This window comes from Tympanuchus pallidicinctus, unplaced genomic scaffold (assembly GCF_026119805.1).
Source record: "Tympanuchus pallidicinctus isolate F22 unplaced genomic scaffold, pur_lepc_1.0 scaffold31, whole genome shotgun sequence".
Lineage (NCBI taxonomy): Eukaryota > Metazoa > Chordata > Aves > Galliformes > Phasianidae > Tympanuchus > Tympanuchus pallidicinctus.
In genome coordinates, this window is record NW_026294749.1 from 9,122,105 (window position 1) to 9,344,001 (window position 221,897).

A 221,897-nucleotide genomic window follows, 5' to 3' on the forward strand; every position below is an offset into this window, starting at 1 on the left:
ACTTAAACCCTAGGTCAGAACAACTTATGTAATCCGTAACATGAATAATCCACTACATGAAAATCTGTAACTAGACAAAGATCATAGACGCCAGTGTTTGCATAGCGTTCCATTGAATTCTGTCTATTCAAAGGAGGAGAAAATTCCAGTTTTCTTGGAAGGATGCCTAGTTGGTATTAAAATACTGGAAATGGGTAATAAAGAATGGAGGCAAATACCAGTCTTGGGCCAAGGTTTATCCCTGTAGTTATGCACGTTAATGTGTTGTCATATTTCAAGTGCCGTACATCCTTGCACTGTTCCAGTATGCACTCTATCAAACTCTTAGAAGTTCATTAGGTGCTTCGTTGTACTCTGAATTGCATCAGCTTGATTCAAGCCTCCTTGTGAACAGTCTCTTGTCACTGCCTTAGTGTGACTAGAGAAGGCTGTATTTCTGCTGCATGTGTTTAAGAACTTCAAACAGAATTGCACGGTACATGAATATAATAATGGCTTGCTTACAGCAGGCAATTGAATTTGATCAAATCAAGCTTGTGTACAGGGCTCCAGAGTCTGTCTCAATAGGGTAAGTAACAATTATCTCCGTATGGGTGGGAAGGGAGGCAGAGCAAGTTTCTGTGTGAAAGGTAGAACTCATTGTTTATGTCCTTCTCCATTGTTAGAAATAATGTAGTCCTCTTACGCAGTACTGTTGGCAAAGCACGTTACTCCATGAATAGGAAACTTCTCAATTCGCCACTTCTGATTGTGATTTTGTCCATATTAATCTGCATCACTACCGCTGATGTCTTTACCCAAGGTCTATTTTCCTGTGGCAAAAGTGAACCAATTGTTATTTGTTTACAGAGTTGTCCCAGCGATGAAGGGAGTAAATAAGTACAAAGGTTGCTGCAGAAGATCCCCTTAAAGACTACCTGCCACGATCAGAACCAGAGAGTGGCTGACAATTTTGATAATGTTTTACATCGTGGCTTTCATAAATGTCAGTTCTAATGCCTGATGACATGCACAGCTCCTTCGATCTCCACAGCTGCTAACTAAGCCTGAGCAGTGGCCAGCTTTTTGAGCTATTCAACTTTTCAGTGAGCTTTCCAGAGCAAGTAAACCATGGGCAATAGGCTATGGGAAAAAAGTAATCCCTGGTGATGCACTGGTAAGACTGAACATACACAGTGTGGGCACTGTTTGTGGGTTTCTGTTCTCATTTATCATTTTCATTTGATGCAGTTAGTTTGTACCATGTGTTCTATTCCAGAACCGTTCAGAAGTACTGAGATATAGGAAGCTTTTAGGAAGATGAAATTCCATGAAGGTTGGGGAAAAATACCTGGTAAGTTTCACATTCCCAGAAGTTCACAGGAAAATTCTTGCAGGGATCTTAGTATTTTAAATAGTTCCTCTGAAAAAGAGCCCTCATCAAAAATTAAGCTTTTTTAGAACTGCTTTGTTTGTTTGTTTTCCTAGCAACATTCCAGTCAGATTCGCTGCATGCTTCCCTATGTGGATTATTGCAATTGTAATAATCTTGATTCGTGTTACCCATGGCCACTGCTCTCAAAGAAGTTATAGTTGGATATTCCTCTCTTTTTGCATCCCGGGCATTAGAAAAGCTTAACAGTATTGTTCCCTAAGCTAGTCAGTAGTTGACTTGTTTTAAACAGAGTCCTCTTTTACCCAAGGTTATCAGACCATGCCTGACAGGTTATAAATGGGATGCTTGGTAAAGTGTGGCTTTACGGAGTTGGGAATGTCTGAGGAAGTTAATTGTGTTTGATAGAGAGAACTGCGCTAGTCACCACCCAGCAATGCAAAAATATGCTCACTGTAGAAGGTAAATGTTCAACAGAAATCTCATCTCCCATTTCCATAAATGCCACTGTTCTAAAAGGTATTTTCTTCTTCCACTGTCACCTTTCAAGCTAAACACGTAGTTCTGTACTTGGGCACTCCTAGCTTATTTTAATTGGCTGTCCCGAAGTTCAGTATGTCATCTAACTATTATATTTTGGATTCTTTTATTTCCATTTGTAATTTCAACATCGTTTTCAGGCTTTTCTTTTGTCCTAATTTTGTAGAAGGATTTGGTGGAAGGAAGGGATTGTTTTCAGTTTGTTCTTAATAAGAGATTTACTGGTTCTTAATGAAACTGTTTAATGAATTAAAACATGACTAAAGGCCCTCTTGCAAGTTCCTACTTGTCTGCTGAAGTCAAAGGTGTATTTATATTAAGGGTTCATGATCAGTCTCCTGATTGATGCTTCTTTTAAGTTTTGTACAAATTGTCTTTCAAGTAGCAATTTAAATATTTCAGTGAACTGTACATCACCACATGCAGCAAAACCACAGGACTCCAAGGTACTCAAATATCTGTGAATAAAACAAGCCACAAGACCATGCATAAACAGCAACAAACATAGGGGAAAAAAAACATTACGAGGTGGTAGTAGTCTGTGTATTGTGTAAGTATCTACGATACCAAGTAGATAAGACTGTAGCAACAGTGAGAGGAAAACATGAGCAAAGCTGGTTCTTTCAATCCATAAATGAGAGTTATGGCATGCCTTCCCTCTTGGACAAAAGCCAGCAATAGAGGCAGTAGTTTAACAACTGCCTTGCAGCTGCCTGTTCTTTGAATGGCTGGTAGAGGTGTGTTAATCCAGAAAATGAGGTTTAGAGTAAGTGCTTTCTTGTTTTCATGGAATGAAGCTTTTTACTGCAGGTATGTGAAGTTTATATAACTCCATCAGCCTCAGTATGAGAATCATAACTTCATTGTGTGTTGGGGTGGGCTTATTGTTTCTAAATCTAATACACACGTTCTAATGTGCTATGTTTTGGCTCCTGATTGCAAATTACCAAAGGGTCATTGCTCCTTGGTAATTGTCTTTACTGAAGCAGCAGGTAGACTATGTGATTTGGTAATGCGTCCATGTCAGAATGAACCGTAGGGATGTTCATGAGGAGTTATTGTACAGAGAGATTAGAAACACACACAGAAAGAAGAAGGAAAAAGAAAAAAGAAAAGACAAAAAAGAAAGAAAAAAGTGAGTTGTTTCTGGAAGAATAGCAGCCAAGGGGAGAAATACTTGGGATGTATGTGCATACTGAAATGAAAGTCCTAAGAAATGATAATGTTAAAAAAGGCCCCTGTAGAGATAGCAGGAAGCAAGGCAGTTGCTAAGTTACGAGGCAATTTGGGACAGCAGCTCTGTAGGCAAGGATGGTTTAATGGGCCCATGCCTGTTTGACTACATGAAAGCATGGTGCCAGTGTAAAAGCATCACACACATAGCTCAGCACTTGTGTTGCTGGGGAGGCTATGCGTGTGCTCCTGGGGAAAGGAACTGCTTTGCTTTCTGCCCCTTACTAGGCACCAAGCCCCAACTCTGCCCCACGGTTGGATGAATCCCCCAGCTCTGACTGGGATAACTGTACTGGGAAACCCAGCTTTTAAGAGCAGCAGAGTAGCTCCTGCCTATTTTTCACTTCACTTCCTAACAGGGCTGGAAGCATTTCAAATTCTCACCTCTCAGGTAATATTCAAGCCTGCCTGAGGACAGGAAACAACAGACCTTGGCTTAATCTTTCCTACAACGAGGGTGAAATAGGGTTGCTGAATGATAAAAAGAAACTAATCTTTTGCTGGGATCCTGAGTTGAAGAGCTTTTTTCCCTAGATGGATTTTGGTCTTTCCAAATATAAAGAGCACTGCATTCAGTAAAGAGTCCCTAGCTAGCCAGGATAATAGATTGCTTCTATCTAAACCTTGTCCCAGGGGACTTGTTTGTGGGTTGCTTTTGATACCGTAGAGCTCATATCAATGAAACTGCTCCTCAAATATGTAACTAATGTTTGTGACTGAGACTGATAGCTATATAGCTATGTACAGCTAGGTATTATAACAGACCTTGGTTTTTGTGCTGATGCTGTGGACTGATGTAGGCTATTGCCAGAAGTTCAGTTTCATTCTTTTTGATACGTGATCGATATGGACATAAGTAGTCACATTTTGCTCTGTATGATCATCTGAGCTCTTTCCCTCACCCATCCATCCAGTGTAATAGCAAAGACAGGACTCCATAGATAAGCTATCTCCATTCCAGGTTTATATAAAAACTGGAGGAAATTTGTTGTTGTTTTATTTGCTCGGCTGTTGGTTGGTTGTTTTTTTGGTTTTGTTTTGTGGTTTTTTGTTTGTTTGTTTTTTGTATTTTTGGCCAGCTGGAATCTTTTACCAAAGTTGTACATACAACATTGTGTCAGGACTATGCCAGTGATTTTTTTTTCCCACAGTGATTTCTGTAGATCAAAACCACATGTCATGCCCTAGTGTCCAGTGAGCCTGAAAAACGTGATTTTAAAGTTGTTGGGTTTTTTTTTTTCAATCTTCTGATCTTCTGCCAATGCATCTGAGATGTGAAAGTCAAGACAGCACTAATGGGTTACTACCCTCAATACAGCACAGTGAAAGGGGAAGTGTCTACATTCCAAAGTGCACTAAGCCTCACATTCAAGCTGAAATAATCTTTTACATTTCTGTATGTTTAATGTATGCCTGCATCTAATTGTAGATAATTTGCACTTCAGTTATCTTTCCTTCCTGCTAGATCCTCGGCAGGTGAACAAGCTCAGGAAAAGGCTCACCCTGCCTGCTTTTTACCTCATTACACGGTGACTGATCTTCTGATCTGCTCCCAAAAGTCCCGCGGTGAAGAAGTGTGTGATTGTATATACACACACACATATGTGGTGAGGGCAAGGAGGGACGCGTTCGCTGTGCCCATCTCCTAATGCTGATGTCATTCAGTTCTTTGGTCTCCACTGCTTCCCTGTGCGATTCACACCTTCCCTGCTCTGCCTCAAGGTGCAAGACTTGGCTTCTTCCCACCACGGTGGTACCAACTTGCTCCCCATCGCTCCAGGCGCCCGCCTGCTACCTTAAGCTGCTCCTCACCATCCTGGTCCTGCAAGTGCCTCGCTGTGGGCCTCAACTTGATTGAGAGAAATAGGCAGCTGCCGCCATCTTGAGGAGGAATGGACAAAATGGAAGCCTTTCCTGGTGCCTCGGTGGCACAAGTAACCTCTGCTCCTTTTCTGTCCACCCACTCCAGCTCTGGGGTCTGGCAGTGCTGCCTTGCCATCCTGTGGCTTATCACAGTTCCTTCAACAGTGCCACACAGAATCCTATTTTGGCTGTGATGAAATAGCAGTGCCTGCTGCTCCTGAGAGCTACGTCCTTCTCTTCCCAGCCCAAAGGGCAGCTGCAGCAGCTGAGATGTTCTGATTTGGTGAGGAAAAGGAGCAGAGTGGCTTGGGAGATACATGCCCTCACCTCACCCACCCTCAGTTATTTGTGGCTTTGTGGGGGTTTTTGGGATTGAAAGAGGACTCGCAGCTTGGTCAGGAGGCAGAGGGAGCATGTACTGAGGAAACTGTAATAAACAACCAAAGCAAAACATAAGGTCAAGCAAATATGACAGAGGGAGCTCTCCAAGCAGATGATGCCTCTTGCTCAATGCAGCTTATAGTCCAAGCAACACATAAATTCAGCGTGATAGGGCTCTCCTGGAGCTGGGAGTAGAAAGGCACGCAGGGAGCAGAGCACAGAACAGGCAGCGTGTTTGGGGCAACAGTGAGCATGTGGTGGGCTGGAAATGCTCAGCTATATGGCAGGTCTCATCCTTAGCAACAGCAGCAGAAGCTTCCAGAGATTTCTTGGTTGAAAAATAAATCAGATGATAGCCTTCAGTGTGAACTAGCAGGTCAGTTACTATTCCTCCTGCAAGCTGTACTGCAGGAAAATGACTGTGGGATTTACCCCATTGAGTTTGGTTTTTTTTACAGCAAGAAAAGTAGATAATTGTGAGTTTCCTGTGGAAATGAAACTTACACAATCAGTTTTTGTCCCACACCTAACAATCTTTGTAACTCTGTCTGGCAAATCAGGTTTTGATCAAAGTTGAAGGAGATAAAGTGTTGCTTTTTTTTTCTTCCAACATTTCATAACACTTGGCAGCAGGGCAAGGGAAAAGGAGTTAAGTTCCTGCCTGGACTGAAGTAAAGGCAAGCGGATCCCAGCTGGCCAGCCAGCAGCCATGTGCTGACAACCAGTAAATGTTTTTGTAGCTTCAGACTGTCCCAGTCTCATGTCTGGTGGTGGTGACAGCGCCGCAGGAGGAACAAGGGGAGCTGGAATTCCTGTGGCGGATGGGAGGGAGATGTGGGACAAAGGACATGAATCCATAGGAAAGCAGGCTTCGTTTGTTCTGCTGCTCAAGAACAATAGGTTTGTCTAATGACTCTTTTCAGCCCCAGCACGTCCATCAGAAACAGATTAGATTCCTATTTGCATGCATCTTTACTTTTCTCAGAAATGCCTCCAGCATAAAACTTTCAATTTCTTTCTTCCTGAAGGTATGGCTCTCTCCTGGAGAGTAACTCGGAGAAGTCACATCTTATTTCCTAATGGATTTATTACTTTGTTTATTTAAAGTCAGATGAACTGCGCTCAGTAACAATAGTGAATGTTTGCTGCCTTTTTTAATCCTCTTGGCTTTTCAGAGACAACAGAACAGAGGGAAAGCAAACGAGCTGGATGCGATTCCACGTTGTGTATGCACACTGAGAGCAGAACCTGAAGACAGCGTTGTGCAATGTAAACAAGGCATACATCTGTCCTACAGAAACCTCACAGCCGGTGATCTGAGAGGGAAGGAATCTGATGGATTTCTGAAGCATAGGATGAGCCTGCAGCACTGACAGGAAGGACAGGATCTTTTAGTTTTCTCGTAAACCGAACACATTTTATATACGCTTTTTGAAATAATAAACATGGAGGGGAAAAAAAGACACAAGAAAACTTATACAGTCACTATTTAAAGGAATGCTATCTGAGGGAGGTTTTAATCTGCAGGGAGAGAGAAAAGGAGCAGTGTTCTGCTCTTGGGCTTATGTTGTCCAAGGTCCATATTAGCTCATTACAATGATATCAGAACTTCTCACTTCAAGTAGCAGTGCCCAGCTTCCACCAGGATGTGTGTCACACAGCTGCACGTGCTAGTAATTAAAACAGAATTTTTCAGATGCTGCTTCAGGTTCAGACAAGAAGCTTTTCAGGCAGTTGCACAATGAAGAAAAAAAAAAAACAACAAAGGAAGCTGGGACCAAACTTGAGGGACAGCCCTAGCACACAGCACAGCCACTGATACAGCGCAAGGCCCAGCATGCTGCTGCTGTTCCATCCGTGCTGAGGAAAAGCGGTTTTTTCAAATGCCAGCCAGCCTTTCAGAAACTAAACTTTTATGGAAGACTGTCCACTGCTTTATTAGTTCCTGCCACTAAGCTACCCTGCATCCAGCTGTTAGCACTGTGCCTTTCCAGGTGGAAGTATTTGATGCTTTATGTGATGAAAGGCACTGAAAGCCCAACCAGCAGCCCTGTGCTTGGCAGGGATAGGGAACAGTTCTGCCTGACCCCTCATAGACAACAGGTTTGTGACAACAAATACAGAGCAATTAGCCTAAGTGCAGTCTGCTTAGAGTATTAATAGCATTAATGTTATTAATGATCTGTTTTCCAACTTTTGGCCAAGTCCCATCTCAGTGTTATTTGCCTTGAGTTCCTCCTATAGCAGTGAGCTGCAAGAGTTGACAAAATACCAAAAAAAAAAAAACCACCAAACCCTCACATCTTTTCTGTCCCAAGGGTGCTGTGACTTGATGACATCCAACCTCCTCTTTTGTAGCCGACCTAATTCCTTCCATTCTTCAGAATGAAGTTTTCACAGGCTCTTTGTTCACAGAATGTGTCAGTGTTCCAAAGGTGGCTTGGAGAAAACAAAAAAAAAAAGAGTAATGAAAAATGGCCTTTTGTTCTTGGTACATGGGTGCTTTAATGTAGTGGTGTGTGTCCTGTACAGGAACAGAGGAATGTAATTTTAGGGCTTTCTGATGTAGTTCACCTTGCATTTACGTGCTTTGAGGCTATAATAAAGCTTGTGTTGCACGTGTACCAGTGACTAATGAATTAGCTCCAGCCAACAGCTCAACTGATAGGGCCAAACCCAACATGCTGGCATGCATACAGCCCAGCAGTTCAGACCTACTTTCAAAACAAACACTTCAAATGTGTCATCAGAGAGCTAAAATACATGTGATGGGGCCTTTGAACCCCAGGCTGAGCCACAAAGGTCCTGCAGGAAGCAGCACTTCCCCCCATGGCTGAGGGGATGGATGGGGTTTGTCTCATGCTGTTTCTGCAGTAACTTGCTGTAATCTGTCAGTGTTTGCTCAGTCGCACCTTGTCAAACTGGTTTATGTTGCTTCCTCCCTCATCATTTGTAAGCAATCTTTTTTTTTTCTTTCTTTCTTTTCTTTCCTTATATTCTCAGGTGCTCAAAAGGTGTGTGCCAGCATTGCTTTGAGTGGGAGAAAGCAATGCACTTCAGAGGTTTTGTCTGGAGCTGGCGATGCTGGAAATCACTTGCTTCAGTTCATTTCAACTGCTGGAGCGTATGCCTGAGCGCAGCAGGCCTTCCCCACATGGCCCAAGTTCTGTGCCCTGGCACGTGCCCAGCAAATGGCCTGGAAATGCTTCTGCAATGAGATTCTGTGAGTGGAGCCTGCCGAAACCTTTCCCCTTGCTCATGAGGACAAGAAGGCTGGCTTGGAGCGATTTTTAACCAGGGAACGCAAACTCCAGGAGACAAAGCCTCTCAAATAGCTGTAACAGCAGCCCTAATTTAGGATAAAGCACTCTGGGATGAAGCAAATGAGCACACCAGAGAGACAAAGAGGTCTGGAAGCAGACTGCAGGAACTGTGGATGAGTAACCCAGGTTATTGTGCTAATGAGATTTTGTTTTGCTTTGAGATCTGCTCCTGTAGGGAGGGACTGAGTCACTTTGTCTTGGCCTCAAGTCACGGGGAGGAGGAGGCTTAGATTTATTTTTAATACCTAAAATAGCTGTACAGCTCACAGCCAGCCGTGGTTCCCTGCCTCCCCCCCCCCCCTCCATCACCCAGCAGCTAGAGGCAGAAGTTACAGGAACTTTTCATCTTTCCCCTTGCCACCCACCGAGCTTCTTCAGACCTCCCTCAAGCACAAGTAGCACCCAGCAATTCCCCCAGGTCTTTTTGGTTCCTCCAGAGCTGTTTGGAAGCAGGACCAGCCTGAGGAAGCAGCTGATAGAAACAAAAAAGCATTTCTTATCTGTAAAAGTGCTAATAGTATATATCCTGTCGTTCTGATATTCCATACAACGGGAACAGACTGCTCTAAATTCTGTTTACACTGATTTGTCGGCCTCCTCAATAGGCAACATGATTTTTAACTGCATTCATGCAGCTGCAGCGAATATGTAGTTGTGTAAAAGTAAGATGAGAAAAATCCCCTAGGTAAGAAATGTTGCTGGCCAGCTTTTTGCATAAATTTTTGTTTCAGGTGTCCTGCCATTCTCTGTATGTGAGAGGAGCCCTCATTTGTAATGGACTGATCAGCCATTTGATAAGTAGGAGTGTTTACACATAAAGCAACCTTGCTGCATGCGTGACCGGAATGAGCAACTACAGTGTTACAATTCTGCAACTCCAGCCTGATCTGCTGCATCCCTTTCCTTGCATTTGTTTCATCCTCTGCTGCCTCTCATGCCCATCATTCAGCCCGTGTGCTCTGCTGGCACACAGCACGGTGCCCAGTCGCAAATACATCTACGGCTTATTCATTCTGCTCCAAACTCAGAAGTGATGTTGTTTGTTTTTTTTTCTTTTTTTTAGGAGAAAAATCTCATCTTTGAGTTATCCAAAGTTGTATTCAGCCATACAATTGCTCTGAGCAATAGGCAGAAGCGTCACTAGAGTTTTGGTGGAGATGAGCACTCGTGGATTATAGTCAAGGTGGCAGAGCTACAGCAAAAGAATACCAGGCTCTGAAGCTCAGAACATGCAAGATGTCTTTGTTTAGGTCAGCGTTAACAGAGTGACTCACAACAGCCTGGTTCCGAGGATGAAGTCCTATATTAGAAAGTGCTAGGCAGAAATTCAGACAGACTATGGAACTGCTGGACTGAGCAAAAAAAAAAAAAAGCAGCTTTTAGCTTGGTCAGTTCATCTCATCTGCTTTCTTCTTTCCTGAATACGATGCAATCACAATTTCTTTCCCACATACTGACCTTAAAAATATCAACTCCAAGCAGTTGATACGCTCCTTCCCATATCTGTGATTGTCTGGCTTTCATCTGCTCCTGTTTATTTCTTCATTGCACTATTTATTCCCATAGTGGGAAATAAAACTTTTCTTTTGTTTTTTTTTCAATTTTATCGTCTTTTTCTTTCTTTTTGGCCTGCTGAATTAGGAATTAACTCCAGCTTCCCAGCTATTTTCATCAAGTTTATCTAAAAGAAGCAGGGCAGAGGGGAAAGACAGAATGCCCATGTTTCATTGTTTGCATGAAGTTTTTCAGGCAGAATGGAAAGGAGTGTCAAACAAATTTCATAAGGATTAATGTTTGCATCACTGATAAAACAGAAGAAGAAACACACAGCATGGTAAGAAGTAAAAGCGATCAGGAGAGGGTGTGTCTATGAAGAAGGAGGAAAATGAAAACTTGAAATTGTGGTAAGAAAAGGAGATGAAAGATTTGAATAGGTAAGCAAATGGGAAATATGTTGACTTTTGATTTGTGTTACAGTGGAAAAGAGGAAAGATGGATGTACGGGGAATGAAAAGGGAAGGGATGAACAAGAGGGCTGAGACCTCGTGAGACAAGGCTGCAAAATTTGCACACGGTCCAGATGCATCAATAGGACTAGCTTTTATCAGCAGAGGCAACAAGGCAACACGAAAGAAAGAACAGTGCTTACAGAGTAGTGGGACTGGAGCAGCAATTCAGGACGAAAATGTGAAGTTCTTCAGCAGCCATGGGAAAGATGAATGGGCAAAGACTCTTTCTCCAGGAAGACACTGGTTAAATGTAAGACTGAATGGATGAAGAGAAATGTACACAACGCTGATGGAGAATTAATCCACAGGGAAAGGCAGAAGAGTGAAAGCCTGGTTAGATTTCCATGGTGAATGAGAATGGACAAGAAGCCTTGGCTGTCCAAAGGGAGAAGTGAGGATGTAGCTGTGAAAGACGAGGAGAAAGCATTGAGAGGAAAGATAAAATTGGTAGAGAGATGGCAACAGCAAGAGATGGAGAGCAGCGAAGATATAAACATCATTCAAGGAAGCAGAAGTCATAAGAGTGAGTTCTGCAGCACAGTTAAGTAAATATTCAGAACATCAGACTTACAAAACAGTAGAACAGAGTCTTGGAAGTACCTGTATGTGAGCTGGGGTAATAGTTTTGGAGAAAGATGAGCCAAGATTAATAAATGTGTATATTAAGAACAACATACACTTTAGAGGAATGCTCGTGGAAGATCTAAAGGACAGAGGGAATGTGAAAAACTTAGAGAAGCATTGAGTGTGAGAGGAGGAAAGGTGGTGTGAGTCTCAGAATTATAGAGCCTTGCATTGCAGAGGTGGTGTTGCTATAGGAGGGAAAGCATGCCAGCAAGGGTAGGGAAGAAGTTTGCAGAGACTTTTCTTTCCAGGGTCTGAAACCCAATGAGTGCATATCAAATCTGGTTTTCAGACAAACAAGCAAGGTAGAAGGGAAGAACTAACTAAAAGGAGAGAGTTGAAGGAAAGAAGAGAGATTTCTATTATTCTTCTACCAAAATCTATCTCATTAGTCTAATTAGCATCATCTGTCCTTTCCTACACTGCTGAAAGTCTGTATAATGAGAAGGAGGATTTGGGTCACTTGACATACAGGCAGATGGACCTGCTGACTTCTAAGCTCGTGCCCCTGTCTCTTATGTCACTGGTTAGAAGAAAGGGGAAAAAAAAAACAAACAATCAACCAGTTTTCAAAGTTGGGGTCAGCAGATACAAGCATATCATTTGCGTTTTGGTTTACTACTGTGGCTTAGCTCAGCAGGCAACGTCTAGAACACTTCATAACAGGAAGAATAGGATCACTGACTGCAAATCATTCCCCAACCCAAATAAATAAGGCACTACTGGGTGGGGGGAGGGGGCCGTATTTCATTTCAGTCAGGAAATACAGATATAGTCTGGACCAAAATGGCTCTTAATGTTTCACTACAGGAAAATGATGATAACATCATAATTGTGGAAGCAACAGTGGAAGCAGTTGTGGGTACATGCACACCCTCTCTGGGTGCTCAAGGAATACACAGATCTGTGCAAAATAATCAGTATTTACATGTTTTTCCCTGCCTGAGTCTTCTGAGCTTACTCTGGCTTACTGTTAGAGACTTTAAGCCTGCTGCTGTTCTCCAAGTCATGTGGAACTACCTGCTCTTCTTCTTGCTCTTGTTCCTCTTCTTTAGTTGTGATTGGATCTTGCAGCTTCACCAACATGCTGTACCTTTTCCGTTCCCCAGCTCAAGTGCTCTGTGTCACTGAGTGGGTCTGAGGAGCTCAGCAGATCCAATCCAATAAATCACCCGCTGCCAAAAGGGGTGATTCCATTCCACCTCCTTTCTAGCTGTTCACCCCTGCAGCTCACCTTCCTATGGCGCTAGAGCTCATGTAGTGCTTGTCTTTCAGCTGGGATGGAGTTGTTTTCTTCAGTGTCTGGTATGATGTTTTGGTTCTAGGAGAAAAACAATGTCGATAACACAGCGATGTTTTTAGTTGCCGCTAAGCAGTGTTGTACAGAGCCAAGGCTGTTTGCAGTGAAGGGCTGAAGGAGTTGTGAGAGAACAGCATTAAGACTGCTGACTTAAAATGGCCTAAGTATTCCATACTATATATATATTCCTATAGTATTCCATACTATATGACATCATGTGGAAGGAGTTTTTAAGGAGATGGGAGGGCACCTCTCTTTCTTCTGCTGCTTGGGAGGCCTAGCTTGGGGGATGGTGAGCAACTGTTTGTGCATCACGTTTGAGATCACCTGAGCAAAGGCCATGTCAGGTGGGAATGCCCAATTTGGTGTCATTTGTTAGACTGCTTCAGTTGTACCACTGCACTGTATTTCCCAGCACTATCAACACCAAACGGTCTCTACTTAACAAAGGAGACAATATTTCTGCTCCTCTTCCACTGGAGAAAAAAATGCCTATAAACCACTTCAAATACTGTATGCAGTTTTTTGATGAAAAAAAAAAAAATTAAGAACAAGGAACTAGTAGAGAGCATTCAAAGATGGTGAAGGATTTAGAGGGCAAGACGTGTGATGAGCAGCTGAGGTCCCTTGGCTTGTTCAGTCCAGAGCAGAGGAGCTAAGGAGAGGCCTGTTTACTGGCCTATGATCCAAATCCATTGACACTCATTGACATTCATTGATGCTTGCAAAGTGTTACAGAGACCAAACAGTGGACGTGAGCACAGTGAGGTGGTGGGTGGTGAGTTTGAGTAGTGGTTACACTGGGTCAGCTTCTCTGGTGCAGATTATGAGCATAGCATGAAGGCTTTTGTTCATCACTGACAAAAATACATAGCTAATGGTCGTGACTATGTTGAAAAAAATGAGTTTTGCAGTTGAGAATTGGCTCTATTAAGTAGTGTTATTACATTCTCTGTATCTGCTGTAGTTTCCATGGAAATAAATAGGAGGCATTACTTTTATCCTATAGTATATATGTAACCCAAGTCAATTCTTCACTCAGTGAAGCCCAAGAAAGCCAAAAGGTTGGATAGCCATGCATTAAGAGACTAGTGCAACTTGTTCCATTGCCATGCTTAAGAAGAATGATACGGACAATTCAGGAGCAATGAGAGTTGCAGCATATCCACACAACATCCACAAGATGATGATCCATCTCTTTAGATTATTGAGAGGGCTAAGGGGGAAGCCCATGACAGACAGTAGCTTGTGCAGTGTGTGCACTGTAAGGGGCTCTGTCAGCATACAAAGACATAGCCAGACCCCATGGCAGGAAATGAAAGCCTGAAATAAGGCAGGTGATGTCAGTCAGGGTAAAGATCAATTAACTTCATCATGATATTATACTGGAATCATATTTTGGCTTAACAGGCACAGAAGCCCCCTTAATTACCATGGCAAAGGTGTCATGAGACGATATACTTTATGGATAGAGCCAAATGCAGGTAGGCTGGCCTGGAGAACTGGCAAGGGCTGACAGGAACATGTGCATGTGAGCAGATAGCCCTTGGGGATGACTGGGCACCTTAGGGGTCTCTGGCTGTTACAGATAACTCCAGGAGGTGCTGGTTATGGCCTCCCCAGAAGTATAACTGACCCGTGTTCCTTCCTGTGCTACTTGTTCCACCTCAGCCAGTAAAACAATGCATCGCTCATCTTGAAGTTCCTGCTCAGTGCTGGATTCAGGACCAAGCTACATAATTCAGGTAAAAATGAATTCCTGTGCTTCTCTCCCACTGAAGTAATGGGATTTCAGACTACCTGAAGATAAATACGGAGTTCAGTCTTCTGCAAATGCAGCCAAGTAACCTGCTGGTGGTAAAGAGCCAGTAGGGATCACTTTTCCTTTTGTTTGATCTCACTACAGTTTGTTTTGTGCTGCCTGTTTAGATCTTAAGTGCTTTATTGTGCAAACTGTCATTTTTATGAAGGTAGTGCTTAGCACAGCTGAAGCCTGTCTTGATTAGGAGTTCTGTATGCAACTCAAATGCAGATAATAGAAACTTGTTAGAAGATTTGAATTAATGCTTCATCTCCCATGCTGTATGGTTTGACATCAGCATTGCTTTATCACTGCAAGTGATCACAAAGCTAGTCAGTCTGAGAGGACTCATCAAATGCTATTGCAGAAGCATTTTGTGCTTCGTCTCGCAGCAAACATTTCCAGACCTGGGCTGCTGCTTCTCCACAATGCCACCATTGCAAATTAAGACCACCCGTATTTAATGTGCTCAGAGATGAATAAAAGAAATAAAAGAAATGTTTGCTGAATAAATTAGTCTGAGTCTAGTTAAGGACTAAAAATAAGAAGACTTCCAGCATATGCAGACAGTCACTGTGTCCTTGGGTAACTGCCTTTCCTCATCTGCCTGTGCACAGCTCTAGTTGTTAGCAGATCCTGGTTGAAATTCAAATCAGTTTCAGCATCACTGCCGTCTCCTCTAATTGACTCCGTCGGCACAGCCGGGTAGTGGGAGGGACGGAGGAGCAAAGCAGGCAGAAAGGACCAGATGATTTCTGGCATATGCTGGGCTGTGCAGCAAAATGTTGAGGACGTGGGGGTCTGGCACTGCACAAACGTCAGGGATTCCCCACATCCTGCCAGGAAACCAAGGGGAATCATCCTTTTTTTTTTTTTCCTTCTTATTTTAAATGTCAGAAGTGTTAGGCCCAGGTGGCGGTTTACAACCACAGCTCAGCTGGCGAGGGAAGCAGTGCAGCAAAGGAGGCTCATGGAAATATCCTGGCTGACTCATCCATAATTCATTTGGTGTTCTGGGGAATGTGCAGGCTGCAGTGGGATGCTGGGCACTCTTCAGGGGACTGCTCTGCTGCCTGGCCACCAGGCAGACAGCACATAGCTCTCTGCACCCCAGAAGGTCCACCAAGGATCTTCCCTTTGCCTGTGCAATGTCAGCACAGCCCCGGCTGAGTTTCCAGGATCTTCTGCCAAAGAGCTGCCCTAATGATGTCCTTGCACAGAACCCAGAAGGTAGGCAGCTGCAACCCAGGGCAAAGCAGTTTTTAAGCCTGACCTTCAGCTTGGAGGTAGCTAAGCAACACATTTCATGCTGAGGGATTTTGGTCATCCGGTGAGGTTATTTTAAAGGTACGGCTGGCCTGAAGAGATGAGTATAGGATCTAGTGGGATGTTTGAAAGAAAAGTTAAAGAAATAGTAGGAGCATGATTTGCAAATGTATGCAAGAGCCTGAACACTGAGGAGCTCGTGAGGAAAACTAACAGAAAAGAACGGTGAAAAGTAGTGAGTAAAAATGACCTAGGAAAATGAAAGTAGATGTTAATTATGTGATCTCCATCCACGCATGCTGACTCCTTATGAAATGGCTGCTTCCCTCAATTTTCCAAAGTGCAGAGTGAGGTCTGGGGTATTCAAAACACCAGGGGTGCCAAATACACTGGGAGGAGGTGTGTGTAACAGCCAGTAGTCCTGGCATCTATGTCAGCTGTGTGTTAGCCACCCTGCCAGGCAGGTAGGAGAGCTGAGGAGCACAAGCACATAGCTGCACCCAAACACAATGACCCAGGGATGTCCAGCTGGATTGCAGATAGCCCAAGGCGTTGATGTGCAGATCAAAAGGGCCACATGCTGTAACACCTGCAGCAATGTGCAGCTTTTGCCTGAACACTCTAGTGATGACAGCATGAAATAATTTGAAAAAAGACTCATAACTCATTTGTGAGCACACAGAAGTCAAAACCAACCAGCTTCCTTCAACATCAAAGTGAAGGTACGTTTATTCTACATCTAAAAGCTGTGTTCCAGGAAATTATCAGCTTTCAAGGCTGTAGCCATTGTTGCCACCCTATATGATTAAAAGATTTAAAAAAAACCCCACACAACAGAGAGACATAATCTAGAAAACGTAGGTAGTAAGTTTTAACAATAAAAATACAGCCTAGCCAAAGTAAAGTTTATTCACTACATGGTGCTGTTTAATGTCACACATACTTTCAAAGTGTTTTCTTGTCTTGAATCTAATTACTTCCCGGTATTACAGTTTGTTATATCTGTTTTCATCTCGTGCTGCCACTGTTTCCAACTACATTGCACAATTCTCTGTATTATTTATTTTGAAGCAGCTTCTGGGATAAAGAATTAGTCCTGGGATTTATCCACAGCTTTGACGCTGGCCAGCTGGGTGAGTCCTGGCTGAGCTGCTGCTCCTCTTCAACTCTGTTTTTTCAGTAAGAGTGGGATAAAAATCTCTCCTGTCTGAAAGCACCTGGATTTTTGCAGATGGAGTGCTGTATAATAGTTCAGGAGTGTGGGAATTCCCTGTTTACAGCTACACGTTCACTGATGTACTGCACACGCTTAGCAAGCTTTCCTTTTTTTACAGATTAAAACCTTCAGACCAGTAGTTGTTGAAGTGGTCACTAAGCGTAAGAAAACTAGTGAAAAGTCACTGAATGCATCTCTTCTTCAGCCTGTTTGAAACAGAGAAAGGCACGACAGGGAAAGAGAGAAGCTCTTAAATGGAACGCTTGCCGCCTACTAGAAACACTTACAGTCAGTGCAGACAGTCTTCGATTGTGATTTTAGTTTTCTCAAGGTGGCCTTGGAGGGAGCAAACTTACCAGTTCTTACTGTGCCTGCACCCTCGGCCCAGTGCTGTGGGAAGGAGCTGCAAAAGGGACATGGTAGGAGGGAGCTGCCTGCATTTGCAAGAAAAGCAGGGACAGCAAGCCTCTTGTGCTCTGATGACTTTTTTTTGGTCCTGCCTGAGAGTGCACTGAACTCTGCACAGAGATTCTGTCAAGCCTCGAAAGTTTCCTATAATCTCTGCCTCAGCAGAAAATATCCAGCAGCCAGATTAAATCTCCCTTGCAGTGACTTTCATGTCAGCAGAGAGAGGAGGTTTGAAAGAGATGCAAGAAAAACGGCCACATAAATGTGCTAGAGATGTGCATGGAAGTGTTTTAAAAGACGTTTCCTGTTTCACCCTTTTGCATGATCTCCTTTTAAAAAAGCATAATTCAAATCAGTATTAAATGCATTTTCTTAAATAGTGTCAATTACAGGAAATGTTCTTTCAAGTCCGTGACATTTATAACCATGAAACACCAAGTGCTGTACAAGAGCACTACGGTATCTTATCTCTGAAGGTCACATTTGGAGTTCACATACATATTAAAAAAAATCCCCCAAAGGGAGGATTATTCAAATTGCTGCAGGCTTGTCCTTTCTCTATTACCTCGTATTTGTTTTCTCAGTTGCACACTCCATAATTCAAACATTGCATGCCTGACGTGAGCATCTCCACTCCTGTTCCTCTGTACTGGTACACCGTGCCCCAGTGTAAATTTGTCTTGCCAGTGAGTTTCCAAGGGAATTCAAGATCCTATTAACACAAACTAGACAGGAGAAACAGGGCTTTTTGAGCTGTTAGGGATTTCTGCCACATGAGAGTCAATGCTTTGACCCTCCTCCAAATGCCAATAAATTAAGGCAAAATTGTGCAGTGCCTAAAATGTGTATGTCTAAGGTTACCATCTTGCAATGCCAAACTGAAGAATTTTTCTCATGCATCCTTTGATTGGTAACTGAAGCACTGTTCATCAATTTGCTTTTCTTACTGCTTCGAAATTGCAGGAAGAACACAGGGAAATGACTCAGAAATGCACACCACTACAGGGAATGTAACCATCGTTTAAGACACAGGATGTAATTTAGAGGATCCAGTGGGAGCCATCTGAAAGCTCTTCCACCAGGCACTCAGGTTCTCCAAGGAGGACTTTATCCAACCCTTAAAGCCTAGTGAGGCTGTCTCTTCCAGCACAGTTACACCTGTAGTCAGGCAGGGTACAGGCATTTTACTACAGCCAAACCATGTGCAGCTTGATTACACCCTGGCAGTGCTGATGGAGCATGAAGTAGCAATTTTTTGCATGTGTGTTTGTGAAAGGCACAGTACTGAATGTTCGACACCTCTGAGGATCCCAAACAAATATATTGTGGTAATGACCTTCTGAATGTGGATGAGAATATTATAGCACTTAAAGACAAGTAAACAAGTAGAATGACAATTCAGGCTTTGTCAGTTTGGCAAAGCTTTTAAATTCAACAGACCAGAAGATACCTGGCCCTTTCCTACCACATCTTGGCAGCTCTACGCCATGCACTGGGGCTAGATTTTATCCCTGTACAGTATGTCCTTCTCAGATAAAAATTAAGAGCTCTTTATTGAAGATGCTCACAAACTGCATGAGTTTTGATAAAACGTGGGGCTAATTCTAGTTGTACAGCCCTTCTTCCTCCCCTTCTTACCATTCCCTACTTTTAGTACCCATATCAAATTGAAGAGGTTTTGCTTTCTAGATGATGTTGATGTCCCTCTTCAGTCCTTCTTGTGAAGATGTTGCTGGGTGTTGCATTGTTAGCTGCCCTTTTGCCACAAACCTGGGGAAGCCTTGGCTGCAAAACCACAAAACACAAGCTCAGATAACCACCACTTGGCACTTCCCAGCCAATTCTGAACTATTCAAAAACGTGTCATGCCTGCTTTCGTGTGGATTTGTTACCAGCCATGATGTACAGAATGATGTATCCCTTGTTACAGCAGAGGGTCCTAAACTTTTCCTGCATTGTTGCCCTGATAATCTGGTTTTGCCATCCAGTTCCAATTAAGCCTGCTAATACCAAGCTGTAAGCACACACTTGACCACGGAAAGGACAAAAGACTTGTACATCTAGGTCTGTAATCTCTGTGGGTAGGTGTCATTATAATACTTCCTTTTTCTGCATTTTTCACCGTGTGTCAATATAAATTCTGTACATCAGAACTTAATTGTAGATTGAGCTTGTATTTAAATTGACAAAGGTTTGTAGTAAAAGTTGGAAGGAGAAGTTGCTGTCTTTTCTGCTTTATATAACTACATGATAACCATACAGTGGATAAATTATAACAAATAAGCATTTCAGCCCACTAGAAGCTTCTGCATAAAAAGATAAGAAAGGATGTGAGCAGGAAAGTTCAATGCAGAAAACAGAAGTTTGGAGGGTTGACAGTGCTGCAAAGCAGCAGCAAGTCTGCAAGAGGCCAGAAGTTATCCTAGAGGTGGAGAACCATAGGCAGAATTAGGAAACACCATTAATGCCTCATACTACCTACTGCAGTTTCTGGATTAGAGGTGAAAAGAGAGATGTTAGTAACTGAGGTGCAGAGGCTATTTCTCCTATCAAGTGTTTAATTTTGCAAGTGCATTTCCTCTTGCCTAAGCTGTGTCTCACCTCTTCCTATGAGCCAGGGATGATACGCCATTGAGTCACATCTCTTTTCAGCTTCCCCAGATCTTCAGCAGCTCTCAGTCCCTCCTCTTCCACATCTTCCAGCATTTCCACACCTCAGGCAGCTGCCCAGTGGTCCCCAACAGCTTGCAGGGGACCCATGCAGGACAAAAGTGGAAACCTTTGTTCAGAATTGCTCTGGGTGAAGGGAATTATGCTGCAGGCAGAGGCTTCGGAGAGCAAAAGCCTGCTTTAAGAGCATGCTCTTTCTACAAGTCAGATACACACTAAAGCAGGAGATTATTAAAAGCAAGAAAACAAGCCACAAATTATACTATCTAAAACAGTCTGGATTTAAATTTCCTATACAGTGAGGTTAAAGTAAATATCACATACCTGTAAGAACATCATAAGAACATTATTAAGTTTGCAAAGACAAGCACACTTAATAAGAAGAAATATGTTAACTTGGATTAAGCCTTGCAGCTTTATTTCCTTCCTTCTGGGTGCCCGTGCATCTGGGCAGAGCTCTTGTGGCATGGCGCGCTCAGCGAATGGCAGGAGGCCTGCAGGGCCCAGTAGCCTTGCACAAGGGGAGCTGAAACATACCCATTTATGTGCCAGTTTGTACCCTTCCTGCAATCTGGCAACACCTTTTAGAAATGCATTGTCTGATTCTTCAGAGTCTCAAACAAACCTGTTCTATTTTTCTGCATGGACTCATTTAAAAATCCAGGCTAGTGCAGCAAATGAGAAAAATTTGACTTAAAGGTAGGATTTTCATTTGTGATCTCATAGAATCATACGCTCATAGGATCCTTAGAGTTGGAAGGTATCTTTAAAGGTGATCTAGTTCAACTCCCCTGCAGTGAAAAGGGACATCCACAGCTCCATCAGGTTGCTCAGAGCCTGCTCTAGCCTGGCCTTGTTGAATGTCTCCAGGGATGGGGCATCACCACATTTCTGGACAACCTGCTGCAGTGCCTCAATGCCATCAGTGTAAAAGATTGTTTCCTTATTTCAACCTAAATCTTCCCTCTTTAAGTTTGAAACCATTTCCTCTTGTCCTACCATCACAGACCCTGCTCCAGAGTCTGTCCTCTTCTTACTTGGAGCTCCCTTTTAGACACTGTAAGGCCGCTGTCAGGTCACCTCGCAGCCTTCTCTTCTCCCGGCTGAAGAGCCCCAGCTCTCTCAGCCTGTCCTCCTTGTAGGAGAGGAGTTCCATCCTGTGGATCACCTTTGTGATCTGGACACACTCCAACAGGTCCATGTTCCCCCGGTGCTGAGGACTCCACACGTGGATGCAGCAGTCCAGGTGAGGCCTCAGAGCACAGCAGAGGGGCAGGATCACCTCCCTCGACCTGCTGGTCACGCATCTTTTGATGCAGCCCAGGGCACGGTTGGCTTTCTGAGCTGTGAGGGCACATTGCTGGCTTTGTATTGCTCTCGTTAACTGGTTCTGCAATACAACTTCATACTACGGGTTAGTGCTAGAGATAAGAAATGGCCTTCTCTATGGCATATGTTTGACCCCAGCCTCCTCTCATGGGTTAGTTCTGAGTTGAGGACAAATGCTGCCCACCACGTAACTTAAATCAGGCACTTCAGGAAACATGAGAGTTGCTAGAGCTCAGCAATTCAGGTAACAAACTGGAAGGAGTGGTATACAGAGGAGGTGTTTGCATTCACAGAAATCAAAGTGTTTTGGTATGACATTGACATAAAATATTGGAACAAATGAGGAATCTCCAGTAACAAAATTTATCCCAGAACTCCATGCAACACTGAAATAAAGCAAAATACTTGCTTATCAAAACCTTCCTCTAATCAGCAAAACCTAGTTGAGTGTAACAAATCCACGGCAACACAGAATTGTTACCTTCCTGCAATCTTTACAAAAATAAATTAATCTCTACCATGAGACTTTACTTACTAGTGCCAGTGAGTCCAGAAAATGTTTGCCTATTAGCAAACTTTATTATACGTCAGTTTCCTTAAAAAATGGAAAAGTTAGCCAACATTAGCAAAATGCAATGGAATGCTGGGAGAGCATTTTGAGACGGCAAAGAATTGCACTCCACACTTTCCTCAAAAAACCCCTACCAACAAATCAAGAATATTAAATATGAGGGGATCTCTACATACAGATTATTGTTCATTCCTCTACAAAGCTGTAACTCTGAGAAGATGCTAAAATGCTGTTAGGTCAAATTGGATGTTGCTGTTTCTAATAATTTTACTACAAACGCAGTGACACCTTTTTTCAGCTTCCAAGGTCGCTGAGCCTGAAGTAAAAATCTCTGCTCTTACCTTGTTTTAAACCAGTTTTTAATTCGCCTGTATGACACAAGCTTGGAAATATGAAAGAAAGATCTCCTAAAAGCAAAGAAAACAGATGGCAAATAACCAGCCACCTACCCATCCTCTTAAAAAGTCTTATTTTTAAGAATATGGGCTTTTAAGTCAATTTCTGTTGTGGGTGGCATTGACTCATGAATTTCAAACACTTAGTGTGGCAATGAAAATCCAGAACCAAACTTAAAATTTTGTGTTTTGGAAAGTACTGTTGAATTTTTAAGCAACAGAGATGCTTACGTTCCATTTCATTTTCAGAATATCCAAATTAAATACGTGCATTCAACCACTCAAGCATTCACTTTCATTGTTATTAGTCAAAACTCAAGTGAAATCTGTTACCTTATCAGTCACAGGAAGGTTTAAGAACACTTAAACCTCTGGTCTGCATGTGGAGGGGAGAGGAGATAGGACAACCTCTCTGTCTGTGTCAGCATTTTGGTTTTTAGAAAGGAAAAGTGATTTATTGCCAGGAGGAGAAGTGCCATGCAAGTGCAACAGCATTTCTATATTGTAAAGGTTTTCATACCAAGCTCTGTGGAATTCTCATACAGGTAAATTAAAAAGGTAAATTGAAAGAAGGTACCAAGTAGATTAAATAACATTGTTGATAACAGAGGTTAGCATAGGTGTGGCTTGGCAAACAACAGTAACTGCAGATTGCAATAATAATATATGCCAGAACAGGAAGCTATTCTTCCTCCAGTCTTCTGAGCATATACATTGCAATCATGACAGCTTGTAAAATGGCAAGTTAATCTGAAAAACAATCGCCTGCAAAATCATGACCTTGACTGAAATATCTTAATTGTTGTGTCAGGCAAGTATACCTGAAGGTTTCTGTGAGCAAAGCCAAAAGCAGTATCTTATATCTTGTCAGAATACGTATTTTGTAGATGTGTGGTTTAGTACTTTTAAAATAAAAAGAGGCAACTCCTTGTACATCCTGGAAGCTTCTGGGAGATTGAATATCTGCACTAAATTGTAACATAAAGAGCAGTCCTGTACAGTAAGATACTACTATCTAACAAGGGCAGCTTGATCTTCAGGATTTCAAATCTCAGCAGACATTCGGGATTTCATGCTATCCTGCTTCCCTTCGATTAGATTTGAAAGAAACAAACTACAGATTAGCAGTAGGATTGGCAAGAGCTACAACCAAATATTATTTAAACTCAGTATTTTCACCTGGCAGTTTCATGTTCCTGATGTCCCTTTAAAAGCTGCCTCTAAGATTAGCATGTGGAACATTTGAGTTGGTAAGTGTAGGAGATGCAGAGAGGGAAAAAAATAATAGTTTCTCATTTGTAAACATCTAATTTACCAAGGAGCCAAATGAGCTGAAGAAAAAAGCATGATGAAACTCCATCTGGGTGCAATTCCTAAAGCCTTACTCATCTCACTTCCTGATTCTCCTTTTTGGCCTCCTTTCCCCTCAGGCCCTCCCACCTCTACAAACAACACAACAGTAATTATACTGTCACTGGAGACTTAAACATTCTTGACATCCTAACATCCCTTCTAACAACTACAGGACATTTCACAAAGGCCCAGGCTGGCTTTCAAGAAGTGGGTCAGCTTGACACACACCATGTGCTTCCGAAAGCCTGCAGTCTTTGAGTTTGCTCATCTATGGTAATGGGCACCCTACCAATGAGCAGGCTGGAAACAAAACACTGTCTGGTTTGCAATGGGAACTTTAAAATGTTTATCAGAAACACGTAAGTTGTAAATTTCCATCTGAAATATCATTTAGAGGATGTCACGTTCAGCTTTCCAGTGCAGCAGAATCCAGGCTTTACAGTTTGGGCCTCACCTTCCCTTTACTGGCTAAATGAGCACTGGAAGGCACCCAGCACCACTCGGGAGTCCATCAGCAATGCACGGAGTGATGGTGGGAGGAAAGGAGCACAGAGAGCTTCACTCCATCAGCCCAAGGAGGCTGGATTAGTAGCTCTTTTCATTACTTCTCGCCCTGCAACCTCACTTCTCTCAGTCACTTACCACAAACGCATTTTTAGTTCTAGGCTGACTGGCCGCACTCTTTTTTTTTGTGGAAATTATGGCCAGTGTCATTTTTTTTTTTCTCAGTCATTCTTTAATGTTTTGGGGGTTTTTTTTTTCCTATATTTCAACATTTAAATCACACCAGCCTGCTTCCGACACTCAGAAGAAATTCATGATGACTCAGAAAGGGATCTTGACCTGCGAGCTGAGAATTACATCTCTGATAGCATAATGGTTTGATATCAGTTTTCACAAAAGGATTAAATCAATGTGTCTCATCATATTTTCTATTCTGCCCTGCATAAATTTGTCTTGTGAATAAAACACATTTTATTCAGCTCAGAGGGCATTTCATTTCTGTGTTCATTTTGACATTTTAGTTAGGACACGATGCTAGTACAGAACAGTAGCCCAGACAACAGAGACTATAAAATCTTTTATTTGTGATCTATCTCAACGAACAGATTTTCAGTTCTCCTTAAAATGCCTTTTATTACTGGGCAAAAAACAACCCATGCACCAGAAAACGAACAAAAATAATTGTTCTTCATTGTGAAAATAGGGTACTGTTAAGAGCCACAAATAGCTTTGGAGGAAAAGCATGAAGGAGCTATGAATAAACTTTAAATTATGAACAAAATACAAAGAAATCCAAATAAATTGGATTACAGAGATTAAATACAGTGCCATATTTTACAAAGAGTAGATCATACTGCTGTAAAACTTACGGTTCCCAGACATCACAGTGCCCTTGTAATTACCAGAAAGGTAAGAAGAGATTACACAGAACAAGCCGGCTCCTGCTGTGGATGCACTGCTATCCAAGCACCGAAACTAAACACGTAGATAAAAGCATAAATATATAAAATAACACAAGTGGGGCATTGGCAAACACGAGACATTTCTATTCATGTTGGTCTAAGACAGGCACAGGTAGAGTTGACTCACACAGCAAAATTACTTCTATTAGCAGATTGCTCAGATTTATGAAAACAGAAGCCCCATGTTATCTGTGAGCAGCAGTATAGTAATCCTGCAAATTGCAACTTGATTACCATTTGATTCAACCTAGTTAATAGCTGATGATGGCCTGTAATTCTTGTGATTCATTCTGGCAAGCTTTTCATTTGTCAGGTCATCAAGCCTAGCCTATACGTGAGCAATTAAATTAGCAGGAAAAAACAGTCCAAATGGCAAAGGGCTCAGCAAAAAATCCTCCAGGTGGTTTGAAGAAATCTATCCCTAGCACTGTTGAAATACCATGGCCTTAGTGGTTTTCTTTTCTCATTAGGACTAGCACAATAGGTACAAAAACACACTGCTGATTTCCAAGTATCTCCTTGAAGCAGGGAAAATTCATTCCAAAACAATTGTAAAGAAACTATGCGGTTGGAAAAACCCAACCAGGAGAAATCGTAAATGAAGATCAGCAAATGGTTGCCATCACTACAGATGGGTGATACTAGATTGCAGACAGAAAGTAGCTGGAAGTTTGGCTGGCTGGCAGCTGTAACAGGCTTACTAAATTCGTATGCAACCACGAGGATCAGTCCTACAGGAGGGACGAAGGACATACACAGAAATAGATTCTCAAGGAGAATCCTGCCTCTGTTTCTTGACAACAGCCACAGAGCTATCAGCATCACTTACACAGATGGCCACAGCCTACTTACGCAGTCATAGAAAAATACAAAGAGTCACAGACGTAGGATCCGAGAGTTAAATTAACCTCAGCAGTGTCGAGGCCACACAGAATGCCCCACTGCAAGGACAGGATGTGCTCACACCATGGGGAGAGCTTTATTCTTATTGATGCTGTCAGCAGGGTGTCAGCCAGGGGCTGCTCTCTCCTCAAGCTCCACATTCATCGGAGAGAGCTGGTGGGAGCACCAAGTGTGAGCTGATGCCCACAGTGCTTGCCTGGAGGATCAGGGTCCTCTAGCAACAGAAGGAACCAGTCACCTGTATTCAAGTTCCAACCTGTCCCTGACATGCTGAAATTGTTGACACAGCTAACAGGAGGCCAAACCCTCAATTGCTGGAATGCTTTGGCTGCATTTTCTTTGGTTGAAATGGTCACCAAATGTACACATAAATTAAAAAAACAAAACAAAAAAAACATACAGAAAAAAATCACTGCAAATCAGGCCTAACTAGGCTATTCAGCAAAGCAAAAATAACTTCTGGTTGACTTGTCTACTGAAATTATCTGAAAATGTCAAAAATAGCCCCTCATCCACAAACCAAAGAGATTTTGGTGGACTAGTTTCACCGTGTTTCAAAAGGCCTTTGATTAAATCCCTAAGCCAGAGACAACTCAAGCAGCTAAGTAATTACTGGGCAGGAAGAAAAGTACTATCATGGCTCAAAAACAGGAGATGGAAAACAAAGAGCAGAATTCAACAGCTAGTTTCTGCGATGGCAGAAGGTTAATGACAGCCTGCTGCAGGGCCGTGCAGCAAGCCCTGTGTGTTGTTGTATTTATTATTGATCTAGAAAGACGACAGTATTGTGAGATAGCAAAATTTGCAGCTGTCATAATTATTTCAGTTAAGCAAGACAAGAGGGGGCTGTGATGATGAGGAAGTCCAAATGAAACAGAATGGATCGTGTAATGGGGAATTAAGTTCAATATTGAAAATGCATGTTAGGGAGGAACAAGAGTACTGCTTCCACATCTGACAAACTGTAATTTATTTACATTGACTGAAGAGCAGACATTGGGCATTTATGTAAATACCTATGTGCTCTCTCTAATCCTCATGAAGCTGTAGTCAGAAAAGCTAATAAGACAATGGAGCACTGGAGGAATAAATGGCATACTGATTAAAATGGAGTGTTGCAATACCTCTATATAAAGGAATTAATTTTGTCCTCTCAAATAGCCTCCAGCATATCCCACATCAGAGAAAAGGTCACAGAATCACAAGCTTGGAAAAGACCTACAAGATCATCTAGACCAACCATCCTCCCACTACCACTGCTACCACAAGCTACTAAATCATATCTCGTAGCTCCTCATCCACACGCCTCTTGCACACTGCCAGGGATGGAAACTGCACCACACCTCATTGTATAGCACACAGGATCTTGATGGCTTCCATCTCACAATGGGCAACAGGAAGTATGTCTACGTAAAAGTCCAGTGAGCCATGACACCTCGGCAGGTAGTAATGGCAAAAATGTTCACTGAAATTCAGATGGTTGGACATTCATACCTACAGCTTTGAACACAGCAAATATATCCCCGAATAGTTGATGCTTGCCAAATGCTAGATAAACTCTAAAATCCTGAGGTTTGAAGTTTACAGAATTCTTGAAAAAGAGCTTAGATGTGCTGGCAGGCAGCCTGCCAGTGGAAGGGAACCCTCTGTTGCAAGTCAGCCCACCTGCTGGCCTCATCTGCCATTCCCATCCTGTGCAGCTCTTTTGGATGGGATGTCTCTGGTTTTGTCTGGACAGAGATGCTGCCAAACACAGAATCATAGAATCATTACAGTTGGAAAGACCACTAAGATCATCTAGTCTAATCATCAAACCATCCTCATCATGTCCACTAAACCATGTCACTCAATACGACATTTACCCTTTTCTTTGAAAGCCTCCAAGGATGGTGACTCCACCACCTCCCTGGGCAGCCTGTTCCAATACCTGAAGAAGAAGAAACTTTTCCTAACATCCAACCCGAACCTCCCCTGCTGCAATTTGAGACCATTTTCCATCACCCTATTGCTGTTACCTGGGAAAGGAGGCAGGTCTCCACCTCACTCCAACCTCTTTTCAGGTCCTTGAGAGAGAGAAGCTCTCCCCCTGAGCCCCTTCTCCAGACCAAACAAACCCAGTTCTCTCAGCCACTCCACAGAAGACTTGTGCTGTCACAGCTTCATTGTCTTTCTCTGGACAATCTCCAGGGTCCAATGTCTTTTGTGTAACGAGGGGCACAAAACCCAGCACAGTGCTTGAGGTGTGGCCTCAGAATCACAGAATGGCCAGGGTTGGAAGGGACCTCAAGGATCATGAAGCTCCATCCCCCCGCCACATGCAGGGCCACCAACCTCCCCATTTAATACCAGCCCAGGCTGCCCAGGGCCCCATCCAACCCGGCCTTGAACACCTCCATGGACGGGGCATCCACAGCCTCTCTGGGCAGCTGTTCCAGCACACCAGCGCATAGTTCAGAGGGAAATCACCTCCCTGCTGCTGGCTGCACTGTTGCTGATACAAGGCAGGATGGCATTGTCCTACATCACAGGACTGCCTCACATGAGAGATACCTTGGTGACTATGAGGAACCCACTCAGCCTCGGTGTGCATCACACCTGCATTACCTCACTGGCATGAGGCAGCAGTGCAATTAACCTCCCTATTTCCTGCTCCGGTGCTTGTTCTCCAACCACCTGGCAGCTAGAAATGCTGCGTGAAGCGACCGATGTTCCAGGCTCAAGACCCACCCGTGAAAACCCCTTTCTGTCTTAAACGCGTCCCAAGCCCTGCCTGTTTCTAAGAGGTTCTCCTTCACGTGAAACAAACACTGCGAGCAACCGCTTATGAAACAACGGCGCTGTATGCGTGGGTAAAAAGATTCGCCGAACGCCCCGCCACCCGCGCAGCCCCCTCCGAGCCGCCCTGCTCCACTCCCCGCCAGAGAGCGACACCCACCCGCACCAGCGCGAGAGGCGGTGGCAGCCGAGGAGGAGGAGGGGCGGGGCCGAGCCGAGGCGCGGCTGACGGGGGACGCACGGCGGCGCCTCGCGCCGGGGCTGGACGGAGGGGGCGCGCGCGCGCGCGAGACGGGAGGGAACGGGGAGGGGAGCGCTGGGGGCCCGCCCCGCCGCGGCGCCCGGCGCGCGCTCCCGGCCCGCCTCCTTCCGCCAGGCGCCGTTCTCCGTGCGGCGCTCTCTCTCTCGTCCCGTTCCGGCCCGGCCCCGCTCCGCTGCTCCCCCCTCGACTCCCATCGGGCGGCCCCACCGTCGTCATCGCTCCCGCCCCTCGCTGCCAGGAGCTCCGGCTGGGGGTGACCCGCCGGTAGGGCCGCCTCGCTCCGCGGCGCGGGGCCTGCCAGCCGCTCCGCCTAGAGCCGATCTGTTGACGGTCGCCGCAGCGGAGAGGAGGAGGAGGAGGCCGGAGCCGGGATGTCCGGGCAGCAGCAGCAGCCGCCGCCGCCGCCGCTCCCCTTGGCGGCCGCCGCTCCCCCGCCGGCGCCGGGGGTCCCCTCGGCCGCCGCCGGCCCCGGCCCCGCGCCGGCCGCCGCGCTCCTGCTCCATCCTCCGCCGCCGCCCGCCACCGCCGCGCCGCCGCCGCCCGCCACCGGCGGCACCGGGCCCGCGGGGGGCGGTGGGGCGCCGGGTTTGACGGCTGGGAGCGGCGGCGGCGCCCCGGCTGCTTTCCCGCACGGCGACCCGGCCCTGAACGAGCAGGAGAAGGAGCTGAAGCGGCGGCTGAAGAGGTTGTACCCGGCCGTGGACGAGCAGGAGACGCCGCTGCCCCGCTCCTGGAGCCCGAAGGACAAATTCAGTTACATCGGCCTCTCGCAGAACAACCTGCGGGTGCACTACAAAGGTGAGGGCCGGGGCAACAATAACAGGAAATAACGCTCCGCGCCCTCCTCCTCCTCCTCCTCCGCGTCCCCCCGCTCGGCTCCGAGCTGCCTTGCCCCAGCCTCGGCCGTCCCCGGGTCGGGGCGGCGCCGGGTCTCGGGGCGGCGGCGGTGCGGGGCTCCTTCCTGCGGGGAACGCGGAACCGGGGGGAAGGGAGAGAGGGGGAGGAGCGGTGCGTTTAGGGGGGTGAAAATGAGATGAAGCTCTCTGAGCTGGTAGGGTTGTGAGAGGAGGGGGTGGCCGTGGGACTTGTGTTTGCTGAGGCGGTTTTGTAACTTCGTGCCTCCTGGTTCAACTTGCCGGTTCTCCGAGGAAAGATAAAAATCGAACTGCGTGCGCGTACGAATCCGTGAGAAGCGAGCGTAGGAAACCGGCGAGTGTTGGTTGTTATGAAATGTCATAAAAGCTGGAAACGCCGGCGTACGCTCTGACCTGAAAAAACACGGCCACATCTGGTGCTCCAGGCCTGCTCCGAGGGGAGAGTGCTGAGCTTCAACACCGTTTCTGCACTGGCTGGCGGCGAGGAGCCGGCTCCTTTGTCAGTGCCCAGCGAACGGGAGGGGAGGAAACAACCCCGCAGTCACCCTTCTGGGGAGTGCACGGTGGTGAAATTCAAGTGAAATCCCGATAAACACGTTACTGTTTAATCGCAGGGGGAAAACGGCAACACAAACACATGGCAGGATTTGGCTGCTGTGAAAGGATTAAATGTACTCTCTGGGACCTTTTTTTTTTTTTTAATAGAGAGGCTTTATTATGACATACAGAATACTCTGTTAAAAATGCTAAGTGTGCTGTGCCGTATGAAGCTAGTGTGGGAGGCTGGCGACCAGCTACAGAGCAGGTTTCTGGGAGGCCCCGAGTGATTTAAGGACGTGTTATTTAATACCCAACTTCACATTTCCTGGCTTTTGTTCAGTTTTTCATGACCTTGTATTTTTAGAAGCGTTTTGTATTTTCTGCTGCTTAGTGGCTGCAGTCGGTTCGTGTTGGTTTTGTGTTTTTTTTTTTTTCATAGGATGATCATAGCTTTATGGCCATCGAGTCTTCCTGTGTGTTCTGCTTTGCCCTACTCTTTTTGCTCGTGAACTAGAATTTAGAGACTTTCTGGTCAGCCAGTGTAATTGGAGAAGTATATTTTCAGGCTTTATTTGTGCTATTTCTGATTTCCTTCTCTTTGCCTTAGTATTAAACCAGAAATGTGTTGCTTTCAAGAGATTACAGCAGGCTCTGTGTGCCTCTGAAGTAAAGGCAACGTAGGAAATGCCGTGGATGCTCTACCAGAAGTTGTGAAGCGCAGTTGGTAGGTTATAGCAATAAAACGCCTTTGCTCTTGCTCTTAAGTAATAGTAAGTTGTGGAGGTTGGAGAGTTCTTAAATTAGCCTAGGGGTCTGTGAAAAAGAGAGGTGTCATGAATGGATTTTTCTTTCTCCCAGCTACAAGTGGGAGTGAATGGCCTCTCAAGTGGCCCCTCTTTTCTCCCTGGGAGCTGAATGGTGGTGGCTGTGAAGGCAGCCCCAGTGTGTGTTACCAGCCTGGCAGCTGGGCTCAGCAGTGCAAGGTATCGGGCACTCCTACCTGAGGCACCATGGGGGGAAGTCACTGAAACGTTTGCCGTCTTTTTTCACCTCCACGGATCCTGCAGCCCTATGAATGCAGTAAAAGGGAGGAAGATGAGGAGGTTCAGTGAGGATCCTAAGAGCAGGTAGCATGCAGAAATGTGCGTAGTATCGTGAAATGTTGTCTCTACAAATCAGCCGCAAGTAGAGGTCTCTAAAGAAAGCATTCAAAGTATCTTCTTATAGGATATTAGATAACTTCAGAAGCACCAAAAAGGCCAAGCTTTTGTGAAAGAATGGTAGATGTTTTTATTGAAAATGTGAATGATGCGTTGGACACAGATTAAGATCTGTTGCTGTGGACTGAAGTATCCAAGGAAGGGGGAGAAGATGGGTCTGGCCAAAGAAGCCAGTGGTCAAAATTGGTTCTTCTCTTTTCTTCTGTTAATGATGCGCTTTCTCAAGCTTTCCCTGCTGCTTCTGTAGTTTTTTTGACTACAGAACTGTTTATTCACCATTCTGTGGTGGATAGGAGGCACGTTTTTCTGTCATCAGAGGACCACAGAACATCCCAAATTGAAGGGACTTGCACAGGACCACCTGAAGTTCAAACCCTGTGTCTGAGAGCATTGTCCAAATGCTCCTTAATCTCTGCCAGGCTTCACCCTGAGTGCGTTGGGGGTACTTGCTTCTGGAAAGATAGTGTGTTGGGGTCAGGAAACAATCAGAGGAAACACCTTCAAAGTGGCTTTTTCATATCGCTTTGTAATTCTGATGTGCTGGCATATTGTGAAAAACTACGCTTCGTTGGTTTCCTGGAGAAATTACGGTCCTCTCTCTGGGGTGTTGAAGATTTGTTTAATTTTCTTTTCATATCAGTGGACAACTTGTCTGGAGATGCGAGCTGCTGGAGGTGTCTCTTTGTAGCCATTGCAGCTGTTGTGTTTTATACTGCCTTTCTGGATCTTGTAGGTTTTTGCAGGTGTCCTAGGGTGAGCTTTAAAAGCCAGACTTGCTGCAAACCCAGGTATTGATCAGGGTGTAAAGATTTAAAATCCACTGTACTCTCTGGTGTCAGGATGATGGCACTTTATATTTTATTGGGGTGAACAAAACTGGAGGATCCAGTGCTCACGTTCTTTTGTGTTACCCCACAGAATCATAGTAAATTACTTGAGAAGGAAGACATACTTGGGGAGGTGGTAGAGGAGATGCCTGAGCTGGCATGTTGTTTATTGGGTGTAATTTCTTTCCACAGTGATTTATTCTGGTACAGTTTTACAAATTCTGGCTTTTGTTTAGGAAGCATTGTCAAAATCTGGATGTGGTACTGATATACATTGGCACTGGTGGTACTATAATATATTAAAGACTGTACCCCAGGGCATTCTTGTTTTCAGATGGACAACAAATGTATGTTTTGGTGTTGCTGCCAGCTAGCTGTCCAAGCTGATAAAGTTAACACTGTCCTTGTGACTGTTGTTTGTAGTATCTCTACGTAAGGGAGAAGAGAAAAAAACAGTACCATGAGTAGGATTTGCTTAATCTCAAGTAGTTGTAATATTAACAGCTCTGAACTGAAAGAAGGTGGTAAAGGAAGCACAAGAGTTTAGAGCAGTCTTGGACCAGTGTATGCTATGTGTGAAGTAGTTATTAAACCAGTTACTTAGCTATTAAGGTAAGAAAGACATCTTCTAAAATATTTCTACACATGTACTTGGAATTACCGCTTGGATCTTGTGGACAGCAATGTATGTGAATGATGTATGTAATATGTATGTTCCAGTAGGCAGGCAAATTGATTTCATTAGATAGTAATCTATACAATGTAGTATAAGGAGATAAAAATACAGACCTAACCAAGGCAGCAACCAGGAAGGAACTTGTATGCAGGAGTATGTAAACAAACCAAGCCATTAGTGAGAAAAATCATGGAAGGCCCTCTGGTAACTTCACTTGTCTTGTGACAGCTCTCAAAAAAACAAACAAACAGAGAAAGCAACTGACAAAAGTTATGCAATTTTGAGAAATTGGCCATTGCGTGAACTTCTTCTAATGTGTCGCAGGCCAGAAATCTTAGCCAGGCATTTATTTACAGTGCAGTTGCCTTTGAACTGTCTCTGGTGCCAAACTAAAAGGATTCTATTTTATTTTCCAGTGCAAACTCTGCCTCCCAATTTCTGTAACAAACAAAAGGGGATTTTATAGTAATAATTCTGTGTTGTCATTCAGTGATGCAGGGATTGTGTTAATTTTACTGGCAGAGAACACTTGAAGTACATTCAGTACTCCATGTAAGACATAGTACACAATGTCTGCTTTGAACACTCTCATAGCTCTGAGATGTCTTGTTTTGTTAAATGGGGATGGAAAGTTGAAGTAACATCAGTAATTTGCTCACGTCTTTTTTTTTCTTCTCATTTCAGTAAAAGCTTCTCCTAATGAATCCCAGAGATGATTAGGCCCTGGCTATTTAACTTTTGTCAGTCTGAACGAGTCATTGAACCACCTGTTGGAAATAACTTCAGTTAAGCTTACGTAAACTTCATTTAGGGATTTAAACTGTATAAGCATGTTTACCTCTGTTGAGGTCAACATTTCAGTAGACTTCAGTGCACATGCACAACGCACTTGGATTTCAGTTCAAAGGACAGATTTTTGGAAGTTGAAATGTTTCCCCCAAATATGTTTTTGTCTGAATTAGCTCTTTCAAGTAGATGGAATTTAAATTTAGATGAATTTCTATTTAATCTTGCTAAAGAGCTAATTATACTACTGTTAGTAAAAGTAATTAATGTGAATGACTGCTTAAAAAGAAAATTAAGCTTTACTTAGTAAACACAGACTTGTAGCTGCTGAACATTTTTTAGTGAAAACAAAATAGAAAGCATTTGTGGTGATTGAACTTGTCTGTGATCTGGTGTGCTGTGTAAAGCCTAAGCTTTGTGTGCTTGTTTTCCCTTCTTCCTCCAATGCATCTGTTTGCAGAATTGTCATTTTAATGCTGGAAATGAATTTTCAGTACTGAAGATGTACAGTTTGTTTTAAGGCTTTATCTGTATCTTGCAACTGTGGAATAACTCTACTTTAGGTTACGCAGAGTCGTGTTCATATAATGCACTTCAGGCTTTTGTGACCTTTGATTCAGAAGTTCAGAGCCGGATGTCCAAGGTACTTTTTATTCAAAAGCAAAGAGGTGAGGATTCAGATCAGCAAAGAACACGGTAGAGGTGTGCCAAGTTTGTGAACTGCCTGACTCCCTCAGAGTCCCATTGATGGCAGTGGCCATAAGAGCCCAAGGGAAGTTGTAAACGATTGTAAACACCATATACGTCAGGCATATATGGTGTTTCTGTGTTTCCATTTCCAGCTATTATAAGGTAAAGGACATCACAGTTTCTCAGTTGTTTACTGTTTCAGAGATTTGCTCGTTTTCTGCTTAAACTCCAACATTTATCTTGTCCTTTGGTAAGAAATCTTGCAGCTCAGCCACCCGCAGTGTAAAGAGCCTCTATTTTGTTTTAAAGTTGGCTGATAACTAGCTTATCTTGGCTCCTCACGCTGTCTAACATAGCTTAGTAGTACCAGAAGTCTCAGCTAACACGTTGTGGCAGCGTAGAGGTGTTTGGAATGTTTGAAAGTAGTCAACGGCTTGATACTATTGACAATGTTGTTATAAATAATAACTAAGTAACTGCAAATAAAAGCAGCGTACTCAGGTAGTAAAATAGGATTTGTGGGAGATTACATGAAAAGGCCAGCAGTTCTAAATTTAGGTTGTCTTTTGTTTAAATGGCACGAAAGCAGGTCCGGATACTGACTTCCCCAAGCATGTTGTTTCACCACATGAAGTGCTTGGCAGTACTGGTAAGGTAATCCTGGTACTTGTGCTCGTGTGTGGACTTCTCATTTGCACTGTGACAGCTGTGTGTGGCTGTGAACTGGATCAAAGAACGGATCTGCTGCTTAAAAAAATCTGGTGGGTTTTGTAAAGCCAGATCAGTGAATTCAATCTGGTTCATGGTATGTCCTTGCAAGTAGGCGAGGGGGTGTGAGGAGGGAACTAGTTCCAGGAAGAGGTGCTAAGAATATCTTGGGTTGGTATTGTGTCCAAACACTTTATGGTTTCCAAAAAAAAAAGCCTCCTCAGTAATAGGTATACATTTTCAATAATATTTGTCTAGTTGCTAATGCTTTAGGCATCTATGTGGATGACTTTTCCAAATAAGGAGACTGACTCAAAGTGAAACTACAGATTGTCAAGTGCATTGAATAATCGAGGGAACTTCTGTCTGTTTTAAAATAAAAAGCTAAGGACACTTAAAAAGAAGGCCATCCTCTCATGTTTTTAAATTAGTGCTTCATTTAATCAGGGGTTGCCAAATTAAAGGAGTCCCTCAGAAGTTTCATGTTGTGCCTGTGAAGTTTTGGGGTGCCTTTTTAGCTGAACTATTTCTGCGTACTGAAGAATGATAATCTAATTTGTAGTAGCTAAATAGTGAATAACCAGCACATGAAAACCAAGGGAACGTGGGGAAGCTGTAGGGTTGTGCATTTGGTTATTGCTTTGGTTGACACTGCCTGAGGAGGTAATTTGCCAGTTGTGTGCTGTCTTGTATGGAGGAGTAAATTATTACTTCTTCCTCATCTGAGGAACACGCAGAAGGTAGTTAATAAGTTTAATATAGTAAAATATACAAGGTGATCAAAAAATCTTGATATAAAATGTTTATTAATGGCACATCGAAGTGAACGGTGCATTTGCAGCCAGGAAGTTAAGGCAGCTGGCTGGGTCCCTTCAGGTTAGTAATACACTGAGGCAAACTGGTTATGTCACAAGAGTGTTGTGGGTCAGACCTGAACTGAGTGAGCGATGAGTTTGCTGAGCTAGAGAAGTTTTTTATGCAAATGCTATTGTGGTGAAGTGAAGAGCTTTTCTTGGCTGAATATACGTTGTTTGGTAAGAGATGGTGGGTGCTAGCTCTAGGCAAAGAAGCATTTACTGCATTAGCAACATCTACACTAGAGGGCTCTGTAGATAGAAGTTTAGTAGCATAGGTCAGCTGTGTCTGATTGTTCTGACTGGCTGGGCCATTTTCCTGCAGTTTCTTGCTGTGTGGCTGGGCTTCCTGCATGTGGGATGTATAATCTGTTCCTAAGCAGTAATTCCAGTATTAACACCGCTGGAAGAAGATATTACTTTTTTTTTTTTGTTTGTTTTTTGTTTTTTTTTTTTTTTTTTTTTTGCATATTCAGATTGATTGGTCTCCAAGTGCCAGCAGGCCTCCCTCTCTGGGCTGGAGGTGGCAGTGCTGAAGCCTGAGCCTGGCTCTTTCATTTTTCATCAGACCCACATTGAGTCTGGCAATGGGATCTGCGTGCGTTTTTCTTATGACAGTGACAGTCTTATTCCTGGACAATCTGCTGTCTTACTGAAAAGCCTCCTGCCAGATTCCACTTTATTTTTATTTTTTTAATACTATATACTGGGTTCCAGTATATGACTTGAACACAATAGCTGAGGGATTTTGGTATGTTCAGGGAAGACTGGGCTTGCTTGAACAGGTTGTTGCTAAAAACAAGTCAGCAGGCCTTAAGCCTGCTTCCATGTGGTCTGTGGAACAAAAGGCTTTGAAAAAGGTGATGCATCTGGAAGAATCACTCCTAGCAGATTGTAAATAGCTCTTGGGTTAGGTTGAACAACTTGAGAGTAGGCAGGAGTTGAGATTTTTGTTGTAGAAAAGCTGGTATCTACTGAGGCTTGTAAGGAGTAGGAACTATATTAACTATATTAACTGCAGGCTGATGTTAATGTTGTCCTGAAATAGCATTCAGAATGTGGAAGTGAATTGCAAGTCACATAGCCTATAAAGTGACTGATATACTCTGAGAAACGTTAGAATTAAAGTGTCTTAAAATTAACCTGAAGATTCAGTAGCAGTAAGCATTAGAATAAACTAGTTTGTATCATTTTCTCAGTCTATAAAAGTGAGTCAACACTGTGTTTGAGAAGTCATGCAGGACTTTTAAATCCAGGTGGGCTTTTCTCAGCTGTATGACTTGCTACAGTGAAACTTTTCTAGCTTCCTGTTGCATAGTTATAGAACTTCTAAGAGTAATATATTCAAAACTTCTCATAGCATGCTTAGTTGCAGTCCATGTTCCTGTAATGGGAGCTAAATACTGGAAGAGAATATGCCAGCATAAAAATAGGGCTAGCTAGAATACTGTAAATTGCTTGCTTGCTACATAAGCCTTTTATTTAGAGGAGTTGATGTGCATACCTTTGATTTACCTTGCACAGTTATTTCTAATACATTTTCATTGTGTTCTGAATGGGACTGTTTTTCAGGTCATGGAAAAACTCCAAAAGATGCTGCTTCTGTTCGAGCTACACATCCTATACCTGCAGCCTGTGGCATATACTATTTTGAAGTTAAAATCGTCAGCAAGGGAAGAGATGGGTGAGTAATGAATGCATTATTAATTATTACTTAAAATAATGTTTCAATCATCTTTCAGTCAACAGATGTTTTTGGTATCAATGCTTTTTTTCCATATGTTAACAGTTTTTATGTAGCATAATTCCTTATTCATGAGAAGTTACACTCTGATGTTTGGTTAAGTAAGTTGACTGTTGTATTAATCTTCCACAAATCAGTGTATGTAGTGAATGCCATGATAACATCTCCTCCTTTGCTCTTGACAGGGGAGTTGGGGTTTAAATGACTTAGTTTGTGTGTGCTTTTACCTTTAACGGTGTGGTATGTCTGTACAGACACTAGGTAATTTTTCAGAAGTGTTTAGGATGTGCAGCTGATGAACTTACCTCTGTAGTGCAGTCTTTTAATACATGCTCTATTAATTTTAAAAAGTAAAATTATCCTTAAAGCTACTTTTTATTCTGCAGTTATAAGAGTACAGGGGGGTGCTCTGAATGGATATCTGGGAACTTGTCACTATAGAAAGAGCGAGAGTGAGTGAATGAATACAGCTGGTATTGTGAAGGAATATTTTGAAAAGCTGGCCTCTCAGTATTGCTGTTGCCTTTGAAGGCTGTGGTAGTTTGTTATCAATTCTGTTCTCAAAAGTTCTCTCTGGGAGACTTCTTTGCTATCAGAATCTTGCACCTGCAGTTGCTGTTGTCATATTGTGAAGACCTAAGTATCTTTAAGTTAAGACAGTAGTAATTAGTGTTTCTGGTAATGATTTGCTATCAATTTTTTTTTTTTTTAACTTAAACACTTGAAAAAAATCTGCCCTTTTGCTGGCAGTTAAATAGAGTACTGTGATTTGCTAGCAATGCTATGCCTTTTCCTGAAATACATTTGTGCCTGTTAAGGTTGGAAGTTGTTTTCCTCTTTCTTATTTAAATGATGGACTTTAAAATGCTGCCAATGTGTATGAAGGACAGAGTGTTGTTTTACCAAACCTCACGCTTAACCCTTTGCTGCCTTTTAGTTGCTTCTAGTGCAGAAGGTTGTTTGGGGCAGTCTACAAAAGTGGAAGCCACCTTCAAGAATTTCAAGATTTGTGAGCTGTCTGTAACTAAGACTTGTGAATTAACAAGTGAGCCGTTCATTTTCTTCATAGTGTGATACAGCATGGGTGCACAGAGCCAAGGCCAAATCTAGCTTTAGTTGCTGAAGAGCAGGAACTGGCGTGGGGCCTCAGTGGACGTTTCCATCTCTAGACCCTGCCTTCAGTACCAAGAGACTTTTGACAAGATGCAGTGTGAATCTCACAGTTCTGTGTTTTCCTGTGTTCAAAATAATAAATTATTTTCAAATTATTAAACTGGGGAATATAATGCAGAGACATACAAGTAGGTCTACAGAGAGCAGTCTTATAGGCTTTATTAGTTCTTTCTCATTCCCTGTTGTTTCAGCTGGCTGGCTCCACACGCAGTCTTAACATTTTTTTTTTTTCTTCCTGGCATCTGGTAATGGGAAAAGAGTTCATGAAGACTACGACTGTAGGGGACCAGCATGCAATTAATATGATCAATTAGTTGGAATGCCTTACTGTTGCAAAAGAATGTACTTTCAAGTCTGAGCCTGGCTGTGGAAGCACAACAGCCCTTATTTTATGGTGCTGTATAAAATAAAATCCTGGACTACTAGAGGCAACTTGACTATCTGTCTGCAAGATTAAGTACAGCTTGCAGCCTTCATAAATGCCAATGGAGAATATAATGCTGTTTGAAATTCCCTTTGGTAGTGGCCTTTACTTTTAGTGTTTGTTTCTTATAAATGTACAGCTTAAAGTATTTAATCAATGAATTAAATTATATGAGCAAGTCTATCAGCATTCATGTTTTGTGTACTCTAGCATAGTGTGGCTTCCCTCAAATCATCAGAACCTCTTACTAAAAACCTTGTCTAGGAGATCTGATTTTTTTGTCACCTGAGAACTTGGTGGTCCTATTACTGGACTTTGATCTTGTTTATCTCAAGGTTCCTGAGCAATCACAAAGCTGATTTTGCCACCTGTAAAGTTGGAGCACAGCTCCTTTTTGTATAGGGTGTAGATCTGACAGGGCTTCCACTATGGTTTGTTGTTCTGTCTGGGAAGCAGAATTGATTTTGTTGCTCTGGTGACCTAGGCCACTAAATTCTGTATGTATCTGGGGGATCGTAGTCTTGAATAGGAATTTGAAAGTGCATAATATATTCATTTTGCGTAGTAACCAACTTGTAGGCATACCAAAGAAACCGCAAAAGCAGGCTTACTAGGAAATAAGAAATAGATATGGAGGTTAGTGATGCAGAACAGATGAAGAGTAAAGTTGTTTTTTGATAATAAGTGAGAAATGATAGGGCCGTGCAACAACTGGTGGTAACAGATGAGAAAAAGGGAAGTGAGAATGAAGTTTAGTAAAAGTAGTAAGGTTGAAATATCTTTCAAACAACAACTGTTTTGGCATTTGTATAGCACTTGGCATGAAGAGCCATAATGTCCTTTATGTGCTGCTGTAGTACAGATATGTGAATAATTCTTATCCAACTTTTTAAAGTTCTCATTAGAAGCTGTCATACTGTTTTGTAAGTATTTTCTGTTCTGCATTTCTTCAGTTTTTTTTTTTAATTTCATGCCTCCTTTTGCAGTCTGAGGACCTCTTTCTGTTCTCCTTTTTACTTTTGCTTTGTTTTGCTTGGCCTCACGTGGAACGTTGTGGGCAGGGATGTGAGTGGTTAGAGATAATAGCAGTAGGTGAGTAATGGATGTAGGATGGGGAAGAGTACAAAGGTGATCTTTACAGTCGTTACAGGATATGTTAGGAAGGAGACTATTAATGTCAATAAGCTATATCTGGATAACTACTGAAATCTCCAGTTAATAGAAATTTATTTCAAAACAAAAAACCTAGTAAATATGTAAGTCAGATCTGTTGCAGCAATTGATTGCAAAATATTATGATATGGTAGAGGAGGCTAAACATAGCTATAAGTTAAGTTTTAAGTTCATAACAGTTTTTAGTGTGAAATTGCTGTCAGAGAACTAGAAATAACAAATGAAGTTTTACTGTAATTTCTTACAACTATGGTTTTAGTGTCATCTAAGTTTCTAGAGTAGGGGCTTAATTATACCAGCATACATCAATGGTCTGGGAATGGAAATGAACAAGGATGTGCAAAGTCCTCTTCTTGTGACTTGGGAATCAATTACAGTCCCCTTACTTTCTGGAAGTGACCCCCATGTGTCCGTTCTCTTTTCTAGGCTGGTATGTGCAAATGAGAATATATCCACTCTCAATTCTTGATTTCACTTTCCTCATACTGGCTTATCTGAGCCATGCTAATCTTTTGCACATGTAGCTCCTCTGGCTTCGTGTAAAGGAGAAATGCATCTGCCTTACAGCGCAGCATTTTATTTCAGATAGCAGCAAATCCCACCCTCTTTTTGCAACTGGACGTTCCTTGCGTGATGCTGTCATGGTTTATGTAAGCTCTAGTGGTCTGTGGGCATTCTTCTTTAGTGATCAGGAGTCATCTGTATCTCTCTGTTAGGAATCCGTGAGCTTTACTGTACCCTTTGGTTGCTCTCTTTGGGCACTCTAGGCTTAAATATACTCCAGTTTCACTTTCCTAAGGGCTGTCTGAAGGGTGTCCAGTGGCTACCAGAAGCCAAATGCTGTCCTGTCATTCTGTGTTATAAATAGCTTGTGTGTGTATCGCAGGGCGATCATCCGTTTCTACATGAGTTTCAGACCTAGGCTTGTTGATATGTGCAGTGAATCTCCTCTTTTCCAGTCAGAGCAAGTTTTTTGTTGTGTTTACGGTTTTTATTCTAAGCTGTGGTTTGAATGCTTTGTGGTGATTCAGCCATGAAAAGCAGCAGTCTGAACACTCGCTGAGGTCTCTTGCCCTGTCCCAGTTTGTAGCTGTTTGTGTTAGCTACACGATAAACCTGAGTGGGTAGCTTGTTCTCCAGAAGCTGACCTCAAGACGGAGTTGTTTTTTAGCCTAATTAGTTCCCAGTATGTCTGTTTATATGGCAGCGTACAGAGAGAGGGCTTCTTGGAGCAGAAATCAGCATCTGCCCCCTGGTAGGGAGGGAATGCCATTTCTGGTTTTAGAACCAGCTCATGCCCACCTAATGTTAGTTCAAATGCAGGATTTAATGGTTGTCAAGTCTTTCATTTGGAGAGTGTGGTTGTGTGTTGCTTTTTTTTTTTTTTTTTGTCAGTTTCCTTCCCTGGGCAAGTAAATTTTTGGGGAAAATGCATTTATACTCAATGTCTTTAATTCTGCCCATTCTTTATCTCGTGCGCTGATTTGTAAGCCCAATTTCGAACAGTGGGCAACTGATACCATTGCCGTTTATTTCTAGGCAAGCTTTTGTACTTTTAGAACATCTGAGGAAGATAAATGCTTAATTATATCCATTTAAAGGATTTTATCTTCTTCTTTTGAGAAGAATGAAATCAGGAATTGGAAATGCGAAGTTGCCCAGAAGAAGGGAAAAAAAAAAAGCAAAGAACATGGAGGTTGGAAAGGCTGCAGTGTTTTTAGCAGATAGCACAGAGCTAACACCTCTATGGGAGCAACTGTTCTGTAGTGGGTTGTACTGATGCAAATATTTACAGACAGGCTTTGTATTGCACTTGTAAGATCTGCTAAACGTCCTGTACCAAAATCAAATGTTACAACAACTCACAGGTGTATCAGTGTGGTTTTTAGCAGTGTTGCCTTATGGCTGTTTTTAAACACTGTGCAATACAACTAGATTTCTGTTTTGGCTATGTTTTGCAGTATGCATGGTGTATGCGGTGAGGTGAGTGAAGAAATAAGTAGCTACTATCCCAAAACATCCTGGTGAATTACATTTCAATTTCCATGGCACCCATGCCTATGGTTTAGGCAGAATTTTAGCGTGTTTGAGTGATGTTTGTGACATCCAGCATTGTGCTGTCCTTTAAAGTATGTGTGTAAATCTTTAAGCAGAAACAATGCTTTCTTGCAAAAAATATTGCTGATGCAATAAGTTTCTTTTCCTTTTTGGCATCCAGTGTACCTGTTTTCTTGTAAACAAACCACAGAAAAATCTTCAGTTGCTGTTTTCTTTGTGTTTGTTTTGTATGCTACTAACCTAACAGAAAGACTTCGTGTGGTCTATTTTTGTCCTTTTGTTGTGTCCTCAGAAAGCAATTATTTGTTGCAATAACAGTCATCTGTTACCACAACGTACAATCTTCTCTTACTCTCTGTTTACATGTTATTGGCATTCGTTAGCAGAGTACTTGTTTTAATTCTACTTCATACACAAGAAAAGTCTGAAGTAGCTTTATTATCTTAATGCTCTGACTTAATGCAGGAGGAGATTGGATTATGAAATAGCTCTGCTATACTGTAGCACTGCTTCGTTTTTTATCCATGCAGGTGACAATTGTAGTTCTTTCCCGCTCGTCAGATGTTTAAAAGTGCAGGAGGATTATTGAGTTGGTCAGAGATACCTGTAGCTGGAACAAGAAAGGGTTTTGTTTGTTGATGTTTTCTAGAAATTTAAAAAGAAAGTGTAGAGACTGTCTCATTTCTTGATTTCTGCTTCCTACAGAATCGTAAGTTATTCCTTTCTTACAATGTTCAGCCACGTAAATAAACTGCACAGATGACACTCTCGCTGTCTTGCATTATCTTATTGTCTGTGCAGCTGTTCTTTTTTTGGCTGCAGTGTCACCAGAAAGGCTTTTGTTCTCAAGAAGTGTCACTAGACAGAAATGGTGCAATCTCAGAAAGTGAGAGGGCTATCTGAAGGTTGGAACAGTAAATAGCTATCTCTAGGATCATTACAGGAAAATGGTACAGGAGTAAGTTTCACGCGCTGCCAAAGATGACTGTCTGATTTTTCTTTTCCTCTCCATGTAGAACTAGATCCATCTAGTTGGGTTTATCATGTTCAAAATACTGTTTCCTTGGCAACATTTCACAAAATTAAACTTGTTTTCAGTTTGAAATGAAAGGCTCAAACTGTCTATGGCATATTTTGAAACACTTAAATAGAGAGAAGTTTAACAGCTCGTATCTTATTGTGAATGTGCAGACAATAAGAGTCTCAGATGAGCACATTCCTACAAAATTTTAATGCAGACTAGCTCTGTGAAAGATGAAATTTGAATACCTTCTTGGTATGCTGTATTTCTGTGCACTGCCAGTAAAGACAGTGTAGAAAATAACAGGAAGATGTGATTTGGACTTTGTATATCCTTCCAGTCAGTCGGTTGTGTAGCCTCTTAAGTTCAGTGTTAAGATTCTTAAAGATGTTGTGTTTTTTCCCTCCTCGTACCCTTTTGTAAGATAATAACTTGACAGTAAAACAAACTGCACTGGTTTTATGACTGAATTGTTTTCAGCACGTGTGAAAATTGAGGATCTTTCAGTTGCCTTATTTATGAATTTAAGGTCCCGTAGTGCTTGGACTACTTAGGTCATTTTCTTACACATATTACAGAAACTCTGGTTTTACTACTGTATGGTGTTAAGTTGCTTTCTTCATAGCCTGGAGCTGCTGTAAACCTACATGCTATAAAACTTTAGTCTCCAGCAAAAATGTGAGTTTAGCTCGTTATATGGAAAGGCTCTTGAGGAAGAAAGAGTTATTGTGAGCTTAATGCTTCTTATGCATTTCACTTGAAGAAAGCCCAATTATTTTTTGTATTAGTGGAGAATAAAAGTACTTAGAATAATACCTGCATTTTTGATGTTTGCTTTTCCATTACTTTGTGGAAAACAGTTGAATCTTAATTTGGGTAATTCTTGTCACTGAAGCAAGTCTTACTGCAGGTAATGACTATGGGCTTAAATATGAGCTAAACTGGTTTATAAAGCAAACAAAAATCTTTCTCAAATTATGAAGCTTAGTGTTGCCAGGAAAAGAAATTAAACAGTTGCATGTAGCAGTTTGCATCAGTACAACTTGTGTTGATATATTTTATGACATCTAAAACCTGTACATCATGATACCATTTCACCCCTCAATTTACAGTTGTTTACCTAGTTGACTAACTACACATCAACCAGAACAGATGGTGTTAGCCAAATTTTGTTCATTTCTCAACTGTAAATGGTAGCCATCCCTTTCTCCTTCTGAAGGGTGTCTACAATAGACGTGTCAATATTTAAAGTGTTTTAATCTAATTTTAGTTGAATTTCAATTGATGCCGTGCCCTTTTGATGCAGTGTTGTTACCATTCAGCAGTCCTAAGTGAATCCCAGAGAAAAATACATCCTGTAGACATCCATCTCCTTGCCAATATGGTGTCAGCATTTAGTCACCACCAATGGCAGAATCCTTGTTCCTGACTGTATAGAGTTTGCTGGATATCTTAGTCAGTGACTCCACCTTTACCATTGTTAGCAAGCTAAAGAGAAGGCTCAGAAGTTGCAGCATATGTTATGAGGACATGGGCTAGTGAAGAAACTGAGTAGGTGAGGTTGGTGGGTAGATTTGATGATCTTATATGTGTTTTCCAGCCTGTATGATTCTGTGTTCATCTAAGGGAAAACATAGGTAGTACCAGAGTTTCCTAGGTGATCATTTTCTATCAATTATCTTCTATTTTTCTGTATAACCTAAATCTTGTCTCTGTAAGAATACTGAAATGTACCTTAGGTTGGTTGAATGTTTTTTAAATTTTTTAAATGAAAGGCTTTCAGCAGTTGATGGTTATCTAAAAATAAAATAAAAAATGTGTTGAATTGGCCAAGAGGAGGCTTTACAATAATGGATTTTCAGTCTTTACGTGAGAATTCTTCGTGCATCAAGCTCTACTGTGCTTACTTTTTAATACAAAATCAATGGTTTTCCACTTGTTGCTTTCATTTATGATTGTTGTCTCTGCTGTAGTGGTGTCTTAGTGATGTAATTCACAATGCAGAAAAGACTGATGCTTTGGTTTGTTGCCTTTTTTGCTTCAGCTCTTCAGTATCTCTAAATGTGATATAAGCAGTACATATGTTTGTGAGGTTCCATTTCACCCTGTTCATGAGTTGGAGGGTAAGAAAGATTGATACCGTAATTAATATAGCAGAGGAGGGCTGATGTAGAATGTCAAACATAGAAGCAGATAAGGTTACTATTGGAGATGATCATTACAAAAAGCAGAAACCCCTTTATGCAGTTAAATATGACTTGTGTTTTCCTGCTCAGTTTCATTCTATATAGAACATATTTTAAATAGCAGATTAAGTTGTGTTTTCTAGTAGAACAGTTGCTTTAAAAAAACTGCATTTTACTAAATGAGAATACAAAGGTCATGCTTGTTGTTGTGAGCTATTTTCAAATTGGTACAGGGAAATATATTTTGTTAATATGGCTTATCCAGTATTTCATGGTGAACTTATGCTAATTAGTTTGAACTGTTGTCAAAAGAATTTGTGTGCTGTGATAATCTAAGAAATGTGAAGTTTAGGTGATGCCTGCTTTGGTTGGTTCTGCTTTTGCTTTTTTTGTTTTGGTGTGCTGGTAAAAGCTGAGCTTTTCATTGTGGTGTTTTTCTTTCTGATTTCCTTCCATCGTGGTTGTGAAGTAACTTCTGCTTAACAAACAGAAGTCAAATTGATTTCACTCGCTTGAAATACTGTTATTGGGAGGGTGGAAGTGGGTGATTATTTGTTTTGAGTTTCCTTTATTTGCTATGAAATGGCTAAAAATTGTATCGGACACTGAATATCAAAACTTTCTGTAGAGCTGGCTCTGGAGTCTGATTGACCTAGCAATAACTTGCTTAGACTTAGGATTACAGCAAAATAGAAAAAAAAAAAAAATTAAAAAAAATTAAAAAAAATTCCCTCTTTCCTTTGCCAACAGATTCCTAACAGCTAAGTAATATTACTGTTAAATGTCTTAAGGTAGCATTCTGCTCTGTGATCCAGGCCTTTAATGTTTTAGTTTGATCTTCCTGTGAGTGTCACGCGAGGATGCGCTTTGCTCCTGAAAATATGCAGTTTTCCTTACATTTCACAAAATCACTCAATCCAGACTGCAAAACAGGATTGCACGCATTGAATAAAAATGTGATTAGGCCACTTTCTACATTCATGCTCTGAACTTTTAAGTACTGTCTGTATTCTCTATGAGTAACCTAAGATGCCTGGAAGAGAAGAATGTAATCCATCTGACAGAGACTGTCTATACTAAACAGTGTATAGCAGGAATGACTTTTCTGTTGAGTTCTCTTGCTGTGGTGCCAGTATTAAAGGACATCTTGGTGGCTTAATTGGTGTATGATTAATGCATACAGTGCTTCTTGACAACATCTCCCATGTATACATATTTTTGTAAGAGACATAAATTTCTTCTCTTATTTCATTTTTACAGGTACATGGGGATTGGGCTTTCGGCACAGGGTGTCAACATGAACAGGTTACCAGGTATGTTTAGTACTTTTTATATTTGGTAGGTTCATTTTGATTTGAAATCTACTTGAGCTTCATAGGAGAGTTCTGGTAAGCACCAGAGTGTAGCATGACATCTGTGTTGTATCTGTTTATCTGCAGCATGTAGAACTTGCAGGTAGAAAGCTTTGCTTTCTGTTGTGTTACTGCATATTTGTTCCTGTACACTGACAACAGGTTATGCAGGTTAGGCAAACAAATAGACTTAAAAGTTTTAGTCATATTTCCTGATATTTTTTTTTTTTTTTTTTTCAAAAAGCTATAGATTTCCTTACTCTGTAAACTGTCATGATAAAGATTAGCTCTTAAGGTAAAAAAACTTTCTTGTCAGACATGGAATGAGCTCTCCTGCTGTCACTTAGACTTTTGCATTTCCAACCTCAGTAAGAAGGGCGTATGACACAGTTTCAAGCTTTGACTGTTCCATTGCTGCACACAGTCAAGGACACAGTCTTGCTAACAGCTGTCAATAATATCATTGTATAGTATTTAAAGAAGCTCTGTGTGCATGCATGTTTTTCTGTACATTGTTAGTTGTCTTTCGAAAAAAGAAAACTGTTTTCTTGGGAAACTAACTATATACAGAGTGTGAAATCATGCCAGATTGACTTTTGAGTGACCATGTTCTCTCTCTTTGAATATCAGTTAGGGTGCTGTACAAACAATTTTTAAAGATGCAACTGATCAGTGTAACTGCATTAATTTTGAGTATTTAATTTACTGGGAGATGCTTAATTTGCCAATTGAAGCTACAGTGTAAGAGTCTGGCATGGGTCATAGTGATTAAGGACCTAAGTATGAAAATACATTAAAAATTTTATGCAGCAAATTGAAGAGAGAGAATAAACCCACAGTCATCTGCTAAAAATAATTGTGGAATTGTCAGTATAAACTCTTAGTCATAATATATATTACCCAGTGGAACTGGTAGCTTGTGTTAGAGATCTTGCTCTGTCATTTTGAATAAGCATTTAATAGAACTGTTAGGAAATATTTTGTGGTGCCTGAAAGTTTATTCCCTTTCTAGGAGTTTTTGCAGAGTGTTGAATCAGAAGCTGTGAATTTGTTTAGTACAGCAGTGAGGTTTCTTAACTGGTTCTACAGCATCTTTGCCTACAGAATTAGTGCCATGTTTGCATACGTAATGACTTGCCTGCTGCCTGTGACTTTCATCTGTATCAATATTTTTTTTTCCTTCTTTTTGTGATGGAGGTGGCAAAGCTTAGGGCCACTGTAGTCTAGAGACTCTGCTATTATGCAGAAATTGTTTGCTGACAAGTAGTCATTAAGAACGACCAGGAACTGAAGTATGGTTCCCCAGAGATGTATGTTTGGGTTTTAGGAAGAATTTGATTATGAAATATGGAGGCAACAGTTTGGTAAGATGAAAGGAAGAGCAGGAAGATCTTCACTGCTTTTGAGGAGAGCATGTCAGATGTACAGATAGCTTTGAAATTTCAACATTGCAGCTGAGGATGTTTTTGGTGTTGATAATTTTGCATGTTTGCTTAAGGGGAAAGTGTTTTCTAAATTTGTATTGCCTTTTAAGTACTGCAAATGGAGCCACCTGTTCAGCCATTTTGATAAAAGAAGCTGTTGTGATTTTTTTTTTAAATGAAACAGTTCTGTTAGTTGCATAAGAAATCTTAGACAGCTGAGCATAATAATTGATCTTTCTATCCTGGTTAGAATATACTAACTTTGCTCTGTCTTTCTGTTATTTTTGTAATAAAGGAAATGAACAACTTGTAAACGCTTTGTCCTCTAGGTTGGGATAAACATTCATATGGTTACCATGGAGATGATGGACATTCATTCTGTTCCTCTGGAACTGGACAACCCTATGGCCCAACATTTACTACGGGTGATGTCATTGGTTGTTGTGTCAACCTTATCAACAATACGTGCTTCTACACAAAGAATGGACATAGCTTGGGTATGGAGAAACATTATCTCTTAATGACAGCATTATGTCTAGAAATCTGATGCTTCCTACGTATTTTAAATCAGAAACAGCTCATGCTAGGAGCGATGTATTTGAATAGTTCTTTCAGTAACCTTATATTCTATGAAATAAATGAAGAATTGCAAAGAATAATTTCATACGTGTTGTATGCACTAACATGCCTTGTGAATTTGGAAGGATTTGCCATAGCATCTCCTTCCATAGGACTTACATTTATGAACTCACAAATACTTAATGTTCATAATAGAAGTCAATTGATAAGAGTATTGAAGAAATGGAGAATGGATACATAGGTTACTCTGAAAGTAATGCCTTCCTCTTTATTTCCACGCAACCTGAAGTTGATACAAAGAGCACAGTAACGCCATTTGTGAGAGCCTGTTTTTAGCTGCAAAACTCTCATTTTCAACATAGCCACCACTGTTAGTTGGGTGTTTCTGGCAGCCGTGAAAAAGTGCATGCTGCACTTGTAACAATCTGCACTAGCAAAGTTTAGCCACAGCCACCACTGCTGAAATGCACCACCTGCTGCCTCACTGTGCTCGAATCCATTCTTTGGTCTCTAAACAGTCAGCAAGCATCAGTGAACGTCAATGAGTGCCATTTTTTCCACATGGAGGAAATCAGTGACACATCTTTGCTTCATCTGTGCTTCCAAGGCAGGCGCCGTTCTGTCAGACTGCCCCTCTGCTGCTGTCTGCTGCACTGCGACAGCATGTGACAGAATGTTGATAGGAAGGTTCAACTTCTACTGCCATACCACCAACATCTGCCTCTGATGTTGCAGGATGGCATAGTAAAATGGGAGATGTTACTTCTGGAGCAGCTTTCAAATTTTAAATTCATTTCTGCTGTATAGGGAGCACTTAACCTTCACTAAGCCCTATATAAAACTAGCATTATTTTGAGCAAATCTTGGAGAGCAGTGTCTCTTGGATTCCCCATCTGGAGTCATGTGTAGTTGGGATATTTTCAGGAATTACACAAATTGCACTACCACTAAGCCCATAAGATACTTATGGTACACTTTAGCATTGTGCAAGACAAATAGTTCTAGAATTTGAAGATGGTTGAATGTACAAGAATGCAGTAACTTAATGCAATTTAAGGAGCAAAGTGTAAAGTAGTGTAAAGAGAGAAAAAAAAAATCAATTTCCTGCATTAAGGAGAGAGTAGGATCTCTTTACCAAGTCCCAAGATCTTGGAACTGTGCTGAAGGAAGTAAGAAGATTCAAAGGATAAGGCTCAGAAAAAAGAGAAGCTGTCATGGATAGAAATGTGATAAGGAAAAGAGAAGCTAGCTTGAAATGAGATACTGAGATTGCAGAGTCTTAAAGTCATTATTTAACTTTCTCATGTTTCCAAACATGTAGGAAGTTTGGAAAGTAGTAAAACGAAGGGCATGGCTTGAATTCTCTCAGAACAGAACAGTTTGCTCTGGCCTTGAGCAGATGGATCTGACTTGGGAGTTCTTTTGCCTGCTACTTGAGCAGGGCTACGATGCCTCCACAGGTTTCTTTCAAGTAAATCTGTGATTCTATCATGATTTAATATAAATGAATGAGTATGCTTGAACCATGCACTGTGTAGTGATGTATTTGAAAGATAAGACTGATGTTTTGTTTATTCTAATGTTTAACTTGGTTAAAGCTGAGAGGAGTAATCTACCTTCTTTCATCTTTTGGAACTAGTAGCAGTTGTGATCACGTGCACGGAAGGGCTTAGTGGGAAGGAGTAAAAGTTCTTTTTCAGTGAAGGTCTTAATAGAGACTAGATTAGGCCAACTGTGAAATTAACACTCCCAAGTGACAGAAATCTGTTTAAAGAGGGGAATAGAATGGCAAAGAGGAGAGGCAAGTAAAATGTCATCTGTAGCAGAGGGTCTGATAAACACTTTGTGGATTTCAGAAAGAAACCTGTTCTGATGTGGGCTTTGCTAGACTGACTTTCTAAAACTGGAGTTCTGATTCTCTATTCAGGGGAAAAAAATGAATTAGAGGTTTGTGTTGTTGCTTCTTGTTGTCTAGGATTCATAAAATCTCAAATCAGACAACACAGTTTTCTTTTCTGGGCTGCAGATGTAACAGTAGTATTGGGGATCTTTGGCTCAGTATGGAATTTCATGCTTCAGAAAGGTCTAAGCTAAGATTTTTGCAAATGTGAAACCCGGGATTGGATGAGGAACGTTCCCCTTCTACCCCCTCTAAAAAAAAAAAGAGGGAATTTGGGAGAGGAGGGCACCAGAAACACTTGCCTCTTGCCACTTAACTGTTTTTACCTTAATGATGGTTGTGGTTGTTTTGGAATAGAATGAGTTGGATTTCAAAATGTGTCAAATTTTTTTTTATAACTCTTCACTTAAAAATAAGTGAAAAAGTAGTAGGTAAAATGATAGATAGCTTTGAGGTGTGATGAAAGGAAATATTTACCAGATACGTCATCCTTTTGTACCAAAGCTGTAAGAACTCAGTTGCTCTCAAGGTTTGAAATCTTGGTGAAGAATGGAGACAGAAAGCAGTGGTGGGATTTAGGACAAAAGGTTAAAAGCTATGTTTTAATCTTACATTTGAAAAGGCAGTGATTATGAAAATAAATACAGGTTTCAAGGGGTAAGTGGATTTGAGTCATTATGTACTTCTAGAAGAAAAAAGTTGAAGTCACAATTCCAACAATTAGAAAAATACAGAGTACTGTTACTATTTGGCTATTTGGAGAAGTAAACCTCCTCCTATTTATTTTTAAATGATAGCTTTTTTCCCCTGATCTGCTTGAAGTTCCTGAAATGCACGGAGGTCAGATTTTTCTTTAATCTTGAGATGACAGCATCGGTGTCTTGGTCCTGTGGGTGGGTGGATAGATGCTTTTAATTATGTAACAGAATATCAAGCTATTCTGATCACAAAAAAGTCACCCTGGGGTGAGCTAGAGTGAAACATCTACCATCCTTGTTCAGAGTATTACAGGCATGTGCTGTTTATAGATATTGCCTGCTTACAAAGAAAAATAATGGCAAGCAAGACATGGATGAGCCTTGACATCTCAATATTAAGACATGCACGTAGAAGGTTTTTCCCTCTAAATTTTAATCTGTAGCAATAACCTTCATATTTCTTAGTCTGCATATCTGCATGATGCTTGCTAAATCTTTGGCCCTACTGGGAAAAACTGTGGGCAAATTATGTGCTTTTGAAAGAAAATAACTTTTTGCCAAATGTTGTTGTTCATTACCCAAGCGCATCAGTTGTGCCTGAGCATCATGAATGCCATCAGTAACTGCTTATTTTGAGATAGTTTGGGTGAGTTTTCTGAACGTGTGATGATATACTTAAGAAAATGTGACTAGAAGCCAGACATACAGAAACTAATCTTAATTTTCTCCTCATTACAGGCATCGCTTTCACAGATTTACCGGTAAGACAAGTGCATTTTCAGACAACTTTCTACGTGTTACATAAACCAATGTTTAGATTTAACTTGCATTTAGCTTGTATTCCTCAGAAACCCACCGAAAATCCTCTTCACTGATTTAAAATCAGATCCTTTCACCTTTTAAATGATGAGTTCTTAATTGAAGCAAAAAGTTTTCTGTTTTTACACCGAACCTCACAGGGTTTTTGCTATTCAGGTATTCAGTGTTCAAGCGATTCTAGTGAACTTCCACCAGAATGTTGTGTAGGAATGAATGGTACATACAATTATTTACTTTGTACTTGATTTGACAGAGCCAGGCCTTATGTAAAGATCAGTGCTTCATGAAACACCAGCACTGTGCATATGTGTACAGCTGTGTTACCATATGTGGAAAGGCTGGGTACTTAAGACATTGTCAGTGTAACTCATGCTTGATGCTTAGCTTTCAAAAACATTACAAATTTGCTTCATAAGATCAAACATTAAAATGTTTTGTTTTGTTTTTTTTGAGGAAGTTGCAGGTACTTGAAGTCTTCTATCTTTTTGGTTAATTAAATTGTATTTCCTTAAGATCACTATAAATGCGTTCCCTATGCTATTGGTACAGGCATGATACTGCACTTACTTTGCTTTTCTCATCCAGTTATTTCTGATTCAGTCTGGTTAGGGCACAGAGTGTAATGGTTCCATCTGGCCAACTGCTCTGTTAGCTATGGCCATAGGAGGTGGGGAGGAAAAATGAAGCAGGTGGCACAGGGTTGGGTGCTTCACGAAGGAAGCTGCTGCTGTCCTGGATCTGTGGGATGCTAGCAGGAGTACTTGCTATGATACCAGCACAGGAAAACTGACATCTTCACCTAAAGTTTGAAGCTGGACCCCTTCGCATTAGAGCTGATTGCTTTCATTGCATCAGAAGCTTTAAGACTTGTGCTTTGTTGCTTAGTGTAGGTTAGATAACATTATAAACAAGGCTAATTTAGAAAGCCAGAGTAGAGAAGAAGCAAGAGAGGCTTTGGAATGGTTTTAACAATCAGGGTATTTTTCTTTTAGTTTCACTGGGCTTCAGGTTCTTAGTGGCCTATCTGGTGATAACTTTGTACTCATGACTGCCATTCATTCAGTACACAGTTCTGTAGACCAGCATACCATTATACCATAACACCATTGATTGTGGTGTAAGTAGGATATGGATATATCAAACATAAAGCCAAAAGCTAACTGCCTGCCATACCATTTCTGAGATGCTAAGAAAGTTAATCTCAACCCACAGACTTTACTTTTCTCGTATTTGGCATATTTCAAGTTTGCATTGAGACTTAATCTCTAACCAGAAAATAAAACTGAGGCAACAATGAGTGCTTTAAAGTTTTTTTTAGATACAAGTTCAGGAATTCGTGAGACCCCCAATGCGCTGTTGCTGTTCTTTTTAGGCATTGCACTTGGATTTGAGGTTAATGAGTCCTCTATCCTGTCAGTTCTTACCATTAAAATTCAGTGATGTTTCTAAGCATTTCACTCCAAAAGGAAAATGGCCCACTTTGTAAGTTTAATTTTTATTCTCTTTTAAAAGAAATTTTAATCTTGGTCTTGGAAAATCATTTAAAAATTGGTACTTAATATTTTGTGAAATTCAAACCGAAAGTTGTAAACTTTAGCACAGTTTTAAAAAGTGCCTTTTCTGACTGGAAAGAGAATGATCACTAAGCCTTACTTAATCATAGAATCATAGAATTGCTCAGGTTGGAAAAGACCTTAAAGATCATCCAGTCCAACCACAACCTAACCATCCTACCCTCACTCTAACAACCCTCTGCTAAATCAGGTCCCTGAGCACCACATCCAAATGGTTTTTAAGCACATCCAGGGATGGTGACTCAACCACCTCCCTGGGCAGCCTATTGCAGTGCTTAACAACCCTTGCTGTAAAGGAGTATTTCCTGATACCCAACCTAAACTTGTCCTGGCACAACTTAAGGCCATTTCCCCTTGTCCTGTCACCAGAGAGAGCAGAACCAACCTCACTGTGCTGTAAGCACCTTTCAGATATTGGAAGAGAACAATAAGGTCTCCCCTCAGCCTCCTTTTCCCCAGACTAAACAGCCCGAGTTCTTTCAGTCTCTCCTCATAGGGCATATTCTCCAGCCCCTTCGCAAGCCTTGTTACTTATTTCAAAATAAAGAATGGTGACCATTGGGAATAAAACTCATCTGTCATTGTATTGCTGAATTGGTAGAAGTTGCTTCAAATGCTGGATGTATGATCCAGGGGTATTTGCTTTTTCACACTACTAGTGACATTGAAGTTATTACAGAGTTCTGTTGTTTCTTTTTTTTTTGGGGGGGGGTGGGGAATTAGGTATAAGAGGAGAAAACTAATTAAAAAATTTCTTGCAGCCAAACTTGTACCCTACGGTAGGACTGCAGACACCAGGAGAAGTTGTGGATGCTAATTTTGGACAACACCCATTCGTATTTGATATTGAAGACTATATGCGAGAATGGAGAACCAAAATTCAAGCACAGATTGACAGGTTTCCAATAGGAGATCGGGAAGGAGAATGGCAAACAATGATTCAGAAGTAAGACTTTGAATATTGTTCACTTTAAAAAAAAAAAAAAAAGTTAATCTGATGATTTCAGAGGTCTTTAGGATGCCGTGCCTGATGTCTTATTCAAAAACCTGTGAATATGTATATGAATTATATGTGAATATATGTGAATTAAGCACATGAATTAAGCAGATGCTTTTCGAGGGAGATTTCTCTGTCATTACTTAAACAAGAATTTGTAATAAGTGTAAATCTTCTGATTTGACCTATCCAGTTTGGGTTGGTGTGTTTTGGAAAAATTGCCACAAGCACAATGGTCAGCTATAATACTTGAGCAACTGGAAATGTTCCTTAGCCTTTGGCATGCCAGTGTAGCTTGTGGCTCCTCTGTGTGTGAAGTGCAAAAATGGTGGCTTTGGCTTTGCATTAATTTCCTGGTGAAAATGCAAACTGAATCACTTCAGTCTGTGTCATGAGTAATAAAGAAGCTCGAGTCGCAGACTGTATTATGATTGGTCAAACTTTGGATCACAATTTTATTAAAAGTCATTGTAATGTAATTATTTTTGCTGGCTTAGTACTGTGTTTGGAGATGATACTGAATCTTAACTGAATTACTTTAGTCTGACTTGGACAGAAGTTTCTGAACTTCAAATAGAAGTCTTTGATTCGGTCACTATTTTTTTTCCAGAAACAGAAGCTTTACATTCAAGGAGTTCTCGGTTGCACATCTAGTTAATAAATGTTTCTGGGTTTTATTTTTGTTTATTTTTAGAATGGTGTCATCTTACTTAGTTCACCATGGATACTGTGCAACAGCAGAGGCATTCGCCAGGTCCACAGACCAGACTGTGCTAGAAGAATTAGCTTCCATTAAAAATAGACAAAGTAAGGCTGGAAAGCACATTACATCTTCTTTTCCTTTTCCCTTCTCCCTTAAATGGATACTGCATAGATCTTTCTCTTAAAGATTGTTGTAGAATATTCTTTCAGCACTGTTTCATAGTACAGTTCTTTACTTTCCTGTAAAGCTGTGCATATATGAACAGCTGGCTAAGATGAACTGCACTAATACTCCTGGAGCTTGTTTGATGTAGCAGGATGTGGTAAATTACCTGTTGTCCTTAGCTTGAATGGAAAATTGTGATCTGTCTTAAACAAACGTGTGTAATGTCTGTAAACTAGTGCTTGTGACTGACCCCTATCTCTCACAAACAGGAATATAAGGCTGTTGATAAAAGTTTAAACTTTTCTCTCAGTGATAAAGGTTAGAGTTTAGAAAGTGCTTTGAGTTAAAGCAAATGTCAATTTTTTTTTCCAGTTTACAGTTAAGGGAGAGAGGAGAAGGGGAACTAATAGCTTCTCACTTGCTTTGGCTGTGCTGTTTGGCAGCCTGATGAAAACAGTGCCTTCCCCCATTCATTTTGATCCCTGCTGTATGAACACAAGCATTTGTGTGACTGCATGACACAGCACATGGGGAAACTGCTTTGGTGGAAGAATAGCTTGTCTGTTGGATTGTTTTTCATTAGGATCAATTTCTCAGTTGGTGGTTAGAGCTGTGAGGCTGTTTGAGGCTTGTGCCAGGTTACAGCAGCAGAAGCATTAACTAAAGCTGCCAAGTCTGCCGTGGAAAGATTGAGTTATCTGTAACCTGGTTTTAAGCATGTGTTGCAGGTGAGAGACGCTAATTTTTTTGGCTGAAATGGAACCATTGGGAGTGTGGGAAGTAATTTGGACATTCTTGGGGGATGGTAGTTTGGTATGTGCTTGTATACAAGGGTATGAAACTGAGAAATATGATGTCTCCAATCTTAGTCTAGCTCTAAATGAGCAGTCCTTGTTCAAAACAGTTACACACTGACCATAAAAGTATTTACTTAGTACTTGTTTAGATAGCTGTAGGTAGAGTCTGACTCTTCACTCTGCCTATTGAACTTTTTAAGGAAGCATGATTTTTCTTTAAGCTTTTTTTCCTTTCTAATGAACAGCCCTGTTGATGAATGGTTGCAGTGTCTTGTAATAACTAATTTACGTGTATTAATCCATTAGCTGTCGTTTTAACTGTTGTTTTTGGTGAACAGAAATTCAGAAACTGATTTTGGCAGGATGAATGGAGAACCCATTGAAACAACGTAACAGCTGTATCCAAGTTTACTAGAAAAAAATCCTAATCTCTTATTTGTTTTTTGGTGAACAGGAATTCAGAAATTGGTTTTAGCAGGAAGAATGGGAGAAGCCATTGAAACAACACAACAGTTGTATCCAAGTTTACTAGAAAGAAATCCTAATCTCTTATTTGCATTAAAGTGAGTCTTCAAATTATACAGATGTGTGTTTATAGATGACACAATTACCTTCTGAGAAAAGACAATTAAAGTTTTCACAGAAACTTAAAGTTAAGCAGCATTTTTTAGAAAATGTGTAGTTTTTTTTCTTTATGCTGTATTTATTTGCTACGTGTTAAACTAGGTTTTGTCATCAAGGTCTGGTTTTGCAGCGTAGTTCACGTCTTGCTGTAGACTTGTCCTCTAGAACTAAGTTTCTGTACTTTTAAAAATGAATTTTAATCGGATTCAGTGTCAAGTAAAACTTAAAATGTAACTGATAGTGTCACATACAAGAGGGTTAAGAGTCTGGTGGCATGAGTTGGTCTGTTCCTCCAAATGGCTGACTGACATTAAGCACCTCTTTGATGAGTTGTTGCACTCCTTGTCACTGAACTGCAAACCTCTCTGGACAGTGAAAATTCACTAATCCCCAAGAGTCCTTGTAGCTTCGTGGGCATGCAGTATTCACCTTCATTCTGGCATTTCTACTTGCCAGCTGTGCTGAACCTCCAAAATTGCTTATCATGTCACGACATTAGAATGTGGGAAAAAATCTGCTTATATAAAAACAAAGCACTGGAATTTTTACACTCGGTTAATTTCCTTGAAATGTTTGAAGTCTGTCGCACTCGAGTGCTGAACAGAATTCGTGTGATAGTACTGCAGACTTATCACAGAATGTGATTTGATGAAAGACCTCACTCTAACATCAACTGTATGTTACCTTTTTCTCAATCTGTCTTGCTAAATTTTGCCTGCTCCATTAAGATTACCTAAGCCTAAAGCATTAAGCAGTAGCTCTAAACTTCATCAAAACCCATAGTAAAATCTCCTTACTTAAAATTGACAAAGAGTAACCACCTCTAAAAGGAAGGTTTGTATGTGAGTTTGCTTACTAAACTGTTTTCCGGTGTAAATGTTTCATGTTAAAGAAGTTATCATTTAATCCTTACTGTTCCAGGCAGTCAAAGTGTGTTTGTATTATCTTTGAGAGAAATAACAGGCATGACAACAGAATTATGTATCCTGAAGAAACACGCTTGCCCCTGCCAATAAAACAAAACAAAAAATACATCTTAGTGCTCTAAACTTTGAGGACTTATTGCCAGAGTTTATCCTCAAAGATAACGTTCCTGTTCTTCTCCCTCATAAACTTCATAGTTTCCTATTTTGGCCGAATACTCTGTTTGCTGATGATTGGATTAGTGACATCCAGCATTTTGTTGAGTCAGACTGTTTTAAAGTGCATTTAACACTAAAATCACTGATATCATTGGTAAATTGAAGTGTCTGAATTGTTTTACGAGCTTAACTTCTTTGTCTTTTGTTTAGGGTGCGCCAGTTCATAGAGATGGTGAATGGTACAGACAGCGAAGTGCGGTGTTTGGGAGGCCACAGTCCAAAATCTCAGGATAGTTACCCTGTTAGCCCACGGTCTTTTAGTAGCCCTAGCATGAGCCCCAGCCATGGAATGAATATTCACAATTTGGCAACAGGCAAAGGGAGCAGCACACACTTTTCTGGTAAGTTGATGTAGAGGATATAGCAAATCTGTAAAGCTTTCTTCTATGGCTTTGAGTACTGGGAGAAGTCACAAGCAATGAACCTGTGGATAGACTGTTTTTGTTGGGGCTGAGGCTTTTTGCACTGAAGTAGAGATTGAACAGTCAAAGTCTGTTATTCCCAGTCACTACAGGAACTGTATTTATGAAATGAAATCTTAAGAAATCATTGCTTCTGTGAGGTATGGAGTTTTGACGTGAAATTTCTGTTGTCATTTTGATGCTAATCCATGATTTAGGAAAGGTGCCTGAAATCCAATAGGTGATCTGTGTTGTTCATGGAATAGTAGGAAATATTAGGAGCTGGCTGGCCAAGCTAGGTTAAACAAACAAACAAACTGCTGGCAGCCACATTGCAGTCTGCACAGCTGAGACTGTTCTGAAAGCACCTGTAGTGGTGGCAGAGCTTCAGTGGGAGACGAAGATGGTCAGGGCTGCCCCATGCCAATGGAGAGATCCCTGCACAGGGATGGGACATGTTAAAATGGTACTTGAGCATGCCATCTCTGAAGCCAGTTCTGCTTTGGTAGCTTGTGAAGGCTGTCAGTTTTCAGTTCTGTTTCTTCCTTAAATCTGAACTGGCCCCTGGCATCCAGAATACCAGCTGCTGCTTCAGGCGTTTTAGTCTTGTTATGCTCAGAGCTGCTGTTGTTTCCTCGGGTTCTCGTTGTGGTGTATTGTAGAAAGCACCTCTAACTTGCTTATTTTGAAAGCAGAGGCACTACTTAATGAGCAGGCAGGTAAAATGGTGTTGTGAACACTGAGATTTGAGATTTGGAATAGCAGAAAGTGGCAGTGGGGTGGGGGGAGGAGGTGATTGGGGTTTTTTGTTTTGATTTTTTTAAATAATGAATCCTTCCTATGACCTGTTTCTGTGTTAGATGATGTTTGGGAGCTCCTACGTTTGTGCTTGATAGAACTGCCAATTACATGTTTGCTTCCAATGGCAGTTTATTGATTATGTTTTAGAGGGGTCAGAAGAAGTTTTAGCCAGATGTCATCATTTCACAGCATGGTATAATTTTATTTAGCAAAGCACAGTATTAGCAATTAAAATAATTATATAGGAAAGCAGCAGGGTTGTGTTTATGTAGCAGCATGGAAAACATTTCAATACTGAATTTTACTGTGTTTCCAAAGATAATTATGTGATAAAAGAATTAGAATGATACACGTCTGTTTTCATTCTTAATTATTACAGTGGCCTAAACATTCTTGCTTCTTTCAGAAATGTTTATAAATGATTGTGTTGATTCAGTTTTATGTCTTACTCATGTATATGTGCAACTGAAAAGATCTTCCCATCTGTGTGCTAGTATTTCTTAATGTTTTCATTTCTGCAGTGTAGAAACCTTAATGGTACAAATACTTGAAGCCTGGAAGCTGCCTTTCTAGGATTATTTGTTTGACAAATGTAGTATTTTGTGACTGGGAGCAATTAAGCTATTTTTGTTTCACTTGTAAATTGGTATCTACAAAGTTCTTTGTAATTAATTACAACTATAAAAACTTTCTTTCAGGGTTTGAAAGTAGTTGCAGTAATGGAGTAATATCAAATAAAGGGCATCAATCTTACTGTCACAGTAAGCATACAGCCACCAGCTTGAATGTACCAGAGCTTAACAACATAAATGTATCAAGATCTCAGCAGGTTAACAGCTATTCCAGGTGAGTGAACTTGGATACTTCCAACATACATTAACACTTGTGCTGTCTACATTGTTTTTATTACAGAGAAAAGTTCTCAGTGGAATTTTTTTTCTTTCAAGAACAGTTACAGGATTTATTGGAGGGTGTTGGAGGGAAGGGAGAAATAACTGCTTCTGTTTGTGATTGCTCGAGTCTGCTCTGGTTTTAACTTCTCCAGCTCAAGAGTCTGGTTGTTTTTTTCCTGTTCAGTTAAAGAAATGCAATGAAGAAAAATAAATTATCTTGCTGACAGCTATTTATGGTCAATTTAGAAATTGTTTAGGGAAGATTACATAGCTCGCTTGTAATTTTAATTTACACCACTGACATTAGTTTAAGAGCTCTTGTTTGGAAGGTAGTAGCTCAATACACCCTACTCCTAAGAATGTTCCCCTGTATTGATCGAATGGGATAGGAAATGGTGTAGGCAACAAAAAGTTGTCTGCATACTTTCATTTTGTGCATTATCTACTGGCCGAACACAATTGAGGTACATCTGGAACATGGATACTCTTCCATTGCACACATAACAGGAATTGTTTGCCTACCTTCCATTGCTGTCACCTGTAGAAAGAGCGAAAACGATGCATGAATCTGGGCATAAATACTGAGCTTTGTAGACTAACACAAATGCAGCATAACTTGATTCAGTTTGAAATCCATAAGTACTTTGTTGCGTTGTCCAAAATGCATTCCCCAAAGCATCAACTAAGATACTCCGATGTATGTGACAACAAAAACATAGCACGGTTAGATTGCGGTGACAGTAGCAGAAAGTAAGAGTAACAATTTTCCCTGTTTGCATTTGTGTCAGTGATCACCCTGCAGAACGACTTGGCAGAGTTCAGTGTTGAAATTTCTCACAGGACAAAGACAGTTCCTTTATTGTAGAGTTGCCCAGCTAAGGAGATCTTTCGATCATCTTCGGAGGAAGCTGAATGTGTTTTGGTTCTATTGGCAGCAAGCTTTTAAAGCTCTAAATCTTTTTGGTCTTGTGAAAGGTTTTAGATTGTGACAAAATAGTTATACCCTATTCTATTCCAAAGCTTGTACTATCAGGAAAGGTCAGTCTCCAGAGCCACCATGGCAACCATGGCACCTAAAAGTGTCTTTGTGACTGCTGTGAGCAAAGCGTGTTGCAGAGTTGAATTTACCTCTGACTCTATCAGTGTCTTGGTGTTCTTGGTAATTGCTCTGGGCTTTTCTTCCTTTTCCCTGAAATTCCACTGAGAGTAAATGGGAGATTGAGGCTTTTTTGTGAATATAATTTACCTAAATGTCAGGCCTATTTTGAGAGTGTCATATTTACTTAGCTGTGCTTTGAAAAAGAAGGGGACGGGGGGAAGCAGAACTAAGGTGTTTCTTCAGTGCATATTCTCTGCCTCTTTCTATGTTCAGATACATAAGCAAGGTAAGGTCATCTTGCTGTCCCTTCAGAAAGTGTTACGATACTGACACCTGAATACTGGTGGACACATCTTGTGTTTTCAATCTGAAAATGGTGTTTTCCTGAATGCTAATGTTGGGAGAGCCTTAATATTTCCTGCTGCTGCTCTGGTATTTCTGGTTGCTATGGAAAAAACCTGTGGTCCACCTTGGTAATACATAAAAGCAGTATTTCCTCAGGCAGGATGAGCATCTGTGAGGTGTTGTGCTGAAACTGCAGAGGGCTTAACCCAAAGCATTTAAGTATGAATAAAACTTGTGTTTCTTACTCTCATTTCAGCAATGATGTAGACATGGAAACAGATCACTACTCCAATGGGGTTGCTGAGACTTCATCCAATGGCTTCCTAAATGGTAGTTCTAAACATGATCACGAAATGGAAGAATGTGACACAGAAATGGGTCTGCAGTGATATTTCTTACATTTTTATTAAGTGATGGCAACAAGGTTATGTTTTTACTTGCAATGCTTCCCAACTTGAAAATTAAGGATATTAGCTGAAACCTTAATTTCTGTTGTTGTTGTTCTGCTATGATGTGTACATCTCATAACTGTAGCCAGTCTGTTGGCAGTGTGGGAGCAGGGGGAAGGGGTGACTTGTGGATAGGCAAACTAGTACTGGTTTCTAAGGAAATACTCTTGAGAAGATGTTCTTTAGCCTGCTTTATATTGTCATGCCTGTTGTTGTTGCTGGCAAATGAACATTTAAGTGCCTTCTGACAACACAGCTTAAAAAGATGCCATTTACTCTGGCAGTTATGGCACACACTGTCCCTGTCCATTAGTGCAGAAAGCACACAGGCTACAGTCTGGCTGTGGTTATTACTGCCATTTGCATCTTGAGAAACAGAAGAGACCAGCCCAGCCACTTGTGCTCTTGCAGAACTGTTTTCTCAAGCAATCAATTTACACAGATACCAATTAATACGTGATTCACATGAAGTATGAAGCTCAGGACATCACTGGTAAACTTCCAAAATGCAGTATTGCTAGCAGATACCTACAAAAGCTCCACGGTTCCAAGGGCAAGTGCAGTTGCTGACCATGCAGCTTTGCTGGTGGATACTGCATAACTGTTCAAAAGCAAATAGAACTTTGTTTGGGCCACGAATAGGAGGGATGTTCTATCTCATAGATCGTTTCCCTACATTACAGTGGTAACATGGCCCTGTTTCTATAACAGGAAAACCAAAAAACTTCTTTATTCTCTTGCAGCCCTGTCCACAGAGGCTGTGACAGATGCAAAGTGGCTGCACGGGGAGCAGAGTGCTTACTTTCCAATGCTGGCCTTTTCCCTGCCTTCAGGCCACAAACAGCACTGCTTGAAGACTTGGGGGTGCTTCTTTTCTAAAAAGAGACGTGGCTCCTCAGGCTGCTTTGTTGGCATCGTGCAGTTTGAGAAGTTTGCTGCAGCTTTTTGAAGCATTTACATATTCTCTTTAGTGCTTTGTGTGACATACAAAATAGGCAGATCTTACAGAGCTGACACTCTTCTGAGGAAAAAAGTGTACTGTTGATTTTATTTTTAAAACAGTGTTTGAAATTGTGGTGGAAGATATATCACTACATAGCAATGCTGAGATGGGAAGGATGAATGGCTTTGTGATCTGTACATCAAGATCTGGTTTAAAAACTTGATGAAGAATAGCAAGGAAAGGATGAATTCTTTAGCTGGAATGTGTGGCTGTAAATTTAAGAAAGGCAACGCTTTCACAGAAGCTAAAGGGTGTTTTGCTACCAAAAAATTGCATTAGTACCTGCTTAAAACTAAGTAGTGTTTTGGAATACTGTACAAAATAGCAAAGAAGGCAGTTGTAGCATTCCACTTGATGACAAAATAAGCCTGAAAGCCAGTATGTTCTGCAAGGACTGTGTACATTCATAACAGTAGCATTAAAGCCACTGGAGGATTTCTGGGAAGTTTTGGTTCTGTTGTGTAGTGCTTGTGTGTTTTTCACTCCGATTTAGTGGTTCAGGATCTGGCATATCTTTCTGAGTGCAGTGCTGAAGAGTTAATAAGATAGCTAGAAATGCATGGTTGTTTTTTTGTTTTTTTTTTTAATTGGTGTTATAAAATTTTAGGGTACAACTCAGTTGGTAATCTAGTAAGTTAAAATAAACCACTGCAGCATTGAGAGCACAGGCAGGCAGCCTTTGCAGCTGGCTGAATCCCCTTAAGTTAACGTTAAGGACCTGTTTAACAGCAGCATAGGTGTGCACTGTGCTGGGATTTGTGGCCCTCCATGCTTCCCTCCTGAGAAGGCAGATGATTAAAGTGAAATCAGTGCATTCCCCAGATCCATAGGTTTTAATTTTCGCTCTGGTGGTGGTGATGATGACGATATCGTTTTTGCAGAAGTAGATTCAAGTCAGTTAAGGCGTCAACTGTGTGGTGGGAGCCAAGCAGCTATTGAAAGAATGATCCATTTTGGAAGAGAATTGCAAGCAATGAGTGAACAACTAAGAAGAGAATGTGGCAAAAACACAGCAAATAAGAAAATGCTCAAGGTATGCTTTGTCTTGGAATTGCTGCTAAGGTGAACAACTGCACTGCCCACTTCTCACAGCATGCTGCATAACAACGTTTTGCTTAAACTTCTGTGATTTCACTGTGGTTTCTTTTGGTCTGAGTGTATTCCAGTCAACTGTGGTGTGGTACCATCTCCTGTCTTGTCTAAGTAGCACATTCATGGAGAAAACAACTTCATATTGTAAAACAGTTAAAAGCAGAGATGAATTTAGTGTGTCCCCTTATCTCACTTCTAACCATGCTTGGACACTGGAATCATAGGTACTATTTCTAGCAAGAATTGGTAGAGGCCAGAAACATGCTCTGTGTGCAGGTAGTTGGCTGTGTTTTGAGACTGCTCTGAGTCATGAGTCAAAATGTGTTAAGAAAAGGTGCAGGTTTTCACTGGTGTAATGCAGCTGTGATGTAATAATCTTCCTGCAGGATGCGTTCAGTTTACTTGCATATTCAGATCCGTGGAGCAGCCCTGTTGGAAATCAGCTTGACCCAATTCAGAGAGAACCTGTGTGCTCTGTACTCAATAGTGCAATACTAGGTAAGACTTGGTGGGTTCTGCACTTTCAGGGAAGCAGGGTAGCACACTGCTGCTCACTGTACGCTGTTTGCTGGGTCTAGCATTGAGGTGGCTGAGTGATGAACAAAGCTTACTGCTATTGAATGCCCTGTGAGCAGAAGGGAGTTTGGGGGTGCGTAGATGCACTGCTCACTCGTTTTTATTAGTTCAAAGCAAAAGTGGCTTGCTCAGTAATAGAGCTGTGCAGAGAATTTTAAAGTGTGCCTGTGTTGTTCCTGCTGTTTTGCCATGAGAGTAAGCTTTGGAAGGAAGGATGTGGATTTTGAGTTTTCTAGTACAAGAAAACAATGAAACCAAGTGAGATGTTTTAACTGCTGCTGTTAATCTTCCAGAGACTCACAATCTGCCAAAGCAACCACCGCTTGCCCTGGCAATGGGACAAGCATCACAGTGTCTGGGATTGATGGCTCGATCGGGAATTGGATCCTGTGCTTTTGCCACAGTGGAAGACTACCTACACTAGCTATGCATTTGAAGATCTGTGAAATGGTGTGGTGTATTCACTATGGAAAGTAGACCAGCTCTGCTGACTGGAATTTGGAATTTTAATTATGTACTAAGGACAAGTCTGTCGCTTTATGTTGCTTCCTAGTTTACAGCATGATGCAAACGATTTCTAACTTAGTGTTAGAGAATTTCCATCTTTAAACCTCTTAGACAACTAAGAGTGGAAAATATCACCGATAATGTCAGACATCCAAATTGACAAATACAAATCCTCTCAACGATTGTCTAAAACAAACCAAAAATCCTGCTGCCTTGTGGTGGGACAGAAGAGCAGAAACGTGGACGTATCAGCACATGGGTGATGTATGTGTCAAGCAGGATGACTTGCCAATGGCCACCCCCATTGTTACATAGTTCAATCAATGTAATTTGCAAAATGCATAAACACCTGATGGTTTGGATATAGTGTTGATGGGAAGAAATGATATTTTTTAATGTGTACTGTAAAACTTGAATTACTCAGGAGCTGAGTGAATATGTTTGTTGCTACTTACAATCCCAACCTGTTGATCTTAGTAGTTTTTGTTTTAACATGGTCTTTTCAACTTTGTTTCCTTGTTTAACTACAGACAGCTTCTGTTGTGTAGACTCACCAGTTTAACTGTTGTATTATAACAGTATTACATGTCAACACAGTGTGGTTATGACCTATTTATATAAAAACCAAATATTTAGTCAATTTACAGTCTTAATTTAATCTTTGTACACCTTGCATTTTTAAAAGTGCTTAAATAGTACTATATTGCAATAAAATGTAGTGATACCATAATTAACCAGTCATTAAAAACTTACTTCTACATACGTGGTAGCATGGGCTTGTATGCTACATTTTCTTTGTTCTAGTTTTATCCTAGAACGGTGCTTCACTGCTGGACCCTACGATACCACCTCCCTTGTCAGAGCTGCTGAAAATTAAAGGGTGTGTTCTTACCATGAGCTAGCACTGCTAAGTCAAGGCAGCAAGTTGAACACTCCCTGAAGGTAGGGGGAAAAGAAAGAATAAATTACACTCCTCGAAAGTAATCAAGCCTGGCTAGAAGCGGCCCTGCTGTGTGAAGTGATGTAAGGACTCTAATACTAGCCTACAGCCTCTCCCAGGTGATGTGGGTACCGAAAAGGCAGGAATAATAGATGGTTTTAGGAAGCACAGCATCCACAAGAGTAAGTATGAAATCATTCATCTTTATTCTTTGCAGTTGAGCTGCCTCGTGGAACAAAGTCCAGCTCTGTGAGAGGAGCTTATAAGAGCCCCTGGAGGATATGCCATCATGACTGTGACCAGCAGTGTGTCAGCTTCCCTAACAACTTCTGCCAGGGGAGGTAAGAATGCAGAGGGCAACCAGGACTGTTTTGTGAAACTGTCCATTGCCTGAAGCTGAAAGAGAGGAGTAATGGTGGAGAAGGGGGTGGAGGGTATATGGCACCTGTTCACCTGTTACGTGTAAGTGAGGAGAAATTAACTCTCAGTACATGTCCACTGATTGCATCTTCTGAAAAAGCTGTCTTCAAAGTGTACTTGTCACCTTTCTTGCCACCCAGTATTTTGTGAACTTTGTTGCTCTTTGCTTTTTTTCTAGCCCTTAAACAAAACAAAACCAGTAAGCCTATAAGCATGTTCTTAGCTCAGCTGTGTGACTAGCAGCAATTCATTCCATTACTGCAGCATTTCAAGCTTGGGCAGAAGCACAAAAGGGAAAGCTGGTAACTTCCTCTTAGTCATGTTTCATAGAGAACAGAAGGCTTCCACTGGCACATGCTGGTGCCACTGGCCAGCCTCCTGCAGGATGGGGTGCAGTAGTGCTTTCACTTTTAAAGCACAAGTGGAAAAAGCAAATTGATATCTACTCTTTTTTGACCATAGAATCAAGCTAGTTTAGAAGGGGGCGAGGTTTCCATCCACGAGCTCAGGCTGCCCAGGATCCCATCCAACCTGGCCTTGAACATGTCCAGAGATGGGCAGCCACAGGTTTGAGCAGCCTGTGCCAGTGCCTCACCACAGCGAGCAAATAATTATTTAGTCTAAACTTAACCTTTTCTTAGGACAAGGGAGAATGGCTTTTAACTATCACTACAATGGGATACCAGACCTATGATCCACACAGAATCATTCTGTGGCTGAGCGGCAGCGTACGGCTAGAACTGATGTTAAGTCTGTTTTTGTTCATTTTTTAACATCACTTTTTAACAGAGCAAAGGTACAACTTCCCTCTGCTTTAAGATCTTACAAAGATCAGAAGTGACTTTGGCAGCTCAGGCCATAAGCCTTATAATGGTTAGTTTAGGCAGTGAACACAGCTCTGGACCAAGATACTGTTTGTAACTGTATAAAAAATGAGCTAACAAGTCATTCCATATTCTCCCCAGCAAGTATTCACTATGCATCCTGCTCTGCTCCCTTGCTACATGTTCTTCCCCTGAGTAAAATACAAACTAAAGCCCTGTAACATATAGAAAAGCATTAGAATTGAAAAAAGAACCCTAAAATTAAACACTAATTTAGGCATATAAGCATGGAGTAGCGGCAACTGCATTTTTTTTTCTCTTACTTACCCCAAGATTTGTCCACAAACTGAACTGCAGCTTTTTTAACTGAGTCTTTCTTGTTTGCAATGGAAAAAAATTCATTTGCTGTAATGAGATGAATATTAATTATGAAGATTGATACAGACAAATCCAGATGCAGATCTAAGGAAAACTGCCTACCACTTGTGCGGTTGGTGCCGGGGCCGTAGAGCTGACTGTGTATGAAGTCTTTTGCTGTTTGTTGGTGGAGGCCTGTTAAGTTCTCATCTTTCAAGTGCACAGCAATATAGTTTCCTTTTGACCTAGTTAGAAATGTAAATCCATGGCAAAGGTACAGAACACAACACAATGTGTGTAGTTAATATTTTGATACTTGAGCTGTCAGTACTGGTTTGATGATCAGCCAAGAGCTGAAGCAGCTTGCTTCAGCAAGCTTGTAGTCGGAGTCACAAACTCCTCTTAGATGAGACTAGTGCTACTTTCCCATACGCAATCATTGTGATGAGGGCAGAAGCACAGTGAAGAAGACTTAAGTCACACACACTTGTTTCAATTAGAGCAAGAGCAGGGCTAGCATCAAGTGAAAAACAGATCCTGGAGATCCAGCTGCAGGCTGCCTCCCTCAACCTCAGGCTGGAGGAAACAGCGCTGCAGCGCTGAACTGATGCCCCGCATCTGCTCCTGCTGTACCTGGTGCCTCCTGCTTTGCCTTTCTTGACCTGTCCTGGGATGCGGTCTTCGCTCTGTTTTGCAGACCCCCCTTCAGGGCGTTTATCTAAGGAAAATTCAACAGAAGAAAAATATCCCAAAAACACAATCTAGAACTGTAAGTAAGAGGAACAGAAATGAAGCAACACAAGCTGTGAACGAGCATCCATCTTTTAAGTCCAGAAGGCACTTTCTAGCTGCTCTGATTGGTAAAAACTAGCAGTGCTGCTCTCCAGGGAGGGCTGTTGAAGAGGAAGGCTAAATCTTAGGGGAGCCCTCCAAAAAGTAACAGTGCTTTGCTGTTCCTTGCCATCAGGCCCAAATCGATGGGATTCAACACAGGACAAAAAATCAGTGCAATAGAACAGCCGTGCACTGCTGGAAATGGGGGGGTACCGTCCCACCTGTATTCTCTGCTAACTGAGCTATGGAAATGAAGCCTTCCGAGTACCTGGTGCAGCTGCGGGGCTCGGCTCTTCTGCTCTGCGAGGGAAGGGAAAAGCACGTTGCAGCCACAGCCCGGCTTTGCACAGCCAAGGGCCCCCAAAAAGCCACCGGTGGCCCCCTGCCTTCCATCCTCACCGAGCAAGCGGCGCGGCGGCCAGCTCCTGCAGCAGGGCCTCGGGCAGCAGCTTCCTTCTCTACGGAGAAACGGCGGTGAGGTCGCGGGGCCCGGCCTCTGCCGGGCATCGCGGAGGGCTGCGGGGCGACCGCGGTACCTTCTGCTCCGTGAACAGCTCCTGCCGCCGCCGCCGCTTCTCCTTCAGCAGCTCCCGGTGCCTGCGGGGGGGAGGGGGAGGAAGGGGGCGGGAGCCGCCGTGAGCGCAGCGCCGGGTGAGAGGGGGAGCGGAAAGGGGAGAGGGGACGCCGTACCTCCGAGCCGCCTCCCCCACCAGCTTCCTCTCGGCCTCGGCCTCCGCTCTCGCCGTGCCGAACGACAGCTCCTCGGGGGCCTCGTCATCCTCGGACGAGAGCGGCGCGGCGGCCGGGCCCGCGGGGACCGCCGCCTCCTCCTGCCGCCTCACCATGGCCACGCTCCTCAACCGGCCTCAGCGCGACCCGGAAGCGCTCCGCTAACTTCCGGAACCCGCCCGCCAACTTCCGGAAACGCTCCGCCGGCTTCCGGCCTCGCCCCCTAATCGCCCAGCTGTTCGCGACCACCGCCCCCAGTCCTGGCAGTCAGACGCGGACACGGGAGCGGCCGGCTGCAGGCTTTATTGGCGCGATCGGGGCCCGCCGCCTCGCCCCGCCCCCGCCCCGCTTCAGGCGATGATCTCGGACTCGTGCCGGGCCAGCGCAGGCGGCAGCGTGGTCCCGCAGGGGCCCTGGAAGTGGAACCTGGAAGGAGAGACCGTGTGAAGGGCGGGGAGAGGAAGGGGAAGAAATGGAGGGGGAGGTTCGCTTTTCTCTAGGCAGCGCAACCGCTCAGAACAGGACGGTGAAGATGGAGGGGTCAGACTGCAGAGCGGCCTTACCTGAACCTGTCTGTAGCAGGAGTGGCTTCCATGTTGAATTCCGCCACCGGCACTCCTCTGGAGGACACCTGAGGGGCGAACATGGCAGCAGGGTACACCACGGAGGAGGTTCCCACCTGCAAAGCCAGCAGCATAGGGTAAAGCAGGTAAAGACCTGACGGAAAGGAAAATACATCCAGAGCTGCGTTTTGTGTCGCTGTGGAGGGAGGGGGCATGCATCAGAATTTTGTCTGCTGCAATCTAAAGAAGCCTGTTTGCATTTCTGGGATCTTTTTTGGTTTTGTTTTTGTTTACATTTTTGTGGTTATAAACGACAAAATACAGGAGAAGAAGACAAAACATCCAATTGTATCGGTCAGTGATGCAGAACATACATGGCAAGCAAATAAATAACCCCACAGAAACAGCTCCTGACGATGCCGACCCGCCATCCCACAAAGCAACACAAACGTCCTCACCACCAAGCAGAGGTCGCATAGTTCGAGTTCCTTCTCCACCTCTGTGAGAACATCTGGATCCAGGGCTTCACCAAACCACACAACGTGGGGACGAAGAAGGCCGTAACAGCCATCTTCCTCACACCTATTGAAAAATTGCAGAGGGACAACGTTGTATTTCTGACATGAACACCTCCACCTGCACAGTGCCACAGCAGCTCTCATTTAGGATTGGACACGGCTTCCTTCTTTCTTTCACTGCTCACATTCACAGCGCTCCTCCTGCTCTCCTGAGCACAGGTTGTTGAACAGTCATTCAATTCAGAATCTTAACTGCTGTGTCTTAATTCCTGAAATGCATCCAAGAACTTGATATGTGCTATGATTTTCACTGACTTCAACAGACACAGTCTAGCAGGTTTTTAAGAAGAAAGTGGCCGGGGCAGAAGCATCACAGCAGCCCCACAGCAGCCTCATTTCCTTAGGAACAAGATAAAAAAAAGCAGTAGCTCCTTGTACCTGCAGCTAGCCAAGCTAAAGCTTTAGCCACTACAAAAAGCACCCTGGCTTATTTAGAGCCTGCAGGAAACTTCTCCATGGCTGCACACCAGCACCCTATCACATGCTGACCAACAGTAGAAAAGCAGAGCAGTAGAAAAGTAACAGCTTACTGTGCAGTAGTTTCATAATGCAATTCTACTGCTCACTACCAAACCCACAAACTGTAGCATGTTTTGAGTTTGATGCTCAAGTACACAAACATGCAGTTCCTTTAGCACTGTGATAAACTTGTACACGCTCCTACTGTCTGGTGCCTCCCAAGCACTAAGTTTAGATATGAACTCTGTTCCCAGGTGTTCTTCCTGTTGAATGTGTATGTGTCCTTCCAAAACTACAGGAACAGTCATGAAAGAATTGAGATAGATGAAATGCTAAAAAGCTAGCAGCAAAAAAAAAGAAGTGGATACGTACTGAGGAAGTTCTTCAACTGGAATTGTGGCATCTTCTGTTTCCGGATCTGGAGCCCTGAATTTACAAAATTGAAACACATATTCAAACATACAGATGAAGTGCATTTTACAGATGGCCAAAAACTTCGTATTTTCTCCAGTCAAGAATCTTTCCAACTTCAGTCAACTCTACTAAAGCCCCCCCCTTAGCACACACAGGGCAGGCAGGCTTCTATACAGTATTATGCCAGAGCTAAGCAACAGCAATTAGCTTGTCAAAGTCCAACAAAGACACAATGAGTATTTACGAAGCTATATAAAGATCTGGGATTAAAACTTTTAAGTATTAAGCACATGCCTGTCCTCCCCTTTTTTTTTTCTTCCTTCAACAATGCAAGGAAATAAAAAGAAAGATAACTAGAATGAGGCCAAAGGGCTCTTCTGCAACTTGAAAAGAAATCCTGAAAACTGATTTTCCTGCATTTCAAGACTTGTAATGAGAGTCTCACTGATGAGTTGAAGCACAAGAGCAACGTGGTGCTCATGAGATTCAGAACAGAAGAACCCAAGACCTGAATATTATGAAAGAAAAATGAGGTGCTTGGCTAGAACTGCTGTGTGCTCCTGTAACAGCTCCTTTCCTACTGAAGAGCAGACTGAGCAGAACATACTGGGAGTTTGCAAGGAGATGGATTTACCCTTTCCCAGCCAACGCCGGGCAGATCGGACTCTTGTAATTCGCAGTCACATTTCCACAGTTGGTGCATCGAGTTTTAAATAAGCTTCCTGGAAAGCAGAAAGAGGAAACGTTATGGATCAAGTAATTGCTCTAGGGCACGGCTGTACAAGCAAATGGTTATGTTTATAAAGACAGCTTTTATTTGACTTGTGGGTTGACAGCTACATGAACACAAATTGGGTATTGAAACCTGCCATCATTACGGTTGAGATGTTATTTACAGAGTGCATCCACACGCTTGTTTAGCAACCAAACACAGCCAGGGTCAGAGTAAAGCACAGCACAAGCAGAGCCAGAAGCACCTTTACCTAAACGGCAACAGAGAACAGCAGCAGCTGTGCCTCTGAGCTATGCTTTACGACCTCCTACCTTATGACATAATTAATACGCAGCCTCATAGCAGTTATTTCAGAGGAAAAGTCACTAAAAGTATTAGCAAATGAGATCATTTCTGCTTGTGGTTAGCCCTGCTTTGTTTTATGCAAGCTCCCCGACCGTAGGACGCACATCTCTGCACTTCCACAGAGCTGATACCATGCGCTGTGGAGATGTCCAACAGTTCAAATTGTTTGGATTTTGTGAAGAATGGAACTATACCCACGGCTTTATCACTGCATCCACAACTGCTAAACAACTTGTGTCATGATCACAAATTAGTGGCCCCTGTGTAGCGCTCCTCTGGCACCTTGTTGGAGAGCAGGAGGGAATGCCATGAACTATAGGGAATGGGAGAGAAGTGCCACAGAGCATGGAAGAGAAGTGGAAGCATCACGTGTTTCTAGATCCTCTTTCCTCCTGTACTGAGGGGCTGCCATGGGTGGGACCACAAAGGAAAGGCCAGGACATGACAAATGGAAAGCATCAGGCTGGAAAGACCTCTCTTGCCCACATGCCTTTTGTTTGTGGCAGTAGCAGTGTGATGCTGTCACACTGCTGAAACCCTGAATTCCACTCATTCAAATGGCAAAACTGAGCAGGTGGGAATGGAGAACCAACTCCTATGCGCTGTCCACTACGTGCTGTCCAGATGACAAATAAAAGGAGGCTATGAAGTGTCCAAAACATCTTCCAAAAGGGAACAGGGTGACAGTGTAAATAACCTCCTGTGAGTGATTATCACTTTTAAGACAAGTTTCATTTGTTCTGCCTATCGTCCTGCTCTCTCCTCTCCCCAGTTTTGCTGTCCAGCAGCAGACAGGGAAGCAGATCCTTACCATGAATCTCCAGGAGGTGCTTTGTGCCCGCCTTCCTGTGCAGTTCATCGATATTCTGGGTGATGACCACCACGCTCCTGCCTTGCTTTCTCAGCCGCTTTTCACACTCAGCAATGGCGATGTGTGCAGCGTTGGGATGTTTGCTCAGCATGACCTCGCGGCGGTAATGATAGAATTCCCACACGCGAGAAGGGTTGCGTGCAAACGCCCCGGGAGTGGCCAACTCCTGAAAGAGATGCAACGCTTCATTCTGCTGATGGAAGTGAAAGAGAACCCCTTTTTCAGGTGAGGGCCAACAGCACGCTGCCAGTCTGACAACAGGGTAACCAGAAGTAGATTATTACAGCCAGATGCAGCTGACAGGAACACAGCTCAGAAGCCCATCTCTTATGAGGATGACAACTCAAAATAGCTTGTGGAATGAAGAGATAGCTTGTAACCAGTAGAAGTTCAGTGCAGTACAAAGGAAGATGAGATGTTTCAATGCACGCAATTTTTACCATTCAGGACTCCTTTACAGAGCAGCCATAAAACTCAGCAGTGCGTGGATTTTCCCTTCGCTAGCAGTTTCTTATGTGACTTAGTTTAACTGTAATGCTAACCAAATTACAGTCCCTGTCAAAACCAAAGCCTAACGTCACCATCCTCAAGAACAACAAAAACAAAGAGAGCAGACAGGGCTGCGGTGTTTGGGTAAGAGTTACTGATGGTGACCTTGAAATGTGCAGTACCAGAGTCTCAAGGCACCTGCACTACAGTATTTTATTGCTCGCTACTGCACCACTGTACCTCAGAAGTCAGGATTAAAAGAAAACCAGGTTCTATCTTTGCAACAGTCCTTTATTATTTTTGTAACATTTTCCTAAGAGTTTAAACCAGGAAAGGCCTCGGGAGATACAAACACAGCGAGGGTGTCCAAAGAGGAGCGAGCAGTTGGGTGACCAGGCAGCAGAGCGGCACAGCAGACAGAGCTGTCTGCATACACATCAGCTTTCTAAAGGAGCTGATCAACCCAACAACAGAAAACTCTCACACACACATCCCTGGCTGACAGAAGAGCACAGCAGTGCCATGGTACGTACCTGTGCTTGCCACTTTCTCCAAAAACCTCCGGCCCCTCTGAAGGTAGGAACGCCGCTCTCGGCGCTCACACCGGCTCCGGTAATGATGGCGATATGCTTTGCTTTGGCAAACACTTCTCGGAAATCAGCCATGTCTGTTTGTGGGAAGAAAAGATGAGTGAGCACTTTCATGATGAAAGGTGAACTGCTCAAACAGTTGCATTCTTACATAAGATTCCATACAATGCTGAAAGGGCATTTGCATGCGCCCAGAACTGGCTTCCCTGCCTTTCACATACACCCACCATGACTTTAATTTCAGAGTACTTTGTTTTTTTTTTTTCCCCTCCTGTTTCTGTATGTTGGAATTTGAAGGGCAGTTCTTGGAGACTTTCAAAAATAACGTATGAGCAAACCCAGTAGGACAACACATATTCAACTATGGGTATATGCAATATTTTGAATACATGATGCCTTAAACTAAAACTGTAGTTAGATGCTACCACGATAGCAATGCCACCACCATTCAGGAATAGGTTGCTTCCTCCCTGTAAGAATCAAAATGAGATTATAAAGGAACCTCTTTACCTCAGATATTAATTTTAAAGCAACATATTTTAGAATCACAGAATGGCAGAGGTAAGAAGGGACCTCTGGGGAACATCAGGTCTAAGGCTCCTCAAAGCAGGGGAAAACTCAAGGGTGCCCAAGCTTGTGTCCAGGCAGTTTTTGGAGATCTCCAAAGAGGAGATCCCACAGCCCCTGGGCAGCAAGTGCCAGCACCCCATCACTTGCACAGCACAGAATTGCTGCTTGGTGTTGAGGGGAAATCTGCTGTGCTCCAGTTTGTGCTCACTGACTCATCGTGGTGCTGGGCACCTCTGAAAAAAGCCCAGCTGTGATTTATCACTCCAAACCAGAGGCATATATACACTAGTAAGAAACCCTTGAGCCTCCTCTCCTGCAGGCTGCACAGCCCCAAGCCCTCTCAGCCCCTCCCTATACATCAATCACTCCCAGCTCCTTATCACTTCTGTGACCAGACCCACCCCAGCAGGTCCTGTGGTGGGGAGCCTGAAGCTGAACCCAAGTCCCCAGGTGTGCATCACCAGCGCTGGGCAGAGGGAAGGACCACAACCGCCTGCCTCCGCCTGCTGGAAGCGCTCTGCCTGGTGCAGCCCAGGGGGCCGTTGACCCTCTTCAGGAGGGCCCATCCCTGGCTGCTGGTTACCCAGCTGTCCGCCAGAAGAATGCTCAGGGCTTTTCCTGCAGAGCTGCTTTGCGGCAGGTCGGCCCCTGTGTGCCCTGGTGCCAGGGGTTATTTCAAGTTAAGGCACATCTTCAGGCTTAAAATTAAATATACGCATACATGTCTGCTGGACTAAATAAGGGTTCATCTTACTTAATATGCAGCTCCCGAACTACCACAAATGCTTGAGGTCCCCCATAATTCTTGCACAAACAAAGCAGGATGAGCGTTATTGCTCCTCAGAAGCATGAAGAGGAAATGCAGCTAACTAGCTGCGTAAATTATCTGCATAATCTGCATAAATTGTAAGTACTAAAACCACGTCGGCAGGCAACCACAGAGACAGCAGCTACTCTCGGAACCACACGGTGAAGAGGCACAGCAGATAGGTTTTAACAGCTAAGAGACAAGTCAGCGTCACGCTCGCTCTTCCAATCGTTTTGAACAACACTGGGGATTGCGCCCATTCCACGAACTACTCTGAGTTTCCAACCCAGCTTAACCACCGCCCGGCAGACTAAAGCGAACAAACGCGTATCTCACTCGAACTGGGCCGAGCCATTTCCCAGCAGAAGCTGAGTTTCTTGGAAGCAGCTTTGGGGGCACCGTGCACCTGGGCGAGCAGCCTCCGGGCGGCACGCCGAGCGAGACTCATCAGCGGCGCTTCGACGCCTCGTCCTGAGGAGACACACGGGAAACGAGCGGATCGCCGAGCGAACGGAACGCACCGCTCGCAGCTCCCCGACGGAGCTCATTTCTGCCGGGAGCGGCCCCGAGCCGCCGGGCCGGGCTGCAGCCGCCGGAAGGAACCGCGAGCGGAAAGCAGCGCGGCGCTCTCGCCAGCTGGGCCCGGCCCCGCTCCCGGCCCTGCCGCGTACCCACCTGAGGGCAGGCGGTGCGCGGGCCGCTCTTCCGCACCTCCGAGCCCTGCCGTGCGCCGCCGCACGTCCCCGGCCCGCCTTCAGCCCCGCCTCCCCTGCGCGGCTGTTCCTTTGCAGCGGCAGGGGGCGGCGCGGCTCCTGGCTGAACGCCGCTGCGCTGCTCGGCTTCACTGTGTGGCGGAGCAGCCGGCTGCAGCCGCAGGGCCGGCAGGACGGGGCGCTGTCTGAGCGCGGGGCACCTCGTCCGCGAGTGAAGCCCCCGCACTTAGTTTTACTCGGACATAGAATCATAGAATGGCCTGGGTTGAAATGTTCATCCAGTTCCAACCCCCTGCTGTGTGCAGGGTCACCAACCAGCAGACCAGGCTGCCCAGAGCCACATCCAGCCTGGCCTTGAATGCCTGCAGGGATGGGGCATCCACAGCCTCCTTGGGCAACCTGTGCCAGTGCCTCACCACCCTGTGTGTGAAAAACTTCCTCCTGATATCTAACCTAAACCTCCCCTGTCTCAGTTTAAAACCCCTTGTCCTATCACTGTCCAAGCCACGCAACATCCATGCACAAACAGCACTCCGACCGCTCACAGCTCCCGCAGGTTTATGAGGAAAGCTGTTCATAGCTTGTTTTCTGTAGAAAAAGCTCTCTCACTGCTTTCACACGGCCTCACCCTCCTCCCTGCCCTTCCTCAGCAACTTTAAACCCCTTCTTGCTGTTTGAGATTTCACACTTTCCAAGTACTTCAGTTTTTCTTTTCCGTGGGAGTTCTGTAAGAGATGAAGTTTCCTTTTGTAGGGGAGTATTGGAAAGGCTGAGGAGCACCGAGCCCAGGCTCCCTGTGCTTCTGCCTGCAGGAGCACACCAGGTGTGCCAGTTCCACAAGGGCTATGGTTGAATCTTCATAAAGGGTTTTGGGAAAAAAAACAACAGCTAACACACAGAGAACACAAGGCAAGGGCCATTGGACCAATTTAGCACGGTAGCCATCCTGCTAATTTAAGCGAGGTCATTCCAGTAGGTGAGCTCCTGCACTGGCACTGCATGCCAGCAGCTCAGACCAGAAGCAGCCACTCATTAGTCAGCATTACAGTTGGGGCTGGTTTGCTTTTTAGTATCAGTCTCATCGTGGGTCATAGATCCTGCTTCTTGGGCTGTTTCTTTTAAATGCTGGTTAAGACAATATTTAGGAAAGAGGAATGCCAGCTTGCATCTGAACAGTCACCACGGCTCTTTCCACTGGTTAAAAAGCTCAGGACAGCCACTGCTGCTCTGGCACTACCAACAGAAAGCCTACTTCTCACTGTGTGTAGCAGAGTTAGAGGTGCACACCAATGCCTGCAGTTCCACATTACTTCACTGCACTCATGACATACGTTGCTTCCAACACTTACCTGCGACAAGATGTGTTAATATGCTGAGTTTGCAAAACAAAACATGGGGTAGCATGGGTTAAGTCAAATGTTCGTGCCAACAGCTTGGCTTCTGTAGGTTTCTCTGCCATTCATAGACTGTACACTCCAGGAAGCACTCGAGTGTTTCTGAACCAACCATGTGTTCTGTATTCCTAAGGGTAGCTGATGCTAACCTGGTATAAGTTCTGTAAGAAAAGGGCCACATTAACTTCCAAAACTGTTGTCCTCGTCCACTACAAACAACTTATGCAAATGTTCATGCACACACGCATATATTTTCAAAAGCTTTATAAAAAGGTTAAAGTGACATCTAAAATTAACTTCAAGGTACTTGACAGTGTTTTAGGATCATCTGTGCCTGATAAAATACTTCTGTGTAAACAAGTTTTTCCATTATGGTAAATTTTTTTCCAGCAACAATCGTCGTTAATGCACCAAAAGCAACTCCGAGCGGACTCCGAAAGCATGAGAAAGATGTCTTCTGCAAAGCCCTTCATTCCACCAGAATCAACCAACACAAGCACATCGGTATCCTGTTTCAGTGCTGGCAAAAGCCATGTCAAGGGCCAGCACAACGCTCTGCGCCTGCCCCCTTGGCACAGCACCTCCCAGCTGCCTGGATGAGGGTTGTACGTCTTTAGCAGTGCATCTGCCTTCCAGGAACTTGCCCGCTCTCCCCTGTCCACAAGCTCTCGGTGCCCGTGTGGTTCTCTGGCAGGAGTCACCCAGCTCTGCTCCCCTAAGAAGGGAAGGGAGGGCAGCAGATGAGGAAGGTGTATCCACACAGGCTGCGCTCATCTTGTGCCACAGGAATCAGCCAGTGTTCATACAGGTTAACATCATCAGGTGCTCCACTCCCATTGCAGTCCTTCAGCATTCTTACAAAGTATTTTGCATCTGAGCACCATCAGCTAGTAATGGCATTAAGCTTATTATGTGACCATGGAACCTAAATGTATCAAATATAAGCAAAACGATGTCTTTAAAATCCCAAGTCAACAGTCTGTATTCTAACACACAATAGGTCTGTACCAATTAAATACAGGATTGGCAGTACATAAATTACAGTTCTTTACAGCAAATAGTAACACACTAGAGTCCGCTTACTGTACACAACAATCAGAGAAAGAACAGCAGCTTGTCAGTAAGGTCCCAGGTATCGCAGTCACCCACTTGCTCAGAACAACGAACAGGTACAGCAGGCCACTCACGTCATTCATTTTTCACCATGTTACTTTACAAACATCCAAACACTTGTACAGGCATCTACAGTATCTACACGTGGAACAACCTTCGTAGGAATTCATGAGCACCAGACACAAATCCCTCCATCATTCCCCTTATTAACATAAACTTTACAGATTAAAATTACTTTCGCAGGTTCTATTTCATCTTGATAATAACCAAGCAAGTAACAAGTGCAAAGTCTGCAGTCACAATCCATCTACTGTGTCTTGTTTCCCCACTTCCCCCCCACGCCCCAACCCCCCCCCAGACAAACCCCAAAGCGTTGTCCTATCACATCCTTGCAGTAATACTGTTTCTGCAGTCAAACTGCCTGGCTGGTTTATGGTAACACACAAAATACCAGACTAACAGCTTCGGGCATTGTCAGTCACCTCAGTACAATGCCAGTTCATCAGCACAGTGGCAGGCCTCTAGGAAGACAAGAAATATGAAGCAGTTGGATATTTCAGTGTGCTTAAACACAGAACATAAGGCTGCTTGGTGCCCTGTGACTGAAAGGAAAATGGCACCACGTTATCAGTTAAAACATTTACAATAGAAAGATAAAAACAGCAAAACGTGTCAGTCTGAAACGAGTTCTTTGGTAATGAAAAACAGCAAACCGTAGTCTTTTTCCAAACATGGATTTACAGCCTGCTTGTCCACAATAAAATATTTCTACTTGTTTAAAATATATCTCCCACGTTGGTGCATAACAAATAGTCCAGTACCTCAATTATCTACACATCAGCTTTAACTGTATTTTAGTGTGCAGCCGTATCTGCCCACTGGCAGACAAACTATAGATACACATTCATATATATATAATATATATTATTTATAAAAAAAATTAGAGAAGTCAAGGACCCTAGGGAATACGCATTCTGTACGGACAGATTTAAATGTACAATACCTTCCAAAGTTTTCCACACAGTGATATGTGTAGTAAGTGCAAAAAATACCGCAGTTCAGTTAATCCACGATTTCCTGTTCTCTTGTTTCCTAGAAAAAGCAGAGGCCGCCGCATCTCCTGAATGACAGAGGCCTTCTCCTGCTTTAGGAGTGGATGGAGAGCCCTGAAGTACAGAACTCCTCCGCTTCTCTGAAGTGGAAGATGCCTGAGACCGCCAAGTGCTGCTGCATTTCCTCGTGGACGCTGGTGCTTTACTGAGGCGCCCGGGGCGCACAAACACCCCGTGCCGTGGTTTGCAGTGGAAGTACTCTCTGCCTTTGACAGTCCCGTCGTGTTTCCCTTCAATGAAAATAAAGGCACAGAATTAATTGTTGGGATGTTCACACGTTCATTAGACGTAAAATATTAATCTAATAACAAACAGTTTAAAAAGCCACACGTCTGCTCTTTTTCAAAACAAATAACTCTCAATTACTTATGAAGTTTAGTACTTACCTGTCAAAGAAACTTGTAGTATAAGCATTAGTATCTATTAAACTGCTAAAAAAGCCATCTTTTCAAAACACCTGAAGCCATTCTCTGTAAGAATCCCTTAGCATTTACAGAACACAGGCTCTTTTTCAGACCTCGCCAAACAGAAGTCAAAGAAAACCTGTGCACTGTAATTAAGTCTTTACCTAGTAGAAAAATAAGTCTCTCTGAAAGCTACAGGCAGCAAACTCATCTGACAAGCAAAGTCCATGGCTAGCACTGCCTATGAACCTGGAAGTTGAAATATATCTGCTGATTTTAGGCTTTACTTATTTTTTTTCTTTTGTACCTATAAACAGATGGGTACCAATGGGAACTACTAGGACATGCAAAGCATTATTTTGCATTAAGTAGAAGAACAGGGCTTTGAGACAGCTAACGATCTTTATCAAAGCATCTCTATAAACAGAAAGCCTGGAATGCTGCGTTTCAGATGTCAAGTGATTACGAAATTGCAAGTTTTTCCCCAAGGGTGAACAGAGAGTATGGTTATAATGCAACTTTAAACAGATCATAGTAACAGCACAGATAATCCAGAGCATAGTCAGCCTTACCTAACTGAACGTTTAGTTCAACTCCAACCCAGATGCCAGCTGAAAAATCCACCGTTCCAACATATCTCACTGTGCCCACCTTATTGCTTCCAACACAGACTTGCTCACCCACTGCCACCCAGCTAGGCAAGACATGGGTTTGATCTGCAGAAGCACCGTCTTCACAGTCAGACCCATCCAAGTGGTCCTTCCCAGTAAAATCATCTATGGAAATATCAGGATAAGTCTCACAGTCTGAAGTCTCTTTCACTACCAAAGGCCTTCCCGCAGCATTTGCAAGCTGACTGCCTGCTGTGGCAGAGCCCAGCTGGGTCTCACACGTGTCCTGCTCCTTGCCAGTTCCTGGGGAGAACTCCGAGGTGCTCAGTCCATTGGAGGACGCAACAGAACAGGGCTGTGGAGATGCTGAGTGGTCAAAGTCTTTTCCATCTTCGACACCCATGAACTCCGTAAATGAGTGATCTTCAACAATCTCCATTGTGTGCTCCACGGTAGCTTCACGTGCAGAAAATTCAATCGTATGACAAGTATTTCTGCCATCTGAGGAGCTTAGAGCTGAAAGTGATCCAACTCTGGGTAACTGCTGAGAGCCCGTGTCAGTGGCACTGAGGGACAGTGGAACTCGTTCTGTTAAGGCACTGTTTTCTTTGAGTGGTAACACAGGTAACTTTTCTCTCGCTAACTCCTTTTCTGCCTCACAAGATTCCTTGTTCAAGGATCTCGTATCATGTGCAAGGGATGATCCTGAAGGGTCATTAGAGTCCAGTTCCTTTGTGTGACAGGCTAGCTGGTCTGTGCTATCACTAGAGGGAATAAGCATGTCAGACAGAGTAGCATTAGAGGCACTGTGGGAAAAATAGCCACTAGTGATACTGCTAGTGGTGGGGCTGCGGGATACCTCTTTCTCAAGAGCACGTGAGCTCATGAAGTCTGATTTAGAAGAAAACCACTCCCTGTTTTCCAGGCTAGCATTGTAAACACTGAAGTCAGCAAACTCCTCTGGTACGTAAGGTCGGAAACTTTTAAAACTTTGTGGGCTTATCAGTTTCTTATGAATGGCCTCCAACTCACTGTCCTCCTCCTCAGAATCCTGCAAAAGAGAGTCAAGTGGTATTAGCAGCCTACAGCAGTAAAGTTCTCAAGAAAATTAACTATACTTGATTTTTCCCTTCTGAATATGAAGAGATGTGCACATTTAGTATTCCTCAGCTGGAGAAGAGAAGCTCCCTCTGAAAAGAAAAGTTGGCAATGTAACCCTATTCACATTATCTGAGCCATTCAATTTTTAGAAAATAAAGATTCGATCCAAATAGTCCAGAAAATATAAAGCAATATAGTTGGGCGTAAGGAAAGTTTGCATTAAAAAGTTAGATATTCTCATATTTTCATCACATTCTGTTTTTGAAAGCCATGTATTACAAAACAATTCTGCTCATTATTTGGGCTTATTAAACCTACTGAAGATATCTGATAGAACCACTTGACTATCCAACAAAATGGATACACAGGAACAGAGAAGGGCTAAAAGGGGCTCCGCTGCAATGCTGATTATTAATCATTCTGCACAATAGGGTTTTCTATTCATCTCACACCACTAAGGCAAAATAGTGTTACTTACTCCTAGCTGTCACACTTGAACACATTCACAATGCTTGAAAACAAAGGCAAAAAAAAAAATCAAGGAAGCATTTATGTGCATTCACATACATATTTGGAGGGAAATACGTGACTCCAGTTAACCTGACAGAATTTGGAAGCAGCTCCCCCAGTTTCACAATGGGAAAGAGCAATGATATGTGGTGAAAAGTCCAAATGTGGCTTTCACAGAATGCATAGGAAGCTGAGAACAAGGGGTTTGAGGACGTCAGTTTGTCAGGATGCATCTGAGCAACACCCCAGCAACACGGCCATGCAGCTCTCCTCAGGATGAAATACAGTAGGCATGACTCCACATCCAGGCTTTTCAAACACTTCATTTCTTCATTTAAAAACGTGTGTTTGTATGCATGTGTATGAACACACATATATCTCATGTGTGCACACACAGATACACACATGCATGTATTAAACGATTCATTTATGATTAAGTCCCAAGAGCATAATATTTAAAAAAAAAAAAAAACCCAAACCCAAAAAGCCTGTTGAAATATATAAAAGTTTAGAAGAACTTAAGTGCCTATTATTTCTTTATGTGCAATATGTATTTCAAATACTAATCAGTGCAAGTCTCAGACTGATCCTGCACGATAACCAAAGCAGTTTCACACTTTCTCCTCTTCCATGATTCATGGCAGGTTTCTGAAACACAATAGTTAACCAGATGATCAAAGCACACAGAACCAACACGTTTAAAGACAAAAATACTTAAGAGGAAATTTCCTGTATTTCATAATAACCAGGACAAAAAGTTTCAGCATGATTCATCTTAATGACATTCTCTTGACCTTTACAATGTTATATTTTCTATCAGCTTTCTTTTCTACTTCAAGTCACTTAATCCCCTGCTGAAGCTACTTCTAACACAGTAATAAATAGAATATATATCAAATGTCTCTACTTACATAGGCCCATCATTCCTAGGAATTTCAGATCTTACCTTACACCACATAAGGCATTTTTGCCCATCTGTGATGATCTAATAATACAAGCAAGACAAGGCGTGCAGGTGAAGACAATACCTCTTCATTAGACTGTTTTAACCAACTGGACAAACCCCACTGGCTTTCAGACTTAAGGAAGACATGGCCTCTGGATATCAGCCTCATTTTGGGTACACAATTAAAGACAGCATGAAATTAGCATGCGATTCAGCAATTATCTTAGGATTACTGCCTAAAGTTCTTTCAGTTTGCATCAGGACTACAATAAGTGCTTCAAATTCACTTGCTGATCTCATCTATACTTCTCAAAGTTTTATCAAAGGGAAGAAACTGAATCACACCCCTATCTTTAATACAATACAGTATTCTGTACTGATTGCATCTTCTCAGTGCCCCACTAAACACCCCACTGAGTGTAACAAGTATTCTTAATACACCTTAAATTAGACAAATGTTTAAAATATTTGACAGACGAGGACAGAAAGTCAGACTCCTAAAGAAACTCATCACATGCAGGGAAAGAACTCATGCTACCATATTCTTTTAGTAAATCTTCTACCCTCCCTTCAATTTTCACTTCCAGGTCTTACATTACTTATATTTTGCAGCCTGAAAAATCAGAACTCAGAAAATTTTCACCTGCTGTAACAGATAACATACCTAGATACTTACACACTGCCTGTCATTGCTGAACCCACTGCAGACATGTCTGTATGAATCTCTCTTCTGCTTAAATAGCCTTGTATAACAAAGCCTCTAATATGTAGGCAAATAGATTTGTTCAGCTTGCTTATGTCAGAGTGTTCACAGAATTGTTTATGATGGAAGGCATCTTCAGACCGCAAAGTCCAATCCTCTCACCCAGTCTGGGTCACTAGAGCAAACTGTCCAGGGCAGTGTCCATGTGGGTGAATTTTGAGCTTCTCCAAGGATGGAGGCTCCACACTCTGCACAATCCGTTTCAGCATTTGACTGTTCTCACAGTGAAAGAAGTATTTCCTTATGTTCAAGTGAAATCTCTTATTTCAGTTTGTGCCCACTGCCTATCCTGCCACTTGTACTATTGAGAATCATATTATCAAGGTTGGAAAAGACCTCCAAAATCATCCAGTCCAACCACCCCCCTACCACCAATTTTGCCCCACTAAACCACGTCCCTTAGTACGACCTCTCAACATTTCTTGAACACTTCCAGCAATGGTAACTTCACCAGCTCCCTGGACAACCTGTTCAATATCTCACCACTCTTTGGGAAAGAAATTTTTCCTAACATCCAACCTGAATCTCCTCTGGTTCAACTTGAGGCCATTATCTGTTGCTCTATCACTAGTTAGTAGGGAGAACAGGCTGACCCCGACCTTGCCACAGCCTGCCTTCAGGAAGCTGTACAGAATGATAAGGTCACCCCTGAGCCTCCCCTTCTCCAGACTGAACAATCCCAGTTCTCTCAGATGCTCATCATAAGACCTGTGCTCCAGACTCTTCACCAACTTCACTGCCCTTCTCTAAGCATGCTTCAGGGCCTTGATGTCTTTCCTGTACTGCCGAGAAGGATCTGCCCTTTTTTCACTCCCTCCCATTAAGTATTTTTTATGCATTAAGATTCCCTAAGAGCCTTTTCTCCTCCAGGATGTACAGTCCCAGCTCTCAGCCTCTCTCTCCTCAAATGCCAGCTGCACCAAGTGCAGTGGTGACCTTTGTAGCTGTGCAATGAGACTCACATCAGTAAGCCCTAATCTTCCCTGCACTGCAGAGCCCAGAACTGAACACAGTATTTCAGACACAGGCTCAGCAGAGCTGAATAGAGAGCAGGAATCTCTTCACTCAGCCTGCTGATGATGCCCAGTATAACTGTTGGTTTTCTCTGTAGCAAGGATATGTTCAGATTGCCACAGGCAATCATGGCTCACGGACAGCTTGCTGCCCATAAGGATTTCAGTGTCCTTTCAGCCTTGGTCCTGGTGATAATCCTCCCCAGATGTAGTGTTTCATATTTCTACTTGTTGAACATGACAATATTCTTCTCTGCCAAGTTCTCCAGCTTGTTGAGGACCTTCTGAATGGCAACATAATTTTTTGGTCTACCAGTTGCTTCTCCCAGTTTTGCATCACCTGCAAACTTGCTGACGGTGTATTCTGTCCAGGTCGTTACTGAAGATGCTGAGCAGTACTGAGCACCGGTATTTCAGACAGAGACTAAGCCACTTGTTACACGCCTCCAAGAAGTTTTTGTGCTTCTGACAGCTCTCTTGGCCCAAGCAAGTCAGCCAGTTTTTAATTTACCTCAGCATCCACTTATTCAATCTATAAATGCTGGCCTGTCTACGATGATGACATAGGACATGGTGCCAAAGGCTCTGCGAGCATCAAGTTAAATAACGCTACTGTCCCCATATCCACTAAGCTAGTCACTGTAGTGTAGAAGGTGACTCATAAATCCATGATGATGACCTGATCACATTATTGTCCTTCAAGTGTTTAGAAATGCAGATCGAGGATTTTCTCCATCACCTTCTTACGAACGGAACTGAGGCTGACAGGTCTGTAGTGTGCTGAATCTTCCTGCTCTCTCCCAGTTTCCATGACCATTCAGGGGTAACTGAGAGCAGCCTCACAACAACACCAGTTACCTTCCTCTGCACTCATGCTGGATATGCATATACAGTAGTACAAGTGCTGCTCTAACTGGTGGCCCTCTGCCAAGGGCAAATCTAACTTGCTCCAAACTTTTCCTTGAGTCTCGGGGCCTGAAGTTCCTGCAGGCTTGTTTTGCAGGTAAATATGGAATAAAGACAACACTGTACCTCTACTTTCTCCAAGACATCTGTGACAATTCCCTTGTTCCATTCAGAAGCACAATTAACTGAAACGTCCACACAGGCAACATGTGTCTATGTGACAAAATCTCCATTCTAACTTGGAGATTTTTCTTTTTTCCCCATTTTCTCCCCCAAAACAAACAGAAGGATGTGCTAGCTGACCACATTTTTCTTTTATCCTACATTTTTGAAGTGATCACTACTCACTGACCCTTATCTGTAACAAGGCCTCATTTTCATTTCTGTAACATTCAATTTGTTTTAGAAGCTTACAGTAGATATAAGTCAGTCTCACTATCCATACAAGACAGCCTCTTAAGTTGAACAAAGAGTTAGCAGTGTCTTAAGATGTTCAAGTTGTCTAAATCTGACAAGTCCAACCAGATTTCAGACTATCTGCTCAAGTAATGGTTTGGCAGCTTTTGCTATTTATTTATTTCTCTAGGGAAGATTGATAGTGCTATGAAATGGTACACAATAGCTTTTAAAGTGATTTACATTATTGAAAACTCTTATTTTGGTCTTAAATTTATAGGTAGTCCCTTAAAAGGAAAGTGCAGAATTCATATCTACTTTGAGATCATCCAAACATAAAAGCACTGTGCAAAATCATCGTTTTGCATACTGAAGTTCACCTAATACTCATCTCTGATGGCTATTTTCCCAGTTAATCTGCTTACTCCTCCTCTTTCATCCTTACCTTGCAATTTTCTGCATAGAACAAAAGCTTTGTGAGTTTCAAAACACTACGGACTGTCATTTATGAAATATGCTGCTTTTTAAGATGTTACAAGAACTCTCCAAATAGTTACATACTTTGCAAAGGAAGTACCATGTCTGGTGGACAGTAAGCAAACACCCACTTGAGACCAAGAGGCATTTTCATAACAGTCTTCTGTTTCACCACAGAATCCTGCAAGCCCTGCAAGATGCCTCATCTAACTGGAAAAGAATTTCAGGGGACACAGGGATCATGCTTAGAATCCACCTGGATAAAAGTCAGTGTAAATGAGAAATGGTTTTGCAGACACACAGACATCAACAACACGATCAGGAGATTAATAAAATCACATTGCCAGTAATCAACAGTTTGGGGGTTATCTAACATCAGAAATCCAAAACCTAAGTTACAGGGATGCAGTCTCATTCCTAGATTATGGCATTTCCTTTCAGAGCACCTCTTGAGCCTCCTGATGGAGAAATTCTAAAAGTAAAGCAATTTCAGGGCCATTTAAATTCCTGCGCATTTCAGATGTGGGGAAAAAAGAAGGAAGCCTTGTACTGCTCAGGCTGCTGGAATAACCAAAGTATAAAATCTCTGAAAAACTGATAAATTGCAAGCACCCTCCTGGGAGATAACAGAAAAAACTATTTTATAAAACAGATCTAAGAACTGGTTACAGAAGGAATGCCCCAGAAAGAACTAAGGACATAAGATGACAAATCAAGATTTAGTAATAACAGAAGCAGAGTAAGCAGGAACAAAAAGCAGTTTCCAAACACCTGCTTAGTAACAGTAAGTTACTGAGTAGTAACCTAGTTTGTTACTAGTTAAAAAGTACTTAAGTTTTCATATCCCTGAATTATAGCTCTGAAGGAACCTCAAAGATGCCCATTTCAGTTTTTAATTTGAAGTTAATAACACTTATTTGGTGGTTGCACCACAGTTGCTTTGACATTAAGTTTATTGCCCACTGTCAGGATTTGCTCCTACACACAAAAAAACACAAAACCCAATCCTGAGACACATAATTACAGGCAGTATACAAATACAATCAGTATAAAGACATTACTCTGACCTTAGCATATTTCACTGTGCTCATTTTATAGAGGGCACACCCTTGTGTCAGACTACTTTGGAACACAGGTGGAAGTGCCACCTGAAATTTCAGGTTCAAAGCTGCATTTAAGGCCAAGTAAAGAAAAGCCTTTCTTAAGCCACGTAAGCCCTCTGCCTTTGACAGATGCATTGAATATTCAAGAAGATGTTAAGATCATGGCCAAACATGTGAAAAAGGCCAAATATTACTCTTATGTCTACCTAGATGCAAAATACAAGTCCCATTAAAATTATGGACTTCTGTATGTTTGGCCACTTTGTTTCTAATACATTTTATATACAGTACAATTTAAAAGATGCAAGAAAGAATCGCACTTGAAGCTACATCGATCCTCCAGTGATTAGTTAGGAGTAAGAGGCTCTGTGCTCTGCAGCAGTCCTTCAGAGTACAGATAAATAACGTGAAACCTTCACTTGCAATCAGAGAGGAGCAGACTGCTGAAGTTTCACGTGGAGGCACGATGCTGCCCAACTCATCTGAACTGCCCTCAACTCATACTGAGGACACTATTCTTCCACATGCAAGAAGCACTTACTCCAGCAGCCTAGCTAACACACAGACTTGCTCCAGCTCTGAAAAACACAGAGTAGCCTGGGAAGCCTTACAAAGGCTTCCTTTCTAAGAGATTAAAAAAACTCAACCAATAATCAAAAAATAAAAACACACAAAAAAACAAGCCAGAAACCATCATTTGCTAAACTCAATGCAAAAAGCTTCTCAATATCTTCTCTAGGACAGGGAGCAGCTGCTAGTTCTTACCTGCCTCCTCTGTACTCATTCCAGCAATCAGGCAGAAGAGCAGATCCAGCTGAAATATAACTAGCTCTATGCATAGTTTTTCACCTGGGTGGATCAGTCCCCTTAATATGGCTTACTATGCAACCAAAGAAAAACCTACGCTGAGGCAAGACAAGTCAGTGCAAGGGCATGAGCAAGCAGCTGGGAACTGAAAGTACAGCTCTTTCCAGTGCCTCGTAGGCTACAGTGAGTCTGAAGCATTCAGTGAGTTAGTTTCAGTCTAATTGGAAATGTCTGATGCAGGAGACTGCCCTTTTCCAGCTCCAAAAGCTCCTGCTTTATCTTTGGAAAACACCACAGGCAAATACCCACGTTAATTCAGAGCATGCATGGGGTGGGATGCTGCTTTGACTGAAGGGATCACAATTGCTCTGATGTTGCTAAGGAAGATTTTCAAACAGATTACGTTCTATGGGATGTTTTTCAACTCAGTGGAAGATTTTGCCTTCCAAATACCTTTCATGCTATTTGTGTCCATGACTCAGCTGACATACTGACTCACACCTCCTTATGGAAAAGTAACACGATGGAGACGAAAACAGCTGCAACACAGGAACAGCAGCCAAGCTTCTAAAGCATGCACCAGAACTCTCTCAGGAGACTTTGGTGCAACAATTGACAATAGAAATAACCAAAAGTGATTTTTCTCACAGCACGGCTATGTGGTAGGAAATGAAAATGCTGAACAGGAATCCCTCACTAGAACCTTGAGTAACTGCTCATAGTATTATTCAAGGGAAATAAATTCAAGGTTCCAAATGCTAAATCTAAAGCTCTGATTAGAGCAAATATTCACAGCCATCTTCCACAGCTCAAAAACCAAGTTCTTCATAAAGCAGAAATGATGCATCTTTTGTTGAAGCAGCATTGAGAAAACAACAATTTGACAGCTGAATAGAAAAATAAAAACCCTCCACCTAATTGCACCACCTGAATTATGATGAAGACAGGCTGCAGGTTAATTAAGAGCAGCAACCTTATTTTAGTGATATTAATCCCACACCAGGCAATTAGATCAAGCTTTTATAGCGTACCCACACCTAAATGCAGTTACTTACACCAAATGGGATCATTCCATTTACTCTGGGGTATAGTCACAAAATCTGGATAACATACAAGGCATATTAGAGTGACAACAATGTGATCCACTAAGCTACACTTTACTTGATTATTTGTGTCCTGTAAAAACTGAAGCCTCCCATTTTCCACCCTCCCCACAAGAGGAATCACATAAATTACAAAAAAAACAAAACCAAAAACCCACCAACAATTATTTCCAATTACAGATTGCATTTGTAAGCCAAGCAAGCAAGTGCTCATTATAATTATTAGCTATAATCACAAGTGATTGTACCCACATTACTCCTTTTCCTGCTGCAGTAGCAGTAAGTACCTAAAGCCCACCACCAAAGGGCCCTAAGCCCACCACCAGGCCTCGTAACAGAAGCTGGTACAGAACTTACAATCTTTTCCTCATGTATGCTATTGCTTTCTACAGGCATGCTGTTGGCATTACTTCCTGAAGGCACAACACAGCCAGCACAATGCACCTGAGATGAAGGCATACTCTGCAAAGGTTAAGACACACAACATATCACACAAACCACAAAGGCTAAATATGCACGTGAGGCAGAAAGGCATTAAGACACGACGAAAGCCAAACGCTCATAGTGGCCATGTGTGTCACCAAATCTCAAGTTAACAGGCAGAAAGACACATGTGTTTGCACTCTTCTCAACAGTGTTTTATGATGGAGAATAAAAGTCAGGCTTCTAACCACCACAGAATTACTAGAATCACTAGAATTACTAGAACTAGAATAGAATTAATTAAAAAAAAAAAAAAAAGGGGGGGGGGTTATTGTTACTTTTAAGTAGAAATACCCAGTAAAGGAGAATACTTACCAAGAAGCAAAACAAACCCAATACTTCAGGTAAAAAAAATAAACAATGAAAAACCCACCAAATATAATGAATTTTAACCAAATAATTACAAAACTGTATTGGAACAGAAGCATGTGGCAATCAGTTTGCCAAGAATGCAAAATTAGTTGATTCCACAAAGAACAAGGTAGCTTGCACATATTACCTCCTGACTAAGCAGAGGTCGACTTTCGAGTGGGGTCTTCCTTTTATGCTCCTCTTTCACTGGCATTAAGGGTTTGAAAAACTTGGGTGGCTGAGGAGAAAATGCTTTAAAAGGGCTGGCCATTAAAGCATGAGAATTCTCTGACGTGATACCTAAGGGGACAAAAAAAAAATAAATGTTCTACTTTGGTTCTTCATATCTTAACTGCAAGAGTAAGAATTCAAAATACTAGAAGGTTAAGCTGCGCATTTGGCAAATTGATGGCTACAGAAAGAATGGCAGTATTTTAGTATTTAACCACTGACTCAAGCATGAGATAGTGCAGAGCTCTACAAAGGCAGATTGTTTTCCTCTGAGCTGTCTAGAAAGAGAAGGAGAATAGAGAACAGCAGTATCTGCCCTTTCTATTCTGAGGCTCCAGTTTTTTTTCTTTTCATCACAGTCATAAAAAGGGGGAAGCATCCCTGAAACTCAAACTGACAGCTTTTTGCTTCCTGTGCCTCATCTTTCCTCTGTTCACAACACTGCAATTCTGCACAGGAGCCAAGCCAGTGTAACTAGGCTGATGAAAAAGACAGTTATGGGCAAGGAAGCACTGGCTCTACCAACGCTTCCTGTCCAAGAAGAATAGGTTACAATTTGACCTAAAGAAAATAAGAGATCTATGATTGTTGACATGGAAGAACAAATATCCAAACAATACAAAGAACCTGCAAAAGGAGTCTTCACACTTTCACACAAGCCTCTTCACTGTCAAATTCATAAATCTGCAGCAGCTTTTCCTTTTCTCTCCTCCCTGTTTTGATCCACATTTATCTTGTCTTGTAGTTGATTCTGAGCACTCTCAATTTCTTACATTTTCCTGAATATCTTCATACATTTCTCTCCCCCCCATTCACAGATTATGTTAAGCTGCTAAAGCAAGAAGCTGGATAAAGCATTTAAATAGGAGAAAAGAACTGAGAATTTAATAGGAAGAAATGTTTATCTGTTTTTTATCTGACTTCCAATCTAGCACAGTGATTAAAACCACAAGCAAAATCATTACACATATACTTTAGAGTCTCACCGCTGCCCTCTTTGCTCTTGCGTGGTGACTCCCTGGGCAAAGTACCATAGCATGATACGTCTTGATAACTGGAAGAACAGTCAGACATATCTAGGTGACTTTCAGACCAACCCTAAGAAACAAAAATACATGAATATGCACGCTTATACAGGAAAACATGGAGAAGTTAATAGGTAAACTCAAAAGCTCATTTTATTCTTTTTTTTTAAACCTCAAATAGATCAATTTTACTACTTCAAGATATTTTTCTGTCTTGAAAATGATGGATAATTCAGAAGCAACTAGATTTTCTTTGAAAATATGAGAGATGGTCCAAAAGTAATCCCTATTTTATTATGCTGGCCCACGACAGAGGCAGATGATAACAGTATGGCAGTGGATGTTGAACTTTCCCATCAATATTGTTTTCTCTAAGGTTTTCTCTATCTTTCTCCTTCTTAAATATCATTTTCTATAATTCTAATATAAAAAGCAGAGGTGAACAAGAGTTTAATTCAAAATAGGATGTAATTAGCATTTGTTACATATATTATGTAAACATACTTTTTTTTAACTTCACACTTACATACCTTATCATCTTCATCACAGGCAGAAAGATCTAGTCGGCTACAGGATACCTACAAAACACCAAGAGGTAGAATGACAAAATGCACTCCTTTTATTTATAAGATGTCTTAAGGAGACACTGAACATTTAGTCCTAACTTTTCAGATAAGATTACTTAGAAGGACAGCTACATTTGTTCTGTCTGAGTGTGTGATACAATAATGCATAAAATGCACACAAAATGGAAACTATCCCTTCCACCATGAAAAGAAGTAAAAGAGACTTTTACATCAAAGTGAAAAAAAAAAAAAAGAAATGTGAATAACTGCAGCCATCATTCTACAGTTCTTCTCAGACTATTACCTTTATACAAGGAGAGTTCTGACCAACTCTCCCTCTGCCCTTGCTTTCTTCCAGAAAGGAAAACCGTGAGCAGGGATTTCTATTGGATGACTGACTTTTTTCATGCATGTCAACCTTCCTAAGGTTGACTAGTCCTATTTCAGAACAATCATTACCATATCACATTGTGCAAGTATTCCATCAGTACACAGACAACACCATTCCACCCAGTTCACACAAATTTACCAGAGGAGAAAGGTTCTTACATTGTGGACATTTGGTGTGCTCATGCTTCTGCGGATGTTTCTTGCTTTGGTAGAGAGTGCTTCTTTGACTGTAACTGCCTATGTAGAAGAACAGATCCCACTTAAATAGTGCTGTTATCAGTGATGAACAATGTCCTCATGAGAAGCAATCAAACAGGACAGAACCACGGAATCACTGAGGTCAGAAGAGATCTCTGGTGGTTTTATGGTTCAACCTCTCTGGGTTCAAGTAGTTCAAGTGGCTGCCTACCTACAGCCACTTACCTAAGGGAACATCCAAAAGCCTTTTAACTATCTCCATGGGAGGAAACTCTTCAAATCCATTCCATGGCTCAGGCACTCACACAGCAAAGAATTGCTTTGCTTCCTGATGTACAGACAGAACATACATTGCCTCTTATCCTGTCACTTGGCACCACTGAAGACAGTCTGCTTGTGCTGTGTTTGAACCCTCGTTCTAGTTACTGAAATGACTGAAATACAATGAAATGACCTACTACCCCACCCTCCAGCCTTCCTTCTGCAGTCTGAGAAGTCCTAACTTTGTCCTTTCCTCACAGGAGAGATGTTGCAGTTCCTTAACATTTTGGCCCGTTGCTGTATTCACTCCATGATGTCTGGGTTTCTCATGCACAGGGGAGCCAAGAACTGGACACAGCACTCCAGATGTGGCTTCATCAGTGCTGAGTAGAGGAGAAGGATCACCTCCATTGACTTGCTGGCAATACCTAGTGCCTAATGCAAGTCAGGATACTACTATCCTTCTTTGCTGCAAAGGCACTTTGGTGGCTCACGATCAACTTGGTGTCCATGAGGGAACTCCAGGTTCTTTCCTGTCAAACTGTTTTCCAGCTGGATGTCCCCAGCACGTCCTGGTGCTTTGTTCCTCTCCAGGAGCAGAACTTCGCACTTCTTGTTGAACTTCATGAGATTCCTATTACTCATTTCTCCATCATGTCAAAGTCCCTCTGGATGGCAGCATAACCCTTTGGTATAATCAACACTCCCTGTAGTTTTGAGTCATCTGCAAAATTCCTGAGGGTTCGCTCCATTCAGATCATTAATACAGATGTTAAACAGAACTAGGCCCAGTACCAATCTCTAGGGCAACTGCTAGTTACTGGGCTCCAAGCAGGCCTTGTGCCACTGATCACCACACACTGGGCCCTGAAATTCAGCCAGAATCTTTTTTTTCCCCCAGTGTTCCTAATGACAACAAACAGGGCCTGCATTTGCAAATCTTAATTTGCACACACAATCACCAAAACTTCTATCTGGAATCCAAATCCATACTTTGGCTTTTGCCTGTTCAGCTTCTGACTATGACACCACTAAGACACTCTACTTAATCCATCTCTGCTGCAATTCTGTATTTCACACGAGTATCTCAGTCTTACATTGATCCCACATTGTTCAGTGTTCTCACTTCAGTTGAAAAACAAGCAACTCTTATTTTAAAACAAAAACCACCCACATCCTCTACTTAAATTGTAATTACAAAGTTCAAAAGATGCCCTAAGTGCCTTTTCCTTACCTGTCTTAGTCGTTCAAGACTCAAAATGTTCTCCACTTGCAGTACTCCACGTGTGTATTTCTCAATGTAAGTTTCACCATCAGATGTACCCTCATTTTCACTCCTTGCAGCCATCAGAGCTAAGGTCTCACGATCCTCAATTTCTTCTGTAGCCTAAATTGCAAGTTATACTGTTTAGCCTTTCAAGTTGAAGTGTGTTGTTTCTAAGGTGTTGATTCCCATCATCTCAATTCAGAAATCAATCTTAATCAGTAATCCTAATGATAATCAACAATCCAAGACTTTTCAACACGTGTAAATGATGCTGAAAGGAAGTAAATGCAACTTCCCTCTTGAACCTTAGACTCTCTGCATAACTTCTCTAGAACTTAAATTCTAAGTATTATCATACAAAACAATTACACGCTGACTACACTATTTGTTTTCATTTGTCCAGTTTACCTTTAAAATCAATTTTAGAATACATTTTCAATTTCTACAAGTTTGTAATATAAAAACCAGTTTATATTCCTGTTGAAATAAATTTCTCAGCTGTTTTTCTGTTTTCATTGACATGAATTCCCTTTTGAGTAGCCTCTGCATTTCCCTGTAGTGGCTAATACAATTTCATAATACAAGAACACAGTTTACACAGTAAGAAAATAAAATCCTCAGTTTTCTACTGTTGATAGGTAGAAATGATCTCACTATTGAGCTACAGGGTATGCACTTTGGCAAGCTGCCTCATATCAATAAAGCAGGGCTCACTGCAATAGGTCATTCTGTTACTTTCAGTGAATTTGCCAGAGAAACATGGTGCAATTTACCTTTGGTATATTAGATACTATTTCATAGGTTACTCCACAGGCATAGTATATATTTTTCAAGGATATTCTTCTTTTCAGGCTCTGGGTAAAACTCTAGAAATAAAGTAATTTTCAGTTACTTCTTTGATAATGATTACTTACAGTGCTTTAAGACAAAAAAAAAGTTGCAGTGCAAAAATTTAGTTAATTTACCACATAAGCACAATTTTCAGGACAATGATTTAGAAAGTTCCTTTTCAGTATTCACAGTCCTTAAAAGTACTTGACACAGCCCTGTGCTCAGTATAAAAAAATGCTGCAAAGTTCAAATAGTAGCAGTTTACTCCTGTTTTTCATTGAAGCTCAGTTTCTGGGTAATAACCTGTAACTGAGAAACTGTGGCTGTAGGAAGTCTCTAATATGCTAACACTCCTCATTTTACCAGCCACCTGTTAAAAAAGCAGAAAATTCCTTTTGCTATAGCAAAGCACAGCTCTGATTTCTAGCCACAGCTGGGACAGTGACCACAGCTTTCATGGTTATAGTCACAGACTTAGTATGCTTCATTATCAGATTAGTTAGCCTTTATATCATGAACTGTAAACTTAACTTCCACCTCATAAGGCATTTTAGACAAATGAAAGTAGCAAGGGAAAATATCTCAAATACAAAAAGGCGAGGAATTCAGCTATTAGTAAGTTATTGAGTAGCACAACAGCTGCTTGGTGTCCCAACTCCACTTCCCCTTCCCACTGCAAAATCTGAAGCAATGCTGAAATATGCTCTTGGTCTCAGTTGCCTGGGAAACAGAAAGCAATGCAATTTTAGAGAGCATCTCATTGTCTAAGCTACTTTTTTTGTTGTTGTTTTTCTAAAAGTAGCATCTGCCATGCTGTGAACCAAATCAGGTTGAAAAACAAACAGCTCAAAGGGCTGTACCAGACAAGCATAGCATCACTGCAACCTATGCTAATCTGTTTTTCATTTGTCTTTCATAAGAACAGGAGACATGCAAAACAAAGCAAGCAGCTAGGAAAACATTCATAAAATCAGGGATATAAAACAAAATTAGTAATAACATATGAACTTATTACCTGCTTGTTATAAATATTGGCTGCAATCCTTTTCCGTAAGACCAGTTCCATTGCAGCAGGATGGCTGAGCTGCACAGTAGTCTTCACTATTAAGTAAATCCTCTCATTTTGAGGAGTTACTCTATTCAGATGCACTGAATCATGGACAGAAGAGTCCCAGGCAGCAGTGGCTGAAACCTACACAGAGAAATCACACGGAAAAAGGAAGATCAAAGCCTCAATTACTTTGACAAGTAATTTGCAATGATTTCACATGGCATAAAACAACACTTCTGTGAAAGGACAGTGAGTATTCATTGAGCAAAATTAAGTAAAATGACCCTTTCATAGGAATAAATCAGAAGAACCATAAAAATAAGTGTTAAGATATCACAGAACATGATGAAGCACAAAATCCTTGCCCCAAAAGAAAGTTTACAACCAGAGGAACACAGAGGGGAAAACAGAAGCAAAACTGAAGGAAGAAAAACAAACCATTATTGACAGTTTATTGAATTCAATGACAATGCTTTCACTTGTTAGAGTAAGTTACAATTTTCTATACAGAATAAACCTGTTTCCATATTGCAGAAAACCTTTTTCCTTCCCTGTCTCCTGCATCTCAGCATGCCATTTATTCTGCAAATGATCTGTTAAGTATTGGCTTGAGAAGGCACAGAAAGTGGAAGACACACAAGTTGACTGATTCCAGGTATGTTTTGGAATTTCTTACTTACAACAATTCCCAATTTACTGCACTTAAGAAGGAATCATGTACTACAAAAGAAAAACCTATATTTAATCACTAAGCTTTGCCTGGTGAGGACAAAGGCAGCAGTTTCCTCTGAAAAATCAAAGAGCCCACAAGAGAAAGGATGAAGGGAGGAGAAAAATTTAATTTACCTCATCATCACTGTGTTTTATGATTGGCAGATAAAAGAATGGACTCCCATGCTCCTTTGGTAGGATTGAGTTAACTCCTGATGCGTGGGGACCTATAAGTTGTTCATTGGCACTGAGGTCATCAGCTAACAAAACAAATGTGCAAAGAAGGAAACAGGTTTACAACAAAGGGTATTAATATACAGAGGCAAAGTTGTAATAATTTCATAATACATTTAGTCCTGATTAATCTTACCATGCATTAGCTCAAAAATAATTCAAGCATACAAAATAGGAAGTAAAACCAAGTCAAGATTCCTTCTGAACATGTCATCACATGGCCTAAACAGAATTCCAATCTATTTTTAAGTATTCATGAAAGGAACTTACCCAGCCAGAAAGTTCCTAATTTACCTAAACAACTCATCTTTAGTTAAATCAGCTCTGATGTATCCAGATTGAGAACAGCAGTATTGATAAAGTTAGGTTTTTTATAATACAAAAAAAAACCCTGTTGTGCAATGATCCATGAATGTGTTCTATTGGCCTTCTGTCTGCTAAACTCTGCTTACAATGGAAAACAAAAACATTTCTTGTGAGCACTGATGAAGGAATTTTTCAAAAGCAGTGTTCAAAGAAGATATTAGTGTGTTGCCTTTATAAACATGTCTAGGAGCACAATGATGTGCTGGATGTAACAGGGCTTGTGGATCCTTCTCTACTTCATGTCATACTTACAGACTTACTTCCTAAACAGTCCTTAAATACGGTGCAAACTCCAGTCTCTTGCTGCTTAATAGTGTGTCTGTGTTCTGAGAACAGATATCAATAGTCTTCTCAAAGTTAAAACTAAGTGCTTTCAAAAGGGAGAACACTTAGACATTCTAGCACACTCCTCATCAAACCATTTGTTTAAACTTCTACAGATAACTCAGATCTGGAACAGCTGGGAGATTCCCCAATGTTCTTATGACCTGTGGATTTGTACATTGAAATGCACACAAAATGTTCCTTTCTTTTCTTCCATTTAAACTAAGCTTGCTCTTTCACAGCTTTTGTTGAAAAAACAATCCTTGTACTCGTATGCTCCCTGATGTGCACCTTAATTTTAAAATAATTGTATTTAATTATTCCAACATATGTAATCAGAAGAAAGAACATTCTGCAATCTATACCAGACACTGCCATTGACAGAACTCTCTCAGATATTTAAGATGAACTATTCCACCTATCAGTGCATCGTTAGAAACTAAATTTTATTATTTTCCTAAGTTTCTTAATCTGTCATTACAGCATACCATTCAAATCAAGGAAGAGGACAGGTATATGTGTTTCCATCCCAGCAGGTGGAATCCTGGAACAAAACAAACTGCTATCAACAAGGAAGACAAACACATGTCAAAACTAATTAGGGCAAACCAATCTCTGTGCAAGATTCATTAACTGTAATCAGTGACTAAAGCAGTCAACATTTTGGTGGCGAATCTGATTGACTGTGTTGCACAGACAGTGTTTTGCCTATCTCCACATGTAACTAAATCTAATGCTTTACCAAAACTTAAAGCACACACTTCAGTGCATTACAATTGTTACAATGGTGACAGTTCTAAACATCCCACTGTTTCTTATAAAATTGGCTGCAGTCATCTTACACATAAAGGTTAGCAACCTTTCAAACAAATGAATAGGTAATTGCTGACAAGAACAGTCTTTATAACAATACATGCATTTCTAGCTACATGACCACAGTATACTTCAGGTGAATAAGGGAAAAAAAATATCTTGAGAGGAAAAAATACCATTACATTATTCACCCAGTGAATAAGAGATTTAGGTATTATCAGGGACATCAGCGTACACTTAATTAGATATGTTATTTCTTGTCCACACTTTCCCAAATTTAACCTGCTGCATTCTTAGTTTTTCCAAGGTTAGTTCCAATGATCTTATTTAAAACACAAATTCAAATGGAAGATACATTAGTAGAAATTTGAATCGAATAAGAGAACAATCTTTTACATTAGAATATCTCCCTTCCACACCCTGAACACAATGAAATCATGTTCTGTAGTTCATTTTAGACACATTCCTTTTTTTTTTTTGCTGAAGGGAGTCAACTTTCAGAATTTAAAACAACAAGGAAGTAAAATACTTTTAAATTCAAAGGTGATGTTCAAACCTTCAGAGCTATCTCAAAACTACTTCATGTAGTAAGTTAACCAGCATCAAGAGCTCATGCCAGCTCTGTGTAATTTGTGGCAGTACAGGAAAACGTAGGAAGCTGTAAGATATCCTGAAATTTTGACCCTGTAAGTTCACAGTGTTCCTACAGAAGCAGCTCACCACCCCAATGTTTCTTTCTGCACATACCAATTTGCAGGTGCACCGGGGATCCCACTGCCTGGTGCTGGAACAAACACTGCATTCCTTTCTTCCGTCAGCCCGACCCACTGTTCTACCAGCCGAGCTTCTCGTTCGATATCATCCTCAGATTTTTCTACGGAGGAAGAGGTTGTATGATGTAAGACACTTCTTGTTGTTGATGAAATAGGGACTAAAGTACTTATGAGTGAGTTTTTAAGCTTCAAACCTTGTTTATTGCTGATCTTTTGAATCTGCTCATCTAAGTATTCTCTGCGTTTTATCAGTGCATCAGACCATCTTTCTCGTACGCAGTTTAAGTCTTCTTCCTAACATGGAAGAAAAAAGGAAGTTATTACACTTTGTGGTTAAGATCAAATGGCAGCGAATCTTGTGATAATTTCATCAGAACTGATATTAAACAGCTTGCATGATGCAGAAAACTTTTTCCCCCAAATAACATGCATGCTAATTAAGTACCTTATCACCCATGAATGGAAATTTGCTTTCAGATCTCAAGTTCCAAAAGGAGAAAAAGAAAATATGATGATTTCAGTTACTGAACAGGATTATACACCATAGGCTTATTATTCACAGAAGTGGCAATTAAACTTTGTAATAGTGCATGGAATATGAAAACAGGTATAATGAGTTGATTGTAAGTTCTCCTGAAGATTAGATAGGTCAGCATACCCTCAAATCTGCACGAAATTCCATTGCTAGTAGTTGCTATCAGCGCAATTAAAAGGTTTCTCATGCAAACAAAACCCATCATGCAATCATGCTTTGTGGTATCACAGAAAATCTGGCTCATTCTTCTCTGTGATTTGTCAGGAAGCACATAAACAGCCCGCAAGAAGTTAGTGCCTAACTGGTATTTCTGAGGTTGCTGTAAAGTCTAACACATTATCTTATGGGATGTCAGCATTCTCACCAAACTATTTTACCTCTGTAAAGCTGCCTACTAAAAATAAGACTTCTATGTAAAATCTCTTCTGTGCTTTAGATTTTTAGACATTTCTTCTGGCCTTTGCCATCTTTTGAACAATTCTTCTTTCAAGCTTTCTCAACTTCGACTGCCTTACATTCACTTATCACAGAAGAGCCACATTCAAGGTTTCTAAGCTTGAAAATAGAAAGTTTGCTTCGCTGAACTTCTGTACTCCTCAGACTCTCACCCTCCACTTGCACTCAGAAGCATTTCAGAAAACTGCACAACTCAAGAGGTTAAGATGCTTTCTTTATAAAACAAAATTAAAAGCCATTTGTTGTGCAATTTGGTTGAGAAGAATTTCTGTACCTGCAGGGCTTTTTTTTCCCCCCTATGATACTCAATAGAAACTATTTTCATTTTAAATTCAAGTTTAAGTTTTTATTCACATAGCAATTCCCGTAGCCCATTAGGAGAGCTGACTGCCAATAGAGAAAAGAACACACTGCAAGAGTGTAAAGTCATTAGATGAACTGAAATAGCAGTGTCTTATAGCCCAGCTAGCCTCTTAAATGCATAGCATATATTTCAAAGCTGCTTTTGCTTGCACCACTATGCTTGTTCATTTGAAAGCTGTTGGCTATTAGCATTAGCTGTGCCCCATGCCACAGGATTGACAGCAACAGCATCAATACCTGATAACTATCCATATCACCACCATCATCCTCCTCCTTCTGGTAGGAGAAAATAAATTTTGTAAAAAACAAAAGAACATGCATTTTTCAACAGAAAAAATCACAGAAATACCCCAAACATGAGTGCAAACATTTCTTGACACAAACAAACTTGTAAAATGTTAAAATTACAACATTCAAGTAACCAAAGTCTTACTAACAGAGAGGATCAATTTTTTCTTCATTACAGACTACAGCATCTCAGCCATGATTTTAGAAGTTATATTTAGCAAAAAAAGGAATGTATAGAATACAGCACCAGAAAAAGGACGGAGCAAGCATACAGCCAAACCTCACATTTACAGTTTTGTCCATACTTAAGGTTAGAATTACTTGTGGTTCTGAATGACTGAAAGTGCCATGCTTCCCTGGGTGGCCTGTTCCAATTGTTCTTTGCTATTGCTACTAAAAGAATGCTTTGCTTTCCATATGAATTTGTCTGGCAGCAGCAGCAAGTCATTTATACTTCTTAAGATCTGCTGCATTCAGTAACAGCTTAAAAAGATAAATGTTATATCACTGTAAGACATTATCCCTACTCATTTTTATTTTTTTTTACTCTTCAACTTGCACCATTCATACACGAGAGAGAAATTAACCAAATCATTAATCTGTATTAATTTCACTGCTGCAAAAGTGAAAACAAATTCCATATGCCTGTGGTCTTGCATATATCCAGATATCATACTTGGCTCTTCATCATTTACACACTAAGTTACAAGCAAGCTAAAAAAGAAGCAGCTTCAGCACCCTATACTCACATTAGCTTCAAACATTTAAAACAGCAAGATAATGTATCATGTACCAGTGTGTGAACTAAGGTCCCTTTTGGAACTTTTAGGTAGGATCTAAAACAGCAAAGTAAAAAGAGAATATAAATCAATGCATAAAAATGTAACTGTCTTACCTGATAGCTGTCCAAGCCCCTTTGCAATTTGGTTGATCTGGCAGTCACACCACCTATAGAGACTGAAAGAATTGCTTCTACCATGAGAGGCAACGTTCCTGAATGTTGTACAGGTTTCACTGTCACCTGAACTCTGCGAGAATGACCCTGAACAGGAAGGTAATTGATAAAGAAAGACAGGGAGAGAGAAACAGAGGGAATCTAAGAATAAAATTAGGAATCAATTTAAGTATGAGCAAGGCAATAAGGAAAAAGACATACCTGCCTAAGCTGGAAAATCCCCCCCGTGTTTACATCCTTTGCCTGATGGAGTTCAACTGCAGTATATTCTCCCATCTCATTCAATTCTTGTATGGAAATCCACATTTCTATTCTTCGAGTTACTTCATTCCACCTAAAAAGACAGACCCACAAAAACTAATGGTTGCCTCATCAAAATATGCTAAGTGCACCACAGGTATTGGAAAGCCTCTGGAAAGATGATGAAAACATCCATATGTAATTCATACCTGTCTCTCAGTGTCCTAGTTTTAGCATGAAGAGAGTCGACTTCCCAAACAGAGGTGCCATTGCCTGTACATCTGTGACCCCACACCTCAATAGCAAGAGCTCCTTCTGAAATGAACTCCAAAAACTCCTCTGTGACATTCACCACGTAGTCCTAGAAATCAGAATAAAACACATTACAACCAATGAAAGCAAATAATTGCAATCCTCAAAAAAGCTCAGATTATAAAGCTTGACAGGTCAACAGAGTTGTGAAATAAATCATTTCAGCAACTCATGCTTCTTGCTCATGCATATTGATTGCTTTGAAAATTTATATTCAAGCCCCACTGCAGTTCCAATAAGACTTTTCATGTTACTGAGCTTATCAAACAACTGTACAAAATATCCTTATATAAATTATAGTTTTCACTGTACACACTGAAGATGGCAACTGAACTTATAAGAGCATTTTCCATTTTACTGCATTACAAAGAGATGATGAAGAGAAAAATTATAGCGCTCCAAAGTGTTTTCAAAAGTCATTAGTTATATGATTTGATTCCATCCCTCCTCCCCCATGGAAAACACTTAAATCCTAAACAGCTTAAATCAAATATACCATCCTTCTGATAATATTGTTCCATGCTAAAAATAATTACCCTACAATGAGAGAAGGTCACTGTAAAATGAGCATCTTTGCTCTGAGGTGAAGGCACATCTGGATCTACAATTGGTGCTGCTACTGTTGACTCGCACTGATCCCAAAATGTGTATTGACAAAAGACAAAGTTGGAGAGATTAGGTGGCAGTCCAGTTGCTTCTTTTATTTTTACCTGAGTAGACAAGATGGATGTACTCATAAATGCCATTATTCCTTCAATTATAAACTGCTTAAAAAGAAACTACTTCGACAAAAATTATCAACCACCAAGATTTTTTGAAAGGATATCCCTGATTGCCTCTTAAAGATGACCCTACTCAGGAAATCTGTACTTTGCATATACAGAAATGCAGGTGCAAGGAGAAAGGTTACACGCATCTAACTAGCCTACCCATGCATGTACTTTCTTTAAGGAAGACAACAGCCTTGAGTGAAGAACTTTTTCATAAAAGAAGAAATGAAATCCAGCCACCAGCCACTGATACTACTTTAGCTAATCACACAAATCACAGCAAGCTGATATATGGAAAAGGTATTTCCCCTTCTGTCTGCCATGAAAGACAGCCCTTGTAATGTCAATATTTATTATATAGATCTACATACAGCAGAAAACTAATGCTGATCAGCTCAGTCGCTGGCAAGCATGGCCAGTGAGACTGACATGCACTGAGCAGGAACCAAGAGAAATTGCTCTCTTTTAAGAAAATTATTTTATCTTTATAAAATTTAATGGAAGAAATTGTTTACGTAGCTTTGTAGTTAAGATTGACTACACAGTTGCAAAGGTCTGAAACTGTTTAAGTCATCATGCGCTCTCACTTACCCTGCAGGAGAGCTTTTTTGCTCTGTGAATAATTTCTCCATTGTTATCCATGACTTCCAGACTCCCACTCTCACTGGAGTTCTCAGATGAGTCATCTCCTTCTACCACACGTTCTGGGACAGACCCAGTGACTCGCATTACTTCAACATGCAATCGTCCTGCAACCTAAAGCAAGAAAAACACTAAGAATCCATGCTTTTCAAAGGAAAAGATGGTAGATATCTTACTGTAGGAGGCATGCAGAGACTGCTAATGAGCACTGAATGTTAGAACCAAACAGCTCACAATTATGACATGAGAAGCAACAATGCCAAAAAAAGAAGAGAAGTTGTTTGTATGCAGAACTATTAAGCTTTTTTTTAAGAACAAACAAACATGATCCACATAGGTATGAATGCACAGGTAGGAATCAGGACACTATTTCGCGTTACCTCCCCCTGCTGGCTGATGATAGGCACAGCATATTGCAGCTTAACATCATAGAAAAGGCACTCCAAAAACACATTTGCCACACCGATTAAGTTGTGATTTTCTTGTGCTTCATAAAAAGGATCACCTCTTTTGCCAATGAGCTTCCTTATCTGTTTTAAAGAGCACAAAAGGTATTTCAAAAACTTTAAGCATGGAAATCAAAATTGGATTACCAAGCAATACGAGATCATGGCACAACAATGAAGTCACTACCACATTTCTGCTCTTTCCTCTTAAACAAAGGAAAATGTAAAATGACATCTTTGAGATGAGACACACAACCCTTTCTTTACTATGGTAAGTAGTAACATAAGGATGCCTTTACTTTTTAAATGAAAGCACAAATAATCCTCAAGACGAAGAGCTGTTATGGCTGCTGGGAGCCACTATTAGGGCAACAGGGAAGTTGCAGGATTATTCTACTTAAGCCTACAATTGTTACTATGATTACTCAAGAGGCGAGATCACATCTGCAGCAATTTCTATGCAAGTACCTCATAACAGCCAATGAAGAATTTATGCAGATTCCTGGCATGACACGCACACATCAGTGGACATGTTAGCTCCTTCCTTTCTTCCCCTCTTTTGTCTCCATTTGACTTACATGCTTCCATGTAGCATATACAGCAAATGCATTATGCATGACATATGTTGTGGAAAGAATAATCCTGCCTCAGGAAAGCATGTTGATACACTGAGAAAACGCACTATCAGTTCTTAGTAAAGTAAGCAAAATCATTGTTGCCTTCAATGGGCACTGATGAAGTGCTTGGCATCCCCTGTATTATGATTTTAGAGATTCCCATTGTCTTGTAGAAGGCAGGGAACAAAAGCACAACAGCTGTTTAAACATATTTGGGAATGATTCTTGTTACAAATAATTCATATAGTGCTCCATATTGGCCATATGACAGTATGATACACCTCTGATGTAAACCAACAAGTTTTTAACAAGTCCTACACTCATTTCTAAATCTGATCTGCTACTTAGATTCTCAGGAAATATCACTTGGTTCTCACAGAGATACTGATGCATTCTGCCTAATCTTAATTGATTTTTTCACTGTTTTAAGGCTAGAGGATATATAACCAAAATTACAGCATATTTATCATTTTAAGATCAAGTTCTACCCAACTGACGTGTTCTGCACTTGAAATGTAATTAAGCAGCATGGGCACTCTAGTCATCCTAGCTACTTTTGACACTGACCAATGTTTAATCACTATTTCAAGTGTAGCTTGCTGTTTCCATTCAGAGTTAATGCCTATCTGCACGGCATTTGTATAATGGAAGGTAAACGTAAGCCTTAACTGCTGTCATGAGTCAGTCACTCAGCATAGCACAACCGTATCTGAGAATGTAAACAAGGGTAAGACATATCTATTTTTCACTCTGTATGGGCATTTTGTTCTCAGTTGTTTCATTTTGCACCACAGTACTACACTTTTTCATACATTACGTCACTGCACTTCACTCATGCTACATACTGAAAGGCATTAGAAGAAAACAATCAGCAATCCCTTTCAAAAATAATATTTCATACCTCAGGAATTTTCTCCTTCCACTCTTGATAGAGATCTCTCATGTCAATCAATTTGTTCTCCAGTTTCTCAATAGTCCACACCTGAGTAGCCTTTCCTTTTCTTCTCACTTGAATAGCAGGCTCACTCACTATCGCACCCCTCTAAGCCAGAAGAAAAAAAAGTAACTGTAGGATCAGTACATGATTGTGAGTAGTTCAACCTTTCACTCAAATTGTTTTCCTAAAAAGGAATAATATAGACAATATACACCTTCCTCTGCATGCCAGCCATACCATCTGTGTCCTCTAACACAGCATATCCTTACACATCCCTGAAGATTCAGACCATCTTAAACAACTTCTATTTACACAGTACCATTAACAACTCTCAGTCAAATAACTTATGATGAGAGTACTATTTTAATTGCTACCATTATATTTACAGCAGCACTACAACAGGAAAGCACTTCTGAAAAAGTCACAGGGATCTTAAACAAAATGGGACATTTTTGCAAACAACTAAAATGCAGCACTTTACTCAGGTTGTATAGCAGCAGAACAAATGTCTGGTCACAAACCACATTCATATACCTTTATCACACACTTGAAAGAACATTAAGAGCCATACTTAATATTGTGTGTCATTTTTATGTCAATCACTTTCAATATATTACAGCCAGGTAGCATCTATGTTTTGTCTACACATTATCTAACAAAAATAAAATTTTATGGCCTTAAGTTGAAGATGAATGTTAAATACATCTATGTTTTTTTATTAGGAATAAAACTATTCCATTTTCCAGCACTTTTTTCTATTATTATGCTGTTACCTTTTTGTTGGCACTGAGGTTTTCAGCAGGGATTTGAAGTGTTACTTGATAATCTGTCAGCTTACTCATTTCTTCTGCTAAGAAGTTTGCTTCTCTCACCAGTGTATTTGCTTTCACTATCTGCTCTCGAAGTTTAGCCAGGCTCTGTCGAAACAATTCATCCCTGTGGTGCAGTAGGGAACATGAAAAATACACAGAAACCTATTTCTATTATTGGAAAGCTGCAAATAGAGGTGCTAACAAAGAATTTTCTGAAGCAAGTTTAAGGAGAAATGCCATACATCAGCAAACTTGAAACTGTTGGGACAATTTTATGAAGGAAGAACAGTGATCACATATTAAACAAATACATTATTGTAGAGATAAGTCTAGCACAGCAATGCCCAAATAAAAAGGGCACAATACTATGACAGATGTTACAGTGATAATTTGTTAAGAGCCCTAGGGATATTCTTTCAAGAAATGAAATAATTGCAGTTGTCTTTGCCTCTAATCTGTAGTCAAGTCCCACAGAAACTACCAGTCCCAACATGTAATACTTCATCTTAATAAAAACTGTTCTTCCTCACATTGTGACATTGGAATCTGAAATCTCTGCAGGCCAAAGCTTTACATTACAGTCAGGGCTTTGCAATTCTACAGACTCTTGGATTATCCTGCATATATTGAAGCAACCTCAAACGCATATATACCTAGGAGTATTATTTTTAACTTGCTTTTTAGAAGTAACACAACCATCCTTTGAGTAAACGGGAAGATCCCCTTTCTGCCTTCCTTGTAACCCCAACAGAACTTACGGTGTCCCACCACCTTCTGCAAAAAGCTCACGATCAAATTTCAGATTTATCACTGACCAACACTCCCTGGTATGAATTCCCAGTTTACATTGCACTCTGACACTTCACTGCTACTGTATCAAGGTGATAAAGTACTAACAGCATCAGCACCATAGGACTGAGTTTTTTAGAGCCTTCAACACGCTAAAATATGCTGCTTTGTCTCTCTCACCTATATGGACTGAGCTTGCAGCAGTGGTGGATTTTGCTGGAACTTAAATAGTTGCTATGTATAGTTGAAGTCCACTTTCTCCACATATACTCCTGGTGTTACATGGAAAATTTATCTCCTGCTTCTGTTAGTCTGGCTATAAAGATTAGGTGAGCAACTCTGGCCCACTGGAGTGACACATCCCACAGACTTCTCTAATTTTGGCTTCACCCAGAAAATGAAGGCCCAGTGAAGAATTACTTGTTAAGTAGTACTTCATGCTGAGAGCCTGTTACACCTGCAACCACTGCAAGACAGCTATCCCATCTGAGAAGCAGAAGACTGTTTTGATCTGCAAGTGCTTTAGGAGCCATAGCATTCATCTACAGCCAGTCCCTTCCTTCACTCAGGAACCTGCACCTAGCTAGCTTTTTGGGTTGCTCCCATACCATCCTTATCTTTGCTACATCTTTGAGAGAGGTGGTTTAAGAGTAAAGACAGTTCAAGCAACTATTATGGGTATTATTTTAAATAAAATAAAGCTCTTATTTTCTTATGGCAGTTATGTTTTTCTGCTGCTATGACATCATTCTTCCAGAAACTTAGCTAAAAAATGCTTCAGATGGCCTTTCTTAACTTTTGCTACACAAAAAACATGACAAGCTTTTGCTGTGGCTAACACACTGACAATATCCACTGCACATGAAATACTCAAACACTTGCTTAAGCCAAGCACTAGAGAAACCTTCAAATCTCACACTCACAAAGTGTCACTGCAAGTCTCTTGGGTTCTCAGTGCCAGATACAGAACGCTGACTCAGAACAAACAAAAGCCCTGCTCCAGTACATCACCACCAGTCACCCAACAGATAAATCTGTTCAAAGTTACAATGGATTTACTTTACACCAAGGGGTTTTAGCACTGTATCAGGTATCATCTGTCCTCCCACAGTCAGCATAAAGCTAGAATAAACTCTGTGTAATGTATTCTAGCTGATCTGACAGACACAACCATGTGCCCACATCTGATGCTTATCAAATTCCTTCCGCTGGCTGATCCAGTAGGGTTCAGCTCTATTAGCAACAGCATGACAGCCAAAACAGCATTAACCAAACCCTATGCAACCCAGACATTTGGTCTTTCTCCTGTTCTTTGCACCGAGTCTTCTCATGTTTGCTGCATTTCTTGCCCTCTGGCCAGTTGGCTGGTGAATAACCTCTACAAGGTTTTGTTGCCATACTTTTACAGAAGAAATACATGAAGTCCACAGCCAAAACACTTGTTCAAAGCTCAGCTTCCCCCCCCCCATAAATCTTCTAACAAAAAATGAGAAGAGAAGCCTGGCCAAACACTCAGCCTTGATACCACTCCAGATTTTCATTTTTATGTCATTGTGGTTATACTGTTTGGTTAACTTTTAGACTATCAATTACAGTTTTATCTTTCTGACTCTCAGGGACAAGAATGTTTTTTTTTTTTTTCCTGCTGCTCCCTCCTTTCTGTTGCATCTCTTAGAGATATTGTTTCCTTTGCCCATAAGCCCACTTCTCAACTCTGCAACTGAAGTGGGTTATCAATGATATCTTGATTGCATTGCTGTGTTCGATATTAAACAGCAGTGATTCAGAGTGTTCTTTATTTCACGCTCCTCTGCAACACTAAAACAGCCTGCAAATCACAACTGTGACTCTGCAATACTTTACATTCAGTTCACAATACAACAATTCTGTTTTTAGCTCTTACAGAGGCAAACAATTATTTTAACTGAAGTTAAAACAGAGCAACCGTTCTCCCTAAGCTTGCCATGGAAAACATTTTAGGCATCATGGCTGAGCGTGTGAACAGACTGCTTTTTTTTTCCAAACCAAACTTGGCAGAAATTACAAAACAAAAGCACACATAATAACTAAACTAAGATCTGTTCTGTTCTATTTTTAACACTCTGAATTTGAAAGCTGTAACACAACATTGGCTTCCGTATTTAGACAATTCTTGTACATTAATTTATTTATGGTGAAAGGCAAAGCAAACAAACGAAATAGGAAAGTGCACTCAAACTCTCCACATATAGAAAAATCTGTGAGTGAACAACAAAGCTTTGTTTTAAAAAGAAGACAGATGCTTACAAGTAACCTATCAGTACATCTAGTCATCTTTCCTGCTGAACAAACCTAAGGACAGAATACTTGCTTGTACAATGAAAACCAGTCAGACAAAAAAATCATCTGGGTGATGATTTGGAACTCCATGGAGCTGACATCCTCCTCTCCCCAGTGATAAGCTTCCCCCTTTGCTGAGATGCAAATACACACTGCTTAAACTCAGCTCACAACTTCCTGATCTACCTCAAACTCCTGCAATTCACATCATGACCTTTTACCGCAGCTTTGCTCAGGTGCCATGCTATTTCTTCACAAAGAGCTTTCTGTATTTTCACTTCATTGCAAGCCACTTCCTTCTTAACAGCTCTAATATACTCTGACTATCCTGCAGTTCTCAAAGTTAAGGCAATTCTCTTCTAAAGATGGACTTTAGAAACACATGTACAAAACTTAAAGACTCGCATTATATTTTTTGCAGTTTCTGACTGCAAAGTGCTGTATTTTCATTGGATACTCCCAAACACACAATAATCCCTAGTGGACACCTTAGCATGAGACAACAAATCTATTCATATGCTATCCTTACCCTTCTTCTAACTTAAATACTAAACCAAACATTTCAGAAGCACGTTAAGTAATAAAGCAATTTAGAAGTACTGTAAGGCTGACCAATATGAGCTAAATTTTTATTTCATATCACATTGTATCAAATAGGAAGATGTTGTACATGTACTAGGGATTAGAATCTAGCCTTAATTAAGGCCCCAACACTTTGATGGAGGCATATTTCATTCTACAAAAAAAATATTGTTTCTGACAGACCATTCAAGTCCCATCTTTCACTTCCATTGTGGCTCTTACTGATTCCTTTGTTTTAACTCCAGCATTCCTCGCGCATTCTCACCTCTCTTCCGTCCACAGATTTACTTTCTGCTGTGCAGTCTGAGCAGTGTAGGAGAGTCTGTCACTGCCATGCTGGTGCTGCCTTTCAGGGGAGAGCTGCTGCCGCAGCTGCTCCAACTCACGTTCGTACATCAGCCGCTGCTCTTCAAGAGCGCTCCGCTTCTCTTCCAGGTACTGCTTCTCCAAGATCTGTACCACGTTTTGTACTGGGTCTGAGAAAAAAATTAATAACAATAATAATAATAAAAAAGAATGTCACTTTCTTAATTTATGTGGTAACTGTAATCAAGATAGCCCAGACTCTTTGCAAACACTGGACATTCATTGCTCCAAAAACCCAAGATAATAAGTACCAAGTTAAATAAGTAAACTCAAACAAGAAAAATGTCATGCAGAGAAGCTACAACAACAGTTAACATCCTCCTTTACTGAGTACGCCAGTACTGGGGATTTATAGCAAGTTCCAGAATCTCAGTAGGAAAAAAAGAATACATGGAAAAATGAACAAAGCAGTAAGAAGAAAACAAGGAAACAAAGCAAAATACAAGGGAAGATGATGTTAACCAGAGAAGGAAATTATCTCAGGAAGTAAAAAGCTATTTACTTTCTCCATTTTGGCATAGAATGAGATGTTGAATTGCTGCAGATGAAAACTGAGACAAACAGCTAAAGGGTCATGCACCACAATTCACCAATGCACTTCACAACACTGAAGCAGACGATGTTCTGGAGGGGACTACAAAGTACATTTCATCTCAGAATTGGCCAGAGCAAATACCCAGTTAGATACTCTGACTTGAAACAACTGCTTATGTCAATTAACTGTGGTTAAACCTAAATTATATCCAAATTAAAGAATTACTTGCTCTAGTGTCAGTTTTAAGTCCAATGGCAAGTGTGAAAGAGAATGCAACAGAATAAGCTTCTTCTATACGCTACCAGTGTATGTATATAAATACATAAATATACATACATACACACCCACACAAACACACACATCTTCATGCATATACATCTAAAATCTTAAATATAGCCAAAATCTGATTTGCAGAAGGATCAGTTTAGATTAATATATTATAGTGACAGCACATCGTGTAACAACTGCTCATTATGTATAGCAGAAAGGTCAGGAAGAGAATGGGATTCCATAGTTGGAGTGGTAGAACATTAAATAGAGAAAGTAACATTGCAGTTCTAGGATGTGACAAGACAAAAAAAAAACAACAAGAAAACACCTTTAGTTTTAAAATAATTCTTTGTGATCTCTTTTCCATTTTGAAGATATATTAAAAGAAAATTTTGTTGTGACTTAAGAAATCTGCCAAAAAAGGGGAAAAAAAAACACCAACCCACATTTAATTATACTGCGCTGTTTCAGAACTCAAAGTCTACTTCTCAAATAATAATTATCAGTGTGATTTAGTTATGAATCACCTTGTTTTCACTACTGAAATCCAGACTTGAAATTTTTGTGTGAGTGTTCCTAATACTACAAGGCTACATGAAAACAAAATTTGGGTTATTACAGCATTCAGTAGAGGATACATGACAGCTTCCATACAGCTTCATCAACAGCACTATATATGCAGGTCACCACAGCTGGCACATCTACTCTCCCCCAAAACAGATCCTTTGTATTTCTACAAACATGGCATTACTGTATTCAGTAACATTTAACAACCTACTCTTAGTACAAAGGCTATTAAGACCAAATTTGTTAAACTAAAGTACCGTTTGTGATGTCAACGTGTATGGATACCTACAGACATTTCACAGAACAAATCCTTCCCACTAAAAACACCAGAAAAGCAAACAAGATTTCTGGGATCTGTTGTTACAGTCGATTTTTTTTATTCACCTCTCAGCAAACTTTTTGAAATACTGAGATTTATGTAAAGCACATCTTTATTTTTGGCAGAAAACTACTATGATCATAGATTGTTGCAATAACCCACATCTTGTCAGTGAAAGAAACCACTGGCTTCACACAAAGGCATCTTAAAGTTCCACCATGATGGCTTTTTTAAGTAATGGAGTTAAAAAACTGTCAATATAAAATAGCAACCAAACATTAAAAGAGTCATCCAGATGTGCCTTAAAACAATCAGAATTAGCAATTGTTAGTACATGATGTTCTCAGGAGTATGTTTAGCTATTTTTGGCTTTTAAACAGACAACACACTGAAAACAACTGACTAAAATGAATTCTGATATTCTAGACTACAAACCAAGTTACTACATTGACCTGCATCTGCCTCCTAACTCATCCTGATAATACTAGAGTCATCTTCACATGCACAGATTTCTTGTATAATCCTTAACATAGTTTTAATTGTGTAAGAATAGCTGAGAAATCAGGTATTAGGCAGCAGGCAGAGAAGAGGAATGGAAGAAATTAAGGTCTATTGTGTTTGGAAACACAGGAAATGAATCTAAGGCTGAGTCATTAACACTTTTCCTAAATTGCTCCAAGACCAGTTCCAGTGACAGGGAGCAGTTCTTTCATAACAGTGATTTTTTTTTTCAGCTTCTGACATTTACAGAATCACAGCTACTTTAAGATACCAGGGAAAACATTTGGCAAATGATTCAACAAGCTAGACCAACATTTTTAACTTAAACCAAATTTGTTACTGTGGTGAGGGAGAGACTATGCTTGTACTGGAGTGCAAAACTTAAATTCACACCTTAGAAAAGCCTCCAATTCATTTCTTGAAAAAGATTCACATAGAAAAAGCAAGGTATTTTAGTGAAAAACTAAAATATGGTGTGAATTATAAAACAGTTAAAAGATGAAAAAATTAACATTTCCACAGTTCAGAAGAACTGCAAACAACTTTAAACTGGATTTAAACACTATAATCCACTATTTTGGGTTGCCATGCAAAGTCAAATTAGGAAAGATTCTACCTGGTGCTTGCCAAATGCACAGTAAATTCCATACAGAAGCATTGTGTCACACCTCTCCACTTATTTATGTGGCAAAAATAGTTCAGTGGCTCCAACAAGACCATTCATATGCAGATACATCTCTGCAAACTGTTAGAACATTACTGTTCTGTCAATATTACTGTTTTGTAAAAAGAGCATTTTTATGAAAAGAATGTACAAATGGTGTTTGATTACCTTGCTGCATTTTTACATAATTCACATCAGGAATCTGTTAATCCAATAATAACAATGCTGAATAAAATATTTCAGATTTCAAGTTGGTGCAGTTTTCTAAGCAAGCTAGGAAGAGGTTCTGACATGTACTGCTTTGCTGAACTGCATTGAAATCCCCACCCTGAGCTGTACTTTTTTGCTTGCTCAAATGAGAAAGTGTGTAACCTAATCTCATTGTTTACTTAGCCACTGCACTCTGTACAGGAATAAATCCTTGTCAGATCAGCATCACGAAGTTGTGGTACAGTGCTGATCTGACAGAATCCCATGAAAAAGGTGAATGTGTTGAAACAGGGCAGGAAGAATCAGGATGTTTTCTTTACAGCTCTTCTTTAAGTTTCACATTTTCCTCATTATCCTCAGAGTTTCTCAGTAGCCAGATGTAAAATGTGACACTGCTGTAACTGCTAACATGCTACAAAATCTAATGGTTATGCTCAGCAGAAACCAGGCTATTTATTTATAGGGAGTTACTGCTCTCAACTATATAACACGAGACAAATGGAAAAAAAAAAACCCAAAGCAAAAGAAGATAAACTCTTGGCTCTAGGCTATACCAACTTCTGATGCGAAAGAAAACCAAACCCAAAGCAATTATATATCAAATTTAAAGCCAAACAAAACACAGCCTGCTCTGCCCCAGTGTCTTTTTTTCCCCGAAGAATATAAATGATAGAATTAATAAGCATCAGTTAATTCATTATTTCTTCTATTTTCCCCATATTTATTTTCCCACTATAAGTAAATAGTATTGAAACAAATCTGCTGTGCTTTCTACTCAACACACTTGAAGCCTGTCAGAAAACTAATTTAGATACACTATCAAGAAGAATGGAACTGGTAAAATGCTATCTAGCTTGGAATTAGAAGATCAGCCAATAACACTGACAGCTGCTTGCTTTGTCAGGTTTTATTATCAATTATTACTCCCTCTTAGTTAAGAGCACCTACATAGGAGGGAGCAGAAGAGACAAGAAGTGGTACAATGGGGTTATGATGCCTGTGTGATGTGTGACTGCAAACACCTGCCGTGCATTAGGAAGGAAACAGCTCTAATAGAAAAGCAAAGTCTGTGCTTTAGTAAAGACATGGAGAACAACCCAGCTAAGACTAAGATAGGCTTGGACCAAAGTCAAGAAAGCTACTGAATTGAAATGTGAAGCTGCCTGAAGTACTGCTAACATGAAATTCAAAATAAGCGACCCTCCACTTAAAGAGTACTAACTTATTGGTGACTGCTGCAGTTTATTCAAACTGTTAGTGACAAGCAGATCAAGCATCAATTAATGCTTTCAAATTCCTCCAGCAGCATCATGCATGAGCCAATCAAGTTCAAAACCTTTATCCCAGTTTTGGCACAGACATGGGATGGTTTGAGACCTTAAAACAGGCAACAGAGTCTTCACAAGGGATGACAACACTGAAGACCACCAGGATGGTAGATTCATCTGAAATTCGTCTCCTGGTATGAGTGAACCATAATGAGAATAACTGTTATCAAGCAACTTCATTTCCACCTTAAATGGTTTGAACCTGCAACTCACTCACACACACACAAAACATTAAAAACCACAATCAGACCATAAAAATGTGCAAATGATTTCTACAGAATTATGAGAAACAATCATGCTGTAGTCAAAAGCAAAAAATAAGGAAGCTGAAGAGGAGAGCAGGAAAAAAAAAATCACTACTGTATTTCAACAGCTAAACCACAGCAAAGAATGGAAATATTATGAAGATACAAAGATCAGAAAAAAAATGAAATGCCATCTACTATGCTGTCTTGGTCAGAGAAAAAAGGCATTTGCTTCTGAAACTTTGTGCAGTTAGAAAACCTGTACAAAGCACTCAGCACTTCACTAAGTTTTTCATCATTTCTTCATCCCATATTATAAACACATGAATTCTGAATTGCCTTCTGGAAGCCAAGAGAATATCATGTCATTTTATACATATTTTAAATACACCATATATCATACCATTATTTTTATATACCATATTTTATCTAGAATAACTGTCCAGAAAAGGCATCACAATAGGTTTTGACAAACTTCAATTAAAAACAACTTCACAGTGATGAAGAAGCTAAAAATTACACTAGCTAATGTTTTTGACTATAGCCTTTGTTAAGGTTTCTATGTCTTTGTAATCTAGTTATGATGGTGCTCGTAATGTTCAATGCAGAAGGATGAATCAGACATATCCAAAGCACATTTCTATCTGCAATAACCTGCAAAACTCAAAGTCAGAAGGACTTAGATGATGATTTTACCTGCACAATTACATTTCAGCTGCACTATAAAGATTAGCAGACATACAGATGAAACTATGCCTGGGCAGAAGCAAATTCATAGTTGTCTCAGCTAAACTTCTTACCTCTTAGATCATTTGCTCAGTAATTAAATTTTTATGTAAGTATATATACACATAAATATATTTTATATATACTTATATCAAGGCTTTAACACAGGCAACAAAATCTTTTTGAAGGGTGACAATACCAAAGATCACCCAAACAGTATGTGTGCACATATATATGTACACATATTTATATAAGTTTTCTTACAACTGAGTGGATATTTACACCTGATATTTCTGTTAAACACCTTTTGCTGAAAATGCCACAGGGCAACTGTATCACTTTTTTTTTTTTTTCCTAGAAATTAAGTTACATTCTGAATTTATTAAATGATCTCCACAAAAAAATACCTTTGGACTTCTAAAGTGACAGTTCTCTTACCATTGCTATTCAGTGTCTTCATAATAACTTCCATTTGAGCAAACTCATAGTTGTAGTCTGGCTCTGAAGAAGCTTCACTGGCTGCATCCAGATCATGCTCTCCTAACAAAGCTTCTTTCTCAAAGTCTTTCAGCCAATCTCTTCTTTTCCTCTTTGGTAAATTGATTCTGTGTAAAAATAAAAATTCAGTTTCTAAAAGGTTTATGAAGAACAGTGCAGAGAAAAAAAGACCAAATGTAAGAAAGCTGGTAAATAAATATAAACTATTACCTAAAAAAGTGGTTGTTTCCCCATAATATTCTATCTCCATGCCATAACTGAGTGACAGAACATACCAGTGTACCATTTACACAGGACCTGAAAAAAGAAAATACAACTTCAGAAAAATCCTAAAACTGAATGGTTGAGAAGTATTGTTTCTCTCACGTACAGTGATTTATATTACACAATGTACAAATCACCTGGGTTCTCATTGAAGTATGAATGAGAAAGTTATTGGTCTGATTCCTCGCATCAGAAGTAAAAACCAAACCTCTTTTCCCTTTCAGCTCTGACTGTTGCCAATTCTCAGTAAATACACACATAAGATTACTGTTAGCTGAATTTTTACTGCCTATTTTTCAAACTGGGTCACTACCTGTTTCTTATGAAAACTACAAACTTGGCTGCATATAAATCCTGCTGACAGAGCTCTCCAAGGGCAATCCGTATATGTAAAACATACTGCTAACATACAAGGCACTCAACTATAAGTAAAGACCCTAGGATCTAAATTGCATACTTGTAAGTAACTAAACAGTAAAGTTAAGACAATAGTACTGCATATCTTTTGTCAGAGATTAAGTGATAAAGGCATTTAGAATTCTATGCAAGAATCCACAGCAGAAACAAAAGAAGAATATGACTTCCCAACACATATTTAAAAGACACAGTAGTAGTAGTGGCCTTTGGATCTCTTTTCTCACCTCTTCTCTCAGAAAATACAGAGCTTTACAGAAGGAACTTCTCAGAGGCAAGTTTTCTCCTCCCACATAGAGAACCAGCCTCCCATCCCATCATCAGGTTGAAATAGCCAGGAGCAATTCTGTCACCTTGCTAACAGCCAATATATAAATAAGCAGTGGTTCCTCATTTCTAATGATTTCTTTCTTGTGATGGTTTATTCTGAGCTAAACCACTGACAGCTCGTTATTAGCCAGTGGCATGTGGGGTGTGTGAGGAAATCTTAGTTCTATCTCTGAAGTCACTTATACCACAGCTACTCATTGATCAAAAAAGAAAGATATTTCTGACTTGGTAAGATAAAAACACATGCAAGTCATCTTCTGGTAATGAAAAGCAAACACTTTGCTGAGGAGCAAACAAGTGTTGTTGATCATCCTTACCTTGCATTTTCTTTTGGTGTGAGTGTGACTTCTCCATCCAAAGCAATATCAATCTCACAGTGTTCAGGTTGGATTCCTATACCAAAGAGCTGTATGTCCTGAGAGGTATCTGCACCAACTCTTGTGTGATCCTGGAAAATAAGCTATTAGTAAGAGAGAAGCAAACTATTGCCATTTACATAACTAAAGCAATATTAGATCAAGTACTGAGGCTCCACCATCTACATGTTGTCCTTTGCTAGATATTTTTATAGAGCAGAGATGGTGCCATAGTAGATTCGAGGACTGGAAAAGTCACTCATACACTTCTGTTCTGCTCTGCACTTCATCTTCCTACTGCTTCAAGTAAAGGAAAATAAAGCAGCTGATAGACAAATTCTGATTTTAAAATATTCCCAGACTACACATGCAAATAAGCAATGATATAGAGAAGAATAAAGCAGAAAAATACCCATAAAACAGATAAGATAGCCTTTTCTATCTTGTTAACAAGAGTATTTCCTACTCAGCCTGCCTTATCAGGTTTGCATTTGAAACTCTGACAGGAAGACTATTCTAAACTGAACGATATGGAAGATAGTAAAACAAGGAAAATATATTTCAGCATATTTTTAACAGGGCTTCCTTCTCACTTTCCCTCCTCACCTGGCAGCTTTCTCCTTTCTTTTTTCTTAAAGCCTTTTCTCCCATTGAAGCCTATGGTTACTCCTACCATTATGGCTAAACAGGATCCCTTTACACTCACTGAATATTTAAGAAAATTCTCAACTCACTAACAAAAAGAAGCATCTCACACCAGGCTCTTACTTCAGGAAGAAAAGCTTTTTAGTCCAAAAAGTAAAAAACCTAGTATTTATCTCAATTCTGGCAAATACTGAATACTTCTTCCACTGTTGGCAATCAGTAGGTCAATTAGGAAACCACTGAAGCTGAACTGCAAGGGAAAAAGTAAACTTGAACAGCAGGAGGAGTCCTATTCTACTTCAGTGCAACTAGTCGTATCAATCTAAATACACTCTGAATTATAAATCGAGCCAGAAATCAAAACCAATAAATGTTTACATAGAATGGAAGAACATCTTGTATGTACTCTTACCTTCAGATAGTAAACCAAAAGTTCATTGAGTGCAGGGTCTGCATTCAGGTTCACCAGGTAACACTTGTCATCTCCAACCTTGATACCTGAAGACTCCAGGGAAATTCCCATGCTCTCTAGCTGTCTTTGTCTCTCCTGCAAGCACAAAAATAGATTAATCTTGGCTGCTGCAATATGTAGAGACAAGTACACCAATACCAAGTAAATAAAAACACAGCATCTGGAGCTGAAGATTAATACACCCTTAATATTGCTATAACAGAAAAACAGACCTTAGGACAGTGATCAAATATATTATTAATTTTTATACAACAATAACAAAAGGTTAGACTTCATCCTCAAACACATGCTTTAATGACTATATATCAGAGGTACTCAGGCATTACAGAGCGTGGCTTTGAATCTTTATATTATTAAAAACTAATCTCAATTGCAGCGAAAAGGAAGATAAGTCAGATAATTTTGGAAAGAGCATGTCGCAGTTTAGGCTTACAGTTTTCCAGTATTATTATTAATGCAGCTAAAGCATCTGCTTGGTTCAAACATCTCATTTGCTCTGTCATAGCTTTATCTTTTTCTTGGCTGTTTTGGGTTTGGCCAGTTAGGTTCTGCATTTTTTTGTGTCTGTTTATTTAGCAGTGACTGCACCAAAGTGTGCTTCTGGAACATTAAGACTAGAAAGGATAACCAACAGAAGTCACTCTTCAAGCTACAGATGGTAGAAATGATGGAAAGATACACTGAAATCCCAAAGTCTTATTCCAAGTATGATAATAAAAAACAAACATCAGTGAATACCTGGATTCATTTCCTTTCTCTGGTTAAGAAAACACTATAAGCCACAGCAAATGTAAAGAACAAACACTACCCAAAATTCCAATCCTTTTGTAATTCTTGGTTTTCTTAGCCATTCCAAGGAAAATTGTTCAAGATCCCATTGCATTCTTATAGAAGAACATTTCAAATGCATTTTCGTGTTCTAATTTCAAATGAAATATTAGCCTTTATCAATTACACCATGATAAAACTGCATTTATTCTAATGAAATTCAGACTGAAAGAAAATGGAGAGCAGAGAAACGGAATACAGCATAGTTCACCAGAGCTCAAGAAATTCATCTGACTTGTGCTCAATGAATATCTGACCTTTTCTCCTCAAAATTTCTGACATACCTGTGCAATTTCTTCTGTTTTCCTTAGCTTTTCTTCCCAAGTGACAGTTAATTCCTTTATTAGCTTTTCAGACTCTTCCAATTTTTCCTTCAGTTCTGGAGCCTTCATGGCCTAAAACATGGGGATAAGTAAATTCTTAAGGTACAGCTCACATTGCAACAGTTGCTTAAAAAAAGGGAAACTGAACACAGCCAACAGAACATCAAATGCTGTAGATAGAGGATAGGTTTCAACTATTTTCCTGTGTATTTTGTGGCAGAAGAGGAAAAAACAGGTCATTAGCAAAGGAAAAGGACAGAATAATAGAATGGTCTGGGTCAGAAGGGACCTAAAGCAGGGACACCTCTCATTAAACCAGGTTGCTCAAAGCCCCATGCTACTGGCCTTGAAAGCCTCCAAGAAGGCAATATCCACAGCCTCTCCAGGCAAACTGTCCCAGTGTCTCACCACCCTCACAGTAAATAATTTCTTCCTAACATCTAGTATAAACACATACCCTTCTTCCATTTAAAACCTTCTCCCCTTGCCCTGTCACTACATGCCCTTACAGAAAGTCCCTCCCTAGCTTACCTCCAGGCCCCCTTCAGGTGCTGTAAGGCCTCTATAAAAGGTCCCCCTGGAGCCTCTTCTTCTCCAAGATGCAGAGCCCAGCTCTCTCAGCCTGTCCTCACAGGGGAGGTGCTCCAGCCCTCCGACCATCTTCATGGCCCTCCTATGGACCCGCTCCAACAGCTCCATGCCCCTCCTTCGCTGGGACCCAAGAACCGGATGCAGTACTACACGTGAGGCCTCACCAGCACAGAGCAGAGGGGCAGAATCACCTCTCTCGACCTGCTTCTCTTGATGCAACCCAGGATACATTTGCCCTTCTGGGCTGCAAGTGCACTTTGCCAGCCCATGTTCAGTCCTTCATCAGATGACACTCAAATCTTTCTCTTTAAGAAATCACCCTATAACACATCCTGATTTGAAACAACTAAAGGTCTACACAGCACTACATAGGCTAATGGAACTACACAGGCCAACAAAATCTGCAGGCTTGGCCACTCAATCTTCACTGTCTGTATAAAAATACCCGAGTATTTTACATCTCTTAAGTCTGAGTTGACTGAAGTTCAACTCCAAAGCCTTCCTTCCAATAATAGTTTTAAATACAAATTCCTCTTGATATTTAGCTTTCCATTCTATCTTGCTTTTGTAAGCGTTCCTAGAGTTTCACTTAAGCATTTAAGAATGACACCATTGATTACCTCTGAAGGAAGGCATGCACTGAAGCTAACACAGGCTTCTCATTTCACAATAGGAAAGAAAAGCAAGGGGATTGAATATGTTCCACTCCAAATAAGAGCTCAATGTGCTGGCCTATAACTTCATGTGATTGTTTTCAACAGAAAGTTGAAGAGACAGAAGAAGAGAAAAAGCTTTAAAAAATTAGTAAAACTACAAGCAACCTCCTACTTTCCTGTTGGCAGCCACAGTCTGCCAACAAAACTAAGAACAGACTAGAATATTTTATTATTTAAAATACAGAATTACAATAGATTTCTATTTGGAAAAAAAAAAAAAGTGAATGGTTCCTTTTCCATAAGGCAGTTTTCCTCATGCGATCCTATAAGAGACTGCTTGTATAGGCAATGTGACTTCTTAGACAAATGTAAAGTTTAAACACCACTCCAATTTACTGTAAGACATACTTCTGGTATTCTTTTTCCCCCACAGCTATTACGTGTTGCCAGAAAATATTAGAAACGTTTTCCTATACTACAGCGCCCCATTTCCTCAGACATCACCAAAAGTACTTCTACACTGATAATTTACGCTCTGATTAGAAATGTGTTTTTAGTATATGCAGCAGTCACACAGCATTAACTCTTCAGCCAATACAATACTGCTAGTTTTGGTTTTGCTGTTTTAAAGATCCTTGATAAATTTTTACAAATGTCAATGACAGAAATGTCCCAGATATTTTGTCATCCAGTACCAGGATTTACATCTTCTCATTTTTCCGTTTGGCATAATAAGAATACATAGTCCACCAATTTAGAAAATTCTGCTAGCAAGTATATACAATTAAGTTCTCTTGTAGCTCTTATCCGTGCTGCTTCATTTACTACATGACACAAAGTTTTTCAAGAACAGTCTATTCTGACACAGATCAACACCTGTACAATGTTGTCCTCATTTAAAGTTACTGTAAAGAAACAAACTCAGGAAACAAGGTTATTATTTTTTTTTTTTTCTAAATAAGTGTAAGACTTCCTTTTCTGATTTTGAAGGACTTCAACATAAATCCAGTCTTCCAGCTCGTTCAACATTTGTTCAGGTTATTTATTTTGTACCATGAATAACATTACCTCAGCCTGTGAGAGCTGTTCTTTCAGTTTTTCAACTTCTTCACGTAATTCTCTGATGACCCTGGCATTTGGATCTTCATTCACCACAGCATGATTAACTATCCTTTTGGCTCTGTCTGCATATCTTAGAGTAGATAGTGTTTCTTCGTAATTGTCTGCTGCTGGACTAATTGTGGCTATCATGGCAGTTTGGCTGTTTCCTCCCAGATTGTCCTGTAGAGTACAGCCACAGAAATTTGAGAATTAAAAACTGTTCTGAGATTATACTGTCTCTTTACAAAGATACTTAAAATGCAAATCTCACTATTTGGACACTGATTTACATTCTGATGTAAACTGATCAATACGATCCATAAATATTCCCAACCACCTCCATCAGCTTTACTCCCAATGCAATTGAAAATTCACCAAATAGGACTTTACATACAATTAACACAGTAAATGCTCATCTCAATATATTACTTGGGATAGCTTGTAGCAATGACCTCCTTTGCTCACTTCTTTAAAAAAGATTACAATCTCTTAAGTACACAGTTATGCTACAACCTATTAAGCTAACAGCTTATGAACATGTTGAACAGAAAATATTAATTACCTTGAGAAGCCAAGTGAGTACAGAGTCTCTGTAAGGCACAAACTTATTCTTCCCTTTCCCTGCTGCTTGATCAGCAAGTGATGATATAACCAACCCAAGCGTTGAAAGGGATCTATGAAGCCAACAGCACAAAACAGCTTTGAACACGTACTTCAAAAGTACATTTAATAAAACAGACAGAATGGTTTAATTTGTGCTCTGCAAAATTTCACATCCAGCTTTTGTAAAATAATTTGAGCTGGAAATAACCAAGGGAGATCAAAACAAGGCAATGCATCTATTCAAGCTGCATACTTGGAACAAAAAACAGTTATGTACAGTGTTTAATCTTACCTAGTACTAACAAAGTTTCAGGAAGACCAGGTTGAAACATTTAGGTATCATAGTTTGATAATTGTAAAGCAGGCTGCGTCAGTATATGGAGAATCATAGAATGAAACACAGACTGGCCTGGGTTGAAAAGGACCACAGTGCTCATCCAGTTTCAACCCCGTGCTGTGTGCAGGGTCGCCAACCAGCAGACCAGGCTGCCCAGAGCCACATCCAGCCTGGCCTTGAATGCCTCCAGGGATGGGGCATCCACAGCCTCCTTGGGCAACCTGTGCCAGTGCCTCACCACCCTGTGTGTGAAAAACTTTCTAAGAACAGCTTTAGATTAGACACCTACCTTTTCTCAGAGACTAAGAATCTTTCCATCTTGGACACTGCCTGATGACACTATTAGGAGTTAGCATTGGCAGTGCAGCAATAATCCCCTGTCTCTAGGAACAACATTTTAAGAGCACTAGTTTAACGGCTGACTAAAACTAAACTATACTCATAAGGAGGCATCTACAAGACAAAGTCAGTTATGGTGCAGAAGAACTAGTCTGGTGAGTTACCTAGTAACTAACCAGCAATTACATGATAGTGGAAGACTGCTCATCACAAGAGAAAAATATCCCTTTTCAAAGGAGCTGACTTACAGTCGAGGTGATGCCTCACTAGGATCTTTTATGGGGAAGAATAAATTAATATCACAATCATAAAAATGTTGCATGAATGTAAACATGAGAACAGAAAAATTCTCCAAACTGCTTGGTACACAGACATCCCATTACTCTAGAATACTGAAGAAACTAAGAGCTGGTTCATTTTGGTACACGTACCACTTCTACCAACAAGTGTTTGACTATTAGCAACCTTTGCAAAGCATCTATGCATTATACATTCCAATTATTATACGACCTTGTGTAAATACTAAACGACACTTGAGCAAGTAAGTTTAAGATAACGAGCTGGTTTAAGAGCCTGAGAGCAATAACCAGATGCCTAAAGAGTAGTAGAAACAGAATGCTGGAGCTCAAGAGCATACTGGTCCATCATACTCATAAAGAACATCTGGATAATTGAGCATAACTACCAAGGAAACTTGTAGCCTTGTGATTAGATAAATAAAACTTTGATTGTACCATTCCACTCCATCCTTTTGAGTTCCTTCAAACTACTAGAGCCATTTTAATCGTAACACAGTCTTAATGCTTTCTGAAAATCCTAGTGGTTCTGAACGACAAAAACATTGCAGAATATTTCAAAAAAGATATGTGAGGTTAAGGTGAGACGATCTGTTAAAAAAGTCACAAAAGATGTGCATAACACCAGGAAACACAGTGGCATGAAGACAGTAAAGACCTGAAAGCAAAACTAAATTGAAAAGAACCTTAAGGAGCTCCTAAATTTGTCTAAAGGATAACTTTCCAACCCATGCCTGAAAAATTCACAGCAAAACGAACAGTTAATTTAGGGTTGGGTTTTTTTTTGCCCAAACAAAAACCTTACAACTCCCAAAAGCCTGTGGAAAGAGGATGGGGGAGGGAGAATTGGTTCTTGTCTCCAATCTTTCAGTCTTTCACCTGCACAGACTGGGAAGACGGCATGCTAAACATGCAAGAACAAACAGTAGGATGCTACATGCTGCTCCCTAGCAATCTCCTACAGCATAAGTGAAAAAGCACTAGCAGCCCACTCCCAGTGGAGTCCACCTTCGAGGATTATGAAGTTAAAAGAAAACAACAAAACCCACACACTTCAATTTACGTTCCTCCAATTCCTCTTGCTGATTTTAAATGAGAAAAAATGTGAAAAATCAAAGTCAAAAAGTGAGGGAGGGGGAAGAATATTTTTCTTACCTTAAAGAAATCGAAATGGGGATAGGAAAAACAGGGATTCGGGAAGGCCCACCATTGATAATTATTTCACAACAGGGCTGCAATTTTAAATCTTAGTTATAGGCACCGTGTTGTAGTAATTAGCAAGTTATAACTTTGTTTATTAACACCAGATTAAAGGAAGTAATATTTCTGCTCCAGAAATATAATGAAATACCATTTTTTTTATTAAGACTATTAACGCCTGTATTAACAACCAAACTGGTGTACTTTAAGTATTCTACTTAAGATTTCATAATACAAAGCTGTTAAAAGATTCTAAGAGAAGTACTAAAAGAAATGGCAGTGCAATATAATTACAGGACTCAGTAGCTGCTTTGCTTTATGCTGGATGATGCATCAGAGATCTGTCATTACTTTGATCCTATCTCAAACCACCTACATAATGAATCAACCAAAAGGCCCGAGCCAACAGTGCACAACAGACTGAGGCAGTTCAGAAGAAACAGAGCAAGCTTACATGGTGCAAGACCATGGGAAAGTGCTGTTTCTGCATGCTTTCTGTTCTCCTTGACCCTCTTCATCAAGTGTGAACAGGCTGTCTTTGCTACTGTGCATCTGGAAGCTTGCACGCTCCCAGCAAGGATCTGAGTCAGCAGCATCCAAGGGCAGGTGGTTCTTTTCTGCAGGGAAGAACTCTGTCCCTAAATGACATCCATTTAAGCTACTTCTGTACACTTTCCTTCCAATTTTTTTTTAAGCAGACGAAGCCCTTCTTTCTAATAGTAAAACCTGTGAATATGAACACTCTCCTCTTAAAAGAGCTTGAAGCCAGTCTTCTCCCAAAAACATTCCCTCCCACCCCATCTTTACCCTTTAAAAAGCTTATTTTTGCATTCTCAACTTAAAATGACAATAGCTACGATATTTCTAATCACAGTTAAAATTATAGGCTGTTCATAGAACATTCTTCCTAGCCACTAACTGACAGCTTGCTTACTCCATTTCCTCCTGCTGCTGTACTCTAGAAATTCTTCTACTACACAATAGATTATTAAACATCTGCGTTTCTACACTCAGTATAGGAACCTGAGCACCTAGGCATTAACAAGCACACACAGCTTTCTTACGAGTTTGGAAAGTCTCATAAGAACCAGGAAAATAAAGACAGCAGATGCCCAGAAACACCATCATGACCCAAGGCAACTTCACACCAGTGCTGAGAAAAAGTGGAAGCTCCTTATTACAGCTTTACAAAACCATTAACAAGATCACACAACTCTCAGCTGTTTCAGTAAGCAACAGAGCAGTTCAGCACATCCACTCTGTACTGGGTCATGCTGACCCAATATGTGGAAGAGTTTACAGTACAGGAAGCTGTGAGACTGAGGCAGCAGTGACATTGGCCCTAAGCTGGTTTCATGCAGAAACAGCAGAGAAATCTGCAGAGACTATCAAACTATGGAGTTTTGGAAGCACAGCAAAAGTACAATCTTCTTGTCTTGTAAATACAGAAACAGTTATGTTATTTGCCTGTTCTTCAAGGCATCAAAACAAAACAAGCAAGAAATTTAACTGCCAGGTAGTTACGGTAGGTCTGTTTTTATCTGAATAAACAGTTGATGCTACCAATGCAAATTACTGCTATTTTATGAAAGAATAAAAGTTTTAAAAAAAAAAGGAAGGTGGCATAGCAAGGTACGTGGTTTAAGTAGTCTATATTACTACAGAAAGATTACTGCCTTTCCCTAATAAGCATGATATGTTGTACACATTATGGAAAAGAAGACTGCGTACAATGTTCTGCAACAAACTACCCTGATAAAAATGTGCATACCAATTCTGAAGCTTCCAGTGAAGACAGAATTCATTAAACTCAGCAACTAAGTCCAATAGACATTAAAGCACAATACTAAGAATTGTTTGCCTATCAGTTCCAAATGAGATCTCAAACAGAGAATGCTTAGAAAATGGTCTGAGATAACTGAGGTTTGTAATATAGGAACTGATACAAGAAGACAGAGCTGACAGCTTTTCTCTTTGAAATATCTTTTACAGAGAAATCTGGTGCTTGTATCTGAAGTCCTGTATCATTAAAAAGAAATAGCAAAAACAACCTTCCCTGTTTACACTAAGCAAACATTTTGCTAGAAAAGAAAATGAAATCTTTCTATATCTCCAGCAACACTTTCAATCTCTTAATAGCTGTTGGGGGAGTCGGCATTTAAATTTTTCCCCAAGAATTAAAAAGAAACATTTAATTTCACCCCTATTTATGCAAAAGGTGAATACAGTTTCTAGCAAAATCAAACCAAATTTAACTAGTAACCTGCAGGGTAAAGGTTCAGTACCTGCCATTAGAGAAACAGAATCATATAATTTTCTTTCATGAGTACTATGCCAGTGCACCTACCAATCTGAAGCATTAACACTCGTAATACATTACAGATTATGCTGTGAAGAGCAAGCGTGTTCAAACTATTAAAGCAGGTAACTTAAAACCATTTTAAGCATGAATGCAGTTCAAACATGTTTTTTGCTCTCACTGTTAACTTCAGAATAACATAACCTTTTGCAACATTTTAAAGGTAAGTACAGAATTTGTAGCTTTTAATATTAAGAGTCTGATTTTTTTTTTTTTTTTCCCAGGAAAATTAGTATGTGTAAGACAATGGTAATATTGTGCTAAAGTCTTGCTTTTGGGCAACAACACAGTAATTACAGTTAAAAAAAGTGCCTGGAAACTTGTCATTGCTTGAGTACAGATGCCCAAGGCAACGTTAAACTTACATAGTTTCATTCTGATCTGGTTTTCTTAAACTGTGAATTATACTCTTACACAGTTTAATACCTGTTGGAACAAAGCCATTCAACTCTGCAACTTTGCATTCCTTGAGCATACGATGAGACAAACACATGAGCCTGGGGACAGGGTGGATAAATGAATCACAAGAGGTACATCCATAATTAAAGAGTGCTACCGTCACTTTTTCCAGATAATATTCATACAGCTATCATCTGAGTCAACTATGAATCAAAGTCTCTGTACTAATGCTAAAAAAAACCCAAACAGATGGTATTCAGTACAGAGCAACTGAAAGGGATGCGTCTGACTAGATGCAGCATTTGAACCAACTTGTAACAAGCACACCAAAACAGGAGACTGAGGAAGCAATGGTTGTTCTTAAAACACTATACTTTACAACCTATGCCAATGTCTTACTTGTTTATGTTGCTGCCTTCCTTTAGACGTTCTCCTGCAGCTCCTGTTTTGGACACTCTCTCACTACCAGCTAAATCCACCAGGCTGACCTTGCTGACCTTCTCTCCAGAATTCTGTGCAGATCAAATAAGGGAGAAAAACAAGATTCATGAGCGTAAAATGCTAACGTACCTTACACCAGCACCATTAAAGACTGCTTTCTATAACAATAATGCAAGTTGAAGCATAAAATCAAGATAAGAGAGAACAAATTCTGACAGTCTTTACAGTCTGTTAAGAGCCAGTCATACACTTTACACTAAAGGGCAGAACCACTCATGAAGGCAAAGCAGCCATGTGTTAACATCAAAAACTTCCCTGCCACAGCAGGCCATTAAAATGTATTAATGTCAGCAACTGTTAACACCTAAGACAGATTTAACAGAGGCAATATAATCTTAAAGTCATCTAATTTTTTTTTGTTTTTTTTTCTGGCATGCTTCTGCTGTTCTCTCAACCTTAGGTTCTTGCCAATATTACTTTGATTACTCCAAAGCATTAAAAGTAGCAGCATAGCTAAGAAAATTGTGCATGTGTACCAAACAAAAAAAAATATGGTGAGTTATGCTAAAGTCTTGACTGAGAAGATGGAACAAATCAATAGAGATACTATAATATATCACTTAGCATAGCAATTCTGAAATACAAGAGCACTTCAGCAAGTTGAATGGTCTTGAGAACTGAGGCAGCTTCAGTCTTAAAATGGTAAGCCATTCGCATCTTCAGAGTTTTAGGTCATGTTAAGTGATATTACTGATGCATCTACAAATGCATGCAAAAAGCACAAGCTGCTTGTTTTAACTGACTGTTATTCAAAACAAACAGATCATTCAGCAGTTGAACAGAATAAAGAAGAAGAATTTTCCACAACGTCATAAATTAAAACAACAGAAACACATACACCAGACTGTAGGTCATAAAGTGTCTGAGTCACTATAATGTTGAATACAGCATGAGAGCGGCTGCTTTCTTCATTCATGTTGGTTGCAGCAACTGTTCGTGATTTGTTTCCCTCTGACATCAATGACTCAATATCCTAGAGCATAAAGAATAAAAAGTGGTGTCAGGATGAAAGCAAGTTTTGTGCTTGCTGAACAAAATTCCTGACTAAATGGAAGAGTGCGTATTTCTGAGGAGAGAGAAGAAGAGAATGTAGAATTAAAGAGAAAATTCTTTTTACATTTTGATATCAGAAAATCACAGAATGGTTTGGGTTGGAAAGGATCCTCAAGACCATCCAATTTGAACCCACTTGCTGTGGCTGCGTTGCCACCCATTAGGTCAGGCTGCTCAAGGTCCCAAACAACCTCACTTTGAGGGCCTTCAAGAATGCATTGGTAGAGAAGAGATCTAATTTTGCAGAATAATGTTAAATCGTAACTTTGCTTTAAGCAGTGCACCAAAAGCCCAGCAACAATATTCAGTACACATACTCCTTATCTGTTGCTGAAATACATTGGCAAAACCCACATTACAAATCATATTGTGCAATGCCAGTAATCAGGCAAACAGATCTACTTACAGAAGTAAACACAATGCTTTTTTTTTCCTGAACTGCATTAAAGCCATACTCTCTGAACTGGCTCAAAGTGTTGCCCCACTTGAAGCCTGTATCCTTCTATTCAAGTAAAAATAAAGATGATTCTCATATATCTGTTTGCTGAGTATCCAAGACACTTTCATAAGTCATCAGACAAAAATTAGGTATGAACAAAATTTCCTAAAATTCAAGTAAACAATGTCAAAGTATGCAATTTACCACAAAAGGTGCTAAATTGGTTTTTACATTAGATATGACAGGTGCTTCAGAGAAATAAGTATTCCCATTAGATGAGAAATGTTTTTCACACAACACTGTAAAAAAAATGATTTTTTAATAAACCAACCCGAAACAAAGAAAAAAGCGTAACAAAAGAAAACCCAAATAGATTTCCTAAAACAGCTTCCTTGTAAAAAGGGCTACGCAATTCACAGAACTGCATCACTGCAACTCCTCTGTATCCAGTGAAGTTCATCGGATTCTACAATACTGATATATTTGAATGCATTTTAGTAACTCAGCTGGGCTCAGATGTTGTCATTACTTAAATTAGCAGCTATATAAACCATGTTGTGCATTCTCATGCAATATACTTCTATAAAGTAAGTGTATTCAACAACAACAAAAGCAACAGAATGCACGCTGAAAGACCTAATTTTCTTAGTGTGGAAGCCTCAGATTTCAAGGAAACATGGCAAGAAAATGTGACGTGCTTGGTATTTATTACATAAATGAGAACCTGCAAAATGAAGTGATATTACTGCTATATTTTTAACCAACATAAAAGTGAAATGAAAGCTTTTACATGACATAAATACCCCTGGAAGCTCTAGAGGAGGTACCTGCGATTGTCAGAGGCTGCAAACACCTAGGAAAACAAAACTTCTGGGTGGGTATTAGTTTACCTACAATATGATTTCCTATCACTTAGGTACACAGATGCTGTTTCCAAATCTTTCACAGGTTCAGATTTACCTCAAAGTTCGTAACAGCCAGCTGAGACAAGCCATCTACATATGGTCCCAACACTTTGTGCTCTCGAACCTTAAGAGACTGCCGACTCCTACGGAATAAATAGTATTTATGCACAAACCACTACTGTGAACTTCATTTCAACTAAAAGACAGAGATTAACATCTACAATACACAAGATTTCTATCATTTCACAGTATGTAGCTTTTTTGTTTTTCAAGCAATAATGGGAATAAAAATATCAATCTGACAGGTTTCAATCAGAACACACAAATTACTTTCAGAGCATCATTCTACCACAGTATTTGTGGCCGTAGCAAAACCTGAAATACTTCATCTGGAAGAAAGAATAGTGACAGAAGGAAACAAAAAATCTCTCTCATTTGCTGAAGATTCATTTCTCCATGCATTTTCCAAGTTTTACTAAAATATGTTAATGAAGTGTAAAATACGCCTTTTAATTAAGTTGCATGTTTCTTCATCTAGTGCAATAATGCTCAAGAATCAAGAAGACACACATATCAGACATCTTGTCTGATCTGTTGTCTAGACATCTCCATGCTAGAGAACCTACTCAGTATTTCTGAGTCAACAAAACACAAGGAAGTAGAGTGCTAAGAGTATATTTGGAGGTGTTATTCCTTCCCATTCAAGAAGTCCAAATTCTAAACCAGGAAAATCAAATTGTAAATAAAGTTCACACTGTTTGTAACTGATGAAAATTTATACTTGAGCAAAGTCTGGGTCATATGACAAATATACCCCAGCTTTTTCTTCTACATAGCTTTTGATTTCTGGTATTGCAGTACTTCACTTTGCAACACTATACTATTATATTGTATATTTAGATTGATCCACACCAGGTAGTATTTCATACACAAACTTTACACTGATATTCTCTCTCATGTTTGGTACCTGATCCTTTGTAAAAAAGATATATAAACATACATTATGAAAAATCTCAAGGACTTCCAGAATTTATTTCTACTTAATAGTTTCAAATAAAAGCAATTAAGGTGGAGAGGTAGGATAAAGCTACTCACCCTTTTGGGTCAAGTAGATCTCTGACTTTCTCATTGTAGATTTCCATATAGGACACTTCAACTTTAAAAGTATGAGATTCATTTTCTTCCACAGAGATTCTCTGAAATAAAGCACAACAGAGCCGTGGGATCAGACCCAGCTGCTCTGCATTACCCATCATTGAAAAGGATTTTCCTGAACCTAAGGGAAGAAAGGAGAAGAAAATGCTTTAGAATGTGGTTTCTGAGTTACTCATTTGTTCATGAAACATGTTTTAATTTCTCCAGATGCATGTATCAGAGCAACAGGGCATTATTCTAGACAGACGGCTCGCTCTTTGCATTACAACAAACAGAAACAAAAAGAGAAATCTTAACAGTCTCTTTTAGTAGAGCCATTACTTGGCCTCCCTTTTAACACACACACACACACACACACACACACAAAAGACTGAATGAGCCTTGGTTGCTAACCTCTCCTTTCACACTTTCAAAGCAGCCTCAAGAGGTAGCAGTGAGGAGCATATTTACAGACCTGTGTTAAGAACTTTATACTGCCAATGGCTGTGCTGAAGTTACTGTGTGTTTAAATGAGAAACCAACCTCCAAAGAAGTGATGCAAATACAAATCATATGAAGTTTAACATTAAACTTTGTATTTCTATTTATGATCTTGAATATTATCAAGCTTAGTATTTATGTTGTGCTCTTCCTACTTCACACACATGCACAAGCAGCATCCTCTCCTTTCAGCACAAGCAGCACTTACCTGTCTGTCCATAGGCAAAAATACAAGCATTATATCCCTGAAAGGCCTTCTCAAGAATTCCTTCTCCAAGGCACTTGAACACCACTTCCTGACCTACAAAATAATTGTAAGTTTCTTTTAAGTGAACAGTGAACTTTAACAATAACAAGAAAAAATTTTGGAGATTATTTTTACTAATGGATGCACGATGGAACAAATGATTTCGTGTATAACTGAGTGAATGAAACTCAGCTACCTCTGCGTGTTTAAACATAGCGCTCGTTTTCCTGTGAAAGAAGCGTGGATTCAAATGAATCGTGTAAATTGAATGCTTAGAGAATAAAGAGAATCTAAATTCCGTATTGCAGACTTTGCAGTCTGTATGCATTCTAATGCATAATAAACTAATTCATAATAATAAACTTTACCCAAGACTTCTGCAACAGAATTGCAATGAACACATTAGTGAACTAGAACATTAGGCATATAACAAACATAATGGTAGAAATAAGAGAAATGTTCTCCTAGGAGATAGCTTCAGATTTCAGTATAACCCATTCTTATCTACTCCATGTTAAGGCAATGCTGGAAGTAAAACAGAAGCATCCCGAAGACATCGAAACAGGAAATGTACATTATGAGTGTGAGAGACTTAAACAGAACTGTCTGTGGATATACAGGAGTCAACAGTCTCTTAAAGTTCAAGAGCACAAATATATATATATCTATATCTCTATAGTTGAAACATCAGCTACAGCATTTCATATTCTGCAAAGTCATCTTTCTAAGCCAAGCTGATTTCAGATGTGCTCCAATCTTTTAGCTGCAGGAGATAAAACAGAAAGGGCATTTCTTTTGTTTGTGGTAGTACTGTACACATTTTTCTGTTTCGTATTAAAAAGCAACGCTCAGAATTTGTACACCACAAACATGGTCATAGGTAGGTTGTCTGTCGAGTTCTGAACCACCTGCATACACATCGAAAAGAAGAGCTGAGATAAGGAAAGCATTTACATGTCTTCTGGTGCTTGATTTTAAACTTACATACACTGCCTGATGACATTCTGAACAGTGGCGAAGTCACCTATCTCAGCTCATTTAATTTTAGCAGTTGTCATTTTTCCAGTAGGAAGCAATTGTACAATGTGTGCAATAGGACTTCTTTAGCTCTCAAAATAGAACATCAGAAAACACCAAGCTGCATATATGTTGCCTGAGAATATTAACTTTGTGATACTTGAGTAAATGGTAGATCACTGAACAACTGTAGTACAACCCATGGAATGCCTGTTTGTAGAATGGCTCTCCTGTATGCAAGTAAGACTAAAAATCTCTATTACTTCTATTAACTTTAGCCTAGTTTCTCTTTTGCTATAAAGGAAAAACTAAGGCAGTGATGTCAGGTCCCTGTGTATATTTTTCAATTGTATTTCTGAGATACCAAAAGATTATTAGTACTGCTTCTTGGATTAACACAGTTCAGACTGACTTCCAAAACACTGAATACAGGAATTAAAAACAGAAAAGCCTGCTGTACTACATAATTATTCCATTTTCTTCCCTGGACATTCATTCACTTCTCATTCAACATGTGTATCATGAAATGATTGCATGATCATATGTTGAGAGTGCTGTTCAAAACCAATGTTCCTGGAAACAGCTGTAGAGAATGCTAACGAACTACTGAAGAATGCGTGAAGGAAACCAATCAGTGCAAGTGTTTAATAAGAGTGTACAACACAAAAATTTGCTTTCCAACTCTTGAAGGCATATTTTGAAGTTATCAAATCAAAGATGCAAGGAGCCACTTACTACGTTGCTGATGAAGAGCGTAAAAATCAAGTAAAGATTGAAGCTGAGTAAAATCATTAAGAGAAAAAAATTATTGTGAGTGAAGAACAAAATCATTTGTCAGAAGAGGAAAAATTCTTTATTGTCCACTTCTGACTAGCAATAAATTACAACATCCGTGCTTCCTAAGAAAAAAACAGATACCAAAATACTACAAAACTAACCATAGTCATGATAATGATGAGATGGCCTACAGAATTTCTTATTGCCCAGAAGAAGGCAGTTCAAACTGCACAGACAAGATGGGATATTTTTTTTTCCAGGTAAGTTTTTATGGGCTTAACAAGCCAGGCATTGACAAATAGGCCATTCAAGAACGATGTTTAGAGGAAACAGTTGAGCTACCAAAATATATGTTTCTAAAAGAAAAGAACATAGAAAAGAACAGAAGTATTTAAATTTCAATTACAGATATTTTATTTTTCTCATGCAGTGGTGGTGCTCCTAATGGCAGGAGCGTGTCACCCATAAGATTATATGATCCAGGAGACAATTTCATCATGCAACATAAATTCTTCCTCCATGCATTTTATTAGTAGGTTCTGCAAATTGATTACAATTTATTTTATACAGAATTATGTCTAAGTGCACCTAAAGTAAGAAAATAAAACAAAATGCAGTTTTGTTGTGGTTTTGCTAAACAATCTTACATGTTGACATGTCTACAGTTAAGATTTCTGCTTATTTACAGGACTTTTCTTCCACAGATGCCAAGTGCTTAGGGAAGAGAGAAGGGGTTTTAACTCAATTCTGATTCAATTCAAACTCTGATTCAAACTCTTTTCATTCCACCACTATTTAGTTTCCAGAAAAATCTCCCTTAAACCTACTTGTCAAATCTTTTAGGCCCAATCTTCCAGCTGCATAAGACCCTATAGCTTCTTAAGGTGGCAACTGAGGCCTGACATCGTAAGCCCTTGTTCCCTCTCCCATCTTCTGATCAAAACGTAGGCAAATAAGAGATGCTTGACATACACATGCCACCAGGGAGAGGAAAGCACACCCAAGGCTTTCTGGGGTGAGTACTGAGCTGCCAGCCTTCACAGGGCAGATTCTCCTGTCTCCTCCTCCCATAGGGGGAAGGAGAGCGCAGTTTGGTGAGCTCTGCATGCATACTACTGTCTAAATAATCTCATTTGCAGACCAAATGCTTCCTCTACTGTAAGGAGCAAAACAGCTAAGGTGGAAGCACATTGCAAGAAAAAAGTTTCAGACAACATTGCACTATGCTGTAAATGCTCACAACACATTTGGCAGAACCCCCACTAACATCATCCTTCTAGGGATGCATTGCTAATCAAAACCTGATAAACACCAGTGGATGCCAACTCTGTCCTGAAGATGTACCAGAAAAACAACATCAAGACAACATGGAAACCTTCTTTCCTTTCATCAGACAGCTCTAACTGCCTTCACAGCTCCAAGAAATTATCTGTAGCTTCTGGCAAATGCAACTAACAAGCCTGATGTCAAAGTAGAAGAACATCCAAGAAAAATCAAAGGAGAAATTCTCAGTCTCTAGGATGCCACTTCCCCTCAGGAGGCCAACCCAAGAACCTTCTCATCAGACGCAGTGCTGCCACCCACTGACAGTGTCCCACAGACACATAAAGGGAGACTACCAGCATTCCTGCCTTAGCACTAGCCATACTAAAGCTTGGGAAGATTTCAACAGTATCAGATAGTATCTGAGACTTATCTGAAAGCTACAGGTAACTCATCTTCTCAGAACTACATCTTAATACACTTAGTTCTTGGAACTTTCCAGTGCTGGCTGTGTGCTATTATCACACACCATAGGCATTTAAGGATGTACCACAGAAGCTAAGAAATTTTTCCATGTGCTCTCCACCTACTGAAATGACTGGGTATTTCAGAGGCAAAATTATAAAACAAAGTAAAAACAGCAAAGTATGTCAGTGTGCATATTACTAATGGCTATTAAATTACTAATAATTTTAAAAGAAAACCTTGGCATTACCTGCATATGAAAATCTCTTAGCTAGAACCTTGGAGTGAACACAAACTATTAGAAAAATTAAATAAGGAAAATATGCAAGATAAAAAGATCCTGAAAACAAAGAAAAATCAATACTCTGAAATGTAAGACTACAACAATACACCATTTTCAGAATGAGATATCTAAGTACTTTCTCTCTTGTATCTCCATGTTACACCCTATTCCTTCAGATCAAACCCATTCCTAGGGAAAACTACACATTGCTGAAAAACCCCAGGACATGTTTGTGCAATCTGCAGAATGAAGCCAATGACTTTTACAAATTAAGTTTGTATATTCCCAGATCACTAGACTCGTGACTAGTAACCAGATGTGAAGAGAAGAAAGAAAAGGGAGGGTGAGCAAAAGAGAGACAACTCTTTCCAATTAAATTACTTTTAAAGTAAACACCATTAATACAAGAGGACCTTCCACAAGGTCCTCTCATTTACTGACAAACTTACAAGTCAAGAGGTACCAAAACAAAGATTAGTTCTGGTGCTTGGTTTTTAGATGTCCAGTATTCCCAGTAATCAGCAACTTGTCAATATGAAATACAGATAACAGTTTTGAGTCTCTCCACATGTTAGCATGGATTTGCTCAGCAAGATTCTGACTGCAGAGATAGAACATCTCACTGCTGCTCTCTTATACAAAGAAAATAACCCAAACCAAATAACTTCTAATGAACAACACTGAAAATTCAAGCTATATATATATTCAATATATATATTTAATATTCTATCAAATTCGTTATCTTCTAGAATGTGAGGGCTGGAAGACACAAGATCACACAAATACAGAAAAATAATTGTTTTAGATCTTTTCACATGCAGTCTAAAGCTCATGGTCTTACTATATTTCTGAGATTAAACAAAAGAGGAAAATTGTTTCCTTTATCAGACAAATTATCTGCAAGAGCAAAAACACATCTTACACATCAAAAACACATCTCATCAACTTTGCAGATGGTGAGAAAGTACAAAAGATGTAGCAGCATTCTTGAGTCCAGACTGAGAAAGGGTTAATCTATCATTTACACAGTGCAGCTTCAGTTCTCAGTCAGAATTTGATCACAACTTCTCAAAGAGGTCATAGAAATCTAGTTTCCATTCAAATTAAGAATAAATTAGCCTGGAATCTCAATGAATTCACCTGGAGATAGATTAAACTAAGACAGGAACAGGTTTAGCTGGTTAAAGGTGTTCCTCTGGTCTCTGCCTTCTCTAAAACTGGGTTAGCCTCGTGATGCACCAAATATGAGCAGCTCTCAACTGCACACTTGAGGCACATCAAGGCAACATCTGGCTTTGCATCATAACCCAGTTCCTTTAAGAGGAAGTCTAGCTGTGCAGACACAAAAGGAGCTGTTGTGTGCTCCAAGGGATCGACCAGTTTGAACTGTGAGTCCAGTGCACTGTGTCTGTTCAGTGCAAACACAGACACTGAAAGTCAAAACAAAATTATTTTCCTGAGGAAATCTACATTGCTCACACAAGCAAGGAATACAGCAAATCAATGCATTTCCTGTGATTCAGGATTTGGTTCAAGTCAGAAATGCATTCTAACAAACATTCAAACTTCAAGATTTCCTTCAGACCATATCATTTCTTAATGTGAGTACCTTAACCGAAAGCTGTTGTTTTTTTCCCCCCCCCCCTCTTTTCCATAGACCACAGCCTTGAAATCCTGGCATACAGAGCTGTAACAATCAAGGTAAATTTTCTTTAAAAATATCAATGTTAATGCACTAATCCAGTTCTGAGAAAGTTAAGCCCTGGGATGATAATCTAATTTAGAATGTCCAGCTTATGGAGGAAGCCATCACAAAGCTGATCACTCAAGAACGTCAGGAACCTGAACAACTGAAATATGAATGACTGGAAAGATGCAAAATAATCACACCATTTAAGAAAAACAGGCTCAGGAATGAAAAGAACAGAAAACACACTTTCATCACTAGCTCCAGCAAGAATTGATTTCTGAACCCTAGGTGACAAAAAGTATCTTCAGAAGAGGCTCTCTTTTGGGGGAGAGAAAGCACTACAGCTTGCATGTAAAGAAAAAAAAGCTGTCCTGTCCCAAGCAATATACTGGGCATCTTAAAGCTCATGTTCTTTCTTAAGCAAGAACCTAGAACTCTAAACCCCTGTTAAAAAAAAAGAAGTCTGCTTTTGTGAAGTCCCTTGAGCATTTCAGTACAGAACATTAAAAAAATACATCCACAATAGTCTAAGCTTTCACGCGTTTTCAAATTATTTACACTGCTGAATGCACATAAAATGGCTTACCTGCATATTTTGTAGTGTTTGATTCATCCATGGACCAGAAGCAGTGATCAAAGGCAAACACCTGTAAAAAGCACATAAAAAGCAAATGAGGAACTCAAGCTACAGAGCATCTCTTAAAGTTATATCAATCCACAACTGCTTAACTGCAGACAGGTTCTACTCTTTATACTGGTCCTAAATCAGAATTGTAAAAGGCTTCAGCAATGGGAATACTTTATGGAAATCTTAAGCACTGCAGAGCTGCAATACTTCTTCTGTCTGTAATACCCACGCTACAAAACACTGCTTAAAAAAAAAAAAAGATGCATTATAGTTGAACCAACATATTAAACTGTTTTAAAAATTGGACACTCGAGTCAGTTAAAAAGAAGTTTCCAAAGAAGTTTCCACTCTTCACAAAGCTTTGGAAAAGAGGGAAGAGGAATAGACAGGTGTAGTAAAGTCCCTGCGTAAATGTAAATTACATTCATTCTAATTCAAATTTTCATTGTTGAAACCGAAACTGCAAATGCCAGCTCTGTGTAGGTCTTATAGGTAGTCAGAGTATTTCTCAAAAAAAAAAAAAAAAAAAGAAAAGAAAAGAACTCCATCATTGTCTTCCAGAATAAAGTCAAACTTTGTAACTAAGGGGACAAAAACCCACCACCACAAACCCGAGCAAATATAAAAACAGGAAAACACATCCAGGCCATGGTAAAGACATCATTACTTGATCTGAATGCAGAGGACACAAAGCATAAAGAAGAAGAAAAGAACAAAATACAATGAAAGTTAGGCTTTCAGATTCAAGGATGGAGGCTGGGATTGGGGAAAAACATTATTGAAGAACAAGATATGAAGAAAAAGGATCTCATTGAAGAATAGCAGCAATATAGCAGCAAGCCTGTGACCAGTAAACAGCATGCTATGTCTGCATGACTGGAGTGTTACCACCACTAAGTCACAGCTTCAGACAACAGCACCATGTGGGCTGCTATGGAGAAAGCTAACTCCATTCAGACAGACCCAAAACACATATGCTTCCATTTCCTATTTTAAAAGCAACTGGAAGTTGCCAGTTTATCCCAGTCTAGAAATTAACTCCAAGAATTGTTCCAAGAATTTCAGGTGACAACCCAATCTTTGCTGCCAATAGGATGATACACAAAGTTCTACTGTCAAAACATGAACAAGCACAGGAAACTATGGCACTTTGTGCACTCCATCTCTTAAAACAGACAAGTTCGCATTCACAAGTCATGAAAGCTTTAGCTCATCTTTTGGACATTTCACTGGGTACCATAAGAAAGGAAAGAAACAAAAGAGCAGTAGCAGTATTCAGAACTAGAGGATGCATTTCCTCTTCAGGATTGTATTACGAGCTTCAGCTCTAGCCTGCTTCAAAGAGCAAGACTGCAAATAATTACATTAAGTGCTTCTCTTGTGCGTAAAGCAAAAAAACACTCTCAAATCTCTTCAATTACAGCTTTTGCAATTAGCATTGAGAAATACATCTGAATACACAATGAATTGAACTGAACATGCTCAAGTCACAGAATGTAAAGTTTTATTCTGCACAACCACCTCAAATTCAGAACAAGAGAAAAAACTCTAGAAAAATTCCATCAATTTGTGCCAAGGAGGTTTTCATAAAAGTAGGATTTCATGACTGTATGACATCTCCTTTATCACATACTTGATGGTGCAGCCAGTGACCAACAGCCAGCTTCACTCCTGTCCAGAAACTAAGGCTGACCAATGTTTCCGCCAACAGTAACAAAGCATCACTGAAAGCACTCAATATGCAGAACTTGCTGAGATGACTATGTAGCAGACATCAATACAAGATGCACGAAAGTTCTACCATGCACTTCTAATGCTCAAGGAAGGAGCCTTAAGTACTAAGTAGCACCAGAAGACCTGCCTAACCTAAGAGGACATAGTCCTGCAGCTCAGTAGACAGATAGGCAATGTAATTATTACAGAGACAAGCTAACAGAATGACCAGTCTAATGAAGACTTAGTTTCTAATCAGCTGAGGGTTGCAGCTGAGTAGAAACAGAAGGATATTCAATATTGTGCTTAAGCCACTTGCAAACCTGCAACAGTGTCCTGTAAAAGCACTTAGAAACCATAATTTTGATCCAAGTTGCCTTTCCTGTACATCTGAGAACATTACAGTACAGACACTTAATATTAATTAATATTTGACAATTTTATATTGCCTCAAACACATCGAAATATATGGTTTGTGTTCCACATTTTAACATAGTAAACTGACTGTAGATCAAACTAAAGACTGAAATTCTATTTTATATTTTGTTCTTTCAGAATCCCAAGGGAGGCAGAAAGGAATCATTTCTTTATTAAAACTTTGCTTGGGACCAAATTTTCTGTGCTGGGACTTCCAAGAGACAATCTCCTTAGTGAGACATACAATGCAGGTTAATACAGAGCAAGAGCCAGGGGCTCGATTTATTAGCAGAAAAACAAGACATCCTGAGATAAACCCTGAAACGAGGAAGAAGGTGATGGATAGTTTCCTTTTTGGTTTTCAGATATGCAGAACTCTCTTGGATTGTCTGCAGTCATAAAGCTTCCACACAATGTATCTGTAGATTAGATTATAACCAAAGTCTTCATAAAATGTCTGTTGCTGCAAACATTCTGGGATAAAATAGCAAGATAAAATTTTGGCTTAACACAGCAACCTGGTCTCTTTCCATTTCTTCCAATTATATGCAAAATATAACAACGGTTTAAGAGAAGACTTGACAGTGAGACAATGCTTAGCCTACAAAAGTGAAACGAATTCTGGAATTTCCTTCTGAACAGGAGAAAAAACCCAAACAACTCCATAACAATAATCTAACAGGGAGGTCTGAGTCACTTACTCCAATACAAACAGAAAGAGACAACTTCAAGAACCAGGACATTTCCTGCTGTTACAGAGTGAAAGATGTAGCTTTGTCACTGGAACTGTGAGTAAAATACAGCATTTACTCCCCTTTACTTTCAGGTGTTCAGGGTGCATCTTAAATATTTCTGCGCCTTTATTTATCTTGCTTCAGCTCCAAATCTGAAGAACTCTCAGTCACCAACAGAAAAAGCCTAGCCTTTTTAACAACTTTTATAGCCCAAGAATTTGTGTTTCCCTTTTCTCATTCCACTTCTGTGAACATTTTCCTTATAGGACTGGGTAAAAAGGAAAAACAACCTAATCTCTCTGTGATCAAACTGCAAGCTGTTAAATTACAAACGGAAACCCAATTGGAAGAATCCAGTCTAACAGATGCCTATTCTGCTCCCTTGAAACAAAATATTATCAGCAGTGGATCACACAGTCCAGTTCAGAGAGGTTACCCAGCTACACAGGCTAATGTGTAATGACATAAGAGGTCAATACAGAAGTACTGCAAGCCAATTTAATCTATTGTCCTACGCTTTCCCCCCTTAGTTAAGGTAGCAAAATCATGACGGATTATTCAGTGACTCATAATTATGGTTTAACCTGGCAGCAGCTCAGTACCTCACAGCCATTCACTCAATCCACCCCACTCAAGTGGGATGAGGCACTGGCAACAAAACAGACTGGTGGATTGAGATGAAACGTTATTTGCTAACACAGAAGAGGAAAAAGCAAGCAAAAACGCAATGGTAACAATAAATATATCTAAATAAATATAGCCACAGTGCAATTACTTCCCACCTACCAACCAGTGCTCACCACCAATACACCACAAAGTGCACAATTAACTCTGTTTCAGATGAAACCAGGACATAATAATATAAACACTGACCATGTAAAGAGACAAAACCTGTGCTTGCAGCTATTCCTCATAGAAAAGCAGTTATCTGATTTATTATAAAAAGGTAAAAAATTGGTCCAAAATGATGGTGCAGTAAGGAAGAGAAAAATTCTGCCTAAAAAAAGAAACAATGGTAAATATAAGATCTTAAGTTCTCTATTACATGTAAAAAGCCACGACAAAGTCTTAGGCCTCTTATAGACTGCTTTCTGGAAAACTATTAAATCCTTAAGTAATGATTACTTCAAAAAATAAAATTAAAAATATGTCAGGTAAAAAAGTGGAAACTGCAGGAGCATTCAGTACCTGCATAACACATACAGCAACTGCAGGAAAACTATTTTCTCCATTGAAACAAGCATGCAGAAAAATTTAATATTACTTAGGTTAGTGATAGCAAAACAGAAACTGCGAGCATTCCCAACCAAAGCTGCTTACAGGACAACTTAAACCTTTGGAAACAGATTCTAAATGCAAGCATGAAGAGAGTAAGAAATAGAGCATTTAAGAGTAAGGTCTCAGTCAGTAAGGCTCTGCAGCACCCACATAACTAAGGCACTGTATGGGAAATGTCTGTAGGACACAATCTGAACAATGGGACCTTTTTATATTTTTATTAAGTACAAAGATGATTCTACAGCTTCTATTTTCCTGGCCTCCAGTGCAGAAGGTGCAGGACATGCAGTCCTAAGAACTAAGGTAAGCACACACAAGCTTACCTGGGGACACTTCAATATATGCTGACTGCTAGTTTCTCTTTTGACATGAGCATGCAGAATAATAAACTTTTTCTCATTGATTTTATTCTCCGTCATCCATTTCTCTGAAGGATGTATGAAAAGCATTGTCAATGAGATCAAAATGAACTCACAGCCAGTACTCAACACTGCACACTGAAAATGCCTTCTTCATTTTTTTGGAGAACACACAAAAGCAAAATCCAATACTTTCACCAACTTATTTCAAAACTATTATTCAAACACATTTGAACAAAGAGGAATCTGTGACAGAATTTTTTAAACTACAAAAGCATCTTTTACAAATTAGTTTTAAGCATATTTTGGAAAATCTATTCCATTTGGCTCTTTTAACACTGCAAGGAAAAAAGAAATCCAACTGTTTGTTGTTTGAAATTCAACATTTAAAACCACCAAATGCATCTCCACAAAGACTTCCCGAATCTTCAGTTGCTTTAAGAACGTCTCTGTTGACCCTATGGACTCGTATTTCTGCTTTACTATTACAGTGATGCCAATTTCATCTGCACTGTACCACAAATTGTAAAGTATTCTTTAAAAAAGTCAGCAAAATGGGAAAACTTTGACAGACAGTTTCACACTACTTCATCTTAACACACTGGTTGGCATTCAGATGCAATCAGATGCAAGATGTTTGACAGTTCTTATGGCTGGACTCAAAACTACTCTTGGTTTTCAAATTTCAGAGGGAAATAAGGAACAAGCCTTGAAGTTACTCTACTTTCTGTAAAATTCTTGGCTTTACTGCAGCCACTAAAATAGCCAGATAAAAGAAACAAGCAGTGTGCTCAGGTGGCCATGAAGGCCAATGGCACCCTGTCTTGCATCAGGAATGGTGTGGTGAGCAGGACTCGGGAAGTCATCCTGCTCCTGTACTCAGCACTGGTGAGGCCTCACCTCCAGTATTCTGTTCAGTTCTGGGCACATCAGTACAAAGGTGTTTCTGATTCTCAAAGAATTAGAAAAGACAGCCAAGGGGTATTAACATTTTAAATAGCCAAAACAATATTCTGCAGAACTTGTTTTTATCAAAGCCCGTAATCTATGCCTTCAACAATTAATGATTTTAAGGGCTCATGCATGCAAGTGCACTTACATGAACTACTTACAGGTAATGAGTACCATATCCAATATTAAATGCTTAACTGATTAAGCTATACAGTATGATTAGTTTAGAAAGTCTAATTTCATCTTATTAGTTCTTTTAAAACCTAATCTTCCATACAGACTAGAGCATGGGGCTTTCAGCATTTAGCAGTGCACTGTTAAGGAATACGTTCAGTCTTGGTAAACACCATCTATGCATCTATACAATATTGAAAAAGCACAGGTAACACTTCATAGTCATTTCCATGTGACCAATAGATGGCTAATCAATCATGTTCTGTTTATACAGAAAAAAAGGTTATGCTTTACTGGTGAAGATACTGCTCACATGAACCTCAGTGAAGCAGTCAGTCTGACAGGCAAGGTGAACTACAGGGCTGTCTAGTAGGCTGCTAAAAAGAAAAGTGCACAGTAAAGAATGGAGATTTTCGTTCACCAGACTGTTGCTGCTACATCTTTATTACAACTGGTCAAGTAGCTACGTGTACATTATGAATCTGCAAACAAAGTCTACACCAGGAAGTGATATAAATGGAAATCATTAAAGGACCTGGTAAGAAGTTGAGCAGGGTTTGCTGAGTGCCCACTGAGTGAAAAAAAAGTCCTACCACCTAAAGAAGTACAACAAAAAATCTGAAGGCAGAGATCTCAGATCAGAACAACTGTCTTTAATTGTCAAAACATTACACTAAGAGTCCAAGATCAGTAACATAATGAAACATGATGTTTGCAGGAAAAAACTCTGGCAGTTAAAACTCTCATACCCTTACATAAGTCTTCCTACCATAGCTCCAGAGCTATTGAGTTGGTTGGGAACCACAATGACCCCATGGTTAATGGAATTAGTTCATGAAATACAAAAGAAACTTTCAACACTTCCATAGTTTCATTAACAAATTTTCAAGACTGACTGCAAAGGATACCCAAAAAGCTACATCGTTCAAGAAGCATCCTCATCTCACATCATGTCTTGAAATACTCCCAATATGCATTTCTACTGACAGTAAGAAGCATCCTCTGTCTCAAACTGATCAACATTTCATCATCTGAAGTTTTGGTATTATAGCTCAAGGATATCAGTGGCCATCTAACTATACCCAGCAATTATGTGGCCTATATACACAACTATGCAGCTGGTATGCCTTTGTGGAAGAAACTCAAGGCTGTAATTAAGCTATTACATAACACCAATAACAACTTTATTTACCTACCAGGGCATATGAATGGGGCACTAAAGAAAAGGAATGCTCATGAATTTTTTTGTTGTTAAAATTACAAAAAAATGGGGGCTTGCATGTTTGTTTTTTGTTGTTGCTTTGTTTGTTAGTTTTCTTTTTAAAGTCCATGATCAAGCTCTTTAGTGCTAGGTATATTAACTGGAGTTGACAGAAGAATTTTATTGCTTTGGAAAAAAAAAAGGAGAAACTGAAAACCAGCTCCATCTTTAAGACATTCAATCATTCAGGGAAAGAATGTCAGCCCAGCATAGCATTGCAAATGGAAATACCAGTGTTATTTACTATAAAACAATTGTCTTTTTTTTTTTTAAACCTGCTGTGATCTTAAATTATGTTTGGTTTATATGACTTTTTCAATTCAAGCTAGAATAGATCTTTTTCCATTCTTCCCTACCTAACGGGAATAATACAGACCACTTACTGAGATATTTTCTTCTTACACTTTAAAAAATAATCAGAATGGTGTTCATACACATTTATATATATATATATTTATATACACACACAAAGATAGCTGTCTGAATCACACAGATATGCTAGGCATCCCACTACTACTTCCCAGAAGGCTAACATAATACTCTGCTACACCCGTAGAAGACACCTCAGACTTGCACGTGAACTATTTGAGATTCAGAAATCAAAGAGAATAATGTAAAACAAGCTCATTCACAGTTAACTACAGCTCTCTGCTACGAAAAATAGCATGCAACAGAAGCAAGAAGTATCCCCATAGACACATAGCACTCATTCTGCTTCTTTTCCCCTGCATTACACACAGTATTTTCTAAGCAAGTTCTGGTGCTCTTTGGCCACTATGTACAAATTACTGAGTCTTGAAGATGGCAAAATCATAGGAGTTGGAAAGGACCTCTGGAGATCATTGAGTTCAACCTGCCTGATAAAGCAGGTTCCCCTACAGTACATCACACAGGAGAGCACAGGAAAAAATATCTCCAGAGAAGACTCCACAATCTCCTTGGGCAGCCTGTTCCAGTGCTCAATTACAAACAAGAGTTTGGTTTTTTCTGGATGTGTTTCACCACCTTTTAAAACAATACTCACTATAAAGAAGTATTATACGCAAAGAAATGTTTTACACATTATACTTATTATTTCAAAGGTATTTAGCAATGCATTAAAATAATGGCTTGTCCTAGTCATAGCTTTAAGTCACAGCTTCACATAATCTTCACGTCAATTGGATTAAGATGTAAGCTTTGCAATTATGAAGTTAACTTTGAAAAATGAGGAATAGAGGTTTCTTTAAATGTGCTTTTCTTCCCATAGTATAGGAACATGCCAGACACTTCTGTAGTATTCAAGACTTTTAAAGGAGGACCAACATGGAGAGAATGCTTACCTTTGGTGGTTTTCTAGAAGATGGGGAAAAGTCAGCAACAATGAGGTGAAGTATGAATTGACCATTCACATAAGTGGAGGGCAGCAGAAAAAGAAAAGAAATAAAAGCAGTCAGTGCACTTCATTATTATAATCTGAACATTTTTCTGTAACCCACAATGTTTTTAAGGCTAATCAAATCAGAAGAAATCAGAAGATACTTATAGGATATAGCATAGATTTTTAACAAGCATCAGTAGATCCTTCATCATTAATATAATCACAGATTTAAAAGAGAGAAAGAAAAATGTAACATTCATCACAGCTATGAAATCTAACAGCACTGAGTTTAAAAGTGAAAACAAACATTCTTTGTCATGGAAGTCAAATCACTTCTATTTTGTGATAAGCTAAAACAGCCTACAAACTGATAGACAACAGCACTGGGGCAAAGCCCCTCTGACTTTAGCAGTGCTACACATCAAGAACAAGGCAGGAGCAAGTTTATGGAAATGTATAGGAAAATAAATCTGTATTTTCCCTGGCCACTGAAAGCCTACACAGAACATGGCAAACCAAAGCAAAAACACCATTATCCTTCAGGCACAGCTCCAACTGGTGCTGTCATAAACGGAGCAGAGGTAACATTTCAAACTGAGGATACCAATGTCGAGTACTTTGATTTGCCCTTCAATGTCTTATGTTTACCCTGGCAGCCATGTGGTCACACAGTAAATTCAATTAGTTGGTTGGGTTTTTTTGGAGGGACTAGTCACGACCACTGACATGTCTCACTAAGCAGCCCTGTGTTTGCTAATGCCAATGCAAGAGAAGAGCCAAAGATAGAATACAGAATTAAATTGGTTTAGGCCATTCATGAAAACTACAATCTTATGCATAGCTTTAAATTAATCTGAAGTGATGCACTGTAGAAACACGAGACCAAGCCCTGCTTTCCCCCACCAAATCACAGACAAACTCCACAAAGGCAGGGGGGAAAAACACTTTGAACTGTCTGTCTACTGCCCCACAGCATGGAGGCTCAGCAAAAAAGGCTGAAAGAAAGTCAAACACAAACACATCTTACACAATCTTTTCTACCTACTCTCAGCTCATACCTCAGATGACACATCTGACTAGACCAGAATTACATAGCTGGCATATAACACTGGTATAATGCAAACACACTTTGCCTCCTAGCCAAACCACCTCCAGCAGCCTTACCCTTCCATTAACAGCAGCTGCTCACCCCATAGCGAGCTCACAGACAGGTGGCTCAGAGCTTGTGCTGAAATCACTCTTATCAAGTTCAAAAAATACTATTTTGCTACACCTGGAATACTTTTTCATGTAATGAATTTCCACATGCGGTGGAAGTTCAACTTCATCAGCCCAAGGTGTAGCCCAAGTTTTAGTATCAGCTCTAAACTTCGTATTCCTACATTAAAGAGATGCTGCTACTGAGGGAAGTTACCCAGACCTCTTAGGAAATGTTTCCATTTATTTCAAATGCACTCATGTCTTGAGAAGCAATTCAAAAATGTAACAGCTTTCCCAGGGAATTCCAAGTAGGTAGCTCTTGTAGTTCAGTAGGGTCCCCAGTCAGTAGGGTCAACTATTAGTCAAAGAAAGAAAATGGCAACAAGAAGTCTACCAACTGGTTTTCTGTTTGATAAGCCTCATACGGATAAGGGGTACAGAACATCACTTCAGTAAACACCTCCTTCCGCACATTTTGTAACACATTCCTTTAAGCAAAGCAAGCCTTTCAGGAAGTTCTCTCTCGCTTTCCTCTGATGGTCCCTCTAAGGAAAACAGGACCACAACTTTTTGTAGCACTGCTGGACAGCTGGAGTTTCCCCATTGGAAGTGAGATCCTTCGCAGCTTCCTGGATGTCAAGGCATCAGGAGCCACAGGTGATCTCCCAACTCCTCAGGCACCTGCCAGCCTCAGCTGCAGCAACGGCCTCTGGAAATCAGTTACCTTGCTCTAGAGGATATGATTTCCTTAAGCCACTCAAAAATTCCAGCTAAGTCACTCTAACATTATTCTGACAATGACTCAGAGACACAAATACTTTTTTCAGTCAGAGGACACAGACTAATAAAAAATAACTGCTTACAGTTCTACTGAAATCACACATGTAGCAACTTAAAGTTGTCTCATAAAACCTATCTTGGCCTCAATCAATTTTCTATCAAAGTATGCTGCTTTCATTTTATTTTTTTCAGATGTGCTTTATAGTTTCTTCCCCGTCCCAAAAGCCAGCATCTTCTCAGCTTCACAAAAAACTTGGGTTTGTCTCACTTTTTATCACACCTTGACCAAGTAGACCAGGTGATTCAGTATCACAGCTTGAGGGGGAGAGGAAGGCAGATCACAGAGCTACAGCAATTCACATTTTTATTTCTCAGACCTATGCCATGCTTAAACATCAATGTTCCATTGACCACTGTGCCGATGACAACATGGAGGTATATCTTTTGAAAGGCAACAAAATCTCCTCTAAACCAAGCTGCCAAGAAGTGTCACAGTTATCTACTCCTGTAACGTGTCTGCACAGCAGCAGTTTTTTGTTTAACCTGACAAAGGACAATTTATTCTTTGATGTATCCAGAATTCAAAACCAAAGTAATCACCACCAAAAACCTGAAAAATATACTCATCCTTCAGAAGTGCAAATTGCAATTACCTCAAAGTCAACTTCCTCTTTTGTCTGGAAAAAATCATGGTATAGCAAAATGTCACTAGAATGATTTTCTAACTATGGTGAGAAGTAAGCCTGCTGAGGTCTGCCCCTGAAGACCTACTCCAGCTTTATCTTCTGCAGCAGCACCAAGTCTCTCCTATTCTGCCTGGCAAACATGAAAGGTGCAGAGCTCTTGGAGTGGGTCCAGAGGAGTGGCACTAAAAGGCTCAGAGGGCTGGAGCACCTATCCTATGAAGAAAGGTTGAAGGAACTGGGATGATTTCGCTTGGAGAAGAGAAAGCTCCAGGGAGACCTCATTTGAAGGCAGCATATCAACAGGAGGAGGAATGACTATATACATGGGTTGAGAATGGTAGGATAAGGGGGATTAGTTTTAAACTAAGACAGTGGAGGTTTAGGTTAGATATTGGGAGGAAGTTTTTCACCCAGAGGGTGGTGAGGCACTGGAACAAGGAGGTTATGGATGCCCCATCCCTGGAGGCATTCAAGGCCAGGCTGGATGTGGCTCTGGGCAGCCTGGTCTGCTGGTTGGCGACCCTGCACACAGCAGGGGGTTGGAACCGGATGATCATCGTGGTCCTTTGCAACCCAGGCCATTCTGTGATTATGTGATATATATGCCAAGATCTCAACACAGAACATCTCTCTCAAATGCACGAAATAAGGCTCAGTTCTGTTATAATGTTCTTTGCTAGAACATGAATGTGAAGTCTACTTACCCGTATCAGTGTTTTCTCTCTGCCATCTACGGTAAACTCTCCATGACAGCATACACTGAGATGTGTTTAATTAATAAGGAATAAGCTAGCATTACATATTCTGACCAGAAAACTAGCACTGTTTAACAGGGAGCAATAGAAGACATTCCTCCACTGTGAGCATCCATGGTACTGTCATTGTAATTGAGTTCAGAACAACACTGAGAATGGCTTTTGTCCCTTAATGATGTTGTCAGCATTCCCAACCAAACGCCACTTCCACCAGAGACAAAGTCATCCCAAACATCAAAAAACATCAAAGCGCTGGTAAACATTTCTCCCACTTAATCCTTCCATCTAATAATGCTTCACCAGCACTCTTTGAGAATGTCATCTGTGATAGGGGTAATGTGCTTTTTAAAATGATCCTGTAGGTATAAACCCAGATATTCCACATTTAAGGAGACGGGGGAGGAAGATGCATTTGAAAAGTAGGTCTTAGTCTCTCTGCAATGACACCCACACAACCCAATTCTTCTCCAATTGGACCACGCCAAGAAGCCAAGTAGGTCACAACTGTACCATAATTACATCATGTTTTGAAAAGTATTCTGTGGATTCTTTTCCTTTCTCACAATCAGCTAATGAAGACAAAGCAGTAATAACCAGCTATGTTAAGTAACCACAGGTAGTATCTATAGCAGATGATGAACCAACCACAGGGTTTTCAGCTTGCTCTTCCAAGCTGACTCCAGCAAAATCATCCTCCAAAACACTGACTCCGAAATACCTTTTTGCTCTCACTGAATGTGCAATCACAGTAAATTTGCAGTAGTCGCTATTTTCCCAAATATATAATTAAATGTTTATATGTAGTGGCTATGCAGTCATCAAGGCACTCTTCAGGATCACTGGCCAGAGGAATTATTAAAAGCAACATCCAGTATACTAGAATATGGGAGAAAAGTCTTTTTTTTTTTTAAATGAGTTGAATGATATTCTTTCTTTCTTCAGTGAGCATAAAGATCAGCAAATTGAGATCATCCTGACAGATATAAAAAATGTTTCCACATTTCTGTTTGAGCTCTTCCTGGCAGTATTTAACAGCTACAGTTCTCACATCTTGCCTTCCACATATTCCTCACGTGCAGGAAGAATAATCTGTTGAGAATTCTGTAATATCAGGGAATGAATGGCCCCTTTGTATGAATCTACAGCCTGACTGCTCCCAGCTATGTCAAGTTGAAACAGGTTATCAAATTTGTTATGCTTTCATGTACATGCAAGGATATGGCTTTATACTCCTCCCATCCTCAATTTCAGCCTATCCTTTTCTTACCACCTTTCCAGCCTCTGGAACCTAAAGACAAGTTGATCACAATAAATATAATTTTTTCTGAGTTTTTTTGGTGGTTTTCTGTTGTCATTCTTTTGGTTTCTTGTTTTTAAATCAGATTGCCAGTAATGTAAGCCAAGAACATCCCAGAATCTGTACGTGCTTGCATCATTCAGAGGCAGATCGCAGAACCAGTAGTAGGATCACCATAACAAAAGCCTCTTGCTTTATTTGATCAAAGTAACTGCATTGTTTGCCTGGGTATATAAGGCTGTCAGAGTGGTTGTAGCAGAGACAGCAGACATTCAGCACTCATACTAAGAAACTGCAAGTATGTAAAGACGGAGATGAGGTTTTTTATCCTATTATCCCTCTATCCTGCAACTCTAGGACCCCTCACTGTTGAGTGGTTTATCACTGCAGGTTGTTACTTGCAGGCCTGATACTATGCATGTTAAAAAGTATGTATATGCTTTGTTAATGGGTACTACTTAATAAAAGCATGTATCTCAATAAAAGCATGACATAGTAACTGTTTTGATGATCATGTGCGGAGGAGTATTAGCAGCTTGTTTTCTCCCAAAACACAGAGAAAAAGATTTATTTACCCATTTCCTCCTTCTACTCTTTAAAGGTAGGAGAAGGTCAAAGGAAATGGGGCAATGCCCTGACAGGGAAGCGTCCCACCTTTGTACTTGGCTGGGGCACCTCTGGTAGAGCTGGCTAATGAAAAAGTCAGCATCACAATTCAGTGCCAGAGCTCCCGGAACACATACTTTGTATCCAGCAAAAGTCTGTTCTACAGAAAAAAAGAATAGTGAAATACTAATACTGACCAAGTGCTTGCATAGTGAGATAGCTGATCACAATAAGAAACATCACAAAACAAGCAAACCAACACAGATGAAAACACTAAAAATAGATTGCTCTCTAGCTTTATGAAAACACTGTGTGAAAGAGCTGTGAGCTATGCACTGGTGCCCAATGGAAAGAGAGAAAAGTCAAACACTGAAATCAGTTCTGCAGAACAAGTAAAATAAAACAGGCATTACAGAGTGACTACCATTGTATTAAAAAAACCTCTAGAAAATGACTGGTTATTCCACCATATCAAGGTTCCACTCCAATAACTTGATCTCACTCACTGCAGCAGTGATAAATTAGACAAAAAAATGCAGCACAGGTTATAAGACCAGCACAAGGTCACTAAAATAAGTGAAAGACATTTACAAGATGGAAAACAGCATCAACTGCACTGGAACACATCTAGTCCCTAAACTACCTTTCACTACAAGTTCTGCCTATTTTTACTGCTCAACATCAGCAATAAATTGACATGAAGTTCAGGTAGTTCTAACTTCTACAAAGAAAACTCAAGTGCAAGTAAAAGCAACTTCTGTTGGCAGCTTGAAAAGCACTGCCTAACTGCAAAAGCAAGCTGCTCTGCAAACAGCCACTGGCTTAGGAGCAGAGCCAGCACTCATATGCAGAAAGATTAACTCTGATAGACTGTTCTCTAAAGAAAGTTCTGTCCACTCAGCCATCCTTCAGCATTTTTTTTTTTTTTTTTTTTTTTGCAAAATAAAAAGATAGTAGTATCACCCCATTTCAGCTAATTGGCTTAGCTGCACTGGAAAAGTAAAAACTGACTCAAAAGTGTCATTCTGCTCTGCAATAAAAGAACTCTAACTCAAAGCTTACTGCTGAGGCCACTATCCAGAACTTATGTCAAATAATCTATTCTCTACAAGTCTTAATACAATTCATTCAAAGCTTGTCCTAGACTAGTTATTCTAACAAACATCTCCTACCAAAGTACAAGACAATCACAATAGTGCGCTTATCTTAACATCAAAGTAGCCTCACAGCAAAATGGCAAAGGAATGTAAGACGCAATGACTGTTATTAAAGGCAGTTGCCAAAAACTGATTCCCTAGAACTGATTTTCTCACCTTTTTCAATGAAATTGAATGCTAAAGATTCTAAATCAGGAGATTTTTTTTTTACTAACTGATCAACCAGGGTGAGATAAGAGAAACGAGTCGTATGTCAGAAGCAGGGTCCTGTCAGCTATTAAGCTAGTCTTCAATGACTGATTCTCAGCCTGAATTGAATGAAACTTTTGTCTGGGCAAACACTCTATGTTTCTGTAAAGCATGTGGAAAGGCATTCTAGCAGTGTTAATAAAGTTACCATGGCATTTATTACGGAGCTATTATTCCAATGTTGTTGCATTTACTCCTAGCACTCACAAGGAGAAACACGTCCTGTGCATTAACTGGCATTTAACTCCGTGCACACACTCCATGGAGAGCATCACATCAGCCAGCTGCTGGGGTTAGCTGCACCCAACAACTAGCTGCCCCTTATCTCTCCAGTGTCAAAGGAAATACTCCCTTTTGATGCTCCTGCTCTGCAGAAATCTCCTTCTGAAATGCTGCCTATACAAACCACCAAAACATTAGGCTGCGTTGTAGATGCACCCCTTCTGCATGCAGCATTCAAAGATGTTTGGAAAAAATACAGAGCTTTTATTAATTGTTGAGTGTTTGTTGCAAAACAGATCACCTTCAAAGGTAGATAATGTAAGCTTGCTAAGCGATGTAGTATTTCATAAATTAAATTGCTCTTCATTAATAACAGACAGTTTAAAGCTCAGTATCGCAATTTGCTTCAAAGATACTGAAAGTGATTAGCAACTTAATAGATGAAGATTTAGACAGATGTCTCATTAAAGAAAGAGATAACATACTGGAAAGAATTCAACTATTGGAATTAAGAAAGTAACTGGATTTGAATCTCAGTTGTAACACTGTGTTATAACATCTGGTTGTATGAATATTCTTGCTGTGAGGTTCTTTCCTAGTCAAGCAGGACAAGGATTTATCTGAGCCATTCCCAATGCAAAAGTCCCAACCATTTGTTCAGACTGGACAAGACACAACCCACAGACTTCTCTGTCACATTCCATCATCACACCAGGGAAAATCATCATGCAAATTTAATCTAATTTATGTTACTAATGAGATTCCAAAAAAAGATGCTGATTAGGCATGACACTTCACACAGCTGTGCAAATGTATGTTAGCATTCTTTAAATATAACTGTAGTATGAAAGAATCATCTTCCTGAGAGTCAGCAAAATTCACAATTGCTATCTGCATTTCATCCCAGCATGCTTTTTCAGTATTATGAATACTGAATGCAACGATCAGAAATGCCATTCATTAACCTGTGTAAGAAACTGAAGGCTTCCATGGTTTTGATGACAATACACATTAGCACAGCAATCTCTGCCACCTCACCAGACAGATTTTGGAAAGTCTCTAACAGCAGGCTGCAACAGCTAACGTGCTGGTGACTAACATTACGTTATTTGCTTTAAAAGACAGTGCTAACAAACGTGATAGAACACTATGCAGAAAAAGAGTGAGATGATGCATGTGATAAAAAAATGCTTATTGTGTGGAACAACGTAGCAGGGATGTAAACTCAAATCAGCTCCACCTAATTAAAGTGAGTAAGTTGCTGCAGAACCAACACCCAACTTAGAAGTCCTGAAGAGAGTTTATCCCTATATAGGACCCATATCAGTGAAATTTTTATTGTTTTCTTTAAAGCTTAGGCAGTATTCTAGCAAGCTCTAGTAACACAGCATGTCATGAAATGAATCACAGAAATCAGCCCAAGAAAAACCATTCACAGCATTTGCTCTGAGTTCCTCAGCTAACAAAAACAGAACGACTGCCAAAACAGCTAATGATCTTCACAGAGGGCAAACAACGAGCACTGTGCTACTGAACCTAGAGGAGGGCACAACCTGAGCTCACTTCTGGAGTCTGTGAATAGATGAGTTCCATCAGAGAAGGGCTGGCAACTGCCATGGCACTCAGATTTTCCACCTGAGGGCTTCAGACAGAGATTACCTTCTGCTTGAAGTCAGAGAGGCACACGAGTCACAGTGCTGAAGGCCTTGTCAGAAAATGCAAGCCAGTGCTCTGCACAACTGAGGAGGTGAGACCAACAAAATTTAACACTCGATCCTCCCCAGCAAACTGGAGGTTTGTGGAAATTGCTATAAACATCACCTTGCCCACAAGTTTTGTTGTAGAGAAGAATGTTTGTGGGTCAAAGTAAGACTTTAGAAGCAGGCATTACCTTATATATGAATAATATGCACTTGCTGATAATGATCTCTTCACTTGTGTGCCATGCCAGCATTTAAGCAACAATGAACACTTCAGACTCCTATGAAGCTACTAGCACTGGCATTTCCACCTTTGGAGCCAGGGTGTTTTCAGAGTTGCCACTGCCTGTTGTCCTGGCAGCACACCGGAGCAAAAGAGGTTCTGTCTGAAAACCAGGCAACAATTCTGTGCTGTGCAAGTACTGGAGTACTCTGGCAGCCCAAGGTGTGAGGTCTCCTCAGAGATGCCCCAAATCTTCCTGGACATGGGGTTTTGTCATTCTGCTCTGGGTGGCCCTGCTTGAGCAGGGGTTAGGCCAAATCCTCCAGAGGTCCCCTTCTCATCTCAGCCACCCTTTGAAAAGTGCTATAATTCATTTTCATTTAAGATAATGGTGTAGAGCATGAACATTAGTATAAGATGATGTGCTTAGTTTGTAACTGAGGAATTTTTACACCATTTACAACTATCTAGATTGGCATTAATAACATCTTTACTTTAAAAAGCCAATAAGAGCATCTCTAAAAGCCTTTGTGGTATGTTCTACACACCAACCTAAATACGTCCGTTTCAGAGAAAGAAGTGTACAACACAAAATATACAACATTTTCAGCAGTTACGTAGCAGTCAGTAGGGCTTCATGCCTACTTTTTACACCAGTACGTCATTCAAGTCTCCAAAAAACCTGTTTGCTCTGAAGAGCAGTATCTGTTCTTCCCTTCAAGTGATGTTACCAGGAAAAGCCAGGTATCCAGGTTTCACTTACTGATCTTCAGTAAGCAAGCTCAGTCAGTACTACTTGAAAAGCGCAGTGGAAATGTGTAGCTTGCTCTGGCAGATAAAAGGATTTCAACTTAGTCTCCATTATCTTTAGATCTCAGTAGGGGGGCACAGCCATTACTATGAAAATGATGTTTCTACACAGCTTCAGTGCAAATAAAATGCTTAAAGGCAACAAACTCAGAAATAAAATCCAGAGTCAAATAGGATAGGGTTTAAACTCAACTAAAAAAAAAAAAAAACTGGGTTTGTTTTGGCAAGTCAGAAATACATAGGCCACTCCAAAAGTAATGCTTCCTATTTATTTCTATGGAAGCAACAGCTACAAATCACACGACACTATTTGATAGAGCAAATTGTCAACTACAAAACACCATTTTTTAATGTAGTCATTACCGTTCATTATGCATTTTTACCAGACATAAACAACAGCCTGCATGCTGTGCTTTTAAAAATCTGCATGCTTATCCAGAACAATGTAGTTTGACTTTCAACACAGCACTCACTGCCTCACTGAGCTCACATCACTGCTCAGTCTCCAGAAACATTCAGCAAGCATCAACGAATGTCAATGGGCTCCATTTTTTTCCACACCAAGGAATTCAATGACACACCTTTGCTTCATGTGCACTTCCATCAGAAAACATTTTGTCAAACTGCCCCTCTGCTGCCAGCTGTTGAACATCAATAAAATATAACAAAATAATACTGGCAGGAAGGTTCAATGTTTACTGCCAATACCACCAGTGTTCACCTCTGACATTGTGGGCCTGCATCATAAAATATGAGGCATTACTTTCAGAGCTGCCCTCATATAATAAGTGGTTTAAAACAAAGATGATTTACTGCTCACTTTACCTAGAGACTTGTATATGAAGACAGATATAACTCTGAAGCACATTAGCAGAGAATGAGTCCACAGCTAAATGCTAACAACTGAACTTCATTTTTCTTATTTCACAATACACAGTAAACAGTCAGCCTCTGTCCTATAAAATTACAATTAGTTTGACAAGAAAAATGCTACACTAAAAGTTAGAAGTACAAGACAAAGTATTACAAGCAGCTTTCAATACGAGAAATGTTGACTCCATAGAGTAAATAAGGACACGTGAATCATAAGATTACAAGCAAAGCATGAAAGAAACAAGAGTCATCTCAGACTTCTTAGACTTGGAAGGTTATGAAAATCCAGGTCACAGTACTGTGGTGTACAAGTCACTAACACGATCAAAGAATTAAGAACTGAAATAGATACTTAGTGCTTCCTGAAAAGAGAGAAAAACAAAATGAGTTGTCTAGTCTTAGAGACAAGTTAATGAGATCATACCTGCCAATCTAAGATAACAGGCTGAATATAGCAAGCATATGCATTACCCACCGTATACAGCCTATGACTGTCACAACTATGCCATGAAGTCTTAAAGACTCCAGAGTAGAAACAATTCAATATCAGTTATGCTGCTCTGCCTCACAGAGGGCTTTTCATCCTACTAGTGTTCAGTGCTCTTGAAAAAATTTAAACTCATGTGCCAACACTGTCCTGTAAGTTAAAGCTTCAAACTCAGCTAGGAGCAAACATGAGAGCCACTCTTTCATATGGGTTCTGCAGCCTTTTAACCATCCTACTAACTTCATGTACCTGTTTGGAATCACATTTCTTAAAGACAGCATATCTGCAACATAAGGAATAATCTGCAAGTGATTCTACCAAGTGCCTTTTAGAATGGCATTCTTCTACGTTGTAGTTGTACTGCACTACTTATGAAGTAACGTCTGCATTCTGAAGAGTCTGGAAAACACATACATTCAAGACTTTTCACATATAAAGCACCTTAATCTTTGTCACAGCCCTACAGCACTCTTGAAGAACTGCCTAGGTCTTCTGTGAAAGGCAGACTGAAGGACTACAGCAAATTTTAGTTTGCATTAGAAATCAGAACGAACGAGGCATGAACCACAGCAACAGCTTCCCTTTTTTTTTTTAAAGCTAAAAACAACTTCAGCCAACAAATTCTTTCCAAGAACATCTTGCAAACAGAGAAAGGAAAACTTTGAAAGCAGAACCTATCTTTAATAAGGTCACAGGTGAAATCGTTTTATCTCAGCAGGGAGAAGGAGAGGAAGAAAAACAGGTAAGGTTTCAAGTGCACACACTCAGTTTCAGGTCTGAGGCATAATGAGTAAGCTTCAGACAAGCACACATTGGCAGCAGTTGTTCTAAGAAAACCTCCTGTAATTGCTCAAGAGGCACAGAGCAGAAACTTCTTAAACTGGCATCTCCAGATTCTGAGATTTTAAACAGGCACATGGCTCACCTCTAAGCTTGTGATTTTTAATAGCCTAAGCAAAGGTAAAACAACCAGTGAGTTACAACTTACGAGGAGCAGCTGAACTAAGCAGGGATTGCTTAGTTCAGAGAAGAGAAGGCTCAGGGGAGACTTTATCACTCACTGCAATTACCTCAAAGAAGGGTGCAGCAAGGCAGGGATTGGCCTCTTCTCCCACATACTACTGATAGGATGAGAGGTAATGGCCTCAAGTGGCACCAGGGGAGGTTCAGGCTGGATGCTAGGAAAAATTTCTTCTCCAGAGTGGTGAGATATTGGAACAGGCTGCCCAGGGAGGTGGTGGAGGTGTCCCTGGAGGTGTTCAAGAAATAGATGTGGCACTGAGAGGCATGGCTTTGTGGGCATGGAGGTGATGAGTTGACAGTTGGATCAGACGGTCTTAGGCATGATTTTCAACCTTGATGATTCTGATTCTATTCTTATCCTCCAAAACACAATACTGGTGCCCTGTCTGTATAAAATATTCCATTCAGGCCTTTTAAAAATGCTGTCAATACTTCAGCTTGACATTATTAAAAAAAAGTGTTAATAACTGAATTGAAAAACTCCTTGATCACTTTCCTCTCTTTACTGAACTCATTATCAAAATTACCATTGTTTCAGAATAAAATGTTGCAGATTTAAAGCAAAGATATTAGAAATAGGTGATACAGAAGTCTAAGATCAAAATGATTGTACTGAGCTGTGGAGCACAAATACATCTTCCTACTTTAGGAGCAATCTGTTACAATAAAGTACAAAATGTTGGGACATGTAAGCCATCTGTATACACTTTTTTTTGTGCATTTCAAACACACTCATGGTGTCACCAATTCAAAAGCTGTATCCAAGAAAAAATACTCAGGGGAAAAAAAAAAAAAAAAAAATCAAGACCAGAGACTGCATTTTGACTTCCTAATTTAAAGGAGGGAGAAAAAAGTTTTATTCTTAGCTGCATTCTTATGAGACTGTAATACATTATCTTCTATAAACTGAAGATCAAGATAAATGTAACACATAAAAGCTTCCATCACATACTGACACTGTTTTCCATCCCCAGTACTATAAATCCAGTGGCTGCAACTGTTTTTACTTAAAGTACCTTGTACCACCTCTCACAAAAATGCACATTCCCTGAATGTATTCCTGAACGCACACACAGCTACTCCTCTGTGCAACAACTGCAGATAAAAGCAAAAGAGCAATTATCCTAACTTAGGTAAGCTTTTGTGTTTGTTTTATGCCGACAGGAGCTGTCTCTAACAGATGCAACAGACGTAACATTAGTTTTGGTTAAGTAAGCTCTATATAAATAAGCTGTCATGCTAAGCCAAAAATAAATTAACTACATAAAAAGGATGCATAAAAATATAAACCTATAAATAGAAAGCCTAGCTTTCCCAAATACCACTTTTTAGGTCTAATTTGTGCGAGGACATTTGAAGTAAGCACTTTAGTTACTATGAGAACCATATCTCTTGATTGTTGGGCAACTACAAGTAGAGTTGGTTTTTTTGTGGAGCATTGCAGAAGCTTCAAGGATTTTCTACAGCTTGCCTTTGAATACTCTGGAAGATAGCACTGCACACATTAAATCAAGTGCAACTCCAGTTTGTCAAACCATAAGAGCATTTGTACCATTTCATCTCATAGAGGGATATATCTTCAATACACTGAAGTCTCATATTAGCTCCTCTTCTGACTCTGCTGAGTGGGTATCTCACATGCAAATCCCCTTCTGCATTGAATCAAGCACAATAAACAAACTCTTCACCCTTTGGGCATTGGAGGCAGGGGAAAGAGAGTAGAGAGCAAGAGGAAAAGCCATTTATCCATGCACTAGAGTGGCAGCTAGCAGATGTGGATAGTGGTTGTATCTCTGCTTACACCTGACACCAAACTTCTGCCTCACAGGATCTAGTTGGAGCAGTGTGAGCGCTAGTGAGCAAACAAAGGTCCTGGAGTCTTCACATAAGGTGAAACAAATAGGAACTAAGCACCAAGATTCTGTTCTGTACATCTGTAACTAGAAGAAATCTTCACAAAGGCAACTGTAAAAGCCTAAACACAGTTTGAATTTTTTTTTCTTTTTTGTAAGTAGCACATTTCCTGTTGTCCTAAGAATTTGTTATATCAATACAGTGCTCTCCAAACATCATGTGAGACTCTCTTCATAACTGTTGGAAGAAGAGAGACCTTTTACAATCACATAACTCTCTCAAGAACACGAAGGAAGCATTTATTCCATTTGAAGAGGAAGAACATTCTCAGTCTTCATGCCAAGCTTTGTTAGGGACTAGGCACACTGCTTGGAAACAGAACTGTATAATGGAAATAGTGAGAAACTTTGCCACAGCATCTGTGATAATATAAATATCCAAGATTGCAAACAATATCACGTGAGCATTCCAGGCCAGCCTATAAATAGTGACTGAGAAAGAACTGACCTCTCACATCCATGGTGCCTCAGTAAAGCGTGCATATGCTATAAAAATAATAATGATTTGTTTAGTAACAGCATGTAAAGAAAATAAGTCTGTGTGAATTCTGTGTATTAGCTATCTACATACAGTCATTCTTTAAACTGATGATCATTCACAAGACCAGTGACAGATTAACTGAACATAAGTTTATTTTTTGTGAGTGTATAGCAGCAGTAATAGCATGACTAATTGCCTGTCTTCATATTGTGATCTGCATTTATAAATCAAAACTCAACTTCAGATTCCAGCTACAAAAATCGATTGTATTGTATTTGTATATCAAGCTAAGATTCTTAGAGATAAGATGCTTATCCATACCTACCTACAGAGATGATCACTTTGCATGAGAAAATGTACCTCCTTTGATACTGCTAATCATTTTTCCAGAAAGAACAACTGAACAACAGTTTCACATTAATAGCTACACCACATACTTATACAATAACAGGAGGGGACACATTCCTCAGGTAAGAGATCAGTCGCATGTAAGCCTCAAAAACAATCAGAATTTCCTGAGAGATAATGGAAAAGATAATTCATGGATTACTCAAGATTGGCTTATTCATTTTGCTTTGCAATAAAAGGAAGGTGCTAGACACTATTACAGACAAAAAGGACAACTGACTGAAAAGTACTAATTAATTCAAAGTTTATCAGTGGCTTCAAATGCCAGATTTCACCAATTCACATAGCTATATCCAAAGGATAAACTACTTGTGTCTCAACAGCTTGCCTCACCTTGTTTATTTCACACATTTCAGACACTTTAGTTACACTATCCCCCTAAAGCCAACTACTTATTTTAATGTAATAACAGAGCAACAATAAAAATTTTTAATGAAGAGTAGAAAAAAAAAAGGAAAAGATGGATTTAAGTGTCCCAGATTCACCCTTCTCACCTGCGATGGTGAAGCTGTCAAGCTGCTCCTGTGATCAACACAACTGTGCTCAGTTCTCCTGGAATGTGCATCCCTCAGCTCCATCACTTCAAATCTTAACAGAAATGCATTTACTAAACCTTATTCAGAACTGTTAGAGCTTTAGATTTGATTACATCTCTGCACAGAAGCAGAGGTACCAAGGAGCACACCTAATGATGACACAGATGAATTCACACTCATCTTTGTTGCTAGACTCAGCACAAGGAGAGGCTCCAACACATCAGTACTAGCCCTGGGAAGACTCCCAGCAAACAAGCCTGAGATCAGCAATACTCTGCACTAGAACAGAAAGGAGGTAACCCAGACCAGCAGAGCTCATTAGCTAGGTATCCATCTGGCAGCACACACAGTCAAGCCAGGGCATGGTGGGAGCCCTGCAGAGTTGCTCATTTCCTGCTCTCCTCCTGCTTGAAGGGAAAAGAGCTGCAGGGTTAAAAAAAAAAAAAAAAAAAAAAAAAAAAAAGGTACTAGGAAGCTATAATTCTGTGCTCCACAGGTGTACTACAATTCCTTAGAACAGCTAGCTGGATTGCTAGGCCCAGAGAGTGGCAGAGAATATAAATTAATTCAGTTGGTGACCATTCACTAGTGGTATTCCCCAGGTTCGGCACCAGGGCCAGGACTGTTTAAATCTTTACCAATAATTGGACAAATGGATGAAGTGCACTCACACTGTTTGCAGATGACACCAAGCTGGGAGGACGTCTATAGGGCCTCCCTACCCTAAGGGAGATGAACACAGACTCTACAGAGAGATCAAGATAGGCTGGATAGATGGGATGAGACCAATTCAAGTTTCACAAGACTAAGCATCAGTTCCTTCACTCCTGTCATAACAACCCCATGCATCGCTATTGGTTGAGCATAGAGTGGCTGGAAAGCTGTGCAGAGGAAAAGGACCTGGATGCATTACACGACAGCCAGCTGAACATGAGCCAGCAGCGTGCCCAGGGTGTCAGGAACACTAACAGCATCCTGACTTGTATCAGAAATAGTGCAGTCAGCAGGAGCAGGGAGGTGGTTGCCCCCCTCTACACAGCATTGAGGCCACACCTCAAGTACTGCATTCACTGCTGGGCTCTCACTACAAGAAAGGCACTGGGGCCCTGGAACGTACCCAAAGAAGGGCAACAAAGCTGATTAAGCGTCTGGAGCACAAGTCTTACTGCTCAAGAAGCAGATGGGAGAACTGGGATTTAGTCTGGAGTAGAGGAGGCTCAGGAGAGACCTTATCACTCTCTACAACCACCTCAAAGAAGGGTGCAGCAAGGCGGGGGCAAGCCTCTTTTCCCAGCTAATTAGTGACAGAGCAACAGGTAATGGCCTCAAGTTGTGCCACAGGAGGTTCAAGTTGAACATTAAGAAAAATTTTCTCTCAGAAGAGAGGTGATGCACTGGAGCAGGCTGCCCACATAGGTGGTGGAATCACCACCCCTGGAGGTATTCAAAAAAGGTGCAGACGTGGCACTGAGAGGCAAGGTTTAGTGGGTATGGTTGTTATGAATTGACTGGAGGTGTTTTCCAACCTTAACGACTCTGTGATGATCACAGAAGATTGAAACCTAGTGGGATCAATAAGTGTCAAGGCAGTACCATAAAATGCTGCAGTATTTCTATAATCTTTATTTAATTTCAGTCATGAGCCTGCTTTAGAGACTTGAATGCTATGTTTATATTAGCGATAAAAGGCAAATAAAGCCAGATATAATTGGAAACTAGAGGATTTTCAGTTCAAGGAAAACTAAGTCTATGGCAGACAAGGTAGTATGGCAAATACTTATCAGTGGGTTTCTGTTTTGCAGATCCATGCACAGTCTTTAATAAGAGTTCTAAAACACATCCTTGTGACTGCATCAGTTGACTACAGACTATGTGAAGGAAATAAGAATAAAATATATAGTGTGAAACTGCTATTATTTAACTAGCAAGGCAGAGTTGCATACTGTTACCAAGAAATGCCCTGAAATGTATGTGAGACAGTTGCAGTTTCCAAGTTGCATGTTTAAACAGGAATGTGCTCTTTTGTTCTACTTTCTTCCCCTCATTTAATCATAATGAAGTCACTTGTGACATTACAACGGTTTCCAGAGCAACAGTCCAGTCAGATGTGATGAGCACAAGATAAGGGTGTGTGCAGGGGAGCTCTGTAAGCCACTGCTGATACAGATGGGAAGTTCAGCATAAATCTCCCAGGTCAAAAAAGCAACTGGATGTGTCTTCTTCTGTATGAGAAGACAGACTTCCATACAGTGGAATCAGACTCTGAAGCAGCATTGAAGAAATACATCACCTGTTCCACACACATAATGTTAACTGGAGAAACAAAGTAGAAAAAGGTACCATAAGGCAGCATTTAAAGATGCACAACACAAATGACAATCTAATGAATGGCTAGACTTGTCGTCCTTCAACATTTGACTATCAAATTACTCAAGAACTTGAAGGCAATGCATTATGAACGCAGAACAGAAATGAGAAGGTCCAAGTAATAACCCTGGGTCAAGACAGTGGCACACAAACCAGAGACCATCAGAAATAAAAAACAGAATTATGCATTGGAAAGTAGGAATTTAAGCATGAAAAAATGCAGCCTTAGTTCATCCAGAGATATACAGTCAAGATAAAGCTTTCTGTATTTTTTCCACAGAGCTTGAAATACCAGGGGTTAAGCACTGTTTGTGTCCCGGGGCATATATACTACATATTAATGATTAACCCACAGCACAGACAACAAAAACTGCACAGTCAGCATGTTTTAAATACATTCAGCATAGGAGCAGATCTTTGCTTATACTGCAGTAAGACCTTGTATGTAATTACTGTTTTTCTGAGGAATGTCTTTTGGAAACAATGACAGAAATATGCTGTAACAATCTCCAAAGCATGTTTTCTCCTCCTGAGGAAACAGCCACAAACAAGCATCTGAAAGAGCCATTAAAAGCAAAAACAATTGTTTCCTTATTGGCATCACCTCACTATTGGCGTGAAAGCTAACCAGGAATCCTGGTCCAAAAGCAAGCTAGTCCTTGAGCATTCCTCCAGACCTTTTGTCCCCATGGGGGTTTCATACTTAGGTCAAAACTTGTACTGAATGATGATAAAAGGGAAGCTCTGTGAAAGTTGAGGTCCACTGAAAGCAAAGCTGTGAACAGAAGCCCTGATCAAATAAGACCTGTCCAAATAAGTGATGCAACTCCAGTTTACTATGCTAACAAGGAAAATCAAAGGCAGTACAACCAGGAAAAAAGGAATTGTTCATTTCTGTTGATTCATTTCTCTTTACAGGAGTGAAAAGCATGACAGTGGAAAATAACTACAGTCTCAATCATGCAACAAGCACACAGCCCAGTTCCCAGTTATAATCCCTATCCTACCAATCTTAACACCAGCATAGTCTTCCTATGCAGAAAAGACACCTATCTACAAAATCAGACTGTAGAAAGGCTCCATAGAGCTTCATGTGTCACATTAGGTCCTGCATCACATTTTTGTGTAAATAAGTACAACAAATAACTACTTCCAGTAACCTTGTTATCTCTGTAACAAATGTTCCAAAGAAGGAATAAAATCAACTCAATGCTTAAGAGTAGAGTATTATAGTATATCTAAGACCTACTGTTACTGAAATATGAACAGCTAGCTCCCCATTGAGCTTTCAAAGAGGCAGAAAAGTAACTATAAGTGGGATTTTAGAAACATCTGTTTTATTTTTAATTTGGGGAGGAGGTAGCAAGGGAAAAAATACAGAAAGGTGTAGATTAGATGGTTATTTCCAACCAACAGGCCAGCTTAAAAGATGCTTGTGCTTGGTTTGTTGTTGTTGTAATGTAAAAAAAATTATCAGCTTGTTTTTTTAAAACATGTCCAACTTGAAGAGCTGTCTATAAGCAGCTTTTCTTGGGAGTCTTATCATCCAACCAAAAACATTTCACATGAAGAGAAGAAATACATAAACAAAAGGAAAAAAGTTATATTAAATACTAGCTACCCTTCAGCAATTTGCCAGTTCTCATTCTAATGCTGTGGTCCGATCCAATTTGCCCCCCAGGGGAGCCACAGTGAAACCCACTCAGGGAATGGAGTGAAGTTACTGTTCACTCTCAGCTCACCTGCGTACCAAGACCCAGCACAGCCTGCAACACAAAACCAAAGTTCGCACTGAATTTCCTTCAGACAGAAGGCATGACACAGCAACATCAGACACAGCACTGGGTGTCTCCCAGGACTGCAGACACCTGCACCCAGCCTACCTTCATTCTGCTTTTGCAGCTAACAGCAGCATCAGATTAAAAGGGAGAGAATATTTCCTAATTCCCAAGCACATGAACATTGATATGTTCCTCCAAGATGTCACCCAAACAAATAACGTTCATGAACATTGTAACTCAAAGTCAAGCATTCTATCTGCAGGGTTACCCAATGTGCTGGAGCTTCTGAATGCGAGGGGAAAAAAAAAGCTTCTTGATTCTTGATTCTTCCACAAGGCACAATAAGGCTCCTCTGTGTGCCTCGCTCAATTGCTGCTCTTGCCCACATCCTGCAATGAGCTCCAGTCTAAGCAATTATCAAATGGTTTCTTCTCCTTCATGCAGTAACTTTCAAAAGCAGTTAAGTCTGTAGTTTTAGTTATTTACTTATTTTAAAAAGAGCTGCCACTGTTCCCATGCTGGTCACTTTTGTACACTTTTATACACTTTTATACCTCACTGCATTACTCATTTTTCTACAGAACTTCTTTATCACCAAGTATTAAAAATTATTTGATATAATGTTAACAATCTGTGGACCCAAAGCATTGCTGAAGAGCAAAATACTCAGGCAGGACAAAGATCAAAGACACACAGAAGACCCAAGATGCAGATAGTGTAATTCTAAGGCCTCCTTTCTCTAAATAAATGAACTTCACACAGAACACACAATCAGATGCATTTCTTCAGAGAACATATTTCAAGTGTTTTGACATGAGCTTTTCTTTTTGCAATGCAATTCCTAAATTCTTGAAGAGCTTCTGCAAGCTGTCTATTCCTCATTACTGTGAATGCTTCCATAATATCAGAAAACCACAGGAAGGGATTTAAAGCCCTTTTTCCTTCCCAACAGAAACCAGTGTCTTCCATTGTAGTTCCAACTAAGTCACCCCATCTACAAATCATTCTGAATCAGGATTTTTCTTCTTCCAACACTAAGCATTGGCCATTCCTCAAAACTCCTGCAGCCTCCAACGTGAGACTTTCCCTCTCTTCCCTACTTCCATCATGAGCTGAAAGAAAATATTTCCTGATAATTGCCTCCATTTTTGCCCCCAAATCTGAGATGCAGATGATGCTAACTTACTGTGACTGCACATGCAATCTGTTACCTCCTCTCCCTTTCCAAATATTTTATTTCCCTGCCTTGTGAAATCTAAAAATGTTGATATGAGCAAATTAATAAATAAGGTTGTCCAGAACAAGAGTTCACAAAAACTTTGTTTGCTACTTGATCTTACAGATACTCTTAGTAATACACTCTCAATAATTGTAGAAAATGTGTTGCTTGGGATTTCTGTTTAACTCTCCTCCATGTTCACAACAGGACAGATATTTATCATTGCCCTGTGATGGAAACTATTACTGCCATCTGCGCTGACTCCAGCTGGTATAAGACTAATATAAAATTCCTTTAGCTGCTCTGAGCTGCTTATTCAGCTGGCAATAATAAAGTCAAGCTCATTAACAACAGTCTTGCATAGCAAAGTTTCTGCTCATCTCATCTTTTTCACCATTGAAGAAATACAACTCTATTTACTTGGTACCTGCTTTTAAAAGCAGTCTCACAGCTTTACAATGACTTTCCTTCAAAATACGTTTATCAGCTTTGCTAAAATTACTTTGAAAATGAAGAGCTTCTACATATCAAGGCAATGCTATTTCATGTATACAGGCTGAGAAACTTCTAAGGTCAAAGGCAACCCTAACACCTCAAGAGACTGTCAAATAATGAGCACCTCTACAGCAAGCATTCAGGAAGCAGTTTTTGTGCAACTCAACACCTAACTGAATATTGCTGATAATTTCACAGTCGGTAATTCTTTAAAAAGACAAGAGAAACTATTTAATCAACCCATGAAACAACCTGCCATCTTCAACAGGACAATTTTATTTTCTCCAACACACATGCTGCACAATCCTGGAAGTATGATGACAGCTGACATACTTAAAATGGAATTGCACCATGATTTTAGTGTACTTTCCATCCCTCTTCCTCATTCAAGGCACAGCAATGTTACTGCAGGCATCGATAAGCACCAAGTGAAGGAAACAAAATTAACAGCTCCATAAAGCACTTCTTTGTAAGCTGAGTAGCAGATTTTTTTTTTAACTATTGTTTTTAACAAACATTCAATGAGGAAAACACAATGTGGCTGGCCGTCAACATGAAATCACCACATCTACATACTGAACACGGTACATAGAAGTTTCTCTTTTATAAGCTACTGATTGAAGATGGAAGTTCTGATAAAAAACTACTTGCAACTCCAAACAGACGGACTATTCTGTCTATGCTTCCACTCACAATTCCCCTGCACTGCTCAGCCTCCAGCTTTTGCGTTGCTCCCCTCCCTATTTCTGTAATTCAGTCATGAACTGTGCCATGTTGTTCACAGTGCGAATCTCTACTGAAGACCATTAATTCCAATTACTTTATCACTACAGAAAACAGTATTTTTATAGTTTCAATCTCCTACTGAGTATTAAACAGCTTAAGAATAGAAGGTGCATTTAAGTGGAATATTAAAATCTGTAGTTGAATTAAACAAGCTATACCTTGCCCTATAAGTACACACAATTACCAAACAATACTCAATTCAGGATTTTTATATGTAAGCCATTTCTGTGAAGCACATAACCATTCATGTTCACTATTTTCTATTTTGCCATTATAATCTGCATAAACTGAATTTAAAACTATCCTTTCACTTCTCCGTTGTAGGCAATGATTTTATATTTAAAATCTGCTGAGAAAACTTTTTCACTTTAACTTACTTAAAACCCACTAAACAATTTGAGGACACACACAGAATAACCAGAGAGGTTATCAGTACAACACTATTGTACTAGTCGATATTCCGGCAAGTAGTCAAAGAAATTCATTCATTAGCTTTTCAGTTCTATCCACCACATGGTAAACTACTTGAAGCCAAGAACTTTGACCAGGGTTTATCTGTCAGATTTCAAAACATAACTGGAGTTAAGCAGTAAAGGGAAGCAGCAAAGATTAACACTCCCTTTGGAGAAGTGACTTACTTCCATTTTTTAAGCATTAAGAAACACTAACTTGCTCTATGCTATATGAGTATAGAAGTAAAACACAGGAGTAAAGGCAAAAAATGCAGGAATCTGAGAGGCAAAGACTTTCAGCAACTAAACATTTTAGTTAGCAGCTAAAGACTTCCTACTCTGGAAAACTACTCTGCTGCCTGTGAAGAGAAGATGACATTTTGGAAAAAAAATGATGAACAAACTGATTACCTCACCCGTACAAAGAACCATATGAAATGTTACGGAAAACAAACTGTAAACAATACAAAAGGACTGAAAGCTTCAGGAATCAAAGAACAGGAAGCCAAAATCATAACATTAACATTCCCCAAACGGTTGCCCTAACAAATTATCATACGCCTCTCTCAAAACTATGAAATGCTGTTCTGTGACTTTCCATACTGTACTCCTCCTGATTTGCCAATACCCACACTGAGGCACAGCACTAGAGGAGATAAAATGCTACAGGTATAATTCCTAGTGCAGGCCTTAATGATGAGACTTTTTACGTGACAGCCTCCTTCACAAGAGCCCAAAGGATGCCAACCTCAGCTCTGTCCAAGGCCAAGCCAGCTGAGACACAGCAGGAGCCAAAAGCCTTCTGCATGTCAGAAAGACCGCCTTTCAGAAATGGAAATACCTACATTGCCTCCTTCCTTTATCACATTCTACCAGTAGTTCACAAGCACTGCACTCTGGATCACCTTTCATTGGACTGCTTTTAGCAGTTACTCTTTGGTACACTAAGAAACCTCCTGATCCAGGAACCACATTTGTGAAGTTACTCATTTACTATTGGAAGAACTAAAGAGGCTGGTTTTTATTATTTCATGAAAACATTTTATAAACATGGCTGCTGACAGCACCAACAAACATTAGTTTAAATTAATGATCGATGGCTCTTCCTACACAGTTTTACCAGCATCACAGTCCGAAAACAAGTAGAGCACTTATTTTGTAGGGATGGAAATCAAGGAAGGAACCAGAGAGCTAATTGTGTTTTCATTCATACATTTCTCAACTCTCAAATTACATCTCTGTAACATCTCTGATCAGGGAGCTAAATATTAACTTATTAAAATAGGAAGTTACATTAAATGCAGACATCCAAAACCCATCAATGGAAATAGATGGGGAGGAGGAATGCTTTCTTGCAGACAGACCTGACCAATTTAAAGGCTCAGCACTATGCAAACTTAGTGCTCAGACCATTGAGTGCCTTCAAAAAATACTTCACAGATACTATCTCTGCATTATTTATTAGATGGTGCATAGTAATGGCTGCAAACAATCACTTTCTGTACCTCAGTCCTTTTAATAAGCTCAGAAATAACCAAGTCACCACAGTTCAGCTGAGCCACACAGCCATTGCAAGGTCTGCCTGGCCCACAGACACTTGAGAAAGCTCACATGGTTCACAAAACAGTAAATGAAAAAAAATAATCAAAAGCAACAATTTAAAACATTTTGTAAGAAGCAGCTATGAACATTTGGCAGCTTCACATTTTTAAACTGAAATAGATGCAGAAAGCAGCTTGGAGGCCCAGGCTTCCATATAGTCGTGTGTAAATTAAAAGCTACAGCCACGGAGTTAAAATTAGATAGTATTGATAACAGGGAAAAAAATGCTGTTTTATAACCATTTTGCACTCATTACTATTAGCATCCTGCAACAAGTGCCAGGAGGAAAAAAACACTAATTGGATAGCATAAGCATGCCTACGACATGAGTCCCCTGAAGCAATCTGTGAACAAATTTATTCATGAGAAAATAGTATTTTATCTCTGCAGGTGCCCAGGTAAGAACATACAGTATATGTTCCTTCCTCATACATCTGCAGACAGAGGAGTTGCATGATTAAAGGACTGTCGTTTACTTACTGCTTTAGCCAAATACTTTAAGCTCTTTGCAATGCAGTATCTCTCATTTCATGGTTTCATGAAAGTTGTCCCAGTATATAAAGGTAGAAGCAACTTGCACAGTTTCAAACAAGTTTTTTCTGTTGAATTCCAGCACTCTGTCACAGGTTAATCTTCTGAACTGTAATGCTTCCATAAGAAGTCATCTACAATGCCTTTTTCTTCCTCAGAAATAGAGCTTCAGGTGAGATCTGCCCTGTGCAGAACTATTCTAAAGCAGACATTATTATGATCTTAACTTTCAAAAGGAAACCAACCTATCATAATCAGATTTGTCTTATTAATCACTTGTACACAGGTCACTCTGAAACTAACACCTATTTCTTCCCATGGAAACTATAACAGCTACAAAGTGCAAATTCTCAGCCACAAAACACTATTTTTCAACACAGTTAATACCATTTGCTATGCATTTTTGCAGCCATGAATAAGAGCCTTTGTGCTTGTCAAAATCTGCATGACCATCTGGAGGGTGGTTTGTCTTTCACCTCGCTGTCACCACTGCTGTAACGCAGCACCAGCTGCCTCACTGCGCTCATGTTCACTGCTTGGTCTCTGGAAGCATTCAGCAAGAATCAGCCAATTCCTTTAGGACTCTGAGATACCTCATCAGGACCCATAGGACACTGATGTTCCTCAGGCAGTCACAGACCTGATCCATGCTTACAGTGAGATGGATGGTGTTTTCCAGATCCCCTCCTACCAAAGCAAGCATTTGAGCGCTGTGTGCAAGCAGTTACAAGGGAGGATGGAGGCCAAAAAGGTTAGCACCTCAGCCTTCTCCCTGTCTTTTGTTACCAGAAGACCATTTAAAACACAACAACACATCCCATTAACGTGCAGCATTTTCAGTGGAGTTTTACCTGAATGGCCCAAGTTCATACTCAGCTCAAGCATCCTAAAGATAACTGCTCGTTCTTGAACAATGTACATGACCAGGTACAAAAGGAATGCACAGCCTTAGCGTGCACACAGAGCAAAGGAGCACTCCAGGGGAAGGGAGAGAGAATTTGGGAACATGAATCTCCTTCACCTACAGAAATTTGCTGGAGTCTAGCTGAACATTTCAGTTCTAATTCTGCAGCAACATGGTTGCATGTTGAAAAAAAATGGCCTCGTAAGATTTATCTTTATACTGCAGAAAAAACGCAGCCTCTGTATTGCATCATCTCACAATAAAAATCAAGCTGACAGCCCAGACATGTCTCAGAACAGGAGGAATTAGTGCACAGAAACAGAAATACAGAGGAATTGAGAATAGGAGAAAAAACACTGTCAGCAAGTACTGCAGTGCGAGTTACTAGTCCAGGAGTGAAGCACAGAAAGCATCGCTGAGACAAGAAACACATAGATGCTGCTATACCAAGTAAAAAAGATTAGTGGTAATCAAAGCTTCCAATTTAGAATAAGCAACACAATGCTCCTGGGACTTGCTAACAACACTCAGTCTTTTAATTCTAAAATGCAATCATTTCTAGAGATAACACTTTACATAATATCCTTGAAGAGCACACAGAGAATGCAGGTAAGTCTAGATGATGAAAAGCAGACAAATAAAATCAAATACAAACAGAGAAAAGGAAACTTACATAAAGGATATACCTGCACAGAAGTGATGAGGTCTACTGCAAAGATTAGCTTAGTATATTTAAAGAGCCTGAATGCTGATACGTCAGCCTTAGATAGCAGACCCAGCTGGATGCATGCTAACCCACACACTACAGTACACTTTGGTCCACGATGCATCTATTCAGAGCCAAGTGAGGACCACCATCTAGATTTCTGCACTTGGATACCGAGCATGTAAGCTTGCAGTGTAGTAACCCAGTGGAAGTTCTCTTTCACAGAGCTCACAGTGAGAAAATGTTTTCCTTCCTGTCTCATGCTTTCCTGGGTACTGGCAATTCTCATCCTTTAGATTTAGCATTCAGCAAAATTAATAAGGTCAATAAGAATACTTAATTTAAACCACATATTTTCATCCCCCTTTACTAAAAAGTAGCCAAACTTCATTTTGACTACTTTAAAGTACTTTAAAATCTACTTAAAAGCTTATCACTCATCTTTCCTAGTTCCACTGAGTTATGACCTGCAGTCAGCTCTGCTACTCCTGCTACAGGGGTGTCAGTGGAAAATCCCAGATAACAGAGTGCACAGCAGGGAGTGAGCTGCAGACACACCCAGGCATGCAAGCTGCACCACCAGTTAGTCATCTCTGTGCAGCCTTTACTCAGATTTTTAAGAAACCACTATTATCACCACCAGTCTTGTTATCTGAGCACGTGCTGTACCACATCTGAAGAAGTCAAGCCGCAGCAGAGGCCCACTGCCCACTGCGCTTTGTGCTTTCCTGCTCTCAGGATTGCTCTCAACTTCAGTGTTGCCACTTCCTCCCAGTTCTAAGTTTTGAGGGACAGCAACCAAAGCCTTGCTCAATAGAAGCAGACAGACATCACCCACAGCTGCCTGATATTCGCTTTGTGCAATCAGGCCACAGGAGACCAAGGCTGAGGCCCTGTGATGCTTATCAGGGCTGCCGTCCACCAGATCAGGCTGCTTAAGGTCCCATTCAACCTGGCCTGAACACCCCAAGGATGGGGCACCCACAGCTTCTCTGGGCAGCTGTGCCAGTGCCTCACCATTCTGAGTAACATCTACCCTAAATCTCTCTTCTTTTAGTTTAAATAATCCACAGTCTCAATCATGCTCCTAAAGACCAGCCTGCACACTGGAGACAGTTGCATAGGAGAAACAAATACAACTGGTCTCTCAAAAAGTTCATAATAGTTCTTAAAAGAAAACAAGAAGTCATTTTAAGGAAGAAGACTCAGAATAAGTAGGTCAGTTAGAAACACTGTGAACCCTTTCATGCAACTTCTCACAAGTTTCTGGACTCTGATAGGCATTACAGTAATTGGTGATCTGAGAAGGCACATACTACCAAGCACAGTAGTTTTCAGTTAGTAATACTGGGAGAAGGATGTGAAGTGCCAATTGCAAACATATTTCAGGCTTGACAAACAGAGAATTAAATTCAAAACTGTTCAAATGAAAGTTATCACATGAATTTTCCAGCATAGCTTTCCCACCTTGAACATCAATAGTATTTTAAATAAGTTAGCAGCAGTACTCAACTTTCAGCCAGCAATTTTCAGTGTAAAATGGATACAGCAAAGTCCTCTTAACTTAAATAGCTGTTACACCTAAAAAATGGCTAGAAATCATGTTTTTTTGATGACCAGTCACAGAATGGACTGCGTTGGAAGGGACCTCAAGGATCACAAATCTCCCCCCAACCCCCATCACAGGCAGGGCCACCTACCTCCATTAAAGTCCAGATGAGTTCAGTTTATTTTAACATACACCCACAAAGGGTAGCATAAAAGTAGAATGATAAGCTACAGGAGAAGCTGCAGCTAAGGCAAACATCCCACTGCAAAGGCTCTTAGTTTCTAACAGCACCATGGCAAAGTCCTGATCTGCTTCACATAGAGAAACAACCATAGGGAGGGGGGGGAAAAAAAAAAAAGTAGTGAATCATAAGTTTCCTAATCTAGATCTCAGAGAAAAGCAATTAACACACACAACATCCTTTCCTCTCCATTAACAGTGAATCTTCAACATACCTTCTACTTGGGAAAAAACCCTGCATCTTCCTAATCTAATCCAACGTGGTGACAGTGCCCTTCTCCCACATATGATCTGCATGTAATCACTGGCATTTCTATTTTCCTTTATAAGTGCCTTTTGGGACCCATCGTAATGGTGGAGCTACCTTGAAAAGAGTGTGAGAATTTGTAATTCCAGTTGTAATAAACTGGGATTTTTATGAAACTCATTTTACCTATTAGGAGTACAAGAGCCTTTTCAAAACATCCGAGGGCCTTGCATACAGGCAACAAGTTTATGCCTTTTTTTTTCCCCCCAGTAAATTCTCAAATAGCAACCAGTACCATGTTCCAGAGCACACAGATTAAATAGCTCAGAAAACATACCAGAATAGCGAAACACTGAGGGCATTTGGCCAGCAAAACACCATGGATCTGCACTTCTGCATTTAAACTAGCACAAAGTTGCAAGATCTCACTCTCTAACAACCAGCTGACACTGAAACCTCAAATAAGGTTTCAAGAAACATGGTGTAGTACACGCGATGCTACGTGTGAGCTTAGAAGGATAGACTATAGAAAGGGAACAGAGCTTGCACACCTTCATTTTCTGAAAAGAAAGATTCTCTCCCTCCCATTGTCACATTCACATCTACAAAACTGAACTCCGAAAGCTATTTTAGAGGATGCAGCCTACCCTAAACAATAGTTAGACAAAAGGGGAGAGATTACACTGATGCCTATCTAGGTTCAGCACTCATCTTCCATGCCCTGCTGAGCATTTTAAAACAGGACTGGCACGAATTAACATCCAGCTTTTACCATGGGGAAGACAGACATTCGTTTCCTTAACACAGCACTTCTGACAGCAAGGGGAATATCAAGACACGGAGCTGGGAGGAACAGAACACCTCGAATTGATTAAAAATTGAAGACACTGTTCGATTGAAGGACAGCTGCATCCTTCTTGAATGCCGCATTTTCAAAGCGCTGTCATTGTTTTACTGATGGACATATGTTACTTCCTAATCAATTTCTGCAGATTGAATAATGATTGGCATTTAATATCATAAACTATAAATAAAATGACTGTTCCAATGTTACAATTAAACACTGAAAACCAGGAATATAACATGGAATTAGCTACAGTGTTATAAACATCTCAAAAACGCAAAGGACTTGGATGCTCTTCAAAAGCACAGTGCATGGTAAGCTCTGTCTAGTCTTCAGTGATCTGTTTACAACAGTTTTCCCCTTTTGGTTTTCATCTTGGATCTCAACCAGAACACACAAGAAGAATCAACCCTTTGAAAGGGTAGATAACAGCAGGACAAGGGGAAATGGTTTTAAGTTGAGGGAGGGGAGATTTAGGATGGATGTCAGGGGGAAGTTCTTTACACAGAGAGTGGTGAGGTGCTGGAACAGCTGCCCAGAGAGGCTGTGGATGCCCCATCCCTGGAGGTGTTCAAGGCCAGGTTGGATGGGGCTCTGGGCAGCCTGGTCTGGTATTATGGACGTTGATGGCCCTGCATGAGGCAGAAGGCTGGGGATTCACAAGCCTTGAGGTCCCTTCTAACCTGGGCCATCCTGGGATTTTGTGAAGAATGCAGCATTTCCTCACAGAAATCAGACAACAGTTTTTCATATACATTTTCAGTAGTGAGGAAGAAAGCTTATGGGATTTTTTTGTTGTTGGTTCTCCCAGCTGCCCCAGAACACCCTTTGAGGAGGTTGGTAGTACTGCTAGGTATCTCATTCTACACCTTCCGTTACCTTCCAGCCCTAGTCCCCAAATAGCCTTCCCCTGTCTTCTGTCATGTCAGCAGCTAATCCACTCAGGAAGCCATCTATCGCACTTCCTAATGTGGCCGTTTCTGTGCCCACACTGAAGCAGCATTTCTCAAAGGCACTCCAATCAAGAATGCAGGTTCAGCAGCAACAAGGCTTGCTTACATCAGAAGAACTATTCCAAGTTCTCCTTAAATGTAACAAGCTTTAGAGAAAATGCCAGACAGTTCCCCAGGCCATTTGTTCCAGAATAGCATAGCCACTGTGGTCACAATAACAAGCTGTGAAATGGCAAAACCTGAAAACCAGCTGCACAATACACTTCTGACAGAGCCTTCAAAGACACCTTCAGGTACCAATACAGTGCAGCAGTGTGCAGGAGACAGCAGAAGCTCTCTGCTGTTACCCCACTCCATAATCACAAAGTAATCAAACACAGTACTGCTTGCTGAGCATTCTTAGGACACCTGAGCAATATATTAAGCTCTTCAGCTGCATACATCAAAAACAAAGCGTTATTGTTCCAGCCTGACTTCATTAGGTGAAACTCTCTGAAAACAAATGCCAAGTCGAAAGGAAATGCAGAAACATCTCAAAATAGGGAAGGACAACAGGTATGACAGAGGAAAAAAACATCAAAATGCTTAGGATTTGCATCATTTGGGAAGGTGGCACTACTGAGCCAACACAAGTCTGGAGTTCTGCAAACTTGCATCACACTGTATATACAAATGATTTACACCAACAGGTACCAACACTGAGGGCCACACAGCAGCTTCGCCAGTAGAAAGCTTCCACCAGTTGCAACAGAACACTCCATTGAACTATCTTCAGTAAAAGTTCATCTACTGTAAAGCAAGCCTTATGAATCACAAAGTCAAATCGTATTTGAAACAACAATTCAACAAAACAAGTAGGAAGTATTAAAAGTCACACAGCAAGGAATGCTAGTCACTGTGTAAATGCATTCCCTTTGAAAGCTTTCCCTTCCATCATCGCAACCAATCTTTTTTCCCATTTTATTTGCAAATCTAAAATGTTCTCCAGAATTTTAAGGAAAAAGTATTAAACATCAATAGTTTCAGTAAGGTATTTGCAAGACGGCTATTATTCGGGCAATAGCACACTACACTTTTCTATTAAGCTCACAGTCTATTTTTAACATATCAATGTCCTTGTAAAGGCACTCGTGGATAAGCATGCCATTCCAGCCACAGCAGCTGCTTTGATTCACATTTACAAAACGCTTAGAATTCTTGGAATACGCATAAACTGCAAGAAGAAGATGCAGTGACGCCACAAACTTCAGCGTAAGCCAGCACAAGCTTCCTAGCTGTGCTGCTACTGAACATGAACAGGGAGCACAAGCACCTACCCTGCGCCAGTGAACAATAATATTGAAGCCAAAGATACAACACAGGCTTAACTGGGAAGTCTGCTAAACACTTAACACAGGCACACAAATGTTTCAGACACCTTTCCACTGCTGAGCTGACGTGCTGCTATACAAAGTCCAGTACAGTAAGATGCAAAATATATTCATGGCTTAACCTGCCAAAAGAATGGTTGAGGTTAATATGACTTCATTGAGAACAAAAGTTACTACAGGGTGATATTTAGTAGGCGCATACATTTTAAAGGATGCCTGTTTAGAACACAAGACAATGCCAAATTAAAAGTTGAGGCTGATGACTAAGGAATTTATTAGTACAGGAGACAGTTATGAATTTCATTAGGTTTTGAGAGTTACCTCTTTTAGGAAAAAAATATTTTTGATAGTTGAGTTTAAAATAAAACCAGAACTGCATAGGTTAATTAAGACTAATCAAGCACGACAGCCTCAGAACGGCGTCCACTCACTGTTCTACAAGAAATGGGAGATGAAATAAAGAGAGATACCTTCCCATGCTATTGGAAATCACAGAATTGTAGGGGTTGGAAGGGACCTCCAGAGATCGAGTCCAACAAATGGCTCATCTAAGTCCTACTCTTCACTAGCACAGATATCTTGAGCCTGTATCATTGATTTGTAACTCCTGTCAGCATATTTTTCTGATTTTCAACCTGCTTGTTAACGTGCCGACCTCCTACCTCTGCTCCCAGTCATTACCTACCATACGACACAGAAGGATCACAAAGACATAGCACACAAAGCTCAAGCTCCAGCAGACCTCAAGCTCTGATGACCAATTTCATATCAACGTAAGTCATATGCTAACTAAACAAGCTCACAGGCCTTCTCAACTCTCTCATAAAAAGAAACACAGCACTATTTCTAGGCAGCAGCATGACTGCCCCAGTTTCTGTGGTGCTTCAGGTCTCAAGTTAACTTACTACCAACCCCTGTGGCCAAAACTGATGCTCAGCAGGGGCTTTCTCTTCATATTCTGTGCTTACTGAACACATACAATTCTCTGTCCGCAGCCAACGCTTTCACACCTCCATAGAGCCTATGCCACACTCCACAGCTGCTAACCAAAACACAAGGAATTACGCAATTAAGCAACAGAATCTGCACAGCACTGCTGCAGCAGCTGGCATTTCACTACAGTAGGCAGCAATTGCTTCCATTAATAGATTCAAAACAGGCCAGCTAAGCAAAGACACCATATGACTTTTCCACCACTAGGCTCAGCCCTCCTATAGAGGGGACAGCAACAGCACAGTCAGAGTGGCCACCCCTACTGCTACTCAGTTTGCATTCAGCCTCAGAGAGATAAAGACCTTCAAATCTGCTAAGGTCTCAAACACAACAGCAACTAGTACTTTTGGCAGTGCAAAGATTTAGCTCTAATCTTATTACTGCAAGTACCACCACGACTCCCTGAATACCAGATGCCTGCCTGTGCATGCTGCACTGCAGGCCTGAAACAAAGAAGGAATTCACTTTATCACCAAAAAATTTACACAAATATTGGCAGCCCAGGGCCATGCAATCCATAGGTCTGTGCTGAACAGAAGCTTCTGTGCACTGCATCTCTTTGGGCTGAAGTTTCATGGAACAGGGACTTTTTTCAGCACCTGTTGAAGTATTTTAGATCCAGTGTCACTACGGTACAGATCTCATTTAACACTGGCAGCTATTACAATCTAGACGTTTGAAACTTTCCCATACACATATTTAGTAAGCCTACTAGATACACAGAGCAAAGGAAATCTTGTTTTCAGAAAGAAAACTTTTTGAATAATTCTCTACAATTTATACCAGGGGGGCAAAGGAGGTGAAAGAAAAGCTTTTCCTTTCATACCAATCTCCCCAAAGAAAAGCACAAATATCACTCGACTCTAAAAGCGCTGCTCATTTTTAAATTCATCATTCATTTTGATAAACATGTTCAAGGTGCAGCGAATAGTAATCCAAATCTCAAAACACATCTGGTTACGTAAGCAAATGCATACATAGCTTCTCCGTTTAGAAGGGGAAGGTAAGTGTGCGTAAAAGGCCTGCTAATCTTTATAAGAAATCTTCTCACATTCTATTATGTAGGCATTTCTAACACCAAAAAACAGAAAAAACGCATGTGTGTTCAAAGCAGAACCTCGTTTTATTGTTCTCTGCTCAGTTACACCTGAAAACAATACTCAGTAATCCAAAAGCAGAGAATGTCTACAAAGTAAAGGCTGCCTAAGCATGGTATCAACAAAAACAGCTTTCCTTCCCTTCAAAGACTTGATTCTTGTTCCAAAACACTGCCAGCTAAGTCCTTCTAGTTGCCCACAATCCCAACATCTGCAATGGTAGCTTCCTCTATCAAGGCCACTAAAAGACAAGGGCACAAGGTCCTGCCTGACAGCTGCCTGGACTCTGTGAGTATTGTAAAATAACAGGGTATTCCATTTAACCATAGCTCAGGCTACGTTAGGAAGAACAAAGAACCAAATCACAAACTCACAATCCAAAATACATGGAATTTAACACACGGTAATTTGAGACACAAGTGTTACAATTGTGATTTTTATGGAACTGCATCTTGTATCCCAGCTGAAGCACAAATGAATGAAAGCAATTAAATAGTTCTGAAATGCTCTTTTCCAGTCATACATTTTATATTTAACACACCTCTTCCATAAAGATTCAAAGCTAACAGTTCACATCCTGAGCACCAACGCCTACCAGGAAGCTAACAGAAGGGGTCAAAGTCAGATTGCCTTTACAATTTCCTGTAGACAGATGAAGGTGCTGCCTGCTGTTATTCCCTCATTTACCTCAGGTGAAAATCCATAGTATACACATCAAAGTCATAAATTTGCTGATCACTCCTTCAGATGTGGAAACTATTAGCAGTTGTCTTATCTCAGCTTCCACAAGTTCCATTCCCTCCCTACAGTAGTGCTATTCTCTCATTTTGATGCTGTTTAAGGCAGTACACACACACAAAGTACCACAGTGACCACATGAAGGACTCTCTACTAAAAATAAGACCATCCCAAAATCATGTCACCTCCCTACCTCTGTGAAAACTGTTTTCAAGAAACAAGAGTTTTAGGACAAGCTACCTAGGGATTAAATCTGTGGTTCAGATTTTCATCTTTGAAGTCTCCTGACCTACAAAAACCAGACAGCCCCCATGCATACACCTGTCCCTACCTATCTGTATTACTAAAGAGCTAAGCCTAATAAAACAAAGACAAAAAACCAAATTCAGCAAATCTGAGTGATATAAGATACAAAAAGTTTTACTGAAGTATAACTCAGCCTTGTTGCTATTTGTCTGTCATCAAATTGATGACGATAGGAGACAGAGCAAACAAGTTCTGAAACAGAAAACAATTATGCCAGATGAAGACGACAAGTTCTGAGGAAAGTGATAATTTTAAGTTCGGTTGCATAATCTGGTTTCTCATTTTCTGACTCAAGATCTTCTATAAGGCAAAGTTTGCAGAAGAGTACTGTGCTTTGATGAAATAAATTGCCCAACAGATGTTTTTGGTGTTTTTCTTTTTGCTTAGTCAAAACTACAGTTGAAATGTTATCTCAGTTCTGCCTCCATAGCTCACCGTTTATTTCTGTCAAGCCAAGTATTTTGTTTACTAACAAAAGAAAAAGTATGTCATGAACTGTTGTCAGGGAATCAAAATAAACTTTTCAGACCCAGCGTGTTAAAAAAGCATAGCTGAAAGGTAAGGTTGGAGGAAAGCCTATTATAACAAGCAAAAGCAAGGGTGGCAACAGTAAAACCTCATTTGTCCTGCTAAAAAACAATACTGAAACATTTTGACAGTACTAAAAAAATACTGCCTTTAACACAAAGCGAAACCTTCAGTAACCCAGACTGTGGTTTTGTATTTCCACTGTAAAACATAAAAATCCCTATGATACTTTAACAGCCCGTCTAACTCCATGCTGTAACGTATTTCATAGTTTTATTTCAATAAGGTACACTTTATATTGCCAACCAAATACAAACATTTACAGCGTGACAGAGGACAAACTTTTGAAACATAACCTATTTGGGGGAGAAAACAGATGGAAGACTGAAGAGGTAACACCATAGAAATAACTTTAAGGCAGGCAAAAAGGAAAGTACTGCTATTAATAATAGTAAAGCAAAGGCTACAGGCACAACTCTTTGCTAGCAACAGTGAATATACCTGAAACCTGCTAATGAAATCCTTCTGAACTCTGCCTGCTATCCCTACAGTCAGTAAAGATTTTCCTGTGTTTTTCAGACTCGGACTGTCAGGTTTTACCATGTTTTGTTTTCCCTTCTTTGTTAGTTTAGAAAGCCATAAGTGCAGAATGAAAGGCCTGCTGCCTACAAAATGGGACAATCACTATCTGCACAGCCTAGGAAAAGGAGTCAGAACCCACGGGTGGTTCTAAGTTACAGCTTTACAACTGACACAACAGTGCAAGTTGGACACATGACAGCAGTCTTGGATTTTAGGCTTTTTTCACCGCTCGCAAAACAACAGTAATTTTCCCACCTGAAATCCTTCAGAAGTATCCTTAATAAGTTGTAGATATTGATTAACAGCATGCATCTGATCTAATTAAGAACTCCTTACAGAATAGGTAGAACAACTTAAATCTGATATTCCTAATTTTAACTTGCTTTTGGGAGAATATCTATTATAGTCATGAAAATGCTACTTAATTTTGGTTTAGAAAATTCTGTCAATACATTTAAAATGACAACTGGGAAAACAGAACAAAGCAAACAAAGAGCAGGGTCCTGATTCCCACCCTCCTTCCCCGAGCCCCCAAACTGTAGTTTTTCAGCTTCAACTCAACTAAGAAAAAGCAGTCCTGGAAACCAACTTTTCTTCAGAAGGCCATCGTTCCCTAACTCCAAAGCACAGTACAAGCTTTTATTAATAGTCCTCAAAAAAAAAATATCCATACAAAAAGAAGTTAAAACCAAGCAGAATATTAAAATCATGCAATCCAGCACATCAGTTAATCACTCCAACAAGGGAAATAATTTTTACAATGACACAGTTACTGTAAAAGAAATAAATCCAGTTTAAGTATATAAAAAGAAACTACACAAAGAAAACCAAAAATCCATTTGACATCTCTAACCCTGCCAAGGCACCCATCCAAGTACAAGCAACAACTACCCAGCAATTCAGTCAGCCTATATCAACATTTTATTTGGGTACACGTGGAAGAATGGGATTCTTTCTTCAACATGGGAATTAAACTCCTTATCAGAAATGAGCAGTTTAAAACTGATAAAAAAGCAAGGCAGTACCTGCCATTTAGGAGGTACCCAAACCATATTTTTGCACCAGTGAGTTACTTCTGAGCACTGGCATTTCCACTCCTCTCACATCAGGAAGTTGCTTCCTTACAACACACAAGTGAAATGTTTAGCAGCCAGCCAAGTCCCCAAGCAGCAGCAGGCTGTGAACAAGGCTGCAATCACCTGCCAGCATACCTATTGCTAGCGAGATGGCACACAAGCATCACAGTGTATCCATTACATCTTGACACAACCAGAAGCCAGATCAGATCAGGTAAAAAGAACTTACATCTACTACAGGCATTCATACAGGTTTGGGTTGGAAGGGACCTTTTAAGACCATTTAGTTCCAACCCCCTGCTATAGGCAGGGACACTTCCCTCTAGACCAGGTTGCTCAAAGCCCCCTCCTGCCTGGCCTCCTTTAGGGAGGGGGCATCCACAACCTCGCCGTGTCACCGGCCCTAATAAAAGTCCCTCCCCAGTAGGCCCCCTTCAGGTACTGGAAGGCCACTATAGGGCCCCCCTAGAGCTTTCTCTTCTCCCAGGCAGATCAACACAAGACATGCACAGGCTTTCAAAAGAGTCAATGAATACCTGGAACCAGCACGCACAACAAGCAAAATTCACGTGTAACAGTCTCTACATTAAACCAGCTGGTTCTTAAGCTCTTTTGATCATCAAAATAATGATTTTTAAACTTGGATTCTACCATTGCTTTTTTAAACCTTATTTGTATTTCATGCTTTATACCTGTAAGAACAGTATTAACTCTTTAAAGTGAGTGGATTTGACTGTAGCCATGTTGTGACAGACAACATGCACACAGTTCAATAAACAATCACAAAAGCACACCTTCCAAATAGTCTCAAGAAAACCAAGCTCCCCATTTTACAGAAGTGAGGCTACACAGAGATGGTGCAAACTGTGGATCACACAAAGATCTTCAAAAGGAGCTGGGAAACAAGCACAGCTCTTTTCAAGGCCAACGCATTAGCTACAACGATGATCCTAAAAACTGCACGAATTGGATTTCAGTTGAACTGGCACAAGCACAGCTATATTCCTGTACTCAGATTCACGTGAGTGGGGCCTTCATATCTGGACCTTCTAGTTCTCTTTGTTGCCCAAGATCTTTTCTGCTGGAAAACTACTCAAACATTGCCTTTGAAAGAATATATATGTATGTGTATATAAATATATATACACACACACACACACACACACTCATACTAGTTTCTTCATAGCTATTCCAAACTCAAATATGTTCTTAATGAAATGTTGAACAGTAAGGATTCGTTCAGACTAAAACCTATAGCCATGAAAACGAATCCATGCTCCACGGCATCACAAATATTTAACAGCTCAACCAAGCAGGGTTGTCAACAGGTAACCCAAGAGATAACAACACCAGCACCGCTCTGCCGCACCTCCCCACGCTCCCTCAAAGGAAGAAATCTTTTCCTGTTCCGATCTATTTTTACAGTCTGGTGCGTTGGTATTTCTGGATTACTTCCAGGGGTGTTCTTTACCGGGGCATCGTGACCACACACGCCAGATTTCGGGATTATTTTCTCTCTTTCTCGCGGGCTGTTTCCCAGCCCATCTCCTCACCGCCCGCTCCCGTCGCAGCTCCCCTCGCAGCCCGGGGACATCGCGCTGCCCGCCGCAGCTCGGAGCCGTGCCTGCTGCCATCCCACCCCCCCGGCAGCCGGGTTTACCTTTCTCCCTGCTTGCTGTTGGAAGGCGGCGGGTGCAGCACGGTCTGGTTGCCCTCCATCTCCACCACGCACTTGGTGTTCAGCTCCAGCTCTGCAAGGAGAGGCGATACGGGGCTGCAGCCGGCGGTCGGGCCGGCTCCCCTCTCCCCGCACCCGCTCGGGTCCCCGCTTACCTCTCCTGTTCATGGGCCGGACCCTGACGGCCACTTTCACCTTGGTGTCCGACATCTTTCCCCCACCGTCTGCGCCGGGCGGCCCCGCTCAGCGGCACCGCGCGGCGCCAACGTCCATGCCGGGCCGGGGCGAGGCGGGGGCCGGGGAGGAGGAGGGGGGAGAAGGAGGAGGAGAGGGAGGCGGAGGGCGGGCGGCGGCGCAGCCCCAGTCGCCTCCCCGCTCAGCCGGCTCTGGCGCTGCCTGCCGACAGCATCGTTTGCATAACCGCCGCCGCCGCCCCGCCAATCCCGGCCGCCATCATCCGCCGCGAGTGCGGCGGGGAGGCGCCGAGCAACATCGGAAAAAGCCGAGCGCCTTCGGCACGGGAAGCGGAGCCACCACGCCTCTCCTCAAGCTACTACCAAAGGAGGGTGAGCGGACGGAGAAAAGGCCGAGCAGCGCCCCGCCGCGGCGAAATAAAGGGAGGAGCGGCGCATGCGCAGGAGGGACGGGAAGCCGGGCGTTGCGCCTCGCCCTCACGCTGCCCGCAAGGCACGTGACGCTGGCAGGCGGGGCGGCGCTGCCTTCCCCGCACCGGTTAAAAGGCGCAGCGCCCATAGCGCCGTCGTTTTTGGTCTTTGTGAGGATGAGGTGCGGTGTCGTGTGCGATCCCCCGCGCTGTGCCTCCCCATGACTACAGCCGTGGTTGGTGAAGGCGCGTGTTGTCTCCATGAGACCGCTTTGGGCATCCTGCCGTACTGCCCCTTGCGCGGAACTTGGGAAACGGCAATCCGTAGCCTGCGCGGAACAAAATAGTGGAGCCCGCAGGGAATTCTTGTGCAAAAGATGCACCGCGCTCAAATTCAAAATCTGTGAAGTGTCAAATCTGCTCGCAGGGTGCTGCTGCTCCAGACGGCGACTGGCGGATTTTCCCAAGCGCCTGCCCAAACGCGGCAGGAAGGAGTCGCGTCCCTTCCCGACCTGTCCGCTCACATCAGGAAAAGGCATTACGAACTGTAACGCCTGTTACCGGCGCTCCGAGGATGGCTTCGCTTGTAATGGATAAGCCAGGAAAGCTGTTCAGATAAACTGCAGCAGGCTTATGATCTCAGGAGAGCTTTTATTTTAAGTGTCTTGTTAAAGCCTGTTTTGTTTTGTTTTGCCAGAAGTGTTTCCCTAGCTTCAGCAAAATATTTTCCAGAGCTTCAATCCCCGTTTTCTAAATGCAACTAAATGGCAGGGATCCAAGTTGCAAAACCAGTGATATCTGCATCATTTTGCTTACTGAAGACAGGCTGAAATCCAGCCGAGATTATTCTGTCTGCTATGGGGCTAAACTACTGCAAGGAGAACGGGCTAAACGAAACAGGATAGGTAGACAGATAGCTGCACCGAGAAACAGCAGACCTTTCAAAAAGAGGTAGGAAGTGACTGATGCTGCTGCAAAGGCACACCACAGCAGCCGGATGAGCCTTACAAAGCAGCTCAGAAGAGCTGTGAGCGAACAAGCATGAATGTCAGTCCTGCCGCCCCTGAATGGCCATTGGTCACAGGAATGCTGAAAGGAAATATGAGACATGCACTCAGCGTGGTGAGGGACTTTACCAAATAGAGCCAGCTGTCTGGAGAACATCACTAGCAGAAGCTGGCATGCACTGATTTCTTGCTTGTGGAAGTAGACGTCTGGAATTAAGTTTGTTATGAAATGTGGTTCAGCTGGGAAAGATGTTGAAATGAGGCATCCTGTATATTGCTGTATACTATAAGAACCCAGGAGAAAGGAGGCGTTGGCTCAAGATGTAGCATAAGGTCTGTGGAATGGCTCTGCAGAAACTGAGTTCTGCAAAACTTGGATGTTTTTGGGAAAGAGACAAACAGAACAGATGGGAGGAAGAATAATCCCTTCTATCTCTATTTTTCACTTCTCATTGGAAAATTGTATCATTGCAAGATTAAATAAAAGCTGAAATTAGCTAATGAGAAACTGAAGATTCTCTATATGAGACTCCCTAAGATTTTGGCTGTGGGAAGAGTCTTGGGAAGGAATATTTTAACTATTATTTGGAATAGGTTTGTGACTGATATTCAAACATTTGCATGTATAGAAAGCCAGACATGCAAAAATGTTTGAAAAGATGCAGTCTAATTTGTTCTATCATAGACTGTAGCTGCTCTTCTCTTCTTGTGAAATCTTTTTTTCTTTCTTTATTTTTTTTTTTAGGTAGTCATGAAAAGGAATTTTTGCACTTTTATTCACATTGACTGCCAAGATGAAGGAGCTGATTCCACCAACTTCTTAAGTTCTCTTCTGAGGAATGCTTATGGCAACACTTGTTACTCCACCTGACAACATCTATTAGGCAGCAGAATGTATTTCTTCTGGTCTCCACCAAATCTTTGGTGTTACAGCACTATAGTAAGACAGTTATGTTCTATGGGCCCCATAAGATCATTAGATGACCCAGAGAGCAATCTGTACTTGTACACAACTATCCTATCCTCTGAATGTGCCAGACAGAATAATCAAGTATGAAAAAATGATTAGCTTCTGGTGGACCTAGATGTTAGAACTGGTATGTATATATGACATGTAGTGTTGGAAAGCGGGTTTTTAAGACCCTGTAAAAGGGAGAAGAAATAATGGACCTGATTTAAGAGCCAGGGGGGTATGTGCTAGGATAGGAAATTCTTGGCTGTGAGAGTAGGGGGGGATTAGATCTGTGGTCAAAAGTCTCAGTAGAAAGGAGTTCATTACTACCATCTCACAAGAAAAGAATAGCAAAAAGCTTTATGAAACCTCAAAGAACTGATGTTCTACCAAGGCCAGACAGCCTCTGCCACCATCCAAAACTGAGCCAGAAACCAAATAACCCAGATGTATTTGCAGATGTGCAAGTAATTATTCTAGGGCAACCATGTTGATCACAGCTTTTGGGTATAAAACTAAAAAAATATTATCTGATGATGTGATTCGTGGAGCCTGATTTTCTGTGAAAGGATCTGATCAGATAGTATTTAATCTTAAGAGGTATTTAAAATTGATTTATCACAAACAGATTGATTTGATTCTGCAAGATGCTCTGGGCTGTGCTTACATCTAAGATACAGGTCACTGTGTGACATGGCATTTTGAAACTTTATTAGCATTTAAATAAAAAGTGGAGGTAATATCAGTGATACCATATTGCTGAGCATCATGCTCACCAACACAAGAGTGTCTTAGTTTTCGTAAGTTTGTTTTTAAACCAAAATGCCTCAAGGCTTGCACGCATCATCACAACCTCTGTAGTGGAGATAGCTATCTACTAGGTGGGTATTATGACTGAAATGGGTATTAAGAGAGAAAAAGGTTTCTAAGTGCTGAGCTCAGAGATGATGAGTGTAAGTAGCTCCAATTTCTCTCCTTGCTCAGATATGGGGATGCTGAAGATGAGAGCTTTATATCTGCAATACCCTGGTAAAACAACTCATTCAATTGGATGTATAAATATTTATTTGTATGTGTCTTGTGTGCTCTTCAGTGAAAAATACAGCTACAAAAATGTCACAAACAAGCATACTGATAGCAAGTGCATTCCTGTTTCCCTAGTTTTTGCCAGACTTCTATGATGGTCAGCGCATCAATGGACAATGGAAGAGCCACTGATGTCACCTGTCAAAAGTTCAGTAAGGCCTTTGACACTATCCTGCATAACATCCTTCTCTCTAAATTGGAAATACAGGTATTTGGTGGGTGGACTGTTCAATGGATGAGGAATTGGTTGCAAATTCTTATCAGTAGTGGTCAGTGGAGATCAGTGACAAATGGTGTCCATCAGGGGTCTGTACTGAGACTGATTCTCTTTAATCTTTTGAGTTGGAAGGGACTCTTAAAGATCACCTAGTCCAACTCCCCTGCAATGAAAAGTGACATCTGCAGCTAGGTCAGATTGCTCACAGCCTGCTCCAGCCTGACCTTGACCGTCTCCAATGACAGAGCATCCACCACATCTCTGGGCAGCCACTTCCACTGCCTTTTTTACAATAAAGCATTGGAACAGGTTGGCCAGAGAGGTGGTGGATGCCCTGCCCCATCCCTGCATACACTCAAGGTCAGGCTGGGCTGAGCTCTGAGCAACTTGATGTAGCATTAGAAATCCTTGTCCGTTGCTGGGGAGTTGGACTAGATGACCTTTAAAGGTCCCTTCCAACTCAAACAACTCTGTGATTCTATAACTGGGAAAAAACAGTGTCAAATAAAAGCTAAGAAAACATTTTCAAGTCTACTTGAGCCTTTCTAAGCAATTATTATCTGTATTTAAGCCATTGTAAAATCTTAAATTCTCCAGTTTTTTCCCCTCACAATCTCTGCTTTTAAAGCCTTTACTCTTCCTATTTCCTTCCCCCTTTTTACTCAGTGGTGTTTGAACAGTATGCAGTATCACAGCTTTACAAGAACACTGTAAAAGTAAGCCCATCTCCAGACAGGGAAACAGTCTCAGTAGATGCACAGCAGGATAAACAGTCTTCCAGACATAGCACTTCCAAGTGCAAACATGGAGCAGAAAACTAGGAGATAAATGGAACTCTCAGAACTTGGTGTCCTCCATAAAGCATAGTCAGGAAATACAGAGATGGCATGCTAAAATGCAGCTGCTTTTATTACCTGGTTCACATAGTTGCTTAAAGCAGCAAGTCAGGATGCAAAGAGAGGAATATATATTGTTGTTATCAAATATCTCAGTGTATCTGCATCTGAAAAGCAAGAGAGTGCCTTGTACCAGTAATGACATTGTTTGATGATAAGTTTTGGATAGTTTGTAATAATTTGAGTCATTCTGCAATGCACTTACCATACAAAAATGGCAAAGGAAAAGGTCAATTACTTTAATACAAATACTGCAAGCCTACAAATTAAGCTGAACAGATGAAAACAAGGTAGAGGGGGAAGAAAAATGAAGAAAAAAGAGGAGGTTAAAAAAAAAAAGAGAGAGAGAAAGAAAAGAGAAATCAGAGATCTCAAATATGGCTTTTTCTACCTTTATGTTCCAAAAATACTGATATTTAAGTTGATTACTTTTTATCTTAATTTGTATTTTTTTCTGATGAGTAATGGTTTATAAATATTTTGAATTAGACTTCAGTGATAGTTCTTGTTTCTGCATGTAACTGCTTTTGCACTGAGGAGGAAGGAGAATGCTTGGAATATACTGCAAGATGACAAACAAAATGGCAGAAGGAAGCAAGTGCAGTTGATACCAGTAAGATGCTTGTCTTCTGGTACTGTATTTCCCCATTGGACACAGCTACCATATGGAACCTTTTACATCTTTATCTTTTCACCAGTAGCATCTCTGAATGAATATTTCTCACTGCCACTATTCCTTAAGCTTGATCAGCTTACATGCCCCATGGTAACTGTTGAGGGTTACTGATGGGTCATTCATCCATCAGAATTAGCTGCCAGCTATTCCAGGCATGCAGATAGATGGAAGGGAGATACCAGATGAGATGTGACAGCTTTCTGCTTCTGCAGTGAGAATAGATGAGAGCTGGAGAAAATGCTGATGGTAAGTGGGGGGAGCAAGGATGTAAACGTAGGGGCAAAATGTTCAAAAGTCATCCTTCCTTGATCACTTTTTCCAGTTCCTGTTTACCTTCCCCTCTCCCCCTCACAGTATTTTATTCCTGTTTTGCATGGCTGCTATCAGCAGAAATGCTGCAGTGTCACTAGGGTGAGGATTGAATCTTCATATGGATTTTACTTTCTATTAGTTTCTCAGAATCACAGAATTGTAGGTGTTGGAAGGAAGATCTGATCTCTGGAGATTAATTAGTTCAATCCCCTCTGTTAAAGCAGATTCCATTTCCGTGCATTTATCCACCAATCTGCAGTTCAGTAAGGAGAGAAAATATTACTCCTTACTTTAGTTTGGTGAAGTGCTTCAACTGCTCCTCATTTTCCCAAGGTATAACACAGATAATGTGGATTGACATCAAGGCATGTTCATGACTTTCTGTATATTCTGAGCAGGAGGATCAGCTTCTCTGCTTCATGATACAGAAACTGGGGAGCCACGCTGTGTGTCCAGAGTGAGTGCCTGAGGTCCTGCTGGTAAGGCACAACATTCCACTGCCCTCCTTTTTTTCAACTAAAGGCAGGAAGAAATGTCAAGGAGACTGGCAAGAATATCTGTCTTCTCAGCAATGTCCCCAGCATACATCTTGCTTTGCCTGACCGGGGCATGCTATCACCAGCATGTCTAATTCCATTGTGTGTCGCAAGAGCCGGAGATGAGGGGAAGAGAGAGCAGGGGAAATGAAGCAATTATTTGTCTTTCAGTGTTGGAAGTGTCAAGAGAAAGACAAAGTGTTTGATTCTACAGCATTTGAAGTCTAAGACATGCTTACCCTGGAGGTTTTTAATACCAAATTTACTTGTGGTAGGTTTCCAATTTTTACTGAGCACTTTTTAAAATTAAAATTTGGAAATGAAACAAAATTTGTTTTCAGTCTTAAGTCATTACCACATCAAACAGCCTGAGAGAGAGGTAAAAAAAAACATCTACTATACAATGAAACCAACAGTTATATTCAAGGTTAATAACCTATTATATTTTACTTACATTATGAAAAAAAAAAACAAAATAAATTGCAAACTAATTGATAAATTGATGATGTTGATTAAAAAAAAAAAAAAAAAAGAAGGATGGATAGTTATTTGTCCTTTAAAATAGCATTTAGTATATAGAAAGCAGACCTGGATTTTCTAGAAGGAAGAAACATTTCATATTAGGTGGCTGGGATGAAATACGACTTCATATGTATAAATGTGACCTGTTGTGCACACAAACTTGTATTTCTTTTGTTGAATAAAATGCAGATGTTTAGAGAGCACCCAAAGAAGAAAGTCCATAACTTTGTGTCCATAACTATGTGTCCATAACTGTACACTGGGAACCCAAGTTCTGTATCACTAGACTTTGTAGGTAGGCCCTGTGGACAAACGTATTGAAGTTACACCAGTATACACATGAGCAGGATTGTGCCCAATGCCTTCAGATAGGTTTTCAGGCAGATTTTCCAATTCCTTTTTGTTTCCAAATTCAAGCTGGATTTTAATTGGGCTGGATGTTTGCCACCTTATCAGAGACATGTTTTGACTATGTCTCTAAAACACTGCTGGAGGCATGAAAAGCATCCTACACACTCAACATGGTGGGCCTAGACAGGGACTGTGGTGGCAGATTAAATTCTGACACTCAGAAGTAGTTTTAATTGTCAACGTTAGGAATATATGCAGAATACGTGCACCTAAATATTCTCCTGCTGCTTAAAATGTACTTAGATTCTTACACAGTATGTTTCTTCTTGTAACAGTACAATTAGTTTACAGACTTGGTGGTGAACAGATTAAATTTGTTCTTACAGGCTAATTTTCAGGCGTTTTGAATTGTCTGTTTGGTTTTACCTGCCTGAGAACCAAACCCCAATGCCTCCTCCATCCTCACCCTGGGTTACTAAGAAGACTGCAGACTAAAGCTGAAGGAACAATTACAGTAAATCTAATCTACCCGGAGGTAGATGCAGTCAAGTCTCCTTCAAGCTCAGATGTTCCTTGCTGTGAGGGAAAACACATCAAATGCTGGTCAGACTGGGTGTTTTTTCTGACTCTGACACAGTATTGCAAAAGGTTTTTAGACACTTCAGCCCACTGTGCAGCGCAGCAGACAACATGAACACATTGCTGAGGGCACCTGCTTAGCTTTTAACATATTTCACTACATCATATAAGACAGTCCCTTTGCTCCACTCACAGTAGAGGAGGCACAGAGCTCTGTTCCACATCTCTTATCACTTAGCAGGAAGAAGTAGTTTCAAATTGCTGGTTTTTGCTATGTATGTGAAGTTATATTAACAGAATTAAATGAGCACAGAATTCTTTATATTGCTCAAATACGTTCTGAAATTGTGACTGAAGTTTACCGAATCTGAAGGAAACCATTTTGCACATGCAGAGGGGCCACACCTCTGCTGCAGACTCAAATACCTTGCCAACGTTTGTTTACAGCAAGGAGAGTAGGTCTATGGGTATACAGATTGGATCCACAACTACATGATACCATGAAAAAAATTGCCTTTAGCTGGGGCTTTATCACTTGAGTTATTTCCTACAGTGAGAAAGCAGGTACCAATTGCACTGTAAAAAGAATTGCTAAGACTCCACCTGGAAAAATCAGCACAGATCTGGTGTTCATCACTTAGGGAAGAAGAGTTTAAACTGGAACAGACCCACAAAGGGGTTACTGGGAGGACTGGGGAGTGGTGAATATTATCAAACAAGTGCAGAGTAGAAAAATTCAGTTTGTTTAGTCTAGTAAAATGAAGACTTGGAGGGGATACGGCTGTTTATGCTTCCTTTCAGGCAGTTAGAAACCATAGTGCTACTTAAGTTCAAAGAAAACACTAGCACAAGAACAAATGGATGTAAACTGTCTTTCATGCAGCCCTTTTATCCTGCACTGCATTCAGAACCCCACCAAGCAGGGCAAGGGAGGTGGTCTTTCCCTTCTCAGCAGTGGTGGAGCAGCATCTGAAGTGCTGGGACCAGTTCTGAGCTCCACAGTACAGGAGAGACCCAGACCTAACGGAGTGAGACAGCAAAGATGATGAAGTGACTGGTGCTGCTTGCCTTATGAGGAAAGGCTAAGAAGGATGGGATGTTTAGCCTGGAGAACACTCAGGGGCATCTCATCAGTGACTGTAAATTCCTGAAGAGAAGGTCCAGGGAGGATGGAGCTGGACTCCTTTTAGAGGTACTCAGTTCCAAGACAGCAGGATGGCACTGAGGACTGAGAATTACAGCGATAAATCTAACTAATTTTAAGGGAGAGCTTGATTCCCTGACTGTGATAGCAGGGATGCTGTGCTGCTGACCCCATCAGACACGCCTCTGTACAGCCTTCCAACATTACAGACATGAGAACAGTTTATAACAGTGAAAGGGGAAGGAAAAAGATTTGTGCTGTTGGGAAAGGAAGACTGTAAGGTCACAAATTACAAACGGACATTGCCTACATATTGTTATTAGCATATTAGTGTAAACATTAGTATAAATTAAATTAGTGTAAACATATTATTAGTATAAATACTAATCTCTGAGAAGAACTATATGTTAAATTTGCAGAGATTTATCATTTTTCTTTTTTTTTTTTGTCTTGTACATGTAATAGGAATCAGATGCCTATTCTTAGAAACAAGACTCCCATAGCTGCGTTCTAACATTATTTACAATTCAAATCTGTAGGCAGGCCCCAGCAAACTGAAGGCAAGGACAACTCTCCCATTATTCCTCCTGCCCCACAAATTCTCACCCCTCTTCATCACTTCCATAAGGAATGTCTGGTATGCAAGCACCAGTCCACTGCCCTTCTGTTGCAGCTGTGAGTACAGAATTGAGACTAAGGGTACTTGTGAGCTGGGGGCAGTTTAAAAATGCTGCCCAGAGGATCACAATCGTTACTATGCATTTGCTAAGTGTAGGTGTGTGTCCTATCATGGGTACAAAAACTGTCTAAGTCTCAATGTCTAGTCAGTCAGCAATAAGATATTAGTTGGGGTCTATCTAACACAGCAGTACTTGAGCCCTATTCTCAGGAATGTGCTTTTTGCTCAGTAGGGATGAATCAGAAAGCTGTAAATATGTGCAGTCTAGTACATGTCAGCAGCCTCTTAGAACAGAAGTGCAACATTTCCATTAACCCTTATGCACTCAGTCACACTCCCCTTGCTGCTCTCAGATGGAAGCAAAGATTTGCTGGCTGCCCACCTGCTGGCCTTGGGCCTGGGCTCTGCCCCTCGTGCTGCCCTTGGGAGGAGGAGGGGAAGGAGGGGGGAGCACAGGCACCAGGTGTGCCTACTAAGCAGAGCTAGTAACCATGCTGGCTAAGCCAAAACTTCCCCTTATGCAATTACTTCTTACTCATGCCCACAGATACATGTGTATCTTTCTGAAGTGCAGAGAAGAAAAGAAGCTGTCCCTTCAAAGAGACTAGAGAACAGCAAGCATGGGGAGGAGTGTGCTTAAGAAAGCTGAGTGAGTCAAAGTCTTCAGAGAGGAGCTGAAACTGTATTTGTTTGAAGAGAAGAATCACAGAATCACAGAATGGCCAGGGTTGAAAGGGACCTCAAGGATCATGAATTTCCAACCCCCTTGCCACATGCAGGGCCACCAACCCCCACGTTTAATGCTGAAGCAGGCTGCCCAGGGCCCCATCCAACTTGGCCTTGAACACCTCCAAGGACGGGGCATCCACAACCTCTCTGGGCAGCTGTTCCCGTACCTCACCACTCTCTGGGAAAAGAATTTCCCCCTGATGTCCGACCTAAAACTCCTCTACAATCCAATTGTTGCACTGACGCACAAGGGAAAGGTCACAGCCATGTGCCCCTCGTGCCTCCCCATAGTACCCAAAGAAATAGATGCAGAAACCCTCAGCTGGGATGTTGTTGGTGGTGTTTATTTTCTTAAAAACAGGAACGTCTTGGCCTCTCGCTGTTGTCATCAGAGTGGAAAGTATTTGGCTAGACGCTATTGTCGTATGGGTGGCCATGGCTGTGCCTCCCTCAGCTGTTGGATGGGTGGCACTAGCTGTGGCTGCCATGGCCGTCTGACTGGTGGTCGTGTCTGTGTCTCGAGCTGCGGTCTGAATGCTGGCCGGAGTTGTGGATCCAATGGCCGTCTTATCGGTGGCCATGTCTGTGCCTCCCGCAGCTGCTGGATCAGTGGCTGGAGCTGTGGCTCCCATGGCCGTCTGACCGGTGGTCACCTCTGTGTCTCGAATCGTGCTCTGAACGGCGGCTGGAGCTGTGGCTCCCGTGGCCGTCTGACCGGTGGTCGTCTCTGTGTCTCGAGCTGCGGTCTGAGTGGTGTCTGGAGCTGTGGCTCCCGTGGCCGTCTGATCGGTGGCCAGGGCTGTGCCTCCCGCAGCTTCTGGATCGGTGTCTGAAGCTGTGGCTACCGTGGCTGTCTGATTGGTGGCCACGGCTGTGCCTCTCACAGCTTCTGGATCGGTGTCTGGAGCTGTGGCGCCCGTGGTCGTCTGACCGGTGGTCGTCTCTGTGTCTCGAGCTGCGGTCTGAGTGGTGTCTGGAGCTGTGGCTCCCGTTGCTGTCTGATCGGTGGCCACGGCTGTGCCTCCCGTCATTTTGCCCATGTCTGGCATGCCTGGGCCTCTCAACCCCCTCCATGGGCACCTCACGATCCAGTGCCAGGTGCGGGATGACGAGCCCCAGGCCCCAGACTCCGCACGGGACCCTGCTGGCTGTCGGGGCATCTTGAGGCGGGCCCACCTCCATGGGCTCCTCGGCATCCACCGCTGGACGGGGGATGAGGAGCCCCATGCCATTTTGTCCCCAGGCGGCATTGCTGGGCATCGCGGTCTCCGCTGCGAGCCTGACCATTGCCTGCAGGAGATTCCTCTCACGGCGAGCGTGATGAGCTCTCCATCCTGGCAGCGGGCGGCAGAAAAGACCGCTCTTGGAAAGCTTCGCGTGCCTGCGCAGCACGCGATTCTTGGGCTGATGAAGCACGGGTGTGGTCTTCATCTTGTCCCCTCCTGGAGACTAGAGACTAGTCTCTAGTGGGCTGCACAGGGCACCGGACGCAAGAGCGATGGCTGTGGCTCCACGCAGCAGTGCCTCTCGTGCGCCCGTTGCACTCACTCTGCGTGCCAGGTGGCGTCGTCCTCTGCGCTCCCTGGCACGGCCTCTCTCTCGCCCACACCCAGGTGGGCAGTCGCCTGCCTCTGTGCTCTGGCTCCTCTCCCGTCCACGCACGCGTGGCACCCAGAAGGCCGAAGCTCGGCAAGTGAGGGCCAGCTGCCGCTGCTCCCGTCCTTAGGGGGCCGTGTAAAGGGCGGGGCAGTGGTGGCCATTGTGACGCCGCAGGCCGCTGCGATGCCCACTGTGACAGCGTGCGACGCGTGCGGCCAACCCTGGGCGTGGCAGGGGAGCTGTTCCGTGGCGTTGTCGTGGCGCTGAGGTTTGGCATCGGTGTGTCACACTGCAGCATCACGTAGCGTGCTGTGCGCTACTGCGTCCTTGCTGCAGTTCCGTGGATTGCCAGCGGTTCTGGGTGCCTGGCTCTCGGAAGAGGAGAGTGACCTGAGGCTCCCGGAAGAGGAGAGTGACCTGCGGCTCCCAGAAGACTTGGTCGTTCTGTTCCCGTTCTCCGCTCAGAGGGAAAGTTGCAGCTGACCGGGAGTCTCGAGGTCGTTCCTCTTCTGCCCGCCGTGGCTCTGTGTGCTCCCTGGCCAGGCTGCCTACACCGTGAGAGGAAGGCCTGTGGCTTTGCCCTCCTCTATTGGATTTGTTCACTGCAGTTCCAATTATATTGCACTGTACTGTATGATCTCGCATTCCGCTGCCATTTGTAGTCAATTGGATTTTTTTCCCTAGCTGGTAGTTGCTGCTTTCTTCCCCCCCTTCCCTGTTCCCCGGCGTGGGACTGCGGGTCCCTTCATCCCCTGTCAAGGGAGGGGGCCGAACCGGGCCGAACCTTGACAGGCCGGACCTCCCCATTTGCAAACACAGAATCCTAGAGTCGAGTTGCAAGGGACCTCTGAAGGCCACCTGGTCCAAGTCCCCTGCAACGAACCGGGACACCACAGCTGGACCAGGTTGCCCAGGGCCTCATCCAGCCTCCCCTGGAAAGCCTGTGGGGACGGGACATCAACCACGACACTCGGTCACCTGTTCCAGTGCCTCAGCAGCCTCACTGCAAAAGATTTCTTCCTTACACGTAACCTAAACCTTCTCTCCCTGAGCTCGCAGCCATTTCCCCTTGCTCTGTCGCCACAGACCCTGCTCAAGTGCCGGTCCCCTTCTTTCTTGGAGCTCCCCTGGCACCTGAATGCCTTTCATTAGCCACTCCTTCTTCTCTGGTCTTCAACCATTTGTTCTGTCTGTGATCCTGCAGTCCTGCCGTTGGGATAACAGAATGTTTGTTACTATGTGTATTTAGTGAGCTAGTAGATCAGAACCATTAAAACATGCATGAAAACATGCAGTAGCCATTGGGCCAGTCAGGACAGGCGCCGATGTAAAGAACATGCTCTACGCCACAGTCAGGGAGAATGGCCCCACCTGGAGCCTCTGGGAGAGAGTCCCAGGGGAGACTTGATTAGACATAGGGTTTCAGAGTCGAGTACGCAGAGGATCTGAGACCGGCTGTACTCCAACTGAAAAAGAGATACGCACAGAATATGAAGGGGTCCAAGCTGCTGTGGACGTGGTTGATACCGAACAGCAAGTCCTTTTGGTACCCCGACTGCCCGTGCTGGGCTGAATGTCCCAACGGAAGGGTCCCCTCCACACGTTATGCAACTAGTGCTATGCGGAGAAAGTGGATCGCACTGATCACACAGCGGACTTGAATAGCAATCCCGGAATCTTAGAAGGGGTTATGGACTGGTCCAAAGGCAAAGGTATTGGAATACTGCCAGCGGAGGAGGTGATGCGCTGAAGAGGCTTTACTGTATAATAAACTGCCAGAAAACAGTGCTCTAGCACTGACTCCTGGATGGTGTCCAATGTCCTGTGGGGGTAGTTGCAGCAATGGAAGCAGAGCAACTGGTAGCATAGAGGCAAACCCCCCTGGGCCACTGCATTAGGGAAGGATATTGCTGCCTGGATAGTGAACATGGTTATAAAGGCTGGAGCTTTGGCTCCCGTGGCCGTCTGATCGGTGGTAGTGTCTGTGTCTGGAGTCGTGGTCTGAGCGGTGGCTGTAGCTGTGGCTCCTGAAGCAGCCTGTTTGATGGTGGCAGCTGTGCCTCCTTTCATTTTGCCCATGTCAGGCATGCCTGGGCCTGGCAACCCCCGTCATGGGCGCCTCGGCATCCAATGCCAGGTGTGGGATGACGAGCAACAGGCCCCAGACTCTGCAGGGGCTACCGGAGGGAGGATCGGGGCTCCTCCATTACCTCCCCCCAGTGAACCAGCACAGTGCAAGCAGCGCAGCCCTCTCTGCTCCTCAGAACTGGCGAGGAGAAGAGGCATTCCCAACAGGCAGGAAAGAGAGGCAGTGCTGCCACGCATGAGGACACCAGGCAGCACACAAAATGCCCTGTGCAAAGCCAGGTGTCCCTTCAGCCATCTTTGCCACCCCTCTGCCCTGCCTTCTTCTCTGCATGTGCAGCAATGGACCTCAGCCGCTCCTCATACGCCTTGCGGTCAGGAACCTTCGGCGTCTTTGGACGCTGCCAGCTCATCTGCGCTTCCACGACATTCCTCTTCCGTCGTGGCGCCCCTGCTCAGTCCTTTTTCATGAAATACCCTTGTGTTTAAACAGAGGGCAAAGCAAGTAATTGTTTTTAAGAGCTTTCCAGTTGTAAGTGGTGTTAACGATGTTTGGAGGGTGTTTTGAAAACCCACGAGTTCACAGCTGACTGCGCTTTATTAGCTCGAGGTAGGGCTGGATCAGCTCCTCGACTCTCTTGCAACCTAGCCTACCCTGTGGCCCGTGAAGCCGTGTTTGGCACGACAGTGGATACTCCAGAGCCACTGCTGGAGTGGTAAATCACCTGCCAAACATTGGTCTACAATCAAATTGTCCCAATGCAAGGGAAAGGTCACACCCATCTGCCCCTCGCGCGTGCCCAGGGCAACCAAAGAAATCGATGCGGAAACCCTCAGCTGGGATGTTGGTAGAATTTTATTTTCTTAAAAACAGGAACGTCTTGGCCACTTGTTGTTTGTTGCCATGAGAGTGGAAAGTATTTGGCTAGACGCTGTTGTCTTATCGATGGCCATGGCTGTGCCTCCCGCACTTGTCAGAGCGGTGGCACTTGCTGTGGATCCCAAGGCCACGTGATTGCTGGTCGTGTCTGTGACTCAGGTCGTCTTCTGAACGGTAGCGGGAGCTGTGGCTCCTGTGGTCGTCTGATCGGTGTTTGCCTCTGTGACTCGAGTTGAGGACTGAATGGTGGATGGAGCTGTGGCTCCTATGGTCGTCTGATGGATGGTCGGTCACGTCCTTGTCTGGAGTCCTGGTCCGAATAGCGGCTGTGGCTTCCACAGCTGCCTGTTTGGTGGTGGCAGCTATGGTGCCTGCCGTCATTTAGTCCATGTCCGGCATGCCTGGGGCTCACTACATCTCCATGGGCACCACAGCGTCCACCGCCGGGTGCGGGATGAGGAGCCCCTGGCCTTGCACTCCGCAGGGGACCCCGCTGAGTGTCGGGGCATCTTGAGGGGGGCCCACCTCCATGGGCTCCTCGGCATCCACTGCCGGATGCGGGATGAGGAGCCCCTGGCCTTGCACTCCGCAGGGGACCCTGCTTGGTGCTGGGGCATATTGAGGGGGGCCCACCTCCATGGGCTCCTCGGCATCCACTGCCGGATGCGGGATGAGGAGCCCCATGCCCTGCACTCCACAGGGGACCGCACTGGGTGCCGGGGCATCTTGAGGCGGGCCCACCTCCATGGGCTCCTCGGCATCCACCGCCGGACGGGGGATGAGGAGCCCCATGCCATTTTGTCCCCAGGCGGCATCGCTGCGCATCGCGATCTCCACTGTGGTCTCCGCTGCGCGCCTGATCATTGCCTGCAGGAGATTCCTCTCACGGCGAGCGTGATGAGCTCTCCATCCTGGCAGCGGGCGGCAGAAAAGACTCTCCTGCGCGCCGCTCTCGGAGCGCTGCGCGCGCTTGTGCAGCACGCCGTTCTTGGGCTGATGAAGCACGGGTGTGGTCTTCATCTTGTCCCCTCCTGGAGACTAGAGACTAGTCTCTAGTGGGCTGCACAGGGCACCGGACGCAAGAGCGATGGCTGTGGCTCCACGCAGCAGTGCCTCTCGTGCGCCCGTTGCACTCACTCTGCGTGCCAGGTGGCGTCGTCCTCTGCGCTCCCTGGCACGGCCTCTCTCTCGCCCACACCCAGGTGGGCAGTCGCCTGCCTCTGTGCTCTGGCTCCTCTCCCGTCCACGCACGCGTGGCACCCAGAAGGCCGAAGCTCGGCAAGTGAGGGCCAGCTGCCGCTGCTCCCGTCCTTAGGGGGCCGTGTAAAGGGCGGGGCAGTGGTGGCCATTGTGACGCCGCAGGCCGCTGCGATGCCCACTGTGACAGCGTGCGACGCGTGCGGCCAACCCTGGGCGTGGCAGGGGAGCTGTTCCGTGGCGTTGTCGTGGCGCTGAGGTTTGGCATCGGTGTGTCACACTGCAGCATCACGTAGCGTGCTGTGCGCTACTGCGTCCTTGCTGCAGTTCCGTGGATTGCCAGCGGTTCTGGGTGCCAACCCTGGCTGTGTTGGGCATGGCAGGGGAGCTGTGGCTCCCTTTGCTGCTGTGCTGGTCGTGGCGGCTGTGCCCGCCATCGTTCTCTCCGTGTCCGGCATTCCTGGCAGACATATCCTAGGTGGGAAAGGAAGGTGGCACTGGCACGCATAAGGACTCCTGGAAGTCTGACAATGGCTTTGTGAACGGCAGGTGTACCGTCAGCTCTTCTTTTCCATTCCCGTGCCCTGCCTCCCTTACTGGAGATGCAACGATGCAAAATCTTTGCATTCGTAGGCTCACTGTGTCTTCTGGAGGAGCGTTGCTTTTCTTGGTCAGCTACTGTGGTGTTTACATCTTGACACCAGCTTGATTTCAGAAAGATCTATCTACCTGAAAGTCCTGTCCACGCTGTGGTTTTTTTTGTCTGTTTGGTTTTCCTTTCTAAAGCTTTGTCACTTTGTCAGATTTTCACATCGAGTGAGACCTTTGGCTTTGTTACCTGTGAAGCTCTACTTAAAGTTAGCGCCCTTGAGCATTCCAAGGAGCTCCAAGAAGAACATGCTAAACAAACGTGACCATAGCAATCTGCTCTCCCCCACATCACGTTAACATCCCCCCAGGTAGGGGGACACGTAAGGTCGGGTTCTGAGGATTATTATTTTGGGAAGCAGAGTACAAAGCAGAAGAGAAGATGGAGAAAAGGAAGGGAAAGACACTAAAGGAGAGATGGGAGATGAGAGACAGAAAACTACGCTCTTCTTTTTCCTCTAAGATGGGAGCAGTTCACCTCTTGGCGAAGATGCATTTTGCCAGCACTATGATCAGCGGCAACCCTGAATTTTGTCTCTTCAATAAATCGTCTCCTCTTTGGAACCTTTGGTGAATCCGTCCAGTGAAACTGCGAGGGAGCACCGACACACAAGCATTTGTGAACCTTTCCATGACGGCCCATGAGGGGGCTTTCTGGCAAGCAAAGCCCAAACTGTCCTCTTAATGCAACACCTCTCATCCTTTCTGTCAGACTGAAGGGATGAAATCTCAGATAACTGTGTATGATGGCAAACGTTCAAGTCGTTCAAGGAATGTGTTGTGGAAGTGGTGTGCAAATGTTTTTGAGAGGTGTAAGAGGATGAAGGAGCATGCAGTTCAAACCGTGTAGATGAACAGCTTGGGAATGCTTCTACCCCAGGGCCCCTCTGCAGCTTCATTTGCAGTAATTGTTACGGGAAAAAAATAAATTTAAAGTAACCAAATGACATAACATTGGCTTTTTGTGGTTGTGATAGCAGCAGACTGGTTCCGCCGATCCCAAGGTCTTCTCAGTCCTGGACTTTGTAGACAAGTCACGTAGTTAGTTGCAGTTACCCTGTAAATGCTGCTGGAGACAGAGTAAAAGTAGCTTGGAAGCCTGCACAGGCAGTCTATGCCACTCATTCTTTCTCCTGCAAAGAGCAAGCCTCTTTGCCACGCCATAAGCTATGAATCCAAGAGGATGAGATTTGAAGTTGAATGACCAAGAAAGCACACCCTGTGGTCGCTCTATTTGACAGCCTTCAGTGTTTTTTGGTTTTGTCAATCACTCAGCTAAACCCCCTGCCAAACACTGGTTGGTCTACAATCAAAACGTTGCACTGACGCGCAAGGGAAAAGTCACAGCCATGTGCCTGTCGCATCTCCCCATAATACCCAAAGAAATAGATGCACAAACCCTCAGCTAGGACTTATGTAGAATTTTATTTTCTTAAAAACAGGAACGTCTTGGCTTCTTCCTATTCTCAGGAGTGTGGAAACAATTTGTTTAGATACTGGTGGATCCCACTTTCATCTGTTCTTATTCATATTCCAATGTATCCAACTCCATGGGTATTTGACATCCAGTCCACTGTCCAATTAACCTTTACAAATAGCTGTATTTAATATACTTGTTTGCTTTGCTTTTATAAATGTTAACAGAAGATATATTAATACATAGCCTGAATATAAGAGCTTTAATACATTGACTTTAAGGGCCAAAATTGCTCCAATTTGAAATATTTCGTACATGGTATTCATACAGCAATACAGTAGTTATTAAATGGCCAAGAAGTCTGAGCAAAAGCTAGATGAGAAGTTAACCAATAGAAACACTACCCATGAACTTGAAGTGGCTTTAGTTAATAGGCATGCTTTCAGTCAATAAATATACATCCATAAAAGTTTTATGTTAGTTTAATCTATTTGTCTCCACCTCAGAAGACACATTTACATGTAACCTTCTTTTAGTGCTGAACTATCTAGGTAATTATTTTAGAAACACATGAATTCCTAGAATGCAGCAGTGAGTTCTAGTAGGTGTGTTATATCGTTCTAAAAACAATGCACATACGCTTGGATTCCCGTGCTGTAGTAAGGCAACAGAACTCACATCCACAGTAAAATGGTTTTCAAGAAAATACAGAGTTGTTAACCTGCTATCTGCTGTCAGCAAAATACTTTTTGTAGGCTAGAAAAGGCAAGGCTCTCACCCCCTTGTCCTTATTACTCCTCTCCAACATTCAACATCTCAACTGAATTTTGCAGAGTGGTGCAGAAGTACCATATTAATTTCATTTACTGCCTGCATTTCAAGATGCAGGCAGTACTGGAAACCTCTCAAGAGTACCTGCGTTACTAACATGGCCAGTTCCACTCCGTAGATGCAGAAATACCCATGGTCTACACACGAGTACCTGGAGATGCGTTTAGGGAAAGCCACACATGCCAGTAATTACACACCTCAGTGAAGATGTGGATCCATGCGATATGTGGGAAGTGCTGTGTTTCAGTAAAACACCAACAAAGTGGTAAGAAATGCACACAAAGAAGGGCATACCCAGAAGTGCATTTCCCCAATATGGAGAAGAAAAACAAAAAGGCTTTGAGCATCGTTTCACTTCGTATAACTAACTGAATGCTAATAGCTCATGTATTGCGACTGATCATGGCTGGATCAATTGGCCTTGAGCTGAAGCTGCCATTTTTCCTATCATCAAGTCAGAGTCTTTTGTCATGCAGAAATCTGTCAAAAACAGAATAACAGTAAGCAAAAGCAGCATCCTTTTCTATCCCAGGTGCAGATTTTGGATTACTCCATTCCAAATGCTGTTGTTAATACATAGTATGAATTTTTGGTTGTCAGCATAGGAAATAGTTCTAAAATTCCTAATTGCTTGGTTGGTTCATTGCTGACTTAGGTCTGCAGCAGCCACGATGTCTCCTGCAGCCATGCATGGGATCTGGCGTACATTTTATGGGAAGTACAGTACATTGGTCTAAGAGGGCAATTTCACTTCATGTAAAGCTCAGGAAATCCTCCCTCCCTCCATGCCTCTGAACACCAGCAGTGCACACACTTGGCAGCCAAAAGCAGCTCAAACCAGTAGCAGAACACCTCTAAGCCCACTCAAGCAGAGCTATATATTTTCACTGAATGATCACCGCTGTCTAAAACAACGAGGGAGTTGTCTGCCGTGTAAGTTAGTCCTACGGGATAAGAAAGCCCGTGGCTTACTAGAGGGTTAAAGATGGGAAACTCCTCGGGTTTCCCCAGGCTTATCACAGCCTGACTGCAGACATCGGTCACGACGATGCAGCCCTCTTTGTCAAAGGCCACAGCCGTGGTATATATTTTGGAGGGGAAGATGAGGTTCAGCCCAAAGCTATCCATCTGGCCAACGAGAGTCATGTCTGCACTGAAGATCTTCATTCGGGTGCTGCAGCCGCTCGGTCCTTCAGTCTTCAGGTGCTCTATCACCACCACGGCACCCGAGCTCGGGCACACGGCCACCCCTCTGGGGCTGGTCAGCTTGGAGCGCACCAGCTGGCACTTCTTCAGCCGCCCCGCGCCGAAGTCAGCCGTGAGGCGGAACAGAGCTCCGGCCTCGGCGTCCGTCACCATCACGTCGCACCCGGGGGTGGCGCCCAGCCCCCACGGCAGGCAGAACCCTTCTCGCACGGCCAGAACCCCCCTTCCGTCAAAGTCGAAGGCCTTCACCGAGCGGTCCCCGCCGTCGGCGACCACCACGTGCCCGTCGGCCGTGACCGCCACGCCCAGCGGGTACTTGACGTCGTTGCCCGCGTCCCCCCGCTCCCCGAACCGCTGCAGGCAGGACCCGCTCGGCCCGAAGACGTGGATCCTCTTTTTGCCGTCGTGGGTCACCGCCAGGCGCCCCGACGTCCGGCACGCCGCCACCCCCGTGGGGTTCACCAGCGACCCCCAGCCGCCCAGCGACAGCCGCAGCCGCGGAGGAGCCGCGCCGCCGCCCGCCCCGCCGAGGACCGAGGGGCCGCGGCGGCCGGGGCCCAGCAGCTCCAGCAGCTGCAGCAGCGGCAGGCAGTCGCCGGTCTCGCCGAGGCCGCAGGGCCGCCGGCAGAAGGGGCACTCCAGGCGTCGCCGCTCGGGGCCGCCCAGCGCCTCCACGCAGCCGCGGCACAGGACGTGTCCGCACGGCAGGTTACGCGGCCGCCGCCCCCCGCCGGGGCCGTACCGCTCGAAGCACACCCGGCACTCCAGCAGGCCCAGCTCCGCCTCGTCCGCCTCCTCCGCCATCCCCGCCGCGACCCGGCGGGCCTCAGCGGGCCGGCGGCTGCCCCCTGCGGGCCGGCTGCGGCGCGGAGCGCGGAGCTTCCCCTCCTTCCGCCGCCGCCGGGCGCCCACAGACCGCGCTCGGCAGCTCCGCGCAAGTCGGCGCAGCGCTGCTGCTGCTCTTCGTGCCCTGTATCGGGCAGAGAAGCGGGCGCAATTGCACGCGATTGCTCTTGCTGTTCGGGGAAGCCTTTGAAAATATTTTATACTAATGGCCACTGGCTGCTTTTTCCACTGCACTCAGCTATCACGTGTCCACGAGCTCCAGGTAAGTCCTAGTAGCTGTCACACCTAATCTGAGAGGAGGCACTTGAACTTCACTGCCCGGAAGCAAAAATGTACCAGATGAGCAGTTCTCAGCTTGCTCTGGCTACAAGGTTACGTCTCTTTTCGGTTCTTAAAGCAGCAGTGGCCCTCCGTGGCTACCAGCAATGCTGAGAATTGTAATGGAGCCTGGTGGTGGCGCTGCACTCCCAGCACTGCGCTCGCTGCTGCGCCCCTCGCTACAAGACACTGAGGCCCTAGAGCACATCCAGAGAAGGGCAGTGAAGCTGTGAGGGGTCTGGAGCACAAATCTTAAGGGAAGCAGCTGAGGAAGCTGAGATTCTCTAGACTGGAGAAGTGGAAGCTCAGCAGATGCCTCACTGCTCTCTACAGCTACCAGAAAGGAGGTTATAGCGAGGCAGAGGTGGGCCTCTTCTTCTGGGTTACTAGTGATAGGATGAAAGGAAATGGCCTCAAGCTGTGCCAGAGGAGGTTCAGGTTGAGTGTTAGGAAAAAGGCTTTCTTCTCAGAACAGCAGCGAGGCTCTGGAACAGGCTGCCCAGGCGGGTGGTGGAGTCACCATTCCTGGAGGTACCCAGGAACAGGGCAGATGTGGCACTGAGGGGTGCGGTTTAGAGGGCACGAACGTTTGGCTGGTGGTTGGACTAGATGATCTTTGTGCTCTTTTCCAACCTTAATGGTTCTATGAAATCATCAGAACATACAGTCATCAGTCCCAGAGACTCACAACTCTTGGTCTACAACTTCAAAAATTCACGTGGCTTTTCCTCTTGTGCTAGTATTACTGTCAGTACACCACATTGTAATCATACAAGTGTAATTGTTAACAGAGGTGGAGAACAGCAGACTGTGCCAGCTGCCCACTGATCTTCCCCAGCTGCCCTTGTTGGCACCACAAAAAGCAGCATTTGAACCTGAGCTGCCATGACTCTGTGCTCACAAGCTTCCCTTGGACAGATCTCCAGAGTTCTGCCCCGGCAGCAGCTGCTGGCAGCCACAGAGAAGACACCTTAGTTATTTTTTCTTTAATTTCTGACTACATGAGCTGATAATAGAAGGAAAAGGTACACTTTAAAACCACTTATTTATACGTGGACTTTAAGGAAAGCTGTGCACAGCTGAAGGCAGAAGTCAGCTGTGAAGTCAGAGCTGACTCTGAAAGCAAAATCATCCAAAGATGTTCCACAGACATTTTTTGTATGTTGAAACCTGCTTTAAGAGTGCCTTAAAGCATTTAAAACATGAGACAAGCATAAAAGAAAGGCAGGAGTGTGCAAATAACAAACGTACAGTTAGAAGAGTGGTGTGGTCAGGATGGTATTCAAAAGGTTTATAGTTAGAAAGATTATCACAGTGGAAAGAGACAATCAAAAATGAACTGCTCACCCACGTCCCAGGCTCACAGTAGAAAACTCCAGAAGGAGGCATTTCCAGAGAGAGACCTTTCCTGGTGGCAGTCAGCCCTTACATGGGGTCTAGGAGAGTTGCAGCCAGGCTCCACCCCTTCTGATCACACACCTAAATTGCCTTCAGCTGTGCTCCATGGCAGACCCCAGTCCTTGCCTCAGGTGATCAATCAGTGCTTCAGGCCGTGGCTCAACAGTTCCCGTGCACAGGAGGTGCGTTATTTAAACTGATTTTAATGAAGCTACAAACTTTATTAGATATATTGCTTCCAGAAAATAATCTAGTCCCCACTGCTTGTGTCTCTCTGAGAATTCACTGACTTTCTGAAGACACTTAATTTCACACTGGCTGCCTGAAAAGGAAGAAAGAACGACTAATCAAAGAATGGGAAGTCACTGAAGAAAGTAAGGCATCAGAAAACAAGATTTTATGCACAGATCTCCTGGTCCCTACTGGTGTTACACAAATCAACTGAGGGAAACTTACCTGTCTCTTTTGCACTGGGACCCAACTGCCCATGACAATGACTCACTGTACACAGACACTTCAGAGGTCTCAGAAAGATGTACATTTAAAAGAAGTACAATATCATGGGATATCAGGAAGAACGTTTGAAACTAAATACCTGCCACAATTCTAACATTATCTTTCAAATGCAATGGAGTTGTACGTTTAGCATTTCTGTAGCATGACGTTTTATTTCTCTTCTTTGTTTGCAAAAGTGCAGCAGAAACCAATATCCAAAGGCCTTATATAAAAAAGCCAGGGCAGATGGTGATGAGGTGCAGAGACAGGTGAAATGGTCAAGCAGGACTGAAGCTACAGGGTCACTATGTGCAATCTGAATCCTGAGAGGGTGAACGGATGCCAGGCAAGGAAAGAGACAGTGTCTGCCTCTCGGGTTTTCCTCATGTCTTTTCAAGAGCTGAGAAGCTGCATTGACAGCAAAAGCCTTGTGACAGCATGGCATTTATTTCCCTTATTACTGTTCTGTGACTCAATCTCTTATCTAAGAAGCAAGCAGATGATTCCCTCACTTGCTGCAGAGGTAGAAGCACACAGATACACACTTTTTTTTGCAAAAAAAAAAAAAAGTGCTGAAATACTACTTACCAAACAAGCTTTTAACTTCAGATTCAGGAACATAAAACGGTGGTCCTGGAAAGAAAATGGTGAAGCTAATCAGTGAGGAGACACGGGAAGGAGACATCTGTAGTACAGCACCCACAGCCTCTGTGTGCAGCCCCACCTGTGGGATCCAGAAAACACCATGGTGGAACCTCAGGTAGCCTCAGGTGCTGCTGCTGTTACCTCCAGGCTGCAGTCAGGGCAGCCATGTTGTCAGGAGTTGGAAGGTCACAAACATGCCATGGATACAACCACTGTCCACTCAGTGCAATGTGTGAATTTAGCCAACAATCCCTGTCTGTTGTAATGGCATAGTTCAAGCTAAAAGCTGAATAATGTGAGAGGGAGAGCAGTGTATGAAACTACTGTGACTAATGATAACAAGACCTATTCTTTGAAGGATAATTATGCCCAAGAGCTCAAAAGCAAGATATCTCTTTCTTTTGAGAGGCAGTAGCTAACATAATGAAAATAACGAACATAATGAAAACCTAGACATAGTAGCACATAATAAAAGTTATAAAAGGGAAAAATACTTCATGGGTTACAGTTTCACCTCCTCCAGGCATCTTCTGACCATGGTAGCAGTAAGGGGAAAGGCACGAGATGTGCAGCACGCTGGGCTGCAAGTATTGGGCAAATAAACCAAGGGTCTAAGGTGATCAGTGTTCTTAGAAGTGCTGTGAGGTCCCTAGGCCAGACAGGGGGTATGATGTTATTCTAAGCGTTCACTTTTCCAGTTTCATTTCGTTGTTAATATATCTTGCTTTTCCTTCACTTGTCCTTGGCACATCTGAGTGCCACAGGGAAAGGGTCAAGCTTCCTTGACACCTAAAAGAACCATACTGACTCAGTCAGCTAACAAAGCACTGTTGATAAAAAAGCAATACTGAGGTATCTACCACATCTATCCACAATTTGTATTACCATACATGCAAAATCAAAACATGAGCAGCGCGAAATTCTCACCGTTGTATTTGGTTGGATCATATAAAACTGTAACGAGGAGATAAGAAGAGTTTTTCTCCATTAGGGAGCTCATCAAGGTGACATAGCTAAAAGGAGATAGTCATACTTTATTATTTTGGAACAGCACAAACATTGAAGCATAGCATTCAAACTGTCCACCAAATAAGGTAACGTGTTCCTGTGCAGAGACAAGTTGAACTGACCTGCACAGCAACCAAGTAGAAACAAGTGAGCATGAAATTCATGCAGCTCATGAAGCATCCCAAGTAAAGGTTTCTGTGCACTCTCCATAAACAATCATTTCCCTCTTTTCCCACATTCATCTCAAAACTAACAGACAAAACACAGCGTTCATCTGCCATGGTTTAGAATGCAGGACCAATCTTTTGAAATGTGCCGGGTAGCCTCAAACTGAATTCGGGTTGGCTATGGGCAAGAATGGAAAAAAATAAAGGGAAGCAAGGAGAAAACAAACAAAGAGAGGCAAGAGAAGCAGGTGGGGCGAAAAGGAAATAATAAAATTCAGATGAGACGTGCAGCTCTGCTGTGCTGGGTTGCAGCAAACCACTTATTTTCCCACCAAGAGGCAGGGCGGCTTCCTGAAGGAAGCTCACAAACAGAGAGGGCAGAGCTCTGTAGCTGCAGCTCGCCATAGAGAAAAACATGTTTAGGTGACTTTGTTGAGTGAGAGAGAACTCATCCCCGGGTGGCAGGAGGGAACAAAAGTGTCACTGGATACAGCAGGGAAAAGTAACAGCCAAGCAAATTCACTAACCGTTGCCTGTCGCATGGATTCACAGCCACCAGAGCTCCTCTGTCCCAAACCCCATCGAACTTGCCAACAATTGCACTATAGAAAGAAAAGGAAAAAGCTTAAATGCAGCAATAGGGTTACATTATCATTATTCAGATACTTCTGTGTAGTCACAAGCAGTCTCCAGCTATCTGTGCAGACCTGGTTTGCAGATACGGTCCAGCATTTTCCAAACAACACTAACGGGCTCTTCAGAAACCCTCCCATACACTGTCCTGCTACGACAGCATGAGGTGCTGGAATTGCTCAGCATTTCCTTTTCTTTAGGGGGAGCAGAAACAAGCAGGAGGAGGAGGTTAGTTTAAATACTTTGGAGATTTGAGTCTGGGTTTTCGGCAATTATACTCCAGTATAATCCTTGAGGCAACACTGATGGATATTTGGGATGCTGACAGTTTATGGCCAACTTCTAAAGCCCACGTATGATTTCCAACACAAGTTAGAGAAGGCACCTCCCTGCACTAGGGCTGTTGAATATGACACACTCAGGCATTCTTAACACCTCAGTTCCCAGCTACATGCCCAGGACAGGGAGCTGCAGTTTGCAACTTGTTCAATCTTAGAAAAGCTAAGGTAAGCTGATGCTTGCCTCAGTCTAATGCTGCCACAGGCATTATTTGCCCCTGAATGTGCTGGCAGATGGCTTCAAGGACTACCCAAAGCCTGCACGTAGCCACGACTATTGGAAAATGCCTTTGTTAATACTGTGTTAAAGTAGATGTTTAGGGGTATAAAGAGCCTTGTTTCTGGTAGTTATTAAAACTGGAAATTAAAGAGTATTGTAATAATAAACTGCATTATTTTAGAAGTCTGAAATACATTTACTTAAAGAGAAAAAAAAATAAATAAAACTTGGCAATACCATTTTGTGCACTGGGAGAATGCCTGAGTCCCATTGCATCATTTTTCTTCACTTCTGCCTGCCCTGCTGCTCATTTCATTGCAACAGCACTGCCGAGTTTCTGGCACCTAACCTAGAAGCTCCTGTACTTCCTGCTCTACTGCGATGAGACATGATAACACTGTAAATTCTCAACTTCTTTCAAAGCTTGCCAAGACTAAGACTCTAATTTAAATAATCAGTTCTTCTATAAGAAAGGAGAGTTTTAAAGAGACAGTTAAGTATAAAGTGGGGATGAGGAGGGCAGGTGACAAACTCAAGCATCTGAGGCTGGGAGGCTATTCTCTGCACAGACAAGCCTGCTCTGTGACCTCAGGAAACACTCTGCTGTTTTTTTGCTCCTGATTTTTCTTTCCAGCTTGAATCTGGTCTAACTGTAATGGCAGCAGTGATTCCACGCAGACATTTCAAGTACTTTGCTCCCCACCATTTCACTGGGGACTACAGCCACGGCAGGCTGCAGGCAGCCTCATGCTGTGACCTTTCCTTGCATTTGGTCTCTGGGCTGCTGAGCCATCTGGGTGCTTCCTGCCTCTCTGTGCACTCAGCTCTCTTCTGAGGAGAACAAAGCCACGAGGAAAAGGAGGAAAAGGCACACTGCTGACTTTCATCCTAATGAACATTAGGAACACATCTCAGTGCCCAACTTTCAGCCTTACGTTGCCTCCTGCTACAACTTTATACAATATGCAGCACGAGAGATGGCAGTCTATTTACTACTACAATTTATAAAAATCAATAAAAATCAACATCTAATACAGGAATTCACATACCACAGAAATCCTGCTTCATCTAGGCAATAACGTTACGAATTGCTCTCTCTGCAGAAGTTTAGTAGATTCAAATTGCTCTCTCTGCAGAAGTTTAGTAGATTCAATTGAAGCAGTTTTTGTTTATTTATTCAAAGCTTGGCAGCTGTGTCCTAATGCAGTTACACGACCATTGTGCAATGTAACTGTTCACCACAGTTCCCAGAATTCCCACCAAAAGCAGTAATTGCTGTCACTCTTTAACTATCAGGAGGCTTTGAAATGCTTCATTCTGACAAAGGTCACCAGCACACCTGAGACTTCCTTTAGTGCTTGTTAGGCGTGGAGATCAAAAGGGTTTGTTAGCAGGCCAGCCTCAGCAAGAGAGAAATAAGTTCAATTTCCATAATTACTGGGTGATTGTACATAGAAACTAGAGCTGCACGTGCATTTGCAGTCCCAGTTACCTGCTGACTGCTGTAGGGAACGAGGTCTGTACTCTCACCACAGCAGCACTCAGCACAGAGCCCCATGTCCAGGATGTGTATCTGCCAATTTATTTTGTGAGTGACAAACCTGTGTACTGGGCCCAACAGACATGAACTCAAAATTTCACTAGTTCCCTATTTTTGGTTAATCTCACAGTATTATTCCACTGCAATGTGACGGAAGGTATGGGTCTCACCATGCTACTTGCTACCAATTTTGGAACTGGATTTTTCAAAAACTGCAGATGAGGAACTCAAGCAGTCCCTGGGTAACCTGTCAGCTCATGGTTAGAAGGGTATGTAGGAACCAGCACAGCAAGTAGCTCTGTCACAGGGGGGAAGGCAGGGAGGAAACCAGGCAGTATCTACAAAGTCGCTTTTGTATACAGCCCATCTGTTCCAAGGCATTCACTTTTGCAAGGCTGGTTATATACACAACATTCAAAGCAAATGAAGTCAGCTGCAACAGCAAAAGTCTTAGCAACAATCCATTGTAAAGGTTAAGCCTTGATCTCCTTGCACAGCCTGCAGTCTCCAGCTATCCCAAGTAGTGGTGCAGACCAGAGGACATTCGAGGACAGACTTACATCTGTGGTGAGCACCACCAGGAGGCTTCTGGGGCAAGACACACTACTGCCCAAGGCAGAGCCTCCTGTGCTAGAGGTTGAGAGAGTCCCTGCACAGCTCTGTGCTCTGCAAAATCCCCCACCCACTGACACCTGTGCAGGTGCAAAGCCAGCACCAGGTCTGAGAAGCGACTCCAGAGGATGCAGAGAACAAAGGGCCACAATATTTTTCAGGATTCAGTAGCGTGGGTGGTGCTGAAGTATTCTGTATTTGCCATTGTGACTTTTAACTAATAAGGAAGAAATAATAAATAAGGATATTATAGCAGTAGGAGTAATTTAGAGTAAGTTGAGCCATGTTTGTAAAGGCACTCGGAGAGTCACTGTTGGACAATATATTACGTAGTGTCATAAACTGGGAGTGATGCAAAACACTTTAAGTCCGTTTTTAAAAGTGTGTTTCATAAAGCATGGGGCACATAATCAGTGGGTACAGCTTACCCACAAATATGTGAATTGCATAGTTTTGAGGAAAAGTATATTTAGTACTAAAAGTATATTTAGTACTATTCAAGGCAATATCTCTAATATTCTTGTCACTTTTGCTAAGCTACTCAGAGATCAAGTCAGGATTTCGCTTTGTAGAATCCATCAGTGAGAATGAACATAATTTGTTTTTACTGTAAAAGCCAATGTGGTTTTGTATGACTTTTAGAGGACAGCTTAGAACAAGTCCATGTGAAGGTATTTGGTCGGCATCTTTACGTAATGGTCAATGTGACAGTTGATTTTTGTTAGATAATGGCCATTCACATTTCTCACACAAGTTTAAAAAAGAGGTTTCTTTAGAGGTTCTGGCTCAACAGGCTGGTCCAAATAACATGATTGGACTGTATTAATCATAGAGTCACAGAATATCCTGAGTGAGGGACCTGCAAGGATCATCAAACCTAACTCCCAGCTTCATGAAGCACCATCCAAAATACAAATCTTATGTCTGAGAGCGTTGTCCAAAAGCTCAAACTCCCCTGAATTCCAGCAATTTTGGGCCATGTTTGGTTATAAAAAATTGTAGAAAACTCCGTGCATTCCTACCTGGACAAATCATAAATGCTGCAGCAGTACAGACAAATGTTTCCAGAGGTACTCTAAAATAAAAAGCAAGGGAAAAAATACTAATCAGAAACTACATCTTTAAATACATTTTACACTTAGGTGTAATGAAGGAAACCCACGAGAAACCTTTTATACTTTTGTATTTATTTGTTTTAACTGAGGTGCCTCTCCTGATCCTTTCCATAGAGGTTCTGGCCTGTTGAGGCACGCAATTGTTCAATTTTAAAACATGCTACTTTGTCAACTTCATGTTCAGGCCTTTTAGAGTCATTCAAAAAGCCTGAAGTAACCACGCTGAAAAGAAGAACTGCTCAGTCCAGTGCTCCCTTCCAAACCTCAAAAAGAGAAGTGAATGACTGCAGGTAAGGCAGAGGCACAAAGCAGAAGGACTTGTTTGCTCCGTTGTGCCTGCAGTACATGGCTGAACACAGCAGAGTGTCTGGCACTGCAAGAGACATACCTGCAACTTTTTGGCTCCTGAGATCCCTGGGACTGGCTCTTCACGATAAGGGAGACCCTGATCTGCAAAGAACTCCTTCAGCGCTTGCTCGCTGACATCCACGCCGACGACGCTGTGTCCCATGTCTGCCAGCCTGTGCACAGCAGAAGTCCCGAGGTTGTGTGAGCAGCTCAGTGCACCAACATCTCCTCTACACCATGTGTTCATAGAGAAATGCTGCCCAGGCTCCGGCTTCAGGATGGATTGGTGCAACTCACCTTGACTTTCTGGAGCTCTCATATTTTATTGAACACTACCCCCATGCAATCTGAGTTTAAATTAGCAGCACTCAACATATGGCTGCTGAGGGCTCGAAGGCTTTTTTGGATCCAATTGGTTATTCCTTTATTCCTATGAACCTGGTGAAAGCGAGGATGGTGAAACAGAGAACCTATTGCTGTTTGCACAAAGATGTTTTCTTGCAGGAGCTGAGGCAGCCAGGTTGTCCTGTGGCCCAGCAGTCTGGCTGGTGGGGCAGAGCCTGCATGCTGCCCAGCAAGCAGTCATTGTCACAGACTGTGGTAACATGGGCTGTTGGGATTCCATGGGGAAGTGGTTCAGCTGGGGGGGTTGGTTTGTGTTCCTTCCCACCTGCAACCACATGGACTTCTGCAGCCCATATTATTTGTTATAACCCTTCCCTCCCCCCCAAAAAAAGAAAGTGAATGTAAAATTTTAAAAGCGTTAAAAAAATATATATATATATTTAGCCCAAATCACTTAAATTCCCAGCAAATGAATAGCACTGTTTCCTCCCCTCAACCTGCCTTCAGCACCGTGTTTCCACCAGCCACTACAGGCCTGGGAATTTCCCTTCTCCCTCCCCACACCAGTAAGGGCTTTCCAGTCACGATCCCTGCCATTCCGTACCACTTCATGTCGACTGCTTTACCACAAAGAGGGAAAAATATCCTCAGCCCACTCCTGCCATCCACCAGAAGGTCCAGGTGCTTCTGTAGGAGCCTGCAGGGGAACAGAGGCATTAGGAGGGGTTGTGGGTGCTGGCACAGAGTGCTGTGCAGCATGCCAGGCAGTGCCCAAACTCTTGCATATTCATAGTCAAAAATACAATTCAAAATACAAATAAGTAAATTCACCTTCCATTTTCTTAGAAAATAACCTCAGTTTCTGCTAGCAAGGGACACTTTTCTGCTTGTCTCTTCAGGTAACAAAGCCCATGTAATGATCCCATCTCTCGTTGGGACACTCAGAGTGTGGTTAAACTGCTGTACCACTCCTCTAGAAACGCCTTTCAGGCAATTCCCGCTGGATGATGGCTGGGTTTGCACCCTGGCCCCGTCCCCCAGCACAGTCGCTGCCCCAGGCCCCGCAGTCAGGTCCAGTCCCACCCCTCACACCCAGCAGCAGCGTGGAGTTGTCGCTTCAGCAGGCGCGGGGCTTCGGTCAAATCGTCTAAAGCTCATCGTTTAGAACACGATTTAAGGAGTAAAGGCTCTAAACGCAGCGCGAATTGGGCGTTCTCTGCCGTTTTCAAACAAATGTAGGTGACAACAACGATTTCAGTTTCAGGCCGTGTTTGTACCCATCTTTTTTCCTGCCTAAGCTCCGCACTTATTACCGAGAGCCTCTCACCCCGCCCCCAGCCCTCCGCCCGGGCCGAAGAGCGAAGCGACCTACGGATGCCCGTGCTCCTTATGGAAGGCGGTGGCACCCGCGCTCCACTTCCGCAGCCATTCCTCTACGGACAGCACCCGCTCCCGCTGCGCCTCGCTCCCGCAGCCCCCCGGCTCCTCCATCTGCCCTCCGACGAGCCCCTCGCGGCGCCCGTTCCCAGCGGCGACACCTGCACGGCGGCGGGGCCGGCCCGGGGCGGCGCCTCCCTCTCTACGCACCGCGGAGAGCGGAAGCGGCGGCGGCGGGAGGCGGGCTGAGGGCGCTCGGCGCCGGTAGGAGGAGGAGGAGGAGGAGGAGGAGGAGGAGGAGGAGGAGGAGGATGGCGCTGGGGATGGCCGCGGCGGTGAGTGAGCCCCGCTGCCCGTCGGCCCCCGGCCCGGCGGCGGGGCAGGTGCAGGCGCAGCCCTCCCCCGAGCTCACCGCCGCGCCCCCCCCTCCATCCTTCCCCCCTTCTCTCCCCGCTGCAGCTCTAGCAGGAGGCGGCTCGGGCACGCGTGGATGCGCTCTCCGGCCCCCGGGCGAGCCGGACCCGAGGTGAGCGCCCCAGGGACGCTGTCAGGGCCGGGGGACTCCGGGGCGGCTGCTGTCAGCGCGCTGGGGCTGCGCCCGGCCGCGGCTCACCGGCTGCTCTCGCTTCCTGGGTGTGGGCTGTGTCTGTGTGTGTGTGTGGTTTCTATTTTCTTCTCTTTCCTTCTTTTTATTTTCCCACCCCCCCCAGTGCAAACTTGCTGTTAAGTCTCCCCGCACAGGCCGGGCGTTAGGGGACGAAGCGGTACGGAACGTGGCACAGCGTAGGGATGTGTGTCTCTTTCCCCTTTAAAGGGTCTCTTTCCTCCGGCACTGCGATGGTAGGGTGCGCAGAGTCACATAAAGCATAGCGAAGTAGGCAGTGTCCGCTGCTCTTGAGAAAGCTGCGGGAGTGGGAGGTGTGGGGCTTTTGAGAGGGGAAGCAAAGGCAAAGCGGTGTACAGCTGGAAACAATGGCCTTAAAGCAGTTATATCTGCAAACCCACCTCTTCTCCACCTTCTGCCTCATCCCCTGCCAGCAGCATCCACGACAAAAACACATCCGTGCTTCCCTACATCTGCTCTCTGCCTATCAAGGCGGGAGGCCCTGTGAACCAGCGTCGTTTTCACCAAACTTCTCAGTGGACAGTGGCTGCTTTTTGATTTTCCCCGCAGCCCCACATACATGGGGTTGCATACTCCCCTCTGACTTTGGGATGGGCTCTGACCGCCTGCAGCCCCTGCCTGGCTGCGAGAGATGATCAGCTGGCGTGGGAGGCTGAGGTGATAGAGAGGTGATGCACAAGGATAACGTTGATAGGACAAGGGGGAATGGTTTCAAACTAAAAGAGGGGAGATTTAGACTAGGTGTCAGGGGGAGATTTTTCACTGTGAGCGTGGTGAAGCACTGGCACAGCTGCCCAGAGAAGCTGTGGGTGCACCAACCCTGGAGGTGTTCAAGGCCGGGTTGGATGGGGCTGTGGGCAGCCTGAGCTGGTGGGGGTGGCAACCCTACCCTTGTCAGGGATTTGGAACCGGATGGGTTTTGAGGGCCTTTCCAACCCAAACCATTCTGTGTTTCAGTGACTGTTGTGCTACTGGACAGCCCTGTCAGCAAAACCTGACTTTCATTTCCTGGGGCTTGAAGTGGTGCTTTTGGGAAATGTCATTTGAGTGGCACTAGTTGGCTTTCCTTTCTCTTCTCCAACCACCACCACCTCCATACGGTGGAGTATATGATGGTGGACTGCTGTTGCTTTTTTGGCATAATAATAGATATATCTTTTCTCCCTCTAGTTACATATAATGTTTGCATACAAAAAAGAAAGTTAATGTTTGAGTTGGCTTCCCGAGCTCAGTTACTTTCTCACATCTGTGGCTATCCTGTGATTTTCTTTTTTCCCCCTTATGCACTCAAATCAGTTCCTCCTACCTGGAGAGCAGAAACTTTGTAACAACTCCCATTCTCTCTTGCTGCTACCTTTACTTAGGAGAGCTAGTGAACGAAGCCACTGCTAGCACTCCATGCTGTCAGCTGGAATGAGGAGGATGCAGCCTGGAACAACCGAAAGAAATCCTAGATATAGTTCAAATACATACATAAAAATAGTAATAAAAAATTGCAATCTGATCCTTATTACACCAAGATAGCATTCATGATTCAGTGCCGTAGTCTGTTTCCTTTACATGTGGTAAATTAGATTTAATTCTTCCTGCAAGCTGTTTTATTTGTATTTTAATCCTTGCAAAAAGAATACCTTTGATTGTAATGTTTTACATATGCTTTCCCATTTCTGCAGTGTACTTTCTCATACTCCGTGCTTTCCAGATTACATGATGAACTGTGGCCTTCTTCCTGTTCCCAGGGATGTAGTTAAATATAAGCATGGATTTGCCTTCTGGTGTAGAACTTCTCTCCTGAAGCAGTTTAGTAACTGCATTTGTGATCTCCCAGTTAACTAACATCACAATGCAGCTGCTGCTGTTTAGACCCTAAATTCTGATGCACGTTCACAGGAGGGTGTGTGAGTCATAGAATTACCAAGGTTGGAACAGACCTCCAAAATCATTCAGTCCAACCACCCAGCTACCACCAATACTTCCCCACTAAACCACGTCTCTCAGTACAGCGTCTAAATGGTTCTTGAACATCTCCAGGGGCAGTGACTCAGCCACCTCCCTGGGCAGCCCATTCCAGTGCCTGACCCCTCTTTCTCCCATCCAACCCCTGTCCCCTGGTGCAACTTGAGGCCCTTACCTCTCATCCTCTCACCAGCTGTGTAGAAGAGGCTGACCCTCGCTTAGCCACAACCTCCTTTCAGAGGTAGAGCTATAAGGTCTCTCCAGAGTCTCCTCCAATCTAAACAATCCCAGTTTTGGAACTGGTGTTTCATTTGGTGGTGAACATCTGAATAAAAGTGCTGTACCACGCAGTTCTGTTGCTACCAATAAATCAGTTGTCAAGGAGAAGAGCACTGTGAAGGCTTGGATTTCAGAGCTCACATTGTGAACTGAAGTCTACTCGCATTGCTGACCCTAATTCTAGTCCAGATCATCACGTAATGCAAATCAGATTACTGAAATCCAGGGTATGCTGATCTGGAACAGTC

General features: G+C 41.7%; 6 protein-coding genes and 1 long non-coding RNA gene across 15 annotated transcripts; 2 read left to right on the forward strand and 5 right to left on the reverse strand.

The window, feature by feature from the left end:
- The first annotated feature begins 29,183 nt into the window (after positions 1-29,183).
- On the forward strand, positions 29,184-66,717 carry RANBP9 (RAN binding protein 9). The gene is made up of 14 exons (XM_052697791.1): positions 29,184-29,858; positions 37,809-37,920; positions 47,276-47,328; positions 49,121-49,288; positions 52,707-52,729; positions 55,123-55,307; positions 56,053-56,165; positions 57,478-57,586; positions 58,940-59,130; positions 60,690-60,837; positions 62,585-62,706; positions 64,662-64,813; positions 65,259-65,370; positions 65,742-66,717. Exons 1-14 carry the CDS (start codon positions 29,432-29,434, stop codon positions 65,870-65,872), a joined length of 2,046 nt encoding a protein of 681 aa, XP_052553751.1. The 5' UTR covers positions 29,184-29,431; the 3' UTR covers positions 65,873-66,717.
- Positions 66,718-67,078: 361 nt separating this feature from the next.
- Positions 67,079-70,223, reverse strand: NOL7 (nucleolar protein 7). Of its 2 annotated transcripts, XM_052697850.1 has the most exons (9): positions 70,021-70,223; positions 69,867-69,927; positions 69,730-69,788; positions 69,599-69,630; positions 69,130-69,214; positions 68,620-68,741; positions 68,467-68,544; positions 67,387-67,495; positions 67,079-67,291 (listed from the first exon to the last, which is right to left on the reverse strand). In XM_052697850.1, exons 1-8 carry the CDS (start codon positions 70,173-70,175, stop codon positions 67,422-67,424), a joined length of 666 nt encoding a protein of 221 aa, XP_052553810.1. In that variant the 5' UTR covers positions 70,176-70,223; the 3' UTR covers positions 67,079-67,291; positions 67,387-67,421. The 2 variants fall into 2 exon arrangements, with proteins under 2 accessions (XP_052553810.1, XP_052553809.1); XM_052697849.1 differs by having other exon boundaries at positions 67,079-67,495.
- Positions 70,224-70,346: 123 nt separating this feature from the next.
- On the reverse strand, positions 70,347-77,276 carry SIRT5 (sirtuin 5). Of its 2 annotated transcripts, none has more exons than XM_052697815.1 (9): positions 77,155-77,276; positions 76,886-76,950; positions 75,045-75,178; positions 73,963-74,188; positions 72,708-72,795; positions 72,032-72,085; positions 71,081-71,204; positions 70,623-70,738; positions 70,347-70,485 (listed from the first exon to the last, which is right to left on the reverse strand). In XM_052697815.1, exons 3-9 carry the CDS (start codon positions 75,174-75,176, stop codon positions 70,410-70,412), a joined length of 816 nt encoding a protein of 271 aa, XP_052553775.1. In that variant the 5' UTR covers positions 75,177-75,178; positions 76,886-76,950; positions 77,155-77,276; the 3' UTR covers positions 70,347-70,409. The 2 variants fall into 2 exon arrangements, with proteins under 2 accessions (XP_052553775.1, XP_052553776.1); XM_052697816.1 differs by having other exon boundaries at positions 76,816-76,950; positions 77,155-77,264.
- Positions 77,277-78,835: 1,559 nt separating this feature from the next.
- Positions 78,836-187,643, reverse strand: KIF13A (kinesin family member 13A). Of its 7 annotated transcripts, none has more exons than XM_052697745.1 (40): positions 187,387-187,643; positions 187,214-187,304; positions 148,744-148,756; positions 140,493-140,553; positions 134,373-134,465; positions 133,625-133,805; positions 132,585-132,672; positions 130,971-131,105; positions 130,031-130,143; positions 124,661-124,772; positions 124,066-124,278; positions 121,712-121,822; positions 120,540-120,674; positions 119,444-119,574; positions 118,329-118,415; positions 118,059-118,225; positions 112,155-112,365; positions 108,161-108,323; positions 107,352-107,492; positions 105,768-105,917; positions 105,337-105,501; positions 104,512-104,685; positions 103,873-104,024; positions 103,625-103,757; positions 103,364-103,510; positions 102,418-102,456; positions 101,021-101,120; positions 100,801-100,927; positions 99,729-99,784; positions 98,452-98,576; positions 97,570-97,746; positions 96,497-96,589; positions 95,691-95,843; positions 94,157-94,234; positions 93,572-93,619; positions 93,003-93,114; positions 91,934-92,085; positions 91,309-91,413; positions 81,788-82,877; positions 78,836-81,041 (listed from the first exon to the last, which is right to left on the reverse strand). In XM_052697745.1, the coding sequence occupies exons 1-40, from the start codon at positions 187,439-187,441 to the stop codon at positions 80,758-80,760; spliced, it is 5,961 nt and encodes a 1,986-aa protein (XP_052553705.1). In that variant the 5' UTR covers positions 187,442-187,643; the 3' UTR covers positions 78,836-80,757. The 7 variants fall into 7 exon arrangements, with proteins under 7 accessions (XP_052553705.1, XP_052553707.1, XP_052553706.1 ...); XM_052697751.1 differs by lacking the exon at positions 78,836-81,041 and having other exon boundaries at positions 82,478-82,590; positions 82,686-82,877; XM_052697747.1 differs by lacking the exon at positions 148,744-148,756 and having other exon boundaries at positions 133,625-133,725.
- A 166-nt stretch (positions 187,644-187,809) lies between these two features.
- LOC128087872 (uncharacterized) lies at positions 187,810-194,052 on the forward strand. The gene is made up of 2 exons (XR_008210043.1): positions 187,810-189,175; positions 189,588-194,052. It is a non-coding gene; the product is annotated as an uncharacterized LOC128087872 (long non-coding RNA).
- Positions 194,053-205,336: 11,284 nt separating this feature from the next.
- On the reverse strand, positions 205,337-209,937 carry NHLRC1 (NHL repeat containing E3 ubiquitin protein ligase 1). The gene is made up of 2 exons (XM_052697550.1): positions 209,800-209,937; positions 205,337-208,458 (listed from the first exon to the last, which is right to left on the reverse strand). Exons 1-2 carry the CDS (start codon positions 209,935-209,937, stop codon positions 207,043-207,045), a joined length of 1,554 nt encoding a protein of 517 aa, XP_052553510.1. The 3' UTR covers positions 205,337-207,042.
- TPMT (thiopurine S-methyltransferase) lies at positions 209,811-218,988 on the reverse strand. The gene is made up of 8 exons (XM_052697842.1): positions 218,785-218,988; positions 218,017-218,109; positions 217,108-217,240; positions 216,627-216,679; positions 212,789-212,863; positions 212,014-212,099; positions 211,030-211,074; positions 209,811-210,268 (listed from the first exon to the last, which is right to left on the reverse strand). The coding sequence occupies exons 1-8, from the start codon at positions 218,901-218,903 to the stop codon at positions 210,138-210,140; spliced, it is 735 nt and encodes a 244-aa protein (XP_052553802.1). The 5' UTR covers positions 218,904-218,988; the 3' UTR covers positions 209,811-210,137.
- Between the last annotated feature and the right edge of the window lie 2,909 nt (positions 218,989-221,897).

Bases quoted from the DNA above. Each gene is read 5' to 3' on its own strand.
- RANBP9 (XM_052697791.1), top strand. From the start codon at position 29,432: ATGTCCGGGCAGCAGCAGCAGCCGCCGCCGCCGCCGCTCCCCTTGGCG. The intron at 55,308-56,052 runs GTAAGACTTTGA...GTTTATTTTTAG, and splicing joins TGGCAAACAATGATTCAGAA to AATGGTGTCATCTTACTTAG. The intron at 65,371-65,741 runs GTAAGACTTGGT...TTAATCTTCCAG, and splicing joins ACTCAATAGTGCAATACTAG to AGACTCACAATCTGCCAAAG.
- NOL7 (XM_052697850.1), bottom strand. From the start codon at position 70,175: ATGGTGAGGCGGCAGGAGGAGGCGGCGGTCCCCGCGGGCCCGGCCGCC. The intron at 69,789-69,866 runs GTACCGCGGTCG...GTTTCTCCGTAG, and splicing joins AGCTGTTCACGGAGCAGAAG to AGAAGGAAGCTGCTGCCCGA. The intron at 69,631-69,729 runs GTGAGGATGGAA...CTTCCCTCGCAG, and splicing joins GCCGCCGCGCCGCTTGCTCG to AGCAGAAGAGCCGAGCCCCG.
- SIRT5 (XM_052697816.1), bottom strand. From the start codon at position 76,927: ATGAGTCTCGCTCGGCGTGCCGCCCGGAGGCTGCTCGCCCAGGTGCAC. The intron at 70,739-71,080 runs GTGAGGACGTTT...CTGGCTTTGCAG, and splicing joins TATGCGACCTCTGCTTGGTG to GTGGGAACCTCCTCCGTGGT. The intron at 70,486-70,622 runs GTAAGGCCGCTC...CTCTCCTTCCAG, and splicing joins CCTGCTACAGACAGGTTCAG to GTTCCACTTCCAGGGCCCCT.
- KIF13A (XM_052697745.1), bottom strand. From the start codon at position 187,441: ATGTCGGACACCAAGGTGAAAGTGGCCGTCAGGGTCCGGCCCATGAAC. The intron at 131,106-132,584 runs GTAAATCTGAAC...TTTATGCTCTAG, and splicing joins TGGCTGTTACGAACTTTGAG to GATATTGAGTCATTGATGTC. The intron at 82,878-91,308 runs GTAAGTTCTGTA...TCTCTTTTGCAG, and splicing joins GCATACATGAGGAAAAGATT to GATTCTGAGGAGGAGGACAG.
- NHLRC1 (XM_052697550.1), bottom strand. From the start codon at position 209,937: ATGCCTCCTTCTGGAGTTTTCTACTGTGAGCCTGGGACGTGGGTGAGC. The intron at 208,459-209,799 runs GTACGTTTGTTA...AGCTGAGTGCAG, and splicing joins ACCACACCACTCTTCTAACT to TGGAAAAAGCAGCCAGTGGC.
- TPMT (XM_052697842.1), bottom strand. From the start codon at position 218,903: ATGGAGGAGCCGGGGGGCTGCGGGAGCGAGGCGCAGCGGGAGCGGGTG. The intron at 211,075-212,013 runs GTGAGAATTTCG...TTTTCTTTCCAG, and splicing joins TGATCCAACCAAATACAACG to GACCACCGTTTTATGTTCCT. The intron at 210,269-211,029 runs GTAAGTAGTATT...CTTCCTTTTCAG, and splicing joins TGAAGTTAAAAGCTTGTTTG to GCAGCCAGTGTGAAATTAAG.